General features: G+C 43.6%; 1 protein-coding gene across 1 annotated transcript; it reads right to left on the bottom strand.

Moving 5' to 3' along the window:
• Nucleotides 1–68,025: 68,025 nt before the first annotated feature.
• Nucleotides 68,026–209,550, bottom strand: LOC133352489 (ephrin type-B receptor 2-like). Its single transcript, XM_061568167.1, is given in 18 exon segments — nucleotides 68,026–72,553; nucleotides 76,272–76,427; nucleotides 93,258–93,451; nucleotides 101,525–101,674; nucleotides 101,919–102,086; nucleotides 102,088–102,135; nucleotides 106,110–106,276; nucleotides 106,279–106,356; nucleotides 107,456–107,578; nucleotides 108,877–108,944; nucleotides 112,170–112,278; nucleotides 119,167–119,329; nucleotides 120,011–120,135; nucleotides 133,878–134,213; nucleotides 144,425–144,580; nucleotides 163,937–164,621; nucleotides 171,556–171,620; nucleotides 209,098–209,550. Coding segments are annotated over 18 exon segments (2,952 nt in total). The 5' UTR covers nucleotides 209,150–209,550; the 3' UTR covers nucleotides 68,026–72,444.
• Nucleotides 209,551–288,358: the final 78,808 nt, after the last annotated feature.

Here is a 288,358-nt window from a genome sequence, read left to right as displayed (position 1 = left end):
GTGATACGTAACATCCACAGTGGAAGATTATTAGAAGACACCCTGAACGAGCACACATATCCACAGTTTTTACATGTATTTATTTAGCGCCTATATACTTGCTGCCAATTTGTGTGCACAAGCTTCTGGAAGCCTTCACAGAATATTGCAGTTGATAGAGAGAGAGAGAGCTTGAGACGATGTGTGGCACAGAGTTCAAAGCCAAATGTGCTTCTGTAAACAAACATTCTCTGTTATGTTTTTTTTGCTTTTTATACCCGACCCCCTCTTCAAGCTGTTGCTGCTGCGTGACAAATCCACTGGAATCTCAAATAGGCCTGCTCCACACGTTTCCAGCATTTAGAAGTGGAGTAGAAATTAACATTGGAGCCACACAAGCATGTGTGTCCACGTGCATCGTGTCCTTTTTTAAGTTAGTCGAACAAGCACTTTGGCATCCACACGTGTCGGGCAGATGCGGCCGTTTGTCCAACGATGACACGCAAAAAAAATCTATCGCTCAAAAACTTCACCCTGTGAAGTCTCTCATTATTTGTCTGTTTGCACAGAAAATTGTCAAGATAAAAAAGAGGAAGGGGGGGGGTCAGGCAATGGACAAGGTGACTTTATAGGTCCAGTGTGAATCATTGAATGCTATTCCACGTGAGGTTTTGTTTTGCTCGTTATTTTTTCCAAAGAAGTAAAAAAAAAATCATTAATTCTGCATGCTTCGCCAATCCTGCATGAATAAAATGTTGTCAGAAAAAATGTCACGATGCTGTTGAATTATTTGCATTCAAAAGTGATTGGAGAGATTGGGATTCCTCGCGATGATGGAGGGGACATAACGAAAATGAGAACTCAAGTGAACATCGGCTATTCTAAACATGGCTAGCGATGTCAAAAGTAAATTCAAGTCACAGTCCACAATTTAATACGGTATGGCAATACTGGCAGAATGACAAATGTCAAGGAGTACTACAATGGCTATGTCTCTACATGTAAATATGAGGAATTCAGATTAATCCATTTAAGCTGAATCTAAATTGAATCTGAAGTTAAGCTGAGCCTCTGAATTGGAAACTGTAATCTTCTAAGCGTGTTCTACTGTGTAGGGGACAGCACCAGCTGCAACCCACGATGGTATGCCATGTAGGATTGGGTGGATTTGGGTTTTGATTCACATTCAATGAATACTAGAAACTGGCAAAAGTAAAATAAAGCCGAATCTGGATTCATTTCATCCCATTCTTCTTACATTTCTTTTGTAAATGTAAGCGCGAAGCATAGTGTTACTGTAGATCTCTCCAGTGTGTTTTGTGGATGCATTGCGTGTTGTTCGGTATGATGTGCTGGGAGCTTCTCCAGGAACTCGGTGTCCAGCACTTTAGAGTGCAACGTTGGACATCATGCCGAACAACTCCCAGTACAACCTGAAAACACATATCGAGAGCTGTATAGTATTGGGTATTTTTACATGCATTCAAATGTGTACAAATGCTGCGTTTGGTTGTCATTTAAGCTGGAATTAAGCCTGCTAATGCTAAAAGTTGCGTTTACATTAACGCGTGTTTATTAAGTATGATGTATATCATGAAATGACCATTTGTCTAAGAGACTGCGAGTAAAATTTGAAATAAATCTCCTGCTCAGGTTGTAAGACAGTTTAACGTTTAATTTTGGAAACAATTTCATGGAACACTGGCAAAGATATGTATCATGAGTGTTATCATCATCCACTATAGTCTGCTGCATTTGACTTCAGAAAATGTGGTAAATCCACGATCACATATAACTGCAAATTGCCATGAAGAGTACATTTTAATGGGTACAGAATATCCAATATGAATTTGGCCAAATATGAATCAAACAATTAAAATGTAAATCTCTATTGGATTACAATAAAACGTTTATAGGACAGCTCTTTGCTAACCCCGAATCATGTATGTGTTACCGTTGCAGGTGTATCATTATATAAATAACAAAAACATATAGATTATGAATTTAAATAATGAATACAATACGAGACAAATCATTATCCATAATCCATTTATATTTTGGGTTTCAATTATGCTTCATAATTATGTTTCATAATTGAAACAGTTGAAACGATGGACATGTTTCTGAAATTCCCCCACCAATTTATCCAGCGGTATATAAATAGCTGCACCACACTTAGTCGGTTGGAAGCTCACTTGCATTGGGGTAGAATGTGGGCAATCCTCACTTATTTCAAGACGTCTGGCCAGTGTGGTAGAGAAGGCCAACTACCCTCTAGAAATGAGGCTCCTCTATTGCCACATTCATTCGATGACCTTCTGCCCGATTATTTTGCTGCGATAAATTATCACGTGATGAGCAACTTTGTTGAGCAATCATCTGTGGCCAGCATCAAGCCCACTAAGATATGAACTCATAGCTCGGTGGGCTTTACCTGGCAAGATAAAACAAACATGTTAGTTATACTTGTATATTTTTAAAGTTAATTGTTTACCTTTCCTATACATTGCACTCCTATCGGGGTTTTTATTATTTGATTTTGTAACGTTCTGACCCGCCCCCACTGGACATCTGTGAAAAGAGCTTCATAGTTCATCGGATTCCTCCAGTATGAATACATATTCTCATTCTGCATGAGAAAAACATTAGAGCTCTGCACCTTTAACTCTCCATCCAGAGAATTATTCGGCCAATTGCAGTTCAAAGTAAACAGCCTGCACTGACTTTAACAAAATTAAAATAATGTCTAGAATATCACCCATGCCCACACACACATAATACCCAAATAAAATATAACACATTCTACTTCAAAAAAGCATTTGATTATATATATGGTACATAGAAACATGAATGTATTCGAATACATGAAACATGTATATACAAATGCGATATTATATTAGATCGCATGGGGCATTTACAATCCGATGATTATTCGTGTAAATCTTGCAAACGTACTGTGTATGAATTGTTAATCAGGTTAACCCACAAAGCGTGTAAGTGCGCCGTATTTTAGTGAATATTGCAAATATTTGTTTATTTATGAAGGGAGAAAAAAAACCGCTGAAGCAGCAGTAAAGAATAACACTCGTAAATTACCCGATGTGAGGTCCCTGCCAACACTGGCAGTAAAGTGCAGTGGTCTTGATATTGGATAAATAACAGCCCCTTGTGGGTTAGAGCATGGGTGTGCACCAGTTATTCAGCCTAAATGCAATCGCCCAAAAAGCGCACAGTGCGAACTATAATTTTCAAGTTGGGAAATCACCAACGCGCTTTTTTTTTCACGCTACGTCCCGAACGTTTCATGCCGACAATTGACGTATTGCACTTTGGAATCAGTCTCACGATTAAAGAATTGGGGGGGTGGGGGGGGGCTCACTTGGTGTGCAGCACGTGATGGCTTTTGGCTGCTCCGGGCTATGGCTGAAGCCAAGAATCTGCAGGCTTCTATTTCCACGGCCCAGAGCCGCCTTTATCGTGCATACTCAAAACCGGAAGGGCTTCAACTAAATAGCACAACATTAACCCGTACGCACGCACACGGTTTGCAATTAAGCAAATTGTAATGTACGTGATTTATTCATGTTAAACAAGCTATGCTCATATCTGTTGGTGACTCTAAGCCAGTGGTGGAAATTCCACGTTCCTATGTTGGGGGCAAGTATATCCACAGGAGAACCACTGGAATACTAATTAACTGTGCATTTATTTGCAAGCCAATATTGTTCATAAATAGTTCATGTCTGCCTTAATGTAAGTATAATAATTAGAAGGAATGGTAAAACATGTATGTGCTATATTTGTTGGTGAATATATTTAAGGCACTGAATGGGCATGCACGCAATGTTTAATTAAATAATTATTCTCAATACCTAATACGTGCAGTGCTTTAAAGACAATTACTTAAAACAAAACTAGTTATTCGGTATAGTACCAATGAGTTTTACCCAGAAAAGCCCCCGATGAGTCTAAAGACTGCGTTTCGGGAGGGTTTCAAATTGGCATATTGGGCCAATTCCGTTCATGAGTTTTTGTTTGGATATGTTGGAGTAAACCAGAGTGCCAGGAGAAAACCCTCACCATGACAGAGATAACATCACTTGGACTGCACACATATCTTCCGTAATCCATTACTGTATTGCCATTCCCTGTGCACCGTTGCAAACAAAGCTTATAATACCTCGAGCATTCTAAGCCAATCTCCCATTCAAGTGCCAGCCAGGCTCGAGCCCACTTAGCTTTCGACATCTGATGAGATTGGGTGCATTCAGGGTGAATTGACCACACGAAGCAGAACTTGGCCGGTACATTTTCATAATACTGTTTAATTTTTTTTTACTTAAACGATCCCCAAACGCAGACTGCACAGATGATGTATACATCGGCAAGTTCCGTGGAGAGAGCACCGAGTGGTGTGACGACCACCAAACTTGGATTCCTCTGTCGTGATGTCAACTACTAAGTGATGTCAACTAGTGAGTGCCCATCTTGGGGATGATGGTCAGCAAATCAATTGGGTTCACTTGGATCATAACGAAAGGCATGCATACTCGCATACACGCATACAAATGTACAGATTCCCCTATAAGGGTACAAGACTGTTGGGGAAATTCTGTAAGCACCTATTAAGGCTGACATGATACATGAAGGTTAGTTCGGTCAACACCAGGCCTGACAGCCTGTGCCCACCTACCACCACTAATATTTGTATACACTGCACTAGATACTCATTTAAGGCTGAGTCAACCTAGGTGAGGCCCAGGGAAAGTTCAGATACCACTGCACTGAGACTATCCGTGGTTGCGAATTGAACTGCGAACTTCAGAGTGCATCATGCGAGTGCATCATGCGAGCCATTGCACCACCACCTCTCACAAACCCGCACAAAACTAAAAATGTCGTGGTTTTCACATTGATTAAAACAACAGTTTCGATTTAAAGCTTTCGTGACTGCAGGGATTCATCTTCTTGGTTCTTTCGGTAAAGTCACGTAGAAGGAAAATAATAAAATAATAAAAATAAAACATAATAACATAATTCTCACGACGTTTCGGCCACAACACAAGCAGCCGTCATCAGGTGAAGACCAGGTCTGTCGGGGAGACAGCGTCTGACGTCGTTGCTTTGGGCCGTTGTCTGACCTGTCTCCCCGACAGATCTGTTCTTCACTTGAGGACGGCTGCTTGCGTTGTGGCCGAAACGTCGTGAGAATTATGTTATTATGTTCTATTTTTATCATTATATTATTTCCCTTCTACGTGACTTTACCGAAAGAACCAAGAAGATAAAACAACAATGTGACCTCGTATGTTACAACATGATCCAACACAGTTACAACACGTTACTGTCATCGCAAATGCATTGCAAGTATTTCATTCTACTCTAATATCACACCATTCCTTCAATGACAAAGGCCTCGATGACAAAGGAGACACGTTCTGTCAATGGGTTCTCGCATGGCTCTGATGGAACCAATTTAATTCCCCTGTTAGCATGTGTGCAAACACCCAAAGTTCACTGCGAGACCAGAATCGCTATGCTATCACTGTTCTCAATCCTCCGGTAATGTCTTTAAAAAAAAGATAGATATGAATCTGGCTTCACACATAACCACCCGCAATGGATTTGGGAATAAAAACATTTATTTTACCATCCGTTCCCACTTTATAAAAATTCAGTGATATTGTTTGAAATGGTAACATGCAATTTAAGCTAAAGCCAAGTGTGGTTCCTACACGCGCAGTGGTGACTAAAATGGGCGAATGGTGTGATGGCTGTGATAGATGATGACATTCCACTTCTTTTTTAAATCCTTTGTATTAAGTTCACTTGCTTGCTTGCTTGCGTGCTTGCGTGCTTGCTTGCTTGCTTACGACCGTGCAAATCTTTCGGTCGTTTTTTAACCCACTTCCCGTGATCCAATCAAGCTGACATTTTGCACACAGACTCGTTGTGCGTGTCAATAAATATCCGTGAAAAAAAATTCCAAAATTTTACACTGTTTAGGGAAAAATAATTAAATATTTAATTACCAATTGCTTAATGGTGGCAGACAATCATCTGACCCATAGGTGGCAGCCATCTCAAGCCAGAGGACGAGAGGACTCTAGCCGCCCCGATGCCACGCATATAAAGGATTTATAGTGAAAAACTTTGTTTTTACGGGTACATTTTTTTGAAATGAACACTGAATGAAAAGCAACCAAGAAAAGCGTTGGTCGATAAAGCACCGGCGCAAAGCAACGACTCTTCAATACGACTTGAGATTTAAAATAAGACCGTGCATTATTGAGACTTGGAATAGCCAGATGCAAACGACGGGAAGTTGGAGTGGCTACACTGCCCTCCTTTTGATAACGTAGAACCCCAACTTAAATATTAATACCAACATATTCTAGCTCACTTGCACACGCTGCCAGTCAAGTGAGAACCCTGTGAACTGCAGGAGAAGACATAGCGATCTCAAGAAGGGCACTCGTTCTGAACCTATGGGGTTGATGTAATACATGAATTCAAACATGAGACGTTCCATCTCGAGGGATTATCCAGGTGAAATATATATATATCAAACAAGCTTTGGATCAAGATTAAAGTCTACTCTGCTGGCTTGTCCATGAATAATACTGAAATGAGAATAAAAAATAAGCGCCACTGAAAATATTGCATTGCTGCCACTTTGTTGGAAGTCAACAGTGGGTCCTCCTGCAGACAAAATTCTGATGGATCAACATTTCCAAAAGAGTTGCACGCTGCCCAAAATAATTCTGAACACAATTCCCCATTACAGCTTCGTGATTCCGATGATTCCACTTGGTGCAATTTCTGCAGGAGCCTCAATTCCTCTATGGAAGATGTGCATGTTGAAATCTACACGTTTATATTGAGTGATCATTTATGTGTGTGTGTGGACATATATACTTGGTGGGAGCGGTAGTATCGTGGCTAGCGTGCTGCTCTACGAACCTGGCGACCCGGGTTCGCTTCCCGCTCACGGCCAACACAAGTGACGATTATCTGAACCGGTTCTGGGCCTCTCCTCAGTCGACTCAGGCTCAAATGAGTATCTGGTGTAAACATTACATCTGGAGAGACAAAGGCAGCCGTGGGTGGTGTTGGCCACCCACTCCCTTGTGTGCTGTGCCGGCCTTCAAAGGTGCTCGCTTAACAGCACTTGCCCCAACAGCCTGTTCAGGCTATACGGGGGTTTCAGTTTTTGTCTTTGTTTATATAGTTACATGTGTATGCACATACATACGTGAGCATGTCGGTGTGTATATTTAAATTGCAAATGCGTAATTCACTTATGTACGGGATTTATGAGTATGTCAGCTGACAATACTTTAGTAGTTCTCGTATTCCAAATGGAAGTCTCGTCTGAGCAATAGTTGACCAGACTATCCATTGAAAAGCATCAGCTTACACGTTTTTAAATGGCAATCTCACGAGGCCTGCTAGGCCCACACGTGCCCTCCCATCTTGCCAGAATACCAAACTGGCATTGGGATTGGAATTGGGGCAAATTCACGTGCTATGTATTGGTCATTAATTTAAATTACAATTATGGTCGATATCAACCTTGATTCCAGCCAGCCCCTTTAAACCAGAATGAACGATGGAATATATCACGTGTGTATTGTCAGGTATTTTAAGAGTATTTTGTGAATAGGTGAACGCGGCTACCAGAATCAGAGAGTGTGTTTATACTGGCGGAATCCGATGAGCTATGAAGCTCGTTACCACCAGAGGCGAGCCGTCAGGGGCAGCAAGGCCTTCTCTGCTGGCCTAGAGATTTTCAGAATCAGATAATTGTATTTTTATGATTACATTTCTATTTTCATTAATGCTATATGTATTTTACAAAGTTCGTTCCCATCAATCTATTAACGTCATGTCATTGCTACTCTCACCCTCAGTTGGACCGCTTCCAGTGCAAATCATAAATTAAAGCTTTTATCCAATAATATTTTCCACCTGTGCTGTCTCTGCCTCTCCGGGTGAAAAATCTACCCTGAGGCCTTCAGAATGCCGAGTGAATCCCCTCTGCTCTTGAAGCAAATGGGGACGATGTTGTTCATTGTCATATTCTTTAACCAGTTTACACACGTAGGCTTTCGTGACCAATATCATCCACACTAGAGTGTTTTGGGTTAGATCGCGTAAATATATAAATGTGTCGTTAAAGCCGCCAACACCCGACACAGCCAACTAGTAAGGGTTGTCACGTAAACAGAACGTGCCAATTCGTCACTAGTACAGCACACCGGTGTGTTGGAGAGCCAAGCCATAACATTTACAATCTGAGTAATGTTGTGTGCAGGTTTTACCGACACATTTATATATTTACGCGATCGAAACAAAAAACCTCTAATGGATTATTTAACCAATCAGTTTTCGAGTTTGCCATGTTGGGCGTTCTTGCTGGCCTAGCCGCCTCCATCAGCATTTTTCGTGTGGCATGATCGGAGGGCCAGTTAGCTAACTGAAGTAAAACTAGCTAGCACGTAACGTAGACTCATCTTAATAAGATGTATTAAAACTTTCTTTCGTGACGTTTAGATTTTTAAATGCAGTGCTTTAGATTGGTTCTCTGTGGGGAAGCCTGTTAAATGCTGATTGTGTTATTTGTGTTTTATGCCATTGTTGCTTGCTTGGTGGTCGTATGAGTAAATAGGACTGGTTGTTGTGAGTTTGTTCTTGTTTCTTTGGTAATGCCATTGATTTGGCCTCATCAATGTCTATTTGTGATGCAGAATCCTGTCATACCGCATAATAGTGGTACATCCTTGATGATTTCAGTCACCATGTCTTAAGGTCTCTGCAATTAGTGTATTGTAACTCTCATAGGTGTTGAGCCTCGTGTTAAATCACTTCATTCCACTCGATAAAGGTTACTGTCACTGTGAATATGGGGTGGTTACGTCGAATGACAATAGCCTATAGCCCTAGTGTCATGGTGAGGTTATTCCAAGGCGGTTTCATTGGGGGAGGACAGCACTTCAGGCCAAGGTGTAAAATACACGGCCCGCCACTGGTTTCCACAGATGTCCAGTAGTCACAGATGTCAGTGATACACAACACATTCCTGCGGAGGGAGCTGGTAGGAACGTTGGGTTGCTCGGTCAATGGCCAGGGTCAACGGCGGCGTGGTGTATTTCGCAAATATGCCCGACTGTGAGGGCGGGCACAAGCCGGCGTGAGTAGGTTAAACGTTGAGTTTTATAAGGGCACCACGGGGTGACCAGCCCCTCTCCACCCAGCCCCACCCCTCCCACCCCCCACCCAGCCCCACCCTCCCCACCCAGCCCCTCCCCATCCTCCCCACCCAGCTCCTCCCCACCCTCCCCTCCCCACCCAGCCCCTTCCTCCCCACCCAGCCCCTCCCTGAACGACGGACGGACACAATAACCCCCTGTGGGCTGGTGGAACCAATGGGTTCCTTCCAGTATAACAGAACAACAATGAGACATCTTTACAATAGCTCAACAGCTGTAAAGGACTTTGGGACAAGCCCTCCGATTGAAAAGACCCTCATTCAGCAATAGACTGACGCTTCATTTGTACTACATCACTTGAGCAGAATTAGCGGGGAAAAATACTCATATTTGTAATAGATTTCGAATGATCACAAATAATAGCCTTGAAGATCAGTGAGGCTTTAAGAAGGGAAATATTTAGAATGGTAAATGGCATTACTTTTCATGAGTCTGCTATTGACTTAAATGCATGAAATAGGTAAGCAAAGTCCTGAACATTACGATGAGATAAATTATCACTGCTTAAATTATGCCATCTAATATAAAACATTAATGCTATATTCAAATTTAGGAAAGCAATGCCTCTAGTCATTACGCCCATGCTGAAAACCATTACGCCACGTGATAATATCACTGCATGTAATGTCTCTATGCCACACTGGAAGAACATTAATTTCTGCTCCTATAATGTCCCAACCATTACAGCGCTAGGTAAAGGTGCAGCCCTGCAGATTCCTGCACAAACCCACTGCTTTGAGAAAGGCCTCCACTAGACGGAGCCCTAGAGAGCCACTTAGGAGAGAATTGTCTCAATTTGCTCTCCCACGCAGGCCATGCATCTTCGAAGAGGTGGAAGTACCCACACTTTAATCGTATTGTTAAAATAAAATATATATTACAATTACAATCCTATATAGGGGAAACAAATACGAATTAAGAACAATTGAATGATTACCAATCTATTATATGATAACAATACCCTCCCCCTCTCCGCCTTAAATCACTGCACAAGATTGGGTTGACTTATGACGTCACCCTGCTGTTGCTCTATTTAAGACCGGGAGCAAGTGGAGGGCTTCACCATACTGGCAAATTGCCTGATGATGCTGGATGTAATTACCAGCGAAACGTCGTACTCAAAATTCTAAATTATGTTGATTCACTCTTCAAAACACCGGTGGGCTAAAGTAGTGAACTATTTGTCTTTTGTCAACGTGACACTTTTTTACTGATTGGCCGTGTCGGGCGGTGGAGGGTTACAACACATTTATAAATAATGCGATCTAACCCAAAAACCTTTTTTCTTCTTGGTTCTTTCGGTAAAGTCACGTAAAAGGGAAGTAATAAAATAATAAAAATAAAACATAATAATATAATTCTCACGACGTTTCGGCCACAACGCAAGCAGCCGTCCTCAGGTGAAAACCAGGTCTGTCGGGGAGACACTGTCTTTATTACTTCCCTTCTACGTGACTTTACCGAAAGAACCAAGAAGATGAATCCCTGCAGTCACGAAAGCTTTAAATCGAAATAAAACGAAAAACCTTTATTATGAATAATATTGGTCGCCAAAGCCTGCGTGTTAAACGTGAACCCACCACACAGGACCTCCGGATCGACCGTGGTGTACCCGTTTATACCGTTGCGTGGACCAGAGGAGGGGGTAGGGGAGGGCACATTGAAGAAAGTTGCACCATTGTTTCAACTTGCCGTGCCGGGAGAATGAACTGGTGACTTCTATGAGTATATTCGTGGTTCTTTCGGTAAAGTCACGTAGAAGGGAAATAATAAAATAATAAAAATGAAACAATACAATTCTCACGACGTTTTGATTGCAACACAATCAATCATCACCAGGTATGAAAACCACAACAATAAATTTTGGAAAAAGTGGCGGTTTTTATTGTAATATATTTTATTATTTCCCTTCTCCGTGACTTTACCGAAAGAACCAAGAGTATGAATCCCTGCAGCCACGAAAGCTTTTAATCGAAATTCTATAAGTATTTTTCTAAATGCACGTTGAACTTCTTTCGCACCGTACGTAGCCAAACGTGCTCATCAGATGTGCAGGGAATGTAAGTCCAGTGTGTGAACCATTACACCGCAGCCTTTATTGCTGTTCATATAAACGCACCTCTGATTAGCACGGTCGGCTACGTACGGTGCGAAAGAAGTTCAACATACAAATACAATGTTCACTTCACTTCACGGAGAATGGTTTACCAATTGTTAAACGTTGCTTATTTTGTCATGTGCACGGAACCATCCATATCCACACCACAAACTGCACCACTTACACGACAGCCAAAGCCTGCCCCCCCACCCCCCACCTCTTATTCATCCACAGTAATAATTTAGCAGCAATCTGGCCAATAATAGTGTAGTGCACCAACATTAACGAAGCATGCCAGCCTTTCCTGTGACGTTCATCCTACCATGTGCAGTTCACAACACGGCAACGTAATAGCCGGCAGATCGATTTCGAAGACGAATCTCTAGATTGCACTTTCTTGAAAAAGTCTACCATTTGAAATTGGTGTGTTTAGCAGACAGGCGGACAATGGAGCATATGGAACGGTGAGCAAGCTTTAGTAAAGTAGCTCTGTATACAACGCATGGCACTATTTAAACATAGAATATGTCTATGCATCAAAAGCAGAGATCGAATTGAAGTACGATTATCAACCGGCACTTAGATGGGATAGCATTGGCAGCACAAACACTGGCCTTAATATGGCCCATTGCAACAATGCCGTAGATTCCAAGTCAGGTCCAAACATTGACAAAAGTGTCAACTTATGTTAGTTGGCATTTTACGTTGCTGTATTGGCAGGGTGACTATGCTTGGAAATCCTATACCCACTCTGTTCACTCTCAAAATGTAAACCCTGGGGTGGCATTCAAATTAAGGCTTAGCGGGCTGAGTAGTATTGCTCGGAAGAAGGCATTTATTTATTTATAAGCTTACAGCTAAAGTTACAGCAAAGGACATGAGAAAACAACATTATAAGACTTTCCCATAACTGCAGAGCATGGCAGCTATGTGTTTATATAAATAGTTAAATACCTGGCTTTTACTACTCGCGATACATTGAAAATGTATTTCAATAACTGACAGCATCGCCAGCCGTTGATTTAGCATGTGAAAGGACCACTGGGTCACTTGCACGCACGTATATTACGCACGGAAGAATGCGGTGGATGGCTATTAGGTATTGCTTATTAGTGGCAATTTCTATTACGGAGAGTTTGAAATAAGGTATGCTGCTGACATGTGTAATAAATCACGAGAATATGTTTTTTTTTTCTGCAGCCCGATTTTAGACCACGATTCTTACCCTCAGAGTCTACAGGCCCCCTTAGGGCTTCACAATGGGTTCACGTTTTTTTTTTTGTCAGACATGCCGTTTTTAACAGCAGCAAATATAGCCTTTGGAAGAAAAAAATAAAATATGAAATACGATTATTGGTGCTCATTTATTTATACTGGTCTTACGTGCCCAATTCATTTTATTCATGCCTTGTTAAATGGGTTGAGCCAAGAAATGTTACTTTTAATGCACGTGCAAAGTAGATCACTGATCGCTACGCCGTATTGCGATGAAATTCAATGCACATTAAATGAAAACTATCACAATTGTCGCGTATTTATATTTTAGCGATGGTCATCAAAATCACCCTGCATGTGCCCAATCTTATCCCATATTGGATGTCAAAGCAGGAGTTATGAAGCCTGGAAATTACTTCAATTGAATAATTGCTGGGAATATCAGGTATTATAGGTTTGACCTGCAAAGCGGCGAGGATGTATTGTATGTCTGGGGGGATTCCATTGTCCTGCCAAATGGCAGGCACATTCATCAATTAATTTGGCCAAATATCCCAATGTCGGACCCTCTCTGATATAATCAAGCCTTGAAACTTAATGATGATTTCATAGGGAAATGAAGAGTATTGCTATAAAAATGTAAATTATCTACATCAATATACATGTTTAGTAATAGGGTGAACACTTGCAATGAAAAAGGGAAATATGGGTGGCTGTAGCGTGTGTGCGTGTGTGTGCGTGTGTGTGCATTTATAGGGGAGCGGTAGTGTAGCGGTTAGCGCGCTGCGCTACGGACCTGGCGACCCAAGTTCGATTCCCACTCAGGGCCAACACCAGTGACGATTCTATCTGAACCGGTTCTGGGCCTCCCGTAGGTCGACTCAGCCTAAAATGAGTACCTGGTGTGGTGTGTAAACATTGACACTTGGGAAACGAAGGCGGCCGGGCGTGGTTAGTGGCCACCCACCCCTTCGTGTGTCCGTGCCGGCATTCAGAAGTGCTCGCTAACAGCACTTGCCCCAACAGTCTGTCTAGGTTATATGGGGGATCTGTGTCTTTATTTTTTTATAGTATGTGCGTGGACGGGTTTGCCATGACAGGACTCAATAGGCACTTACAAAAAGCATTTGCCCCCTATGGTCTATTAGGCTAAATGGAAGATTTCTCTGCTAGAGTGTATGTGTGTGTTAATAGGCTGTGAGTGTACAGTTGGTGAATAATAACTAACACTATGGACTATAACATTGGTTAACAATATCCACAACATAACATTGATACGAATCATCATGTTTTACAAATCAGACCCCTGAAGGAAGCTACTGCAGTACAAAATAGCGTTTGACTCCTGCAAGCACTCAAGCACTGAACCATTATTGTAGGATGTACGGGGAGGGTTGCTGTATCAAATTTTGGCTGTGGACAATTTTCACATTGGACATTGGGTTCATGGCGGTGGTAGACAAAGCAGTGGACTATTACTGTGCTGTTTATTTCAATAAACCTCATGGCTTTGCGGGTCTGCGATGTACGTGTGTATGTTGAACGTCCTTCCGCACCGTACGTAACCAATCGTGCTAAATCGGAGGTGCGGGGAAGGACAGAAAACTAAACGAAAAAAAAACAGTTCTTTTGAAACGAGTTTTCAACCTAGAGTTGAAAGTGCATAGCTCCAGTGGCTTCATAATATCGGAAGGGTGTTCCTTACGGGCGCGGAAACGCACCTGAAAGCGTGCAATGCGGTGACCGTCACTGTCCGATGGTCAGCCTGAAGCCGCTGCCACGGTGGTTTACGCTCATTAATGAGATCGGCAAGGCTATTGTGGTTCATTTGTCGCAAGAACTTTTTGTGTGAAGAATGCTACTTCATAATCTACTCGTTCGGCAACCAGGAAGCCAATGCAGCTCGGCGAGCAGTGGACGGAGATGATCTTGCAGACGTGACTTTGTTTTTTTGTTGACACGTTGTCTGGAGTTTGACTCCAAATGTCGGGGAAAATCTTCCAGGAAATTAATTGGATGTTGGCTATCAACAACAAGGCAACTCCTATGACTAATTGGGAATGGGACGCAAGCAGTAGGATTGATCACCCTATCGCTGGCCGCCTTTGGGGAGGGTGTATAGTATGAAAGGCCGAAACACCCTAGGAACCAAAGGTTCACTACTGACGATGCGCTCCCCAAATTTCACCAGGCTCACTGTTCATGAACTCTTGGAAATGCTTGCACAAAGGATATTAACATCTCATCCTGTGTTCTTGGAGTCTTCCAGGAAATTAAAAATTTCCCAGCATGCTCAGTGAAACATCGGACACCATATTAAACAACATACGAACACACCTTGAATACCCATATAAGCACAACTTCACTGTGGTCACTGATTTCTGTACAGACAATCCTTGGCTGCATTAAATCATAATTCGGCTGGGTTCATGTTATTGTATAGTTTACAAGACGTTTCAATGCATGTGATCATCAGTCGGTCGTAAAGAGGCTTAATACGTCCCGTATGAAAATGAATTACTCAACTCTGCTACATGCAATGCAATATTAATATATTGTGTTGCAATACAGTATCTGCTACAAAGTGCATGTCTGGGTAAACAGACACAGCAGGGCCATGCAATGTGTGCATCATGCAGACTTAAACGACACTCGGAAAAAGTTCCAAAGCAGATTAAATCGACATTAAACAGACACACGCTGGAAACGTCCAAACATCACCACAGATAAAGGGCGACATACAAAACATTTGGAAATAGTTAAAATCGTACATTTAATAAATCAACCTGTGCTATTCTGCATCTCTACGTAAACATAAGATGTGTCAGCTGACCAGCCGATTCGATTTTCCAGGGTTGGATTAGCAAGCGGCATTCACTTGCATACTCAAACCCTGAACTGGCTTCACATTTCCAGGACTCATCAGCAGAATGAGACATGTTAAATACTGGGGGCATATTCTGCTGATGAGCCCCAGAATGACCAAACACATCACTTTTTGCGAATGTTAAAATGTAGTTACCACATATAGTCTATAGCAATGCTGTCCTCTGTTATCTGTATAGTATATTGCCTGAAATAAATTACTCCTGCTGAGATGAATTACGAATGTACCAGAATACCACGAAAAGTTTTAAGTGAAATAATGTTTGCAATGTTTTTTTTTTATAATTCGAAAATTAAACTGTTCAAAGCAATGGCAAGACAAATATCATTTCACATGATAATATATCGGCATAAAGTTGCGGCTTCAGGCAAGTTATTCAATGAATAGCATGTCGATTTAAAATAATGGGGACTTTTGGTTTGGGCGACAAAAATCCAGGTAATCCAAACGTTGAGATCTTTTCTTCCAGTAAAAAAAACAAGCCCTGCTCTTTTAAACATACCTGCTTTGCATGATATATCATAACATTTCCTTTCATCCAGGATTAGCCTCGTTGTGTCTCGAGATAACTTTGCAAGAGGATCCTACCTTTGGGATGTTTGGCAAAGTCCACTAACGAGTGAGAGGAAACCAAACGTAACCACGTGCAGATAACCAGACCTCTCTCCTAGCCCTCCACCGTGCTCCTCATTCAGTCCAAATATCCGGCCATCAGACCTCTGCCGGTGCCACCCTTCACCTACCATTATCCATGCTCAGCCACAGCACCTACCTATCTCGTCACTTCACGCGGTGAGCCCCATACCCCGCCGCCTCTCATCCGCGTTCCACCCATCTGTCACCCTCATTCACCATCACACTGCACCTTTGTTCCTCCTCCCATACCCCCTGCAACATCACCTCCATTCCCAGCCCCTGTCCCTTCATCCCTTCCGTCACCTCCTTCACTGAGAGCCAGTCCGCCCCACCCGTTGCTCCCCTTTTGCCCCTTTTGTCTACCACCGTCGGTTTGTAAAGCGCCCAGGAAAGGGAGCTATATGAATTCTAAATAGAATGGAACCATCAAAAACACCCATGCATAAGAAGAGGAGGCCACACAGATAGATTCAAGAATCCATTGCTGTACCACAATCTGGTAATGCAACTCTAAGTAGCATATTAAGTTGTCCAACATATCGTTATTATGCAAAGGATCTTATGGGATCGTTTGAAATGCTAAATGCAGGTACATACCTTGAGACACATCGTAGAGGAGTTTTATAAAGAGCAGCTTAACAGTACTGTGGAGAATGCAATGTAATGGCATCAGCCTATATGTTGAAGTACATTTATGTGTAACTAAGACTGACTGTAATGTTGAATAAGTCACTACGTTTGTAAATAACACCGCATGCTTTAAGCCCCATTTATATATTGCTCGTGGTCCCCGAAGGAGGTTGAGTTAGATACAGAGATATCATATTCTCCCTCTCTCTGGGGGCAAATTATGGCCATCAATTCGAGTTTGCCTCGTCCAGTCACTGTAGTGGCAGGGCATTTCACTGGAAGGGCCCCAACAAGCCCAGCCACTATGCCTTGCTTCTCCTCGCATTCAAGCTGGGCCGGATTAATGCAGGGCCTTTTAGTGGCTGCGTCTCCACGTCCCCGATTTTGAGGGGTCCCCAGAAAAATGCATCCTGCTTTATATAATGGTTGAAATGCAATATCGTAGCTCTGTGGCAAACCCTCGAGGCAATGTGGTAATTAAAGCCAAAAGGATGAATAAGTGTATTGCTACCAGTTTTGTGCCAACATTGGAATAGCTTTTGTCTGTTTCTACTTTGATTTAGCTTTACATTTTGTACACAGCATTTTGAAAAGAAATATAATAGAGAACGGACATAAGCAAGTGAATAACAATGTTGGGAATAAATTGAATAGACAGCAAAAGTTCACCTCCTCCCAAAAATTCCGATAACAGCTCGAGGCCACCTCAAATGTAATTTGGTCCTGTATAGAAGACATTGACCATTAAGTTTGCATCACTTTAGATCGATTTGCATGTCCCCTACTAAAACAAATTCCTCATAGTAAAGGTGCAGGCCATGCAATTGCTTGCCAGCGGAAAGGCCTCCACTGATGGGGAGGGGGGGGGGAAACCTTTGAAAACTCCCTCCAGAGGGTTTTTGGCCTACTCTTCCATGGTGGACAGATGTCCTGGACGAGGTGCAATTTTACTTTACCCCACCACGCGACTTGTCGGTCTACATTTATAAAACATGCAGTGAAATGTATTAAGATTATTTTTGTGCTGTAAGTTTCCAATTGATGGGCCTCTCTGTTGAGCTATCATTTGTGGCCAAGTTACAACTGGAAAAAAAGTTAATAGTTCAGTGGGCCTTGCCTGGTAGGATGGTTTAGATATGTTTTCGTGTGTGTTTTGGGTGGTTTGCTTACCTTCCTTGTACTTTGCACTACTAGCATGTTTTGCACTGTTTCTTGTTGTAACGTTCTTACCCGGCCCTCCTGGACATCTGTGAAAAAGAGCTAGTTAGCTCATCTGATTCCTCCAGTATAAATACAAATACTGATCATGTGGTGTACCAATTTACGTGCTGTGTGGACAAGGAGTGTTGATAGGGGTATTTATGAAATTTGCACCATTGCTTAAACCGCCGTTCTGGAAACATTGCGTCGAACTGGTGACCTCTGGATTGCAAGTCCAGGGTGATAACCATTACACCATGGCATTATCCCACATTCCTTATGACCAGATTATAAATGTTACGTCTCAACAAGATTTCACAGGGCTTTGTCAACATGTTACATAAATCTGTGTTGAAAGGATACATGTGATCGTGTGTAGGGTTTAAGCCCTTACAAACCAATCCCTTAGGATAGTCTTTACAAACACACACATACATACAGAAACACACACACACACACGTGCATGCGAGAAAGATGACTTGCAGCTGCATAGAGCCGAAGGCAGTAGCATCGGCAGTATTGAGTGGAGTTACAGCCGCAGTGATGTTGATTATAATAATGATATGCATCCTGAATTATCAGGATGAATTTATTTTAGCAGAGTAATATCAGCCAAGTGAGCAATTTAATAAGACCTCGTACAAAGTCAAGACAAATTCCAAATGTACCCCCATGTCCAAATAAGCATCGGGATGGCATTCCCCTCCAGTCAATTGTCCTGAGGAAAACGCACATTCATATGGCGAGAACAAGCGGTTTGCATACAATCACCACTGTGAACTTCCCATTAACTACGGGATTGAGACCGAGAGAAGGCAAGAGAAGCAGAGGCAGGCAGCAGAAGATTTACAATTTGGGTACAAACTGTAAATGTTGCGGGTTTACTCTGCAACACACCGGTGAGCTGAAGTCGTAACTAATTGACACGTTTTGTTTACGTGACAAACCTTACTAATTGGCTGTGTCGGCTGATGATGGTGGTCGTTGGTTAACGACACATTTACATTAACGCGATCTAACCCAAAAGCCTTGATTACGAATAATATCGGTCGCAACAGCCTACGTGTTAAACAGAGAGCGGAAGAGTTCGCGGTGAGACGGAATCGCAGAGTTCAGAGGTGAGTGCGGACCGGAGCAAAATCGAGATAGGAACGAGTGGAAGGACATGGAGGTGATGCCTTTGCCCAGGCGTGAGAAGTTGCCTGTTGACGGCGACACGGAGTGAGGGCTCATTATAAAAAATGTGGAGAGGCGACATGCTGAGTCAACCCGAGCCCAGTCAACACTGTGCCAACTCACTGCACCGGGAGGTCGAGATCGCCGTTGCGTGTCATAGACAGTCCTTGAGATTTGTCATAAATGTCACGTATTCGAGAAATAAAAAAATCGTAATAATTGATGCACACTTCATTTTTTAGATACCTGTAATATGACAGCACAGGAATACGAAACAAAATTAAACACAAGCGGACACTCAATTCTGGCAGCCACCGCTGTCACCGGCGGCGGCGAACGTGGCGAGGCATCGCGCGATCAGCATTCTGTGAACGGATTGCAGCGCATAACCCGCACGAGATGAGCAGCAACAGCAGCAGCAGCAGCTTGTGCCATGCAGCACTGACCCATCGGTGGGGGGGGGGGGCAATGCCAAGGGCTGGGCGAAAAAGAAGAACGGAGGGGAGTTTTTGGCGCGGGGCGCGCACGCCAGCTGCTCGTGATCAAATAAGCATATCGTTGCCACCAGTGAGACTCCTCGGAGCCCAACAACGACAGGACTTATCAACTGCTTATTGCCTGGCTGTTTTACTTGGCGTGGTTGCATCAGCATTCAACTGGACGTCTCGACCGTGTTCAAATGAGCGATGGGATAACGCCGGTCTAGCTACACTGGCAGCCCTCCGAGATAGTTTTCTTTGCCGTTGAAATTTTACAATCGATCTTGATTTGAAGCTTTCGTGACTGCAGGAATCCATACTCTTCGGTTCTTTCGGTAATGTCACGTAGGTAGAAAAAAGAATGAATCGCGACGTGTCAGCAGTTCTCCTGCTGTACCTGTTGCACCTGATGACGGTCACTTGTGTTGCGATCGAAACGTCGTGATCTATTATTTTTCTACCCACGTGACTTTACAATGAATGTTGCAGCAAGGGGCCACTATCGCCTCCGTAACACTGTTGACTACCCACGAAGTGGTAGAGTTCGACGTCGCATATCCGACCGCCACATATCCGACCGCCACATACATTCGCACCCCCCCCCCCTGCCCAACCAATTGACTGTTCACAGCCAAAGCAGCGTTGTTATGAGTCGAAAGGATTTTAAGTCGCAGCTTTACAGTTGCGTTTTGACTTAAAACTTTCGTGACTATTATATGGTTCTTTCGGTAAAGTCACGTATATACATTTTATAACAATAATATAATAAAAATAACAATAAAGTGAATACAATTTCAAAAATTATTACGACGTTTCGATCGCAACACAAGCGGTCGTCATCGGGATGCGTTGCGAAACGTCGTGATATTTTAATAGTTTTGTTCTTCACTTTATTTTTATCTTCATTATTTTATTGTTATTTTTTTTCATATCTACGTGACTTTACTGAAAGAACCATAGAATATTCACAGTTGCGTGTTTAACACGCAATCACCCCGTAGTCAGATATTTCTCGCCGGCGAAAGGGATAAAAACAAACACTTTTGTTATATGCCGAGCTGCTGGGCACAATAAGAAACCTCACATTGCAATCAATGATATTTCTCTGTAAAAAAAACAGTGGCTCGTGCATTTTGTAATGCTGGTTTTTAGGGCGGACTTTAAAAGAGGCAGTGACGGGAACGTTTACAGCGGAGTATTTTCCTTTATTTTGTACGCAGTATCTTGCTCCACACGCCCTGCGGCTGGAGTCGAGATCAAGGGGATCTGTTGGCATCTCCTCGGTGGTTTCTTTTTCTGCTTATTTTCTCATCACCTTCAAGTCCACCTCCATCCTCCCCTGCTTCACAATCCCGAGGTGTACTCCCTGAAACCGCACCAATGTACACCACGTTCAGGCCTTCATTGCAACCACCTGGCTGGAGCCAGCGGAACACCACGTGCTTAGCTTGCAGGTTAAACGGACAGGATAACTGTTTGTTCAAACCCTGACTTTGACAGCTAGCCAAAACCCCAGCGCCCTGCTCGGCTGTTCGGCATGTAGGAAGTGCTGTATATCTTTAACTGCAGGAAACGCTAATGGAGCTTGCCACCAGTATTTGCACAATGCTGGTGGAATGTCATCTGGTTTCTGGTGCTTCTGGCCATCTCTTATTTTCTGATGTCACGATCCTAATTGAAAGATTTTGGAGGTGATCCCTTGACCCGTGGTTCATTTCCATTTCCCCGCCGACTGAAATTTCAACCATTTCAGCTGCCCTCGTTTCACGAATTGCAATTTGTGCGCGTTTAAAAGGTCGTAGCTTATGCAGGTAATGGGACACACGGAGACAAATCATTTACAGTGAGTGGTCTGTTCACGGATATTGCAACAGTGTATTGCATTGTATATTAAATATAACCAAGTCTACATAATATGCAACCGGAATAACATCACTTGTATTTTTGCCGCAGAGTTTGGCTGCTGGCTCATTGTGTGGCTGCCTTCCTGCTTATTTGAAAGTTCGTTGCACCTCTGAGTCATTCCCTGGCCGGCATAACGATTCGATAATTCTGCAAGGAGTGAATGGTTTATTGATTAGCAGTGGCGTTTCAGTCAGGTCACCATGGTTTCAAGGACTCTCCCTTGTGCACAAAGTGTGAAACAACTTCATTTTTGTTTATTCTGACAGATCACACGACATTTAGCACAGGGAGCACTATTGGCAAAGTAGTGACATGCAGACACTACGCATACGTTTGGCTTTGCTATACACTTCCAAGCGACAACCTCTGTTCTGTCCCACTGTCAAGACTTGCCGTACATGAAGATTTGTATCAGCAAGCTATGCCGCCGCACTGGATTTTAGCCCCAGCGGTTAACCGGATAAGATCGCAGACCACAACAGTTGCCCTTTTAAGACTCTTTCAAGCAGATAAAACATTGTGGACAAAGCTTGTGTCTCAGAAAGAAAAAAAAAGCTGTCAGTAATAATGGGCAAGGCAGACTCAAGTATTCGTCTTGGCCACGTAGCCAACGACACTTTAATGTAATAAATATATGCGGTGCATTTTTTTTAGTTTTGACAAATCAAATGCGTCGCTCTCCGATGCGTTTTCGGATTGTACTGCGCGTTGTTCTGCGCGGGTTGTCTGACGCTTGGCTCCAGTTGTTTACGAAGCTCCCAGCCACATGGACCGAAACGTCGGACACCGTCGTCCAACAACACGCGGGTACCACCCGCAATCACATCGGAGGGCGACGTGGCACAACCGCGAAAACCTATGCGGCGACGTGATATGAGATCACTCGAAGAGACGTGACACCAAAACATTTCACGGATTGGCTCCAAAGCTGTATAATGCAAAACGTCGTGAATTTTTTTATTTGTTTTATTTTACTTTTATTAATTTAAATTTGTTACCTACGTGACTTTACCGAAAAAACCTAAGAGTATGAATCCTTGCAGTCACGAAAGCTTCAAATCGAGAACTGTATAATGCAATTTACCGTGGCAGCCCTTGTGAGACTATTATTATGTCACGAAACAGTGAGGCGAGAAACACCGAGCTTGGAGTAAACCGAAATAAAACACATTGCCCAGACAGGAACGGTGATAGTATGAACATAGAATAGGTTTTTCATTTTTTTTTTTGTCCAAGCAGAATAACCATCTAGGGGCCATATGACTCGTGTCCTTATCACACTTCAGATCTGGATGCCCCAAATGAGAAACACGAATTGAACAAGCAACACTTTGTCCGAATCTAATTGGATTCCTCCACACAGTAACTTTGAGAGTGTGCACACATGACAATATAGAAGTCGCATTTTTTTTTTATGTGACGCTTGTAATCATGACAGGAACATGCAATCAATTGGTTGATATGAGTGGACTTTTGGTTGTTGTTGTTCTTATTGTTAGTTTTCAACCTTTTCAAATGTTACATATACCTCGGGATAAACATTTCTGCATACACGGTGGTCGAAATGGAAATGAAGAGTTCCAGTGTGAAACGAATTCATCCTGTCGTTTCGCCTCTGAAAAAAAATAAGTAAAAACATCGTGGTATAGAAAATCGGGAAAGGTTCTGAAAAGTGTCGATATGCATGTTGTGTTGTTCTTATCAGCACCAGGGTAACACATTATGTTACCAGGGTAACATAATGTGTTACCCTGGTAACATAACATCGGCCCATTTCGACAACTGAGTTTACGTGTGTATACACAGATCAGTCTGTTTAACCATGAATCATCCTGCATCAAAAAATACGATATGTTTTAAAGATAATAATATTGAAACAAAGGATAACATAAAGTAACTCTAAGCTTCCAAGACACCCATCGTCGTTTCGATTGCTGCTCGTAGCATTGGTTGCATACACGGCATTCATAATCTGCACGTTAATTTCTGGCGTTGATGTCGCGCAGCAATTTGGATGCTTTGAGTTCGTCGGGGGCAATACGGCCTCCATGGGCGAACTCCATTGGTTGCCACGTGGCACAATGACTCGCGTTGTCAATGACGTCACAGACCCATGACGTCCACTTTAGAGCACGTGGTGCACTTCGGTTCTACCCCGCAGCAACAGTGGGCGGAGGTGGGTGGATTGAAGAAAAGTGAACCCATGCAACTTGACACCTCAACTGACACGCACACAAACACGTACGTATGCTAACCGCAAGGTTATAACAACTGTTATTGTTGTGCATTAAAAGGGCATTTTCACTGATTTCGTGAACAACCACAGTCCAAATAATTTTGAAAGCATAACTGTACATTGTGTGTATAAACAGCTCCAAATGTTTATTGTTTAAAGTAGGCGGTAATGGACAAAGTTGTTTTTAGGCATCAACTTGTTTGTGTAAGAGTGCTGTTTGATGGCCATATGAATAGGGGATTTGAGTGATTCTATGGTTTGAAAGTGAACCATGTTGAAAAGGAAAAAAAAACTATGCATAAAAGAAACACACACACACACATGGCAAGGGGAAGGAGAGAAGACAGCTGCTTCTGTGTTTTGATTAATCTCAAAGTGTAATATGTTAAGTGGGTGTCTCACAGTATAGTCTTATATATATACACACACAGTATATGGATGTGGTCAAAACATTTTAGACGTGGAATATCAGTAATGCCGCCAGACTAACACGTCTGTGTTTATGTTATATACTACAGTCGCCCATACAAGTACATCATCATTAGTACATAAAGATTAGTGCTTGCAAATTGGGCTTTAAAATAAGGCAAAAGTACAATGTTTTTGCAGGCTGGGCCTCTTTCTGAAAATTGTAATCTCCGGTTCATCTTCTTCAATTATGCCTTATTTGTTTCTGCTCGACGATCGTTGAATGTTACACTGTTATTAATATTGCTAGGCTATTTAATGTTGCTCTGGTGCGTTTGGTAATATAAATAAACATAGCAGAATGGGAGTAACAATACATTACTGTGAATTTAACAGCCTCTTCCTGAAACCTCTTGAAGTCCTCCCTCACCTAGAATATCGACTTGGGACTGGGTCAGATTTTCACAGTGTGTTTATTTGTGTAGTTGCTGGGGTGTTTAAACAAAACAATTAAACCTTTCGAATTCCTTTACCACTCTCAATTAGATTTTTATCCACAGAGAAATTCCACTAGTTTTATGCGCGCAGTTACATGCAGATGCCTAATCGGAGTGCAGCGAAATCCGTTGTTGTTTTATACTCCGACCACCTTCACTAACTGACCATTAACATTTCTCACGGCCGGCAGAGTGTGGGGGCGACCCTCATCCAGCAGTGGATTGACACAAATATTATGTACCTGTGTGCACGTTTACCAATGGGTCATTTGCCTACAAAGTCTACCACTATTAATTCGGCTGCCAGATATTACCACATGTCTTCTAATGGCTCCCAGATATTAAAAACATGAGCTGTACGATCTTTAAATAATTATTTGCAGGCTTTGTAAATACACTGCTGCATAAAGGTCCTCCCATGGTGTTTGTTTGACCATTAAATAGTTGTCACTATGGTCAGTGCGACAAACTCTGTCTAATGGGTCCCGGGTATCGTCGCTTTATCGCTTGCCACGAATGTGAACTGTGGGTCAGGAATCGTACTCAGGTCACTGGTCAGGTCACTGGTCCAATTAACACGGTTGACGACGTATGTTGCAAAAGAAGTTCAGCATACGTGCACACATAGTAATAAAAAAGATTGTAAAAATATCCACGTAAAAATGCTTTTACGAACAACACAAAGATGGGAGACAGCCCAGTGGTTAATAACTTCACCATCTTGCACTGTCTCCAAGACAATAGTGTGCATAATATTCAGGCACGCAAATGACGAGTATTAGTATAGTGAAGGTAGAGGTGCAGGTCTGTAACTGCTTGCTCACGTCACTGCTGGCAGAAAGGCCTCTGACACTGCAGGGGCCTCCCGAGAGCACCTATGGAGAGTACTTGGCCTATTCTTCCACGCCGGCTCACACATCTTGGAAGAGTTGGGAAGCACCCGCACTTTACCCCAACATGCGACCCACCAATTAACTTATTGCGGTGTACTCTTAAGTTTTTTCGGTAAAGTCACGTAGGTAAAAAAAAATGTAATTAATAAAAGTAAAATAAAACAAATTAAAAAATTCACGACGTTTCGGAAGCAACACAAGCTTTCCGTCTTCATGTGGAACCGTCACAGCCACGACAGCTGTATCAAGTAAATGAGAGATCACAAGAAATACTACCCCGTATATCTAATTTTTAAATTTGTTTTATTTTACTTTTATTAATTTAAAAAATTTTACCTACGTGACTTTACCGAAAAAACCTAAGAGTATGAATCCTTGCAGTCACGAAAGCTTCAAATCTAGAAATATTGCGGTGTGCCCATTCAATTTGCTCGGGGGACACATGCGTGAATATGTAAGCGATTTGCCCATCATTTCAACTGCCACGTTGGCCGACCAAAACGGCAACCTTTGCATGGCAAATCCAGTGGATTAACCAAAACCATTACGCCCGCAAGCCGCATCCCTATTAATTTAGTATCGGTTGAAAATTACCCACGAGCTGAGACGCTTTGTTTTGCGTTAACTCAAATAACCCGGCGAAAAGCGGCAATGCGGGAAAACACGCCGGACTTTTTACACGCGTGAACATTCACTTGTAAGTGCCACAGATTAACCAGATGCAGTCAATATAATGCGGTTGAGAGTGTACAAAACGATGACTTTGAATGCCATGGGTGGCAGGTATGGAATGAGGGGTGGCATATGTCTCACTTGATAGGGCAGCTGGCAACGCTCAGCAGCGTTTGCCCTCCAACATGACAGAAGGGGAAGGGTGTTAGGTAGCAACATTCGGAGAGAAAGTAATGCAGGGCCATGCTACTCTGTGTGGCTTCATACTTCAGTTGAAGGAGACAGATCTTGGGTTGTGACATGGGCATTGCATACGGGGAGCTAATTGTGGATTTATTTGCAGCCAATAATACGCAAGTTGTTGGATGATTTATACAAATATTTTCATTGTGTGTTTGTTGTTATATGGCTTAACCTCTCAATGCTAGAATCAAGCAAATTAAATGTGGTACTTTTGCGTCTTTTAAGCAATAAAGGACCGAATAGTTTGTTTCTGGACTATTCCAGCATGTGCCATCGTCGAGGCGTGAATATCGTAAGGAAGAGCATTCCAGACGGCCGCAGAAGCACGTCTGAAAGCGCGCGATGCAGTGAACGTCTTCGTCGATGATCAGCCAAAAGCGGCTGCGAGATCGTTATCAAGCAAAAGAGAACGTAATTTAGATATTCACGTATTTAAATGCATTCATTTACTACATGTATGAAAAGCTTCAGCCAACGCTCTAATGTGTTTACGACTACGTCTGAAGTAAATGCAGTATAGCTTTGGTTAGAGCTTTTACTGAAGACAGGTTACAAGCATTCTGGAGATGCTTGTTTGAAGACCACTTAACATCCATTATGTTTCGCAATAGGACAACTGTGTCATTATACTCTCAGCATATTCAGACATTCTTTCAGCTGCCCATTCGAGAATGTACTTCAACCGGCAAACTTAAGCGTTTTTTGTGAGTTAATTTCATTCAACGTTAAGAGATATATTGGAATAAAAAAAGTCGGTCAAAACATTGCTGAATCGTATTCTATGGTTGTTTCGGTAAAGTCACTACATTGAAAATAAAATAATAACATAAGTAAAATATATATAAAATATAAATATATTTTGTACATTTTTTTATATTTGTATTACTTTTATTTTATTTCTATCTACGTGACTTTACCGACAGAACCATGGAATATTCATTCCTGCGGTCACGAAAGTTTTAAGTCAACATCGCTGAATCTCCCGAGCGTGTAAAAACGCACCGCACACGAACCCCCGACCAAGCGCAGTGCCCATTCGTCACCAGAGTTCAAATTTTGGCAACGGCCGGCGTCAGGTGGCGAGCGAATATCTCGAACAGACCCCGCGAGGGAAGGCTGCAGATGCTGCCACCCCGGAGCCGAGGGTCCAACATGCCCAGCGGCCAAGTTGGGGTCAACGTGGGAGAAAGCCCAGGACAGGTTTAGATTGCACTTGCCACGCACACGCGCACGCACACGTGCAAGCGTGCATCAACCTCTCGTCGCCGGTATCTTAGCGCGGAGCATTCATCACTGCACCGCTGCCTCTCCCTACGCACGCACGCACATCGCTTTCCGACCATGACAATTTCACCAAAATGTGCATTTCTCGTTCCGCGAAGCGCTTTCCCCGTGGCCATAACCATTGTTTATTGACACATCTAGCCCTGTGCAGGGTGGGATGCTACAGCGGCATCATCATGCTCATTGTAATGTCCTTTCCGTCGGCTCGTTAGCGGCAATTGACACATTTCTGGCATTGTTCTCTTTCCTTAACCAGTGCCACTGCTTCGCTCGACCTTATTTTTCGTGAGATGTTACCGCCACATCTATCCGCCTTGTTTTCCATCTCGCCAGACTCGTGTTCATCATTCCGCCTTTGCGTCACATCGCCGAGCACGGAGATCAGAACCACTGTAGTTTTCTTCCCTTGACTTTGTCTAAAAAGGTTGCTCCTGAATGCATACGCCACAGCAAACCCATTTAATAATAGCACACATTGCATTATGCGAGCAGGAAAGGCAGCATCCACGCCCCTACACACAAAAAGATCCCACGTGTAGCTTTAACAGACTGTAGCAGCAAGTGCTGTTAGCGAGCACCTATGAAGGCCGAAACGGTACACGAGGGGGTGGGTGGCCAGCACCACTCCCGACCGCATTTGTCTCCCCAATGGCGATGTTTACACACCGCACAGAGTACTAATTTAAGGCTGAGTCGACCTAGGGGAGGCCCATGACCAGCTCAGATAATCGTCACCGGTGTTGGCCGTGAGCGTGAATCGAACCCGTGTCGCCGTGGTTCATAGCGCAGCGCGCAAACCGCTACGCTACCGCTCCCCACATACACAACACACACACACACGTGCGCCCAGCACACACATGTTCGCGCAAGTGGCAGAGCGAGAGAGCACAGCTGCAGCGGGGTCAGACGCGACATACCCAGAGAACGAAATCTGTCGCGTGAATCAATCGCGGGTGAGACGTTCTGCGCGCCACTGGCACGTGTCGCCTAAAGCGCAGGAAAGGCGCGCGGCTTGGAAGCGTTGCGAGCACGTGGGACGCGCGCGGACGTGGGAGCGAGCGAGCGCGCGCAAGAGAAGACACGAGAAGACACTGGCGCGCGCAAGAGAAGACACGAGCGCGCGCGATAGAAGACACGAGAAGACACTGGCGCGCGCAATAGAAGACACGAGAAGACACGAGCGCGCGCGAGAAAACACGAGCGCGCGCGAGAGAAGACACGAGAAGACACGAACGCGCGCAATAGAAGACACGAGAAGACACGAGCGCGCGCGAGAGAAGACACGAGAAGACACTGGCGCGCGCGAGAAGACACGAGCGCGCGCAAGAGAAGACACGAGAAAACACTGGCGCGCGCGCGAGAAGACACGAGCGCGCGCAAGAGAAGACACGAGAAGACACTGGCGCGCGCGAGAGAAGACACGAGAAGACACTGGCGCGCGCGAGAGAAGACACGTGCGCGCGCTCCGCGGGCGTGACAAGCGCTCAACGAGACACATTCTGGGCACGCGTGGAATGCTGCCTCGATTGAGACGCGGGGAGGCGAGAGAGGGTGGGGGGACAAGCGACCAGGGCAGGCGATCAGATGTCCAAGTTTATTCCCACTTGTGCCCCGGATTGAGTCCAGAAGTGGCCCTATTGCTCACGGGTGGGAACGTAAAGTGGCCGGGGGCAGGTGGGACACCCAAATGGGCCGTGGTAATTTGGCTTGCGATGCAAAATATTTGCACCACCCCCCGCCTCCCAATTAATGCAGCTGCCCAATTCTCGGCTACGCACACAACAACACAGATCGGCCACATGTTGTTTACACTCGGCGTGTGGATTTTTGCACCCTCGCTAGGTGCTACGGACAAATATATCAACAAACTGGGCCAGCACACAGCAGTCACTGAAAGCACTGCGTGGAAACCACGTGTGGAACGCCGTAATTAGTCCTCGGGCTCTAATGAGCAACGCGAATGCCAATACTATAACAGCACGTTCCACGTTTGCACATTTCAGACACTTACAATTTGGAGTGATGCACAAACATTGGTAAAAGTTTATTTTTATTGGTCAACATTTTTTTGTTTTTAAATGCTAACTTGTGCTTCTGAAACAACATGCAACATTTTCATTATCTAACCTTTCTATGCATGTTTTAAAAGTGCTGCAATAGATATTCAGCGACTAAAAGTGCATGTTTTTTTCACGTACACTTTCAACCAGCAAAGGCTGTTCTGTCCAGCTGTCGAGACTTGCTGTACATTAAGATTTGTATCAGCAAGCTTTTTGGCCACACTGGATTTTACCCCCAGTGGTTAACCAGATAAGATCGCAGATGACAACAGTTGCCCTTTTAAGACTCCTTCAAGCAGATAAAACATTGCGAACAAAGCGTATGTGTTAAATAAATAAAAACTGTCAGTAATAATGGGCAATGCAGACTAACGGATTATTACTGGCCACATTTGCAATGCCACTTTTTTATAATGAACATATATAATTGTTTTTTTCAAATCAATGCATCGGTCTTCGATGTGTTTTCGTGTCACTCCGCGTATTGTTGAGCGCGAGGTCCGACGTTTCACTCGAGTTCCTGAGCAAGCTCCTAGCGGGTTGAGCGAAACGTCAGACACCATGCCGAACAACGTGCAGTATGACTCGAAAACACATCGGAGAGCCTCCTTGCGAAGCACAACCACGAGTGAAAACACATGCAGTCGTAAATCATGGATATTTGAAGCAAAAATGCAGCATAATAAAAAAAAATGAAACGCCGGAGCATCTGAGCAATGAGTTCAGAGACAAGGAAGAAGAATTCTAGATTTGAAGCTTTCGTGACTGCAAAAATTCATACTCTTAGGTTTTTTCGGTAAAGTCACGTATGAAAAAATAAATAATAAAAATAAATAATAGAAATAATAACAGAAATAAAATTATAAATCACGATAACAGTTAAATCACGATAACAGTTATTTTGCTGTGCCTTTCTACACCTGATGAAGGAAGCTTGTGTTGCCTCCGAAACGTCGTGATTTCTTATTATATTTCTATTACTTATTTTTATTATTTATTTATTTTTACTTACGTGACTTTACCGAAAAAACCTAAGAGTAAGGAAGAAGAATACGGGGTCCGTTCCTCAACCTTAGACCAGTCTTAAATACCTGAACCCAGAACGGCAATAACAGCCGCTGAACGTCAGAATGTTGCAATGTACAATGAGAGAGAGAGAGAGAGGATGTTGAATGAAACATATTCCATATGAAACACATTTTTTTCTTTAAATAACCGTGTTTTTTTTTCGATGACAGTGTAACTCTATTGTCAAGTCGTTCCATGCGACCACGCGCACCACGTGGCGACCGACCGCCTTGCTCGCCGCACGGTACTGCGCTTGTGCTGATTTATGCTGTAACTTAGCCTTGCATTTTTACCGCTGTCGACATCGTGGTTAGAGGGGTGCAATTTATAAGTCATGTGGGATTTTTTGGCCATTGAAGTTTGTTTATTTTTTTATATTAACTTGGCCCTTGGTATGTAAACAGATTTTTATCTTCAGTTGAAAGGAAGTTATACATACGAAAGAGGGGACCGCTAAGCACCACTAGTCACCAAAGTACTATACAAATATATCGTAGTCTGTTCAGGCAGTGACATACAATATTTATAAACGTCAGTCTTCGAGTTATTGTAAGCCTCAGTCCAACCATAACAATTTAAATAATATAATAATTGTAATAATAGGTCAAAATGTGTACGAAATATTGCACTTTACATACATCAATCAACCACGAGGAAGCAATACATAAATGATTACAAATAAAATGTTTGTTCTCTTTTCAATTAAACATATGGAAAGGGTAGTGAAAATAAACTGTGTGTAAAATCTGAAACAAATTCTGCATTTAAAGCAAACGATAACATTAACGGTGCATTTGAACACTTTTAAAGTGTGGGTGGGTTAGTGTTTTGTGATAATAATAAATGCATACATTATACAGATTAAAAAAATCGTATTTTCCCTTTGTAAAGTGGGTCCGCAAAGAGAGATCATGCATCAATCTTTTAGGAACACAAAAAAAAGCTATTTCCTGACTATTTTAGCCATTTCCCAGCACTTCAGTAAATATACTCGGGGCGCATTTGCGTTGGGGGACACATTTATGTGGCGTGAAAGGGGAGCTGCAAACCACTGCCACATATTAAGGCACACCGTGGCTATAGCTGTGGTTACAACATTCATCACATTCACATATATATGCCAGGTCTATTCACACCACAGGCTCTGGCTTATTGTCCAATGAAGGCATTCTCCACAGATCGGATAGTCAAGTATAGGTGATCGATTGCAACATTAAAGGTTGACAACATTAGTTAAGAGCAACCGATAATTAGTTAATGGAATACAAATAGAAAATGTTCAGCTTTCTTAAAATGTTCACTGATTTCACAGTCCATGTCAATTTTTCTGCATTATCCCTCTACACTGGAGCGACATTGCATGAAACATCAGCTTGGTATAAATGTAATTGTTGTTATTGAATTTTTGACAAATGTGATGAATATCACTGGCAATGTAGTGCATTAATTAAAACAAATAAATGCACATATAATAAGAAGAATATGTTATAAATATTCAATATTTAATTATATTTAGCATTGTACTGTTTTACTTTATGCTTTTACCTCTCTTAAATCCTTCAGGCCTCCTTTAAACAATAGAGATCAATGGGCCTTTATATGGTTAAATCAAGAGGGCTATCTACGGAGCCAGACCACTTGAGAATCGAGAGGATTCATTTAATAACAACCACTGCACGGTAAATAAGGACAACCGTGCACTTTCGAGAATAGTTTATTGGTTGCTTCCTATCAATAAGGGAGCAGATGGGCGAGCAGACTTGAAATCCCCTTTGAGTAAAATGTCAACTCTCTCTGGGCTGCGCCGTTCACAAATGCGTTGGAGAGGCTGGAAAATGCACCCAACGTATTTTGGTCAACTGTGCACGTGGCATTGTGCGTGCGCCATGCGTGAGCTCCCCGGGTGAATGCGTCAACGTTTGCGCGAGAGCATCTGCGAATGTCTCGCGCAACGTCCGCGCACGTAATTATCCACGGTGGATTTGCGCACAGTCAAGGGACGAGGGAGACCGTGACTGCCCCCGGAGAGCTTGTGAGCGATTGCGGTGCGGAATGTGTCATTCGCAGGTTAATTGTCGTTTGAGGTGGCCGGAGATTGCAGGCCAATGCGTCCTGCGTGCTTCGCTTGTGAACCATCAAGTGCACAGACGTTCCCAATTATGAATGAATTGAGAATCTACGCACAGCATTGGCAAGGTGGAACGTTCCTAGACATGCAGTCCTTACTGTTGCTAACCTCGTTAAATTAGACCGTCATCTCTAACAGGCTTTCCATGCAACAATTCATTTAGCTCCTGCACGTGAGCTGATTTAATCACGCCATCGTCCATAGATAATTTTGTGCATAAGCATTTATGTCAAAATCAGGGGATAATATCAACACTTCAACAATTTACATCACCAAACAAAGCGATGATTTGTATGGCTTCAGGTTAGTTAAGCGTGTTTTCCAGAAATGAGGTTACAACCCTAGAATTGTTCACGAAATGGAATTACAATCAATGAATGTTAATAAATGAAACAGCCACACAATATTACTCTGTATCACTGAAATATATGTTTGATAAACTGAAGTTCATGATAGTATACACCACTGTATAGCATTATTAATTGTGGGTTATACTATCAGATTCCTGCGAAGGGAGCTGGTAGGAACGTTGGGTTACTCAGTAAATGGCCAGGGTCAACGGCGGCGTGGTGTATTCCGCAAATATGGCCGACTGTGAGGGTGGGCACAAGCCGGCGTAAGTAGGATAAACGTTGAGTTGTATAAGGGCACCACGGGGTGACCAGCCCCTCCCCACCCAGCCCCACCCCTCCCACCCCCGCCCAGCCCCACCCTTCCCACCCAGCCCCACCCTTCCCACCCAGCCCCACCCTCCCCACCCAGCACCTCCCTCCCCACCCTCCCCACCTAGCCCCTCCCTCCCCACCTAGCCCCTCCCTCCCCACCCTCCCCACCCAGCCCCACCCCTCCCACCCCCCACCCAGCCCCACCCTCCCCACCCAGCCCGTCCCTCCCCACCCTTTCCACTCAGCCCCTTCCCTCCCCACCCAGCCCCACCCTCCCCACCCAGCCCCTCCCTGCACGACGGACGGACACAATAATCCCCTGTGGGCTGGTGTAACCTGGCGGTTCCTACCAGTAGAAATTGTACCCCAATCTATACCACATACACACTAAATGAAATATATGCAAAAGTCAATGTGGAAAAAAAAATACTCAGCCTTCCACTCTCATGTCTCCTTTTATAAATATAATCACATTCCACAAACCTATTATTGAATAACGCTTAGGAAGAACAAATAAACCCAAAGTCATATTTCTGCATTCATTACTTTAATGCACATTCCCAACATCTGGAATGTTTTCGGACTACAATTGAATAACTCCTACTGTATACACATCCCATATTTTTCTAACTCATACTTGCCCAGCCAAATGCACTCAACAGGAACAAAAACAATCTCTACATTTTATTTCCCTCCCACAATACATGTATATTAAAAACGAATCTTACATCGCGTAAACGTAACTTGGCAAAAACCAGTAGAATTAATGTGGAAACAGTGTAGGTTTACAAGTGTAATTCGGCATTACTTCACAGAGCATCAATTTGCAATCTGGCTCACATCGTGAACCATATTTGACCCACTAATTACAGCGATTGCTCTGAAAGCAGACACCAGCTGACATTTCTTGGGGCCACGGAGGTGTTGAGAGGGCATGTGGCAGCGGGGCAGTGCATTTTTGTGTCTTGTACATTAGACACTCAAGAAATCCTTCGGAGACCCTCGCCAGCGCTAGTGAAGGCTGCCCTCCCCAGCACTCGCGAACCGTCGCTATGAACATCTCTTTCCACGGAGGCGAGAAAGCATTTCGCAGCTGTCACGCTGCCACGGAGAGCGGCTGGCAGACGGTTTTAGCAAAAAAAAAGAAAGTTGCGCAACGGCTTTGTCGGGGGTACAACGCCAGCGCGAATTCTCCACTGTCCGCATGCGCAACGAGTGCCGTGAGGGCGCGCGTGACTACGTTGAAGCCAGAGGTCGCAACTGGGTACCCGATACCCGTACCCTATCCGATACCGTTTGCGACCCTGGTGCGGCCGGGTACGGATAGGCCGTGAGTCACTGGTGAGTAACCGTTTGTCACTCATTTCGGGTAGGGTACGGGTATGGAACGGATACCCGTACCCGGGTACCCATTTGCGACCCTGGTGCGGCCTGGTACAGGTACGGGTAAGGAATCAAAACCCGTTTGCGACCTCTGGTTCAAGCGCACACCTTGGGCGGGGAGGCGAGGTGATGTGCGACGCCGTGGGACGGACAGCGAGGTGGCCCACACTTTGGGTTCGAGAAAACCGTGTCACGGCGGTGGGGATGTCTCTCTCCTCCACATCGCGCGACAGAGATGACCGCAGCTCATCGCCATGCTCCCCCCTCCCCCGTCCTCTTCCTCTTCCAGGTGCCGATGCAACAAATGAAATAATAGTCGTTGGTTCTTTCGGTAAAGTCACGTAGGTAGAAAAATTAATGAAATAAAAAATATGTTATATTACGACGTTTCGATCGCAACACAAGCGGTCGGGGATGGAATTCCTTTCCAGCTCAGACCCCGCCCCTGCTATGCCTTCGCCACACATATATAACTTCTTGTTGTAATGTCTCTCTCGCTTCGGTCTTCCTGGTTCGGCAGTTCCACTGCTGGATTATTATTATTTTCCACCTGAGGACGACCGCTTGTGTTGCGAGCGAAACGTCGTGATTTTTTTCATTTTATTTTTTTTACCTACGTGACTTTACCAAAAGAACCAAAGAGTATGGATTCCTGCGGTCACGAAAGCTTCAAATAAAAAATGAAATAATATTCTGTGTGAAGTGATTCGGTGGCTATCCTGGCCCCCGGGTCAAATGAATGTGGAATTTAGAACGCAGTTTGTGGATCGCTAATGAAGTTCGCCACTGCCCCGCATCAATTTGAGTTTGAGGAGACACGGGAACCACACAGTCATGTCATAAAAAACCCAGCAGTTCTGGCATCCAAGTATGGGCTCTTCATCACTCCAGTCGTGCCAGGTTACGACAGTAGGCCTTAGAAAATATGACAACAGAGATTGATGGCGCCGATATCACGATATATTTATTTTACGAATGAGATCATTGCCTGCAAGAAGACGTTTATGGTACTTGACATTTTTTACTACAAATCTTTAAGTAGAAGCTTTTTCTGGACAATTTCCCCTAACTACTAAATTGCATTCATGATCCTCCACAATCAATTGCTACACGTACGTGAATTAGGTAGTAAACCTGCTCCGTCTTGCAAAGAAAAAAACGACTTGCTGTCTCAATGGGCCATCATCATAATCAGTCATGATCCATCCACTGCTGGATGAAGGCCTCAACCAATCACCACCTTTTCATCGCGGGCTTGCAATGCAACGGTCCATCCCATTCCTGCAGAGGTGCTAATCCCATCGCTCAATCTGCAGTTCGTCATTCTCTCTGGCATGTTCCATCCTTTGCGTGTGATGGTTGCCAGTTTCATCCATCAACCGTTATGCCGTCGAGTGACGAGTCCTGACCAAGCTCACCAACTTTCCTCAGCAGACAATTGCATTTGTTCTGATCCGTGATCATTACTTTAATACATTACAAATTTTCTATATTAACTAAATGAGTCAACTGTGAGTGCTAAATCGTTTAATTCCACGTTGATATTTTTATTATTATTATTATATTGCCTAGGGTACATTGCTTTGCTGATATTTACAACTGAAATGCATACATTTGATATATTTTGATTGTTGGGCATTTATGTAAATGTATGTTTTATGTTCATTGATTAGAGACTCCCTTCTTGATGTGTAGTGTGCTATTAATAAAAACATTGATTACCAAATTGTTACCATCAATTCTGACAAGGCATCACATTCACAAAGTACAAACATATCAGGGTTATGTGTGTGTATTGTTAATTTGTTTAGAAACCCCATGAGATCCTAAATATGCATAACGAAGGTATGTCAATGCTTCCCCAAGCACTCAGTGCACTAGTTGGGCACGATGTGGCTTCAACACAGTCCCTAGAGTCAACGAATGCCATCCTCTGTTCGACAGAGCATGACAATTATTAGTCCACAATTAACTTGAGTGACGTACGCACACGCATGCCCACAGATTCTCCTTCCAGCCTTTTACACCACAGGGGGAAATGCTTTGAGCGATCGCCCATTAAGGCCAATGAGTCAAACGCCGTGGTCGTGCGGCCAACACCATGCAAGGCTACATTTATCTACCCAAGTTTATTCACAGCCCAAACCTTGTTCTTTCTCATAGTCCCTTGGACTTCTACGACAAATGGGGCATCATAGTTTCCTTCGCCAATATCTCATCGCCACGCTCCATCCTCTTCTCTCTGTCCGTCGCTACATCTTTGAACCAAGACATCGTCAATCCTGTCCAGTGTTTGAGTTTTGACGTCCAGTCAGATCGATATCTTTCTCTCCACCCAGCACCTCCTCAGTGTTCCCTCCACCACCTTCCTCTGCCCGTCTGTCACCATTCATCCCGGTCACGTGTCCAAAATATTGCAGCTTCCTGTACCAGACCTGATTTCGTTGCCTTGCTTCTTTGTCTGTGTCCGTTCTTTCTAGAACCAAAGCAGATACTCATTGGACGGGACTCAAGATTGGTTCCAAAACAACTTTCCACTGAAATAATCCGGCAAGTCAGGGCTAGATATCTATCCGAGGTCGTTAGCGTTGTGAAGAAGGGTGCGACCCGGCGTGTTTCTGTTTCAAACGCATGCAGGCCAATCGATGTGGCTTCCTATACCCCTTGACATGAAGATAAACAGAAGGCATGAGATAGGCAACAAGGAATAATTTGGAGACGTTTGAATCAAAGCATCTTTAAAACGAGTGATAGTACCGCGTGAGTTGTTTGCAGTTGGTCTGCGTAGCTATCCGATGTGTTTCTTGGCATGGCGTCCGACGTTTCGTTCCATGTGCCACTGTAACTTAAGGAGTTGCCAGTTCCCAAGGAAGTCCCCTCGTGTCGGGCTACACATGCTTTAGTCCAAATACATATCAGAGGTTAAAAATAAGTAACTTTAATGTTTTTAATTCGAGCCTTTGATTTTCTCAGACAATATCACTTTCTGTTTTAGTGAGGCGGAGGGAGGGGTGGGGTGGATAATTTTCCCGTGAAAGAAAATGAGATGCAATAACGCAATAAAGAATATTTGTTCCCGTAATGAGTAACGTTGTGGTATAGCAAATCAGTGAATGTATTGTAACAGAAAAAGGCATTAAAATAAGTTAATTAAAATAAGATGCATGGCCAATGGTCAGCATTTAAAAATCAGGCTGCAATCAGGATCTTGATTGTTCCCCATTGCTTGAAACATTTCACCCGTTTTCCCATCAGAGAAATGTGCATCTTCATTATTTGTGCTGTTAAAATACGACTTTGTATTGATTGAGGGGCACCTAGAGGCATGCTCAGAATTACAAACGCGACTTTAGTTAAAAACAACATTTTTGCAATGTCGTTCATTTTGCATATAATTTTCGAACAATGCACGGTGCGCATACAATTTAATACTCAATTACGTGCATTGTAGGTGTTGAGATTATTTAAACTGGAACTTAATTGAGGTGGCTCAGAGGTCAGAGCACTGAGCCGACTTTTTTGAGATCATGGGGTTCAAACCCAAATAACCAACGTGTTGAGTTTCTATTGCACCGCACGTAGCCATCCGTGCTAATTGGAGGTCGGGGGGGGGGGGGAAGGACAATGAACAAAAAAATAACCCGTAAAACAAAGTTTTTCAATCTAAATCCTTTATATGCGTGGCGGCTAGAGTCCTCTCGTTCTCTGGCTTGAGATGGCTGCCACCTATGGGTCAGATGATTGTCTGCCACCATTAAGCATTTGGTAAATAAATATTTTAAAAAGATTCCCTAAACAGTGTAAAATTTTGGAAAACAATTTTCACGAAAATTAATTGTCACGCACAACGAGTCTGTGTGCAAAATGTCAGCTCGATTGGATCACGGGAAGTGGGTTAAAAAACGACCGAAAGATTTGCACGGTCGTAAGCACGCAAGCAAGCAAGTGAACTTAATATAAAGAATTTAAAAATGAAAAGCAGTTCTAAAGAAACGAGTTTTCAATTTAGAAATATAGAGAAGTGGGACAAAACATAAATCAGACGATGTTTGGTTTTGCATTTATTGTCGCTAAACTCCAGGCAGGACACAGCTGGAATATCGAGCAGAACATGTATTGAATGCAGACTAGAATCAAGAGATAAACAGAGTGGATTGGAATTATTTTGGAATGCCAAACTTGATCATGAACGGTAACATTGCAAAGAAAAAAAGGTTTTGATCAGTGTGTACACCTACCTGCTATGACATCTTGTTGAGAAACATGGTCAATAACAAAGACAAAAGTAGAACACAAATAGAAAAGTTGTGCAAGCAGCTTGGATAAAATGCACGCCTGTCTTTACATTGAGAGACAGGAAGTGGAACACGTGTATATTAGAGAAACGATGCAGGTTAATGGCATCAATGAAGTTGTAAAGAGAGGTGAGAGGACTTGGACAGGACACATCACTCGAAGGGATGGTGACCGACGGTCAAGATTGATGGCGTAGCGGTATCCAAGAGGCAAAAGGCATCCTGCGGACGGCCAACCGAGGATAGAGCAATGAAATCCTCTCGTGTGCAGGAGCTAGGCGGATTATTGCATCGCAGCACCATGGCATTCATTTAGCAGTGGATTGCTCATGGCTGATGATGACGATCCATGATAATCGATTTCGTAAAAATTATCATAAACTCTTTATATATATACACAATTATAAAAACTCTTAAAACAATAACACTATTTAACGCATATAGATATCATACCGATGCTTTTATTCGAAATTCCTCCATGCATAAATGAAACAAACATTTAATGTTCACCAAACGTACGGTATAAGTGTATAGAAATACTTTTTTCTATCAGAAATGCTTTATGAGGCTCATATTATAATTTTGCCCTGTGCTATGTGAGCTTTAAATAATGTAGCACGAGCCTACTCAAGTGTAAAAGTTGGAGATTGGAATCTTGATACTTTTTAGCCGAAAATAAGAAATTCCACTGGTCTCTCTCATTATTATTCTTGAGTCATATACCGCATCACAGACTTTGGCTCAAACTATGATGTACGAACAAGAAAACACTTCTCTGACCTCCAATCGTACTTGAGCAATGTTACTTTTGCATATTCTCCTGCGCAAATCACGACTTAATGCACAGTGAGTGCTAAAGTCACCACACATAATACATAGGCAAAGTATTGGAGGAGGCAATGCATAATACCATAAACGTCCAAAAATGAAACCCAAAATTAAGAGAGGTTCAACAAGATGGAATTCAACAGATGATCGTAAGTGCAAGTCAAATACATAACAGTGTACTTATAAGTGGATGTGTGATATTACAGACTCATGCACAACGGTTGAAGGGTGGTTAGCACCAGTGGCGGCTCCTGCAAAATCTCTCAGGGGGGGCAAATGTCTGGATGATTGTTAAGGATAAGGTCCACCCATGCAATGAATAAATTAACAGCTTAAGCATGTAAAGGCAACTTCACTTCTTTAATATTAATGAAAAATAAAGTGACTCTTACAATACATCTTGTTTGTTTATATACTCACTATTAAAACAAACCACTCAAGTTTATTTTATTAAAGATTCCACTAGGTAGCGATAAATTATATTGTTGGATGAAACGTGCTTACGTATGATGACGTTAGCACGTATGATGACGTAAGCACGTTAGGGCATGCCCTCCCGGAAGCCATAGAGAATGCATTGGAGCGCCCCCGTTCGAAAAAAAACATCTTTGAATGTAAGTCTATGGGGCCACTCGGGGCGATTCTCAGCCGGAGTGAAATCGCCCAAAAAGAGGCGGTACTCCACAGAACGTGACATGACGCTGATTGGACTATATCCAGAGGCTGACAGTGACGGCTAGCGTGACTCTGTGGTTGAATGACATTGGTGGTGCGTCGCCCAATCGCCCTAATGAAGAAACCGCCCCTGGTTAGCACACTGCATTGCTATCTCAGGAGCATGAGTTCCATTGCTGGTCATGCACGCCAGTATTAGATGCTGTCCTGGGTCTTCCTTTGGTAAACTTAGCCCGAGCCAAATATCGAATGTGGGTCGGCATCAGCACTGGGGAGACAAAGGTGGCAAGGCATGGTGCAATGCCAGCCATAATAGGTGCTTACTAACAGCACTTGCCTCTGTGGTCTATACGGCTATATAGGGAGTGTGTCTCTGACAGATACAGGACTATATATAAAGGTTTGCATGTATACACCATACACAGCACATGCACTGCCATTCTGTCTTTATTACAATACACTGCCATGCAAAAATCTAAATATAGAATAAACATGTCAAACAATAGCGCTTAATCAGCATTCACTTTGATCGAAGTTTATTCTGATTAATGGTCACGCTCTATATTGTTAAATCGTCTGTGTGATTTTCTATTTACATGCCAGCATTTGTGAAGGATGACAGCGAAGCAATTTATTTCCACGTTTTATCACCGCTACTGCCAAGACAGTGATTGCTATTTATACTCTCTGCGTATTGATACGGGGCAAATTAAAACCACAAATTGGTTGGGATGAAAAATGCATAGAACTACATATAAATTACAACACATCACTTATAAACATACAAAAACAGATATTTCATAACTTGATTCCTCTCTATTTTAAAACGGAGATAGTATTTGCTTAACAGCATAGCAGTTACGACCAGTTGAGAAGGAAAAAAGCAATTATCAATGTTAAACACTGTCCAAAGAGAACAAAGTGACTTCAAATATTTTATTTTAATTTTAATGTGCACTGCATTGCTGGACAAATCATTAGCATGAAAACACACACGCAATAACTTCAGAGCCTTCCGACCCGCACACAAGCTGAAATTACACCACCAGCACAATGCCTGCACCCGACAATTATATGTTTGGCGCGTTCCGAATATTTATTTATAACATTTCAATGCAAACCGTGTTATTACACCACACAGAGCGTAATGAAAGAGAGGTAGCTGCACGCAGATAACAAACAGTAGAATACGCTGCGCTTACCCCCTCTGTGATTAATGAAATGTAAAAAAAACATCCGCAATTGCATACAAAGACAGCGAGCGCAGCTGTGGAGAGATGTTAACTACCTCGCCCGGTATACAGGAGGTTGTCAGGTCGGTCCCGACCCTGACGACGCCTGCACATTTGGAGTTTGCGTGTTCTCTCTCTCACACTGCCAGCGGCTCAAACCAATGTTCTGCCTTTTGGGGGACCTCTTCAGGAAACTGGGGGTGCCCTTCTACAATGGCAGCTTGGTATATGGGGAGGTGCCTTACCTGGCTAACAAGCGCCATGACCTCGTGGTGTACAGAACGATAAAAAAGATGCTGGAAGGTGACACTGACGGCTGCTCTGTGCTTCCAGTGTTCAGAGGCCTGCTTAAGCCGCGGCTCCGGCTGGAGCACGCATACCACACACATGCCGGTGATGTGCACGTCTTCTTCAAACGCTGGGGAGCCCTCTGTACCAGGGTGGACGGCACCCTCGTGTTAATCTTCTGAAACGCTCGCTCGTCACCGTGGCGTGCGCGATGAACACCACCACCACGTGACTTTTCTTTCGTGTTGTGCCGCGGTGCATTTTGCGCCACAACGCGTGGATTTATAGCGTTTATTTGTTTGCTGGTGACTTTGTGTATTTCATATCGGAATCGCCTCCAGTGCTGTTGCTGCTGGCGGCAATAAAAGTTGTTTAAAGTCTACCCCATAGTATTTTTTCTGAGCCCCTCCGGTTTTACCCCTCCACGATGTAGAATCCACATCACGCGTTTAGAGCAACGTGGCTGTATCTCAATGTCCACACGATGAGCCACTTTCGTAGAGCTATCATTTGTGGCCAGCTCATTTCTGAAAACGGAGCAATTATAGCTCAGTGGGCTTTACCTGGTACAGAAATATAATACGAGAACAAGAAGAAGAAATGGAATAGATAATAGTTTCTGGCGGGTGGGAGATAAAAAAAAAACCTGTTTGGAGAGATGAGCAGCAAAGGAGAGGTGTTTTTTTTTTGGACCCCGTTAGAACTTTCTTCTCTCTCACACGATGCTAGGCGGGCCAAGAAACCCGTGGAGCCGGAGGTTGGCGCGGGGGGGTGGGTCAGTCAGGCGCGTGGCGCTGCACCACGATTATCGCAAAGTGTGTGTTTGTTTTCACTAATTTTCGCAGCGCCACATTTTTTTTTGTTTTGCCCCCAGGATTGGCTTCGGGGAACTCCAGGGACCATCTATCCAATGGCGCGTGCCCCCCCCCCCTCCCACCACCACCATAACCCCCCCCCCCCCACCCCCACCTTGCCCATCTGCACAGGAGAAACTCAATATTTCTTGCCCTGCCTGCCCTCGACTTGCATAGCTCTCCCACTCTCGGGGAGGTATGTTGCTTATTTATTTTGAAGTGTTTTATACTCGCAGATTTAGCCACAGGCACCATTTCGCAAAACAATGTTTTTTTGGCTCTCACCCACCGAGTTATTTATTTAGCTGTTTTGTCTTTTATAATGGGTCTGTGTGTGTTAGTGTGTGGACGTGTGTATGCAGCCATATAGTGATGCTCTTTAGCATATTGTCTGCCAAAGGCTGGCCTTTTAAAAATGAGTTGCATTTTATTTTCTCAGCCTATTTATCCACCACTTTCTGTTTGTACACATGTCAAAACATAGCTGGCGTGTGTGTTTTACGACTATTGATTGTAATCTCGAAAGGTGAATACATAGCAACGGTCTGCCAATTAGAGAGAATCAAAATCCCGTGTACGGGAAACATAAAACATCTCAAAGCTAGTCGTAAACCCAATGTTGAAACTGCATGTACCCACATCGCTTTTGAGGTTACAATACTATTTGGAAACCAGCTAATAACATGATATTATAGCAGACATTCACGTTCAACCACTGTTAATGTCTCCCAAAGTTGATTACTGTTTTATTGGACCGAGAAAATGTTATACTCCCCGATTGTATTATGGTCTAAGCACAGCATCACGCAACGGCAATACTGTATATGAACAGCCTATTAAGGGTAAATGTTTAAATTTTCCCAGAATAGGGTTCATTTGTGACAGTTTATTGTAAACCAAGATACCTTCTGCACAATATCAAATTGGACCATTAGTGCAAACTATAGAAAGATGGCTTCAGTGACATGTATAATGGCTAATATGGAGGATAACGAACCCAGAAACACTAACATAATACATAGGGGAAATACACAAGACATTCCAATATGTCCAAGGAAGATGCTCAAGAATTTGTGTCATATATGGAAAGGTACAATCATCGAGTTTCCTCGCATAAACTTCACAGACGATTACTTTCACTGACGCTCGCCAAATGTAAACATCAAATGCATTTTGAAAATCGTTTGCCTTCGTGAGTTTTCATCAAACGCATCGGAGAAAGCCAGCTTATGTTCTACCCAAGTTTCCATTGGCTCCAGACAACTGAAAGGAAGTTAAGCGTATGTCTGTGTTTTAAACGTCGTAAAAAGGTGGTCACGGTGAAGGTGCAGCCCTGCAATTGCTTGCTGACGCCACTGCTTGTCAAAGGAACTCCACTCGAGGCAGCTCTCATGGGTGTACCGGTCAGACGCTGTGGAAGGGGTGAGAGTCCCCACAATTTACCCCACCACATGGAGTGCAAGACGGCAGCCTTCCACGCAACCCACGCTGTTCAGTGGCAAATCAGGACGAATGCCATCAACGGGTCATCGATCTCCCAGTCTCCATAGCAACAACACCCCCCGTACCACACTCGATCTGCTGATTGACGAATTGTGGGTGTCCTCAATGTTACTGCTGGGCGGACACAGGTGCGGTTTCTTTTTTATAGACTTGAGCCACTCGGGATCGAACCGGCGACTTCTGGATTGCACATCGAGTGTGTTAACCATCAGCCCACCGCAACATCCATGTCATGTATAACTTAACAAGATTACATGTTATGTTTGAAATCCACAAACACCAAGAACAATGCCTACAATACAATGGCTGAGTGTATATTTTAAGCAAACGTGTAATTTTATTCTTAATTTTTTTCCCCTTTTTTAAATATTTTGCTTCAATCCAAATAGAGCAAGAATGAAAAACATAATCTGATTCACGACTGCCAATAATTTATTAAGAGGAAACCCAATAATTTCAAATCTTTTCTGTATTATGCTCAACACAATAATGACTAATTATGCCAATGGCCACTGTCAGCTTGCTTTGAAGTTTAATTGCAAATCAAAGTTTGCGTTTGATCTTCCCAGACTCCCATGCCCAGGGAATGGTCCATTCACTTCAAAACCTGGGACTCATTCCCTGGCTTGAACAGAACCATAACATATTCAAAAGCTCACACTGCAAGAACCATATGCATGATATGTCGTGCACTATTACCATCATGCTGATTAGTGCTGGTATTAGACTGTCATTTACAACCATTAATTAATGGGGTGAATTCCTACTTCTCGTATGACTCATCCGTTAAGGATCCATAAAGGAAGCACGAATGTTGTTGGTAAAATGGCCTTGGCCATAGGAATGTGGAATTTTCTTTATTGGCTCAAGGCTGATATTTCCCATTTGAACTGGAAGATGCTTTATATATACACACCTATTAGGGACAGACACCTTTCAGTAGATATGCGTGACCATGTAAATACTCTGCACGTTTCAGCATGTCGATACACAATACATTAGAATGTACATGGAACTAACGCTCAACATTAATAATGTAACAGAAGTGTACTTGGTCACATATTCGAAAGCAAGTCACAATGCTCCAAAACAACATCAACTCCGGTCATTGCACCCAATCACATCTCAGATTTTCAGCTGGACATTATCATCAGATGTGTACATCGCTGAATAACGATGGGCATTCAAAAGGAAAACCTGGAATCAAGGAGAATGTTGTACGGAGCGTTTTGATCAATTTACCACCGTTTAGAAATGACAACTTCTCACGTGCATCGACAACCGCGACAACTCATTTACAAGTAGATTACCTTGCAAAGTTATGTTTTTTATTATTAAGGTTCAGTGCAAGAAACGCCCAATGTGGCCACCGAACGTATTAATAACAGCACACAGGTGTACACAACAGAGGGAGAAGGGTAAACACACACAGGTGTACACACAGGTGTACACACAGGGTTGTGTACAGAACAGTTAGTCCATCACACGAGTCAGAAGATCACCATCAATTTGACGGTCACACGGCCATTGTGGCTTGCTTCAAGTTCGAGGATTGACCGAGTTGCTCTCTTAAAAAAAAACATCTTCCTTGAGATATTCCCTCCCAAAGGAAAACAGTTGCACGGATTTATGTTGAGGTTTTTTGGGGGGAGTTGGGGGGGGGGGCAAGGCTGCCAACAAGTTCCCCGAGGCCTGGGGCAGAATGCCACGTGGAGGCTCCTTATGCATTTCTGACCTCCCCCCCCCAAAATAAAAAACACGGATTGTGACTGTGCCCTCTTTTGTGTGATACCCGAGGCAAATTTTCTCTTTTGCCACCCCCAACTCTGGACAGCCCAAGTTGAGAGTCACAACAAGTCACAGTTAAACACGTGCAGATATCACATGCTGTTGTGTATATATACAATGCTTGCAGATATATCGTACTTGTGGATACCCCATGCTTGCAGATATATAATGGTTGGGGATATCTCATGATTGCTGATATATGCCCTTGATGTCGAATGGAATATAAAAAAACCTTGAATTTGTGGCATTACAAATGATTGGAGATGTACACTCCAACAGCCACTCCCACAAATGTCACCTTCTGATCAAGGGTCAATCTGCAATCCGAAGTGGTGCGATGAGAATGACATCAAGCTAGGGTGACCAACCGTCGTAGAAAATAATACTTTGAAATGTGATATTTTTTTTTAAAGTGGTTATTTCTTGCAGTTGCTTTTATAATTCATGAAAGGGGGCCATTTCGCAAAAAAAGTTGCCTGTTATGAATAGTTTTCCTGTCATGGCAGTGTTATGGATGAATGTGTTGAAGTTTTGTTTTCATACGTGCTTATGTGTCAGTGGCAATGCAGTAGCACATGAACAACTATATACTTGAAAAGTGATAGAATTTTGGAATGGTGGTTAAGTTGGCTGAAGCATCGTGAGTAATGGAACTCACTGAGCTATCTCAAAGCACTGCTCCTTTTTTTAAGACTTTGAGGTAAGAGATGCAAGCAAGGCTTCACCATTGGCACATCAAAATTTGGGCATGACGATGTTCGCGGAGGCTTTGCGCTTGTTATGCTAAGAGCACGGCTCACCCGCTGCTCCGGGAACGTTTTCAAACGCTTGGTATCTACTCTGGTGCCAGCCTGCGCTGTTACTGTGTGCCTCTCTGAAATGCTTTGCAAATACTTAATAATGTGATCGAGAGGCAAAATGGACAAATAAAATCAATAAAATATGCTGCTCAAGATTTTAAAAAATATCCCTAACTCATAATGACAATGTTTTCAAACGTGAAAGGGTTACATTTCTCCCGAAACAATTTAAATCCCTTAAATAAAAAAACAACCTGTAATGGTTAGCACAATCTAGGAGTTGCAATCTAGAGGTCATCGGTTGCATTCGATCCCCCAGCACAGAGGCTGACATAATGGTCCAACTTACTTGGATTCCCCCATCTCTGTAAAGCAGCGTGCAGGGGTACGCTTCAGTTACTTGGCAGATCACGTGGAGTGGGGCACACATTGTGGGTGCTCCCACCTATTACAAATATATATCTGGCCAGCGTGGAAGGGTGAGCCAACATATCCTTGTACTAGCATATCTCATGAACGGGGACCGATGCTATCCAGTGATGGTCTCATGATTAAGCAGGTGAAAATTAGTTTAGCAAAGTGAAATAGTCAAGGTGCCCCCCAACAGCCTAGTTTTAATATAAGGAGCCAATCCTGTGTTCTGGCCATCATAACAACAAAAAATAGTCACGACTGATTATAGATGTAGTAATCATAATATGCATAACAATTATTATTTTTTGCTGACAATTTTTTATTTTCTGATGAAGACCTCCCCAGGCCCCCATGCTATGCTCATCACGTGGGTCGTTTGGCCATACTTCAATCTCTGCTCCGTGTTGGGAACGTGAAGAGAAGTGTGGGGAGTGGCCAAGAACTCGTCCAGACAGCACTCTCCACTTCTAGCCAGGGCTGGGAATTGAACTCAGGTGGGCGGGTTCATAGCGGTACTGTTGTATATATGTAGACATTATTTCGTACATAGCCAACCGTGTTAAATGGGATGTGCAGTGTTAACCAGAGCTTCACCACTCGGACCTTAACCTATAGCCCTTTGTAGATCGCCTGCTGGATGGAAGCATGGGCCAGCGCCCCATACCTCCACAAGCCCACACTGATCAGGACTGGTTCAGATATCACTCACCACCGATGTCCCATCGTGCAGCACGCTCACGACTCTGCCTCTCCTCCCCTCTGATCCTTAGAGGATGCATTCATTATTTAATTCCCACAGACAAATAGAATGTGCTTGGTTTGAGACGTCACCGTATCTACATAAAGTCAAGCCCATCCACTCAACAGAACATATATATACACACACACAAGTGCCCCTCTTTAAAATCCCCTAATGTCTCAAGCACTCATTCGCCCCGATTGTAACAAATGACGTATCGGTTACCGTGTGGTAAACAGATGAAGGCCATATGCGTGACATGTCCATCACTCGGTTCCCCACAGCGATGAAAACAAAACAAACAAGAAGAAGAGACGTACCCTTGGTCACCACAATGAATGTCACTTTCAATCAAGCTGCAAGTGTGCACAGAGGGCAAGGTGGTGAAACACACACGTCACGCGTTTTGACTGTCACCGTGCCTCCGAGTGTTGAACACGTGACGCCAGAAGGCTGCCCATGTTATTATCTTCATTTGTTTGTGCCAACTTTTTTTCTTCCTCTTCCCAATGTACGAGTTGCCAATGACAACTTCATATGGATTGAGATATGTTCGACGCCAAGCAAGGCAACGAGCAAAAGTAAAATGTGACAAATGGTTTCAGCGTGGTTTAACAGCCGACTGCGTACAAAGACACGTCAATTTAAAATGTCGATTGATATTAAGCTTGAAAACTTTTTTTTCTGAACAAAAGTAAAACAGGCATTATCAATTAAAAACAAACTTCTTAGACGTTTTTTCCCACTATGTGTAGCAGCGCAGAACACTTGAAGATTATTAATTAGGTTACTTCAGAACGGCAACATTGTTGTTCACTTTACATGTTTGTAAAATAGCCCACCCCACATCGATCATAGACCAATATGCCACTTTCTCCGATATGACTTGCTTCATTTCAGTGAAAGTAAAAAAATGCATTTCTGAATGGGAATTAATGAAATTTACTGGTATTTCTTTAAAGAATATGGAATAAAAAAGTATGTTTCATGGAAGTGTGAAGGATAATCCAGTGAACTACAATCCTTAATAGCCAATTACTGACCATGCTTTCTCTTTGTTGACTCGGTAAAAAAAATGCACATTTCGTTTAGTCAACAAAAATGCACCATGCTAACACGAATATGCACTTGCAAACAGCACATCCCCCCAACATTCTACCTAGATGAAAAAGAGTTTAATTCTACTCGCCTTTGTTTGCAAAGTTTTTCCCTTATGTACAAATATCATGATGATAATTCGAAGAAAAATTTGACATTTCGTGAAATTATCTGCTTCACAGACACGCACCGTGCGTTACTTAAATTGTTGAATGTTATTTTAATCCCCGTGACACCCAAGTACGCCGAGAGAAAAGATCCCGATAGAAAAAAAAGTGGAAATGAAAATGCAATTAAATAGATACACTGAAATTACCATCATACTGGCCCGTTTTGAAAATGAAGCTCGGGCACTGAATGTAGCCACCGTCTCTCTAACCAACAACGGCAGACGCGCGCGCGTTTGCAAAAAAAGTGCATTAAGCAAGCTCAAGACGCGTCCATGCACATCGGGACAGAACATGTATGTTTTAAGAATTGGAATGGGGCTTTTTTTGTGTAATGTTCATTAGGAGGCTAGCTTTCTGGGTGCCCTTAGCCTCATTAGCGGCACCGTGCATTTGCTGATGGACACGAGACATCTGCACATGCAACTCCAGGGAGCCAGGGATCACTCCTCCTCTCCCTCCTCCCCCGCGACGTCCTCCCACCTTACTGGGGCCACAGCGCTCACTCAGCTGTTTAGATGGGGTTGTGGGTGGGTGGGGAGTGCCTTCACAGTTTCCACTGTGCACTCTCCCCCCCCCTCTCTCCAGCAACCGTAGGGTCCGGACCGGGCTGGGCCGGGCCCACCCCCCCGTGTGTCTCCTCCCCCCCTCCCCCCCCGTGTGTGTGCAAACACGGCGAGGAATGCGCTTTAAAAGCACCCGCGTGGCACTTCTGGAGGGGCGGGGAGGGGGAGAGCTTGTCCGGTGGAAAGTGGTGGCCAACAAAGAGCGTGCGGAATAAATAAACTGGCAACGGTGTCTATAATGGCAGGAGCGGTGGCGCAGTGGTTAGCATGCTCGACTCGCGGATGGATTGTTGCAACTTTTATTTTTACTTTTTATTGCGACTTGCGCGCGACTCGCCCCGTCGTCCCTCGACGTTCGATTAAAAAAAACAAATTGTGGCCGTTTGTGGGGAAGTTAGGAGAAGAAACTCAGGCAAGGGTGTTCGTGTTTGTCGGGAGTTCTAAGCTACTTGGGGAAATTCAACATTCATGATGGCAGGATAGGTCCCACCAATGTAATAAGCACTTCACGTTCAGAATCTGTCTTCTCGACAGACCTGTTCTCCACCTGAGGACGGCTGCTTGCGTTGTGGCCGAAACGTCGTGAGAATCAATTTATTATGTTTTATTTTTATTATTTTATTATTTCCATTCTACGTGACTTTACCGAAAGAACCAAGAAGATGACTTCACGTTCTGTTGCAACGTGCATTGATGGCTACTTTATTGAGGGCAATATTGGCACATACAATGAGGATTGATTGAGATTCGCGGTTGAGATTTAAATAATCCCACCATCTCGAAATGTTCGATTAAATTAGTACTGCTTTGTGAAAAGTCATTGAGAGATATTGAACTAAGGGAGTTCATGTCTATCGGAAGTCCTAAGCTAGTTGTGGGATTGTCACGTTCCTATGGCGGGATCCGGCCCATGAGCAGGCTAAACACTGCTGACATCCACTTGTGCAAAACGAGAAGCTCGCACGGTGTGAAAAGCACAATGGTGCTTGATATGAACGCAACACAATGCCACATTACATCAGCATTACACCAGTGACCTTGGAGCGGTTGAATACATTTCTCCTTCGCATTAATTGACGTGGAGTCGTTTTCCCGACTCCTGCACAATGACCTCGCCAGCTCAACGCACCTCTCGGGAGTGTTGATAAGGTAATTATTCTCTTCATCGTCTTGGTTCTTTCGGTAAAGTCACGTAGAATGGGAATAATAAAATAAAACATAATAAAATAATTCTCACGACGTTTCGGCCACAACGCAGGCAGCCGTCATCAGGTGGAGACCAGGTCTGTCGGGGAGACAGCATTCATTCAGACGCTGTCTCCCCGACAGACCTGGTCTTCACCTGAGGACGGCTGCTTGCGTTGTGGCAGAAACGTCGTGAGAATTATTTTGTTATGTTTTATTTTATTATTTTATTATTCCCATTCTACATGACTTTACCGAAAGAACCAAGAAGATGAATCCCTGCAGTCACGAAAGCTTTAAATCGAAATTATTCTCTTCATGTTTTATACTTGTTTTTGTTTCATCTCCCCCCCCCAGTTGCATTCCAATTGTGCTATCAACGACGTCATACGACGATGAGCGTGTCAACGCAGACAGAAAGCAACTTCATCTGAGAAGCCGTTCATCAAGCGAACCCAATGGAATTCATTGGTAAACGACCTCTGTGCGAAGAGCAACGTGGAAATGAAATATGCCTGTGAACACTTTCCTTCGCGGAACACAAAACAGCGGCCTTAACGAGGCTAGAACCCTAATGTTTGGGCTCAAGGGTGAAGCAAACGGGCAAGGCACGTTCTGCAACGCATGCCACCCCTGCTGCAGTCATAACTAAAACCCTGCTCGCCTGGCTTCACTGCTGCAATGGAAGAGCGAATCCCAAGGGCAGAACATAACCCTTCTAAAGTTGCACCCACTAGTCCAAGGCTGCTGTGTGCCCAGGAATCTCCTTATCTGAAAGAAATCCTCGCACAAAGAGTGGGAGCATCTTTTAAAAAATTTTAGGGGGTGGGGGGGGGTGTCTGCCAGACGAGTGTGTGAGACAAGGTTCCAGTGGCAGCAAAAATATCTGAGGCAGTTTGCTTGGAAAGAAAGTTGCACGGCTTTTCCACAGCATCACTGAAATCAATACTCGCGTGTGTGTGTTTTTGGAAGCGGACGTTTAGCGTGCGTTTGGGTTTAAAATTAAAGAGATGTAAATCTAATACATCATATATTATTTACTACACCTTATTTTATTTTATTTAAAACATTAACCTGATTTGTTATTGTGAAGGCATGTGTATGCTATTCATCATTACAACAACCAAAACACAACTGCAAACTCATGTATCACCTTTTTGAGTACATTATCCACACACTTGAAAAACACACTCGTGTTCAATATATCACATGTAGGCAATAACGATGCATTTAAATACAATTTGAGATGTATGCCCATACACCCATCTGTTATGTATGATAAGCCGAATAAGCCAGACACAGTAGAGGAGTTTGCAGGGAGCATTACTATCTCACCAATTGCAGTGAACTTTTTCATAAACATTTTACTATATTCGACCACGACTTGTGGTACGTCTTTGCAGTTGGACCTGCGTGCCGTCCAACATGATGTCCGACGTTTCACTCCACATGCTGGAAGCTTCTTCAGGAATCGAATATCCACCCGAAGAAGCTGGCAGCACTCGGAGGGAAATGTCGAACGTCGTGCCGGACAACACGTGGCAACACCAAAAACTCTCACACCGGGGAGCTCAAAAACCACCACACATTTTCTCAAATTCATGCCAAAATCATTTTCGTAAAAATATACAGCCTGATACTCACAAAGTGAGATCGAGCACCGGGCTCATACAGCATCGTTCCCGAGTGCGATTTAAATTGGCACTGCTCAGCAATGTATAGGGTTTGTGCCAACTCGCAAAAAAAATCCCATTCCCCAAACACCCGGTTATAGACGTAAGCACATCACCCTCGCAGAATGGATTTCCGTAGACGCGAAGTGCATTCCATAATGAACCAAATCCAACAATTATGCCCTGGGCCCTATTTTTTTGTGTGTTGTTGTTGTTGCATAAAACAAATCAGCATACACATCTGCATCAACACGTTAGCCCACCACATGAATAATGCATGCGTTAATACAAACGGGGGTGCACATTTATAGGAGAATTCCAGATTTTCATTTCTTACGAGCTCAACGCTTGAGACTCTAAAGAGGGGGAGGAGGTAGCATTTGGTCTTTCGTAGCTGTTAAGCACGGCAAGCTCTCTCTCTCTCCTATCCTAATGGCCTTACTTATCGCCAGAAATGGAGCAGGGCTCTCACTATCGAGTTCACCCGTGATGACCATGTTTTATTCATACGTGGAGAAAGTCGGTGGTAAACACTTTTCAGCTTTGATTGGGGCTCTCTGGATAACGACGGCGAGGTGTTTGTCTTGGTCGTGGATATTTGTCAATGTCGTATTTAATTTTTTTCAAATTAAGCGACTAGGAATTTTGTAAAAACGATGTTTACAATTAGTTTGTGAGTCGGGTGGTACCAAAAGTATTTTTTTGTAAGTTACATACCATGCATTGGTTATCTTAAAAAAAAGTTAAACAAAATAAAATACGCCAACAACAGGTGACGGCAATGGATGTATCGAAAATTCATACAAACAAGCCAACTAGATACGTATATTTTATATTTGTGATAAGACTTCAACATTGCATCTTTAAAAACAATATACCGAGTCACGTTAATCTGAAGGTCCCATAAGCAAAGTTAATAAACATTACTTTTAATGACACTTATTTGTACAAATTTTACATTATATTACACACAAACAACATATTTTTTTTTTCTACGGAGTAGTTCATAATACCATGGGTAATGCCCATACACCGCACGCGTGTTTACGCAATCGCATTGCTGAGGTGCAATTCCACTCCGCGCACGCCACGTGTCAAAACGCGACATCGTATTCCCGCACAACGGAGGTGCCGCATGTCTGGAAACGAGACGGCACCGGGATATAAAACACGCTCGCTAGCACGCGGCGTGATCATAGGCGCACGGACAATGTCGCGTTGTCGTCGATGTGACAATTCCTCGACTGGCTCTGGCGCGTCGTGAAATCAAAGGGTGAAGGGAAAAGTCGTTCAGCTGCGTCCGTCCAACCTCCCAAGCATCGATGGGGGCTCTTGGTAAAAACCACCGACGTAACAACATGGACAATGATGTCCTTTGCGACGATTTGTGCTTTGCAGCTGCTTCTGCTTCATGTCCAGACTTTCTCCCTTTGTGTGCGTGTCGGAAAGCAGGACGTCGAGATTTAGTAATTATACGTTACAGATCCTGAAATTCCATGTTCAGGGATTTCCCTCCCACCGACCTAACTCCACTCCCCCCCCCCCGGCCCCACAATAAATAGACCCATTGCTTTGGGGATATATAGTTTCATTAGGAAAGTGCATTTTTTGCGAATAAGAAAATATATTTTTTCGTAAGATATCACGTGTCTTTAAAATGTGTTAAGAGCATTGATTTGCTAATGAAAACGAAGCAGTAGCTCCATCGCAAGTTATATGAAGACGTAATCGAGAAATGTTATTTAATTTGCGTTTTTAGGGACTCTTTATTTGTCTTTACGCCCAGTGTTACAGAACATCGTACGACTTTCAAAAAGTCTTCATGAGTTTCTCTTTAATCTGAACAGAAAGTAACAGAGTACATCACTTCCAATCAGCATATCAAGCAAAAGCCCAAACTAATTACATTTCCTTAAGTAAATAAGTACAAATTTCAACGGAATACATTTTGCACTGAAATAGGGCACACATTGGTGCAAGAGATATACAAACTTTAATTCTAGATTTGAAGCTTTCGTGACTGCAAGGATTCATACTCGTAAGTTTTTTCGGTAAAGTCACGTAGGTAAAAAATAATAAAAATACAATAATAATAAAGGAAAATAAATCAATTAAATCACTGATTTATTTTCATTTATTATTATTTTCTTTTTATTATTTTTTACCTACGTGACTTTACCGAAAAAACCTAAGAGTATAGATATACAAACTAACATGCGCAAGGCACGTACCACTGACCAGTGTGGTGAAGTAGGGTCAAACAACTCCCAAGAAAAACCCGGATGGAGAGGCCTTCATCCAGCAATTGACTGATAGAAAGCCATAAATGTTAACGTGAAGAATATGCTAACGTTACATTTTAAAAACTATAGACTCTATGGAGATGCAGTGCGAATATTAGCCACCTTGTTCTAACTATGTGGCGAACATCCCACGCACGGGAGACAAAACCTCCGTTCACCTATATTTTCAAAACCTGGCATGCATTGTACAGTTCACCCATCGGCTCTTGTATTTCGTCGTTTCGAGTTACGTCATTCAGCAGTCTGATATATCGTGAAATTAATAGTAGAGCACACTGTCCCCCAAACATTGACCATCAAACAAAACGTGAACATTTTAACAAATCTTGTAGGGTGATCACAGCTACCCTCGACAGGGGCTTTCTCGAGCTCCCTCTAGTGGAGGCCCTCTCATCAGTAAGGCCGCGAGCGAGCAGTCGCAGGGCTGTACCTTTAACTAACAACAGCTGCAGACGTGCAGGATTATACTCTTAGGTTTTTTCGGTAAAGTCACGTAGGTAAAAATAAGTAATAATAATAATAATTTAAAATATATATAAATAATAATATAAATCAAATAATAAATCACGACGTTTCGGAGGCAACACAAGTCTCCGTCATCAGGTGGGACCGTCACAGCTAAATTTACTGAATGATTATATTTGTGGATGGGCAGTTTAACACAAGTATGATAAATAATCAGAAAAGGTGTTACACTTTATGGCCATTAATCAGGTGTTAAGCTGTTCAAACAACAAATAGATTTTTTTTTACGAGGAATCAAGTCTGCATTATCCACACGTATTTGTGGTGAACTTGCCAACAAGCATGCTCTCGTAATGTATGGCATTGTCTTTGAAACTGATTGGCCTACACCAGAGACAGCCTTCTTTAGGGCCTTGTCTCACCTGTGTCTGAGCAGGGAACGCCAAAAAGCGAACCGAACAGTGCAAAGATAATGCACGCATCGGAGCACTTATAGCTCCGGGTGAGCTGCGACAAAATGATTCTGGCAAAAAGGTCCCACTGTGTAGTTTAACACAAGTTAAAAATGTATGCCTAGAGAACGTGAAATTGTCAGCACTTTCACACGATAAAATTACTTTCAATATTGCACACGAGTTAAATGTGTATTTAAATACGAGTGAAATCAAACACTTATAAGTCATCCCTATAACGAGGTGAAAAAAAATTCAAGGTACGCTTCAGGTTGTGTGCTCGCGATTTATTTATGCTTTTTTTATGACTTACGAACGTATGGAAATTAAATAGCGACGACAACAACAAAAATCCACCATTGGAACCTCATTTGCCAGTAAAAAATATGATAATTGTTTTTTTACCCTTCTATCTGGCAACAAAACTGACACTTTTTTTTTACAAGGAGTCATGTTTACATAGACCACAATACCTGCAGTCATAATGCAAACAAAAAACATAACTCTGATAATGTGCACTGTCCTTGAAGTTGATTGGTCCACACCCGAGACAGCTTTCCTTGGAGCCTAGTCTCACATGGGTTGGACCAGATGACGCCAAAAGGCGCACAACTCAAAGACAATGCACCATCAGAGTATGTTTTTTTACCCTTCTACCTGGCAACAAAACTGACACTTTTTTTAATAAAAAAGGTGTCAATTTTGTTGCCAGATAGAAGGGTAAAAAACCAATTAACAACAAAAATCCACTTCGACGCGAGCCAGGAAGAGTGACAAAAGCTCTGAGGCTCGTGGAGTTAAAAATAAAGGCGAGCTGCTCGGGACAATTTGGGGAGGTTTTGAGTTAGAAAGAGTGCCTGAAGGGTAAGCGGGAACCCAGCTAAGCCAATAGCAACACCGCTTCAACCGAAGCACAGTCGGCTACGGTGACTGTAGAGAGGATTGTATTTATTTTACCCGTAACTTATTTTCACTAAAATGAGGCATTTCACTTCACTTCCATACACAGGATTTTATGATCGGTGATATACAAGCTACGCTCGGTTAGGTCCTTACAACAATACTATCGTGAATGTAAAACAGATCGCTGCAAATTAACTTTTATATATTTAACTCAACACTCGCAATGTAGAGGGTACGAATAACGTGACTTGCAGTATGTATTTATAATGTAAATAAATGCGCGAATTGCTGCGTGTCAAACGTTTTAATGTTACGACAAATACTATATTAGATCCACCGTTTTGCAATTACACAAGTGGCCGTTCATGCACGGAAGCGTTGCTCCTGGTTTTAAGCACACAGCAACAATAACACTGGTCAACACACTTTTTCTGGCATAAGGTATTCCAACGGTTTTAAGGTAATTTTGGGGTGCTGATTTCAAATCTGGCATCAGTTTTTGTCTATCACATCAAGTTTTTGAGATATCAAATATTGCATTTTCAATGAAAACTGCAGAAGAAAAATATTAAATAAATGTGGATATCTGCATAAAATTATATTATAAACACAGCTGATGTGTAACCTCACATTGCCACGTGGATGCTGTTAAGCATTCGCATTGCCGCTTTAAACTTATAAAATAGAGTCCGTGGGGATATCAATCTTGTGAACTTAAGTTGCCTTCTCCGTTCAGATCAAATTGAAAAGAGTTCAAAGGTGCAGCACTGCAATTCCTGGCCCACGCAAAAGATTGGCGGAAGGACCCCAACTAAAGGGAGCTATGAGGGAGCCCTTCTCGAGGGTACTTTGGCCTACTCTTTCACACCTCTGATTAGCACCGTTGGTTATGTACGCTGATGAAGAAGTGCAACATACATACTCGTCCATGCTGGTCAGACATTGTAGAAGACGAGAGAGTACTTAGGGGCCGTCCATAAATGACGTCACGCGATTTTGGACGATTTTTAACACCCCCCCCCCCCCCCCATCGTCACACGGCATCACAAAAAATCAGACAAACCCCAAATGACGTCACAAAGCTCTGCCCCCCCCCCCCCGCAAACAATAAAACATGCTTCAAATCGCTTTAAACTATTGTCATTGTAGTGCGTATTTAATGTGGCGCTGCACTCTGATGTTGTAGGAGAAAACATTTATTAAAAAGTATATTTAATTAAGTAGAACGTGTTGTCTATATGTATTTAAAGTTGCGCATTTTGATGTGACGTCACATTTCTCAACCCCCCCCCCCCTCGTCACACATCGTCACAAATGTCTGACCCCCCCCCCCCCAGGTGCGTGACGTCATTTATGGACGGCCCCTTACACATTGCCCCACTAAAAGTGACCTGTTGCTCGACTTTGTGTGCTGCATCCATTTATAGTGCTGGGTAGACAAAGACGGGCAGTGGGCTTAAGGAACGTCCCCCCTATTGTTCAAATGCTGTGCCAGAAAATGCAATCGGCGATCTCTTCATTGCAAGTCCAGTGTGATAAGCATTACGCCTGGGCACCCTACATCAATATATCACGAAGGCTTTCGCGACCAAATGTATCAATAAGAGGTTTTTTTTAGTTGGTTAGATCGTATTGGCTGTGGGTCGTTAAACCCAACATGACCCAGCACAGCCAATGGGTAAGGTTTGTCACGTAAACAAAAATGTACGCGATCTAACCCAAAAACACCCATTATGGAAATCTCTATCTGTAAAATCTTGACTTAAAGCTATCGTGACTGCAATAATTCATATTTTTTGGGTCTTTCGGTAAAGTCACGTAGATAGTTTAGATTTTAAGTTTTCATGACTGCAGGGATCCATACTCTTTGGTTCTTTCGGTAAAATCACGTAGGTATACGATGAAATAAATTAAATCACGACGTTTCGGGCGCAACACAAGCGTCCGTCATCAGGTGGGACAACCACAGCAAGAAACAATTGCTGAAGTGGGCAAAAGGGCTGCTGTAACAAGATGCTATATAGGTAAGAGGAGGGGGGGGGGGGGAGGAGCCAGGGAGGAAAGACAGAGAGGGGTGATGTGGGGTAGGATCAAAGAAAATTACCAAAAATATAAATTTTCGTTGAACCACCTCCGTGGCTTTACCGAAAGACCCAAAGAATATCCGTCTTTAATGCACAATTTAATCATTAATGTCACAACAAATGAAGGTGAAGGTGTCTAGGAGTATAATCGTGGATTTTTGGAGCATTGTTTGCCCCCTCCCAGTATGATATATTTTTACCAAGTACTCGAATTTCCTACCGCGTAAAAAAAAAACTCATTAAAATAACTTTCAATAAATACACATAAAAGGAGTCACAAGACTCGGTGAGAAGCTTTCCTGCACATAAGTTAATTATAAATCTGTCTACGCGTCAACAAAACGAACACCAGCAAAGAAATATGAATTATGTACACATACAAATACAGGCAAATATTCATGTATACATCAAGTGCATACTTAATTTGACTGGTGCTTGCTATACGTAAAAAAACAAGCGAAAAAACGGTTTTGAAGTTTGCGAGTGATTCTAATTTACACAAAACAACAATGCAACATTGTTGCTGCCCTATATATTTTTTATATTAAAACTATGGAACAATTTAATCTTGGGAATTGTGAGCTAATACAATTCGTAAAAAATAAACAAAACAAAGAAACAAGCGTTTATTATTAACCAAAAATCCTTATTCCAACTGAATGCATTGTGGTTTAAACATTGCAAAAAAGCACGTGCGTGCACACATTGGAACCAACAGCAACATTGCATATCCACATCACAATTCGTTCCGCCAAGTGTATTAGATTAGTTTGTTTTCCAGCTATTTTCATTGAATAAATCATTCCCTCCTGTTTCCAACCACATGGTTTCACGATAAGCACAATTCATGACACTTTGCATGACTTTCGTGATAATAAACAAAGTCAAACTTAAGTTATAAAAATGTACACTTTTTTTCTTATTTTAATAGTTTCATGGTCGACAAAGCTGCACCGAGGGAAATATTTTGATGTGGTGATAAATTTATAAATCATGTTGTACAATGCGTTCATATTTCAGTGACTTTTTTTACGAAAAAAAAAGTATCAGTTCAGAAAATTGTAAAAATGCCATTTGTGTTTGAACGTCAGTAGCAACACATAACGTTCACACTTTCATACCTCGCAATGCCCGACGCTACACTTATGTTCGATAAAACCATTTCAATGTTACGCAAACTTGATCTGCAACTGGCAAAAACACCACGAGCCCCGGACGAGATCACGTGAAAACAAACCGAGACGGTGATACAAACTTAAAAAAAAACCCGAAGCTTCGCTCACCTTCACTACGATCATCTTCCTTACATCCATCCATGTTGTTGAATAATATAACTCCACTGATTAAAGATGCACAGCAGCAGACAGACTGCACTACCCACTGTTGAGTTTAATGCCCTAAAAATGCTGAGCTCGGAATGAATATAAATTATTAAAAAAAAAAAATATGCTTAGCGACGTTACTTTATTAACTATGAAATGCATGCTTTATTCCTTAATGTCTTCGATTTCATTACTCTAGGACGTAAATATTATTTTGTTTAATAACAGCAGTGAATTAGTGCAATATGGCTCTCTCTCTCAGAGCGGCACAGTACCCCATATTGTCCTTGGCTCAGAATGTCACAGGGCAGGTTTGACTTCTCCGATACAGAATTAAAAGGCATCTTTTGTATTGAAAGTGTGGTTGGAATTTGTATCGGTGCACTGTAATAAATGTTTAGCAATGCACGGAGGGAATAATAGCTCAAAGAGCCAAACCAAGGCCTCGTAACAGGAAAGAGACATTGGAATTGAAAGCACATGTAACAATAGCACTTTTAAATAATAAACCACAGTCAAACAAAACAGATTTCTGCTCCATTCGAAGCGGGGGCAGGGGAGATGTCCTTCTCCGTTGCTTTCCTTGAGCCAGTGGTGGAAATTGCACATTCATATGGCAGGACCCAATCTTACCATTTGATAATGACTGTTGGATGATAACAAATATAATTGCAGTACTTAGCGGCTGACAAGTACCCTATAAGTTAGATAACCTGTCTGGTGAACACAGTTTTTTTTGTTTTAAACATGATAATATTCATTAATATGCATAATACTTGACAGGCCAACTCCTGGTGAAGTTTGCATCGCAGTAATTCACGATTATCAAATTAAATCATTCAACGGAGTACAGTTGTTTGCCATAATCTCGTACCTGGAGAACATGAACAATGGGCACATCACAGTTTGCAACGCGTGACGATGTTGAGGGTTCATATGAATGTGCACAGCAAGAACATCGCCAACATCAGGGATGGTCTCGTATGCGGTGCAAGTCCAATAGTCTGTCAAATCTCCGAAACCAATGCAGCTGTTGAGCAACCGGCTACAAACGTCTATTTTCTAGCCACATCAAGTTTGGTTTGTGCAGCAGCTTTCCCTTGGATAACATTTTTAGTGGCATATAAACATGGTTTTGTGTTCTTAAACTTTTCATGTGTTCTGCTTTTGTATTTATTATTTAAATAATTAACTATAAAAGCTCCAGGCACCACCGGTCAAAAACACAGACCATCTTTACATCTCAAACATTCCCCAGACAAGTTTGCAATGTTGCAAGACCACGGAGCTACTCTGTGCGTTAAAAACCAGTTCGAAGAGACCAGGTTTCAGCACGTGCTTTGGGCAGATGAAGGGACAGCTAGCGTGGCCATCCCAGCCAATCGGAAACCAGATGCTGCTCGTGTTAATGTCCTTTTAGTTCAAGGGACGTGAACACAACGATGGATTTCACCGTTCGAATAGGCCATCTGAATGCGCTGGTCATAGTGAAATAAAATGACATCATAGCTTCTACACTATGGGGACCTCATTTGCCAGTAAAATATGATAATTGGTTCTTTACCCTTCTATCTGGCAACAAAACTGACACCTTTTTGCAAGGAGTCATGTTTGCATAGACCGCAATACCTGCAGTCATAATACAAACAAAAGAACATAACTCTGATAATGTGCACTGTCCTTGAAGTTGATTGGTCCACACCCGAGACAGCTTTCCTTCGAGCCTAGTCTCATATGGGTTGGACCAGATGACGCCAAAAGGCGCACAACTCACGCGCGAGTTGTGCGCCTTTTGGCGTCATCTGGTCCAACCCATATGAGACTAGGCTCGAAGGAAAGCTGTCTCGGGTGTGGACCAATCAACTTCAAGGACAGTGCACATTATCAGAGTTATGTTCTTTTGTTTGTATTATGACTGCAGGTATTGCGGTCTATGCAAACATGACTCCTTGCAAAAAGGTGTCAGTTTTGTTGCCAGATAGAAGGGTAAAGAACCAATTATCACGACATCATAGCTCTCACGAGTCATTTTGGTATCGCGTGCAGGGTGATGAATTTATCGATACTCCACTAAAATAAGATGGAGATATTATAGAGAGAGAAAAATACATTTCAAGTGAAAAGCCTCCGCGTGTCTCCCACTAATCTCATTGTGCTTATTAAGTATTTCAACACTCCCCTCTCGAAGATACAGAGCCATCGCTTTCACAGTATTCAATTACGTGTCGAGAAGAGGGTCATTAGAAATGAGTGAGGTATCTATACATGGATTACATTATATATATATAAACTGCTAATAGGTCTTGTCCACGTGCCAAAGACATAATTTTTCAACAATCAGAGCAAAACGATTTAACTAAGCACGGAAAAGTCACCGGATGAGCGATGCAAGTCTTCCGATGATGTCACCAGAATAAATCAAACAAGCTTTAATTCACAAAAGTGGCCAAAAACCCAGTCTCCCAGAACCAGGTTTCAAGCCACTGACCCAGAAAGCGTGGTCTTGTGTTCGTTCCCAAGACTTAACGCTCCTTATCCAATTAACAGGCAGATGTTGGGATGGCACTTTTCCCACCGGTTGAGTAATAAACGCGATGCTGAAATACAGGATTTTGGGTGCAAACAACTGAATCGGTTGTTCTCACCGCCTCCATCGTGGCCACAGAAGAGTGGGTTTCATTTAAGAAGAGGCATTCTGGGGGGGGGGGGGGGGATGAGAGGAGGCCCTGGCGGTGTGCGGTGTGTGGTGTGGCCTTCTGGCCTACAATTGTTTTAGTTGACCCGCTGGCTAATATGACTTTGTTCCCGACCCTATAGCCGGCGTGAACCATTTCCACAATCCGCACGTCGCGAGCTGGGTCCGTGGTGCCCGGGAATAGGAGTTGGGTGGAAGCTGAAGTATGGGGAGTGTGGGAGGAAGAGGTGGGGGGAGGGAAGAGGGAGGTGGGGGGGGAGAAGAGGGAGGTGGGGGGGGGAGAAGAGGGAGGTGGGGGGGGAGAAGAGGGAGGTGGGGGGGGAGAAGAGGGAGGTGGGGGGGAGAAGAGGGAGGTGGGGGGAGACGAAGAGGTGGGGGGGGGAGACGGGGAAGGTAGGGGGGGATATGGAGGATGTGGGGGGGGGAGACGGGGGAGGTGGGGGGGATACGGGGGATGTGGGGGGGGGGGAGACGGGGGAGGTGGGGGGGGATATGGGGGATGTGGGGGGGGAGACGGGGGAGGTGGGGGGGGGGGAACGAGGGAGGTGGTGGGGGGGAACGAGGGAGGTGGGGGGGGTCCAGGCAACTGAGCTCGCTGTTTGCTTTGGCTACGGCGCTGGACAGCAGAGAAACTCGGCGCTTCATACTGCCACGTGAGCTCCGCACTCTCACAGGGGAGCCCTTTTAAGTTTGACTGCGTTCAAGCATTTGCCAGAACCCGAGTCCCATTCCACTCATCTCCATGGTAAAGGGAGAAAGAGGGAAAGGTGGGAATGAGAAGGAATAACAAAAAAAGGGCATGAAAAAAACATTAAAAGAAATACTTCCAAAAGATTAACATCGGAAAAGGGGCTCGTATTATGTTTTGACGTTAAATGTTCTGAGTCTGTACGTTGCATAAGGGGTGCATACAACACCGGTGGCTGTGCAGTGCATGCGGACTCTATTTAAACACGTAAATACCGTAATTACTTTATTTCACATTTGGTTATTTCTTGTACGTTTTACGTGGGTTTCGATTACGTAGGATGGTATCTTAAAATTAATCAAATTGGCGAGAATTGAAACAAATATTTGCGTTAAAACACAAACACATTCGAATGGTTTTGCTGTGTGATATTAGGAAAGGAATATATTTAATGTGTAATACAATCCACAATAGAAGTTACTCTTTCGTTAATTGTCGATTGTTTACAGCTAAATTTTAAAACGTCCCGATCTAAAACAATGAGCAAAGCAAATAAGTAAAGTGTTATCTAATTAAGCAGATCCTCTAATTTCCTAATTAATATTAAAAAGTAACACTTTGTGTTCATCTTACCTATACACACATGCACATGTAAACACAAAAGTTTGAAATTTGTAGAATGTTTAATATTGGCATTTTAATATACGTTATAATGTGATCTGAACAGAACTATGAAGTCATTTGGATCGCCATTAGCCATTGTCTATCCACATGTGTCCCTTTGATATCAATGCTGAGTTAATACAAAGTACGATCAATCAGGCATTTCATGATCTTGAGTATTATGGATGAAAGTCACCATGCCCATGGCAGGTGCCATCCTCTCAAAAGGATGATGCCTGATACGTTTCCGCCCAGCGATGCAGCCGCACAATGTGTTACCTATTTTCCCGACACCTTGAGGATGATTGGTTGAGTGAACCCCGCAATAAATTTGAACCGTCGACGTTACGCCGTGAAACCCTTTCACGCCATTGACAGACGACCAGATCACTTCACATGACCGTGCACCTTGCAATTTATCATCTGCCCACGGCAATGCATGCGTTTCTCTGCAAGAGTGGAAGGTGAACATCGTTCAACTAAACTGCCTATGGAAACTGTTAATAAGGGGTCTAATACGAGCAGCAAAGAGCGAGCAAGGGAAGACTGGAATATATTAAACACGGCGTTGTCGGTCAAGAAACGTCCTGTGTTTCTCTTCAACCCCCATCATTCAGTATCGCCTTCACCATTTCAAAAGATATATTTCTTTTTTTTTTAACGATACACTCAGCATTCTCTTTTTTTTTCAACACACTGGACAAGAAGACAAACTGTTGCACACTTGGAAATGTTTCCCCTGATATTTCCAGGAAAGTTCAGCGTAAAATATGTTGGTGAGAAGCGAAACACGTTTGAATTGCCAGCAAAGTAGGAGATTAATGCTGGCCATTTGGAAAATAACCCCTCGTGTATATTCTCGCGAACTCACCCCACAACGCCCCGCGTCATGTGATTATCACATAAATCTATTTCAACACTGTCTCATTATTATATATATAAAAAAAAATTCATATACAAACTTAAAACCAAAGCGAGTCACTGGATTTACAGTGAGTAGTGGAAGATAAATTCGTATTATTTTTCAAATGATGGACATTTTAAAGTTGGGTGGCTAACCGCTTTTCCAAAAGGAATAGTTTATATTTCATGGATCTATGAGTGGGATTTTTTACGGTGATTTATGATATTTTTATACTCTGTGCCCAATTTTAACTGTCTGTGATTGGATAGGATTTGTCAAAAATAAATCTACTACATCTAAAATGCAGTTATTCATCACAATATGAAGAATCCATACCATTGTATTTTGTTGGCAAGGATGATACGTTATTGTGGAAAGAAGTGTGCAGTTTTATTCATCCTGTAAATTTCCCCCAACAACTGTAAGTTGAATAAGTGGCACTTATTACGTTAATGAAGTAAAATTTAAAACCAGTACCATATTTGTCTTCGTGCTGAAATATCACAATTGTCAGCCCCTGAATAACTTTTTTTTTAAACGCACGATACGCCGGGGAATGTTCCTACATAAACTACTTTTGAAACACGACCTGAGGCAAATTTTGTAGTCAATATTTTTATGCTAGCTTTAAACAACACTAAAACAAAGTTTATACTTTACAAAAAAAGGTAATTTTCCTTGCTCCCGCCTCTGTAGTAAAAATGTGTTCTGATTTGTTTCAACCAAATTTGCACGAGTTGCGTATAATAAGGAAAGCACCGATATAAATTAATAATTACTGCTTAGGGATGCCTTAGATCAGTGAATGTGCATAAAGACTCACACTGCCCAACTCAAGCAGTTTGGCATAACATAAACTGACACACAACCATCGCAGGAAAATACACAAAACAAACATATTACTAGACTGCACAGAATCGTCGAGATGTGTTGCGCATATTCAAAAGGAGCATCTTAAATTGTGTAATCAAAGAGACAACTCGATACAATGCTACGGTATCTAACCGCTAACGTTAAATAGCTTTTATACATCGCTGAGATAACCTCTATGATCCATGTCCAATAGGGAGGCCTTCATCCATGAAACAATGCCATCAATTTGATAAGCATTTTCTCCCACGCTGTAAAAGTTGACTACCATCTTCGACAGAAGGCCTTGCTGGAGGAGCGCAGATGAAAAACAAGCGTCGAGCATTGGGGAGGGGCACTTTTGCCGATACGACTTCATCAGTGTGAGGGCCGCCACACATGAAACCACTGGTCGTTTGACAGCGCGATGATGATGACGATGGGGGTGTGTACACCATTGGAACCTCATTTGCCAGTAAAAAATATGATAATTGGTTTTTTACCCTTCTTTCTGGCAACAAAACTGACTGGCATTGTCTTTGAGTTGTGCGCCTTTTGGCGTCATCTGGTCCAACCCAAGTGAGACTAGGCTCTAAGGAAAGCTGTCTCGGGTGTGGACCATTCAACGTCAAGGACAGTGCACATTATCAGAGTTATGTTTTAGGTTTGGATTATGGCTGCAGGTATTGTGGTCTATGCAAACATGACTCCTTGTAAAAAAGATGTCAGTTTTGTTGCCAGATAGAAGGGTAAAAAAAACAATTATCATATTTTTTACTGGCAAATGAGGTTCCAATTGTGTAAATGCTTACCCCGAGCTCTCATACTCTGATGGTGCATTGTCTTTGAGTTGTGCGCCTTTTGGCGTCTTCTGGTCCAACCCATGTGAGACTAGGCTCTAAGGAAAGCTGTCTCGGGTGTGGCACAATCAACGTCAAGGACAGTGCACATTATCAGAGTTATGTTTTAAGTTTGGATTATGGCTGCAGGTATTGTGGTCTATGCAAACATGACTCCTTGTAAAAAAGGTGTCAGTTTTGTTGCCAGATAGACGGGTAAAAAAACAATTATCGATGGGGGTGTGTTTCACGTGTTGTGTTTTGTCAGAGGCCACAAGTCAGGGGCCACAAGTCAGAGGCCAAGCTAAAGGCAACTAGGGGCCGCCAGTGGGCAGTGGGCCTTGCTCATGAAGAACGCTGGTGGTGACAGCGGTAGGAGAGAAGTAGAGAGGACGGATAATTGTTGTTCTATCATCTACTCACAGACGACGTCAGGCTGAAATAGGCTTTTGCCATTGTGCTGTACGTATGTTGAACTTCGTTCGCACAAACCGCACGTAGCCAACCGTGCTAATTGGAGGTGGAGTCGGGTCGTAACCGCGCGTGTGTGCGCGTGTGCGGCGTTTGGCAAGACGTCCAACGTTTTTGCCCAGTACCTTGAAGAAGCTCCCAGACCGCAAACGCAGCGGAGAGCAAAGAATCTGCCACAAATACCACAGTCGGCAGATTGAGCCACCGATTTTTTTGTTTGTTTGTTTTTGTAGTCTTACAAAGAGCAAGAGGACAGAAGAGTTCGGTATTTTTGTTTTGTTTATTTGTAAAAAGGTATTCGACATTATTTCTACAGTTTCCAAGAATACTTTCAGTATTTATAAATACAAATTGCAAACGACAATTCGGAAAACTGTGCAAAGAAATGGCAGGGTACAACAATCGGAAGACAATAAAAGTCGAAACATCTTAACTTGTCTGCCTCCAATAGCCTGCAACTCACTTGTATGTACAATTCATCAATTTGCTATTACTTATACAAAACGATGAAAAGAAGAAGAAAAAAGGAAAACAAAACCTCTTAAATACAAAATGTACATAAATTCTTGAAACATGTTAAAGTCTCCATCGAACTTTCTACTAGTATGTAAAAAAAATGCTTTATATCTACATAAGCTACAGCAGAATGCTTTGAATTGAAAAGCATTGAATGAAGAAATCGCAGTCCAATAATAACCGTCAGTGTTGGATGTTGCGAATTAACTGGTAAATAATCAAACTCTCTCCGAAGACTAATTTGTAGGAGCAGTTATTTTCAAAGTGTTGTCAGCATTTTAATCTCAAAAGTGGCATGCAGTAAATTTTTTCCAACTTTGATAAAAAGAAAGTCATTTTTAAAATACACATCAGTCAACGAAAATTATATACACGTGAGTGTTTCTATAAAACATGCTCGAATCGACTTGCCAAAACAAGCCCAAGTATGTATACTTAATGATAGCGAAGTTTAACTGTGTGAAATAAGCAAAATCTATTATAAATGAACTTTTCAGGGAAAAGTGAATACTTTAGAACCAAAGAGGAAAATCTGGGCAATGAAACGACTATTCTTTCCGCTATTTGTTTAATATGCTCCTTCAGAAATCCTTGATAAATGGCTATTGCTAAGGTTTTTAGTGCTAAATAAATCACACGCAGTCCTTTCAAGGCCACAGTCCTACCAAGCCTGCAACTTCTACTACTGCCAAATGTCACACTCAACAATTATGATAATAATTGAAAAGAAATAAGAATCGACTTGCCTAGTATTCTATCATATATAATATCATCATGTGAAGTGTTTTTTTTTTCATTATAAATGGAAATTTGCATTTAAAGAGGGACTCCTCTTATCCGTGATGTGGGGGACCAATTTTGCATATCCAATTATCCGAGATTTGACTTCACTTAACCATTTTGTTGTATTCAGTGAATATGAAGAACAGTGTTACAGATAATCGTTTTTTTTTCCAGACCCACTGCCTGCCACGGATAATAGGAGTCATGGATAATAGGGTGGCAGATAACAGGTCTTTTCCTGTTATGTCCTGATTAGTGTTAGAAACTGCAGTGTCTTAAAAATGTAAGTCTACATATCGTTGATTTAAATATTTAATTTGGCAGTTCTGCAATATCTAATATAAGATCTGTTTCCTTAAAAACTCATTCATAAAAGAATGACACCGTTAGGGCATCATGAGACCCACATAGGGGTGAAACTTGGGTGCCAATTGCACAATTACAAAATCAAATTAGACCCCGTATTTTTGAAGGCAGCCTCAACTTCCCAAACAACTCCCTATGCTAATTGTGTCATTAACTAATTATAAAAATATATAAGCGACGTATAAGAATACTTAATTTGATTGAATGAACATTTACAGTTTTTGGATGATGGTATTCTTTGTGTTAAATGTGGCCAGAGTTTCACAATGTTTGAGTGCACCTTTTTATCCATTAACAGCATGGGTATCATGTTTTACTTCAGTGAAAATTAACCTAGGTCACTATAGTGTGGTCGATGATAATAATACGTACGTGGGATCTGCATTCGTGAGTGCGTGTGTGCTTGCCACCATTCATATCTAATGCAATAACTGCTCCACAAATGTCAAGGTCTGTAATGTAAAGGCATTAATCAGTGTGAGGATAATATACTCCTTATTGTCAAAAAAGCCTTTAAAGCCATTTTTATATTGCAATATTAAAGTTTAAAACAAAGTCTCATCCAAAAAGCCCCTTTTGAAATCACTCTTTAAAGCAGTCATATTCTATTAGCATATCGTTTTTTTTTCATGAAATAAAAAATAAACGCGTGGTCAATAAAAAAAGTTATACATTTGAAATTGAACTCAGGTGTGACTAGTGTATGTTGACCATCCTTGTGAATATTTCAGTTCAAATAATGTGCAACGAAAAAACCCCCATGGTGAGAAAATACCAACAACAGTTTAAGCATCTGACATAGCCCGGTACACATCAAGGTTGTCAGCAATAGCATCGGTAAATAAAGATAATTGTGAGCGTGAAGCACACATGAAACCAGTGGTGATACACGGCACAAAGAGAGCAAAATAATGTGAGAACCACTTACAAATCAAGCGTGAATTGCACAATTAAAGCCAAAACAGTGGGATTTAAATCGAGACATCCAAGCTCATTTCAATGTGTTCCCTTTGTTCTTGTGACCAATAGCAGATGTGTTCAAGTGTACACAAAACAATTTAAGAATTCAAAAACAAAACAACTCGTGTTCCAACTTCGTCGTGAAAAACAATCAAGCGTAGCGGTTGTACACCAACCACAGTGACCAATTTCTTTTACCCCTTCCCAAATGTCCACAGAATAACCCACACAAAACTGAGAGATGTATGGAGAATGCTGCAATTCATTCTACATTTCACAGTGCATTTTAAAAGGGGGCATGTTTATCTTTCTAACTCTTTGTGGTACATGGCTAAAAACAAAGATTTCTTTCGCAACATTAGCATGGGCATTACCGGATAAAAAAAAAATCTGCTTTGCTGTAACGGTCCGGAATCAATTTAAACATGCAGAGAAGACGGCTGTGCCTGCAGGCAATCAGTACTCTCAGAGGCATGAACATAACACGGGTTGAGATTAACAGAGTACACCAAAGTGATACCGTTTGTACATGTTAGTTTCTGACTAAAGAGGAGGGAGCACTTTTATCATCCACGACCGTTAACGTAAAATGCTTTTATTAGTTAAAAAGAAGCCATTGGCCACCTACACACAGCATGCTGGGGCACCTGCCATGGCTGCTCTTGCCAATTATCCACATCTCAATGGTGCACGCGGCGGCAGCGATCGTTCGCGATTCATTATCAGAGCCGAGGATTAACGCACACGATCAAAGTGATCAAACTTGCCGTGCGCATGCCGGGAAAATTAAGCCGTGCAGCGGCGGTCACACAACCGTTTGCGATTCACGGCAGTGGTCGATAAACTAAAAACCAGACCGTGGAACAACACCCAAGCCACACACCACTTTGACGCATTAGCCACAATTATAAAAAAAAAATCATTAAATTTCACGAGGGTGATTAATGATCTGAAATTAAAAAATATATATATTTAAAATCCACTCATAATTCCTTTGAATGATATGTTTCCTTGGAAACTTACTGTTGAATAATACATCGTGTCATTTTGTATTATAGGTAGCGTTGATCATGGCACAATGAAAATTAACAGGGCTGCAGTGATATATTTGGTGTATTTATTTATGAGTGATCGTTACTTGCTGTGTGTTTGTGACCAAGGGGTAGTTACATTTCTGAAGTGTAAAAAAAAAAAACAAGGTTGGGTACATTGGTATAAAGAAGTCAAATCTATATCACCATCATCAAGAAAAAAAAAACTTCATATAACTTAAGAGCAATTCACACGAGAGATAAAATAAAAGCAAGAAAAAAACCCCACTTCCACGCACAACCTTCAATATGAAGGTATCTGCGTAGCCGTTTTGATTAAACATGTTACTTGTGATGCATTTTCCAAAGTCTGTGACTTAAGAATTAAAGGCAAGGCCTCTTTCTGGAAGCAAACTTTAATTCAATTTCCCAGTTCAACAGATCCTTTCCCTGCACATACTTAATCCCAGTCTTCAACATCAAGGTCTAGTGCCTATCAGAAACCATCAAACTCATCTTCACAGATGAAGGAATATACTTTGAGAGCTCGACGACACGAAGGTCAATTTTATATTCTGCACATCAGATTAGAAAATATCCACGGTAGAGTCACGGATGAGATGTGCACAACACTCCTTCACTCCGCATTCATGATTGTTTTTATTCTCCCCCCCCCTTATGGCCCAGAACTAACAATATTCAGGGGGGCGAGAGGGAGGGGATGGGGGACTGCGAATTGGATTGAATTAATGATCGAGTTCATGATTATACCAAAAAAATATAGATATAACAAACCACGTGAGCTCAACAAAACCTTCTTCCCAAGTTCACACTCTAACCATTCGACAACACAACGTTATCATCTTGCTTTTACTGCTCGTGTCTTTGTTTTCTCTCTGCTTGGTCGGCGTTTGCAATGACAACTTTTGACACGTGACTTTTGCAAGTCCAGGCAAAGAGGGGACGACAAGGCAGGAAGAATGTTCACTCTGCATCATTGCACCGCTTTGCCGGTGGGGAGCCGCCTCTCATTAGACCTGCACAGCTTGAATCTGGTTCATCTGAGCCCTCATCATCTGGATGCTGTTGAGGATCTTCTTTTGGTGGCCTGCCAGGGTCACACCTATTCTCAAGATGTCCCTAAGAAACACAAATACAGCCAGAGGAGGGGAAAAAAGAAAAGACTACCGTTAATACGTGAAGATGAAACATATATACGATGACTTGGTAACCAAACATGAAAGAAAAAAATAAGTCAGGTAAACTTCTTGCAGCATTCCCAGCTACAATTGCAACATTTATACAAAGAAAAGGTAAAGGTGCAGCCCTGCAATTGCTTGCTCACACCACTGTCGGTGGAAGGGCCCCCACTAGAGGGAGCTCTTGAGAGCCTCTTCAAAGCGAGTATTTGACCGCCTCTAGCAGGCTGGTCAGACGATCTTAGAAGAGGTGAGCGGTACCCACAACCTCAGCCCACTGCACACGACCTGCAGATCGACTTCCTGCTGGTGGTCCTCTGGCTGTGTGGACAGAGGGCAGTTGGGGTCATTTGGCAAAAAAACTCGCCGATGGTTTCAACCATGGCACCGGGACAATCGAAGCTGACGACTTCTGGATTGCAAGTCCAGTGTGGTACGCCTCACCACGGCACCAGCATCCCCTTAAAATGGAATGTGATGAGGTTTTTTTAAAAAAATTATTAATTTCGGTTGCTTTGATGTAAAAACATGCCAACATGCATTACTGTGATGTAAAAAAAAAACACGCCAAACATGCCGTATGGATGAGCATACACCTTTATCCTGTGGCAAGAACACACACATTATTTGCCACTGCTTACAGAGGGGAATGTGATGTGGACTGTAATGGATCGGAGTCAAGTGCAGTGGATGTAGACTATGTCCAAGTGTTTTATTTTTTATTATCTCTACAGTAATTAAACTTTTTTTTCTCTTCTTGGTTTATTTGGTAAAGTCACGTAGAAGGGAAATAATAAAATAATAAAAATAAAACATTATAAAATACAATTCTCACGACGTTTCGGCCACAACGCAAGCAGCCGTCCTCAGGTGAAGAACAGGGCTGTCGGAAAGACAGCGTCTGAATGTCGTGAGAATTGTATTTTATACATTTTTAGTTTTATAATTTTATTATTTTCCTTCTACGTGACTTTACCGAAAGAACCAAGAAGATGAATCCCTGCAGTCACGAAAGCTTTAAATCGAAATTTAGTCATTAAACTGTCTTGCATTACACCGAAAGACAACTGCCTAAACACTCTGGTCTTAATTTACAAAGACGGTCACGTGTACCGTGCAAATTAATCGTATTCATTCGAGTAATTCAGTGAGTCAATGCGTACCCATACTCAAATGAGCACTAGGCATTGTTCATATCGGTTTGTAATCCTGGACCAGTGGTGCCAATTCAACATTTTCTACGCATCCGACTACGCGCACAGCAATCCGCACGAGCGGAATAATGTCCACTTATTCGATATGAAAACCCAGCAATTCTGTCAAGTTCTTCGTGTGTCTTGGACTGCATCTGTCTGTCCATCTGCTTCTGCCTTTATTCCTCTTCCTTTATCCACAGCGTTTTTATTGAGCGTCAATCGCTCCCATCTTCTTCTGCGCCATTCGTTCTCAGATATTGTGCGATTATTTCCGTCTGGCACTCTCTTCCCACGTCTTGTCCTGCTGCTCTGTATTTACCTCGATTGATATTCTATTTCTCAGTGTACCCACTTCACACACAGACAGACAAAAAAACAAAAATCCCCATATAGCCTGTATTTACGCGATCTAACCCAAAAACCTCTATTATGGATGATATTGGTCGCAAAAGCCAACGTGTTCAACTGTAACAGACTGTTTGGGCAAATGGTTTTAGCGAGCATCTATGAAGGATGGCACGGCACATGATGGCGTGGGGTGGTCAGCACCACACCCGTCTGCCTTTTTCTCCCCTGTGATGATGTTTACACACCACACCAGGTACTCTTTGATGCTGAGTCGACCTAGGGGGGGGCGTGATTGGTTAAGACAATCGTCACTGGTGTTGGGCATGAGCGGGAATCAAACTAGGGTCGTCATGGTCGTAGCACTATGCGCTAACCGCTACACTACAACTCCCCACAACAGACGGACAAAGACAAAGACCCCCCTCCTGTATAGCCTTCACAGACTGTTGGGGCAAGTGCTGTTAGCGAGCACCAGGTGCTTATTTGAGGCTGAGTCGACAGACGGACACACACAGAGGCACAGACATATGGGTGTGGTGAACATATACATATTTACATACACATTTGATCAAATTCTCAGTCAATAAAGATAGCGGCCACTTTAAATGAAAACTTGGCAATCAAAATCACTTTGATCATATTTGAGTACACTTATTTTTTTTTTACAATTCTCATTCCTTATGGCCATGGCTCTTATTTGACCATACTTCACCACACTGGCCACAGCAGATTGTGGGGTGGGCGACTATCACCGTAACGTATCAGATCACTGGCTTCACAGCGCAGTGCACAAAACACTGCGCCACCACTCCCTCACCAGATCTTCTTCTTTTGCCATTGCTAAATGAGCAATGCTGCGTCTCGTTACATTTAAAAATCCCCCAGGATGTTCTCTTATATTGGGGGGGGGGGGGGGGGGGAAACATCTGTATGACATTATAGACATGTCAAAGGATTGTTATTTGTTTAGAATTCCCAACAGAATTCTAAAATCCTACAGGATCATTTGACACTGTTAAAGAATGTGTTTGGACTTGCGATTGATTCATATAGGCAATATTTGCAAGCGTGTTTATTAAAGGACTTTAACCGTGTCTCTAACTGGCACAATTCTGGCAGCGTGCTCACGGTCGACGTTAACCAATGCGTAGCGCAGCGTTGGCTCAAGACCTGTGACGTTCTATTGGAGATTATCACCATCGTCTATCATCGCCACCATCACTACGATCAGAAGGTTCGTAGAACCGTCTGGCATCCCCTCCCTTGAACTGCTCAGCGTAGCACTCAAGTCGCAGAGCCAGTCTCTTACAGATGAGAGATGAGTTGAGCACAGACTGGGATTTCAAGATATATATACAATGCTACTCGAATTCTAAATTGTAAAGAAAAAACAATACAAGATAATAATTTACCTAAAAAAAACTATCCCACTACCACAGTTATAATTTACATGAAGAGCAAAATCTCTCGTGTCAGATATATATTTATTTATTTACAGAATTTAAGTAATTGTTATTTCTCAACTAAGTCCATGCTACTGTTAAAATCGGTACCCTGTGATATCCGTACTGCATCCCTTTAAAAAAAAAAACACCGCTTATATAGACCAACAAAGAAAATAGGTACTCTCTTCCAACACCACATTTTATAATGACACAAATCAGCTGGTGACAACGTGCACCCAAACTCAAACGCTGGCATTCATCAACGACACTGCCTCAAGAAAAGAAAGCGTGAACAATGGGCAATGCTTCTGGCGATCGTCCTTCTTCACAGCACGTAGAGAAGTGTCAGAGAGGCAGCATGGAAATCCGAGTCGTGTCTCTCTCTCTCTGTGTGTGTGCGCGCATCGGCAACTTTGTGGACTTGAATGCGATCACCCCTGGCCACAGCTGCGTCTGACCCACCGCATGAAGCGCACCTAGCCATGGCACGAGCGCTGCGTCGATGTCCACCACCACGATCAAAAGAACGGCGCTTGCGGCAGTTTGCCGCTCGTGTTGCGTATGCGCAAGGAGGCAGCGAGGCGTTTCAGAGCTTGGACCATTTAGCTGCGGCGCATGCGAGGGGGGAGAGGGGGGGGCTAGAGCACGTGACTGCGCAAGGGGTACTCACTCTGCCGTCATGCGAGAGACCAAGTCGAAGGAGCTGAAGCCTGTGTTAGCGAAGTTTTCCTTGTAGCGACCCATCTTGATGGCATCCAGCCACTCGTCCACCGAGGCGAAGCTGGTGAAGTCCGGCATGGTGCGGTCCAGCAGCGGCTGGGAGTCCCTGCGCACGTCCAACAGTCAGTCGCACCCCGCCCCCCATGTGACATTAGCGCCAGCTCGCACCCGAACCGACGGACAAATCGGCAGGGATCGCACGCAAGCGACTATTCATTCGTGCACACCCCCTGACGAAGAGAGCCGCATGCGAGGGCACGGGGAAGGACATAAAAATAAATCTGGAGAGAAAAACATTAACCCGTAAAAACTAAGTTTTTCACTATAAATCCTTTATATGCATGGCATCGGTTTTATTTTATTATTCATTTCTGTTTTTCTTGAGTAAGAGTTTCATTTTTATCACATTGATATTTTAAATTAAATATGAAATTTATTTTTTCCTAAAAAGTTTTGGAAAAAAAATTTCACGAAAATAAATTGTCACGCACAACAAGTCTGTGTGCAAAATGTCAGCTCGATTGGATCACGGGAAGTGGGTTAAAAACGACCGAAAGATTTGCACGGTCGTAAGCGCGCAAGCAAGCAAGCAAGTGAACTTAATATAAAGGATTTAAAAAAACAAAATGGTTGCAAAAATGGTGCAAGGTCCAATTGACAGACTTGCCCCTGTCAAGGGAATGCTTTTAAAACAAATTTCTGTCTCTTCATGAGCTAAGTTCCACGTAAGTTTGCATTCGATTCAGCGGGGTGACGTAATTTAATTAAATAATTATTTCGCCCGCTCGCTTAATGTGGCTCTATGGTGTGGAAACGGTTTCTCGGCAACCACAGATCAATTAAGGAAAATTATGAGACCATGAGTTTGTTGTATTACTTACTTTACAATTGCATACCTTTCAGAATCCATAGCCTACTTTGGCTGAGGCTGTTAAACTAATCATCATCATCATCAGCCACGAACAAAATACAGCTGGATAAAGTGATCCAATCTCTCATAATTTTCCTGCAGTGTAATAATCGTCCTGCACACGAGATAATTCACTGCTCCATCTCCCCAGTGGGCACACTTGCTGTTAAACTCATTGACTCGTTATTAATTGCCTTCAAATACAGAACACCATTTGAAACTAATTCGAGTCCACAGCATACTTTTCAAATAAACAATCAGCTGTTGTTCAATGTTTCAAGTTATACCCACGTGACTTTACCGAAAGAAATAAGAGTATGAATCCTTGCAGTCACGAAAGCTTCAAATCTAGAATCAAGTTATACTCTTTGGTTCTTTCGGTAAAGACACTGTAGGTATAACATACAATAAATCACGACGTTTCGATCGCAACACAAGCGGTCGTCCTCAGGCGGAAAAAATATAATCCAGCAGTGGAACTGCTGTTTGGACATGTAACACGAGTTATCGTTATAATCACGGCTACTGGTAGAGCTACATATCAATCAACTGCTGGATGATGTCCTCCCCATGCTGTGTCAGCCATGGGGAATTGTCTGACCATACTTCACCATGCTGATCTGTGAGTTGGAAGGGAGAGACCCAGGACTGGTTCAGACATCACTCGCCACGGAAGTTATCCTTGAGTGGTCAGCTGGGTTCATCGCACAATACGCGAGCCACTGCACTCACGCTTTACCCCAGGGCTATGATGATATAAGCGGAAAAGTACAATGCAAAGGAGTTGTGCTTCGCGTATTTGAATTCTGCCATAGTAATGTGAAATTTACACCACTCCCACAGGGCCGTGAATGATTAGGAGCACAGCTCAATGCTTGTTTGAGCCCGGAGACAACCTACATTTCTAACCTGATGTGTATTTTTTTTTAAATAAATATGATTTATCTAAAGAGCACAACATTATACCAACTCCCACTCGGGTGCGCACACATATATACCAAAAGAGATAGACGGAGACACACGCGGAGCATACAAATGAACTGCCCTATTGCTCGAGCACAATGCATGCCTCCTCCTCCCGTCCATCCCAGCTGCTCAGTGGTCTCCCTCGCAACAGTGATGATCTACGCCACGCCGTCGTGCCCCGATGCAGCCAGTGCAACTCAGGCTCGGTCAGCCGCGGTGCATTTCGGCTGCAGTTGACCGTTGGGGGAAAAAAACTTCAATTTCTTCCCGAAGAAATGAGTTTTTTGCCGAATTTGAGCATGCTTCTTATCTCTCGCCCTAGCTTTCACTTTTGAGATCTTGGGACGAACGAAAATAGTGCTTTGGTGTTCACACAAAACTCAATATACAATGGTAGATGGAAAAGAGAGATAATCTTCGTAGAAACTTTGTGCCGCGTTATTTTGGGTCTGTGATTCTGCCTGAAGAATGATGACAACTGTCACTTGGCGAGAACACTCCTCCTTATATCGCCACAATGCACACACCTTGATATATTTTTTCACTACATACTGCATTAAACTGAACTTAATTATTTTATTTTACCAGGTAAGAACTACTGAGCTATATAGCTATTTTTCAGAAGCGACCTGGCCAACAAATGATAGCTCAATGAAGTGGATTATCGCGTGGAAATTTATAGCAGCCAAATACCCTAAACACATGTTTCTAAATTGTGGAGTGGAAAACCGGAGGACCTGGCAGAAAAATCCACTAGAATTTTACAGTGTAATTACTCCTTAAAATGTCATTTTGGCACCATGGAAATCGATCAAATTCACACTTTCATTTAGACATCCTTATTCATAAACACAATAAATTAAATAAATTAAGTAGGTTTGCTGCTAATAGATATCAATAAAACACCAAAACTGTTTTCTCACCAACAAGGCTATTCACGTAAACTTTACAAACACAACAAAAACATTTGTGTTGTTTTGGAGAGGGAAAAAAAAAGGCAAAAACATAAGCGGACAGGCGATTCACCATCTCAGATCTGCTGAAGAGATTGATAACAACCGATGGAAACTGGCCGTTGAAAAAATAATTGAAGAGCTTAACAGAGAGGGCCTGCAAAGTTGGGCTCAAGGTGGCTAGAAGCAAGAAGAAAAAGCTACGTAAAACAAAAACACTCGCTTGCCAAACGAGAAAAAGGAGCAACACAACAATATAGGGGCATACGTCATCCAGCTGTTGATTGATCATGGCTGCTGATAATGATAATGATGAAGAGATGCATCATTGCTCTGACAGCTCTGTAAATATTAATCACCAAAAACAGACAATACACCGCTACACAATTCGTATTCATAGAGCATTGTAAGGAGACCACACGTGAAACCACATTCAATGAACGAACATTGCCAAAACCATTCTCCTAAGGCCGTCCAACAATAAATAACAATCAGCCAGTCTTACACATGGGGCTTTTTCCAGTTATCGTGCGTTTTTTATGATTGCGTAAGTAATTTGAGCGGTACTGTATTTTAAACAACAAGTTCATAACAAAGGTAAATGCGATGCACCTCCGAGTGAAGATATCAACGCATGCGCTGCTTTGAGGGGCTTTTAAATGCACGACATGGAAGTTACTGTGATAGCCTTCACTGATGGGATTTGCAATATCCCTATTGAGAATGGTTAGAAAAGAGTATACTGAAGCATGCCGGATGAGTGCAGGACAACAACGATATAAGGTTGCAAAGTGTTTAAATGTTTAAGCCCAAGAGCTGTCTCTGTCCCCAAATTAGGCAAATTTCGAGGCTTTTGTTCAATTGAAAAGACGCTGCACAGCCTCTGTTAAGATGCAACATGGGCCAAGTAAAAAATAAAACACCTTCCATGCATAGATACAGAGACATGTTATATATTTTTTTTGCTTATGCATACTTTAAAATAACAAAAATAAGTTGAATTCTTGGTCGAAGTGAGATATTTCTGGTCAAGGTATTTTACGCATCGAGTCAAAAACCAAAGTGGCTCAACTAGGCAGGGCAGTGGTCATCTCTGTCAGTGGTCCCACTATGATATTGGGAATTCCACATCGCTATAGTGCAAGGCAGTGTGTACATGAGATCATAAGATAAGTACTCATATATATGTATACATTTTAAAGGAATGTATAACTCAGTGGAGTGGTGGTGGAGTGCTGAGGATGAGCAGAGTTCTATTTCTCGCCTCCACCTAACACCAAACACCATCCCCCACCCCGCATCTCACCTCCACCCCGTCACCAATCCATGCTGAGACCAGCAAGGTGGGGTATGGTAAAATAACCCCACGACAAACATTCCGTGGGGGAGGTGTCTTTTTCAAGATTGTGATTGGCTTGAATTCATTTATTTCATTATCACATCGGAGTTGATTATGGTCTCAGTTAAAAGTACAGTATAATGTGAATTATTATTAAAATAAATTTTTTTTTCTTTAAAAATTATGACTCACATTTTTTTCCAAATGCAAAGCCTGTGGCGTTGTTGCTTATGATAACAATGTAATCCAATCGATTAACAAATAACTTCAAAAATCCTGAAATATTCTAATGGAATTTTGAAACTGTTAATTAGCATTTTCGTTATAACCAGTTATAATTTAAAGTTCATGCTAAAGTTATATATGTCACGGACTCTTCTGAAGGTGGTCAGTATTTAACATTGCTTTTGAGAAATTAAATCCAAAATGCATAGCAGTTGGCAAGCTAAACTAAAATAACATCCCCTTTAGAAAATAAAAATATAAAAACCACATAGGCATTCCTTATTTTATGGAATAATTACCTCTGGGCAAACGCTCCATCCACTCAAGATTAGAAGAATAAAAATAATAATTTTATTTATAAAAATAGCGATTTACCTAGGAAAGCCTCAACTGAGCCCTGAGACTCATTCTCACAAAGGCTGCACTTGGGATGTTTGGCCAATTAGTATTTTCTTTGTGCCTGTAAGGATGAAGCTGGAGGACCTAGAGAAAACTCATATTGGCGAGAGGATAACACACAAAAAATGAACAAAGACCCACTTGACCTAATGTCTACATGCCATTTCAAAGCCCCAGGAGGTGTTTCTCACACACAGGCACGCTTGATCAGTTTAGCACCATTTGCCTAACCCTGTTTGCGGAATACTGGATCACAAGAATGTCCCAAAACACCTAGAATATATACTATAATACCAACACAAATAACTCTAAAAGCCAAAAGCCAGCATTATGATATTGCCTTCCCTAAATATAATCTAACCAGGTGTCAATATGGTTAAAGTGCTCAGCTCTTAATCAGGAAGTTATGTGTTCTAGAACTGACAAGGGGTCAACCTGGCCTCATGACAAAACCATTGCTGGATGGAGGAGTCCTGAAGCTGTCACCACCTATTACCGTAGTATGTATCTGTTACTGTCCCTACACAATGCTTTCTACTAGGTGGTAAATCAACAGCGATCATCCTACGAAGAGACTGGTCTCCTGGCATGGAAATAAGGAATCGTCCTAAGTAAGTACCACTTTTACTCTTTGGTTCTTTCGGTAAAGTCACGTAGGTAGAAATAAGTTGTCCTGCTGTATCGGTTCCGCCTGATGACGGTCGCTTGTGTTGCGATCGAAACGTCGTGATTTATTTTATTTATTTGTACCTACGTGACCTTACCGAAAGAACCAAAGAGTATGTATTCCTGCAGTCACGACAGCATCAAATCAAGATTAAGTACCGCTTATATGGAAATGACCACCACCTCTCCCTTTGCTCATGTGAGTAGACTATAGGCTGGGGTTTTTTTTTTACCACAAATACAAAGCGTGATGCACCCGTGATATCGAGACCGCATCGGAACTGTTGCAGCAATCCACCAGCATCGCAGCTTGGTATCATTGCAAGCACCTGTTGTCACTCTGCGCAAACTGCGTCAAAAAAAAGACAACGGTCGCTTAGGTTACTATCGGGGGCCCACATCTTGACTTCCCGTGACCATCTGGTCAACAACTACAACAAGAAACTGGCGGCGGCTCGTTTCAAGACAACTGTCAACAACAGCAGTCAGTGGCTCCATTGGTTCAGCGCCGCCGCTGCTGCAAAGGGGAAAGCAGGCGCTGTGCTACGGTGATCACTTCGGCCGCAGGCACCGCACACAAATAACGCGCGCTCGTTCCTATTCAATAGAGCAGAGGTCGCAACCGGGTACCCAATACCTGTACCCTACCCGATACCCAGCTACCTGTACCCGGCCGGGTACGGGTACCCGTTTGCGACCCTGGTGCGGCCGGGTACGGGTAGGGAATCAAAACCCGTTTGCGACCTCTGCAATAGAGTATTTTCAATGAACAATCGAGTGATTTTTTTCTTTCAATTAACAGCATCGCAGAAGTTGGCTCGAAGCGCCAAATCTGTCTGGCGAGGACAGCGAGGCATTGAATTGTCAAGAGCGGGCCGATGTTAGAACTGTGGTGTCTTTAAACGAGCGGGCCCCGGTGCTACTTATGACGCCAATGCCAACTAAACAATTAACACTGACAGTACTGACAGCAATATAGTAAACCAAATGCAGATTGGTTACTTAGAATTGGGCGAGAGTTAACTGATGCGGCACGTCTCTCTTTACAGGGAGTCGCGTGGTAAAACAAATATAATGTGCGAGTTACCATGAACTGTCCATTAGAAGACGGTACCAAAATTGCTAGCGGTGATAACATCAAGAAAGCTACCCTACTATGGTCATGTCATGCGAATTTATTTAACTTGTTTGGAAAAGCAGATTATGCAAGGTACAATGCCCAGTTCATATGCACGAAGAAGACCAAGGATGGCATGGATAGATAACATCAAAGCATGGACGAGGCTCACGCTGGAACAGACAATGAGGATAGCAGACCATGGAAGTCAGTGGTGAAGGCTTGCCCATAGTGGGGCCAACCCTCGGATCGAGGATGGCTGAAGACAAGACCAACATTGGCTAAAGAGTAACATGTGAATAACGGAATGTGCGGGAGAAGCCGCACACTAAAATAAAATCAGAAAACAATATTGTACTACCAACAAAGGCAGAGGTGGTCTGATGGAGTAGAGGATGCACATGAGCTAAGAGGAATAACATGGAAACATCAGCAATAGATAGGATGATAATGATGATAATGATTGTTACTTATGATAATGTTGACCTCCAACAGTATAGGACTGCTACTTCTGCTGCTGAAAGTTCATTGACCCAGCGGCCTCTGTAAATTGGTCTGGGATAGGAAGAACTAGAATAATTCAATTGGACTCAAACATTGTGGAGAGTCAGAAGATATCCAATGGAGAGATTGGTCCCTGTCATAAAGAAATCTGAATACATAACACTGACTTGGGGCTAATCGATGAATTGCAAGACACTTGTTTGAGCAAGGAAATGCCTTGATTTCTGGTGTTAACCGCACACATTATACGCGAATATCCGAGGATAATGTAAAAAAAAAAATGCGTGTGACACGGAGGGACTTTTCACATTACCAATTACGCGACCCGAAGCAGACAAACCGCTTCGCCGAACACATCGAAGGATGTCCGAGGAAGAAAGAAAAAAAAACCTCATGGAACACGCACCATCAGATAGCATCGCAAAGTACAGCCTCCGCACTCGCAACGCAAATTACGTCGGTGCGCGTTTTAACCTCAAGCGCGCCACTGAAGTGAGTTGAGGACTTCCGTGGGGAGCGGTGGTAATTGCGAGCAAAACAAAAAAAAAATGCCTCAATGACCACTTCGGGGGGGTGGGGGGGGTGGGTAGCGGAAGGGTTCTATGCTCACAATGCGATGGGCCACCACGAATTCCCAGCTCGCTACCTCCAGGAGCACATTCCCGCTGTCTTCAGCCATGGGCTCGCTCGTGGGAAGGATCTGGCGGCCCCCGTCTACAAGAGACCTTATTAATTCATGTAATATGAATAATTACTTATTTATAAACCCTCAAGTATTCGCTCGTAGGACCGCCCCCCCCCCTCCCCACATGGGTAGGGGCAGTGAGCCTCCCCCCCCCCAGTTCTCAACCCTTCACTGGGCGCCTGTCGCGTTGAACTCGGGGGCTGCTGCAGTCATCCATAAGAGGTTTTTGAGTTAGATCATGTAAATTTTAACGTGTCCTTAAACCCGCCACCATCCGACACAGCCGATAAGTAAGTTTCGTCACGTAAAAGAACATGCCACTTAGTCACAAGTTGAGCACACCAGTGTGTTGGAGAGTTAAACCCACGACATTTACAATTGGAGGACGACGTTTCTCCAATAATTACAACTATAGTCATCAGTTGGACAACCTCGATTGTGGATAATATTGGTCGCGGAAGCCTACATGTTAAACTCGGGGGCTGCTGTTTGCGGGATTTCTGTCCTGCCCATCCCCGCGTTTGGTGATTGGCGCTTTGTTTTTGGGCTCGTGTTGAGTTGTAATAAAATAAAATGTTAGTTATTTACCCAGGAGCGTCACACCGAGTCCGTAAGACTCGTTTACAGTAGAATCCTGCATTTGGATATTCGGCCAACACCAATTACACAGTTTTTTTGTGTCTATGTAAGGACACACAACCCAGAATAAACCCATGCGGTACAGGAGGAAAGTATACAAACTCCAGGCAGAAAGGTGCCCAAGTCAGTAATCAAACTCTCAATCATCTCTTGCTGTGAGGTACAAGTGTTACCATTGAGCAAACTCCAAGATCGATCGTAGAGACTCAAACCAAACCACGGGTGAGATGTGCCTCCATACCCCCTGAAGCGTCTTGAAATATGAGTGATACGCTTGTGCAGTTGAGTTTGTTAATGAGACTTTATCATCATTATTGTCATCCATGATCTATTCATTGATGGATCAAAACATTCCCCCCCCCCCCCCCCATAGCAACCATCATACCTCACTGTCTCACGAAATAACAATCCGGTCAGCTATTGCACACAAGACAATTTCATCAGCTCCATTTACAACGTTACTCACAATGACGTTGGAAGACGTTTTCTTTTTTATTTCCAAAAAAACTTGACTTTCGTGAAGAAACTAGCTGAGCGCTAGGAGAGAGATGGCCATCTCAAATTCTGCTCAAGGGATCATTCTAAACAAAACATTAAACCACTGTCTCAGGGCTGCCAACAACAGACGATGTTTTCTTTTTTAACATGAACGTTTTTATTGCCACGTGTTGTTTCCGCAGGAAGGAACTTATGCTCTTGAATTTTGGAATGTACATTACAAAATCTCGGAGGATCCGTTCCTTTTTTTTCACAGAAATGTTCAATCATTTATTTTACATCAGTCTTTGTCCTATTTACTTGTATTTAACGCAGCACTCCCATAATATCATTAAACACATTCCAAGACGTTCTCTACCACTATAAATTAAACCCACAGAACTTGTAAAACCCAATAATTTTACAAAACTTCAGAAAATATATATTACCCACCACACCCTCGCTTTAGGATACGCTCATGTGTGTAATTTTGCTATCTCTTTACGTTTAAATGCATGCTTCCATTTATGGATTTCAAGGAAAATAATGAGGCAGTAAACAGTATCTTAAAGTCGAGCGGGCTTTGACCCCCAATGTTATTAAATATTGACCTATTTATCCTCAAACAAGATGATCCCCATGAAATGAATTAGCCAGCGCCACATACACACTGTTTTCATATGATAAAAAGCTTACGAGAATGATTTGCAATACATCAATGAGGATAACACTGAGCATTGTAATATTAAATGAAAGCTATCAGGAATAAATATTACCATTTTACGCGCGAGCACAAATTGTACAGGTTGGTATTAATCGTTTTATTAACGGGAAATAAAATGTAGAAATTTTTACGTGACATTATCTACTTGAAAATTGTCTTGTGGGTGTGAATGCTTTCATTGACAACGGTATTTGCATGACTTGCAATATTTACGCATCTTAATGGCTCCTTTACATTTAATAAGTAACGGGATGAATAATGCAAATGATTTGATAGATGTTATGCTGTTGGCATTCTACTTGTATTTAAATGTACTTGAACTTGTCTACGGAGACTTGCTCACAGCAACAATGGAATAGAAATCGGCATGAAATCCAAAATGCGACGAACCATACAAATGTATTAGAAAAAAATATAAAGTTATTTTCATAACTGTACACTAAATTAAGTTTTAGGCCACATTATTTGGAACTATATCTTATAAGCAGCCTGTAAATGAAACAAAATTCACTACAAAAACCCTCACATTTGTCCAAAGCACTCGGATATCATTTAATTGGTTAAAACGTCTACATATTAATATTTATTCATTAAATACATCACTTTTGTAGAATGCATATTTCAATATTTATATATGTATGTTGACATCTTGTGGAGCGTACGTAGCCAACCGTGCTAATTGGAGGTGCAGGGGAAGGACAACAAACTAAACACAAGAAGCAGTTTGAAAGAAATTAGTTTCTAATGTATATTTAAAAGTGCATAGCTCCGGTGGCTTCCTAATATTGGAAGGAAGGGTGTTCTAGACGACCGCAGAAGTGCATCCGAATACATGCGGTGCAATGACTACCTTTCATTGTATATGTACCATCTTAATCATCAGTGATTAAGAGTTTATTTCTGAACAAAGGCCTCTCCCGGCTGTTGCCACCTCACGATCTTGCGATACAACAATCCACCTAGCACTGACACGTGCTGAATTATACGTATAATATATATTCCTATTTTATACGCAATAGGGCAACAAGGGATATTGAATAAACAAGCTGGGTCCTACCATAGAAATGTGGAATTCCTAACACATACTTGGAACAGCCAATAGTACCGAATCCTACATCATGCTAATTTTGAGAATAAACGACACACTTTCACTTTTTCTTACTAAAATAACGAGACATTTCCCATAACTTCGCAGCAAATGCATACAACCACAGTGGCATATGATTATCAAAACATTCTGGGAGTAAGATACGCTAAGGAGAGAATAACATGAAAACACTGACCAACATTGAGACAACTTCCTTGTCAATTTCATGGGAGAGAAAAAAAATTCCGCAAAACATAGATATTTTCATTTTTTTTTAAAAAGCGTATTCTCAAACACTTAAAAATTCCCACGGTTTCTTATCAAGCCATGAAAAGATCTTTTGTGCAAAAGTGAGGGAAATTGCTTGAAGGCACGAGGTATAATTTATCTATCAGTGCTGCCTTAGTGTTCCCTTTAGTTGCAAAGAAGGAAAGAAATCACCCACAACACAAACGCTCAGATTTGAAAAGGGTATTCGTGTTATCAATAGCGCCCAAGGCAAGAGAAGTGGATCACAATCTAATTACTGCTGTTCCTCTGATCTCTGTGTCACCGTCGAGTGTTTTCACCAAGAAACTGACAAAAACCAAGGAAAGCCAAGCTTGAAAGGTTATAGCCATCATTACTAAGAGCTACTAAAGTGATTTAATGTGCATGCTAACTTTCCAAAATGTAATATACACTCAACTTGTATTGTGTGTGTTTTTGGAACAGATGTTTTTGTCTTGTTTAATTCTCTTACTTTGGGCTTAAATGTATTGTTGTGATAGATAATAATGCACCAACTAGGACACCTTCGATGAGAAGTTACGTTACATTGAGTTATGTTAACTTAAAATTTGAGTTTAACAGAGGGCCTGCGTAAAAAAAATCTACATCTTAAAACATAAATGCATTTTTTTTCTTTCCGAAGACACACTTACAAACAAGGACATTTCACATCCTCATGGTGGGATGCCATTCACCGCGGTGCTCATGAAAGATTAAATCAAGTTGGGGTTTTATAGATTCAGCAGAGTGAAATGCAAGGTTAGGGTTTAAAGTTGGGTGTAGCCAGGCAAGAAAACAACAATACCATTGTACAGGAAGTAAAGTTAATTACTTAACATGCAAAACATCATAGATGACCAAAATGAAGCATGTTCATTATTTGTGTTAATGTTAAATCATGTAGCTACGTGAACTGCTCAGCAGTTAAGGTAATTTATCTGCATAATGTGCAGGAACATTTAGAGGCCACACTATCATTCAAACGGAAAGTCGTTATTGCGATATCCTGCCATGGAGGCGGTGAAAGGTTAATATTAGTGTATTCCGTGATAAGTGGTGTGCGTGCGAGTGTGCGTGCGCGCGTGTGGAAATGCTCTCCCATGCGTGTGTTGATTTAAAACTAATTTAGTGTGGCTTGAGTGTGCTGGCTTGATAAAGGGTAGCAGGGGGACAAGGCTTAGAACTGCGTATTGATGTGCATGTCCCGCATTTAACGTTGCCATTTCAAATCAGATCGATGTAAAATTGTCATGCGTTTTGGCGGAACGCCGAATGAATGCTATAGTAAACGCGTGATGTGATTTCTATTTTTTTTTAATAAAGATTTGAAGCTATTTTCCAGATGTTTGAAGCACGCAAGCACTATATTAGCATAACAGATGCTATAGGTGGGATGATGGTCAATAACCAATGGGTGAAATGATTCAAGTGAGCTAAGCACACTCGCTGTATTTAACATGTGTGGCACGTTTTATCACGATGTGCTGATAAAACACGAAATCAATGTTGATATATTGATTGCGAGTTCATGACTCACACCCCAGTTGTTTATTTATGTGTTAGCTTTGCACAAACAAACAAAATATCTAGATTGAGCCATTAACAAATGTGTGTTTTTGTTATATTTTTATTCTTTTAACTTTTCAGTATTAACATAACGATAAAAACAATTGAATGTTTGTTAATATATCTCTTAATATGATTCCAAAGGTTTGTTCAAAACATCGTTGTGGACACAGTTAGGATGCATGTTTAAACTGACCACGTTAAATGTTTGGCCCCTCGACGAAGCAATTCAGATTAAATCCTCACAATCACAATTGCTAAAAATATACAACACGTATATAATTGCAACTTTTTGTCAATCCACCGCTGAATGAAGGCCTCGGCTGACATCAGTGCCGAGTGATATCCGAACCATGCCGTAACGACGAGCGTGGTGAAGTATGGTGAAACAATTGCGTTATGTTTTATTTTTATTATTTTATTACTTCCCTTCTACGTGACTTTACCGAAAGAACCAAGAAGATGGAAAGACCTTTTACTTACTAACTGGTGGGGTTAACGTGACATTTACCTCTGTGTAATCCAATGGGAGCAGACTACAAGGAATATATTCTTAATGCCACATGTTTGTGTCGTGATCTCCCCCCCCAACATAGCATCATGTTCACTAAACAATTGAGAGATGTGGTTGCTTAACACATGGCGATGAGGCGGGGATGACAGGAAGACACACCGGAGGTGTGTTTCTTCTCCTGTTTGTTGCTGTTGCTTTTCTAAGGATTTGCTGGCTTTCCTGAGGCTTAGACGACTAAACGCCAACCCCCAAGCAGTGTTATTGTAAGCAACCATTGCATGTGTCCCCAAGGGAACTTTGACACCAACTCATGGAAGTGTGTAGATCCCTTAAGTGTGCTAGACATGAGAGGCTTGGCAATTTACATTTCCAAGTTGAGACTGAAACCTTCTGAGCAGCGTTAACCCAGAAGAACCAGTTGTTGTGCGAGCTAGACGTCAGATTGTCCAACCACTTAATTCGTTTGCTGTAAAATTTACATTTCCAACGGTAACAGCATCAATCGCACGAGTAATAGCCGGTGTAACAAACTCAACAATTAAATCCAACTCCGGTACGGATTTCCATAGAATAACAATAATAGCCATAGGTCGGTTTTGCTTGGATGGCAGCAACTCTCAATATGAATCCGACCACCTGGGAATGTTGTCATCCGCCATTAATTGTGTGCGTGCGTGGGGGGGATGTGGTAACACGTGCGAGAAAAGTAAGCACACACTTGCCTGCTGAGCTACGGCAGCGGTCGGTACAACAAGACCTGCGCATCACAAACGTTCCAAACGCGAGGCAGAACCAGTTGTATTGTTGCGTACCTCATCGCAATAATCATCATCATCATCATGAGCCATTATCTATCCACTACTAGATCAAGGCCTTACCCCCATGCGGTCAGTAGCCATCATAGTCCCGTGATGCCACAAACTATCTTAATCTGGAGGCGACTATCTAGCGCTGAGCAGCGCGCGTCTGCTCAAGAACATGTACCTTCACTGTCGGACGATACGATATCTCTCATTTGTGTTTGCTCCCTGATCTACACGTCTTACCTCTGTTCCTGTATGTATGTTGAACTTCTTTCACACCGTACATAGCTAACCGTGCTAATCAGAGGTGCAGGGGAAGCACACCAAACTAAAATCAGACCTACGAAAAAATGAGTTTTCAATCTAGAACTGCGTGTGATGCTGGACAACAGGTAATTGAGCAGGGCTTGATGACGTTTCAGCTGGGTATGGTTTGTGGTGGTGGCTGTATTTTGTTTAAGAGGCCAGAAAAAACAAATAATATTTTCTCAGATTGACTTGGTCGAATTCATGTCTATTCCGCTTCGCTCTAATTTAAACCCGCACACCAAGCTAAGTCACGGCTGATGTGATCTATACTGCACAAACACCTTTTTTTTCTCTTTGCCTACTTATTTCCTTCTGCTGGAAGGCTCCTAAATTCAACGTAGCCTAATTTACCATTCCCAAAAGCACAAGGGCAAGGATTGTGCTACTAAAATCCCATCTACGCATGAGGGCCTTTGTCCCATTTGCTTAGATAAGCAGTTCAGGTATTTCCGCTGAACTTGAATTGCGGGGCCAACCTTAATCTGTTTTATTAAAGAGTAAGCCACAGAGATTTTGCACTTTGAGGACCGGGGTCTCATAAAGCGATAAACCCCCTTTGGTCCTAGATCTTTTTTTCGGATGTTCAGAAGGGACATCTTTTAATTTAACTCATACACAGTCACTTTTCCTCTAGAGGTTAAAGAGATTGCACTTCTGCTCCAGAGATTACTCTTCACTTAAAATGAAACTCGAGTCAAGTTGTCGGTTTAAATGAGCAAAGGGGCGATGGCACACTGTTAGTGAAGGTTTGCCAGCAGTGGAAATTCTACTTGCCTTATGGCAGAGGGCAGCGCCTCTCCATAGAATCCATGGAATTACGGCACCAATATGAACAAAGGTTGGTTTAACACGTAGGCTTTCGCGACCAATATCATCCATGATAAAGGTTTTTTTGGGTTAGATCGCGTAAATATAAATGTGTCGTTAAACCCGCCACCACCCGACACAGCCAATTAGTAAGGTTTGCCACGTAAACGGAACATGCCAATTTGCTACAAGTACAGTGTGTTGGAGAGCAAATACATAATCATTATTATTGTGATCACTGCTGCCTTTGTGCAAAGTGGTGGCACTTATTTAATTTATCTAGAAGAGAAGCTGGGCCGTGTGGACCCCCAACCCCCGGAATTTAACTCGCAACCTTCGAATCGTGAGACAAATTGCCTTTCCAGAAGCGCACACGCGACTAAAATTGTGGACAAATAAATGGACCACTTCGTGTAATTTCACACAAGTCCACGTGACCGCGCACCCTTTGAAAGTGACTGGCTCTGTGCGGTTTTTTTCTCTCTCCCTCTTTCTCACAGTCCCATTTCTGCTAACATGGATGCAGTGGGTAGCAGCACGATGACTAACATTACCCACTACCGCAGTGACAACTTCTGACATGCACAGTCGCTCGTGCATGTCCACCATGCGTGTAAATCGCAGCGCTACTGCCGCTCGTTTTATATTGCATTGTATTTCACCGAGGAGTGGGCCACAGGATTCTGCAGAAGGTCCACAGCCATTTGACTCGCAATATTATTCTTTACATTGCTTTTGCAAGAGGTAATATAATGCAATGTTTTAAAGGAAGGCAGTGGTTCTTTGTAAGAGTCAGCGTTGTGAAAGCTGTAAATATTCTAGGCAAAAGAAGCATACTAACACGTGACTGGATCCAAGAAACCCATATGTAGGTTTATTCTTTAAAGATATGGGACATTTCACAAGAATAAAAAAAATATTATATATTCGCGCATAACAAATTATGTACAGCACATCAACAACAAAGCTATCAGGATATTCTTCCATTTATGTTATCAAAGTTAGACGTAAAAACTTTTTTTCCCAACAAAACATTGCTTTAAAAAGGTTTTCACGACACATACAGCGTATAGTCACAAGAACAACAACAACAGCAATCAAAGAGGTGAATGTTTTGTCTGTGCTGGGGTTATCCTTACAAATATAAAGACATCTCCACATGTGAAACGGCATAATCTACAGCGTGTGTCTCATTACAAAAGACCACATTGATAGATGGAACAAAAGCAATGTTGCTCTATCTACCACATTTGTGCACACATTCCACTTGTAAACATAATCAATGGACCATGGTCCGTAACTGCCATGCAATACGGCATTATTACAATAGAACTTGGCCCAATACTCTACAGAACCCGGCTCGACTTGAATGTCGTCCATATCTCATGGCAGACGACAGCCACATTTTTTGGTTGGGTGGTGAAACAAAATGGTTAGCGAGCGCCAGGCCAACCAACCAGCAAGGCTTCAAAAGTTGCAAGGGTTCAGCAGTTCAAACAGCATCTCTGCTCAGTAATTCTGCAACGTGCAAAAATAAAATGCAGTCTGCTACAAGGTACACTTAAGGCCGCTCCGTACCCGAACCGAGCAACAATATTTCAAATCGGCAGTCATAGCAAATTCACTCACGATCAGAAGGCTTGCGAATTCAACTCTCAGTCAGGGGTCAATACAATCCATCATCCCTCTGGGGGTCATTACATATGTACCACTTTGCAGGAAGTCGACAATGGTTGTCCGACAAAAATACTGGCCCCATGCCACAGGAAAGAAGGATTTCCTCTACTGGCTAAAGGGCTGCCAATGTAGCAGCACTTGGGCTCAATATCAGCTAGAGCTGTCCAGGGCTGGGCTCCAGAAAATATGCCTCACCCCCCCCCCCACCCCGTTTGAACCCAGTGACAGTGCAGCGACGGACTCACGGACACTGGCACCAACATCGACACGGCGCTTTGGTTGCAGGTCGGGGCACTTACGCGGACGTGACGCAGCTCATGGCCTTGAGGCTGGCAGGATTGCGAATCATCTTGTCCAGGGTGCTCACGATCTGGCCGAACTTGGGTCGGTCGTTGCGACTCTTCTGCCAGCAGTCGAGCATGAGCTGGTGCAGGGCTGCTGGGCAATCCATGGGTGCCGGCAGCCGGTAGTCTTGCTCCACTGCATTGATAACCTGCGGCGGGTGGGGGGCAATATCCATTCATAGAAATGCTCATTAATTCATTCATTAATTTGTTTCATCATTCAATAATTCATTGTTGTGTTGACTGTCCCCCCCCCTCCCCCCCACCATTTCGTGTGTTTTATTTTATTAAGTATAAAACTTGATTTGAAGTTTTCGTGACTGCAGAAGTTACTCTTTGGTTCTTTCGGTAAAGTCACGTAGAAAATAAATACATTTATTAAGCATATTTCACCCTCGCCAACATTGGCGCTGTGATTAGAGCAGTAGATTGACAACTGGAAGGTTATGTTTTTAAATGCCCTTCAAGAGTCGATTCTGGCTAAGAGAGGTCTGTGTTTTCATGAAATGATCACCGTATAAGAAAGAAGGCCCCATGCCAAAGGACAATGGAATTTCCCACGGCCGGCTCTAGAACCACCCACAAGCACCGTCTCAATACTCGTTCGAGAGCGCAGACGTTATGATGCGTTTCGCTTTCTCTCTAAACGCCGTAAAAAGGCACCACAATTATCACATAGCAGATCGACAATGGAGCGGTTGTTTGGACGGAGGGTGGTTGGGTGGGAGATTTTATTTCCAAGTGACTATCCTGTTAACAAGCAATTCAAGACCAGCAGGGTTTGCTTTCAATGCTAATTGCGGTGGATGGATTGGCACAGCCAAACAAGCTGCCACTGCTAGCCGCACAAGTTTTGGCAGATTAACAAAACTTAAACCCGCTCTGACCTCCCTTGAAAGCAGGGTCAGATAGAAAGGCAATTATGTCTGTTTCGTGCCACATTAGGGCTGACGCACGTGCATAGGGCCGGCCATAGCAGTCACACAAATTTAGGCCGAACGTCGCGGCAAGATGTGGCATGTGTCACCGGCACCCGGGTTTTGTTGACAAATAATTAAGCGTAAATACAAGCAGTTGGGAGAGCATTTCTTTTTTGTGCACGGCAGGAGTCATGCTCACAGCGTGTCAGGTTGAGAGTATCCATCTTGCTCCACATGAAATCCTTCAGCGCCACTTTGGAGCTAAGGGAACTGTACTCGTTACATGTCCGAGCACGAATCGAATCCAGGTCAGAGAGGTGACCGCTGAACATAGCAGCGCAGCTGCGGCTTTTTATTTATTTACTTTATTTTTTAATTGATTCCGATTAAAGCTACTGTTATTACGAACCATTTCAGTGTTTCTATTCCATAAAAAAAAAAAATTTGATAATCGCTTTGGAAATATAATCTTTTTTTTCGTTAAGGAATACCCCCATTCCAGACGGAAAACCTGGACAATCTACTTGGGCAACGTCAATAATCCCCAAGGCTTCTCACTCCTGGGGAGCTTTACAGACTGCTGCACAAAATAACAACTCAATTCTCAGCAACATCAAACCGGGTCACAGGTCGCCACTTGAGTGGGTGGTCAGCTGCAGGCATTTCCCAAACTCTGACCCACTGTGTCAACTGTCAACAAGCGAGGCGAAGGTCCAAACAACCTCGCCGATATTTTTTCTGGTGACGACACTTTTCCCCCACATAACGTGAGACAATGCCCCGTTTTTTTTTTATTTTGTTAACACGCCCAAGACAAAGAGATATAGCCTCAACAGACTCTTGAGCAACGTGCTGCTATAGCAAGCACCTATTATTAACCTTCGCGTTGCACTTAAAGGTTGCTGATGTTTACCAACCACGGCGGTTAAGTCAAATTAATGGTAAGTAAAACTACGGGGGGGGGGGGGGGGTGGCTGCGCAAGTTGAGATAACATTTTGCCGCCGATGTTATGCACGGCTGGAAATCGTTGGGATCCTAGCGGGGTAAGTTAACCACTGCCCTCCTCTCCTTCCCCATCCACCTCCCCACATAGACAAAGACCCCCTGTATAGCCTGAATATATTGTTGGAGAAAGTGCTGTTAGCGAGCACCTATGAAGGCCGGCACGGCACACGAGGGGGTGGGTGGCCAGCACCGCGCCCGGCCGCCTTTGTCTCCCCAGTGGTGATGTTTTTACACACTGACACCAGGTTACTTATTTGAGGCTGAGTCCACCTAGGGGCGGCCCAAGACTGGTTCATATAATCGTCACTGGTGTTGGCCACGAGCAGGAATCGAAGTATGCGTACACACGTGCGCAGCGCACACACACGTACACGTTCTGCCCCAAATCACGGTCTTTAAGATGCGCATTGCTAACTCACACGTCGGTCGACATGAGGACTCAGTGGCTCCGCCGACTAAACAGAGAGCTCTGTTCAAAAATACACTATGCAGTGTAGTGCCACGTAAATTTAATTTTAAGAACTCCGACCCGGAAGGCTTCCACCCATCAAAGAGCTAACTTCAATGCGAGGAGTGGGGGATGGAAATGGCTCGCGCAGCGAGACGGATCGTGCCTCGGAACGGTGCCAACCGCCAGGGCGATCCGCACGCGCACCCTCAACCCCCTCCCCCCCTCCCAGCTTGCGTCCGTGCGTGCATCCGTGCGTGCGTGCATCCGTGGCGGGCGTGCGTGCGTGCGTCGCAATGCCGTGTGTCACTCGCAGTTACACGCGCCACACCGCGCTGCGGTTAGAGCTGAGCGCGCTCACCGAACCGTAGACCGCCGAGCGGAGTTCGGCACACGGGGAAAGAAGACCGCGCAGTCGAGCAGCCTCGTATCGCTTACCGCCAGCAATGTTTCCTTGCAAGCCGGCGGTAATTGCACAAATTGCCGACAGACAGACCTCCCACAACCCCCTACCCCCCCCCCCAAAATAATGAATAACAGAATGTAAAATGCATAACTAATGTAACGTGCGTTCCATGTTTCCCGGAGTAGGATGTGCTGCTCATTAACTGTTTTTGCTATTTAGTTTTCCAGTGGTTCTTGGCAATGGAGAGGCACTCCCAGCTAAAGAAAAACCACCCAAAAATCTGATAAACATGCATAACGTATGAGTTTTGTTTTTGTATAATATATATATTTTTACCACAAACACAACAGCTACCGTGAGTATGTTAGGAGTCGGAGCATCTCGTGATGTTTCTATCGCGCGGGTTACACCCACCTCCCAAATACGGTTTGGCCAGTGTTGGAAGAGTAGGCCAAGGCACGCTCTACAGGAGCTCTCTTGATCTGATTTTAGTGGAACCCTCTGTGCCAGCGATGGCGTGAGCGAGTAAGTTTACCCAGTTGAACCTCCTCACCTCTCTTTTAACCAAAGGCTATCACCGATATTCAATCTGTGTAACACGGTATTTTGAAAGCAACCTTATTTAATAATTTAATCAAAATTAATTTACTACATTTGACAATATCCATCCAGGAGTGTGTACTCCAAACCGCACGATTGATTACCGATGACAAATGATGCACCTTGAATACTCGAACCCCACCAAACACGACCCTGCCAGCCCTGGCCATCGACTAACTATGCTGTGCCCTTTCATATTCTTGGGTGGGCAGAGGCGAAGGGGGTATTTAAGGAACTGGCACCATCGCTTCAAATGCAGCAACAGAAGATTTCATCGAACCGGCGACCAGGGACTTGGAAGTCTAGCGTGCTAACCGTTCGACCGCAGCGACATCCCACTTGTTTTAAGTGCAATGCATTACACTTGAAAATCGAACTCTTTTCAGGAAAATCGGAATGTTTAATTAGCTCGTGGGGTCAAGATGTCAGCTGATAAAATGTGACTATTAAGGTTCTCGAATGGCGCCTTCGTGTCCCCTTACAGTTTCGCCAAAAAGATTGTCCTGCTTATTGATCTTTAAGCGACCTTTTAGTATATCACTGCGTGTGTAAGATCAATCTCCACGAGGCTTGTCTCAAGAAGAGAAATAAACAAACACAAAAAAAACTCAACAGGTGTTTTCGATCACTGGGAACATAAGTTTTGCAGGAGGCAATGTTCAAACCACTAAACACAACAAAGGCTAGAATTTAATGAATGTATAGGAATGAAAATTGTACGTGAAAAAAAACCACAGACATTTTAAGTTTATGGTTCAAAAACACACATTTTGCAAGCTTCGCAATTTTTTTTTACGCAGCTGCACAGTTCACATATTTTTTCCCCGTGCTCAGCTTTGTGTTAGTTTTACGTTTGTAATTTGCGGCAACTTAATTATCGCAGAATCGAATTGAAATTAATTTGTGCGCCTTGAATAAACTTCACGTATTGTTTCTGACTATGAAACCTGACAGTTTCTTTTGCATGGCAAACCAAGGAACACAGACATATCAAATGCTATTGAAATCTCCCAGAGGGCCCTCCCTCATTCCCAAGCACAGAGCACATTGCACGCGCCACAAAATGGTGCCGTATTTATTTTGGAGTAGCTGCTTCGGGAACGTGCCAAATTGCTTTTGGCCCAATTTTGAAACAAAACTGCCCCGAATTCCACCCCTAATGCAAAACACTCCCGCTCAGCTACTTTTGAGTAAACAGTTGTGCTCGGGTTGGAAAACCTGAGCACAGATGATGTACTCCGCTCAGTGATGCGTTAATACAGTCGGTGACGGTTCCAATGTGCCATTTGTTTGCGGGAGATATGTTCCCATTCGAAGATTTTCTAATTAGCTGCAGACTATTTTTTACAATAGAAGACTATTGTAACACTTCATCACGAGCAAAGCGGGCCACAATGATCAAGGACATTACATAGTAATGAAGCAGTTAGATAATTATAATTGCCCTAATTTATGCAGTGTGAAAAGGGCTATATTTCATATGAGATTGTGGCTAAAATATAAATACATCTTTTTTTATTTTGGTGTACGTAGGTTGCATTTTAGTGATGAAGTCGGTGTAAAAATGATATACTGCATCTGAATATTAACCTTAGTGGTGGCACTTCTTCATAAAAAAGCCTTTCAATAATCTTACTAGGGAGATCAGAGCTTTAAAATATGGGCTTAAACATACAGTTGGCATGCCCCCCTTTAAACGCATCGATGAGTAATTGCATCTACTTCATCACATGAGCCATGACCTAGAACGGCACAGCACCTTGCTTATAAAATATAATTTTAGACTTTGTTTAAGAACGCACGGACAGTTAAAGAGAGGCTGCTTGCTTGCGCGATGGTTAGCGCACTGGACTTGCAGTCCAGAGGTTGACAGTTTTATCTCTCGGCATGGCAATTGAAACAAGGTTTTCCTAAATCACCCCTGCCTTAGCAGTGTAATTGGTTACACTGGTCCGCGTGGTGGGGTAAATTGTGGGTACTCATACTTCTTCCAAAAAAATCGATTTAAAGCTTCCGTGACTGCAGGGATTCATCTTCTTGGTTCTTATGGTAAAGTCACGTAGAAGGGAATTAATAAAAAAATTAAACATAATAAAATACAATTCTCACGACGTTTCGGCCACAACGCAAGCAGCCATCCTCAGGTGAAGAACAGGGCTGTTGGAAAGACAGCGTCTGAACGAACACCACCAAGCTTGGAATTGTATTTTATAATGTTTTATTTTTTTATTATTTCCCTTCTACGTGACTTTACCGTAAGAACCAAGAAGATTCTACCAAAAAATCAAGGCGGCATGAAAGAGAATGCCAGAAAACCTGCTTAGAGGGGGGGGGGGGGACCTCTCAAGCCGCCCCAAGCGAAGGTGTGCTACTCGCCAGGTTTGGCATGAGCAGGTAACTGCAGAGCTGCACTTTAACTGTCTTTAATTCTCTTTCACAGGTAGTAAACGACGTCGTCAAGGAAGCTACGCAAGCGGCAAACTGTAAAAGCCATTGAGAAGCCCAGAGCTGTCTCGATAGAGCATTTTCAACAGACACCAAATTTGCACTGAATATAGTGTAGTTCCCGTGGCAAGAAGGTGTTTTATTCATTATTCAAACTTAAATACTTTATAGTAGGCAATTTTGGATTTTATTTCACAAGCGAAGTGGCATGAAGTAGGTCATTGCTTCCGAATTGTAAAAAAAAACAAGAGGAACGCAAATGCAATATTTCTCAAGTGTTAAGATGTTTAAGTACAATACTCTTCATCTGTATTATAAATATTTATATCTGCTCAGGTATCATGTGTGTATTAAACGCATCTAATGTTAACAATTGTATATCTTATATACAGTAAATACAGTAACTCTTCTTTGGCACATGCAGTTGGAAGAATATATTGGGCTTAGATAATAAGTGTGAGAGCAATTGTTGTTACTGCTTTTAAATGTATATATGCACACCGTTATAATGTACATTTGCAATGTATGCACCATTACCTTACACAATGGTTAAATTTAATTAAACAAATATCACGATTGGTTTAATTAAACTTTTAATTACATAGTATGCTCATTCTCCAAAAAGGTAAATCACATTCCAGTCACAATGCAATTACAATGTAGTGTGGAGCGGTGGTGCAGTGGTTAGGGCACTGTGTTACGAACCCAGCCACCTGGGTTCTATTTCTGGGTCACAACTAATATTAGTAGCAAGTGATTTCAGCCTGTTTTAGATCCACTATGTAATTACATGCATATGGTTATTTACAAAAATCATTAAACATTTGTCTAATTCATATATATGCTGTCTATATAAAACAATGTTGCTTACTTAAAGTAAATATTTTATTTGACAGTTGGTAATGAAATTGTATAATGTCACATTAAGATAACCACAATTGTAATTTTTAAATATGTACATTCTGCACATGTATTGTGTATGGAATTCGTTTGATTTGGTGTGGCTTGCAGTTTAATGAATATAAAAGGCTTCTGCAATGTAGCAGAGAGCAAGCACATTCAATCGAGTGAGCTTAGCAAGTGCAATTTAACAACGCTTACGTAAAATAAATAAAAATCTCCACATCCAGTGTTTATGGACATCTTATATTTGATTCCATTTCACTGCATATGGAATAAGAACTTCAAATCAACTGGGAAAACTGAAACATTAAACAGTGTCAGATTATATAAGGCTGCTATTTATCAAACCTGCTTGTCTGTCCACGTTTTGCTAATTGGTCTAAACAAAAGCATAACAACTGTGTGGTTGATTAAAAGCTTAGTTATCCATTTTTTATAAATGTATGCATAAACATACACGTAGGAGTATTCCAATTAGCAGATGTCGGCAATATCATAAAATGCCACAATAACCTTAAGATTTCCAACTGGACCATTAAATATGGAAAAAAAAAAAACATTTGCCCAATGGATAGACGGGCTCCGACCATCAGAACGTGGATCTGCGACAAAGCATTCAGCTCACAGTAGAATGGATGCGAGTTTTAAATAACAATTTTGGATCAGCCCATCATCAAAAATAGAAGCACATTCATTAAAAGTCTGATAGTCCCATTGAAAAACTGACCTTTTGCAGTGGGAGAGTGATATTTCTGCGATTGGCTCAGATCCACTGTCAAAGAACCACCGCGTGGGTATGCCCTGACTGTGGATACTGTGGTGATGTAATGGTAGAGGTTGCCAGAGTGATCTCCCAGTCCACCCAGCAGCAGTATTAAAGGGTACACTACATCATAAGTCGATCGACAGGTCACGCTTGTTGGGGTAGAGTTGCGGGTACTTCACATGATAAGCTACTTTATTGAGTCATCATTTGTGGTGAGGTCACTTCTGAAAAGAGCTATGTAGCTCAATGGGTCTTATCTGGTAAAAAAAAAGAGTTCAAATAGTAATAGTACTCCCACCTCTTCTAAAGTGTCAGGCCAGCATGGAAGAGTAGGCCAATATATCCTCGAGTAGTGATCTCTAGATCTCCTCATCGTGGAGGCCTTTCTGCCAGCAGTGGTGTGAGTAAGATATTTGCAGGGCTGCACCTTTACTTTATTTTTGCGTCTTACACGAAGATTCCCTTCCACAGTAACATTGCTCTTGTTCTGATGCAGCCTGTCACAAATAATAATTGACATTTATAAGGCACAATTGTATCCAGGGATCTCAGTACGCCATTGCACGAAGTCCAGAGACTTTGTAGTATTTGTGTAGGCCTGCAGGTGAAACTGTTGAGTCTTTAGACAAGACCCAAACCGGGCGAGTGAGCTCGCCTGCCTAACCACTGGTGCTAGTGGGTGGCAAGTGGCCTGCAATGATTGGTGCGGGCGGGTCGGTCGAACTCACGTCCTCGTTGGTCATGTCCCAGTAGGGCCGCTCGCCGTAGGACATCACCTCCCACATGACGATGCCGTAGCTCCACACGTCGCTCGCCGACGTGAACTTGCGGTACTGGATGGCTTCAGGAGCCGTCCACCGGATGGGGATCTTTCCGCCCTGTGGAAGCAACGGTGGTCATCGGTGAAACGGCATTGTCTTGTGTGTGTGTGTTTCACAACACGTACCCAAGACAAAGATGCCCCTTGTAGCCTGTAACATACTATTCAGGCAAGTTCTGCTCGCACGCGAGGGGGAGGGCGAGTGGCGAGCACCACGCCCGGCTCCCTTTGTCTCACCAGTGGCAATGTTTACACTCATTTGAAGTGTGCAGGACGGCCGTGTGGAACGGCCGTGCGCTCACCATGCCGCTGGTGTACGTGGGATCCGTCGGGTCGTTCTCCAGGAAGCGCGACAGCCCGAAGTCGGACACCTTGCACACCAGGTTGCTGTTGACCAGGATGTTGCGAGCGGCCAGGTCGCGGTGCACGTAGTTCATGTCGGACAGGTACTTCATGCCGGCCGCGATGCCCGCGCAGCATCCCCACCAGCTGGATCACCGTGAACTGCCCGTCGTTTTGCTGTGGACGCAAAGAGTTTTTAGTTTCGATTTACACCGCGTGTACGTTGAACTTCTTTCGCACTGCACGTAACCTCAGAAGCGATCTGGGCTTCAAATGATAGCTTACAACAAAGTGGCTAATCATTTCGAAACATTCTTACCATTGGATACCTCCAGCATAATTGAACACTATGATTCGGATGCTGAAATATCCACAATGGAGGTTTTTTAGTGAGATAGCGTTAACATATATGCGTCATCAAACCTGCCACCACCCGACACAGCCAATTAGTAAGGTTTGTCACGTAGACAAAACATGCCAATTGGTTACTAGTACAGCATACCGGTGTATTGGAAAGTAAACCCTGCAACATTTACAATTCGAGTGCGATGCAATTACAACAAGCATCATCATGACATCAGCTTCATCCTCTTGATGCAGAGTTTTTTCAATTTTCTGATTTGAAGAAAAGTGTCCTCTTTCTGAGATACCACTTGCCACTGATGTTAGCCGTGGCCGGGAGTGAAATTCAGGTTACCAAGTTCACGGCAGTGGCCTACCATTGCACCACCGCTCCACCCCCAGTCTCTGCCGTAGGATTGTGCCGTTTCCAGCAACCCTGCCTGCTAACGATAAATAATCTCTGCCCCATTTCTTGTTTGAGCGGGGAGGCATTTTGACATTTTACTTAATAAATCTGACAAATGCAAACGACCTCGGAGTGACGGCGTTCGTGTTAATGCTGTACACGGAATGTCAGCAAAATGTGGATTTTCCTCCTCTTAATTGTCTCAGGCCCGAGGCTGTGCCCCTTATTAACGCGTGCGTGCAACTGCCAAGAAAAGAAAAGGCACGTCTTTATGGACTGTTAGCGGAGCTTCAATGGGACTGGCAGCAGCCTACCTTGACAGCCTGCCTCGAATTACCGTCGGATGTTTGGACATGTTGAGAGAATATATACTCGACGCGGGGTCGAGCAGGAGCATTTGGACACTGTTTAGAAGTGCAGGATGCCGCTGTTTGGCTTTCTATTTCGAACGCGGGTAGATGTAAAGGAAATTGCTTCGTTATTTCACCAGCAAGGCAGCGTGAGCACGGACGCGTTTGCATGCCTGCTCTGCACATTAAACATAATCGTCGTAGCATTTTAACAGACCTTCGACAAAATCGCTGCCGAATGAAGACCGCTCTCCACAACTTTTTGTCACGGGGGAATCGTTTCACCGGGCACTTCATCACGATGGTCAAGGCCGGTTTGGCAATGGGTGCTGCACCGGTTAAGATGTCGACTTGCTACAGATATCAATAATGGCCAGCAATTAAACTCCGGTTGCTGGGTTTATGATTGTGCAAAGCGATGCGCCACTGGCTCCATTTAAGTATATATGAGCCGTTTTATATTATAAATAATCATATTTGATTAACCAGTCAAAGATGATCAACTTCTGTTCCATATAATCAATTATCTGTTGATTATCTGGATCTCAGAAAAAACACAGGGGTAGAATGATGAATTTTTTAACTGTTAGCCTCAGTAATTAAGCTCACGATAGAATAATCGGATCGTGTGAATCACAATCCAATTCCTATATGCTGCACCTGTTAAGTTCACACGCCACTCCTGAAGTCAACAGTGGTACCACCATTCATGGGAATGTTAATAAGAAACAATTGTTTGAATCAAATCGTGAGCCTGACTGAGCAATTAATCGAATCGCTGTGGAGGTGAATGGTTAACGCCCCCGACCATTGCAGCCTAAGCATCGTCAAGTTAGGCAATGCATGCAGCAGCCCATATGGCAACAATGGTACAGATACATTGTTACCAAATACTCAACTGACGTGTTAATTTGTCATCCATTAAACCTCAAGAGTTAACACTGAAAAACATTGCTTTTTGGGAATGAACACATGTTGTTTCACAATTAAAATATTAAATACATTTATATAACCATGACCCACTTTACAATCCATTTAGAATTTAGTTCAAAATCGCACGCTCAATGCCGAGCGATGTTTGTTGTTTCTTCATTGGCAGTTATTTTTTTATTTCGTAAAGGAGAAATAATTTAGTGGGCAATGCTTTTAATCACAGAAAGAGAATAACAGTGTCCATTGTGTGCCTCCCTAAATAATGTTTCGGTTTGCATTACATTTTAATACACTTACTCCTGCATTTCTCATACATTCATAATTTTATCATTATACCCGAGCTCAATACGAAGTTACTTTTATTGAGCACATCATTTATAATGTGATGCATACTTTGGTAAAGTTACTGTGTAGGCTGACATTATCATTATTATTTTAAATCTCGTTTTTTTTTTTACTGTCCGAGCTAACAAGATGTTTCCCGAGATGTGTGGATGTGACAAGATAATTCACAATTCAAGTGAAATGCAAAGATGGAGATGACTTGCATTGCCACATGGGTCACTCGTTGTTTAATCAGGCATAGCCTGTAACAGTAAAATCTCACCCATTATTTTAGGCATTCCACATATAAACAGCAGATATGAATAATAATTTGCTGTTACATAAACAGTTTTCTGGCCAAATGTATGTCCTGACCTTGGATAAGCGAGCACATTTTTTAATTACAAAATAGGAAACCAAACATGTCATCATGCTTGGGTTTAGCAAAAACAAAACGTGTGTTTAGATTTCCACAATACCGTTAATTATGCCACTGCATTATATTTTAGACAGCCATCAACGTAATTATCTTACAAAATAAATCAGAATTGGTGCAAAAAGATAAACTGCCACTTGGCTTAAATAAAAATTGGAGTGGTAATCACCTCCATTGGTACTGCTGTGAAAACAATCACACACTCCACATTTCTGTGACAGGGACAGGTATCTCCATAAATAAAGAAAAAAACTGTCGTTGAATTCTCAACAGGAGTATTTATTTTATCTGACCAAAGATGTATAATGAGTTGACCTCCAAGCCAAATTCAACTCATGACCTTTCCACTGTAAAATAGGCACTCTATCCACCGCACGAGTATTTAAAAGTATCAAATTATAACAAATAAAAAATAAAATAGTTATTTCACTCTTAAGCCAACAAATCCATTGGTGCACAAAAGGCCCTGCAGAAATTAATTTGCCCTGTTCTCTAAAAAATATGTATAATACTTCAATAACCACCCTTCATAATCCAATAAATCCTCCAGGAATCTCAATACATTTCTTCAGACATGCTTTCCACATTGGGGTGTTTGGTCAATGGAAGTAGTGAGCATTAGGCAAGTGGAGGGATCCAGAGTTCTGAGTGAAAATCCACGGACATTCAACAAAGCACTGACATCTTCAGACCACCTGGTATTCCCAGGCAGTCTCCAATGCAAGCACTGACCAGGCACAATTCTACCGAGCTTCTGAGATCTGAAACATCATGCACATTCAAGATGTTTTGGTAACAGGCATGACCCACCGACCCACCAACCCCACTAGGCAAAGCACTTAGATTACCAAGTCGCATCGCTACGACTGGCCCAATGAGCGATACCATTTACTGCGGAAGTTTTCACAGCTGCGCTCTACATCTCTCCGATGTGCTTCCTGGTTTTACCGTTTACTGCGTATTGTTCAGCACCATGTACCGAAGATGCTACAAACCACGCGGTGTAAAACATAGGGACATCGTCCCGAACAGCAAGCAGCACAACTTCAACTTGCTGAACTTCTTTCGCACCGTACGTAGACAATAACGCCAATTGCAGGTGCGGAAGAAGGACAACCAACGAGACGGGAAAAAGCGGTTTGAAAGAAATCAGCTTTCAATTCATATTTAAAAACGCATAGCTCCAGTGGCTTACGAATATCGGAAGGAAGAGCGTCCAAGACCCAAAACCACATTGACAAGCGATACCATCGGAGAGCGATACAAACGTTGTAGAGGCCGCAGGCAACACGTGGATAGATACAGACAGGTGGGGGGGGGGATCTCATTGTCGGCTTTTCTACCGAGTGGGGGGTCTTACCCGAAGGAACGAGTCGAGCGATCCGTTCTCCATGAACTCGGTGACGATCATCACGGGCCTGCTCTTGGTGACCACCCCCTCCAGGCGGATGATGTTGGGGTGGTCGAACTGGCCCATGATGCTCGCCTCGCTGAGGAAGTCTCGCCGCTGCTTCTCGGTGTAGGCAACTTGAGGGTCTTGATGGCCACGTACATCTCCCGCTTGCCCGGCATGCGCAGCCTGCCACGGCACACCTCGCCGAACTCGCCTGCCGGGGGGGAAAGACAGCGGCAATGGCTCAACGGGGTTTGCCTGGCATCTGGCCGCTCGATTTAAATGCCCCACCCACCCACCACCCCTGTGCTTCCACCCAGCAGCTCCGAGTGACGACTTTCCGTTACATCTCAATGCCCCGCTGCGGCATGGCTAAGGGGACCGCCAGCGACAGCTGTCCCTACGTGGTACAAAGTGTTTGTGAACACTGTCCTGAAAATGGACAAATTCTGCTGATAGGGGACAATGCTAATATGTTTTTCCCCTTTGAATTAATTTGCGAGTCGTGTTTTAGAAATATATTTGGCAAATTTGGAGCATAATACCGGCACACATGGCCTACTCTTATTCTGGTAACATCAATAGGATCTTTGTGATTCTCTGTGTAGCAGACCCTGCATGTATGTTTAATAGTACCAGGGAAGCTGCTGGGCTCGAACCGTGAACCTCTGCAACAGGCGGCAAATGCGCTACCGCTGGGCCGCGCCACCGCCCCAATAACTATGGTGGTGGTGGAAGCGACAGCAGCAATAGTGGCGGCAGCAGCAGCAGCAGCAGTACCACATCAAGCGGCAGTCAATACGGCAAAGTGACACGTCTGGCCACGTGTGTCAGCGAGCAAGAGCAAACGAGCAAGTGGTGCTGTCTGCGTATGTGGGTCAAAGACAAAGCAAAGTCACAGTGTCTCACACTGCTCAAATGTGCGTGTGTATGTAATACTTCTATCGCATTGTGCGTAGCCAACCGTGGATAGGGTGTTGGTTCAGTGGAGGCAATATCACAAGTCCTGTTGACATCCAAAAGAGGTAATATATTTTTTACAAGAACTCCAGTCAACTCCTAAACCAGGATTTGAAGGGGGGCAATCTTCATCATCACCATCATAATTTATTATTCATACCGTGCCTCCCATGCAGTACATCTTGAGCGGAGCGCTTGAACCACTATGCCGCCCATGAGCATTGTGTATCTATCTGCACTGCACGTAATATAGCGGGAACGCACAGCCTCGGCGTAGGCCATTCATCTGCAACGCACGCGCACGCACGGGCCCACGTAAAGCTCCACAAATGATGTGATCAGCCGTGGCTTACCCGAGCCGATGACTTGCTCAATCGTCACACAGGATATATCTATCTCGCGGGCAAATTCACGGATGGCTTCATTCGGATCTTCATATGTGAAGGGATCAATGTACATCTTCATTCCTGGAGTGGCTGTACGGAGCGGACGACAAATTAAAAGGAACTCAAAAAAACACATCAAGCACAAATCATATAAAAGAGCGCAAAGAAGGGAAAAAATGCAAGTGTTTGATTGCAGATGTGAACAGCAAAAATGGGAATGATTTCTGTGACAAGGTGATGGCGTGACAGGGTGGTTTAAAAATGTGGATTTTGCTTTTTTTCCTCCAGGTTTCGCAGAGGTCAGCAAGCCAAGCCATCTTTTTTTTGTATTCCATGCTGGCAAAGGAGATGGAGTGTATGATGGGAAGGGCTACAGTTGCGGTACGTTTGAAGCACGCCAAGGCATTGCCAAGAACAGTGCATTTTTTACATTTAGAACTTATAAGGTAACAACTTAAGCTTCAGCTCAAACCATAACCAATTGAAGAGTATATATATATATCACGAAATTCACGAAAATAACTGCCGAGAGCCAACTGTAGTTGCACGCGCACAAAGAATGTACGTTCGAAACTTCAGGCTCTGTCAATGACTCTTGGTAAAAGGGAAAAAAATAGGGTGAAATGTCATAAGATTAGGAAAATGAAACTCGTACAGAAAACGCTGTGCACTCCAGAACAGCTCATACATCAACTGGGAGATGTACACAGTCACGTCTGTAACGCCTTCAGGGTCCGAGTGCCTCAGTCTCCACCCCATACAACGCATTAATGTTAAAAACAATGTCAAATATGCTGCATTAGAGCCAGCAGGGCTATGTGTTACATGAAAGTTATGCAGCATTAGGCTTCACAGACTTGTTTCACATGTTTTTTTTTTATGGGTGCTCCTTATAGCAGCTGCCCCTTTGCCAGCACGTGGGAAAGGAATTAATGCATATGTGGCCATTATGTGAACAGCTGCACATTTTGTGGAAGTTACACTTGCTATGTGAATAATACTCATTTGCATCTTTCCTTTGTAAATGTATTATTACTTGTGAAGTTGTGATAAAAAGTGTTATTACATAAAACAAATAGCCAAACGGGAGAGTGGAAAAAAATGTATCCGCATTAATGTGTCGCATTATGTTTCGGGTCATTACAGAAGCTGAAGCATTCTTCTGTGGTTTTGGCTTCAACAGCGACATATTTAAAGAACCTTACAATTATATATTTTTTGGTGCACGATGAATGTCAAGTAAAATAAAAGAGGAAAAACAATTCCACACACACAAAACTCACATTTGGAAATCCATGCATTACTTGAAATGAGTGAATGGCCACTAACACATGGTTTCAGTTATAATTAAAGTTTTGGGTACAAACCTTTAAATTCAATATACTCACAGTGGCCAGTGTGATACTGCTGCAGCTTGTCTGTGTACTCTGGATCGGGTCGTCCGTAACTGCGTTTCCTGTCCAACGAAATGAAACGTCCGTTAATCAGCCGAAAATATTAACATGTCGCGGCAGTCAAATCGTTTTTCCTTGTCATTTTTGAGCTTTGCCGAGCAGCGAGTGGTCACTGGTCTTGCCACGGACAGAATTCCACGCGCTCATCAGGGAATATTAAGCACGGTAATTCTAACTGCTACCATGGAGAGGGAGAGGCCGGGGAGAACTTTACATTAATGAAACTTTTACGTCTGATGCCGTCCGCAAACAAAGTTATTCAGGCCCCAGCTCGAAATCCTCGGGGGGGATATCGCAACAGATGTGCGTAGTTCACATTTCCCTGTAGCCAAAACGCGCCGCACCAACGTCCGTAGGGCGGGCGTTTTTTGAGAGCGGCTGAACACTTAAGGGCTTTTAGCTTGGCCCACACTGTGCAGCGTGATTGACAGAGGCTGCTTTAATTCAATAAGAAATCAAGTCGGCCACAGAATTAATACAGCTTATCATAACGCACGTGCAAGCGCACGGACAGACATGCTGCCTCGCGGATGCACTTACGTACGAATGGACAAAAGATGGCCAAAAATGTGTACGTACGTATCGTGCAATACAATGCGCAAAGACATCACAGGTGATGCACAAGGTGTGTGGCTCTCCGGTGTGTTTTCGGGTTGTACCGCGTGTTGTTCGGCGCAATGTCCGACAAATGTCAAACCGAACGTTCAGTTCCAGAAGAGGGCTCCCCCAGCAACTGGAGCAAAATGTCAGACATGGCGCTGAACCATACGAGGTACAAACCCGAAGACACATTGGAGGGCTATACAACGCAACCGCAAACCCCTACGCAGTAGCACATAAGCGGCTTGCTACGAAAAATTAAGCACCAAATCATTGTCACGTCAAGTGAGCTCAAAGCAAGTCGCTGTAGACCAATAGATACCTGCAGATGGCAACATGCATGCTTCCAATAACGAGAGAATCTCCATTCCCATTTTTTTTTTCCAATTAGGAAAGCACCGCACGGCACACAGCCCCCTCTCGCGAGCCACATGGCGCCTCAAAGCGAGCAGCGACACGTGGTGTCGATCGCTCAACGAGAGCGATTACAAGCGTCAGGCGTTCATCCTCTCGGCCCGGTGAAACCACGAGGGCCATCGCTGAACCCATTTGCATTAAAACCGGCCGACAATAACCCCTCGGACAAAAGACTGCTCCCCTCTCCCTGCCTCCTGGAGGGGGGAGCGCGTGGTCGCGTCAACCCCAATCGAATCGCTGCCATTTTATTCGCACCGCCATGCAAAGGCTGCAGTCCGCACGCCGTGCGGTCCGCGTGTGCCTGACTGCGGAGGTATGGGTTGGTGTTGGGAATGTATCACACCCTTTTGTTGTTTTTCTTTCGCAACTGAACAACTTGTGTTTTTTCAACACCGGACATTCATTCGCAGCCAGACCCGGAAGCAACCTCATCAATTTGGCATTACTTCACATGTTCGCCCTTGGGAGGATTGAAAAACAGATGTTCTTTGATGGCAAGAGTGTTTATAAATATTCTCTCGCTTTTTTTTCTTACTTTTTGGCTAAACGGCAATTATTGAATGCCAAAACGTATCCCCATTGCTCCATGATGAAGTGAGCCATCAAAGAAATATAACTTAACTGCTAAAAGTAAAATTTAGAGCATCCCTCTCCCCACTCAAATAAGCATTGATGGAAATATCCAAACACCTATCACTTGTTTGAAAATAGAGACATATTGGCTCTACGTCGAGCACATTTCGAGAGGCAGACACTCCAGGAATTAGTGTCTCGCTCAAAGAATGTCTGTTGCCTGTGCTGCTAAAGTCTTTTTCCTTCCGACGCACACGTGTGACCTTATATGTAATATTTGATCCGTCTCTGACACTGTTTACTACTCCCGGTGAGCTGCTGCCAAATGAAATGCAAACACCCGTAAGGCAGCCGGTATGGTTTATTATCATTCAATCACCGTGACTGAGCCAAGAGAATCCTCATTCTTGAGAACATGTACCATGTATGTAGACAACATCCATAAACTGAAGCTGGGATTCACAACCCAAGGACCTCCAAGCTACTGGCTCAGTGCCCCGATACAGAAACTGACCCTCCTGAGCTTCCCATCCAATCACCGTAACGAACATTTCAAATAATGACACCCTTTAAAACGCAGCACACGGGGCCGTAGAGAAGCGACGGGCAATTTTACCGAGCGAGCATCCAGAACTGTGGCTAAGAAGACACGGCCGTTTGACGTAATTTGACGTGTCGAGAAAGGCTGCCTTTATTTTATGATATCACGCAGCTTGGCGAAAAGCCAGAATCCCGCATTGTGCCAATGGAACCGTGCTCGTTGTCGGAGCAAGCTGCTTACACGATGGAAACCCACACTTAGAGAGTGAGTGACAAGTCTAATGGAAAGGGCTTGTGCATAATTAAATTACCTTTATCGTTTTCTCGGTACTCCATGGGAAACCGAACTAGATCTTTGTAGAAATACTAAGAGGAGGTATGCGGTATCCTTCAGAGATTTTTTTTTTTTTTTACAATCGCGCAAAAACTTGTTGAATTCCAAATGTATTATGTTTTAGTATACATGTCCATTGTGCTGCGGAGGCGAAAGCTCAACCAATACTGGATCGAGAATGATAATTGCGCAGCATACTTACTGTACGAGTGAACAAAATCATGGTCCACACAAATATTGCAAGAGGGGAAAAAAAACCTTTGCAATGTCTATTCTGCGTGTGGGTAATAAAACACACTCCAAAAAAAATCCCACCATGTATAGAAAAATATGTGGAAGCTTATTGTTTATAGCCCGTGTCAAAAGGTCTAAGGGTTTACATTCTTTGAAGAGCAATGGGCAGCAATAATTTCCACTGGTTTTTTTTTTTGCAAGTGGTGCTAACTCCACATTACAGGGGCAGGTCCCGTGATCTCCACAGGGCAAATTATGACCTCGCATGGAGTTGTGCTCATTTTCGGGACCCCAAATAAATGCGACTCAAATACCTATGATTAGCACGCTTGGCTAAATACGGTGCAAAAGAAGATCAACATATCTACCCAACTGCGATTAGGACGGTTGGCTATATATAGTGCGATAGAAGATCCAACATACGTGCATACAAAGACAAGGATTTGAACTCTGTCGAACCAATTTGAGTCAAGTGCAGGGCCACACCAATGATCCCGCATTGAATGGACGAATGAGAGCGGCACTTTACCTGCAGTAGACTATGGCGATGACCACCACTGCAACGATGAACACAATGGTGGCAGCTGCAGAGCCGGCTATGAGCGGCAGCTGTTCTTTCAGCTTTTCTGGGTAGCTACCTGCAAAGGAAAACGAGCGGCGGTGAGTGGCGACGGTACAATGCTGGTCGCGCAGCAACAGACAGACAAGTGAATGCAGCGCGAGGCTTTATTGGCGAGTGGTATTTATTTCGGCAGCGGTGAGAGCACTGCGCTTCGACACACGACGACCCGAGTTCGATTTGCCGGCCAACTGTGTGTTGGGCATGAGAGTGGGGAGTTCTATCCGAGCCGATCCTGGGCCCCATCGTACCCTCCAACGGCTTACACTGGTCTGGGGGGAGCATTCCCCCATTGTTGTTATTAAAGTATTTATTTACCTGAAGAGGGCCTGATGAGTCTTGCCATAGTTAACACATTCCTAATTGAGATGTTGATCAAAGCAAAATTACGAAACAATATTCAGTCCACAAGAGTTGGGCTTCAAGTCACCAAAGTGTATCGGTGGCCAAGTGAGCAATGGGGTGGTGCTCATCTCCAATAATGGCCCAGAGACAATCGTGCAAATTCAAAATTCACATGGCAGAGGCCAGTCTTATATAAGTCACGTGGACACACAATCTGCCCAATTGTACGTCAAATGCTCCAATCACAGCACCAGTGCTCGTGGGTGTACACCATTCGTAATGAAACAAACAAAAATATTTTATCTTCTTGGTTCTTTCGGTTAAGTCACGTAGAAGGGAAATAATAAAATTTAAAAAATAAAACATAATAAAATACAATTCTCACGACGTTTCGGCCACAACGCAAGCAGCCGTCCTCAGGTGAAGAACAGATTTGTCGGAAAGACAGCGTCTTTGTGAAGAACAGGTCTGTCGGAAAGACAGCGTCTGTTCTTCACCTGAGGACGGCTGCTTGTGTTGTGGCCAAAACGTCGTGAGAATTGTATTTTATTATGTTTTATTTTTATTATTTTATTATTTCCCTTCTACGTGACTTTACCGAAAGAACCAAGAAGATGAATCCCCCCCCCCGCAAAAGGACACTGGAGACTTTGCCATTTATCAAATACTATGTGATGCCTCGAAATCCGTAAGTGACCTACCAACCCCTGATGGTCTCTGCGGTGCATCATTACAGGTGGGAGCCCACCTCCCTGAATGTCACAATGAGGACAATTACGTCTCTTAAAAGGCCCTCTTTGTCCATACGGGTCACTGGAACAATGCAGCTTCAACCTGCTCGCCTGAATGAAAGCACGGTGCTTCCCTCTGTCAGCAGTGCCGTGAATGAGCCTATTGCAAAAGTTTGGTCTCTCTAGAGGCTCCAACATTGCATTATTATCCGCTGCACGCTCACAGAGTAAGAGACCACAGGCTATGGGACCTGGGTAAACAACTTCATTTAGCTAGAATGTTTATTTGTGTGTGTGTGTGCGCATGTGTGGGGAACAGTGGTTAGAATACCGTTCTATGAACCCAGCAGCCTGAGTTTGATTCATATTCACAGCTATCATCAGCAGGTGATTATCTGGGCGGGCCACCCATATGTTGACTCGGCCTTAAATGAGTTCCTGATGCGATATGTCAACATCAGCACGGGGGAAACAATGCGTCATTCCAGTCTTAATATATGCTCACGTACAGGCATGTATCCCACCAGTTTGTTAAAGTGTGCATGGGTGAATATTTGCCTTTACCTCATGTGTACTGTGGGTGTGTATTTGCGTGGTGGAGCATTAAAGCAGCGGTCCGTGTACTGCCCTGTGGACCGCTCAACCCACACGTTTGATTCTCGCTCACGGCTGGCATCAGTGATGACTGATATCCGAACTGGCTACAGGGGCCATTCTTTTGTCGACTGAAATGATAACCTTTGTACGTACGGTGAACAAACATCGCGAGTGGCCGTTATGGACCACAACTTGAGCACGCCACCAGCCTATATTTCTCAAAAAGCCTCGGAGGCCAAATGGGCGATATTAGCATTTTTTTTGTGTTTACCCAATTCTTTGCCTTTTTAGATGTATGGTACACAGGTGCTCACTAAAAGCACAGCCCTTATCTATATATCCATGTGTGTGTTCAGTGCGTTTGTGCATGGTGGTTATGACACCGCCTAATCTTGGCAATGTTTTACGAGAGGCAGAAAATGGGTCGTACGATTTTCAGTACACGAAACGACACACGATGTGTTCCTTGAAGTGCACGCACGGTGTGCACGTGTGCGTTCGCAAGCGTCCTCATCCACTGAACGTGTTTTCACCGCGCGCAATTTTTTCATGCCATAAAAAAATGGCAGCAAAAAAAAAAGTGTGTTTGCCAGGAATTGTGAATACATAAAAAAAATACTTTAAAATTTAACGATCTTCCAAAAAGAACGTACAATTCAGAGGTTTGTTCGTCCCTCACATCTGCTGAGATAAAACACTTCATTTAGCTCGTGTTTCCAAAGTAATGTAGCAACTAAACATTGTTATAATTGCTCTATCTCTCTACATACACTCACGGATAATTATTTTCAACATTTAACTCGTGTATATGGCTTCAGTTATGCATCCTGAATGAACCGTACCTCAGCATTTGTATAGAAACACCACCACAGCAGTAGCAAGTCTGTGGTTTAGTCTCTCAATTGTATTCAACTTCTCAGCACAACGTGTTTCACAAGCCTCACTGCTGCTGATGAGACTCAGAATGTGAAACGTGCTGCAACAAACAGCTGCCAAACAATATTGGTCTGGAAAGCCAATCGGATGATGGGATGACAAAAAATATATCAGTATTTAAATGTTCAGATACAAAATGGGGTTTTGCTTATGTATTTAATTGTTGATTTTCCATGTGCGTGTGTGTGTATGTTACTCCAAAAGGTTGTCACTGTAAGACTCTAAGGGAATCATTAATTACTGGTCACTAAGTAATTAGCTGGTCACCGAGTGACCAGTGGACTGAGCTACGGATGCAGAGGAATCCAGGGGCTGCTGGGACAGATGTACGAACGACTTTGGAATTCAACAAAGTAGAATGTCGAGCACTCCACTGTGACTAGGAGGTGCTGACAGTGTTAAGACTGCAGAGCATGTGGCATTTAACATCAACTCGGAGGAGATAACCTTTGCGATGGCAGTAAAAAGTACACATCTGTTCGTTTTTCTCTGTCCAAGTATTTATGTGTCTATATACACACACACACACACATCTTACTTGCAACAAAAAAAAAGAGAGACATATTGAGCTCAAAGAACTCCAGCCTTGGTCAAATAAATAAAAGCAACCGGACTAATCTGTGTCTGCATCAACAACACATGGAGTGCTCTCTCTCTCTCTGTCTGTTGTTTTAATCGTGATGAATGTGGTCATTGTCTGCATGTGGCCATACCACACCCTCGGCATTGCTGGACGTGCCTCGAAACGGACACAACTGCTCGGGGCGGTGATTGTCAGAGTGCGGTGGCCCACGATGCTCCTACCAGGAGACCGGCTGGGCTGCGATTCAAATGCAGGTTGATCCGGGCAATAACGAGGAACGTTCATGCCGCGTGTTATTGATGTTAATGCATACTCTTTGGTTCTTTCGGTAAGAAATAAATTATTTTAATTTAAATAAATTATTTTAATTTATTTCTAACTACGTGACTTTACCGAAAGAACCAAAGAGTATGGATTCCTGCATTCACGAATGCCTCAAATCACGTTAGTGTTTTACTCGTGATATTTAATCAAAACAAAGAGGTAAACTTCCCTGATTAAACTACCATAAACCTAACATCGAAATGACCCCCACCTAAAACCTGATAGCTGCTACGTTTTTGTTTTGTTTCGGCAATATGAATAATTTTGTATTACTGGTATTTAGAGAGAGAAGTGAATGCGTTTTGTTACGAGGGATGTGGGGGAGCTGGGTGGTCCAAGGAAGTTTTTGTGTCGGCCGAGTGGTCTGCGGGCCTAACAAGTTTTGGGAACACGGACTTGGAGTATGTGAATAACATCAGCTGGCATGAGCTCACATATATTATTTGTATTATTGTGGCTTATGTGTATTATCAACTCCATGCTGATCAACTCTGGTATTCCCTGTGATTGTCTCTTCCCCCCTCCCCCACCGAGTTCTAATAAGCTTGCTAAATTCAATAAATGTTTACACTCTTATCTACCTACAACTATGATAATGTCATTTGTTGCTGTCCGCTGGATACTTTTGAGCCTGTTGTGCCTGTGTTCAGAAATTGCGATAAAAAATACATTTGAATCCGAAATTGTACGTGTTGTACCGGTTCATTTCCCACTGCCGTACATAAGGTGTCATCACCAAGCAGCAGACAAGGTTGATTTAATAGCAATTCAAATAGATGTTCAAAGAGTCGTCTTGCTCAAACTATTGTGGGATGCTATTAATATCCATCCATTGCTGGGCGGAAGCGAGTGAGGAACGGTTCAAAATTCAATGGGTGCGGGGCCATTTGTTGACGCAAGTCGGAGGGACTTGTTGACTATCCCACATCGGTTGTAATCTCCTGAACGCTTTAGACAAACGTTGAACTTTATTTCAAGCCTACCGTCTATCGGTCAACTCAGACAGAGATGACAAACGTGAATGACTCAGGTAGGCTTATGAGCAAAGGCTCCCCACAATGCCCGCCAAGAGCATTATGACTCAACTCCTAGCCCGTGCACTTACCCGACCCCTCGGCATTCCACGCATTAGGCCGTTTAGGACAGAGCTTCTTGGATGACACCGCAAGAAGTGGCCCTCAAGAGTTTGCTTACTGACCCCGCCGATACCTGACCCAAACATTGCCCTGGATTGCTTCGGATCAGGTTGCTGAAGTGTAGGAATCTTACGTCCGAAACATTTTTTTTTTAAATGCAGGATGCAGTGTGCTGGATTTGTGTCCCCGCACTTCATATAACCCCCGGTTAGCAACACCGCCCCTGCGTTTATTGAAAGGCGATATAACTAACAACACGTTGGACATTGGTACCTTCAATTGGGATATGCCGATGTTATGTTAGATCGGTGAACAAATGTATTGTTTTCAGCTCGTATATAAGGGGGCCCAAGAATGAAACAAAAAACTAAGTTAACGAGTCGAAGGGACTAAATCAGGAACCAGTCTCTCTACAAGGACAGCCACAGTTGAGTGTTCATTAAGTGGTGCTTGCTTTACGGATTTTAAGTGGGATGGGCTGGTAAAATATAGTATAATGGAAGGTCAATTTTCCAACTTGCCCATTTTCTACATGCAATGGTAGGAGATCTGTAATGTCACTGGAGGATTGAGAATGATCGTAAACCAGTAACCAATTAGTCACGTGACTTCCAATTTCACTTTGCGTTTGTGTATTTTTGCAACGCTATTCATCGTAAATGCAGAAATCAACGCGTAATTCGGATTTTGCCTTACTTAAGAAATGGAATGTTGGTGTTTTTATACGCGTGCTCTATCATCTGTAAATTTCACCAATCAAATGATCCTTCCTTGATGAAAAATTGGCCCAGTTTTGTGCAAGCTAAAAGCCAATGGAATAACGCAAGAAGGAAGAAACTAACACCGAACTGCTGAACAGAAGGGATCTTTGTTGCATTTCTTAAACCCAAGGAACAGGCCACTGCATTGCTGTGGAAATAAATGTATCAAAAGAATGTTCCACTCCTGCGAATTCCCTTAAGAGTGCCATAACATACTTTCAGTGCATTGTAATTGGAATGTTGCGCTCATATAATTTGTGACACTAGCAATTGCCCGTCTAATTGGCTACAAAACAATGTGGGCCTGGAAACACTGTGCCGAGTACTTTATAGTGATTTGCCGTAAAAAAGCAAGTTTTATTCTCGAATGTTTTACGCGTTTGCAATTAAGGTAAAATCCCAAGAAAAAAATAACTATAATTAAAAACGAAGCGCACCTCTTACGAAATGCATTTCAAAAGTGGGATTTCAGTTCATGCTGGCAAAGTTAAAGTCTGCAGAATATGCTAAGAGCGATTAATGGGATCGATGCAGGCATTGACACTGAAAATGTAATTAGGAGTACACTCTTTCCTTCACCACGCAGGGACCTGCCGATCGATTTACTCCGGTGTACCCTTTGATACTGCCGGGAGGATGGAGGTGGAGGATGTGAGAAGTTAACCCGTCGTTTCAACTGCTACACTGGGAGATTGAACCGGCGACAGCTGAATTGCAAGTACAGTGTGCTCGCCTTTGCACCACGGCAGGCAGAATCTTAAATGGACTAAATAAATTCCTTGAAATAAAAAGTCGGATGATTTTGCAGGATACATGCTTTGGCTCGTATACAATAACGTAGTATGTACGTTATTTTTTTCATTAAAAGTACCATGGCATTAACATATGACTTATCCTAGGTGTGCATGTGTTTATTGATACGGATGGTACCGGACATTTAGATAACGCGATACAAAATGTATATGGGTACACATTCTTCCATGAAACTTTGGCAATGCAGTCACAAGCCACTCGTAGATCTTCACATGATATTGATAGATGTGAAATTAGCACAGGATATCCCTTTCAGTTTCTCGTTCAAGTCATTCTGTAGCATCCTTAGCACATTTAGATACAAGAACGGGCACTGATTTAATTCAACACAAATCCTCTAAACTTCTAAACAACGCAACAGTCTCCACACTATAAAAGCACATCGCTTAATTGTGCACTCCAGTAAATAGACACACAGTAGTAGGGGGGGGGGGGGAAACTCCTGTCGATCATGTGACACCGCTCGTGGATAATTGCACACTTCCAACTTGTCGTCCCATTCCAGCCGCTGACCGAGAGATTTTGATAACGAGCAGCACTTAGGCGAGTACAGGAAAGGGCAGGAGAAGGTGTTAAATGCGGCATGCGAGTAAGTACCGGCACCTCCGATGAGCATGGTTGGCTACGTACGGCGCGAAAGAAGTTCAACGTACATACAGAGCTGACGAGGCTGACACTTACCCTCTTCCAAGGTCTGGAAGTACATCTTCCCGCTGTAACGGCCAAAGCCAGAAACCGTTCGAGCGCGGACTTGGAACACGTAGATGGTGCCAGGCTGCAGTCCGTCCACGCGGGCCGTGTTGGTCTGACTCCTCATGAACGAGGCATTGCGCTCATCCTGGCTCTGTCCCGAGGGTGATAACAAGTGCGGGGGCGTTAGTCGACAGCAAGCCACATTTCTGCCGACTTATTTGAATCATCATCATCATGGCATTCTTTATTATCTCAATGTTCAAGCTGTAAAGACTAATCGTGGGAAGCACCTATCAAACGAAAATAATAGCACAGGCCGGGGAGATAAAAAATAAAAAGTAAGTTTCGAACAACAAAAATAAATCAGTAAAACGCGCTCAGACTTGCGCAACGTGCAAAAGAAAAGTCCATCAGCAGTGCCAGAACGTGAGCACTTTCTTCAGGAACTGCGGCGGTACGACTGCGGTTGTGCCGTGGAGCTCTCCGCTGCGTTCTCGGGGTTGTGCCGTACGCTCTTCGCTACGAAGCTGAACCTTTCGCTCCAACTAATGGAACAAGCCGGCTCCTGAAGAAGCTGCTTGCGGTTGTCCTATGTAGCTCAACCGCTGAGATTTAGACGAGGAACTTCCACCGCTGAGAGGAACGTCATCCCGTTGCTCATTTGAGCAGGGAGACACTACGATTTTGACGTGATGAGAGTGAATCATGATGGCAAGAATGATCATGGAAAGCATCTTAAGATGTAAATGTGTTATTCGATGCTAGATCTACATCAAAAGCAATCGTATTGTTTAACAATTTTTTATGTAAATACATATCTATCGACCTTTACCTTTTCGTAGTAGCGTAATTCGTAGTCAAGAATGATTCCATTTGGCCGCTCAGGTTGTGGCCAGGACAGTGTAATGCTGGTCACACTTGAAGTCACCTGGTGGATTATGGGAACTGAAGAGGGAGCTGAAAATACACGCGCACAGACACACACGCACCATCGGTGGGCTGTCTACAAAGAAAACCCGATAGCACCTCCTACGCAATTTGACACAGATGCTGAACAATGCAGCAGAAGAGTGAAAGAGAAAGGATTATATATTTCCAACATTATTACATTCAAACTAATCTCTCTCCGGCGTTCGTGACCTATGTTTCCCACACGAATGTTTGCATTTTTTTTATTTCATGACCAATAAAAACAAACTAATCTCTCTTCCCACCTTCCTCACCCATCTCTTCACTCCACCACCCTTTAAAGCCCCCCCCCCCCTCCTCCTCTAACGCTTACTCTCGATGGGATTCTAATGATGAACAAAATCGACCAACGCATTAATGCTCTGCACCGGCCTGATGTGTAGTCGTGCCTGCTAAATGGCATTCGCGTAAGCAAGCCAACTTGGTCTGCGAGCCCAAAAAAATAACTCCCTGACCCTTCTCATCAATTGATCATTCAATTCCAATCACCTCCGCAGCCCCTGGGTGTTTATTTATTTATTTTGCTGCTATGCAGCGAGGCGGCAAAAGGCGGGAAGCATGATCAATGCAAAACGTACGTTTTTGTCTACATTCTGAAGAACCGCACAGTGCAGGCAAAGCAAAAACAAAACCACGACAGCTCTTTAAAATTAGCACGCTATTAAGTAGGTTTATGGAATTCACTTAGGTTTACATTTAACAAAAAAAAATCCATTTGCAGGCAGATTGTGATTTTTATTTGGTACAATGCTGCAGGTTATTATGAACGCACAATTAAAAGTGTTGTCCATTAGAATTGTGTGCTACTCTATATGGAAAACGAGTGAAAATAAAAAGCAATAATTGAACGTAAACATCTGTGACCTCGTTTCCAAGTAACATTCAGACATTCGAAAAATTATTCACCTACTAACGTCCAAAAATTGTATCACATTACGAAAGACGTTTAACACCTGCACTTTTTATTATTTGTCTTGGAAAATAACCGCTGCATGTGTTTAAAGTTTGGCTTTTAAAAATAACGACGTACGAACACAAACCGACAAAAAACACTAAACGCCTACAGCCAGCAAAATAATCGCAGCGGCTTAACGTGTTGCCACCTTATTTGTTTGCACCCCCCCACCCATCTCCAATTGTATTTGCCGCACTACGTTTCAAAACGAACTCGTCTCATCCCCAGCCTAGTGGAAAGGGAGGGCATCTTCAGTCATGCCGAGCACATACTGAGCCCTAAGCCATGCCGGCAAGAGGGCAATCAATAAGGCAGACAGCGAACAGTTGTTGCATTAAAGTTTTCTCAAACGTGAGGCAACCGGTTAATGAACTTGCGCTTAGATTCTGTCATTTATCCAGAGGACAGGTGGGGTACATTATAGGGCTTTGCAAAGCGAGTTATGCCAGCGCACAATCCCAAAATTCTCTGCAAAGCTTTGCTCAACCCTGCCAAGATTAAATTATGCCAGGCCATCGATAGGGAATACCCACCACGGATGCTTTTGGAACATTATGATTTTCGTCTTGCCATATGAGTGTTTTCAAATCAAAATGTAACATGCCAATCCCCACTGGAAGGGAAAAAAAGATAAGATGGGTGGTCCAAGAGTGTGTTGAAAATGAATAATTTTAATGGGAAAGAATGCCGCTTGTTATCTTGTTAAATATAGAAACCAGTAATGGCAAAATTCTATATTTTATATATACGCATGATGCCAACATATATTAAGACAGGCAGTCAATATGTTGAGCTTAAAATACCAACAGTAACGGCAATCAAGCAAAGCCTAACAGGACTGCAACTTCCTTCGACATAATACATGGGATGAAAGTAAACGTAATTGTAATAACCATTTATCAATTACCATATTTTATTTTGGGACGTTACTGTCATTTATCTACTGAGAGCAATGTGACATTTACTTTATTCCTAAATAATATAAGAACTGCAGGCAATTCATTTAGCTAATCCTCATACAGAAACCGCCACAGCTTAGTGTTGTAAAATATAAAAATATATATTTACAGGAAATCAAAAACAACACTTCTTAAAAGCCCAGACATGCATGTACTTTTTTATATATTAAAATTAAAACAGCCTAAAACAATATGAAGCCATTTAAATGGTTCAAGCACTGCATATTAACAACACTTTTAAATTAATTGCAAATATGCATGCATGTTTTAAAATAGGGTTAATCACGTGTCTGCCTGTGCTTGCACACCACTGCAAACAGTCCCCTTAAGTTTTACTTGTGGGTACACGTAAAAATCATCCCTGGTTTGGAGAGAAGTTATGTTTGTCTATGCACACGTCGAAGAAGCAGCAGCAGCATTCTAGCTGGAAGCAATGTAAAGTCCATTACCTTCAGATTCCTCTCCCAGATGAGGTCCAAGAATGACTATATGATCAAATGAACAATAATGGCGGGTACGATGGGCCGAGAACATGAATACAAATAACAACAGAAACAAAAAAGGGAGGGCAAAAAAAGTACCATTAGAAGCATTCAAAGTAAACCAAAAAAGTGGTGAAAATAATTGCAAGCAAATGTTTTTTTGTGGCTTCGTACACCAAACACAAAACAATGAGAACGTAAGAGAGAGGGCGGGGGGAGGCTAGAACTGGCAAACGGTTAACGTCACATTGGTATAAATGATCTGTCACGAAATTACGTATATGTATTACACCTCTGCTCGGTGCAAACGCATTGCCATTTAGGGGTTGGAACGTTTATGCACAGAGCGCCCGTGTAGAATGCCACACACCATAAAACACAAGTCGATGTGTGTCTCCCCCTGCCCAGTGTGGCGTCCATGCTCTTTGGTGGATCTGCCTGCTGGTGATGATGCCCACATTGTTAGGCTGTGGGCCAGTTTCTCCTAGCAGAGCCATTTGAGGCTCAACTGCTGCCAGACTTTACCATGCAACCCACCCTCTCCCTCCCCCCCAAAAAAACAAATCAGATGGCAGTTTGATGAGAGTTAATAGGCACACCAGGCACTGAAGTGTTTATCCGAATAATTATCAACTAAGCAACGCAAGCACATTTACACATCTTACTGGCATCGCGTTCAAACTAAAATGAATAAATGGCGGTTTGAATGATTAATTGTACACATATTATGCATTTTTACAGCGCAGTGAATCCAGCAGATGTGATGAAGTGTATGAGACCAGTACTTGACTGCAGCCTGGCAAGGTGCGTTGAGTGTTGTGCATCTATCCTGTATACTTAACCCTATCAAACAAGTGTGCAATTTCCATCATAAACCTTGAGCAACCTACAGAGATGGGCACCCCCTATCTTTCCTCTGTCGTGTATAATCTCACAAATGTTTATTCGAGCCCCATGAAATAGTATGACGATTACAGTACAGTATAATATTATACATTGTACACAGATAGCTCACGTACCTATAGTCAAGTCAATTATGCTGCTGGTTAACACGTGGCACCTTTCTGGCTGAAATCGCCATTACATCATTCAACGTAAAAAAATGAAATCCAGTAAACAACAAATTGAAGCAAGTTGTGGCTGTAAGTTAGTTGTTACAACCCTTCAGTGGAACTTTAAAACAAGATACCAGAGTCTATCCTTGCAAAAAAAATATAGGACGTTTTTTTGTTACTAATTATTCAGACATCGTGGTGTGTGTGCATCAGTATATTAGGTCTACTCAGCCTTAAATGAGTACCTAGTGCGTCATGTACAAACACTACCACTAGGGAGACAAAGGCGGCAGGGCGTGGTGTCGGCCACCCAGCCCCTCATGTGCCACAGTGCCGGCCTTCATTAGGTGCTCGGTAACAGCACTTGCCCCAATAGACCGTTAAGGCTATACGGGGATCTTTGTATATTACCTATGCATGCCAAATTGAATAATACCAACGTCTATGCAAAAGCACATCGATGGGAAGTCTAGGGGGAAGAAAAAAAAGAGGCAAATAATACTTAAATGTAATTGTACTGCCTGTCCATGATTGCATTATAAGTCCCAGGGTGTCGCTCTTTTCAAGATCGCTATGCAGCATTCAGAAACAGAACGTGTTGTTATTGACAGATGCAAATGTCTTAAGCGTGTATGCCAACTCTGATCTTGAATGCATTGGATAATAGGCTCACTTAACCATACAAAAGGCTGATTGACAGTTGCTAACAAGTTTAATTACCGGAAAGTCTTTAATTAGAAGAAAATTATGTTCATTAATAGAACATCTGACATGTTTACTGGCAGATAGAAAAACTGTATTCTGGCCAAGAAATATCAATCGGTGATTTTTTTTTGTCCGTCTTTGGTGCCAATTTTATTTCAGACTGGTGAAATAAAAAAATCACCGTGACAGGTTTTGGCTATGGACAAGGACGTTGGAGAAGAGGGAATGGCTATACGGAGCAGTGGACGTACGTTGCGCGAGGCCAATTCTTAACAGCTTGCAGACAGCGTCGTCCACGTGGGCAAAACACTTGCCGCACCCGTGCACCGCGCTCACTGAAGCAAAAGGCATTCGATTACCACGGACGGCATCGGTGTTACACGGCAGCGCAAGCGCGGCCTTCCGATTGCCTTCTATTGGCTTTTGCACCACGCGTTGTTTGGGCACGGTGTCCGATAGACGCTCCCCTCTCGAAGCGCCCGGGGGAGCTTCACACGTGCTGGGAGTTACTGAGGAAATCAAGCCAGCAATAAAGATGTACTGGACATCTGTGAACAAAATGATAATAATAAAGTGCCTCGTAGCTCATCGGATTCCTCCGGCCTAAGTTAAGTTGGCGATTCCGAAGAAGCTCCCTGTGAGCACGTGGGGGGGTGGGGGGGGGGGTGACACGACACTGTGCGTGCCGCCGAACAACGCACGCCAAAAGCCACAGACAACGCCCCAACGCTGTCCTATGAAATCCGCTTCACCGTAACAGTCTCCCATCGCGGTCTGGGACCCTTCCTTGTGCGTGTCCAGCATTGCGGAGCATTATTTTACTTCCAAAACGGATAGCCTCGAAAAGCTCAATAATGGGTTATATATCTATAAAATATATCATAATAACCCAAACAACACTCACTGATTCTCTGCAAATTTGGACTGACAAATGAGCACGGTTGGCTACGTATAGCGCAAAAGAAGTTCAACGCACATAAATACATACGTTAGAAACAAACAAGGAACAAGTACAAATAAAACCCGACCGTTACAGGGCCCCGTGCAGCTTTGCTAACTGTGCACCTAAAAGCTGCCTCGCCTATTGAGGACTGCTCTCTATTTATGTTTGCGAGAAACTGCAATGTGTGCTCCATTCAAAATTTCCTGGCAGAGTTTGCCAAACTCTGGGTGAGAGGCTGAAGCAGCAACAACCACTCCGAATAAAAGGGCTCCAGTAAATTGGGCGACTGAACAAACAGCATTTTTACGCGAGGCCCTTGAATAAAGAGGAAGCGGCACTGTTAACAGTTTGTGCCCACAGGGTTTGAAGAGCAGAAGGAGACCCTTTTAACACTACAAGCAGGCTGAATCAGCAACTGTGAAGTTGTAACGAGCTGGAGTTTGACAAAGGACCATGTAAGGGTCCCTTATATAGCAACTACAAGCACACACACACACACACAAAAAACGACTCCACACTTCCTACAAAATCCACACGAATTAAGCCGGCAATAAAGACACTTCCGGATGAAAATAAAAATAACGGGCAGAGAAAAAAAGTCTCCATCCGTTGGTTGGAAAAGATACTCGACACAGACATCACTCATAGACGCAACTACAAACTTGGTCACTCACAAATAAATATGCACGTTTCACGTTAAGCGACTTCATCTTTATGAAAGCTGTTGCGGTTTTATACGAGACTAAAACTCCGCTCAAAATACGAGGTGGCCAAATCCATTCTGCCGCTCTGAATGTGCCAAATCTCATCGGCTTTCAAAGCCAAGAAGGGCCGAGCTTGGTTAGCGTTTGGATGAGTGACTACCAATGCATAGCAGGTGTTGTGCCATGGTGGCAAGATGTTAAATACCTCGCCTGGTATACAGGAGGTCATGGATTCGATTCCCGACCCTCACACACCTGTATATTTGCAGTTTGCATGTTCTTAATGCGGTCACGCGGATTTCTCCCTCCACGTGGATTTTTCTCCGGGTCTTCTGTTTTTTCCCCCCACCACATTTAGAAACTTGAGTTTTCGAGTATGTGGCCGCTAGAGATTTATACGAGATAAACCACTTTGTTGAGTGGTCATTTGCGACCAAGTTCTGAAAACGTGCTATATATCTCAGTAGGCCTTAACCCTGTAAAATAAAAAAAATCTGTTTAGTTTTTAGTTCATATGGCTGCTAGGGGACTTGTGAGGAGCTAGGAAAAGGCAACACAGCAACAGGCACGTCCACAGATAGATGTGGTCCTGTTACTGGATTGAGTCAGTCTGTGCAATATATCTATGCGAGCCGAGTTTTGGGTTCTCATCCACTAATTTGTAGGGATTCTCCGCATTCCCCGGTTTCCTCTCGCCGTGTGAAACACGCAAAATAAATCCCATAGACCACGAAGTCCGCCACCACATCTTTTGATGACGTACTGGCAGCATTTCGTTTTTTTCTCACCAGGTTACTCCTGAAGGCGCTTATACTGGTTCACTTACCCACACGAACATATACACGTTGCTGATCAACTCCCAGCCGTATAAAAAAGGATTTAGTACAAAAGAGATCTGGGTAAATCTGCAAGGAGCCTTTGTACGGTGTAAAGCATTTCAGACAGTAGACTTTTGTAAATTTAAAGTAATCAATTAAGCACGTGGGTAACTCCACTGGCAAACAATGAATTGATGTATGGACAATTATGTCACTCTTGACTTCAATGTCAATTTCCCACCATATTGCGTGCTTTATCAATTCTGGGCAACATTACGAGGGCGTCTGTGGTATCTGACCCATCGCATCTGCGCTCGCTGGCGCATTGACAAGCTCGCTAACCACTGGGCAATCAATCCAGCCACCGCCTGTGACATGCTGCGAGAGTCGTCTGGGCAAGTGGCTCAATTATGTCTGCATTGCAGTGGTTGGTGGTATGACTGTGCTGGTGAAATGTTAACTACCGGGCCTGGTATACAGGAGGTCGTGGGTGTGTGGGTTCAATTCCGATCCTGACACCTGTATATTTGAATTCTTAGGTTTTTTCGGTAAAGTCACGTAGGTAAAACATCAAAATTAATAAAAATATTTTATTTATTTTTTATTAATTTTGATGTTTACCTACGTGACTTTACCGAAAAAACCTAAGAATATGAATCCTTGCAGTCACGAAAGTTTCAAATCTAGAATGTATATTTGAAGTGTGCATGTCTCTCCACTGTGGTCGCGTATATTTTCCTCCGCGTCCTCCAGTTTTGCCCTCCACATTTAGAATGAACGTGCGTTGAGAGTGTTTGACTGCTATACATTTCCACTTGATAAGCCTCATCGTTGAGCTATCCTTTGTGGCCAGGTCACTTCTGAAAACGAGCTTTATAGCTCGGTGGGCCTTACCTGGTAGAAATAGTTCATAATTATCGTTTAAGTTTACTGCGCTGTGAATACAGCAACTTGAGCTCAATTCCCAGCCACGGATAACGAAGGGGGAAGGGGGTTGAATTGAAATCTGAACCAGTTCTGAGTACCCCACCTTCACCAATTCGCACTGACCAGTGTGGTGAAGTATGGTTAAACCCCCCCCGCCCATGACGGACATGGTGCACTGTGTATGTCGGTGCCTAGGAATGCATTGCGTTAGAGACTACGTCCACAGGGGTGGTGTAGCGGTAAAATCAGTTTGTGCGCTCATGCTGGACGGATTGCTTCATCCCATAATCACGAGAGGTGGCTGCAGCTTCGGGAGGCCTTCATCCAGCAGTGGATTAATCATGGTTGATGATGATGGTAATGTAATCATGAGCACCTACTTAGGGCGATCACAAACGTGAAGCGAGTGCTTTGTATACATATGCGTGTTTTGCCGGCAGACTTCGTAAAATAATGGAGCACTTTGTAGGCAAAAAGAGTGGCTCGCAAACGTTTAAAACTCCTCACCCAACTGGGCTACAAGGTGGACAGGAGATAGATTTAAAGGGCGTGGATTGAATTCACCTGTACACGAGGTCTGTGCACTACATATATCTTTGTGTGCATGGGTTTTCTGTGGGTACTCGGGTTTCTTCCCAAAGGCCAAATGCCAATTAATAAAACTGGTCAAACATGTCAAGCCAATGGAGGGCCGTCGAGCTAAAGATTATTTAAACTCAGTGAGTATAAACCAAGGGCATTGTTGTTGTCAGATATACAGAACTGATTCATAGCGATCCTAAAGGAAATCACAAGTTGCATTATATGTGACAAAGGCTTATTGAAAACAAGGGGTTACTATGCGGTTTAAATCTGTCAAGAATAAGGGTTTTTTATTGCAAATATGCAAAAAAAATAGAGTGTGGATTAAACGTGAGTATACATAAGTAAAGTAATGTGTGCCATTGTACGCGCTGGAGATTCCATATTTCATGGGAAATTTATCTCAAATCTCACACTCTGCCAGCCAAGGTTGCGGGTGTTAAAAATACCCACATTATACCTCACCACAAGCAATTCATCAAATGGCTTAGGGCAGTCTACTCATTTCACAGACTGGTGGACAGAGGCAATGGAGGATGCAGCAACTCACCCAGGATGTAAATGCCTTGAACAGGTTCGCTTTGCATTGTGGGTACGTTGTCCTTGTCACAACAATGGGACGGTGCTCTCCAAATAAAAGACAAAGGTTCAGCGCTGCAATTGCATGCTCATACAGCTGCTGGTGGAAAGGCCTCCTCTAAAGGGGTGCTCTAGAGGGCATTTGACCTTCTCTTCCATGTTTTCTCTACACCTCCGGTGAGCACGGTTGGCAACGAACGGTGCAAAATAAGGTCAAGATACACACACACATGTGCTGGGCAGACATCTGCACTTTTCCCCACCATACTCGGCCTCTCCCGATGGACTAACTGTGGTGCACCCTTTTGCCACTCCTAGGTGGACAGATACCTGCTCCATTGTTTCCACTGCCGGCGGTGAGAAATCAAATGTAACTTGGAGACGCCTCTGGATTGCAAGTCCAGTGCACTAACCGCTACACCACGGCAGAGTCCCAAACGTGATAAACTACGGAAGAAAAAAAAACATCCAAGCAGAACAACCAATATCTTCATCTTTTAAGTAATAGTAACAACATTCGATTAGTGCTCTGAGCACTACTCCCACTGACTCCGCCGACACGATGGTCTGCGCGGTAAATTGGAGACGGTGTTTCAAAGTTGTGGTGTGCTAAATGCCCCCTCTTGCTTTGAGGGTGTTGCTAAATGAGCCGAACCAGGGCACGCATTCAATGGGCAGCTGTGACAACTGTCACACTCGTGCTGGTGTGGAGAAGGACAACAGAACACAGAACTGCGGCTGGCCAGAATTAGGGGCACCGTAATTATCTGCAAATATATCTCGCACAATCTCCACCGCAACTCAGAGGGTAACAGCACAGCGTCGACAGGAAGAGTAGATGTTTGTCATGGGCTGTGAATTTTAGAGACCCTTTGAGAAAAGGGGCTGAGAAAACAGAGCGAGGGCAGGTGAGCATCAATAAGATAGATGGCAACAAAAATGTGTTCCTTTATCGTCTAACCAGCGATGAGAGGAGTATAAATTGAGCGCGCAATGATGGTGTCATTGTTCAGATTGTGGTCGTCATCGTCGGCAGCCATGATCACTCCACTGCTGGATAAAGGTCTCCCGATGCTGCTGCCCACCTTGCTTGGTCATGTGATGCAATAATCGATCTATCGCCTCAACACAAACCGATTTCACCACTCCGTCACATTCAGAGACGCATTGCAAGTACGGCTTTCAATAACTCCATAGTGAAAAAATAAAATAGCCTTGAGAAGCAGGATTAATGGATACCTATTATTGCATAACTCGTACTTAAACATAAACACATACATTCACATTGATACGATCAGGACTGCCATTAAACCGAATGAAAGACGAGGCGTTTGGCCTCATTCAAGCACAGGCTTTAACACAACCAGCTTCCGCTGCGGGTTAAAGAGCTGCAGTAAACGACATGCAAAACAAATAGCCCCGCCTATTAGTGCGGAGCACAGGCTGCCAGGGCAAATGCTGTTAATGAGCACCTATTAGGGGCACTGCTGTGCACAATAGACGACTCGTGGGAACAGAATGCCCCTCAACCACCTTTGTCTGGAAACTCCACTTTCATCAGGTATGCATTTAAGGCCGAGTTCACCTAGAGGAGGGCTGGTGTAAATCTGGGTTGTAATTATTATCAATGCTGTCCATGGCCAGGAATTTAATGCAGACTTGCACTTGGCCAATTGTTTTTACAAGTGTGTGTGTGTATATATAGAGAGAGATATTCTCATATCTCTCAAGACAAACACATAAGTGGCACAATACCTGCCTGCATTATGCATGCCAGTCTATCCAGTGGTACCGGTGAATGCATATATATATCATGACGCATAGAACCTCTCAATATTTTATTCGGTCCAAATTTACCCCACAGCTATGGCTGTCTTGCACTGAAAAGCCAACGGGGACAAACGTGTATGGATTTAAGTGCTTTGTCTCCTTTCTGGGATTTGTAAATATGAAAGCCTAGGGCCAGTTCAGATATCACTTACTATGGGTGCACAGCCATGGCTGGGAATCAAACATCGGTCACAGCTCCTATTGTGCAATGCACTGTTGTGTATTTTATTGAGATCCACTTATCGGAGTCCAGAGTTGTGCTGGTTTTAAATTTATGTCAGTGTAACCACCTATACGGAAACATAACATGAATTACTATTGATAAACCACTGCTAATTATTGTACAGCAATGCTGTTGAGGACAGTAATAATACTAATTGTGGATTAAAATGGAGAGCCACTTCTTAAAATACATATTATCGTGAATCTACATTCATGACGGCTGAAAATCTCATTTAAATGTGCTTGAATCACAGTCTCAAGCCATCAGGCAAGTGTCAAGTACGGCTCTACCTATGCATTATGAACCAAATTAATAAGTGGCATTGTGACAGAGTAAACAGATATTTAAAAAATGATGCATAGAATTGGTGATGTCAGAACAATTCATGAAGATACGGGTGAAGTGGAGTCATTCGTAAAGTGACCCACTGCCAAAACTCTAGTACTGAAGTTACGAAGAGTAATAAAACAATGATGTGTCAACTATCCACCACATTTCTCTCTATGCAAAAAAAATAATCAATGTTGGGGGTTAGTGGAACCAATGTAGGCAGGCTGGAATGTAAAACCCATGACACATTCAAGCCTTATAAAGTTTACACAATTATATTCTCTGGTATGTACCGTCTGTAAACTTCTCCTGCAGAGCCAGAGCAAAGTGTTCTCATGACACTTATCATCGCTTTTTTGAACTTTTAGAAGCAACACAGCTTCATGTTTTATAGGATGGTTGCCACAAGTCAGCAGCAAACAGGGATCTAGTCTCCTAAAACTCAACCCTGCACAGTGACACCAACTTCACCGTGAAGCTCATTGCGAGTTTTTTTTTTAATAATCACTGAGTGACTGACATTTCACGTTAAGGGGGCATCTTTTGTGACCTGCCATCCTTTGGCAATTTGAAATTGAGTCGTCCAAGTTAACTTAATAATACTTCCTTATTTACTCTTGAAAGCCCCGACTGAGTTTTTAGACTTTTCTTTATGAGATGTCTGCTTGCGATGGCATTTCTCTGTGTGGGAGGAAACTATAATGGCTGTGGGGTGGGGGGGAATCCACACAGCAAGAAGCAATGAAACTCTAACTCCTCTGAGAAAGGTCAACAACTTACGTGCTGCACTACCTTTTACAAGAACCACCTTGCTTCCTTGCCCATAGGTGGTCTCATTTATGATGGTTCAATCTCTATGTGATCCACCAACACTATCGTAGTGGCTGGATTAGAAATATATATATATTTTTTTCACCACACTTAACCGAGACCTACAAAATGTATGTCAGGTCCTTCTGAAACCGACGCAGTTTTATAAATATATATGCAAATAATAATGCTCCACGACTGAACAACGTCAGCAGTTTGTCTGCTTTGAAACAATCCACAATTATATTCTCCTTGGTTCTTTCGGTAAAGTCACGTAGAATGGAGTCTGAAGACTCTGTCTTCTCGACAGACCTGTTCTCCACCTGAGGAAGGCTGCTTGCGTTGTGGCCGAAACGTCGTGAGAATTATTTTATTATGTTTTATTTTTATTATTTTATTATTTCCATTCTACGTGACTTTACCGAAAGAACCAAGAAGATGAATCCCTGCAGTCAGGAAAGCTTTACATCGAATTATTTTCTCATTGTGCAATTGGCATGGTGTCTTGCGACAAGGAGTTCCATTCAGCACTCGAACACGGGGCAGTGTACTTTCACATCGTGGGAGAGAATTGTCCCCAACGACAACAACAAATAACTTCCCACGAGTTAACTTCCAGACGGCTCTCAACCAACAAAGAATTGGGGCACCCCTCTTTTGCCCAGCGACGAGTGGTTGCTGTAAAGCAAACAACGTGTGTGCTTCTCATCGTGTGACCCTAAATGTATGTCAATTGGCACTTCGGACACCTTTGCAAATGAGATGTTCCATCTTAAAGGATTAAGCAGGTGGAAATATTTGAGTAAGTAAATACGAATAAAATAACATAAAAACGGTCCTCCAAGTTGAAATGTGCCGCTTAATATTCTGACATTATCAGAGATTGGCTTCCTTTGTTAAATTAACTTGTATCACACACTTTTGCTATTTCACTTAATGTTTCACAAATGTGTTTCTCGAAAGAAAAATAATTAGTCTCAACGGACCCTCCCACTGGTTTTAAATAAAGTCCATGATCATCCTGCCTGGATGCACACGTTAGCAACACTGGACTTGCAATCCAGAGGTCTTCTCGCAGTGAGATTTTGTCTCATTGCGCGGCAGCAGTCTCAATAACAGGCAAATTTCTAAAAACCTTTTGTCCTCCGAGCAGTGTGAATGGGTAGGGCACCACGGTCGGTCAACCGGCATGTCAGTGCGCGATGGCGTCACGTGTGTGGCTACTCCCACCCCTTCCAAGACGTCAGGTCAGCTAGGAAGACGGCTCGGCGAAAATACCCTCTATCGGAGCTCTCTAAACGATAAACGAAAAAATATTATGATTTTTAACCAGGTCAGGCCCACTGAGCTTTATAGGTCTTTTTCAGAAGCGATGTCGCCACAAATGATAGCTCAACCAAGTGGCTTATCACTTGGATATTTACAGCAGCCGAATACTCTGAACGCGTGACGTTGATTCTAAATGTGGAGGGAAAAAAACGGAGGACGCGGAGAAAAATCCACGAGACCACGGCAAGAACACGCAAACTCCAAATATACAGCAGCAGGCGTCCGTGTCAGGATCGAACCTACGACCTCCTGCATACCAGGCGAGGTAGTTAACATCTCGCCACCGTGGCACCCTTGAGCTTCCCTCCAGTGGAGTCTCCATCCACGAGCGGCGGCATGAGCGAGCAACTGCAAGGGGCCTCACCTCTTTCCCTGCCCGCCCCCCCTCCACCCCAAACCTACACCCGCGCGCGTTCCGAACGACGGACTACGAGCCCACCGCTCTCAGGAACGCCACCACGAGAACAGACCCCACCCACCTCTCCGCGAGGGGACTCACCGGCCTGGTTGGTGGTGATGTTGACGGCGACCGACTGCGGCGGGTAGGGGCTCTGCTCCGACACGCCGTTCACGGCCTGCACCTCGAACGTGTACGGCGTGTGCGCCATGAGCTCGCTCACGAGCACGCGTGTCTGCCGCAGGCCCAGCTGGCGCGGCTCGAAGCGCACGGCCTCGTTGCAGCGCGTGCACACCAGGCGGTCCTTCCTGCACAGGCGGCACAGCACGTTGTAGGCCAGGTCCGAGCGTCGGCCCGAGTCCAGGGGAGCGCTCCACTCGAGCACCACGGACGTCTCGTTCACGCTCGACATGACGCCTCGCGGAGCCGACGGGGTGCCTGCGATCGAGGGGACGGGAGGAGGAAGGCGGCGGGCAGAGATGGGAGCGAGCGACCGTGGTTAGCGCGGCGGCATCGGCTGAGGCAACTCGCATCTGCATGGCAACTACCTGAATGAGAATCACAATATGTATTGATACATGTCAGGAATCCGATGAGCTATGAAGCTATTTTTCACAGATGTCCAGTAGTTTCACAGATGTCCAGTAGTTTCGTGGATATTCATGAACGCGGCCGTAAACGAACGAGACTGCACGTATTTACGTATGTTGAACTTCTTTCGCACCGTACGTAACCAACCGTGCTAAACGGAGGTGCAGGGGGGAGGGGGATGACAAACTTAAAACAGAAAGCAGTTCTCAAGTTTGAACGGACACTGAAAAGTGCACAAAGCAGAGTGGATATTTGCACGCTGGGAACGACTCCGGGAGTCAGGAATGTGTGGATTAGAGAACCGACAAAGGTCAATGGTATGATTCAAACCGTTACGAAACGTAACTTTCCATTGGCATGACACGTCACTAGAAGTGATGATGGGCAACGCTTTGAGCACAGGGACACTTTGACCATCGCGACTTTACTTCTGGGTTTATAGGGGCAGCTGTACATGAAGTAACCTCACGAACATGTTTCAAACGGAATGTAAATGTAGGCACAAGTTATCACCGCGCTGTTAAATGCATGGCTGATCTTTGGACGTTGTCACGGGCGGCTTATGATCCTGTTTACAACAAAAACCTAATTAAAAAAAAATGCATGGCCGATCATACCAGGCAAACTTTCAATTATTTAGTTCAGTTTATTTTATAACAAAATTATAGACCTCATAAGTCTTACACTATGGGAACCTCGTGCGCCTTTTGGCGTCATCTGGTCCAACCCATGTGAGACTAGGCTCTAAGGAAAGCTGTCTCGGGTGTGGACCAATCAACTTCAAGGACAGTGCACATTATCAGAGTTATGTATTTTGTTTGTATTATGACTGCAGGTATTGCGGTCTATGCAAACATGACTCCTTGTAAAAACGTGTCAGTTTTGTTGCCAGATAGAAGGGTAAAAAAACAATTATTTTATAAGTTTTCTTTGATAATGGATGCATTGGGCTTGGAGGAAGTGGAGACCAATCACATAATGTTAGAGGCGCTGTGCACACCAATTAAAAATACTATGCGCAACAAAAACTCGTCTTCTACAATGAACAGAGCGTTTAGAACATCCAAATAACTTGTGTCATGAACTCTCTAAATTGTATTCCCTCAATATGAATCAGGCTGTTGAGAACATTGTACAAACATACATCGTCAATGAAGCCGTTTCGTATTATGCCCCATTATCATTAAAAGTTACGTGATGTGCTCATATTAAATTGATTTTTTAAAGCTTAAAATTGCTTTGTATTCGTATTTACCCAGGAAAAACTCAGAGTCTCATGGATTTTTTGCCAAGAAGGTCCTGCCAAGTGTTTTGCCGTAGGGGTTCATGATTTTATATTTCAGTGGAATAATTAGAATATTTAATGTATATAGATGATGGTGCATAAATATGACAGGAAACTTTTATATTCGTAATTTTGTTCTCATGGACTTTGTACGAAAGTTGTTAGAATTTATAAGTCTGAGCGTCTTTGGATAATGCGTTTAACCACGAGGTATTTCTTTACAAATTATCTTTTAACGAAATGATAGACATTTAAAAGTGAATAATTTAAGCTATTTATTTCATATAATTATTGCATGGAAGGAATACCAATAATTACAATACTATGCTTATTACCTCACATTTACCATCAGTGCAAAACTGATGCTATGATTATAATTAATACGAAAAAAAATACTTTAATATAAACCATTGCTGTTGTTTTGCTCGATTATTATTTTTAATCGTCAATTAAATACTATATTACAAACCCATTTATAGAATGGTATTTCATTCATGATGTTACAATTACACAGCTAAATTACCAATGCATGTTCACAATGACCTATTGTATAAAACACTGCAGTGTATTGTGGGAAAACATTAACTTGTGCACACCGCGTGGAAAATGTAACCAAAAGAAAGAATGCGTTTCATTTTGCACCGAGGTCACGAAACATTTGTGTCTGTGGGTTTGTGTGCGAACATGCAGCAAGCGTATCGTTGCCAGCCATAATGTTTCGAACACTGCACGAAGGCCTTCCAACAATCTGACCACCGCTCATGAGCCCACAATCCTATCGTTCCACAATCCACCTCACCTCTTGCACACGAGCAGATTTCCTTGCCCCATTCTCCACCGCGGTCATGTTCCCTCGTTCTATGCGCATTCAGACGCTGTCTTTCCGACAGACCTGTTCTTCACCTGTGGACGGCTGCTTGCGTTGTTGCTGAAACGTCGTGGCGAATTATTTTATTACGTTTTATTTTTATTATTTTATTATTTCCCTTCTACGTGACTTTACCGAAAGAACCAAGAAGATGAATCCCTGCAGTCACGAAAGCTTTAAATCGAAATTTAACGATCTATTATCCCTTGCAGGGATTTATCTTGGCAAAGCCCACTTATTTTTCATCAGTCACTATGTCTCCGATTTATATTGACGGACACTTGCCTCTCGAAATAATCCCAGCATGCATCTCTCTGTGCACTTGGCATATTTTTTAAAATTTTGATTTTCTACTTGTCAGTGTTGTTGATCCAGGTGATATATACCAGTACAAAACAAATTCTTATGGAGGCACAGGAGGCAATTTCTCTTTCATAACCACGTTGTCTTTTCTAACATCACTCCATCCTGCCATTGCTTACTTCTTTATTTCATTGTTTTATCACATCAATTCCTTTAAAACGAGTGAATATTGACAACTGTGATGCCAGAATGTTATTGGACAACAACAACATGTCTTGGGGTCGATCTCAAGACCTTTGAGGAATTAAAAGTTTATTTTTAAATGCATCTGGGTTACTTCACTTTTGACTACAGCAAAAAGAGTCCTATACAGATATTCACACTACAGTTTTCAGTCGCATTGCAATTAAGTTATCGCAGCTTCTCGATTTTAATTTGCATTTAGATGGCATGATTGAAATCCAAATTGTCTCATTGCTTCTTCATTAACAATGGTATTTGACAAAAAAAAGACTTTCCTTTGGCATGCAAAATTGGGGATGGTTTGCCAGAAACAAAATACCAATTTCATTTACTGCATTGTACATATATAATGAATGTCATTGTACAGATTCTACTATTGTATTACAGGGTCAAGTGCCCAAAAATGTGTGTTTTGTTCATCTTTTTTATTGCCAACAAGGCAAGGTTTCCAATCTCGTACTTGGGGCATAACATCTCATTCTTGAAATGAAGCTTACAATTACACTTATGCACAATGGGGACCATTACTCTTGTTGTGGGAAACCATATTCGTAGATAATTGCCCTGGAAAAGCAGGGACTGATTGTGCAATGTGACTCTGATTTCGCAATTAATCGTGAGCAACACGACACAATGAAAGAGGCTGGCAAAATATCGCGGGCAGTATCTAAAGAGTGCGAATTCCTATTACACAAGCTATTGTTATGAATAACGGTATCGTTTGTGTGGCTCAAACGAGGACGCGCATATACACTCTAATCACAAGGCTATTACACGCATTTGCATAGAGCCAATTGGCTTAAGCACCGTCTCAAAAGGTGTTGCTTGTTTGGGGAAATTATGAAGGTCAAATGTCAATGAGATGCTTGTGATTGGTTAAGAAAAATAAAAACAGCCACGGTCCCAGAATGCCCTCGTTGTAGTTTGGATAGCAAACAAGCCGCAGCACGAATCAGATGCAAGGTCTATTTGCTTCACATCACGTGCCGACGAAATGCCATTCAATATAGGACAACGATGAAATCCCCACATTCCTATGGAAAAGGATTGTATTATATAAGCTGCACTCAAAATGCATTGCAGCAATTCTCTTCTACATGATGATTATCAATCTCGTGGTGGAAATTCAACATTCTCACGGCAGTTGCCAGTCTCTGAGTGCAACAGTCATCATCAACTCTGGATGAATAATGGGCTGAAATACTTTATAATCTCATTCATATATTGACTAAACAGATGTAATATCAAAATGATTTACCGTATATGCAAAATAAAAATATAGAGCATCGCCAACAGATGACAAATGTTTTTGCCAATGTAGTCAATGGTCAAAACATGCATCTCAAAATTATCAGTATTGTATCAATTGTAAATGAAATGAAACCCATATGTAAGAGGTGGCGTCCTTGCCTTCATTACATCATGTAGTTCACCAGCGTTGCTTCAAGAAAGTCTGTCTACTGATGAGACATTGAATTACACAATTAGTGATAAATACACTCCTAGAGGGCCAAGCAGCCAAGGGGATTTGTGTACAACGTACTTTTTTGTAAAAATATTTGTGTATGTGGAGACCAAAGTATGGGACGTAGTGGCAATTCATTTCGTTATAATCGAGTGCAAACACTTGTGTCGTCAGATTATGTGAGAACTATGTAGAAGAGAGCAAAGTTCATTCTATTTCACCTCTGGGTATGAACTGGTAGTGTTAGAGACGTCACCTGAGAAGCCTGATAATGGCATTGGGTCTCTGAGACACCTAACCGACTCTAATGCAATCAATTACGTAATGGACGTGAAATAAAAAGGGTAATACGTTAACAATGGACTCTAACAAACACAGAGTGCCGATTTCATCTCCACACGATGACACACACTCTAGCTCGGGGTCATTATATATTTATATATTCTAATATATTTATATATTAGAATAAACAAGGCAAGGGTCCACTGAGATAGGGAGACCTGTTAATGTCAAGAGGTAGAAGAGCATAAATTGTTTTCACTGCTCTGCAAATTACTTAGAGATAGCTTCGCACTAGATCAATACTGGAAGCCAAAGGGCATTTTAAGATTATGCATCCATACCAACGTCTCAAATGATACCGATAGGAAAACGAAAAATCATCGCAAATTGGGGCAAATGCTTCTCAACAAAATAAACCTCTAAACCAGTGGTTCTTAACCTGGGGGGGTGCACACACCCCCTGGGGGTGCGAGATGCCCTTTATGGGGATGCTAGACATGGCCAGAATGTTTTAGAAGGCAAACCATCGAAAACACAAACTCAGCATGGACACGTCAGTAAAACTGCTTTGTTTCATCAAACCTAAATATGTATTAACGATATGCATGGATTAACGATTGAGCACCAATGGGGTGCAAGGCTACAGTAAAGGTTAAGAACCACTGCTCCAGATGATTGGCTTAGAAAGCAAAAAAAAAGAAACAAATTGCTATCTCCAGAAGCCACATCCTCTAATTGCTGCACACAGCTCCAATTGTGTTGTGCCGTCACTCACAAGCAAGGGTAGTGAAATTCACGAGCAGGTACAAACCTCCCACCCGGTGCGCCCTTGAGAAATGGAATAAAAATTCAATCACCGCGAAATGGGTTTGCGCTTATTTTTCAGAGGCAGTTTTTCACCGCGCCAAATAACTACTAAATCGGAATCCATTCCAAGAATCTGTTCTGTCGCATTCCCTTTGAAGATAGCTGACCTAAAAAAAGAATTGATTCCTGACCTACAACTTTCGAATTGCATTACGTAAAACCGCCCCTGGTTATTGTTGTTTATTTTAATTATCCATTTTAAGCGAGCTCAATCGAACTGCCGCATTCGCATTGCTCTTTCAAAACTCCGCTTTTAACAATCGAACCCTAATTGCAAATGTATTTGTTTTTCACAAACGCGTGTTTTTGCTATCCGCCTTGTCAAACAATGTCACCTAATTGCAGCAAGGGATCGTTAATGACTGCAATTATAACCTGACGGGATCCTTTTAAGCCGAAGGATTCACATGCATACAATGGAAGACATTTCAATTCACAGTTAAGGCACCAGGGCTGTGTTCATCTCAATTTATGACCCTGAATCAATTGCAAAAGCTCCCATTATTATAGCTCAGAGCCAGTCTTTCCGTAGACCAACTACGGTAGCAAGATGTTAACTACTTTGCCTGGGTATAAGGGAGATCACGGGTCGATCCTGACCCTGACGCCTGTATATTTGGAGTTTGCGTGTTCTCCCCGTGGTCGTGTAGATTTTTATCTAGGTCCTCCGGTTTTCCCCTCCACATTTAGAATTAACATGCATTCAGAGTATGTGGCTGCTATACATTTCAACGTGATAAGCCGCTTCGTTGAGCTATCATTTGTGGCCTGGTCGCTTCTCAAAAAGAGCTATGTAGCTCAGTGGGCTTTACCTGGTAAAATAAATAAATAAATAAATAAAGTTAACTTTTACAAAGCAGTCCTGCACTGAAACGAATTTTAATTTGCTTGATTACTGCGGGAGAAAACTATTCCGCCCAGAGGAAACTCCTGAGTAAGAGGGGGCCGATGCTTAAACATGCGCACAGAGATCAAACGCTCCGTGTGTCCTGCCTTCTCCAATGCTCCGACCGTGCACGATTAATATGTCTCAAACACTGCCAATGCCTCCTTCACGCGGTGCGCCTGTGGGCACTTGGCGACCGCTTCTGTTGGCAGCACTTTCATCCTCCCTCTCTACCCGTCGTCTTATCGCGGAAACTATTCCTAATTACAAAAAGTGCACGTGGTGTCTCGGATTTGTGCTAGTTGTCCCATCTAGCCGCGCCAAAGATACCCTATCGATTCGTCTACAAATTTATAGCAGGGCCCAAGGCGCTCGCGGGCGCACACACATTGTGTGCGATACTGGGACAAGCCACTGTGTTTGTCGAGTTGTCAGGATGGTGTCTGAGGTCTGGAATGATTGCTTTAACGTGAGGGGTTCACACCCCCCCCCCCCTCTCAGACACCCCAATGTCAACACTCCCAACACCCTCCTCCCTCTCACCCCAAGCATCCACTAATAAAGCGATGGCAGGCAGAGAAAAAAAATTACCGAATTATTGTCGCCTCCTTTGGACGACCTTGCTTAGAGCACTATGCGATTCAAATTGCTTTTATACGGCATTGTCAACCTGCCAAGGTTATGGCAAGGCAATGACAATATGGCCATGCATAAACACATGTGTATGAATATTATACAAAGCATATGCTGTACAGATATTCAATAGTAATAATTTAACACTTAACAAAATCAAACACGTGCTTCAGATAAGAGATCGGTGTTTGGATGCAAAGAGGTAGATACAGAGGCACACGGCATTCAGCAGTGGTTCAGTGGCTAGGGCACTAAACTTCAAACTCGGTCTTGGCTATGGCTAAGATCAGTGGTGTACGACAACTGAACTGGTGCTGGACTTTCCTCCCTTCATTAGGCCACACGAGCCAGCACGGTGAAGTGTTGTCCTACAATCCTTCATATCTAACAGAGCCTGATAGATGGGCCTTCATTCAAGTGTATTGACAAAGCGCTGTAAAGTAATATTTGATATGTTATAGATTCAGAAAGGTTATTTCGGTAATTTATATTGGAGATTATGAGCCATCACCTCATTATTGATTCGCTTTAAGTTAATCAGAATGTTGCGAGCAAGTGCATTGAGCAAATTTTCTCACAGATTTGCTCTTTTAGTAATTACCCAAATTTCCCACGGATGGTTCTTCATAAGTGCTCAGCTTCCTTGTAAACAAGCACACGGCACGCAAGCCTAAATGGAGCCTACTGAGCATGGAGATAACCTAAAATAAATACCAACAAATTATACTATCCTCTTGAAGTCTTCGGGATTTCCTTTGCCAAGGCCAGAAATCTTAAAAACCCATCATTGGAACGCCCGTGGCATTTTTTGTCCAGGAATGCAGCGTGGCGTGATGCAATTAGGATAAGTACAATCGATGTGTGGGTGAATCACGAGAGGCAGATCTGGGAGCGGGGGAGAGGGGAGAGCACGGGGACTGGGTGGAGGGTTCAGCGGAAGGAAAGGAGAGAGACGGGAGACTCGTGGGGGGGGGAGGGAGATGGGATAGATCAATGTGCCAAGGGGTCATCTTAAAACACATGGTGTAATTTCCTGAATCCCCAATGCTTTTCCAATACCTGCGCTGATGGAGGATTGTGCTCCTAATGTTATCTGCATGGTGTGCACATTTCTGGGTAAAGCAAGCCAGTTAATTCCGCTGCACATGCAATTGTGTGGAACTGATTTCGACGGAGTGTTAAGATTCTAGCTCCAACGCTGAACATGTCAATTTCATATGATAACATATGCACATTGCCATGAACATTCTGGGAAGGCTGCAGTGCTAGTCCCATTCAAATACTTGGTTGGCCACTGCCATGAAAATTTGAAACTACCACTGTTTAAAGCTTTCCTGACTGCAGGGATTCATATTCTTGGTTATTTTGGTAAAGTCACGTAGAAGGGAAATAGAAGGGAAATATTATTTCCCTTCTATGTGACTTTACCGAAAGAACCAAGAATATGCTACCACTGTCTCAAGGCTTTCGGTGGAGATGAGTACCACCCAACACTGATTTCAGTATAAACACACTATTATAATGCTTTATATAGGTATAGAATTCTCTTAAATGTAATTTATGTTGCCTTGTATAGTATTATGCATCTGTCAAAATGTCACATGGTTTCCGTGTTCAAAACAAGCACTGGGGCAGCACTCCACTCGTGTGCCATTTTGGCCCTGAGCCAATGGCAGAAATGTTTCGTTCCCATGGCAGGAGCCAGCCAGCTGGGAAAATATGATTTACTTCCAACAAAGTGGTGTCTATTTTATCAACCCCTGAGGATGATGGGCACGAGCCGTTTGCCGACAAGCATTTGAACCCATGACCCTAAGACTGCCGAATGCATCACCCGGTCAGATTCAGCATGCACCAAAGTGCCGTTACAATTGTCAGAGACACGTGAAAAGAAGGATCATTGCCAATGTGCCGGAGTGCTTTAATCAATCAGAAAAAAACCTGAACCCATGAGAGTCTCCTAAGGCTCTTAAGGACCCAGAGTGACATGTTAGGCAAGGTGCAGCAACATTTTGTTTGTGTATGGTGGACATATATACACATTTGATAGAAATGGAAACAGATCAGAGGGAGATGGGAGCACTATAAGCAGATTCTGTTGGCGGCCCCAAAGCAATTTAAAACCATCCCCGCGAAAGTGCCCTAGAGGCTAGAACTAAGGTCGCTTGAGAGCTACAGGACTTGGACACCTTGACAAGGGTAAGGATTTAGTGGTATGCATAGGGCAGGATCCATGCCTCGCAGATAGACATGGCCCTTTGTAAAAGTATTTTCTGACCATTGTTAATGGAAAAGGTCAATCGCTGAATGCCGAGAACAGATGCTACAGTGGGTTGATTTAATGGATTCAAATTATGCTCATTCAAGAAGCGTTATATCTGTAGGTGTGTTCAGATGCACGTGTTCATTTTAAAAATGTAAATAAGAGGAATGTTATATATTTGCATCTATTCGATAGGTGTTTCCACACACACGTTAGACAGGTATTGTAATAATAAGGGTATACTGTATTACGAGCTAGATATAGCATTCAAAAGGATCAAACTGACAATGTTTTAATACATGTGAAGAGAAAATTCTTTGAATTTATTTCAACCCACAGTGGTGCTCATTTTTATCAACAACGACAGGTTGATGAGGTGCCTCCCAACCTGGATTTGAAATTCCAACATCCAATTGCGAGTTTCTTGCTCTGATCAGATCATCCCCCAGTCAAATCTACAAGAGCAATGTATGCCCTAAATGTCCATATATATATAAATTCCTGAGAGGCTATGGTTATCGTTACCCAACTCACATATTGGAAGGTTACGAGTTCAAGCCTTGGTTGACGGCCGATTAAACCTATCATCACTCCGGGTCAATAAAACAAGTATCAATTCATGGACAGACGACAGAGATAACCGGTCAAGGAATGAACCTCCACCATTCGGCGTTTGCCATTTCCACCAATGGCGCAGGGACTCTAACGGAGAAAAGGGCCCAAACCCATTGCTCATTCGAACTGCGAGGGGACGACTTTGCTCGTGGCTCTGACCCAAACGCATTCCCTCTCGGGGCGACTCAACGCGGCCGATAACGCAAGCGGTCGCCCGAGGCAACCGGGCACGCGTGCGGTAACCGGCGGCTGAACGGCGACGCCGCCGCTAATAACGGGCGGATGATTGTGACGCGCGACGGGGGTTGGGGTGGGGGGGCATGTGCGATGCAATTCCGCGACACTCACTGGTGCAGGGCATGTCCGGGGGGTCCGAGGGGGCGCGGAAGTGACCGTTGCGGCACACGCAGCTCGTTCCGCCGACGGACGACATGCGGCTGCCGGGCGGACACTGCTGGCACTCGTGTTCTCCCTGCTGCGGCTTGAACGTCCCGAGGGGGCACGCTGCACACCGACAGAAAGGCAACGCGACAACGCACGTGTGTAATGAGCGAGCGTGTACATCGCGCATACATGCACGCACACACGCACGTGTTGATAGGGCCCTCCACGAGATTGGCCTACGAATTGTCACGATTCACCGTCTTGTTTGTGTCGCTTCTGTTTGTCAACCCTTTTTAACCGAGATTGAAAACGGCAATGAATCAGCTCCGTCTGTACATGTGACATGGGGGTCACGAAAAGCCTCGCACAGATGACCCATCTAGATGGCCTACTCTGCCATGCTGGCTCTAAGAGAAGAAGTGAGAACAGATGAAAGTATCTTCCACATTAACCCATCACACATGACCATCCTGATTGACTAACCGTCATGTACCCATTTATATCGCTGGATGGACAGATGAGAGGGGGATTAAAGAGTCTTGCCCATTGATTGAACTAGTGAACTTGGTGTTGCAAGTCTGGTGTGCTAAATACTACACCTTGGCAGCATCTGGATGTTTCTATCTAAATCTAATTTTCATCATCATCATTGGCGTTAATTATCATGTATGCTGTACCTCCGATGCAGTGTCTCATAGTGCCAGAACACAGGGGCAATTTAGATCATCTCAGTTTAGGAAGTAATTTCATACCAAATGCAACGTTCAAAAATAGCACAGGTTAGACAACACACACAATGAGCACACCAAACAACGCAAAGGTAACCTGTGGTTGAAACTACTCTCTTCTTTGACAATTTAATTGGAGTTCTTTTCATCACAATCTGAAAGTAACGTATTTAATTTAGTCTCAAATATAGACAGAGTGACCAATGCAAATTCTAATGATTTTCTAGAAATACTAAAATGCTGCAATTGTGCACAAGTATTTATATATATTCGAATTTGTTCTCGAAAAAATATATAGTTTTTGAGATTGAATAGTTGTACTCATAGGACAAGGTCAGGCAAACACTTAACATTATACACAGAGTTACATATCACTAAGTCAAAGTGTGTACATACACATCTACAACAAGTGTAAGTCCTGTGCGAGCAGATGAAATTACATTCTATTTGTAGAGTCAGTCCCCCAATCGGTTAGTACAGAATGATGATTATGTATTCAATACTGGAGAGAAGGTGGGCTGAGTCGATCCCAGTCTGGAATTTAACATTTTATTCACAGTCTTTTGAATGTGAGTTAAGCACTTTACCCAAAGTACCACCCAACACGATGAAGCGTTATCTGTGATCACCTATTATGGCCAGTAAGTGAAACATGGATTCAAATGGTCAGCATCATATTCGGCTTTGGATTACCATCTCGTGTCACCATTCAGATTGCCATGGTATCATTTTCCCTGATATGAAATTACGTCAAATTTTACAACGTGACAATTGATACTCTTTGGGTCTTTCGGTAAAGTCACGTAGATATACATTTTTTCATAACTTTGTAATTGAATTTCACGTGTATTGTATTGTTCTTGAAATTTCTCTACTTTAATCAGTGAATTTTGAAATGTTCTAGGTATCTTGTCAGTAAATTATGTTTTAAAGAAGAACAAAATGAGTAAGGATAATTTCATACAATGTACGATAAGATGATCATGGTTATCAGAAATTGTACGGTGTATCATAGCATCACCACATTACGGTAATGCCAGAACCCACCCTTCAAACGCAAGTCATTTTAGGCTCACGTAACCTAAAGGTAGCCCAGTTCCCGCTGAGAATCAAAGCCAGGAGTGGTGTATCCTCACAATAACACACTCGCTCCTCTCACACACGTCCAGGCATGCACGCTCACTCGCACACACACACACACATGCAGCAGTGGCAGGAGCCTCAGTCTATTGCCTGCTAATGTATTGGGAGGACAATGATACATTTTGTTATTTCTATGCCAAAGGCTAAGGTCTCTAAGAGGGTAAGCGTGCATTGTACAAGGATAATCATTCAACTTCCTGAGTTGTTCCTCTATTAATAGTTTTACTCAATCTCTTGGAACAAATAAGTTGTCTGTGTGTCAACTCTAAATCTCTGAACTTATTATTTGGTTCTTTCGGTTAAGTCACGGCTAAAGATAAAATAATAAATTAAATAATAGCATATTACGACGTTTCGATTGCAACACAAGCAATCATCATCAGGTATAATGAAATAGCGAAATAAAATCTAACCAGAAAACTATAGACAGACAAATAAGTAGACAGATATCACCAAGATACATAGAGAGAGCAACACAGGTAACAGAGAGGGGTGATCGTCTCTGTGGGGTGGCCTTAAATAGACAGAGGGGGGAGGAGGCAGAGAGAGGGAGGGGGTTAGAGAAAAAAATTAGCATATCAATGAGTGGACAACAAACGTGACGCTGCAAGTGCGATGGCACGGCAAGCAAGCCTGAAAATCAGGAGAAGGACAAACTAAAATTAAATAACCTAGTAAATTACTGCAGTAGACGCACGATTACATTTGTATCATCCAAAATAATTTGGAAAGTTGTTGCACGAATTAACCGATCGTTGGTAAAGTTGCTAGGAAATGAATAATTTCATAATATGGGGGGGGGGGGGGGGGTGCGGGGGTGGAAAGGGTTGACAAATCCAGTACGTAAAATACGCGAGCACAATTTCTTCAGAAATAAATGGTAAGCGGGTTAGCAATTGGATTTGGCGGCGAATGATTAAATATCAGGAACGCGGCTCCGGGTCCGCACGTGGCTCTTTGAGGACTGCTTCATGAGGTTATTTATTACGAACCACCATCTCGGATTCACCACGTGCATTGCGCCTCTTGAAATGTTGAGTTTTTTTTCATTGAATAAAAAAGTGGCTCCTCTTATTATCTTGGTTGCAGATCCCTGCAGTAGAGCAACCTTTTTTCATGGATTCTGAAGGACAAGTGTTAACTGCAGTATGATACGATAAAACCAAAAAGTGGAATTTGACATTTGCCATTTATTAAAGGTGATGGACTCTTTAACAATCATAAAAAGACTGGGGTTTGAATTTTAAAACAAGACCGAGCATGACTTTATCGCACTAAATTGGACACTGAATGGTCAATTTCACAAGAGGATCTTTGGCACAGATTCTACGCCAAACATATTACGGAGCTATGCCCTTTCATTTACAGTGGCACATGTCAAACGCCATTAATGAACTGCAATCAAAAAGACCTGTCATTGGATAATAATGTGCACTCACCTATACAGTTACAATCATTCATGAGATAATAACTTTTTATAACACGTTGGTAGAATGATTGTCTGGGGCAAATGACAATTAGCATTGAGTAGCTTTGCCTCGGTGGCGATTTGTCCAGTATCAAAGCCTCGATAATTTGTGGACAGACATTTATGTAAATAAATTACCAAGTATCTCGTAACGTTCCTTAGTAGACTGAAACACTGCCGAGGAATTCGAGATTGCAACGTTTCATGAACTTATTGTGCAACCAAGCGAATCGGGGGGTGGGGGGGGGAAATTTGAGTACATATTTCTTGCAATTTTAATCATCAAGTCACGTAAGTTTTTAACCAAACTTAATGGGAAAAAAAATACACCCGTGGATTGTTTCCTCTCCTACGATAATTTACCAAAAAAAAAAAAATCTACTTTGGGGGGAATTAGTGGGATTTAAGAAACTCGCTCCATTATTTCAATTGCCATGCCAGGAAACCGAAACCGACTCTTGACCTCTGCATTGCAACTCCCGTGTGCTAACCACGACACCACGGTAGCATCCCGACAGTGTACATATATATACGTGTACGGTTATGGAGGCGGCGTTAATAATTTTCAGAGTTGTTTTTTTTTCGCTCGTCTATTCCACCACATCCTGCCCACATCCTTTCGCTTGTTTCTCAGGAGTCACCGCGGCTCAGACTTGCGTTTGTTCGACTGTGCTCATCCTTTCCATTCTCCCCACCCTCCCCGAGTTATCCCAAACATTAATCCCGACAGGATCATGCGTGTGGTTTTCAGCTTTGCGCTATTTTACAGTCATTGACCAAGCTTCTTCGGATCCTTGTGTCATAGCAGACGGTATGCGGTGGCGAGAAGACCCAGCTTGCGAGACACAATGGTTTTTTGTTCGCGGCAATGCCATCCGGGTTATCGCGGACACACTCGCCTGTGCTCCCCCCGTCTCCATCATTATTTCGAAATTGGAACTATGATCAATCTGCAGCTTTTGTCCCGAGACACACACACATTCCACTGTGTCTCCGAAATGGAATGTGCAGTGTCTAACGTAGCGACGGCTCAATGAAATACGTGAACTCAAGTGTCAATTTATCGTCAACTGTACATGTCACACACACGTGCGCGCTCACAGAAAGCCGTCGCCAAAAAAAATAAGCAACTGTGCTTATTAAGAAGTATGGCAAGAGATAAGAGTCAAGCCAAAAACTAATTAATGCAAGTGTAACAAGAATACTGTGTACCAATGCCTTATCTAATGCAGCTGCTACCCATAAGCGTACATTTCATTCAAAACAGCTGAATGTCTTAAAATAGTTGTGTTTTGACTTTAACGCTGTGTGCTGTGTATTCAAAAGAATAATTATCGCCTATTCTATAGATTCGTTTTCTAAGATTGCATGAACATTTATGTAAGCGTATTTTCTTCCGTTTGCAGCTTTTCTCCGTCTAACATTGCATTCCTTTTCTTAGCAAATTCACGAAATCTCCCTTTAATTGAAGGTGTACTGAGTTGCGTGTCGCTGTATGTATATATTTGTAATCGCACGTAAATAGTAAGCGGGCATGGGCAATGGCCAGGAACAACGACTGAGTGGCAGCCAAGATAACGGAATGTATCGGAGAGGACCGTCCTTTGGGGCTGGCAGTTTGGGAGCCATGAAATCAGTGAGTGCGCAGGTGCCAGATAGATCATCAACATGGCAGGATCGCGAGAGATGGCGAGGACACCTTTAATCCTGCAGTGGATTGACCTACACTATGCGCATGGACTGTCCGCACAAACGTTACTGGTGTAATCCAGTGACAGGTGTTGGTTTTCTCTCGGGGGAACGTTTTTTTTGTGTTGTATTCATCAGTCATAGATAGTCACTCAGAAATTGGCCAGAGATCCAAATATACAAAAGTCTTGACACTCGGCGAGACTTTGCTGGATAAATAAAAACGTATATACATATTATTACACACATTGTGGAGTTGCTCCAAAAAACTCATGTGGCAAAGTTTAATTAATTCTCATTCATTTCTTTTAACCGTTGCTCACACATGTTGCTAATTATAGGCACTCGCTATAGAACAGACGTCCAACCGGGCAAACGTTTTGCCAACGTTTATTCACATGGAACCCTTTTTTTCTGCTCCTCCCATACAATTATGTAATTAAGATGGTTTAGTTACGGCAACAATTCATAGGATTTGCAAATTCCATCTGAAGGCGTTTCCTTGAGCCATCTTGGCTTCATAGTAAAAGCACCAAAAAAAATCGACGTTAAACAGAACCGTGCTGTTACAAGTCTGGAAAATGCCAAGTATGAAAAGGGCTACCTTTGTACCCGATAAACACGACCGCCTTCAAGTGGATTTAACATAGGAACTTCGTGATTAACGTTGGCTAGGCCAAGGGCAGCAACAATTAGTGAATGGCTGTTTACATGGTTTGGCTTCCAAGAAGAATTGCAGGAATATTGCAGACGGGGTCATGCAAATGACCCCTTGGTTTTGTTATAGCACCAACCTGCTGTACAAGGACATCTAGAAACTACAGCTTTCAAACCGATGTTAAAATTAACATGTGATCGTCACCTGTGCTCCACGTTGTAAATCTGGTCACTGTGATATTTACCGCATTGATCGTGGTACGCCGCAGTTATTACAGCCAGATTTGTCGAGGTATGCTTAGAATCAATCCTGTCACTTGGATTCAGAGTGGGTGGATGAAGGATATCTACAAATGTGTGCAAAGTATACATTTCAATATATATACAGCAAGTAAAAATAAGCAGTACAACAGATAGGTATCGAGTATGTTCACGTGGCATTTGTTTGCACATCTTTCACATGTGGTACCTGGATTCAACTCCTGGACATGCATGTCTCTGAGCTCAGTTATGGTTTTTTGTGTATGACAAAGTCAATTAGCCACCTTTTGCTGGTTTATCCAGGATGTTTCTGTTGCGCGTTCGTCGCTTTAAGATGATCTCTGTTCATATTTTGTTTGTTGCGGTTGCACCCGGCTCAAGAGTCGCATGGCTCACAGGGCTATACCTAATAAATGAAATTTGAAAACTTGAATTAGCGACGTATGCTGCTTCAATTGAAGTTTTTTTTTCTTCTTCATCATATAAATGTGCAAACTTTGCTTATTTTATGGATTGCGCTCAATCGTCAATGCCGCAATTCACCTTTCTTCTGAACAAGGCAGCCATGGAATTAGCACGGTTGGCTACGTACGGTACAAAAAAAATTCAACACACAAGTACGTGCGGGGAAGCTTTTCAATCGCTACATAAAGTCTGCCAATGACGTCACCGATCAAACCTGTTTTTGTTCCACATTGTTGGCTTCTAATAAAAGCTGTTTCCTGGTGCACTACAACAAAATGTTGAGCTCCCGATCGCAAAAAGAATAAGGGTGGGGGGGGGGGGAAACAGCCGCCACGTGTTTCTTTATTCGTAAGAGGAGGAGATTAAAGGCAATCTGGCCTGGATACTTTTTTTTATTTAAGTCCACAAAAAAAACCCAAGCACAGCAGCGGCTTGCAAGCAGATCTTGGCCCTTTCTGAAATGCTGATGCCACCAAAAGCTCGGGGCTTCAGGAACTTCAGCAACATATGCATGGTCCTTTGCAGATGCCAGAAGAAAGGGCAACTTCTAAGAGCCTAATTTCTTATGCACCTCATTTGTACACTTTTAAGGCAACTCTTAAGGCTGACAGCTCATTTTCTGCTTGTGAAAGAAGTTCAATGGGAATGCTGGCTATACAGGCCCTCTGTGAAAAGAACCTATTTTCAGCTTGCCACTTAATCACCCCCTTAAACACTGAACACGAGCAATACATTTCCAATGCTAATTACCGAGAAGGTACACACAATGCTCAGAGCTGTGATGGCTTACAGAAAAAAAGAAATAAAGTCATACACACACAAACACGCGCAAAGAAATCCACCACAGCCACACTCACGCATGTAAGTGCGCGTGCACGCAAACACACACACACGTGCACACTCGCGTAAAAAAAAACAAAAGATGCAAATATATTGCGTTTAGCCTGGACCGACTGCGGGGGCAAGTGGCATGACTGAACTATTAAGGTTAGTATGACATGGGTTGGAATGGTGCAACCCATTACGCAAACAACTGGCCTCCATTGTCTACTCTGGAACCATTTCCACGAGTCAATCATGAGCGGTGTAAATGGGAACGACGACAGGAGGTCACGTGTGGCAGGGCAAAGTGTGGGTGCTCCCACCTCCTCTTCCGAGACATCTGGCCAGGGTGGAGGAGTAGGCCAAGTACCCTCTAGAGGGGGTACTTTTTAGCTCAGTCGAGTGGAGGCTCTGCCACCGGGAGCGGAACGGGCAAGCAACAGCAGGGCTGCATCTTTACCTCCTGGCAAACGGGCAGATCTATGCCAAGGCAACAGACGCCAATTATCCACCGACAAACGATGATGCAGTCAAATCTGAACGGCGATAACTGCCGTGCCACCACTCCTCGCCATGCACACGTGCACATCTAAGTGGTCCTACAAATTAGCAATCCTAAAGACGGTATATGCACGGTAGTGTCTTGGTGTTCATTTGCAAATTCCGATGAACAAAAGGGCAGCGCAGTTTTACATGTATCTAGCCGAGTTGTTGGCGAGAACTTTAACACTACGCAAGCACATCGGTCTCGCACGAGCTCGAGAGTGAAGTTTCCTTTAAATGTTTTTTCTGACACCAACACCAAAATTGAAACTTAAAAACTGCATTCATGTACTGGGATAAATTCAGTCCCCGCCCCAACATTTGAGAGCCAAATAAGTATAATTTCATATTAATTTTTGTGGAAGATTATATCCAAACAATAGAAGAAGCAGGTCCTATTGTGTGAAACGTCTTACAAACTCTATTGAGCATGGGGGTGATGCTCATCTTCGATGCCAGTCCAAAGCTAGTTGCCGGAAATCCATATTTCTGAGGAAAGGGGCCAGGAATAATCCATTGAACGGCCACTGTTAAGGTCCCACAGAGCAGTAGACATTGTATAGACCAGGGAGGGATTTAATTGGCCAAGTAAACTCCTGATCAGGATTGAACTCGCAACCTCCCGATTTTGACTTTAAGCGTTGGGTCAACGGTGACATGGAAACACGTTGCATTAAAACTTCCAATTTGCAAATGTACCATTATGGGGCATACTTCACATTTCCGCAATGATCAAAATGTTTTCAAGGAACCGAACCTTTCGCTTGGTGCCCTTTGATTATTCCATATATACGTTTTACACTTTACCACAGCGAGACCCTTGTCTCGGCAAAATGTGAATTAAATACACAAAACACCTGCAAAGGCAAAATGCATGCGGGTGTACGGAGCCATTATTCAACTCAAGCTGGGCTAATGGATATGGGCAATTGAGGCTGCTTACCAGCCCTGCTTGGACTGGGTGATTGATTAAATGCAAAGGTGGGAAAGACCTGCAAAGAAACTCGACGCAAATCCACGTGGAATTGTATAATAGTGATCATTAGCTTCTGAAGCTAACATGCAGATGCAGCTCTGAGTGTGGAATATAAGTTCGAATTAAACGCATTAAACATGTTATAATCAAGTATAATTAAAGGGACACACATGGCAAAGTGTTTGGCCAAAGGCAATACCTTTTAATGCCGGTTGGGAAATAAGCAATGTTATTACGTTGAGGCAGAGACAGCTTGGAATGCCTACCCTGGTATTACTGCACCGCGCCTGGCACCGTTGGGATGCCCAAGTTCAATTCCGTGGAGTTAATTTGAGGTCACTTCACTCGACTGATTGACCAATGTTGTGTGTGCGCCGTCTGTGGGAGGCTCTTAATTACAGTGCTCATGTGCCGCTGGGTTATGATTATACAATGCGTCTCTTCTGCACCAGACGGCAAATGTGAATAAATTACTCAAGCACAGAGACGAGCCCCCCACCCCTCCTGCCCCGACTCGCATTTTATCATTGGACTGAGGATAGAGAGCATGTCTGTGTGTGTGCGTGTGTGCGTACGCAGGCGCGTGCGTATGTATCTCAGCTAAGGACTTGTTCCTACGATCTACAACGCAAACTGGGGAATCTTTGTCCAAACGTAAATTTTTGTTAAAATTCCATATGGACATTTAGGCGACTGCACAAGACTAGCACTCTGTCCAATGTATTCCTGCTTAAAACAGTGGATTATATTTGCTATGATCCGAGTACTATTTCGAATCCCACGTGCGCTTGGCTAGTTCGATATGAATGAACACGCATACCAAGGCGTGTTGTGGCAAGGACACACGATGTCGTGTATGCTGCAAGATCGGATGGCGTGGCCAGAACCATGCCCGTCATTCTTTGTTTTTCCCAACCATTGCTTTAACGGATGCTAATTTCGATCGAGCAAATCTAAGGGATGCTCACAGATTGGCATAGTCACGAATAGGGTCCATGTTTCCAATAATGCGCAGTAGTACATGAACCACCAAATTAAAATTAATAAAAGTAAAATAAAAATTAAAAATCACGACGTTTCGGAGGCAACACAAGCTTCCGTCTTCAGGTGGAACCGTCACAGCACGATTTCTGTATCAAGTAAAGAGAAATTCAAAGAGACCCGAACTTGTACATATACTGGTTGTGGGGGGAGGAGCCAGGGTAGGCCCCCGGGTGGGAGTTTTTTATTATGATAAGGTTGGTGCGGCTGAGGCTGCTGCTAGGACGGAGCCTTTGTTATGTTCCATTTGAAGACGGAAGCTTGTGTTGCCTCCGAAACGTCGTGATTTTTTATTTTTATATTACTTTTATTAATTTTTATTTTATTTTTTACCTACGTGACTTTACCGAAAAAAACATAAGAGTATGAATCCTTGCAGTCACGAAAGCTTCAAATCTAGAATAAACCACCAAACCACCACTCTTCCAGGCCAAGTATGCTGACCAGACATATGTATGTGCACAAAAGACAAAGATCCCCTCTGCGTGGCCCAGCTGGACACATAGTTGGGGAAGCTGGTGTTAGCGAGCACCTATTGCGACCGGCACGGCGCACGTGGCGTGGCCAGCTCCCAAACAACAACAACAACCACCATTTGCCACTAAGTGGCGGTGACGTCGCCACGGCGTCTGTGCCAGGCTATGTGCACTTTAAGGCCGCGTGAAGTGGCAAACGCCTGCTGGCAGGAGGTCACTGGACAGACCCATGTGCAATGGGTTGACCGACTGAGATGACCAACTCCACAGACACACACAACACACACACACACGCTTGCAAGTATCCACACACATGCACACCAACGAGCATTGGCACTCACACACGCTGCAATACGTCCATGCTTATTCCCTTCAAGCATTCTGGTATAAATCCTTAGATTTAACCAAGTGACCATGACACAAGCCAAACCCCATAAAAAGTGGAGGGCCGTTGTGGCCATTATTTAAACAGCAAAGGCGGACTGTTCAGTGACAGCTTCTGATCTTAAGCCATTAAATATTGAAGATCATAAATGTGTAGTGACTGGCTCAGAGACATTAAGAGTAGGAGGCACTCTGCTTATTAACAGCCTCAACAGTTCACAGTTTAGCAACTACACTGCTGGCAGACTGCCTAACTGACGACGCCGAGATGGTGAAGACGGCCATGGTGACGAAGACTCCCGCAGTACGATGGGATCCCACTCCACACGACAGCCCCGAGCTCTCGCTCAGGGCCCCCCTTTTATGCTCCCAGCGTGGCCTGGCTCCGCCCCGGCCACGCCCCCTCTCTAGAACCTACCAGCGGGTTCCCGAGCTTCCCCCACGTGCGCCTTCTGTAACCTTCACCCGATATCCCTCTCTCTGGTCTATCGCGTGACCTGCTCTCAGTCAGGGTTGCTGCAACTGCAGATCCCCTTCCCTGCCAGCAACAAGCGCTATGCTGCTAAGTGACCGATTCTATGTCACTACAAATGTCCGTAAATATCACGAACATTATTCTCTTGAATGGTCACTAATAAAAATGCAATGCGCATGAAATGTATGGATGTTTCCACAAATATGCACACACGCTCTAAATGCACGCGTGTATGCATGCATGTACAGCTGGACTTCTTTCGCACCGTACATAGCCGACTGCGCGAATAGAGATCAACGTACATTTCCTTGCTCACCTCCTCGATACCATCTCGTCAATTCCTACTTGTCCAGGACACCTTGCGCCGCGCTTTCTCAAGCGGGGTGCAACTTCAACCCACGGTGGCAGCGCAATCTCTTTTTCAACTCTGTGGGCAAGCAAATCCAATGGCTCCTTGGAGCAGGCAAAACATCATCGGGGCAGAGGGCCTTTGTGGGCGCAGAAGCGCAGACAGATGGCCGCACTCCTTCCCTAAGTATGCGCCAATTAGCCGCCACAGTGAGCGCCGTAAATTAGTGTACGGCCAATTGTGAGTTTGCGGAGGGAGGGAGAGAGAGAGAGAAAGCACGCGGGGCTTAGAATTGAGCGAGCCACGGGCCGCACCCTTCACGGCGAATTCTGTTAAAGCCGTCCGTCACATTGTCCGCGTCCGACAATAGACCCCATATGTCCCCCTCCCCGGTGCTGAAGAGGGTTTTCCGAGGGTGGCGGAGGAGTTCTGTGGGGCAGGTTTTTTTTTTGATTGAAGAGAAGAGGGATATAGATGGGCGGGCGGGCGGGCGGGCGGGCAGGGGAACACTGAACAAGGGGCGGGTGAAGCCAAATTTGCTCGCCATCAAAGGCAAGCTTGGCAGGTCAAAGACAGATGCGGTGGGGCGGAGCAAATGCCAGTTTTCGGCGGCACCTTAAATCAAAGATCCCCCCCCCCCCCCGCCGCACGAGTGATTACGACTCCTCGCCGGGGATTATACGGACAGTGCAGTCGCACCAATGCACACGTGGTTTCCTTTAGGAGGGGGACAATGCTTGGGGTGGGCGGGCCCAATGGCTCCTGCTTGGCACCCCTGCTGCCCCCTTTGCAATTTCTCCTTTCACGCCAAAGCCGCCCTCGAAATTGCTGCAATCTTGGGTCATGCCCCTTTAGGAAGCCGGGAGTGCTCGTGTTGGTTTGGATGGACAAAAATATATATTCGTGGCACAGATGCAATGCATGTCATTTATCTAAGAACTGAAGGGGGGAAATAAAGTATTACAGGAAACAAAATAAATCTTCCATTTTTTTAAGTAGATGATCTTTAAGCATTATCACATTTTAACACGTTTAAAAATGTACATAATTTTAACCATAGACTGCCTGATGCTGCAATGGTGAGCACGCTAGACCTGCAATCAAGGGGACTTCGGTTCGATTCCATCTCCCGGTGTGGCGTTTTGAAACAACGGGAACGTTTTTCTTAAATTCACCACGTCTCTGTCCACCCAGAAGATGAAATGGGTGCACCACAGTTAGGCATTTGGCAAGTCACGTGCAGTAGGGTAAAGTGTGGGTACTTCTACCTCTTCCAAGATGTCTAGAGGGGCTCTTGAGAGCCCAGTCAACAGTGGGATTGGGCAGGACTACACCTTTACCTTTTCCCACATTTATAATGCAAGCTATGCAGGTGTGTCTGTGGCTCACATGAACGTGGAGCAGAGTGCATTTCTATTGATGGGGCCAGGTTCTCCACATGATGAATACAGAGTGGTACTCATTTTTAATACGTTGTAGGGATGTGTAGGCCGACTCAGACACATTTTAACTAACATCCTTCTCTTTTTAAAGCTTACGTGACTGCAGGGATTCATCTTCTTGGTTCTTTCGGTAAAGTCACGTAGAAGGGAAGTAGTGGCCCGAAACGTCGTGATAATTATTTTATTATGCTTTATTTTTATTATTTTATTACTTCCCTTCTACGTGACTTGACCGAAAGAGCCAAGAAGATACTTCTCTCTTTTAGCGGAGTGCTCTAACCACTGCACGACCCCGCAATTTAAATGCATAGCCAATACAGCATAATTCATTGGGCGGGGTTAAATTCTCAAATCACTTCTGCAAGCACTTCATGAGAATCTATAGCGCAATATGGCGTTCACATTTTGCAAACTTCTCTCGGACATCATTTGTTAAAGTTCCTTAATGTCTCCTCTTCATTTAATATTAAACACGCACGTGGATACCCTTAAGCTGAAGCCATCGATCGTTCTCGAGCCCTTTCACCCATAACCACCCGATGACACAAAAAAATACAAATATCCCCGGGAAAAGCCTTAAGAGACTGTAGGGGCAAGTGCTGTTAGCGAGCACCTATAAAGCCCGGAACGGGACACGAGGGCGTGAGGGGCGAACACCACGCCCGGCCGTCTTTGTATCCCCAGTGGCGATGTTTACCACACACCGCACCGGGTGCTCGTTTGAGGCTCGTTCGATCGAGGGGAGGGCCCGGGACCGGTTCAGATAATCGTCACCGGTGTTGGCCGTGAGCGGGAATCGAACTTGGGTCGCCGGGATCATAGCACAGTGCACTAACCGCAATACAACCACTCCCCTATGACATACACACACATGCATGACACGCAGGCACAAATAATTAAGATTCAATACGTGGCACGTGCATGTTTAGCAAAATGATCACGCGCGCATCGCTTTATTTAAAACAGAATAGACTGCTGCTCCTTGGGGACCTCAACCATCCTCTTCTTTCCAACCAGCCGGGGCTACCTGTCAGTGCACGACAACCGTCAACATTAGCAAAATGCTAAGCAGTTTCGCACCGGCAGTTGCCGTGGTTGAAATGGATGTTTTTGTTGCACTGCGATTTTTGGCCGACCGTAAACAGGTAAACAATGCGCTTCATTTTCTCGCTCCGTACACAGACATCTCGTCTAATAGTCCAGTGCGGCGCACAAGGCGCGATGTGATGCAACTTCCTAGACACTGCCCGCCACACTCCGGGCGCAGTTCAACGTATGCGGCTCTGGATAACACAATGGGGGGGCAGCAGTGCGGGATATAACTTAGAGCCAAGTTGGGCCAATTTGGCGCCTGTTATTGTCACGGGTGTCACGGGAGCTTTAACATCGACAAATGCAAGGAGGAGGCGGGAGGAGGCGGTTGTAGGGGGCTGGGAGCGGCAGTATGAGGAGGGGAGTGGGGAGTAATATGGGGGGGGGGGGGACACACACAGATAGACTGTCTACATAAAAAACACACACAGACAAATGGTCATTCGTGCAAGCACACACAAGCTCGAGGGTAAATTTGATTACAAACCCACATCCGCACACGGATTCCTAAGCCTTTGCCCAAAGGCATGTTCCCTCTGCTGGTGAGCACTAATTACACCCAATATCACCTTCTTTCCCTAATGACCTGGAATACGATAATAAACTTTTGTTCTAAGTGAATTTGCACGAGTGTTTTTGTTGTGTTTCAATCTGCCACACAAACACACGTAAATATTGATTCGGAACATTTTCCGATTGGCATTAATAATTGTTCTCATGAATAATACTAGTTTAGTATCATACTAAATGTAACCTAACTTTAATACTGTTAATACTGACCCTCACCATAACTTCCGTTAACAATAATCCTCAACTAAACACCGACTCGAAATGCGGGATCTCATCGACTGACTCGCGTAAATGGTTTATTTAACATCGTATGTAATAGGTTTCAATCTCTGTTGTGGTCTTTAAAGCTTTGCCGATGACAATAACATTTTTATTTACATATTTGAAAGCAAGTGTGATCGGACACAAAGCTAGAGAGTAGTCCTGGAGGGTATGAATTGACAATAAGGGTGTAACATTTCAAAGCAATTTTCCATCTTCTTGAAAAAAAAAGTTGCACGACTTTCACATAGCTATGGAGATGTCCACATATCTTCTTGGTTCTTTCGGTAAAGTCACGTAGAAGGGAAGTAATAAAACAATAAAAATAAAACATAATAAAATAAAATAATTCTCACGACGTTTCGGCTACAACGCAAGCAGCAGTCTTCAGGTGAAGAATGAGACACTGCCATTCTTCACCTGAAGACGGCTGCTTGCGTTGTAGCCGAAACGTCGTGGGAATTATTTTATTTTATTATGTTTAATTTTTATTGTTTTATTACTTCCCTTCTACGTGACTTTACCGAAAGAACCAAGAAGATGAATCCCTGCAGTCACGAAAGCTTTAAATCGAAATGTCCACAAATATCGCTATTCTTTTTAATGTTGCTTTGTAGTAGGGTTTTCATTTGCTTGGTTGTGGCTTTATTTGGGATTTGGTTCTTATATATAATTAATGTACAGCATTATGGGATGCTTTTAGCATGAATGACGCAAAATGCAATGAAAATATTATTATGCCATGTATATTATCATCTCAATCGCGTTATCCTGCCAAATGTATTTAGTTCTACCTATACAACTGTTTCTAGATTTGAAGCTTTCGTGACTGCAAGGATTCATACTGTTAGGTTTTTTCGGTAAAGTCACGTAGGTAAAAAAAAATGAAATTAAAAGTTAATAAAAGTAATAATGAAAATAAAATAAAATAATAAATCACGACGTTTCGGAGGCAACACAAGTCTCCGTCATCAGGTGGGACCGTCACAGCTAAATTTACTGCAAATTACTATTTAATTTTATTTCCATTATTACTTTTATTAACTTTTAATTCAATTTTTTTACCTACGTGACTTTACCGAAAAAACCTAACAGTACGATACAACTGTCTCGTGCCATAGAAGTGTGGAATGTTCACCACGAGCTCAACTAGCCGGCCACATTCACGCTTTGCCCCAAGGAGTCTCGGTGAGATCACACAACTGCGGGGCTTCTCCGTGGCGAGGGATAAGTAACGGAAGTTCGGCCCCTTCTTAGTGCACAGCGTTGCTATTCTCCGTGCACTGGCACATTTTTGAAGGGCTGTTCGCAGTTCCCAAGGCGCTGCACTAGCAGGCGCGTTAAATCCGAAGCAGCACGTGCATTACGCACACGCTTAAAAACAGAACAGCTTCGCAGATGCGATGGGGTGGGTGGGAAAAACTCGCCTTGCCACGACCGCCAGTTGAGCACATTGGCACTTTGAGACATTGGCCAGCGTTTCTATCAGACGTGCGTGATACGGTGGCGATGTCGTGAAGAGTCGCGCAATGAAAAAATACTATCCAGTTTCCCATAAAACAAAAGGCGGATTAAAACGCCACAATCCCTCCCCTTTGCACGAACGGCTTTGTGCTGAATGAGAGCAACGGTGGCTATTGTAAAACAACATCACCGCTTCAACCCTTAACCCCCTTCCTCGTTGATAATGCCCAATGCCCGCTGGAGATAATATGTCTCCGGCTTTGTACTGCGTCACGTTGCTCGGAGTGGTGTCTGATGTTTCAACCCTTCAGGGGGTGAGCTGAAGAAGCTTCCAGCGCACGCGGAGGTACACGTCGGATGATGCGCCAAACAACTTGTGGCGCAACGCGGAAAGACATCGGGGAGCTGTACGACACAAGTGCGAAAACCTACGCATTGGCAATGCTCCCTCGACGTTAACCATTAAAGCCTCACCAATTCCCCAGGGCTACCTTGTCAGGAGGGTCTTCCGTGACAGGTTTGGCCAATCCATTGAGTATTATCTCAGTATAAAACATGCGTAAATATACGAAGGGTTAACTCACACTGCCGAGGTAGTTCGGAAATATACATCCTCAGCTTGCACCCTGCAGCGCTTGCTGGCTCCATCGACACGAGGTCCATCAACCCTCACCTCTACGGTTACCTGATTACAGGTGCGTTAGCATGGCTGGCCACTTAAGCATCTCTGGCATGGTGTAGTACATTAACGACAGCAGAACTCCTGTTATCCGCAGTGACATGAAAACAAACGTCACGGACACCATTATCCGTGAAGTCGCTTCAACTTATCGGTGGGAAATGACAGGAGGTTTTGCAGATCCTACACTATCCTGCAGATAAAAGGGTAATAGCGTTGCGGATAAGAGGAGTTTTGTTGCATCGGGATGTAATGGTGTGTTACAAAGCATTGTTTGTAACCTATGAACACTCTAGCTGACGTGGAGAACAAAAGGCTGAATACAATAATTTCATGAAAACAGATTACAGCACACCAGGCTTAAGCTATTAAAGCTCCAGACAGCATTGCATCCATATGTTTGGTATTCATGACATCAGTGAATTTTAAGTGGCCAGCTCTATCCCTGGCCCTTTCTCTCATTCTTTACATTCAGCAGAAGTTGCGCCAAACGACCCTGCAATGATGTTACCGTATTTTCATTTTCACATAAAATATAAAATTCTCGCTTTCAGTAATGGGCAATTTGTCTTGCCGTTTTTTTCTCTCTCTCTTCCCTCAACTCGTGAAGTTATTATCGTGCGATGCGTCGAGACCACACACTTTTATAACTGCTTTCGAATGTGACCCTGCGTCGTCACTGTGGCCATAAATTCAAAGGTGACATTTTAATCTTGTGGAGCGGGTGTCCTTAAAAAAAATGTTTTCGTAAATATAGCGGCACAGTGACACGCGGATATAGGAACAGACAAGTCAAAATACAAGCGGCCCCCGAGTGAGACATCAAACTATAAATAGTGTGGGTGAAGGTACAGCAGACACAACATATGTGGACACACACACACACACATACCATAACATATTGCAGAGGGTTTTGGCAGGTAATCCCCATTCGTTTAAGCTCGATTCCAAAACAGTTCTTTAAAAGCAGACACATTTGATACAGCGTTTACATTAGAGCGTACTGTACACAGAAAATAGCCACACGTTCAATGAAACGCACAGTCACATGTACAGAGAAAGGAACATTTTGAAAAATAAATACCTGCCATTGCATTGTGTAGACTGTCAGGACACCGGATATCAAGTAACATTGAAGTACATCCATGTTAGAACGAGCAACAATAGCAAGGCTCTCATTCTTTTCAGAAATTTAGAAGCCAGTGAAAAAAATCCACATTGCCAGGGTGGGGTGCCAGTCTTTTGAGAACACCATCACAGCCGACGTCCCACAATGTGGTTATTTATTTTACTGACCCAGGATGATCGATGAACTGAATCTGCCCCTGCCTGGGATGTAAACTCACAACATTTCTTTTTGTCTAGGTAGCCAGGTGGGGCTCAGAGTTCATAGCATTGGAGTTGGTTCCAACCGAGTTCAAATCGGGGCAGCCATGCAGGATTAAAACCAGTTGTTCAAGCGAGTGGATGTCTCAGCCCGATCACTGCATCGCGCCCTTTCAGATGCGCTTCTGCGGCCATCTGGAACGCTCTTTCTTCCGTTATTAGGAAGCAACAGGAGCTACGCACTTTTACATCTAGATGGAAACTCATCTTTACAACTGCTTATTATGTTTAGTTTGTTGTCTTTCTCCCGCATGTCCGACTTGCACAGTTGGCTGCGTACGGCGTGAATGACGTTCAACATACATAGACTGCATGAACCACAATTACATTAAATCGTTTATTTTTTACCTCAACTGGCATATTTTAGCTCTAACATGTTTTATTTTTACTATATCAGTTCGAATAACCATACAGCAAACAATGATCTGTCCCAGGACATGTGCAAACGCATGCCCTGTATTTTGTCAATAAATAAGATCGCTTGCAGGGAATCCTGAAGTGCAGTGACAATCTCCTTCTGCGAGCCGTTCCAACACACGAGGGGATGATGCACCGCAAATTCACAATTGAGGACACGGCGAGAAAAATACTGCACCCTTCCCATTGTGACTCGATTTAAAATCCAACAAAAAAACTGTCAATGTTACCCGTTTGGCTCAATGAATCTAGACAAAAAAAAAACAAGAATGTCTACTCTTCACGATGTTTTGTGGGCTACAGCACAAACACTAATATATCACAACTTAGATGTTTTTTTTTATGCGATCGTGCTGCCGAGTTCGACCGATGCATTTTAGAACTACACCGCTTGTTGTTTGTCAAGCGGTCTGACACCAGAAGAGGCTTCAAGCTTCCCCGAAAAAAAAACACTACCAGAGTTAGTAGCCCTTATAGACAGCACCATCCTTTACTGTTTTTACCACGTGGAACAAAGACAAAGATCTCCCGCATAGCCTCACCAGACTTTTTGGGCAAGTGCTGTTAAGCGAGCAGCACCTACGAAGGCCGGCACGGCACAGGAGGGAAGGGGGTGGGTTACCAACACCGCGCCCAGCCACCTTTGACACACACACACACCACTGTGTGCGGCTCACGGCAAACTCACCGTTGCAGGTGGAGCGCCCGCCGCTGGGCTCGTAGCCCGGCTTGCACGTGCACCCGCCGATGGGCACCATCCACTCCCCGTCGCCGTTGCAGTACAGCTTGATGGGCACGTTCACCTCCTCGGCGTTGGGGATGCACGAGCCACGCGCGATCACCAGCGACGTGCTCTCGGGCCCCGTGAGCGTCTCGGGGAAGTTGGCGAAGCTCTGCACGACGGGCGGGCACTTGCGGAAGAAGACGCGCACGGAGATGAGCGACATGCAGCCGCCGAAGTCCTGGAAGGCCAGGTAGAAGCCGCTCTTGGAGAGGGGCCCGAAACTGCGTAGCTCGTTGTTGATCTTCATCATCCGGCCGCCGAGGTCCACCTGCGAGAAGCTTTCGTCCGGCGCGATGGTGTCCACCTTGATGTAGGGATTCTCCATCCAGAACGGCTTGGTCTTGGTGGCCACGTCGCCGTCGGTCTCGTAGTAGTAGAGGTTAAAGGTCTCCTTGCAGGAGCCCGGCACGTTGGGGATGCTGCTGCAGTCCCGCACGGTGAACTTCATCTCCACATAGACGCGCTGCGCGCCCTTGCGCTCGATAAATTTGGTCCGCAGCCAGTTGTTCTGGTTGGCCTCAAACACATTGCAGACCTGGTAGGTCCTTATGGTGTTCATGGTCTCGTCGAAGCCGCTCACCTCTTCCCACTGCACGCGGTCGACAAGGGTGGGGAGGGGGGGGGGTTAATGCACGCACACACAACGCACGCCATTAGAGGTGTTGCAATGGGTGCTGGGAAATAAACGAGTGTCGCAGGTATCTTGCGTCGGGCCCAATGTATGAGTTTGAATGAACTTCACGATTCCAAGTTTTATTATGTGCATTTGAGCAATCAGATCGGCAAGAGACACTGCCTTTTATCAATTAATTCTGTTATTATTTGGTGTATTTAAGTGCACTTCATTTCCGCTGATTGCATCAGTCAAAGTTCAGACAAGCAAACAATGTATTATTGCAAAAAGCAGCACTCATTTCTGCTGAGAGCACTTGTTCGGTGACCAAAATTCCACATTCCCATGGTTGGGAACAGGCACTCCATATAAAAGCAGGTAAACACGCGGGCTGTCTTCATCGTGGCAAGCTCGAATGACATGAGGGATTGCTCAGGGATTGTTTTAAAAGCCGTAGAAACTATATTTTCAACAGCACTAACCAGGCGGGCGCATATGGACATTATCCATGCAAGACGGCTTTAATATCGTTCACGTCCCCCAGTGACATGCATTGTTTCAGCATTAGGTGAGAACGTGTCTCTTACGCGACCGGCCCATAATCGCACAAACAGCACTTTCAATACGAACGCGTTTTTTTGCCGTCGGTGTTCAGACACGTTCCAGACGTAACTCTGCGACCCATTATTCTCTGGGAGAACGAGGGAAACAACAAACACAGGTGTGTGTGTGTGTGGCCTTAGCCACATTTGCTCTGCATTTCACATTGAAATGGCTTTCAAACCGGAACAACCGCAGACAGTAAAGCCCACAGTGTTATTTTTTTTCTTCTTCTTCCTAATAGTGTACAGGACTATTGCAAGAAATGTTTTATAGTCGTAAGTCAATACAATGCATTTATATTGTATGCAGAGCTATGTAAAGTTCCTTGAATTGATTCCGATTGATGCTATGTATCTATGTTGAGCGTCTTTTACATCGTACGTAGCCAACGGAGGTGCGGTTAATGTTAGGTTGCTAATGGCAATAAATAGTGTTGATCATTTACCAACAGTGACCCTACTTATTGTCAAGACTTTGCAGTTGTGTTATTCACCATGGGGATCCTTGCGATTGGGATATTTGGGCAAATTTCCATTCACGAGATTTTGGCATGAGGGCTGAAACTGGAGCGCCTGCAAAAGTCATGTACACCACCAGGTATCTCCAGGTAGACTCTCTGGAAATACTAAGCAGGATTCAACGCCACTCAGCCTCCAACATTCGGAACAATCGGGAGGATTTCTCACAGACCAACCGTCTGTTGCTCGGTAATTGCGCCGGCAAGACAAGATAAATGGAGTACTTACCGCCTGCTATTGAGGCACATTATTGATAGTTGCGTGTGAATTTTTGCAGGCTCGTTACACTATTTTCCAGGTGGGTTTACATACCAAGTACACTCGTTTCATTTGAAAAAACTGTGAACTGTCGGGGAAAATATATTGGCATATTAATTGTTTATTTAGGCATTTAAATGCATGCCAAATAACTTGATATGATAACAAGCGGTATGCATTCTAATGGCAAAATATGGTTGATACATTTTGGGAGATAGACGATTTCAAAGTTACACTGACCTAATAAATGCAACCAAAATTTGTGTTTGCATGTACCAAGCATTCGATGGATGTGTGCAGCGATGCCACACATTAAGATTCCGGAAACTGATCCAAATATGAAAAAAAATCGGGTCAATTTAAATCACAAATACATTCTACAGCCAACTGTACTAAACACATCGCTTTAATAACAAACTATTTCATGTGTTGTTATGATTACAATCAGATTTTTGGCAAAAAAAGTGAAGAAGTGGTGACCGGATGGTGCACTTCTGACTAACGCTGGGGGCAACGCTCCTCTCCAATGTCAGCTCTGAACCAGCGGTAGAAATTCCACGGTGGCGAGCAAAAAGTCAACCCCACAGCCGCCCAAGCATATCAGGTGGATGAAGTGACCCATTTTAACTGGAGTTTGAATTCGCGAAACTTTCCGAATGCAACGTCAAATTTTACACCCACAGCTACGGCCGGCTGGGTACACTTTAGTTTGCACATTAGCACGACACACAAGCACGTACGATGAGTGCTGCATGTTCTATATTCCACAGCATCCCCCATTTACAATGAAAAAAAAACACTGCGCGGACGAACACTTGGCAAGCGCTCCGCACCTATACGGCTGCGACCTGGTATTAGAAAAAAGCTCTCTACATTTTCGCGAAAAATATGAACATACTAAAAATCTCGCTTCAAAATGAGGCTAGGGAATTGGAAATAAATGAAAGTGACAATGGCAACTTTTTCCCTGTCTCACTCCCCCCGCATGCCCCCCTCGCCCCCCACCCACCCCTTCCCTCGCCCCCCCCCCCCACACCCACCTCGCCACCCCTTTTCCTTGTGCTCTACTTCCCTTGGAAACTCTCACAGCTGGGTAAGCATTCTTAGAATGCATATATCCAAAACGCCTAAGGGGTTTTTTGTTCAGAACGATGTGTCCAGAAACATATTGTTTAATTTTTAGGCGCATTTGTATTCGTATCTGCACGGCGAATGCGAATTTAGGCCTCAGTCAGCTGCTCCATTTTTTTCCCCCTCCCACTTTGGTTATTTAATTGCCATGTGGTTGCTTAATTTCACGTCGTCTTTCTGCAAACTAATCACTGCAAGAAGTCCATATTTCCATATTTTCAAACGCTAAGCTTTGAAGGTCAAAGTGTAGAAATCTGGCCTTGTTACACAAAAGTTACGAATAATTAAAATAAAATAGTGTTAATGTTAAATGGCATGGAAAAACAAACTGGTATGTTATTTTTTGCCTTGTGTATTTATCTTTTGATAGTAGATTATACTCTCCAGAAAACAGTAAAGTTAAGTTGCACTGCGCTGTTTTAGAATTAAATAATATTCAATCATCAGCAAAAATGTAATGTTACTTAACAAGTGCATATCTGCTTAATGCTCATTTTAATAAATTCTACTTCATTAGCCGAATAATCAGAAACGGTGGTGTAATAATATGCATCATTAAAACAGCATGAGTCTTACCTAGTAAATAAACACTCATATTATTTTCACACCAAATTAAAATTACCTTAAATGCATGGCATAATTTGCGAAGAGTTATTATGATCACCATTTCTTACACATGAAGACAGTTTTGATGGAAATGCTAATTCTAGTGGTGTTATGGAAGAGTGAGAATGCTGCTATTTTGCACAAATATCGCCAAGCCAGTGCTTATAATTGGAAATATTCGTAAGCAATTAAAACACTGGACCCCTATAAGAACAAAGAGCTCCATAAGATGGCCACTGTTGACTGCCCACCAAAGTCGTGCTCATGATAGAGTTGACTGCCAACCAGGATTTGAACGTTTAAACTTTCCAACTGCGAGGCCTGTAACAGCCAAAATATACAGCCCGTAAAAACCCAGCCAATACTGAGCGATGTTTCCAAATTTGGGTCGAAGGTTGGCAGCAGCCCATCCTTCCAGCCAGGACAGCATTATTCAGGCTTGCAGATGGAATGGGGTGAGTGGGCTGGCATCCGCAGTGGCCTTTTGGACATATTCTCATATTGACACAGAGAGAAACGGGCAGGAATGGGGGGGATGGCATGGGCAGGGCTCAAGCGTCCCCGGGTTTTTACCCAGAGATGACCCCTGCACTTCCCAATAGAGAACCCCCAGTAAGCCGTGCGGCCTTTTCCAAAATAAATACGTGTTGCGTAATTCCTGCACACATGCACGCACCGCAAAACTACTTGCAAGCTCGGCGGTCTTGCATTTAATTGTGCCGAACATTACTGCTCCACACGCGTCCGGGACTCTGTGCGAATGCTGGTGCCTACACTAATAAATATTAATTCCTGTGCTTGATTTAGGAAGTACTCAGCCCTGCGAATAACAAACAATTTTGGGTTGTAGCAGTACTTTGAATTGATAAACAGACCAATATCTTGTTTACTAACTGCTGTGCAGTGACTGAATCGCTATCTGGCGTACATTTGCAGTCGCTGACCCAATTGGTGCAAGCTACAAATGTTGTTGGCCCATGCTCCATTTAAACAAACTCGTGGAGTTTTGGACATATTTTAGATGAAACAAAAGAGTTGCTTCTTGAATTGACTCGTGACCCTGAATCGTGAAAATATGTCGGATGGCAAGACGGGTAAATAGTTACAGCCTAATGTAGTACAAAGACAAAGACCCAGCATCCCTCAAATAGCCTGTCACAGACTGTTGGGGCAAGTGCTGTTCGCGAGCATCAAAAAAAGAGGGGGTGGGTGGCCAACACCACGCCGGGCCGCCTTTATCTCCCAAGTGGTGATATTTACACACTGCAACAGGTACGCATTTGAGGCTGAGTATACCTAGAGGAGGCCCAGGACCAGTTCAGATAATCATCACTGCTGGGTAGCGAAGCACGCTAACCGCTGCGCCACCGCTCCCCACAATGTACTATGTACGCACATGGACAAAGTCGTTCAACTCAATGCAAGCACATGACGGGAATAGTGGTGTCATAGTGGGTAGAGCGCTGCGCTATGCACTTGGGTATACCGATTCGATTCCTGGTCACGGATCGCATCAGTGGCGAGTGATATTAGACCAATTCCTGACTCCCCCCCCGCCCCCTTCAGCACGCCCTTCCCCAACATGTGCCGACCAGTGTGATGAAGTATGGTTTAAAAATAAAAACAACTCGGAACAGACATGGGTGTGGAGGGAGACCTTCATCCATCGCTGGATTGAAACTGTTACTTATTTTGCGACAATAATTGCAAGCACGGACACACATTTTCCATTGGTACCTCTCCCGTTTTTGATGCGAGGAAAATAAAATAATTAATATGGGTGGATAAATGCTCACGCTGATAAGCTTGCTGGAGAGTAGCGTAGTGGCGTGCCACGTATTTAGCCTGGAAGCCGTGTGTGGCAGTTGGAAGTCTGCGCAACTCAGACGCATGCTCGGCAATGTGCAAACAAACACTAAAGATAGATTCCACTGCATATCCTGGGTGATCCAACCATAGCCAAATATACCACTAAACTAATAGGGAGTCATTATAAAGATGTGAACACTTTATTTGAGGGCCTCTACACATTTCCCACCAATCACAATCCATGAATTAAATGTGTTAACGCCCTCTCCGCTCTGCAAGATATGGAGCCGTCACTTTTATAATATTCAATACCGTATTGAGAAAAAGGTCATTATACAAGTGGGGTGTCTATAAATGGATCGCCATTATCATCAGCAGCAGCCTTAGTCAATCGCTGATGGATGAAGCCCCACCCCCCCCCAAGCCACCACCCTGTGTATATTCAAGTTTGTCTTCGTAAAAAATATGTTCACAAATTTCATCCATGATTGCTTTGTCGGCAACAGAAGCGAGTGAAATCAGTGAGGGCCTATTACGTCCAGAGTGTAGCGTGGCCACCACAATGCTCCACTGCATCGGCCAACCCCTCCACTGTTGTGGAGGTTTAAGACCACGCTTGGTACATGTTTTGAGCCGAGTTTATCAATAGCCAGATTCAGCTATTCAAATGCTACTCGCTAATGATGTTGAACATTGCTAAGACGTTGGTAGGATTGTGGATTAAACAGAGAGTATGTGCAAGCAATGCTCTATGTAACAATGCTTTCACCCACAATGTTCTATATGTGCAACCAAGGAAATGCAAAGGTCCACAGACGCCGACAGGCAGAGACACATCAATCAATAGGCACTGACAGACAATGACAAATGGAGAGACGCGAGCTGATAGACATCAACCGACGGATGGGCATAGAGGCATCAATTAGACAGACATCAAGGTATATTTAGACACCTCGACAAATGGATACGTAGTGAGTGACAGAGACAGACGACAAAGTGATTGATGGGATCACATATTGAATTTTTTTCTCTCTCTCTTCGCCCCCAACAGACTAACCACCCTGGAAGTTGAACTCCAGGACCCCAGCTATCATCGGCTGTCGTAAAATAGCCTACGGTATTCGAGGTAATGAAGCAAATGAGTACGGGATGAAAGCTCAGTATTTACGACAAGTCCAGCATCGTACGTGCAAAGGGCGCTGGCATTTCCTGACGCGTCCAGAAAAATAAGGGTGTTGTTTTTTTTAAGTCAGCAAGACACAGATCTAGGAGGCTTTAGCTAAAAATAAAAAAGAGGACATACAATGGTCTAACTATTTTCTTTAAATTCCTTAAGGCTTGCCAAAGCTTGGAGCGAGAGAAGAGGGATGGTGACAGAGTAGGCAGGGGGGGGGGGGGGAGGAGACTAATTAAATAATGAATGAAACACAGCCGAGCCGTAGGTGCAGAGAAGCTCTGGTGGATGAATTCCATTTCAGGAAATTCCATGCCAGAGGCCAAAAGAAACTCCAAAAGATGCAAGCTAATAAATGAACTACAAGGAGCGTAAACCATCACGCGAACTCCGGTCATCCTCACAGCGGCTTTTGGCGAAGCCATCGAACAAAAAATGCCACCGCATCGCGTGCTTTCAGATGTGCTTCTGTAGCCGTCTGGAACCCTCACCCTTCTGACATTAGGAAGCCAATGGAGCTATGCACTTTTAAATCTAGATTTAAAACGAATTTATTTAGAGTTGCTTTTTATGTTAAGTTTGTCGTCCTTCCCCGCACCCCCGATTAGCACGGTTGGCTACGTACGGTGCGAAAGAAGTTAAACACACATGCATATATGAATGTACGAGCAATGAAAGTTCAGATCACAACACAAAGCTGAGCGGTGGCACCTGATATCATCACAGGGGTGTGGCAAATGATTTTGCAGGGCAAAACAAACCAAATAATTGTGAGGTGGGAAAAATGGAAGAGACAAATGTTTACACCTACCCCTGTAGAGGGATACACAGTCCAACCAAGTTCGGCTGTTTCCAACGTTGTGTCGAGAAGATTTTCTGCAGGGAGGCAAATGGAAAAGAAGGTTAAAAACACATTCCAAACATTGCTCAGACGAATGTTGGATAATCCTCCAATTATTAAGTGCTCATAAAAAACAGCATTCTGAAGTATTTCTTGGTATGAAACATTACGCTTTTTGAAACACAACTTTGAAGTATGGTAGAAGGTAAAGTGGTATGGATTTTCATATAACACATTATAAATACCTAAACTGTACCTTTCAATTTTAAGATGTTCCTGTTTTGTTTTATGTTTGCAGAACTGAAATGTATTTGACTTAACTAGGCGGCATATACTTTTTTTTTACTTTAGCAAACTTTCTTTGAAAAATGGCCAACATTTTTATACATTTCCCAGGATTGTAATATGAAACAGTGGGAAGAAAAAAAATCTGTTATGTAGCGAATGCAATTAATATGCTAATCTGTATAGTGGCAAATCTAATTAAAACAACTTTCTTATAGTCACGGTTCTACATTTCAAAAGCCAATCCAAGTGACTAAAACCTTACAGTTAATGTTATTATTAATTGAAAAACAAAAAAGCTTCTGGATTTTAATATATTTAATAAAGTGAATAATTGAAGACAGCTGTAATGAATATATTAACCTAATTGTATTGATTTTAAATCATGAGCAATGCAAGTGATCATTTCTACAGAGCAAACAATGACCACTTATGCACAGCACCAAGGGTATTATTGCTTGACAAATTTGGAAATTGCAACTGCACGGCTTGGCATGATGTTGAACGTTTTGCCCCATGTGCTTGAGTCTTCTGCACAGGGGTTTGCACACCATCACGCTGCGAAATTCAATGTAGGAATACAATTGTGCCTCTCTGGAATGGCCACTGTTGTTGACTTGCCGTAAAACAGTACACATTTTATAGACCCAAAAGGGATGATGGGATCTGAACGTACGATCTTCCAAATGTGAATCAAGCACACTGACCACAGCACTAACTCTCAACCTATACTGTGTGTACGATAAATCTCCTCTTATCCATGATAATGTAGATCATATTAACCATTAGGTTTTTCCAAGAATTGCATTCCACTTATCCGCAGGGATTTTTTCTTGCAGAAAATAACAGATCATAGGTAGGATAGGAATGTAAATAGTAGACTTTTTTATGTACAGACGCTACAATTACCCGTATAAAATAAGAATCGCGAATAATGGGGTAAAAAATACGATTTCTGCTGCACTGAATGTAGAAACAGTGAGTGCATAGTTGCGAGAGAAAAAAAGTGAAAACTGGCCAAGCACAAGCCCATACACAAGGATGCAGTTGTGCATCAATCAAGAACCACTTGCACATTAACCAAATAATTTATTTTCAGCATGTCTGCATATTAATTACATTTTCCTTTTACATACACGATAGCATGTGAAGACATGCTTCCTGGCTCGCAAATATATTTCCCCAGCCAATAAATGTGCGGTGGTAGAGTAATGCACGGATCGGTATCCAACAACAACAGCAAACAAAATTAAATTGAGAAAAATTAATTCGAATGCAATGATTATAGTTGTGGTTACTTATGGAGTAGCTCTGGTATCTAGCCAGAGGGCACAGATGCAGTGCATTTAACTCACAGTGTCAGGGTGACTAGTTCATGTCCCACTCAGACATCTGCTCAGCCTCAACCAAGAAGTGGGAAGACCATCATGAAAGTCTATGGCAACGTCTGGTCCCTGCCATAGGAACGTCAAATGTCTACCACCGACTCAGAGCCCCCACCAAGCAAGGTGACAGAGTGAGGACACACTACCATTTAATAGCTATTTACGACTGTCACTCATTAAACATCACTATTTTGAAACGCGCCATTAATTATTGTACTGTACATCTCACGTATTGCCGCAACAGGAGATAATGGCCAACATCGCCATTTTTGTTAACCCACAAGCAATGTCCCATCAGCACATTGTTTGTGGTGAATGTGTTATTAAATAATCTTTAATTTATTTAGAAAAGTAATAAACGTGCCTACCTTAGCGCAGCCCCATTCTAATCGGCCATCTCTCTCTCTCTCATCTCTTGCTGTTGCCTGCTCGTTTCTTTCCGCTTACCCTCTGCTACCTTTCTGTCCTGCCCGACACGTCAACTACGTTCTACTTTTAGACTCGTTTATTTCAGACCGTGGAGATCCTTTGAATCTCAGCTCTGGTCTCAATTTGTAAAAAAAAAATCGTGGTTTTGAAAAAATACGAATTTAATAAAAAATATGCCCGTTACAAAAAAAATATTTCAACATCTCCCAAATAATGTACGAGGATGCGGTTCACACCGCAGTGTTGTCCGCCAGCCCTGCCATGCTGTTTACAGGACACACACATGCAGTTATGGATGTTGAGCAGCAGCAGCGATATCATCTAGACACACACAAACACTGCTGTTTGTTCGCGTGACTTCAATAAACCCCCTTGACATGCAGCGAATGAACCAGAGCACGGACGATTCAAAATGCACAGGTCTGGTGCTCGCTTTCAATAATTTTGGGAATATATATATACGTATTATTTACAAATACTATACAAAATACAACAGGATGTATGTGCTCTTTTGATTCATGTCATCAATTATAGAAACATAATGCATAACACATGCGGCACTATACATGGAAAAACGTCAACATATTTTGTTCCGTGTAGAAAAGATGATACGGTTCACTTTAACAACGCACGCACTGCTGAAATAAATGCGTGAATTGGAGGTGACATCGTAGGATAAATAAATAAATGGAGTGCAGCAAATGAATGATTACTGTGCAATGATCACATATACGCCTCTATTTAAGGAATGAAACAGGAGGAAGACTTCTCCACAAATCTGGCTGTCGCCTGATGAAGCTAGTTTTGGCGAAACGTAATACTCAGATTGTAAATGTTGTGGCTTGGCTCTCCAACACACCGGTGTGCTGTACTAGTGACGAATTGGCATGTTGTGTTTACGTAACAAACCTTACTAATTGATTGTGTCGGGTGGTGGCGGGTTTAACGACACATTTATATATTTACGCGATCTAACCCAAAAAAAAAACCTGTGTTATGGATGAATGATTACTGATCACATTATATACTGGGCGGTGGTGGCTATGTCACCGGGGCCCGTAACCCAGCACTTTTGAGCAGAAAATTGGTGGATCGAACAAATGTTGCCAAACTCCAGACCATGGCTCGCCGGGAGATGGCAGGACAGCAAGTGGGGACTTGACATCATCTGTCCCTTCTGTATGGCACCAAGTATTGACCACTCACACACGTGGGGTTTTCTCTGGGTGCTCCGGTTTCCTTTAACACATGTATAAACACTCGTCGACTCAGTGTGGCTTCCTGGGAAATGCAGATTGCGATGTCAAAGGGGCAATGAAAGTGTGAAGACGTACGAAGCAGACTAATTTCAATAGAATGCGGTACATTCGATCGCAAAATTAAGTCTTGAAAATCAAAGCAATGTAGGACTGCAAACCGTTACCACTGTTGATAACAATGGACAACAACACTGCAATACACTGTCCACATTCTACAACCGGAGAGTTTATGCAGTAATTTTAGCTGTGACGGTCCCACCTGATGACGGAGACTTGTGTTGCCTCCGAAACGTCGTGATTAATTATTTTATTTTATTTCCATTATTCTTTTTTATTAACTCTTAATGTTATTTTTTACCTACGTGACTTTACCGAAAAAAAACCCGAGAGTATGAATCCTTGCAGTCACGAAAGCTTCAAATCTAGACAGTTGTAGAGCCGTTAATCTGGCCACAATGGCAGCGAGTAAAGTAGCAAAGCGAGAACCCAGAATATGAAGTCGATTCCAAAGAGGAGGTCGGAGTAGTGGGGGGGTGGGGCAGCAAATGGCATGAAACAAATCCGGAGCGATAGACCCTCAAACTTCGGGACCGAAGAGGGACGTCTGAGCTCACAGCCCTACCGCGTGCACGGGGTAACGATCGTCAGAAGTGTGTTTATGGGGTAGGACAAGCAGATGGGTGACAGGGGGAGAGGGGGGGTAATCGAGAATGTTATTAAACGTCACAAGCAAGACCCTCTCAAAATTCACTTCTTCGCATGGTCGCGGGATGTGGCAGCAGCTGGAGGAGGCCTTTATCAAGCAGTGGATTGACCATGGCTGATGATGATGACGACAGCAAACATTAGCAGCATAATAATAGGTTTTCCCCTTTTTTGTGGCAACAAAACAGGTGTTAAGATGTTAAAACACCAAACTGAAACCTTTTACAAGGAATCATGTCTGCATTAACCACAATACTTGTGGTCAGAATGCAAACAAAACACACTCTGATAATATATGCATAGTCTTTGAAACTGATTGGTCCACATCAAAGACAATGAGCTATCAGAATAATGAGAGCTCGAAGTGAGCAGCTACATCATGGGACCTCCTTTGCCAGTACAAAAATATGATAATTTGGGTTTCAGTATCATTATCAGTACCATTACACATTCCAATAGGAACAATTTGAATTCTGCATTCATTATAATCGGATTTAATGACTGCTACCTTGTTAAGATAATCATCAAACAAAGGTTCCACGAATAAGCATCGATATGAAGTTTAAAACTAACATCATTACTATGTTTTCCAAACAGAACTTCTGGAAACATTACAGGCCTTAATGAGTATCAAATCGCTCACTTAGAATTATTTCTATATATAACTAATCTACATTCATGGTGAAAATTGCATTGCAAATCGATACAAATTGCACGGCCAAACCCGTTGAACAGCCGCGGTAAAGAAGTGGCTCTGCAAATTGCCCTTTGCTGATGAAGGCGTTAAAATTAATTACGAAGAAGCTCGTGGTGGTTGGTGCATGTCCCTGCTATTCAAAGCGGAGGGGAGCTTGGTGAACGGGGTGGTTGGTGAATGTTCGTGGTGGTGGTGGGAAGGAGGGGGGAGATCATTTCTAAGCCTCCCCAATCAACGGTGCCGAGTCGGTGCTTCCCGCCTCGTTCCTACGGTAAACACCTCCACTGGAGCATAGCGCTGCGCATTTAATGGCGCAAAACACTTTAATTAAACCAATTAGCTTGGGCTTTCTTCAAACGAAGTGGTCGCAGCTGTGTATGGGCGATTACCGTGTGCTATAATACTCTGCTGCAGTAATACAAGTTGCTTTTCTCTCTCTCTTACTTGGTATCGTATCGTGGCTCACGGGTGGAGGTTTCGTTGGCAGTTCATCACGGGGCTTGATTTGCCCACCCATGGGGAAACGAGTTCAAATGTAGTTCGACAGCGAGATTTCTGGTTATTTTCTCAAAATTCGGTCTCTAATGTTTGCGGTTTACCCCCCCCCTCCCGCCTCTGTGGGCAATTTACTAGGTCCTACCCCACAGGTCAATATACTGAAAGAGAAGTTGAACTGACATTTGTAAGCAAAGGCATTCCAGAAAGAATATTCGAATTAGGTTGATGATTTTCTGTGCAGCAATTTTTTATTCAGGAGTGGTTGTTCTAAGCTTAGACTGGTACCGTGTCTTATCCGTTTATAACATCGGAGCCAGGGCCACTGACGTATATTCGCACTGTCCCTTGCTCGTTTGAGAGGCGACATACTTTGCCTTTTGACAGCCGCAAATGAACGCTTGCGAACTTTGTAAAAGAAAAAGTGTCGTTTATATATTATCCAAAAAAAAAGTCAAGGTACAAAAGCACTGCAATTACTTGACTTTGCACGACTGCTGGCAGAAAGACCTCCACGAAACGGAACCTCGATGTTAAACGCTCCAGAGGTTAGCCCGCCTAAATCATCCACTCTGGTCGGATGTCTTTCAAGAGGAGGGAATACCCACGCTTTTAGCCCCACCACATTGGGCCTGCCAATCTACTGACTCCGGTGAAGCCATTTAGACCGCTGGGTGCAGAGAGACGGAGAAATTTGGAGAAACTTGCCGCATTCTTCCAACTTCCAAGATCCGGCTTGCAAGCCTAGTATGCTAAACATAATAACAATAATAGTAATAACATAATAAAGAATATTTTAGCATTGTCATAGATAAAAAAAAAGTTCATTTGATATAAAATGTTATTATAATTGAAAGCAATGCTTTGAGAGGAAAAAAAGGACATTCCCTTACACCATTTAATTACAGGTTCATATTAAAACACACAACTGATAATTGTAGACCTATGTTTCTCATTTGAATATCCAAACATCACTCCCTTTTGCATGACTAGCTTGTTAAAAATAATGGTTTCTCACCCACGCTTTTATTCTTACGAGCAATGGTAACTATTTCCCCCCCTCTAATACCCTTACTGTGGACACCAAAAAACAAGTCCCAGCGAGATACCCAATTAACGTCCTGACCAATTAACACGCGCAGCTTCATTTCCACAAGCTCCACCGCCAAAACGCCCGCGTGTGCACACACATAGCGCGCACACATAGCGTGCACACACACGCACACACACACACAGCGTGCACACACACGTGCATACACAGCGTGCACACACACACAGCATGCACACACACACCCAGCGTGCACACACGTGCACACACACACAGCGTGCACGCGCACACACACACAGCATGCACACACACATACAGCATGTGCACACACGCGCAAGCGTGCACACACACACATAGCATGTACACACACACAGCATGCACACACACACACACTGCGTACACACACGCCCGAGCGTGCACACACACACACAGCATACGCGCACACACACACACAGCATACGCACACACACACGCGCACAGTGGCCACTGACGGAAGCGGAAAAGTAATTAGCCAAAGCAAAGAGTGGCGAACAGATTGAGGAAGACAATTGGCAGTGGTGACAAAACAAAACAAAAAATTACAAGCAACAATAATTGCCGCAAAGCAAGCTAATTTAAAACATGTTTTTTTTCTTCTCTACGTTTCTCCGGAGATACCGCGCGCAGACATTCTGGGGGGCAATCGGCAGCGATGTGGATTTGCCGGCTAGAAGAGGAAAAAGCTCGGATTGTGTTCGTCACGTTCTCCGATTAACGTCCGTTACGCCACCCGCACACAAGCTTTACGAGAACGGGCAGCGTGCAGAGCTGTGAGGCCAACTCCAGAGATTGGGCCTGTGCTGCTGCTCATCGTCTCGTCAGCGATAGACAGCAGAGGACACCGTGACTAAAGCATTTTGTTGCAATCCACGTTCATGATTCCCATCCAACGTGTGTTCATTCATGTCGAACGTCGCTCGCACCGTATGTGGCAAATCGTGCTCGTTGGAGGTGTTGGGGTGGGGGGCGAACAACAAGCTAAAGACAAAAAAATCAGTTTTAAAGAAATTAGTTTTCAATCTCGACGACTTAAAAGTGAGTGCAGAGCTCCAATGGCTTCCTAATACCGGAGAGAAGAGCGTTCCAGATGGCCGCAGAAGCGCATCTGAAAGTGCGCGATGCGGCGACCTCTACCGCTCGCCGACCTCTACCACCCAGCACTGGCAAACATGCTGGTACGATAGGCCATGTTAAGTGTCGAAGGCTTGCAACAGAAAATTTGATTTTGCATAATACCGTGCATCGATGCCTATTTTTTGGTTACTTGCCATGCATGTGAATAATAAACCCTGTAATCTTCTTGATTCTTTCGGTAAAGTCACGTAGAAGGGAAATAATAAAATAATAAAAATAAAACATAAATAAATAATTCTCACGACGTTTCGGTCACAATGCATTCAGATGCTGTCTTTCCGACAGACCTGTTCTTCACCTGAGGACGGCTGCTTGCGTTGTGCCCGAAACGTCGTGAGAATGATTTAATTCTGTTTTATTTTTATTATTTTATTATTTCCCTTCTACGTGACTTTACCGAAAGAACCAAGAAGATGAATCCCTGCAGTCACGAAAGCTTTAAATCGAAACCCTGTAATGTGCCATCAGTTACGTGCACCCATCCACCATGCCCATGACGACAAAAGCATTCTCCAAACGTCTTCAATGTGGCTTGAAGGCCCGTCCATGACTAATTATGAATGAACCAAAATATTGTCAGATATCTGTATTAAATATAAATCACACCTTGTCACCTTTCGGTGTCAAAGCGAGCTTCTGGGCTGTCTCGGTTTGGCGGAGAACTTTGTGCTTGGTCTCCAGCATGATTCACGCTGCCGATAAACTATTAATCACAACGTGGTCCCCCCCCCCCCCCACACTGTGCAACAAGCTTTCCCCGTTCACTTCACGCTGGGCATGTTCCCAGTGCTTAATAGCCATCCACGTAATGACACAGCATCCACCACAGCATCCACCACAGCATCACAAGTGCATTTTGTGCACAGCAACAACAAAATTGCCTCATTTTACTCAAAGCGTTTGCAATCTCGAACGAGCATTGGATGGTGATCATCTCCATTGGCAGGCATCAGCCACGGTGAGGACTCAGGCCGAGGAGAAAATTCACACTGTGCAGGAAGTTCAGTGGGCCTGAGTTGGAGACCGTCTTGTGCATCGCAGAGCGTTGATGATGGATGGTCTCCGGCTCGATGAAAGCGTTCATCGGTCTCACAACGTGGCATGATTGTATCAGCCTCAACATGAGAGATGACGGCTCCAACATGAATCCTTCAGTGTTTTAGTGGCGTGCTCTTCCCGCAGTACCACTTTCTTTTTTCCCCCTCACTTTTGATTCGATAGAACGTTGACTGGACCGAATACATTTCCCCTTGCAAGATTCATTGCGATAGACACGTCCCGGTTTAAATAGGGCCTGAGTGGAGTTGTGGTGCAGTGGTTTGTGCACTCGGCTACCAGCCCAGCGACCTCAATTTGATTCTTCTTCTTGGTTCTTTCGGTAAAGTCACATAGAAGGGAAATAATAAAATAATAAAAATATAACATAATAAAATAATTCTCACGACGTTTCCGCCACAACGCAAGCAGCCGTCCTCAGGTGAAGAACAGGTCTGTCGGAAAGACAGCGTCTGAATGAGTCTGTCTTTCCGACAGACCTGTTCTTCACCTGAGGATGGCTGCTTGCGTTGTGGCCGAAACGTCGTGATAATTATTTTATTATGTTTTATTTTCATTATTTCCCTTCTACGTGACTTTACCAAAAGAACCAAGAAGATGAATCCCTGCAGTCACGAAAGCTTCAAATCGAAACTCAATTTGATTCCCGGCCACGGCTAACATCAGTGGCAAGTAAAATATGTTAACCGGTCCAGCGTACTCTGCCACGCCTGCCACCGCTTCACCAACCAACACTAAAATAGCGTGGTGAAGTATGGTCAAACAAAGCACGTGACTTACATTCCACAGGCACACCTTCAACCAGCAGTGAGTTGAGAAAGGGATGAAAATACTTTGTAGTATTGGCAAACAGAGTTTACTCTATTGATGTGGCGCATGTTTGTGGCAAATTTTATACGATATTGGGGGCAACACAGATTGCATAATTGCATGAAGTTGAACACTATTTCTATGGGGCCTTCAATGATTCGAGTGAAATAGGAGCCCCACCAAACATTGTTTCCTGAGACACCTTTTTTACATGTCACCTGTTATCCATCAGATTCGTTTTTTGGGGCTGTGTGAGCAATGGACTCGGCAATTAATTTTGAGTTGGGATTTCCAATTTTTCTTTGATAAATTGTTTCCCAACATCAAATGGTTCACTATTATAGGTCCTCATTGTCCACTTTATACCAGTAGGAATGCTTTGGTGGCACAGCCCTTGAACATTGCCTCCTTTAGAAACGTGTCAGTCTGTTGCATGCTAATTCGGCCTATGAGATACAACCGTTAAAGTCTTCCTATGAAAATAATTTGTTTCAATTTGGTTGATTAGCCTAAATGGTGTGAAAAGTGTTCTTCAATATTTATCGGGAGGGTGAGTGTCTGAGCACTGAGGATTGATGGTGCTTGCGCAAGCCTTCGGAATGAAAACTACTGCAACTCGGTAGAAAATAGGTTCATTGACAGAAATCCCATTTGGGTGTTTGTCACATATAACTGTGACAAATCTACCTTATTGCTCACCCACAGAAGGTCTCCAACCCATGTCACATAGGTCAAAGGGGCACACTTTATCACGGCATGATCTCCGAAGGCCAGAAATGAGTCGATATTCTAGCAATCTTGCACAGGACACTGTTTCACCTTGACAAGGACTGCAGGCGACCAACGGGATTAAAGACGAGGTTTTAAAACACTTAAAATGTGGACGGGAATCGACACGGTTGGTCCTACACGAACGGTTGGACCTGCACGAACATGCATGGTTCAATATCGCAGCGCGCATGTTGAAATGTGATAAGGGAACGTGTCTAAAGCAAAAAAACCCGCCACAGTTCAATAAGTGCCTTGACTTGTCCAAATCACGCTGCATTCACGACTGTGAAAAATGATTTTACTTTGCTCCTGTGTAGGTTCTCACAGCTGTGCTGTACAGCTCTCTATGATGCGTTTCGGAGTTTGTATCGCTCCACTTACTGGGAGCTTCAGGTCACGAAAAAGCTCTCAGCAGACGCATCGGAGTGTCGCGGTTTGCATTGACCTACTTTTAAAGACTGGATGGGAATTTTAAAACAGGCTCTAGTCCGTGTGTATATCAATGGAAATGAAAGTTCAAGCAATTCAATCAAAATAAAACCTTAAAATCTCTCCCTTGGCAATGCAGCAATTGTATGTAAATAATATGCAATGAATAATAATGATAAGTACAGGGACTCCTCTACTTAAACATACAACTTCCGAACTTTCAGAGATACAAACAAAAACTGTCCATATGTCCAGTTGCCTGTTCGGACCGAGCGTCGTAAGTTAAAACAGCCGCACAACAGATGGCGGTGGTGGCATCTACATCTGCAAAACGTGAAGAACCGGTGGCATCTGCGTCTACAGGAGATGATCCAACTTTTAAAGCCATTCCCTGTGTTTAGTGTGCACGCCGTGCAACGCGTGTGGAATCAACAGGAGCAGACTTACGAACAAATCGACTTACAAACAAACTGTTGGAACCTAACTCGTCCGTAAGTAGAAGAGTCCCTGTGTGTCTGTCTTCTCAGACAGCAGTATGTGAACAGAGGTGGCAACGCACCTAAAGATTGTTGGATATTTTGGGGTGGTCAATCTGAAAAAATATAATCGCCCTGCTTAAGTGAACGAGCCAGCAGTCATCAACTACTGGCAAACCTCTTACTACTGTGTGTACATTTCCACATGCTCATGGAGGAAGCTGCCATCTCCATAAAATGACCACTCTTGGCATCTCATTAAGTTGTACTCGTTTTATATCTCCAGAGGGATGATGGGCTGCATTGAAACTCCATCAAGGATTTGAACTCGCGTCCTATGGAGGTGCCACCGTTTTGCTGTATATGTTAAATATATAACTATTGAGCTAATTTATTTAAAAATATCTTGTTCAACTTTTAAACACTCTTGTGTATTTTCCTAGAAAATATTTTGATACAATCTGAAACATAATCACAGTAAAACGGATACTTTCATGGAAGATGTCTTAAATTGTTCCAAATCTGTGTTTATAGCTCATGTTTGGCCATACGTTCCCTTAGATGTGCTGGATTTCTTCTCAAACCTCATACTTTATTAAGTGAAACATGTGCACCGAAATAATTGCGATATAATTACAATAAATGGAGAGGAAATGTGCACTGATGCTGGCTCCGATATCAATTTTCACATTCTTAAATGCTATTACTGAACCGTATGAAAACACTGCGTCAGCTTCATCATGCAGGGGCTCAGCTTGAGACACAACTTCACGTGGAAAGGTTAGCCGCCGTGTGTATAGTCATTAGCGAGCTCTGGACAAAAACAGACGCGATGGATTGTCCTGGAAATTAATAGTCTGCACCTAACCTAAGCGTCACAATCCAAAATTCATTAACATCTCGCGGCAACGCTCATTTAATACGACAGCCTGCAAGTGATCGTGTTGAAGATTGTAATCGTGTTAAATTATCACAATACAGTGCTGTATTGAGGGGTGGGGGGGAGGGGTTGTTATCATTATACCTTACATTTAATGTTACCTCTCCGACAAGATGCAATGTACATGCAATTATGAATAAAGAAAGTTACTGTTTATTAATGTTAACAGTAAAAATGTGGGGTCTTTCCCTGCTCCAGAAGCATGGAGTGGTGCCTACCTCCATTGGATGGCTAGAGAGTCAGTGATCAATCCTGTACATTCCTATGACAGGGCCAGTTCATCCGCTGATTTAGAACAATAGCTAAGCATGGTGGCATATAAGTCACCTTATAATTATGTTGAATGTGGAGGCATGGTAGGGTGCATTGCAAATGGTGCACAAAGCCACCCACCTTACAGGCCCAGGAAACAGACCTCCATTAGGGAGTACATCATGCATTTATTTTGTGCAAGTAAGCAGGTTTCTTATCACAAATGTAAAAAAATAGAAAATAATCATTGTTCAATCACGCTTAGCATGACCTTCTTGAAAGAGTCTTGAAACTCAAGTGTGGTAAATTAAGAGATGAAATTGCATTAGAAGCCGTGCTGGACTTTTCAAAAAGGCAATTTCCCAAGCCCGCTGTTATATAGTGCCGAGAAAAGATTCATGGCAAGCCACTCCTGTCTCGTACAAAACGTAGTGTGAGCAAAATGTTCAACTTGAGAGCACACGTCAAATGTGTACACTACCGTGTGTATGCACTCAATAATTCTGCCGTGTAAATTAATTTAAAACTTCGCCCTTTCTCCTTCTCCTTCAACCTAGCGCAACCATGTGTCATTGTGAGGCAGCGTACTGCATCCCCTGGAAGCAGCCGTGGCATTAACCGTGTTGCAGCAAATGCTTTGTGCCCATTTTTACCCTCCAACTACACGGATGCAATGTTTACCGTGATAAAGGGAGATGCATTTGTCATTGTTAAAGATGATACGTGCGCTTTAGTGAAGTCGCACGCTATTGCTGTAAGCCAAGTATAAATGACCATGTAAAAAAAAATGCCAGTCCATTTGCTTGTTAAACAGTATATCAAGGTTTACTTAAATATAAACAAATATATATCAGGTAATTATTTGCAGCCCTTTGTCAATCCACTGTTGCATGAAGGCATATCCATTCTGTATCAGTCAATGGGAGTCGTTTGACCATACTTCACCAATCTGATTAGTATGCTTTGGTACAATGGGGTGGGGGACTGGGACCGGTTCCGGTATCACTTGCCACTGATGTTAGCCGTGGCTGTGAATAAACGTCAGGGGGTCAGGCAAATTACCACAAACTCCCCTTATCTGTGAAAAAACACAACATTCTGATAATAGGAAGCCAGTTAGACACGCAGGATGGGGAAACAACCGTAGATAATGGGAGATAATACGACGAATAGAGCCGTGGATAATAGTAGTTGTTCTATCCCTGGAGCTCCAGCGGATACTAGGAGTCGCGAGTAACAGCAATAGGGGACAAGAGGAGCTTCGCTATATGCAGTATGTGAAGGAAGTGAGTTTCGGCAATGTTGAAGAAAAAAGAAATTGCCAACAATAAAAACTGTTCATGCAGCAATAAGATAGCAAATAGCTGCCAGCACAATGACTCATAGATAAGTACCCAGAAGCACTGCTCGCCCAAATAAGCAGTTGCTAATTTTCAAAAGCAATTTTCTCACTCGGCTGTGCATGCCCTCCCATATGGCGACCCCCCTAACCTTTGCCCTTTCCAGGTAACCTCCCCCCATTCCCACCGATGACACTGACAGAGGGAGGTGTTGATTCAAGCGATGCAGGCTTCACCGACACACCCGCACTGCACACGCGCGGGCAAACTCGGCGCGCATGGGCAAACCTTCCAGTTGCCGGGTCGTGACGTCCATTCGAGTTAAACAAACCGCGAACCTTGTAAGAAAATATGGGACTCAAAGATACGTCCTACACCAGCAGCAGCACCACCGCCGCCACCACCATCACGATGGAAAGCCATCCATTATTCGCAGCTGATCAGGTCTTCGTCGTAAATTTTTTGCATGAAACGTGAGGGTTTCATTTCCCGAGACAAATAACATTCTCATTTGTGTGTGTGTCTCTCGATCTCTCCCTTTCATCACTTCAAATCCTCCTTTAAAAAAAAACAATACCTACAAACGTCAACAACTGCTTCTAACGCTCAACAGCTATGGGTGAACATTTTTTTTCACGGCTTAAAAATTGCAAAAAAGGGGGTTTTGTTTTTGTTTTCTGGGCTTTTGCGTGTATATCTCTCGAAGCTTCTGCAGATTCGCACTTTGATGCTTAGGAATGTGACCTTACGCTGAACATTTGTTTTTCTTATTCTGATTTGCATGGTAAAAGATAGCACTGCAGTAGTACAACGGAGGGCATGGAGAAGAACAGACATCCTTTTGTCAATCTGCTACTTGAAGAAGGCCACTGCCACACTATGCCAGTTGTTGACCGTACTTCACCATGCCGGTGAGTGTTGGCTTGGTGGGAGATTACAATATCATAGTCTCAAAATTTTGCAAGGAATGTGTCAATAAATTGTCATGGATATGATAACAGAATTTACTTGTTTTTGATGTATACATATTACACTCAACAGCATGTACAATAATAATAGAACAAACGGTGGAAAGATGCTAACTACCTCGCCTGGTATACAGGAGGTCTTGGGTTCAATCCTGACCCTGACGCCTGCTGTATATTTGGAGTTGGGATGCTCTACCCATGGTCGTGTGGACTTTTCCCCAGGTCCTCCGGTTTTTCCCTTCACACACATTTAGAATCAAAATGCGAATTGAGTCATTTGGCTGCTATAAATTTCCACGCCATCAGCCACTTCGTTGAGTTATCATTTGTGGCCAGGTCGCATCTGAAAAAGAGCTATCTATATAGCTCAATGGGCCTTACCGAGTAACATAACAATATGCAAAACAAAAAATGTGTTTGAATACTTGTCACTGCTGAGATAAATGTCAGGCACCACTCCGTCTCCATTGACAGCAGTGAGCCGGTGGCAGAATTTCTACATTCCTAGAGCAGAGCCATCCTCTCCCCAAAGCACGACCACAGCTGACACTCATTTTAGCGACCGCCGAAATGTGATTGGTCGAGTCGACACAATCCCCTGGGCCACTCCCCGCCTGGCAAGCCAACTGGGATATGAACCGGCAACCTTCCGAATGCAGGTCAAAGCCTTCTAGCCACGGCAGGCACGCAAAGCCAGCGCTACACAGTCCGTGTCAGAGGCACGAAAACACAAACTTGGGTAGAATGTGACAGTGATGGCTGCATTTATGAGAGCAATGGGGGTCGCTATCGATGGTCAGCAATGAGCTGCCCCCCGAACTCTCCAAACTGCTGTGGGTGCAATCAAAGACGAGCATTCCAGCAAGCTGGACGTAAAACTAAAAAACATGCCAACGGCTCAACATTGCATTGTTCATCGCCGAAAACATAGCCCGTGTCCTCCGTTCTCGCTCGCACTCTGGCGCTTTATTCTGGGCGCGAGCAAAGCGGCGGGGGGGGGGGACACAAAGGCGATCTGGAAAAACAACCAAAGCGATGGTCAATTTTCACTGCTACGGGTACAAATCCCGCAGTTCCATTTCCACACTCCCTTCTTGGTGATTGATTGCAGGTTCTACAGTTTGCACTCAATCACAACGTCGTCCCGCTAAAATGTAACACCGACACGGAGTCAGCTTTGGCCCTTTTATAGAATGCCAAGATTTCTTGAAGCAATCACAGGGATGTATGAGCGATTGCCATCTACAACAAAGGCCGCAGAATCTCTACTCTCTACACTTTGTATGTTCGCAAATTATGCGTGCAAGCCTCCGATAATTTCAGACTTTTGTCAAATCCACTGCTAGATGAAGGGCTCCCGCCCCCTATGCAAAACTAAACTACTTTAAATTTTACCAGTTAAGGCCCACTGAGCTTTCTAGCTCTTTTTGAGAAGCGACCTGGCCACAAATGACCGCTCAATGAATTGGCTTATCACGTTTGAAATATATAGCAGCCAAATACTCTAAAACGCATGTTTCTAAATAAGTCATAAGTCAGTCATGGGTGTTGTTAAACTAAACTCCACCATGCTGGCCACTGCGGGTTGATGAAGAAGACGGAACACAGGAGAGGATGAGAGCGCACAAGCTACCGATGTTAGCCGTAGCCTAAAATCGAACCGAGGTCACTGGGTTTATTGGCGCAGCGCACCTGAGCACTATATACCACAGCGCCTCACCACCTTAGAATATATTTGGTGTCTATATGCAAAGCGTCTCCTAAAGGTGCGCATGGCAACTGGCAGGAAACACACACAAACCGCGATGAAATAAAATCAAGAGTTGCGCAGGAGAGTACTGCACTGTGACGCAAGCGTACGAAATTTTCCTCCCACTTGGCCAGTTTTGCTTCTAAACGTTGGCAGAAATTGACTTCCACTAATGTAGGAAGCAGACCCTACTGGTTGGCACTGTTGCAGGGTGTTCAACACTCAATGTGAATGTTGCAAATTCATATCCCGGTTGGGAGTTGACTCAATGCCGTCTAGGACAGGGGTCGGCAACCTACGGCTCCGGAGCCGCATGCGGCTCTTTACGGGCTGCTTCTTGACGATGAGTACGTATGTACAGTATGTACTCAGATGCATTGCGGCTCTTGAAATACTGAATTTTGTACCGAATTGGAAAGAAATGGCTCTTCTTGTTATTTTGGTTGCCGACCCCTGGTCTAGGCCAATAAATTGAGTACCACTCTTTTTGTAAGTCAACACTTGTCATCACCATTGAATAAGACAAGCCCTCGTCATAGCAACGTGGAATTGCCACCGCTGCCTCAGGACTGCTAGTGGTTTGCAAAGGGACACAATCCGAGTGTCAAATGAGTGTGAATGAGACTTGGCATTTTAACGACACGGCTGGGAATCAAATGCAGGTATTTGGGGTACAATCTTAATCTACAGTGAACAAAGAAAACTCCAGTTCACTGCTATGCAATGGTTGGTCATAATTTAAAAGCCCAGACCGGCAACACTTAACCGCCATCAATGTTAACAGATAAGACAGGGCCACTGACCCGAACATTAGCAGACAACATTTTCTCGACGGCAGCATTAATGACAAGAGTACAGCACTGCCTTTGGCTTGTGAAGGTACCCAGGGGGTTGAATTCACTTTGTTCAATGTGCACTACAAAACGCATCACGATTTGAAAAAAGGCCATTTTTTTCTCACTTCCCAACAGTGACATTGAAAGCGTAATCAATCGGACCTTGAGGGTAGAAAATGTAAACCTTTCGCGAACGATGTACCACGTCAGGTTTTTCCTCGCAGGCATCAAACAGTTAAATGTTTGTGTGCAACATAAGAGAAACCACTTCGGATGGGTTTGGTAGAGCATTCTCATGGACATGGCTAATTAATTTAACGTGAATTTCATGGGCAACTGCAAATAATATAATCGACTGCATTACACCCTGTGAAGAGATTTGGGGGGTGGGGGGAATCTGGGTCAACCGAGTTGGGCACTGCGTGATGACGTTCAAATGCAGGACAAAGCAAATCTACGACTACGACAGCACAAATCCTCTGGGTTTGAATGTTTCTTCTTCTATAAAACCAAAAAAATTTGCACGACGTACAGTTCCTTCGTACCAAAACCCGTTTATGAAACACAAGCAGCCGGCCGGCCGACTGTGAACAAGAAGCTAAACAAAAGACAAGTCGCGCATTCTTACATTTCAAATCCCACGGAACACCTTGGGACATTCTCCAACATGCCAGGTTTACCTTCATCCCGTAAACAATACCACCAGGGATTTACTAATCCTCAAGCCCCGAAGCCCACGCGACATTTCAAACCGAGGCTGCCCAACTTATCAATGGACACTGGTTATTTACTTGTTCACATTTTAATTCGTCATCTATTACTCTACAGCGGTAGTACATATGTCCCATTCTCCAAATTAATTTACAAAAAAAAATGATACACTTCCTGAATGAGTTATGGCAACCCAGGTTTCTGGTGGGAGCTGCGTTTTTGTTTTATTTACCGTAGACCCACTGCTGACTTTCCACAGTGGTATGCATATTATCACCCTCAGAGGGGTTAATGAGCTATACCTTTTAATTGGATTTGGTATGTGACTTCAGCACTATCATAGGTATCTGCTTCATTGCTCAAGTAAACCTAAATAGCTTCAATCAAAGAGCCCTGTCTGAGCCAATGTTTTCCAGCAGCCTATAACTATATTAAAATTCATGCAAAATCTGGATTAGTTGTAATTGCACTAAGCCTCATCAGAAGGGCATGGCCCAGTAAACCATTGTCATGGTATCCTAATGTAGAAGAGTCAGAAACTTATGAATGCTATGAGGCTCACAAATCAACACTCAGTAGATTGCAGAAAAAATATACTGGTAGGAACCTCCTGGTTACACAAGCCCACAGGGGATTATTGTGTCCGTCAGTCATGCAGGGAGGGGCTGGATGGGGAGGGAGGGGCTGGATGGGGAGGGGAGAGTGGGGATGGTGGGGCTGGGTGGGGAGGGGAGGGTGGGAAGGGGCTGGGTGTGGAGGGTGGGGAGGGGCTGGGTGGGGAGGGTGGGGCTGAGTGGGGGGTGGGAGGGGTGGGGCTGGGTGGGGAGGGGCTGGTAACCCCGTGGTGCCCTTATACAATTCAATGTTTAACCTACTCACGCCGGCTTGTGCCCGCCCTCACAGTCGAGCATATTTGCGGAATACACCACGCCGCCGTTGACCCTGGCCATTGACCGAGCAACCCAACGTTCCTACCAGCTCCCTCCGCAGGAGGAATGTGTTATGCAATGCTGCACAAAGTCCATCTCCCAATACGTAATTCCACTTCTCGAGGAGTACAGATATCGGGAAAAATGTACCACCGATTTCAGTCCGCACCTCTTATCTGTGGATATTAATGTTTAAGAGGAAAAGTCCACGTGCAGTTAGTAGAATTGTACGAAGATGAATTTAGGGTTGCTGATAATAAGATCAGCGAATAACTTGAAAAATAGACGTGATGTTTAATGTACAGTTGAGGTCATTTCATCTGTGACCCGATCATCCACAGAAAAGTAGCGTCCCAAAAGAAACCTATTATCCATGTCCCTACTCCTATTCCATGAATATCCACGATTTGTTTCGTGGATAAGTTAAATAAAATTGCAGACAGTAGGACTAGCGATGATGGATACCCAGATATGAGGACTTGCACTAGATTGAACACAAACATGACCACACCTTCGTTAAGGCACCACAAAACGACTCATCTGTTTGTCTGCTTACATTCTGCATTAATCCCGTGGCGCTTCCTCGGCTTCCAATCGCCGTAATGTGAAGAGTGCCCCTTGAAATAGTTGTCGTCTGAGATGCATTATTCATTTGCGCGAGGTTAATTTGCCTCGACACTGACGCACAATAGGGTGCTCTTGCAAACCCATCATGGCGTCCGCGCTGTCTGAAAGCGAGTGGGGGGCACAGCTGGACGTCATGATCGAAGGCCAGCTCGCAAAGCAGTGCGAATATTATTTGTTTATTGTTGCTGTGCTGGGCCGTGGGGTGGTGGGCAGTAGCAAAAAAAATCGTGCTGTCAGAGCTAGGCGGAGGATCCTATACGGTGCTAATATAGAGGGACACCCCACTGCCTGGGGCTCAGATGGAGCCACTGACAGAGACTGGACTCCAGGGACGTCAAGCAGAGGCTGCTGATTACCGTGCAGCTACTGAAGCTCACGAGCAATATTTAATGCAGCGCAGCTGTTAGATGCGGCCATGTGGCCCGTCATGGGTTGACGCGCTCGCGTCTGCATCGCGAGCGAATAGGCTCCCGCTCCCGCTTTCATTTGCTTTGACTTTACTAAATAAAGCGGCTAATTTTAGCGTACGTGAAAATTGCAATAGGAATTTTTTTTTGTAAGCGATAATCCTGTTTGATGTAACGAACAGATCTCGTGCTTTGGAAGCAGATGCTAAACACTTGCTATCTGTGCTTTGCTGTGGTCTACACATCACAACCAGAATATTCTAGAAGAAAGCAAACACAATGAAAAAGGTTGCTGTAATAAGAATATATATTACTAGTATATTACTCTGTAGGTTTTCACGGTTGTGCTGGAAGCTCCACAATGTGTTTTCCTGGTTGTACGGCGCGCTGTCCAACCTCGCGCTCCACATGTGGTGGAGCTTCTTCTTCTTCAGACATTTGAGAAGAAGCAACCCCCCGTGTGGAGACAAATAACAAACACACGGCACAACCCAAAGCAACACTGGTGAGCTTATACAGCACGACCGCAAAACAAAACAAAAAACCTACGCAGTAGTATATTTTGGAGTACTCCACTGCGATGTATGGAATTATACACGGTAGAAAAACACACGGGCGCGAATTAAGACGGTGCTATTTTGCAGTCGGCGCACGTTCTTGGGATTAACATCGTTACTCGCAGGGGACTGGGCTGGTTAACGAGTGATGGGGGAACACGCACACGTGTGTCAGGGACCGCTTCGACTCCGTGGGCCAAAACGGATCCACGAATTACACCCCCCCCCCCCCCCATTTGGCACCCTCCAAATCAGCGGTTCTTAACCTTTGGTGAATAACGAAACCCCCCCCTGGGAGTGCGAGATGCCCTTTCTGGGGGTGCGAGACGTGGCCATGGACACGTAAGTACAACTATTTTGTTTCGTTCAAACCCTCTGTATTTATTCACATTATATATTTGTTTTTCGATTGAGAACCAGAGGCGTGTCAGGCTGCAGTAGAGTTTAAGAACCACTGCTCTAGATCATGGTGATCACCGCTTGTAGAAGGTACCCAACTAAGGCTGGTATGGTACACAGGGAGGTTGTGTGGTGAGTACTGCCCTTAGTCCCCCGTTGTTGACATTTACCCGCTAAACAAAGTGCAGCGACTCATTTAAAGCAGTCGAATGCAGCTCCGATTAGCACGGTTGGCTACGTATGGTGCGAAAGATGCGCGCAAATAACTGAGCAGTAGAGGCAGAGAGCATCAATTACTGCACCACCACTCCTTCCCACTCTGGACACGAGACAACAATCCCACCGTAGAGCCTACCAAAGGCCGTTTTTGGGGCAAGTCCAATGAGTGAACAGATCTGAAGGCTGACAAGGAGATTGTGTGTCCAGCACCTTGCCCATCCATCTTGGTCTTCCCGGTGCTGATGTTTACACACTGCAACGGGTATTCATTTCAGACGGAGTTGACCTAGTTGAGGTCCAAAACTGCTTTAGATATTCTCCACTGATGTTGGCCGAGCAGAAATCGAACTCGAGTTTGCGGGGTTCATAGCGCAGCACGGTAACCCCTAGCCCACTACGCTTCCCCCCCAACCATGCACACACACGCACGCGCGCACGCACGCGCGGTACATTCTAAGCCCATTCCAACAGGAAACTTTGCGATTTAGTGGATCTCCTTACGCCACTGGGGTCCAACCTGAGACTTTAAACAAGTGAACTTTGGCCTTGGTAGAAAAAATGGTGAGCTTATTGGCAGACCAGCCACTGCTTTCATGATTTACCGAAATAAAATAAAAATAAACATTTTCCAAGTCTAATAATGGGTGATTTTAGCATTGCCTAAGAATGTCCAGCAAAATAAGTCAGTACATATTTTGAGTAAAAAAAATGTACAATGGCCGGACATTATTAGGCAACATGCAAAAACCGATATTCTCATGAGTTGTATCACAGGTTTATTATTGCCCTGACAATAGTCATGGACGTGGTGATATTAATGCATGCGACTATATGTAGTAATGTGCAAAATATTCAAATTATAAAGGATTCACTATGGTGGTTATGAACATTATTACTTTTTTAAGTGTTGTTCTCTAGATATGCATGAGGTTATATCATCAACATTTGCCGAGGAACAGAAGTTAACTAACCGATGAAAATAGATTTGTGTATATATATATATACACCACATGTACACGTGCTGCTTTATACAAACAAACGACTACTTCAATAAACAACACAAAGTCGCTCTGTGTCGACCGGCTCTGCCACAGAAACGTGGCATTGCCACCATTTAATCCGGGCCACAAATGCATGCACGTTGAACTTCCATCGCACCGTACGGAGCCTGAAACTTTGCTCATCGGAGGTGCGGGAGAAGGACAGCGAACTAACCACAAAAAGCAATTCTAAAGAAGGAACGCCATCCCATTCTCATTTGTTAAGGGAGAAACTTCGACTTGCTTACCCTTTCCAGGCATATCCGCTCATGCTATGCACCGTACTTACGTCTACTATATACTGGACTGTGCGCGTACACTACCACGCGATACACGCACAAGGGACACGGCACAAACGGCTCGACAAAACTATCGGGCAGTGAGGGCCTTTTTAAAGTGCCCCTCCAGAGGTTGCTTCATTGGAAAAAAACAGGTGTTTGAGGACACGACAGCACGATTACAGCTCTATTCGAGGTCATATACATACACGCAATATATGTACAGCGCACAACGAGACCAATTTGTAACTAGTCAATAGTGGTCGATGCATGGATAAACAACAGGACCCCGCCATGGAAATGTGGAATTTCCACAGCATGTTCACGGCGGCGCCAATGAAGACGCGTGCTCCGGGTCTACTGCTCGTTGGAGCAAGGAGAGAGTCAACTTGCGTTGGCGGATGGCGATGTGATACACGCTTGTTAACATAAAAGATGGCAAAACATGTAATGTTCTTTCAACAATGCAGCCTCGAATATATAAAGGGCTGTAATAGAATCCCAAATAAATTAATGATCCGCACGAAATGAGCCCATTTCTCTTCCTCTCTCTCCCGCGTAATAAAACATAACAAAACTACACGGCGCTACGATATACTCTGCAATATACGCCGGGTTCACGCATAGCTTGGCACGCGGAGAAAAAAAGAACTCCGTGTAAATACATTTTCAGGGCAAGAAGTGTCTGTTTCTGTTCTCTAGCTCACCATTATCACCCTTCAAGAGACTTGAATCTGTCAAATCAAGCCGCATGCATGGCTATTTTCTGCACACCGTGTCTCTGCAAAACAGCATGATTCTCAACGCTAGGCTCTTGCTCTTTTACATCGGCAAAGTTCCCCGTTTTTTATACGCATAAAATTAAATGAAAACAATTTATCCGCATGAAAATTTCCTTTTCGCCGCTTGCCCACCGGGGGAACCGTTCGCACGTGGAAAGGTAAAGTTCAGATTTTATTGTTTTCAAATCCAAAGTGCGTAACAAGCAAAACCCTCTGGGTCGATCCCCACACTTGCAGACGCATTTTAGTGGCCAAGGCCAGAGAGTGGAACTCTCCATGCGGACGCGCGTCTGCCGCTTTCTTACAGCGACCGTATTTCGGGCGCGACACACAATGGGCCCCAGCATTAACGGGGCTTTTGCATGCGGACGAACGGTGTCCAATCGGTGACCCCGTTCCATTCACGAAAAAACTCATAACGCCGTCGCAGACGTGCAAGCCATTGTACCGCTCGCCAATGGCACATTCTTATCTTAGCCCACATGCGCGCACCCCCCGTTGACGCCTCCGCCCAACGTAACTCAAATGTATGCACGCTCATAAATGTGTACACTCACACGCATGAACGCGTGCACAAAAACATGGCTATACGTGGGGGGGTGGTAGTGTAGCAGTTAGCGCGTTGCGCTACGAACCCGGGCGCGACGCGAGTTCGATTCCGGCTCACGGCCACCAACATCAATGACGATTATCTTAAACGGTCCTGGGCATCCCCTAGGTCGACTCAGCCTGAAATGAGTATATGGTGTGGTGTGTAAACATCGCCACCAGCGAGACAAAGGCGGTCGGGCGTGGTGCTGGCCAACCACCCCCTCATGTGCCGTGCCGGCCTTCATAGGTGCTCGCTAAAAGCACTTGACCCAACAGGCTATAGGGGGGATCTTTGTCTTTGTGTGCGCACACAAACCCACACAAACGCAAAGCTTTTCTCACATGAGCAAAAACAAATGTACACACACAGACGGCACGAAGGTATATACGCACATGCATGACCGCACACATACATGTCTAACGCGCATGCATAGGTGGTAACTGAAATGATGACCACAATTATTTTTTAAACGTTTTCAGCCTCCTAAGGAAGTGTGGTCATGTCATTGCTCTGGTCGGATATAATTTATAAACAGTATATCAACTCGTTGACTTTGACACAGCTGGAAATAATAAGTCAAATTAAGCAATTTTACCGGAAATACAGACGCTTTTAGAAACATAAACAACCTCCACCCCCTCTATAACAAGTGCTGTTAGTGAGCACCTATTAAGGAAAGCAAAGGACGTGTATCTTCCCTAGTGCTGGAGTTTGCGTTCAGTTCAGGCTGGCGTTAAACAGAGCGTTGGCATCCTGGAAACACAAGCTGGGTTCAGATACAAAACTGGAACTCGTGTTATACGAGGCCAGGAATTGAACACATGTCATCGAGGTAGTAGCATAGTGCGGTAATCGTCGTTTACGGAAAAATAACATTTGCTCCACCACTAATGGATACCGCTACTCTCTTGCTGATGTGCACAACGCGCACAAAACGCATATTTAATTACTGCAGACGTGAAGAGCTCTCAGATATAATCACAGCACGGGCATGTTTAACAACAACTACTTCAGTCAATATGAACAGAGCATTGTAAAGAATTGTTAGGCAGCGTGTGATTAGTTCCAGATTTTACGCACACACAGTGTTTTCACCAGCGCACAAATAACTTGCGAACAGAGTGCTAAAAATCTGCAGTCGGCAATGGTGGGATTTGCTTACAAAACAATTTCACGTGTAAACTATTATTATTTGTATCGGTGAAAGTGTGACAATAACACACAATAGATTATCGCCCCAGAGTGCAGCTGGGATAATTTACCAAGCCAATGCACAAGGGTCATTCTACCTTGGCGCTTCAATGATAATGAAAGTACGTACTTTAGCAAAAAATCACATCTCTAAACGAGCATAACTCTACTAGCACAAGCCATAACTAGCCACCGTCCATTGAATGAGGTACACGCATTAAAGAAAATCAAGTCATTGAGGGTGCAATCATTGCTCGCACAAGGCTCGAATTATACATTTGTCAAGATCATCTACTTTGGTAGCCGGCCCACAGGTATAAATTAAATAACCCAATTGCGGAGGTCAGTTCACCCAAAGAATAATGAATGTCCCGTTAATATCCCTCGCACTGGAACGTGTGCTGTCATCTCTGAAAGGTTGATGGGCCACGTTCTGTACCGTGATGTTATCTGGCGGGAGAGGTTGCTGTTGGCGATGTAAGACTTCGAGTGCAAACATCAGACCAGCGGTTGACTCGGCTAATCATCCCTCCGTGTTCAACAAAAGCAAACTACCACCCCCCCCCCCCCGATGTGCACTGTTTTGCTCATTGTTCACTCGCGATGTCAATATGCTGCTTGGGGCGGGGGGGCAGGGGGGGCAGGGGGGGCGGGGGACAGAGCTCCTTCAGGAGGAATTGAATGAAGCAGCTGCAACGATGTTGCCAACCGCTGCTGAACGTGTTGACGCTAGACCAGTCTGTCGCACGGGGACTACACGGGCTGATCCAATCAGCCTCCCCGAAGGGGCCGAAGAAGCCCCCTCTCGCCCACGTGGAGCGAGCGAGAGGTTCGAACGTCGACGCGAAACGCAACGGGGGACAGAGCTGCGCGGACGGTGAAGCCAGCCCCTGCTTTTGTCGCCTGTGGTTGTGGTGGTTGTGGTGGTGGTTGTGGTGGGGAATTCAGCGCAGTGGTCATCCCCCGTACCGAGAGAACAGAGTTGCCCCCGTCACGGGATTGTGAGATCTCGTGCGCTGGATCCTGGCCACCGATTGGGAATGAGCGGCCGGGTTTGCCGCGTTCGTTGTCGACGCGGGCGTATTGTGATTGTGCGCCCACACGCTTTGCGTATTGTCCGTCCGCACGTCCGCTGGTCAAAAGGGGTGGATTGCTGGGTGTGTCCCGCATTTCACGCTCATTTTCTACACTGCATGGGGCTCGAACAGGGAAACACTTAGCGCACTTTGAAACGTGCCAAAGCCTTACGTTAAATGCCGCCTCTCAATAGGACGCATTGTTAACGAACCCACCGTTGGCATACGGGTGAGATTTAGGGCTATCAGTGAAAATGGCTAATTTGTGAATTCTGCCAATATTCTCAACTGGATTTTTCCTGTTGCAAATACCAATTAAATACATCTGCGGGATGGGCAGTGCCTTATTAACAGGACAGACATCACAACGCGATTACGTTCTCCAAATAAACAAATGGTGATATGTGGTTCGAAAATCTCTTTAGTTTCATTATAGCCTAGCCATTATGCCTATGCGCATCATTATAACTTCAACTCTGCCAGCGTGTTTGTTTCTGTCTAAGAAAAATAATGAACAGGTTATTACATGGTTATAAACTAACGTTATTTACGACTTCTCATATCGTAATTTAATTGCTTACACTGTGTGCCGCGATCCATAATCAACCGTAGTATTCTATCAGTTTTTTTGTTAAATATATAACACATTTTCTTCGCACTTGGGTAGACTTGATAATACTCGATTCCCAAAGGTGGAGGGTATAACTCAATATAGAGTCGATTTTCACTGTCAGCTTAAATAGACATCGGATTAATACGATCAACTCTGGTGGACCTTAGTGTTGAAGTACAATTCCTTATTCCTATGGCAGGCACCAGTATGTCCGTGGGATGGCCACTCGTCACCTCCTAGAAAGTGGGTACCAATTTTACCGACCCCCCACCCCCATGAGGATGATTGGTCAAAACAACTCCGCCTGTGGCTTATACAATTGTGATTTCAACTGGAAGCCTTTTTGAGTACGAGTCAGCCATTCGGACCACAGCGCCACCAGGCTGCAATGCGCCTGTATAACTAATTGCTTTCGCAGCTAGCGACGAAAACACAAGCCCTAATCTCCCAGACTATGGCCCGCACGTGGGGGCGATGCCATGCACGTGTGCGACCGTTTCCAGGCACAAGCACCGCGAGCGATGTCTTTGTTTACTGCGGGCTCAGCGTGAAACAGCTGACATCTGTACACCCAAGCTGGCTAGTTCGATTCACACAATCCATGCACAACACTGCCGAATCCCCGTACACAGCTAACGCTTAACTGCATAATAAATTATACACGAACTGCATATATACGTGACATAATGAAGTCAGCATCTGCTGAGTGGTATACAAACATCTTTAGAGTCCATCGTAAAGTTAACTTTGGCAGTTGTTACATCATTAGGGACCAGACTGTTTTCATGTAAAACTGTGGCGTCTCCGTGCTGAGTCAGTGGTGAAGAATTATTGTGAAATTCTACATTCCGGTGATATGACCGAGTCTCTTCAACAAAAAAGAACCGCCCTTAACTTCTTACAAAGTGGTACTCTTTTTAATTACCCCTCACAACATGCCTATCATGAGTCAAATATTCTAAGCAGAACGTTAGTATTCGGGTCAAGTATTATTATCATCAGCAGCAGAAACAAGCAACCCACGTTTTGCGAAGCAAAGTTCATTTGCCTTGAACAGCGCGAATCATTCCATTAACCTCGCTATGTTATCAAAATCTACGTGTTCCTTATTCTACGTCTCAATGTAATTCCACGCAGGCTTCTTCACGTTGTTTTCTGAATTTGTTACTACTACTATTATCATTCAGCAAGTATTATCTGCGTCATATATAACCATTTTTTTTCATCTCAACGTGTGCCAAGAAAATGCCGGTGTTTTATCTTAATTTTCGGCAAGCTATTTAAATTTTCACCACCGCACAAGACTTTTCACGAGGGGGGGGGGGGAACACCATGAATGTTGTTGGCATCACTTATCGTCATCCTGCGCGAAAACCATCAACTCGTTTGCTAAAGAAAATCTCGGAAAGCAGAAATCGTTGGCATTTGAACATTACCACAATGCTGGAAAAGTGTCCATTTGCCACCCAGATTTGATCTGTTGTTTTTTTCTTCTGTCCCACAATGCTACACTGTTGTCTCAGCTTGCCAGCGCGGGGCATTGTGTTGCGATTATTTGAAGTTTGGATTGGTATATCATTACCAACGGCACTTGTTCACTCGGTACGCTTACATCACAAAGGACACATCTCATCCCCCCTCTTTTTATGCAGCTGTAATAAACAGTGACAATGCACACCTGTTTCTCAATGTGGAATTGTCAGTCAAAAAAAAACTCCCCCACACACGCGCATGCACATACTTTGTCAGCATTTTAAACCGTGTCCATCATTTTCACCTTGATGTGTCGTAAAATAACTCGGGGCAAACGAGCTGGCTCCAGCTGAAAGCTTATCATCATAGGCTTTGCAAAAGTCATTTTAACGTCACGCGCAATGTTGTATTACGCATGCAGCTCGCGATTATAGTTATTACTGTGAATACCACCAGAAACATCTATCACTGCTGGCAGACCTAATCAATAGCTAGTGCACCGAGTGTGACTCGAAGGTATGTGGGCCGATACTCAGCGGCGTAAAGAGCAGCACAGCTTAAAAAAAAAAACCCCAGAAGGGTGAATAAACGACACCGATAAAAACGCATATACCGCCACCAATCTGAGCCATTAAAATGCACAAGCTGCGCAATTTTACACGAATTAATTAGAGAGCTGCAATAAAGTGCATAATGCCTCTATTATTTTTTGGATTACACATATCACGTGCAGTAGCAGTTCACTTCATCCTGCTCCTATTCCATAAATTGGCGACCCGCGCTACAGCTAATGCCTTAATTATTTTACCGAGGATTTATCGCGCCCCCCCCCCCTCTCCCCCCACCGGGACCATCACCCTATGGAAACATGGCAACTTTATTTATATATTTCAGCCTCCGCCCGGTCACAATGTGAGGTCCGGGGGAGCAGCATTCATGGCCTGGTGTGTGAGCAGGGAATTCCTCGGCTCAGCAAATTAGACAAAACGGGCTCATTGTTGTGTCTTGCTGTGTCACTCACCCCTCCCTCCCGCCATCCTTAGCCTGACAATTCACGGGACCGCACAAATGAGGGTAAAGAAAATACGCACAACACTCACACTCAACCGCCGAGCGTGAACGAGAACCTATGGATCTGTGTGTGTGTGTTTTAGCGCCGTGTGCACAAAGCTGAACTAATTCCAGTGGAGACACCTTTCCTGGTTAAGTAAAAATAATAATACGGAGAAAGCTCACTACAGTAGTAAGGCTGTAGTGAGGATACTCTGGTAAACTACAATTTTTTACGACAACTATTTCTTTTCACCAGGTAAGAGCGACTGAGTATTATAGCCCTCTTTAAAAAAGCAACCTGACCACACATGATAGCTCAACGAAGTGGATTATCACACGGACATGTATGGCAGCCACACACTCAAAAGGTATGTTTCTAAATGTGGAGGGAAAAAAACGGCACCCAGATGAAAATCCACGCGACAGCAGGGAGAGAGACATGCAAACTCCAAATGTACAGGCGACAGGGTCTGGATTGAACCCACAACCTCCTGTATACCAGGCAAGGTAGTTAACATATCGCTGCCTCGGCACCCCGAACGCGATCCACTCATTTCCAAGGGCTGTAATTTTGTATCTGTTTACAAACAAAACTCAACTTACATTGTGTTATCAGGTGAAGGAGGATATGCTATTCAGTGATCGGTAGGTGCTTAAGTTTTCTTGGCAGTCTGCACACGGGCTGAGAATATAACCGCCATGATATGGGAGAACGGCGAGGCATGCCCACGATTTCAACATCCTACATTTTTCGTCTTTCGAATGAAGCGTAAATTAATTAAAATATCAGGTGAGGAAGCGGGTAAAAAAAAAAGATTTTGATAGTATTAAAAAAAAAAGTGTGGAGCAAGGCACTAAGGTTATCCAAGTGAATGGGGTATTTGTTGCAGACTCAAATTGATTGATCAATCACTGGAATATTTCCTTTCACTGAAGCCTACACACGATAATGATACACTGTATAAATAAATAACACATCGCAAGCACAAGTCACTGATTATATGTCTCTTGAAATCTACCTTTGCTTTCAATGAAACACATCTGGACAGGTGTTCTCGTGAAATCAATTGCCGTACTAATAACGAAACCACACAATAAATGTAATATATATTCACACACAACGAGTGCGCCCTTAGTGCCGATGCACTTGTTTTTTTTAGCGCCTCTCATTTCTGTAGATCCACTTGAAATAAGACCACAGTTTGAATGTCAAACACATGCAAATAATCCACAAGTATACTTTGTGCTGTATGAATACTTCAACCGGCTGAAATTGCTTGACCCAGGGATCTGAAGAGCCCCATACATCGAGCATTTAGCACTTCCACGATTCCGACAACAGCATTTAAGCACACGATGTGTGCCCCCCACTTATGCTTCCATCGCACGTACGAAGCTGCCGGATTTTGAATGTACGCACATCAAACATCCAAAGACTTGAGATGCCACTTAGGACGCGTAACAATAACAAGTTTATATATTTATTTAAGTCGGTGCCTCCGTGGTTGAGTAATGAGCACTGACGTCATGTTTAGCTCCACCGATGGACCTGATGCAGAGATGCGCGTTTATTTTTCCGCCGTGGAGTGAAGATGGTTTAAGCATCTTCTCGGTAAAGTCACGTAGAATGGAAATAAAAAAATTAAAAAATAATACAAATAAAACATTAAAAATAATTCTCACGACGTTTCGGCCACAACGCAAGCAACCGTCCTCAGGTGGAGAACAGGTCTGTCGAGAAGACAGAGTCTGAATGACATCGCAAAATATAAAAACCAGTCGAAACTGGGAAATTAACTCATAGGCGTCAAATTAACCGTGCAGAATTTGGGAAAACTGTTATTCTCCACGACCCTATTACTTTTTTTCTTACTCAATGACCATCTGCGGTTTTTCCCATTTTGCATTGCGGAATAGCTTCTAGTTATCCACAAATTATTCAGGGATAAGGGGAGTAACATAGGCGGGTTATGTCGTGGATAATCGCATCAATCAATGTGCACCATATCGCCACAGTTAACAGGAGTCCTACCATAGAGTAGACACTAACATACCAATGTGTGTAATCTGCTACTCTTATAAGAATACTGTGGGCTCGCAACATTGAGAATAATTGACAGAAAGCTATGGGAGCACCGAAATTAGTTGTTTGGGAAATAAATAAAAAAGTTGAACTCCAGCTCATTGGATTAATAACTTCAGCTATTACAACAAAGTCATATGTAGCACTTTGATCAGCAATTCTTTATGAACTTCTTGCTTTGAATTACGACAGTTTTTTTTCTATTTTGCGACCACTTCTTGTTAATATATATGCGCGAATTAATTTGCAAGGGCCGTTTTTTTTTTCAAACACACAGCCACCAAAAAAAAATAACCAAGACGTCATCGCCAAATGAAGAAACATTCAAAGAGATGGAGAAACACCTCCGTCTACGTTTAAGCGCGCAAAGAATCGGGCCGCTGGCTGTGTTTTGTAACAAAACACGTATAAGTGCTTTTAGATAGCGTGCGCATCTGAAGAGTTGGCCTCACCGAAAGAGCAGATGTGGGACAGGGCAAAACAACAAAAAAGCGAACGTTGAGGGGCGAGCACACGGCTCAGTGGCGACAGAGCAAGGGACTGAGGAATGTTCTTTGGGGCTGTCACCTGCCAGCCAAGGAGACTTGCGTGATAAGCTCCACTGGGCTCACGATCGTCTTGCAGGAGGGAGGCAAAAAAAAATTGTCCCGGCTCATGAAGCGCAACGCTGTACTAAGTAGAAATTTGACGGGTGGCACACTTCTCAAATAGGACCAGAAAATTGTGAAAGCAGTTTTGGTTTTCTTTGGAGGGGGGCTTCTAAGAGAAATAGCTGCCTCATGAGGCATCGGCAGGTACACAAATTTATCGCATACTTATTTGCGGAAGTTAAATTGATATTACAGTTTAGTATGCCCGAAGTACAGTACTTGTCAAGCGATCTATGTATGCGTTATGGGTGTTCTCCCCTTGTAAGAATGGGTTTTCTCTGTTTGTTTTGTTTCACACGTAGATATATATTTTTTAAGATTCAACAGGAATTGGTCAAAAATCGCAGGCAGGCCTGTGCTTTAAACTCAGTGTGGCAGTAAAAAATGAAACCTACTTTAATATTGCGTGGATATATACACGCGCACAGACGCATTCACAATGTTAGTCGATTTTGCGCAAGGATTAAAGCTTTCATTCCTGCAGCTACCCCCTAATTTATGTGATGAATTACCAAAATGCGTGTATTACGTTAATTGGAACAGCATAAAATATGGCGTTATTTGTAAAAGCCAGGCCGTTGTCATGTGTCTTAGAGAAATTACGTAACTTACACAAACGGGGATACTATATTGTTTTATTTTAATTGTTGCGACCCAGTGTGCTATTATACTTTACTGCATAGTTTCCTATTTGGAACATTTGCCAGCTTATTGCTTTTTGGTATATATGTTTTTAAAGATGTAAGATGCACAAGACTGTACTGCAAGGATAATATACAAATTAAACGACTTTGATTAAAAAAATGGGAGTTAGATTGTTTTTCTTTCCTTAAAAGTGGTAAAACATCAAATGACAGGGATAACTAGGATAGAAGTTTGGGGCAATATCAGAAAATATCGGGCTATTTTTTTGGTTCCAGGTCGCGTATCCCCTTTGCAATGCTGCCCGGCGCGCGCGTCGCGTGTGTGCACACAACTCGGCACTCAAACCCACTCACTAAATGTCCTCAAATCACTACCACAGCCTGCACTTTGCATTGCCTTTCCCCCCCCCCCTCTCTTCACACTCCACGCATTCACACAATTGAACCGCTGGTGGGCCCTCTCAGCTAAAACTGTTTGTACTGTGGTTCGTCACAGTCAAACAAATCAATAAAGAAATTGGCAGGGCCCAAAAAAGAATTCACTCCCACCGCAGGACGCGTTCAGAAGGGGAAAAAAATTGAGACGCGCATTTACAACACCTTAATTAACTCGCGTGGGAATTTACACCCCGTATTTATTGCTCCCCGTTTGTAATCCCACAAAGTTGTCACGCTTACAGTATTGCCGCCGTTTCACCTTCAGGTTTTTTTTTTGCTTCACTTTACAGCAATCCATCGCAGCAGGCATTCGATTTTTTTCCTTCTGAAATTAGGCGTGGAGAAAATGAAATGGGCCCCCGAGTAATTGAAGCGCAGCAAACTCCACGGCTTATTCTGTGTAATGTAATGTGCCGGAATTAAGCGGTCAGCAAACCGCTCCTGCTGGCTTGCTGTTTTCGCCTCCAACGCAACACATCAGTAAACAATTCCAGGCTTTAAAGCCAACATTTACTTTTCTCTCCGTGTGTGTTTCGCGGATTGTGGACGGGCCCACCTCAATGTGCTCAGGTGCACAAGCAAATCGGGTCCCATGTGCTTTTAAAGTGCTTGTTTACTCTCCATTCAGAAACTTTGAAGGTAAATTCAATGCTGCTGCTGCTACGGAGGCAATGGGCGGTTTGTCAGAGCGGGCATTCTGAAACTCCCGTCTAAAGTCCGAAGCGAGGGGAACTGCTTTGAATTTAAGGTCATGCATCTACAAACACGGATTAGACTTGTATTAACATGCACAGAAACAGACAGACAGCGTTCGGACAGACACATAACACACGGAGTATTCCTGAAATACGGCCATTATAATTGACGTTGGCCAAACATGGCAGGGCAGGGCAGGACCCTCCTCAAAAATTGTCTCGGGACTCAATGTGATTTTCTGGCTAATTAAACAATACTTATTCGTGGTACTGTACAGTTTAAACAATACACACATGTAGTGGCACATTTTTTCTTTCCCCTTAACAATGTTTAAATGCCAAGTTGCAGAAAATTATTTGAAATGTCAGCATATAAATAGTAATGCAGTATATTGCGGGTACAACATGGAAGATATTAAAATACGGGTATATTTTAACGTATGGTTTAAGTTAGTCAAATTTACCTGAGTATTGTTAAGCTTAATAAGCGAGTGCAATTGTTTAAAGATTCGGTCTGAAGTTCTACATTTCATAGGATTGTATACTGTCCAGCGCGCTGCATGGCAATGCGAAAAAGGTTCGTATGTGACAATGCATATGTGCACGCAAGCATGTAACCATGCGATTACGCAGACTATATTCTCAGTTACAGGATTTTCAGAAATGAAATTCACATACAATGCCTAGCCAGAGCCCAAGGACACCATTTTTGGTAACACCGTCACGGATATTTGGAAACTCAACCAATATTTTTAATAATTCAAATTGAATTCTGAATAACGCACCTATAAACATGCAGAAAGTGCATCCATATTTCCTAACCGTGTAATTAATCACTCAATACTACGGCGAAACGGCCACATAAAATGGATTCCATTTTGGTGGAAAATGCAATCTCATTTTTTTTTCTAAGCTCAGTTTCATTATCTTTGCCCACTTGCTCATTAACTGGGTAATGTCAAAGGGAATGACCAACATAAGGAGGTCTGTAACATGGCACTGTGTCTCTTCTATTATAATACTGCCCGTTCCATTGATGAGGACAAATCTGCCCTATCACAGAGTTTATGTAATACAAAAAATCAAGCAAAAATGGATATCAAAGGTAAAGTCTCGGATCATTGAAACACGATTAAAGCCAGTTTTGACATGCAATTTCATAGCATACACATGTGGTTCGCTATCATTAATTGGCTACATAAATGTATCGGTACTTTATATAAATAGAATATAATACGCTTAGCTTAAGTCCGTCTCAAATTATGTGTTTTTGACATGATTGTTTGCAGTGTTGTAAAGATCAGTAAAATATAATAACTAAGCCATAGGCTCTCGATCTTCAATGTCCCCATGGCGGCTTAGACCCCAACATCAAAATAATTTCCCATGTTCCTGGTCTATATGCAATCTACCATTAAATTGCTTCAACTATCTGGTATATTTACAAAACTTTTATGACTGCCTGTTATGAATAGACAAACTGTGATACGGTTTTTTTTGTATGAGTAAAAGAAAACGCAATAAACTCAGGACAGCCAAATAGTAGGGACAAAACAACACTGGCACGCACAATATTTCATCAAATAAACAATGTTTTGACGGTCGGTAGATACAAAAAAAACGGTGTACTATTTATGAACCGTGTTAATGAATTGGGTTTTCACAGAAATCCGCACAATACATAAAAAAGCACACTACGCGGTTCCCTATTCCGGTGACCCCGCCGAAACCCACACACGCCGGACCCTTTAAGAACTCGCAATAACGCCTTGTTTCCAAAAAAAAATCCATCCAACTCTCCGTTCGTTTGCGAAACGTACGAAGGCATGAAATTCAACATATCCGCTTTGCGTCAGGCGGGTTTCATGGCCTTCAACGAAGTACGCTTAAACAGAAATACGTATTAATTACGTTCTGAGCGGGACACATTCGTGCTAAAGACACGACATTACACGTAAAGGCGTGGGTTTTTTTTTAAGTGTGCGTGCGAGCAAGAAACTGGGATAGTCCACTTTAGCCATCACCACCAACACTCCATTTACCCCCTGCAATAGCCAACCCGTTCATTATCCCCCGTGGTATACAGGCACACACACACACACGGATGTGTTATTTAGTTATTTGTTTTTTGCCGAGACGTGTGACATCCCAAAGCAAGCGCTCGCTGCCACAAGCCTGGATCGCAAAATTCCAATTCACCTTACAGCCTTAGAAAGTCTACGGATTGGGGGGGGGGGATGCAGGCGGCATCTTAGAGTGTCCCTCTTCGCAATAAATCAAGGCGCATTGGATGTTGGTGCGTCGCCCCCCTTACATCCATCATCCCTGCAAGATCGGCCTTAATCAAGCAGCCACTTACACTGGATACACATTCATTTCGCATCCTTCCGTCATAGAGAGCGCGCGAGACTCTTCCCACCCCCCTTTCCCCATGGGTTATCGCTTTGTCCCAGTTTCAAAGGCTCATTTCGTGCGCTTCAACATCATTTTTTTTGTCCGCGCGTGCGACTGTGTGTATTAAAGTGATTCTTAAAGCACAACTGTTTGTGCAGCCTAGATGGAACACGCGCACGGCAGACTCGTTATCTCTCGGCATCACGACGCGCGCGCGTGTGTGTGTGTGTAGCGGTTAGCGCGATGCGCTATGAACCCAGGCAACACCGGTTCGATACCCGCTCACGGCCAGCAACCAGTGACGATTATCTGAACCAGAACTGGACCCTCCCCTCGGTCGACTCAGCCTCAAATGAGTACCTGGTGCGGTGTGTAGAAAAACATCGCTACTGGGGAGACAAAGGCGGTCGGGCGTGGTGCTGGCCTTCATAGGTGCTCGCTAACAGCACTTGCCCCAACAGTCTGTTTAAAGATATGCGGGGGATCTGTGTCTTTGTCATTTAGTAGTTGGCGTTAGGTGCTCGCTAACAACAGTTTGCCACAACAGAACCTGTCAGCGAGGTTGGGTGTGATCTTTGTCGGTGTCTTTGTACACCGTGTGGACGCTGGCAAGGAACGGCATCCAATTCCAACGTCTGCCCCACTGAATGAATAACAGCTTCCAGCGGAGCCGGACAAGGGCGTCTTCTCGTACCGGACAAGCTTTAATTCATCATTGCGCGTCTGTGGTTTACAAATGACGAATCCGATGTGTCAAATAAATACAATTTAAAAAGTTTATAATTTTTCTACGATTTGCCTGCCGCGTTTTCTTTTGTATATCGGATCCAACTTTAAGCGATGGATGATGGGCAGAGTGATTACTGCTCGTTTCTCGGTGCGTGCGTGTGAGAGTAACCACTCGCTGTCAGAATCTGAGCGTCATTGCGTTCTAAGCACTGCTAGCTTGAGTGATTTTTTCTCTCTCTCTTTCTCTCTGCTTCAAGAAAAGCGTTTCGGATGATAAAAAAGCCATCGTACACCACGAGACCGTACGTGATAACAGCCGTGCACGTACGGTTGTGTATAACATTATCTACTACGGCTGTACCCATGCTATGGATTTCGTTGGCATACATACACACAATATTGTGTGTACGCATGAGCGCACAAGCATTATCGCATCAATTGGAGCACATGTGATCGGTTGCATCACAAAGTTGCTCCAACATGCACCCACTCACAGCATTGGCCAGTCGACATCCAGCAGCATATGAGATTGCCACTATGGCATTACACACACACGTTGGTGGCACACACATGTCAAAGCATGCCCTACCGAGATACACAACGTGTGTTACACGCATACAAATACATGAAACGCACGCACGCGTGCCGCTGCTCCCAACAGTCAGAGCATGCCTTTGAAAGCATCGCTGATCTGCCAGTGCTCAACTAACCTACGACACGCACGCTCATATTTAGTGACCCCACCGACAGCAGCGAGTGGTGACCACCGCGCCACCGAGCCACGAATAGCAGCAGCAAGAGTTTGGGATGGACGCCCTCGCCCCTTACCTTCGAGTGCGACGACGGCGAGGAGAAAATGGAACAGCAAAAGGTAGTCCATAGCTCTGCCCGTGTCCAGTTCAGTCGCCCGGCTTGCCGCGCATGTAATTCGGTCCCCCTAACGAGAGTAATCCCGTCGCGCCGTCAGTGTCTGTCTCCGGTGATGCAGCAGCAGCTGCAGCAGCAGAAGCAGCAATAGCCACGCAGTTCGTAGTGGTGGTAGTGGTGGAAGCGCTTCAATCGCGGACCATGCCTGCCCACTTCACAACTCTCCCCTCCCCTCCTAACTCCTCCAGCCTCCAAGCGCTCTCTCTCTCTCTTGCGCTCTCCGCACAGACGACCAGCCTTTCAGTTGTGTGCTCTCGACGGAGGCGAGACACTGCTTCGGAGATGTCTACTCCGCCTACCAGGGAGGGAGCAGAGGTTTGGCGGTGGGAGTGTGAGCGGGGGAGGGGGAGGATGGTTGATGAGGTTGGTGGGTGTTGTTTGAGAGATGGGGGTTGGATGCTACTGGCTATACCGCTGTAAAAACGTCCAATAGGGGGTAGGTCGGTGGGTGGGTTGGTGAGTGGGTGGTGGTGGTGGCGTTCCTGTTAGCTGTGGCGCTGTTTTGTGGTTGTGGTGGTATTGGGGGAAGGGCACACTGAGTGGAGGTGATTCTGGGTGGTTGGGTTGAATGGGGGGGGGGGGTGTAGCTGCTTTGCCGTACAGTCCACACCATCATTTCCCAAGCACAATCATGCGCAATAGATTACAATGTTCACAAAGCCACCGTACGGCCAAACGCACCGTACCATCGTGCTGCCCGCATGCCATACCATTGTAGAGGAAGTATGTCGAACTAGTCGAATCTAACGTGATTTGCCGCAACACGATGGGGACAAGTCAAGCTAGTTAGACTGGGGACACAAGGCACGTACACATTCAAAGTCCTACACGCGATTTCAGCCACAAACGCTCATTATTTAGCCGATGACGCGCTAATTGGCCACACGCCAGCATTTAATTTACCCGTGGAAACACTGAGGTTTGTGTGTGTGTGTGAATATTAGTTTTATTCTGCCCTACATTTATTGCTAAACGGTTGAAAGTTTAGCAAAAAAGGCGTTTATTTTGAAGGCAGGGCAGGTACACCAACAGTGCCTGGTTGGTGTGAATTGCACAAGTTGCCGACAATGTTGAAACTTTATTTATTGTTGCTGTGTTTACATTACATGTATTACGCTGCGGGAAAAGAAAACATCTGTAGGGAAATGCCACGCATTTACACCATGAAACATTGTAATAAAAAAAATGTGGATCATATTGCAACCAACTTACTAAACACGTGTGATTTTTACCCTGCCATTTGCCCGTCATACATGTTGACAAACGCACGCACACGGTCAAATACTGATTGTGTCGTGAACGTGCCATGTTATCCTGGCTCTCTTGTCAAATAGAAGCGTTGCCTCGAATTGAAGCCAAATGCATGGAAGGTATCGTCCACTGGAGGAGATGGAGCGATGAAATCAACTCGTGTGCTGGTGCGAGGCGGGTTATGACATCACAGGATCGTGAGGGATGGCAACGGGGTTAGGGAGACGTTCATCCATCAGACTGATGATGATGATTCATGGTGATCCTAATTGTCAATTGGTTTGAAATAAATTGTGTGTATGGGGTTTGCGTGTGTGTGTGCGGTCTGTAAACACCGCCGCTTGGGAGACAAATGCGGCCGGGCGTGGTGCTGGCCACCCACGCCCGGCCGTGTGCCGTTTCCGCCCTTCACATATGCTCGCTAACAGTCCGTTAGAGGCTGCACGGGGGATCTTTGTCTTTGTTCCGCATGTGACCTGTCGCAAAGCAGTGTCTACACATTGCCGTGAGTGCACGATTTGTGGACTCGCACACCCAAGGGGGGGGGGGGGCTCAACGGGATCCGGGCTTATCACGGGGACTTGCACGCCGCAGAGAGCTGTCAGCGGGGGTGGTGGTGGCCGGTGTTTATGCGTAAAACCTTCGGCCGGGAATCTTTCTTTCAGTTACCCCCCCCCCCCCTGCCAAGCCATCACCCGCCTAACTCAGCCTTCCCTTTCAGTATCCAAGATGCAGAGAATGTGGCCCGCTAACCAAAGCCATACCCCCCCCACCACCACCGACCCCCCCTTTTTAAATCTCTCTCACTCACTCACACAAAGACAAAGATCGCCCTCATAGCCTGGACAGACTGTTGGGGCAAGTGCTGTTTGAGTGCAGCTATGAAGGGTCGGCACGGCACACAAGGGGATGGGGAGGTGGCCAAAACCACTCCGACCGCCTTTGTCTCCCCCAGTGGCGGTGTTTTTACACGCCGCACCAGGTACTCATTTGGAGGCCCCCCCGGGCCTGTTCAGATGAGCGGGAATCGAACTCGTGGCGCCCGGTTCGTGGCACAGCGTGCTCACCGCTACGCTGCCAAACCCCCTCGCTCGCTCACACACGAAAGACGAAGAGACACTCACTTATGTATTGTAAAACCAAAACGATGAAATAAAATACGTGTGGGTTCATTAAGTGTCATACACGTGCCAATTCCCTGTTATATATGTATATCAGCTACCCGGCAATGCGTCTACAAATCTCGAGATAGTTTTATTTCAGGAGGGATACCGCAATGGAAGAGGCAACGGGTGTTTGGGGAGGAGTGGTTTGATCGGCGCGACGACGGTGACTTTTTTAGGGTGCTTAGCTAATCGCAGGGCGGTGTCCTTAGCATTTTAATCGAGCGTTGTAAAATGGGAATCTCACAGCTTCAAGATGAATTGCTAACCAAGATGCATGGGAAGAGCGTGAGCGCATATCCAAAGCATTGCCACCTTGCCGTGATGAGTGACAACACCGCACACGAAGGCATCAAACGCTGCCGACGTTTATTAAAAATACTCTTTTTTTATTTCTTCCAAAGGACCTACACCCATGAGCGTAACGGCATCTTTGGAGTTGCGCCGATGATTTCGGAAGGAATCCACGATTCGCGTTCGTTAGAGAGCCAGAAACCGCGTGTCAGACGCGAGTCCTCGTGAGCTGTCGTGGTGGGGGAGGGGGGGTTGAGCAAGTGAGCGCCGTGAGACGCAGGGACCAACGCGCGTATTCCGCAGTCTCCAGCGACGCCCAGCGGGGGCTTTTGCGTCACTGCAGGCAGCGTGGCCCGGTCCCACACCCCGCCACCGTGGCAAGTCTCAGCGCTGTGTCGAAGCGCCTCCAGCTGACTAGAGTCCAGAGGTCGCAACCGGGTACCCGATACCCGTACCCTACCCGATACCCGGCCGGGTACGGGTAGGGTACGGGTACGGCCGGGTACGGGTACCCGTTTGCGACCCTGGTGCGGCCGGGTACGGGTAAGGAATCAAAACCCGTTTGCGACCTCTGCTACAGTCTTAAATTGGCACTGATTGAGTAGCTCTAGTTTCTGCTGTGGGCACAGGCGGGGGGGTGAAGGTCGGCAAGACCCGACGCTCTTACGTATTAAGGGGCCACCGTCTCGTGTACACCACCTCTTAAAATATTGACACGTTTTGTTCGTTTCAGCGAATTCACCCCTGTGCTGTGTGCGGAGTCTCGAACTCCTCGGTGAGTTTTTTTTTCGAGTTGTGCCGCGTGTTGTTTGGTATGATGTCTGACGTTTCGCTCACGTTGCTGGGAAATTGTTCAGGAACTGAATATTTAGGTCACAACCGACGTCTCGATGCACCTGCTGAAAGCGGTTTTTTTTTCTTTCAGAAATTTTATATCATTTCCCGAAGAAGCTCCCAGCACGTGGAGTGAAACGTCGGACACCATCCCGAACAGCGCGCGGTACAACCTCAAAACACGCCAGAGATCTATCGGATGCATTAACACAGATATTTAATTCACCTATATCCGCACGAGTTGTGTGCCGTCCTGAGTCATGGATTGAAATTCCACTCTTTCATGACGGCAGCCGGTAAACCCGTAGCCCAGACACAGATTCGGTTGAAGCTGGTGACCTCGCTGAGAGCAGCTTAACATGGTTTCAAACGTTCCTAGAATGACATCGTGACCAAATGGGTACAAGTTAAAACTGTAAATTGTTTAAAAGGGCGACTAAGGTCAAAACTACTGTACGACTGAAACTAAATAACCATATCGAGGTATACATGGGCATATGAACTTTGAACGGTGAATTGATTTACCCAGATAAGGGCATATTGAGATTTCGCATATTTTCAAAGGGGTCACTTGTTGTAATTTCCCCACGTGCACAATGCAGATGGGAAGAGGGACGGACGGTGGCGCAGACGATTATCGCAACTCAATGCGATGCTGGACATGCACGCCTAAGTTCGATTCCCGTCCACGACCAGAATGAGCACACGTGCGATGTGAGTAGCGGGCCTCTCCCCACGAGGTCCTCCGCCGAGTCCACGCTGAGCATCACAAGCGGCTCGGCGTGGCGGAGACGTTCACGTGGCAGTGTATTGACAACGGCGCTTGTACGTTATCATTGCAAATTATCAATCGCGCGGCAGGCTGAACCGAGGACGATGGCAACTAACAACACGATCGGCGTGCTTATAGTCGCGGTGTTTTTTTATTGGTTTGCCCAGTCAATCAAACTACATTAATCGATCCCATCCCAGGTGAACTTCCCCAACAGATGGCTCACAATTGCAGGGAAAACCGTACCGAGGGTGATGGCGCAATGCGAAGAAGACATCGCAGCTCGCCTTTCGACGAGAGATTCTATCAATGCATTCTTTCCCTCGCGCGTCGAGATGCACGCGTTGTCCAGTGCGCGGCCCTCAATCTGTGAAATCAGCGAGCGTGACTAAAGCAGATGGCATGCGCCGGTGGTGAAGGTGTGGTGGTCAAAGCAGGTTCCGTGTGTCATCGGTTCCACGAGCTCAGGTTTTACCAGGGGCGCTGTTCTACGGCCCCGCATCGCCATCTAGTGGACCGTGTGGACATGGCTGCGAAGGGTCGCCGAAGTCGGAGTGATTATAATTATCGCTGCTGACTCTCGATATTAAAAAAAAAAAGATGGGTTGTCTTGCAAAATGAAGTCATCAAAAAAATAAAATCCGTGTACATGTATGTATGTTGAACTTCTTTCGCATCGTACGTAGCCAGCCGCGTTAATCGGAGGTACGGGAGGAGGACAACAAATTAAACAATAAGAATAACTTCTAAATACATGAGGTTTCAGTCGAGATGATGTAAAAGTGCGTACAGTAGTAGCTCCAGTGGCTTCCGAACATCGTAAGGAAGAGCATTCCAGACGGCAGCACACGCGCATCTAAATTCGCTCGATGCAGTTGCCGTCTTGATAAAGGTGCAGCCCTGCAATGTATTCTTTCATAGCACCGCTATCGTACGGGCCTCCACTATATGGAGCACTGGACATCACCTACATATTAAAGTTTGGCCTACTCTTCCACGCTCGCAAGACGCCTTGCGACGATGCTGATCGACGAACGCGATGTCTTACATTATATTTATCTCACATAACGGTCATCGCGATATCGATTGCCCTAACTCTGTAGTGGCACTCGGCGTCTGTATCGTGTTGTTGTTGTTCCTCAGTGTACTTAAGGTGCGCAAGACGATTGATTCGAAGACATTACACTCCACCGCTCAAATAAACACTGAGGTGGTGATCATCTGCAGTTTTAGCCCCCACTAAGCCTGTGGTGGGAATTCCTCATGTACCCGGTGTGTGGTGTGGGAGGGAGTCAATCTAGACATATTAGTAGTACTTAATTTATCGATCCCGAAAGAGGATTTGAACTGATAATTAGCTTTTAACCCTTTCTATCTGGCAACAAAACTGACACCTTTTTACAAGGAGTCATGTTTGCATAGACCGCAATACCTGCAGTCATAATACAAGCAAAAGACATAACTCTGATAATGTGCACTGTCCTTGAAGTTGATTGGTCCACACCCGAGACAGCTTTCCTTAGAGCCTAGTCTCACATGGGTTGGACCAGATGTCTTTTGTTTGTATTATGACTGCAGGTATTGCGGTCTATGCAAACATGACTCCTTGTAAAAAGGTGTCAGTTTTGTTGCCAAATAGAAGGGTAAAAAAACCAATTATCATATTTTTACTGGCAAATGAGGTTCCAATGGAGGATTTGAACTCTCATTCTTCCTGAATGTGAGCCACTCTCACCTAGTCGGTTCGCTCATCAGAATCTTGCAGTGAGTCTTTTCATCATTGCAACTGTACGATCTATTATAATTATAACACATGCGCTGTAAAACAAATCACTTCATATTACCTGCATGCCGTCAATGTGTCCGGAAAGCGTTTTTGCTAAATACTAATTAAATCAGTACTAACAGATAATTTAATCGGCGTATTATCGTGAATTATTTTTTAAAGTTAATATTTGAGCAACGATAATCACGATATAACGATACTTTGCAAACCCAAAATATAAGATTGTCAGGAACCTCGTGTCGGAGTCGTGTGGCAACCCGAATTAAAACAAACATAAGTCGTAGGTTTCATGAACCGATCATTCAGTTCCTTAAGCAGCTCCCAAGACGCGAAGCGAAACGTCGGACATCATGCCGAGCAAACACGCGAGACAACCCAAAAAAGATGAGGGTGGCGCTAAAAAAACCTACTCCAAAATCCAGTTGAATTTAATTTTTGTTGGTTTTTTTTCCGCTCAAACAATGGAACGTTGCTCATTTCAATTGACAGCCCTGAGTCAGTGGTGCAAAGTCCACCTTCGGAACAGGTTTGCCCAGTGAATGTGAACTTCCTGCAAAGCGACCCATGTCACCGATCCTTCAGATATTGTGTGGGCAGATGGGCCAAAATGAACACTTTGTGGGGAAGTCACTCTATACCAAATGGCGGCCGTGTATATATGCACTTGACTCTTAAAATATAGAACCCATTTTTAATTCGGTAATGACTTCAATCGGCCTTCATCGGCTTCAGTAAACAGCAATAATGGGACTCCTTTATCATAATCCACAATGGACGTTGGTGAAAGTGCTGCTAACAAGTACCAGTTTCTTGGCCGGTCTAAATAGAGGGTTGGTTTGCCAGAAACGTGCTCAGCCAGCTATATCACTTTCGCCAGCGCTCTCTTGCACACACAGCACAAAGGTTCTCGTGTTTGGCCGACTTGACCCGGAGCAGGCCCTCATTGCATACAAAGCCCATTTGACATTGTCTGGGCCACGGAGAATGAAATTGAACCCTGGTCACTGGGTTGCAAGCACGGCGCACTGTGCTTTCTGCCACTTAAACCAATATTTTCATAGGGACACTTCTGTTTTCCCACCAGGGCCAGTTTTACCTCCTTCCCAGGCCCCTGTGACACTGCATTTCCATTGCGAAACCAGAGAAATAACTCAACGCGCTCGGATATACATGCCCCTGTTTTTATTTGGAACGGTTAAGCATCCTGCCATTTGTTTTGCAGTCACGACTGGCGTCACGTGCCGTGGTTTATGATATGTTTTTGTATTTACAGTAACATCTTAATTGGATGCTTGCCGTGGTGTCATTGTTAGCGCCACAGTTGAAGCAATGGGGCACATTTCTTAAAAGCACCTTGCTTCTATCCAACCAGCAGTGTAAATGGGCACACCACAGTTAGTCGATGGGCAAGCCGCGTGTGGTGGGTTACCATGTGGGTAACCACCACATTTTCAAAGCAATCTGGCAAGCATGGAAGAGTCCGCCGAGATTCTATCAAAGACAGAGGTCCATCACCTGCGGTTCCGAAGCCGCGCGAGGCCCTCTAACGACTGCTTCGTGACGTCGTTTAGTAAGAGCCACCGTCTCGTGTTGACCACGTGCATTGCGGCAGCTGAAATATAGAGTTTTTTTTTATTGAATAAAAAATATATATCTTCTTATGTTTTTGTTACAGTTTTGTTCGAGTTCTCTAACAAACAAAATAAGATTTGTTAGAGTTATGTAACAAAATAAGAGTTTTTTTTTTTTAATAAAAAAATATCTTCTTATTTTTTTGTTGGAGAACTCTGGAGGTCCCTCTCGTGGAGGCCCTTCCACCAGCAATGGTTTGATCAAGGCATTTCAGGGCTGCACCTTTACCTCGTATGCAAATGCCGCGGCTGTCGACTGCGCAGTTCCTGCAGGATATGGCTAAGGGATGGAGTCAAAAATGTAGTCTAATAATCCAGCGTAGGTGGGTAACACATTGTCGATGATTACCAGAACTAAGCACAAGTAATTTAAATATTTTTCTGCTGCCGTTTAACTATGTGTTTAGTTTCTAATATAAGGAGCCAGCTACAATATCAGGTCAATTATACATCTATCTATGGGACCATGGTGATGCCGTGCAATAGGTGTCTTCTTGGTGTTTGAACGTCTGTATTTTATTGCCGTAAAGGGTACGGCTTATTCTTTCATATCTAATTCTGTTACTTAGATTATTTGTTGTTTTTTGAATTACCACGCACTTCGGATAAAAGCACACGCAGGACACAATTACACCCCTGATACAAACACACGTCTGATTCTAATGCAGTGTTTGCAAGTACTCTCGCTATAGAAACTATTGTAGCGTAAGCACACTTTTGCGACAAGTACACTTTTGATACGAGCACACATCGGACACAGGTACATATCGGATATAAGCACACTTGTAAAGCAAGCACACTTCTTCTACAAGCACACTTCTGACAAACATGGGCAGAACGAGACAGCGGTGTTGTACGACTTTCAAGCATTACTGGTCTCAGACGTGGCCCACAAAAGCGCAATGATATTAATGTGCACTTTCCCTTCTCACCTAGGTAACTAGAGGCGAGTCACGTGGTAAAGCGTCCCACACTCATCAATGTGCGAGCAATTACGCTGGGCGTGACGTCGTGAGCATACACAAAATCACCACTCTCACTGGAAGCTTCTAACGCGTGCTGCTCAACTGAAGGGTTGCAGTTTTAAATTTTAGACAGGTGTTGATTAAGCCAAATCATCCCAAAGCTGAATAAAAAAAATGTCCGTGTGTCATGGTCCAAATTGACCGAAATTGTAACAATAATTTCAATTTATTGAACTGGGGTTACACCTAGTAACATTAAACCCTGCCTGTGAAAGCTTGTGCAGGACGCTCCTGAAAAGAGAGTCTTGCGATTCAATGAGGAAAGCCTGCGTAAACGAGCATACTCATAAAATAAAGGAATAATCTCCCTGGCGTTGAGTGGGAAGTCATCGGTGGATGTCAATCACGTAAAAGTTTCCCTCGTCAACCAATGCAGTGGCTTTAATTTTGGTTGGTGGTTCTGAAACCAGGAGTGGAAATTCCACTTTACGGCTGTGAGGTAAATATGTCTTCACAATGCAAACAAGACAGTAACAATGGAACAATTGATTCTTGAATGAAATCCTGCTAAGTCATTGAATTTCTGGAGAAGATGATTCATGATTACGTACCTTCAGAATGAGTATTCTATGTCAACGTGCCTGTCAACGTGCCTTACATTGCGTCATATGCGCATCCAAATGCTTACAACGAATTGCAGTTTTTGGCGACAACGTAAATAAGCAGCCAATCCGCCTCTTTCCCATATTTGTCTCTCCACGTATTTGTTGTTACACATTCCATCAGCCAGACGGCCTTCTGGGAATTTACCGACCATCATGTATCGTGCCAGTCACGTAATTATCTCAAATAATGAAAATTTGTCAAGCCTCCATCGGGGTGAATTGTTACAAACCTGGTATTGAACCCACCAAAAACAAAGATCCACCATATAGACCTAAAGACTATTGGGGCAAGTTCTGTTAACAAACACCTATGAAGGCCGGCACGGCACACGATGGGGTGGGTGGCCAGCACCACGCCCGACCGCCTTTGTCTCCCCAGTGGCGATGTTTTTACACACCGCACCAGATACACATTTGGGGTTGACCTTGGGGAAGCCCAGGACCGGTTCATATAACCATCAGTGGTGTTAACCGTGCATGGAAATAGAACCCGGGTTGCCGGGTTCGTAGCGCACGCGGTAACCGCTCCACTACCTCTCCCCACCAATACCACTGCCACACACACACACACATCCACCAGTAACCAAAAAGCAGCAGTAACGTCGCCATGGCATTTGTGCCAGGCTCGGTGAACTTCAAGGACAGGTGTGGTGGCGTCCGCTGGTTGGCAGAAGGTCAGGGACAGACTCGCACATGGATATCCCGCAACTCTCCCTTCCACCATTGCGTCTCGCTGTGATTCACTCGCCGCACAATGGCTCCGCTCGTCATTGTTGAAGGTCCCTCATCCCACTGCCATTGTTGAGCTTAGGGGAGTCCCAGACAGCACGCGGACACGCACACGTACCACAATTAAAAGCAAAGGAAACAAGCCGAAGAACCTAAAAGAGCCTTTGCAATCAATTGCCCCAGCACTGCTACAAACAAACATTGATTGCACCTCTATGTGCCAGCACATTCACACACATCAATGGCTCTGTGCTGGGGACTCCCCTAGTGGAATCAAGCCGTGTTGGTGGCTGTGTACGAGGCAGACGATGACAGGAGGCCAACAGATTAGTTTCTTGAAGCAAGGCAGCGAGTAAATATTAGCAGAAATCTGCTGGCTCCAGTAAATATATAAAAAAATTCCAGTGCCAATATCAACGAGTTTTTTTACGTCTCTCTCTCTATATATATAAACAACCCAATGTGGAAATTATCTCTTTGTGCCATAGTGTGCTTTGTGGCTGCCGCTGGTTGTGTGCTCTGTGTAATGTACAACGTGGAGCGTGCGTGACTGCGCACGCCAACAATACATGGAGCTAATGCCGTATTCACCAGGACTGCATCCTTGGCAGTGATCCTTGTAATGCCTCCTGAGAGTCGTACAGCAATTTCTTGTAAATGTGAAAGTAAAGACAATGATCTCTCACCTAGCCTCGCAGCCTTTCGGCAGGACATTCCATTAGCGAGCACTTATTAAGCCTGGAATCGTGGTCAACGCGTGAGCCCATTCCATCATCACTCTGCGCGTGGTGCATTGAATTTTGCTTCGGGAGAATGCCAACGGTGATTTGTCCTATGGAGAAACTGTCTCCTGCCACCGGAATGCGAAAATTCCATCACTGGCCTCGGGTGGCCAGTGGTGAGGAACACCAACTCGATGCCCTGCGGAGCGTGCGTTGTAACGTTTGCGTCTGGCTTGAGCACACGAGAGGATGATGTGGTCAGTAGCGTGCGTGCCTGGCCATCTAATCCTCTCATGCTCTTTTCCACTGGCGTATCCGAGCCAAGCCAGTGCGGAGCTCTCATCGTACAGGTGGTTTTCCACTGGCTATTTGCCATGCGGTTAAGTGCTTCATCGTGTGAAATAAAATAAATCGATGAAAGTTGCAGCTCATACAGTATAACCTGACGCAAATTTTATTTGAGTATTTTAGAATATTGTGCACGTCATAGGTGTGGTATTCCATTCTGTGAATGTATCAGAGTTAGTAAAACGATGTTCTGTTGGCATTTCATATAAGTAATGCTCGTTGTGTTATTGTTCATGCTCCGGTATTTAAGTGTAGATGGATATTGTATGATGTGGTACGAAAACATTGAAAGACAAAATGGGACATACACGAAAAAGTGTGGTGGAGAGATGCATATTCTTGGTTCTTTCGGTGAAGTCACGTAGATAGAAAAAAATAATAAATTAAAATTAAATAAAAGCTAAAAACATTTTCTCTCCGCCTGATGAAGACCGCTTGTGTTGCGATCGAAACGTCGCGGGTTATTTGCTTTTATTTACATATTTATTTTAGTTTATTATTATTTTTTCTATCTACGTGACTTTACCGAAAGAACCAAGAATATGAATTCCTGCAGTCGCGAAAGTTTTAAGTCAGGGAGATGCATGTTTGGATTTCCACTGTGAAACAGAAAAAAAAGATTAGAAACACATGCAACTTAGAGACATCATTATTAACTTGTGCTTGAACCAAACTAGTTTTGTGTTGAACTAGGATCCGCATCTTAAAAAGAGGTCTTGCTTATGAACTTGCATTGGTTAAATGAAGCCTGACTCTGCTGATGAGACACTACATGACAAAACCAATCCCGAGTTTGCTTGTATTGAACCAATGCTGCTGAAATTAAGCACTCCCAGAAGCCATTGTCTTTGATGGGAAGTGTAAAAACGTGTTTTAAATTTTTTTTACGTGCCGGACAATTTATATTATTTTCTCCACAGCAACGCTGGTGATCGAGCCTGATCATGGAGTGGCAGTCAAAGGAGGGGAATACACATTAGAGGACATCCACTGCATGCCACACATCAACTGCTACACCATGTCATCTCGTAAAGGAGCATAAACCATCAAGCAAACTCCAGTCATCCTTGCAGCGGCGTTTGGCTAACCATTGACCAAAGAAGGTCACTGCATCACGCGCTTTCAGATGCGCTTCTGCGGCCGTCTGGAACGCTCTTCCTTCCGATATTATGAAGCCACTGGAGCTATGCTCTTTCAAGTCTAGATTGAAAACTAATCTATTTAGAACTGCATTGTGTGTTTAGTTTGTTGTCCTCCCCTACACCTCCGATTAGCATGGTTGGCTACGTACAGTGCGAAAGAAGTCCAACATACATACATACAGTGTGTAAATACAGCCGTGCACTTTAATTGTGCGAGTCCGAGGTGGCTTGTTACATGACGGGACGGTGAGAAATGGTGATAGCTTGGGGAGTACTTCATCAAGCAGTGGATTGACCATGGCTGCTGCTGCTGCTGATGATGATGATAAATGGTGACAAGAGCAACCCACGAACAACCACGTTTAAAGTGCGGGCCTTGCCTCAAAATATTGGAAATTGGATCTACACACATTGTGGGCTTTTCTCTTTGTCCACACAGCTTAAAACTAGTACCTAGCGCTGTGTGTCAACATTTGTGTTTGGGAAACAAAGGCCGCCAGGCATGATTATGTCTATATCACCTCTGCATGCACTAAAGTGGACGTAAAACACGCTTCACTATCAGCACTATGTGTAGATTTGTCTGTGGAGGTGTTTATGGAAGTGCAATGGTTATGGAATTCTGCTATGCATTCAGCTTACCCGAAGTTAAGATCATGGCAACGGCTTACATCGGTGGGAAATTCAGGCATAAGATATCCTGGGGCTTTCCCCTAGGTTGACTCAGCCTGAAATGAGTACCTGGTATAATGTTCAAATATCAGCACGGGGGGGGGGGGAGGAGCAAAAGTAGAATGCACGTGGTGCTGGCCACACCATCAGCCCTCATGCATCAGTCCAAATAAGTGCTCCCTAATAGCACTTAGGCCAGCAATCTGTACGAATATATGGGGGAAATCTATAAAAACAATATCAGTCTTATCGTGAGGCTGGCCCCTTCCACTGAAACGTGGAATTTCCAATAATTCCTTCAATGGGTATTTTCCCACGCTCGTATGAGCATAGAGATACATTGACCTGCCTTGTTTTATATACAGTACATATCACTTTTCTTAAGACCTCTCTTGTTTTATCTCACGTGTCTATCCCCAGGCGTGTTCTGACATCAGTACCATCAGGCGTGACTGCTTGACTGTAACCAGGCATGTGTGCCATACCTCGAAACCTGAGTACCTGTGGTCGAGTTATAAGGGCCGCAGTTGTAAACAGGAATTGAGATAGCTGGCAACAACCGCCACCTCTAAAACCGCTTGAGATATGTGTCACAGCACGCCAACAATGTCTCGCGTCTGAGCCGGTGTTTTGAGTTTTAAAGGTCTGGTGTAAAGAGTAGAACGTCTTTGAACTTGTCCCAGCTATTGATCGTACTCTCTCTCTCTCACATATGTGCGCCATTTTTGCGAACATCTCGGGGTGCGCTCTCGTATTACAAAGGGCTCGAGCAAAAATGGGACAACACAACACCGTCCGTGCCCATGTTTGGCACCGTAGTGGGATAACAACACCCGCGACACACGCCGAATGTTTAAATACAATCTAAGAGCGCTCCCTGGGCTGTACTGGGCAGACTTCCATGAAAATAAAAGTACAAACATCGCGGTGCTGTGTACATCATTATTGAGCCAAAATGCACGATGGGAACGTGTTCATTGAAATGCACACGAAAGAAAGAGTTCCCCATTCAAACTCGCAGCCTGTAAGTGCCGTCCACGATCACCTGCTCAGGCTGGCACAAAGAGGCGGTGTGGCCAAGGGTCTATACGCCCGTCTGCATTTGTCTCCCCAATGCTGGGTAAGGGGTGGTACACGGCTGTAGGCCAGCACCACGGAGACGGAGCTGTTGATGGATCGCACAGATGCCAGGAGTGTACGGGACAAGCAAGTGTCGAGCAATTTCCGTCTGTTCCATGTGTGTGTGTGTTGATGGAGCGTTGCCCCCTTCACATGCATAGGTACTCTTTGGGCGTAACCACTCGGGCGATAAATAAATTCGAGGAGCCACTTTTTATTGAAAGTTTACAAAATCATGAACTCTACTAACGACTTCCACAATGAGGGACCTTCGGCTTCGCTCTTGTCTTCCTGCTTGTATCTTCCTCCGAGCGTCCCCACTCCTCGTATATCTCCCTCAGCCCCTTTTCTCGAACCTTCTAGTCCTTGTTTTTACCTCTCGCCAATCCCTGTACCATTTCCCTTTACCGGATTCTTTCTGTTTTCCCGTTGCAACCCTTATCCTCCAAACCCCTTCAAGCCTGCCCTCCCGACCAATCATCGCGGAGACCTCTTTCCTCCAATCGGAGGCCGTTGTTTATTTTTTAGTCGCCGTCAGGCTGCATATGTCTTAGGGCACATTTTCGATCATTATACGGGTGCACTGGTTTTCTCCCACATGCATGAACAACTCAATGGTTGCCTCAAATCCATCCCTGTGTTGCAGATTCAGTCTGCGTGAATGTTTGCGATGTTGAAACCACTGATTAGTATTTATTATGCCGTGTTTACACACTGCACCAGGTATTCATTTAAGGCTGAGTCAACAATGATGTGCATGGCCAGCAATCAAACCCATGTCATTAGGGTTGCAGCACTCTGCAACAGCAGCTACCGTTTGCTGCTAAGTGGCCTGCCACCATCACGCCCATGCTATGTGCACTTTAATGCCAAATATGGCACAAAGACAAATATCACCCGACAGCTCTAACAGAGTGTTGAGGTGTGTGCTGTTCGTGAGCACATATGAAGGCCGGCAACTACACTCGAGAGAGTGGGTGGTCAGCACCATGCCGGCTACCATTGTCTCCCCAATGGCAAGGTTTATACATCACACTAGGTACTCATTTGAGGCTGAGTTCACCTAGCATAGACCCACAACTGGCTTAGATAATCGTCACCGGTGTTGGCCATGATCAGGAATCGAACTGGGGTCACCAGGTTCATCACGCAGTGAGTCCAACCACGGCACTGCTGCATTTTGAGGCCAAAGTATACACGCACACATACATACATACAGCGCAAGTGCACACCTGTAATGAGGCTGTGCATGCTTCTTATACTTACGCATGTGTGAAGCACATGCACTGTAAACTCACGCACAAGGCAATGGTGATTACCACTGAACGACACAGCAACTGGGACATCTCAAGTATTTGCATACCTTGACCACCGTACAGGAATTGCATTCTATGAAGTAAAAACTGCACAATGAGCCCCATTCTGCCCTCGATAAAAAAAAAAAACTGTGGCTTAAACCCAGAATATCTCACGGTTAAACAAATATGCCCTTGACCTTGCCATAGGAATGAGTCACAGTCTCAGTGCCCTCTTCTGCGGGTGCATTTTCGCATCAAGCTTGCCTGTGGAGGATATCACTCAATGACATTAAGATGCATTTTAGTCCCGCATGCAACTGGCGCTATTCACACTATAAATGAGAGCTGGATTTGCCACACTATTGCACATCATACAATTAACAGGGCAACAATTATGCAGATTTTCTAATCTTTTACTTTCCCCCCATAGGGAAACACTAAAAACTACGGGTCAAACATATACAAATTGGATTTCAGCAAAGTGTTATCGACTGTGTTAACCCAGACTATAAATTCCACTATTAAAAGACACGCAAAAATATTCTTCCATTGCACCTGCAGGCATACAAATGATTGTGTGTGTTTAAGCACAGATTGAAAATACGTCAGCACTGCTGTCAGCAATAACATTGCCTTGCACTTCAAATTCATTATAAAATAAACGTGGCATTTTATTATATTTAATTGCACAGGAAAGCCTCACTGCATCTCAATATTGTTTTACGGGTGGTGTCTGCATTGCATTGTATGGGAAGCCCGGTCAACGAATATTTGGCTTGGAGGAGGAAACCGGAGTGCCTGGAGACAACCCCACACAGTCGAGAGGGTAACACTCAAATCTCTTCATGGGTTTATTCAATCCGCAGACACAGCACAGGCCATCGAATTATCTGTGGACTGGCCCCATCCGTGGACTGCCTGGCCAGCCTGCATCCCTACGTGAATGACCCCTGAAATGCAGCATTGGTCATCCATGCAAACAATAACCCGGCTCACACCATGCTTGACCTCCAAGATCTTACAAGACTTGGCTAGTTTCTCGAAAAGACTACCATTGCTTATTTTTTCGTCGTTAAATACTATCAAAATCATCGATATATCAATAGTTTTACTTTATTTATAACCTGAAGACGGCCCATTGAAAATATCCACTTTTGGAGATGCAAACATGCACAAAGACAAACATCCCCCATTTAGCCTCAACAGGATGTTGTGCCAAGTGCTGTTAGCGAGCACGCACGATGCGGTGGTGTGACTAGCGCATTGCCTGACCGCCTTTGTCTCCCCAGTGCCAATGTTTTCAGACTGCACCGTGTACTTAATCAAGACCGAGTCGACCTATGGAGAAACCTGGGATGGGTTCCGATATTCACGAGCTCTGTTGGCCATGAGCTAAAATCGAACTCGGATCTCCGGCTTTGTAACAGTGCACTAACCCACCACCCTACCGCTTGCCACAATCTTCACATTTACATAAAGACAACGACAAACACGGCGAACCACAGGCACAACGGTGACACAAACACACACACACACGTACGCAAGAATATACGCTCGCACATTCGTTCACCCCCTTCCCGTGCTATTGGAGCCCCTGATGACTGACCTGCTATCCATTTGCTTCTCTGGGGTCTTAAGTTCAATTCCCACTTGGGCACACATTATTGCAACTCATTGTGACTTTAAGTGCCTTTTGAAGCCAAGGCACCGGTAGCCAACGTGGGCTGTTCGCACGGTTATCTGATATGGGTTTTCCAAGCCACCCATGGCAGGCTCTGCCGGGAGCTGTAATTGAACGCTGGCTGTTTGACAGAGCATTTGCATTAATTATATCAGCTGTACCCACCAGTGAGAGACAGAGAGCTCGGCGATCTTCTTGAAGGTCGACGTTAATTTGACTTGGGAAGTCTCCCTCTGACTTTGTGGAACGTTGCACGACTGCAGAGCGCAAAGGATTGGCCCCATGGATGGGACGTGTGCCACATCTGAAGCACCTTGACTCAACTCGGCAAATTGTTATAAAAAAAAAATGAATTATCTTCTTGGTTCTTTCGGTAAAGTCACGTAGAAGGGAAATCATAAAATAATACAAATAAAACATGATAAAATACAATTCTCACGACGTATCGGCCACAACGCAAGCAGCCGTCCTCAGGTGAAGAACAGGTCTGTCGGAAAGAAAGGGTCTCTTCTACGTGACTTTACCGAAAGAACCAAGAAGATGAATCCCTGCAGTCACGAACGTTTTAAATCGAAAAATGAATTAATTCACTCTCAGTCAGATTTGGCTGTAGCTTTTATTATACCGTAGATGTTGCAGTGGCATCGTGGTTTATTATGTCTAACGGAGCGGGGCTTTGCCTATGAACTTCTGACGGTCCACCAAGATTGATTTGGGCGTGCCTGACTGCTGATGATATTGCTGGCTGTCGCGACTGGATCAGAGTTTACTTGTGTTGAACCAATGCTGCTCAAATTAAGCACTCTCATTAGGCCACGTGACTGATGGGATGTATAATATATATATGTGGAGGGACAGAAATTCGAGGGAGAAGTATTTGTCTGCTTATATATATTCTTTTGTTAGTTATATTTTAGTTATATTAGTTAGTTATATTTTACATACACGTCCATATAGTTTACATATATTTAATGAATACGTACATTTTAGTAATATTCTAGTTGCAGTTGGTTATATTTTTGTTAGTTAAAATTTGTTACTTTTACATGATGTCTGACCTTCCCCCCCCCCCCCCCCCCACTTACTGACAGCGTCCACGGGGACTGAAAATACTTCAGGGAGCTCCACAGCACAAACAATGTACGAGAAGAGGATTCTGACCTGTGGGTATTGATTTTTGAACATTGTATCCTCGTGAACATGGGTTTCCGCCACGTACTGTGCGGCTTGTTGTCACCTATCACGTTAACAAATATGGTCGCGTCCGAACATCGTGAGAAAAAAAAACATCAACACGATTCACCAGAATAGAGGTTTTTTTTGGGGGGGGAGGGGGTTAGATCGCAAAAATATATAAATGTGTCATGAAAACCCGCCACCACCCGACAGCCAACTAGTAAGGGTTGTGAAGTAAACAGAACATGCCAATTCGTCACTAATACAGCACACCGGTGTGTCGGAGAGCCAAGCCACAACATTTACAATCTGAGAACGACGTTTTTCCAGTAATTACAACCAGCTTCATCAGGCGACAGCCAGATTTCTGGAGAAGTCCACCTGTTTCGTTCCTTACATCGAGGCGTAGATGTGGTGACCATGCTTCTGCGCTCTTGCACAAACTGGGGGGAGGGGGGGTGCTTGTGACGAATTGGCCACGTTTTGTTTACGTGACAACCCTGACTTGCTGGCTGTGTCGGGTGGTGGCGGGTTTTAACGACACATTTATATATTTACGCGGTCTAACCCCCAAAAAACCCTCTATTATGGATGATATTGGTCGCGAAAGCCTACTTGCTCAGCGAATCACAGACTGACTTGGGGCTATCCTTGGAAACTAAAGGATCACCGTTGTTTTGCATTGTCGAAGTGAACGAAATTACGTGAAGAGCATAGAGAGCCTTTCCACCGAACCCGAAAACTGCGCGCTTGCGATAGGCGCGGCGGTGAGTGGGCTGTGCGATTCTGCATCGAAGAAAACGTGCACGCGAGGGATGGCAGTGATGCATGGCCTAAACAGGCGAAAGCAGTGCAAAGATAAGTAATGGAGACATTAGGAGGCAATTAGGGGTAAAAGCTATTTCAGACAAGGCTCTCTAGACTAGACTACTGCGTGCTGTTGCCGGAGCAAGTGGGGTGCATACGTAATGAGGCTCTCGCAGGAAAAAAGTGCCCAGCATCACAATGTATATTCAGCAATCCGGTGCGCGTGTGTGCGCGCAGCACGTGCGTGGTCAGATGTGCAGGCGTGTGACTGCGGAGCGGTGGCGTAGTAATAATGAGACATTAATAATAATAATATCTGAATAATTTCGGACATTTGGTATTGGCGCCGTTCTCACAATGCAAGGATGTTACGAAGGTGCTAAGTGCCACAGACAGAGTGTGCAGGAGTTTCGCCCAATAGGCGTGTGGGGGTGTGGGGGGGAATGATTGAAATGTGGAATCCCAATCGATAGATTTTTCAGGGTTATTTTCTGCATTTACAAAAAAAATGTGGGTCGTGACGCTCGCACGCAATGGCTTACTCGGTTGGCATGACATCAGAGAATCGTATTCTTAGGTTTTTTCGGTAAAGTCACGTAGGGTAAAAAATTATATTAAAATTAATAAAAGTAAAATAAAAATTAAATAAAAATCACGACGTTTCGGAGGCAACACAAGCTTCCGTCTTCAGGTGGAACGATCACAGCACGACTGCTGCATCGTGATTTTTATTTAATTTTTATTTTACTTTTATTAATTTTAATTTTTTACCTACGTGACTTTACCGAAAAAACCTAAGAATATGAATCCTTGCAGTAATGAAAGCTTCAAATCTAGAATCAGAGAATCGTCCGCATCCGCGTATTGCACGGTCGCATTATATGGGTACATTATACGGTTGTATTGTGCCGTCGAATTATTTGGCTGATACGCCCGCAGTAATAGCCAGGGCAGCCTGCCAGATTCGAACCACGAAGCTCTGCAACACAGCTGGGCCACTGTACGGTGGGGCGAGACTATTGTGCTATGAACGAGGGTGACTTGCGTTTGATTCCCAGACATGGATAACTTAATGCGTGTAAAGTGCTCTGTGTAGGGTGCTAAATAAATAAATAAAATACTTACCATGGTTAATCTTATCATTCATCCTACATCTATCCAGAGCTTAACTCGGCCTCGTGCAGCTTGTGCACATTCTCAAACAAGACTCCGTGTGGTGGTAGCTATACTGCCCCCTCATGGTCCGTGTCGATCTTAACCATAATGTTGCATGCCCTTGTTAATTCAAGGGTGGATGAAGGCTCACCCCCCCCACCCCCATATCAGTTTGGTCATAAGGGTTGCTGTGACCGTAATTCACCACACTGGTTAGATTGGGTTGATGGGGTGAGAGTGGGAGGGAGGGAGGGAGGTCAGATCCAGGACCGGTTCAGATATCACTCACCGCTGTTGTGAGTCATGGCCAGGAATCAAACGCGGGGTTATCGAGCGGTAAACGAACAAATGTTCCGCTGTCAGTCTTAATAGGCGCTCACTAACAGCACTTGAGGCGCGGAGGCAGAAGGATCGTTAGCGCCGCACCATAATGTCAACAAAGTTCAACTTTCAGACACGATCAACATCAGCAGCCAATGCTATCCGAACCAGCCTGCGTTGGCCACCTTCACCAATCCGCACTGATCAGCGTGGTGACACGTGATCAAAGCAGCCCTCGTGACCCTGGGGAAAGCCTTCATTGGGCAGTTGATTCACGAAATGCTCGTAACTCACCACTGCTACGAACAAACGCTTGTGCTCACAGTCCGTGGACTTAAATGGGAGGTGTGCTTTTGCCTTTGCGCGGGTGTGTGGCGTACTGAAGCGTACACTTAAATATTCACTTCGTCTGGTATTGATAAATCCATTCTCTGGATCACAGCAGCGGCGGCCTCACTGCACGCCACAAATACAAACCAAGGCGAGAGATGGAGGCAAGTCTGGACTGCGGCCGTCGTCCAAAATAAACCTCCCACGCTGCCAATGATCGACCATCAACCGAATGAGGACCAGGGGGACATGGCCCACGCGGGCACCTGATGCCACTAATGGGGCATCAAAGATTCGGCGGGCTGCGAGTGGCGCGGCCACGAACCCGAACCATCGACCGCATCGTAAACAGCCGCTGTCTTTCGAATTTAAAGCTTTCGTGACTGCAGGGATTCATCTTCTTGGTTCTTTCGGTAAAGTCTAGTAAGAAGGAAAAAAATATATATACAATAAAATAATTCTCACGACGTTTCAGATTCTGCCTTCTCGACAGACCTGTTCTCCACCTGAAGACGGCTGCTTGCGTTGTGGCCGAAACGTCGTGAGAATTATTTTATTATGTTTAATTTTTATTATTTTATTATTTTCCTTCTACGCGACTTTACCGAAAGAACCAAGAAGATGAGCCGCTGTCTTCACTCCTTCAGAGGAGGAACGGACGAGAACCACTCTGGGTCTGAACAGACAATTGAGTGGATAACGACATCTGAAGTTTCATCTTTAATTTGCTGCTATGAATCCCTGCGAAAGAAGAAGAAGAATGCATTATCTGAGGTTATAAATTTGCCCTATTCGAATTACTGAGCACATTTTTGAGGTGCACGAGGATTAATTTCATTAAAAAACAACAATTCTACTAACTATTTAAAGCATAATTACAACACTCACGTAATATGGACATCAATATAGGACATGCACTGTATTGGACGACTGTTTTTCATCCCCTGCTGTCTCAGATAAACACATCTGCGAGACCATATCCTTGAATAAATCATCTAATAATTATGGACTTAACCATTGTAAATAACATTAACAAAATAATAATCACCACCACTTAGTTATATTCATACTCGATGAATGCAGTCAACGTTGGAATTCTTCCCTCTCGTTCAATGCAGCTTTAATGCATCTAAGTAGTCTGTTATTGAACTTTTTCATTTTAATTACCAGGTGAGGCCCACTGAGGTACATCAGCCTTTTTTCAGACGTGACCTTGCCACATATGATAGCCCAATTAAGTTGTTTATCGTGTGGAAATTTATAGCGGCCAAATAGTCTAAACGCATGTTTCTAAATGTGGAGGGAAAAACCGGAGGGGACTGGAGATAAATCCACGCGACCACGGGAGAGAGAGAGAGACACGCAAACTCCAAATATACAGGCGTCAGGGTCGGGATCGAACCCACGACCCACTGCATACAAGGTGAAATAGTTAACATCTCGCCACCGTGGCGAGATTGAGCAGCCCACTTGCTCCTTCGAAGCTCAATTCATCCCCTGAAGAAGCTCCCAACACGTGGAGCGAAACGTTGGACACCGTGCCGAAAAATGCGTGGCACGACCTGAAAAGCACATTGGAGAGCCGCACGGCACAACCGCGAGAACACGTGCATAAGTATAAAGCCATCCAATCACACTGTGCAGTATCGGGGATAATTAAGTTTCATACGAGTGTGGCTGCCCAAATGGAGTCGTGTTGATTGGAAACGATTAGGAAATATTAATAAAATCCTTGGGCAAGTTTGCTCGTCTATTTCGATAATGAGATGTCACTGCACAGAGTGACTTTGGATGGGAATATCGCCTTCAAATGTACTTGACGACCCATGGATACTTCATCAGCAATTAAAAAAGTTTAAACAGTTTCTTTTATTTTAAATCACAGTTGCTAGGCCTATAATGCAAAAGTGCGAGCTGAAACCTAGTTGAGAGTCCACACAGCCCTTCAACCCTCCGAGGTCGATACATAAGTACAATGTGGCAGGGGTCATCATGTGAGGTTAGAGTAGCACTCCGATCGCAAGGTTTGCGAGTTAAAATCCTGGTTTGAGGACAAACTTGGCACGTAATACCTCCGGGGTCATTGCCTAACTGCCGCCTTGTGGCAAGCAAACAGTGGTTGTCCTATTGAAAAGAACGCATATGGCTGAGAGCCACCTACGGGAGATTCGCTACGCCCCATTTCTCAATCGACAAGGGACGCATCGACTGAAACTTGAAGCGCAGCGCATCGTTGATTCTCAAACTTATCAGGGTCACATATCCTCGTCCCCCCTTTTCGGGCGATAATTTGGATCTATAAAATGCAACGAGGCACAGAAAAGATAGAGGTGAAATAAAGAAGCGTGGCCAAAGCACGACAGTTTATTCCAGTGACAAGAAAGTGTTTTTTAGCGCACAAACCAAATAAGCGAATGCAATGATAGTTTAAAAGCATGTTTTTGCTTGAATACAACATTGATTGATCTCGGTGTACATTAGTCGTCATCGCTTTGTTTATCTGCATCATTTAATACGGATGGCACATCTAATGAAATGTAAAAATGCTTTCAAACGGCACAACAGGCTTTCTGGCTAATTATATCCAAGTGGACATGACTGGCCCAGCATTGTAACAATTCTATGCACGGGTTTTAAAACACATTCGAGGCTAAATTATGTGGCAAGTTCATATGCACGATTAAACTCGGTAAATTATTAAAATATATCTGTGAAGAATGGCTGGTTATTAGTTTACTTCTGAGAGAAGTACAACAAAAACGACGGATTGTTTCATTCTGTATACGATTCCCACAGTGATAAAGTGCATATATATACTGCTATGCTATTCTCTTTTGATTGATAATAACAACACATTTTCTCAGTTATATTTTCGCAATGTACAAGAACAGAAAATGGCCTCCGACAGAAGACGACACCCCAAGGGGCGATGGCGAGGAATGGTGGCAGCGACTGCCAAGAAAACAAAAGCGTCTGAGAGGACGTCTACCGTGCAGATTGAGCGATCAAATCAGCTCTTGTACAGATGCTCGGTGGATTATTAGCTCACCACAGGGTCACGGTGGTGGCTTTCGTCTAGCAGTGGATTGACCTCGGCTGATGGTTATTGTGGTGATGTAGAATGCCACAAACGACTGTGAAGAGATCGGCCTCACCCGATGTTCATTAGAGCAGAGGAACACTTTGACTTGAAGGGAACCTTAATTTAAAGCTTTCGTGACTGCAGGGATTCATATTATTGGTTCTTTCAGTAAAGTCACGTAGAAGGGAAATAATAAAATAATAAAATTATAAAACAAAACAATAAAATTATCACGACGTTGCGACTGCAACACAAGCAATCATCATCAGGTGTGAAATCCACAGCATCATGATTTCTTGTCTTGCAGTCGAAACGTCGTGAGAATTATATTGTTTATATTTTTATTATTTTATTATTTCCATTCTGCGTGACTTTACCGAAAGAACCAAGAATTTGAAGGAAACCCTTCAACATTATTTACAGGAGGATCCTTCGATGCATTGTTTGGCCAATTCCTGATTGAGTGCTCTGGTCACACACTGCAGAAAAATCGATCCAACCGAGTAGCACTGTGGTCCGAGCGCTTGACTCAGGGTCAGAAGTTTTGAAAGCTTAAATCCAGGCCTCGGCTCTGCTCGTCCAATATCTCCCCATCGTCGATACGACGAATGCCACTAGTGTGGGAAACCAACGGCGGCTATCGTATGGAGTGATCGGTTGCTGCCACAGCGACACTGAATTTACACCTAGATTTGAAGCTTTCGTGACTGCAAGGATTCATATTCTTAGGTTTTTCGGTAAAGTCACGTAGGTAAAAAAAAATCTAAATTAATAAAAGTAAAATAAAATAAAAATCACGAAGTTGTGTTGCCTCCGAAATCCTAAGAATATGAATTTACACCATCAATTCAAGGCCGTCAACCACTTGTGAAACCACCAACTCATGCCTGCAACGGAGACGGCCATATTCTGCACAGTTAGGAGGCAGTTGCAGCACCAGGCATAAGCGAATCAAGCAGCTCAAGGGGCCCAGGATTCATGAACAAACTATGGGTGCATCAAATATCACCTCAAATTCCAATCCTTATAAGCATAACAAGTCACTGGACACAAAAAGCCAATTAGTTCCTTTATTCCGCGTCTTGTCTGAATCTCTCTCCTCTCATATCACGACATTTTTTGTACGTATTTTTCTAATCACCCTACATCAATATATCGTATCTCCTATATTGCTTCCGTCATCTCGCTGGGATTTAATTAATTCAAATGAGAGCCCCCCCCCCCCCCCCCCAATTTTTTTAAAAATTATATTTTCTGTTCAGGGGGCCTCCCACTGGGCTTGCATAACCACGATCAACACCGCATCAACAAACATTTAATTTATTAATCACACTGAAATGTAAGGATAATGACCAGGACAGAGAATCTCTGTTTCTTACCTTGGACAGCAGCACACAGCTTGAAGTGTTATTGGCAGACAGCAGGCACGCAATTTTACACATAATTGGGCGGGCTCGCTTGCATAATTGAGTGGCTTGGGTTACCGAAATGACTCTGCCCTGGAAAACGCAAACACAGGTAGATGCTGACGATCAAGCTGTCCACCCTGACTGTGTGCAGATGCTCATTAGAAGGAAATTGAAGAGAGGTGAAACTTGAGCAAGGGATACTTGAACCCGACAACCCTGGGATGCCGATAGGCATGCAAGCAACTGCAAGCCACCAACACCATCAAACAGGCACGGTCAAACGAGAGCCTATTGTTCGTTTCTAGTTACGTTAGCGAAGCTGAACATTGAGCAGATGTCCAAACATCCTCAAAGGTACTTTTGGACATTGTCAAAAATATTTGTTTTCTATTCGGTGATTGATGGCGTATTCACTCAAAAAAACTTTTTTTTTAAATGAGATAAACAGGCGCCTCCTGAAGGGTAAAGTTGCAACCCTGCAATTCCATGCTCATGTCACTGCTGGTGGAATGTCCTCCACCAGATGAAGCTCTAGACAGCTCCCCAGAACTCTTCCACCGAGGCCAGTTATCTCGGCAGAATGCAAATACCGACACTTTACCCCACCTCACACGACCAACTTACTGTGATTTACCCATCAATACAGCAGGTTAGACAAAAGTATTTGGGAGGGGGGGGGATTTATAAATGCCCTGGATCTCTGGAGGACGGGCCAGGTTCTAATGAGAATATCATTCAATGGCACGCATCGAGTCCTGGGGATGCGTTTTATATGAGAGCGAACGCACGCGCGCGCAGGAATCTGCTGTCTCACAAATTAGTTTCTCCGCTCGCTGCCCCCAGAACCCTGGAGCAAATGCGCAACCTGCAGCATACAAAAAGGATAACTTCTGCCCCACACGGAACCGTAGCGAGCACTTGAAGCTGCGAAGAGGCTCGCTGAAGCAGATTTTGATGAATGACCGTCTTGCCTTTTGCTATGCCTCGGGGTTGCGATTGAGTCCAGAGAGCAGAGTTCGATTTAGATAGCGATTGCATTGATCCCTTACTGCAATGCATGCAGGAGCGAATCTAAACACTTCGCAAGGGGATTGGAGGGGGTTGCGGGTCCAGGAATTAGACGCTTTTAAAATTGAGCCTTTTATTAATAAATACAAAACTCAATGTATTTTCTGTGGAAGCAATGATCGTGCATACAACATGTAAAATGATGATTATCATCAATGACTCACGAATCAGTAAAATATTTAATAGTGATGTGCTTCTTGGGGTTTTATACCCTGGATTATTTTTTAAACAGAGGGCATCCACAATGTTCCGCCATGAAAAGAACATTTTTAGAGCAATATAACCATACGTTTTTTTATTCCCTACTTTTTTATCCGATATAAAAGCTATGTATTCCCATTAATAGTACACTTCTCACAACAATGCGATGATTGCCCCTAGCCATTACAAAAGTGTAAAGTTTGTGTGTGAATGGAGCTGTTGAGTGCACTACGCTGGGAAACCAGCGACCTGGGTTTGATCCCCAGCTCCTGTGGCCAACGTCAGTGGGATACATGAACCAGTCCTCGGTGCGCTCTTCTTCACAACTGTGCATTGGCCAGTGTGGTGCAGTATGGTCAACCTCATTAGACCTCCTTTGCCTGTACCAAAATATAATAATAGGGTTTTTCCCCTTTTTCTGGCAACAAAACTGAAACCTTTTTACGAGTATTCATGTCTGCATTAACCACAATACCTGCAGTCAAAATGCAAACAAAAAACACACTATGATAATATATGCATTGTCCTTGAAGCTGATTGGTCTACACCAAGAGACAATGCAGATATTATCATAGTGTGTTTTTTGTTTGCATTTTGACTGCAGGTATTGTGGTTAATGCAGACATGAATCCTTGTAAAAAGGTTTCAGTTCTGTTGCCAAAATAAGAGCAAAAACCCTATTGGAGAGTATATTTAGTATACTGATGATACTATGTAGTTTATACTTTAGTTTTTACGTGGTTGTTTAGTTACTGCAGCTACATACTATTAACATTCCTTACCTTTATTAATGCTACCCCTATCCCCTCCCTTTGATGCTGCTAATCCTGCATAATGCACGGGCATAATATGACTTTGAAACCCCCCGCCCACCTCCTACGCATTTCACAAGTAGTACTAATCACATACCTGCATTTCCTATAAATATGCTAAATTCCTCTTGATATGCAAATTATTTTGTCAAGGCGCCCTTCCCCCCTTCCAACCCAGCTTAAATATACGCTCCAAGCGTGGTGGTGTTTCATTCAGACGCTGTCTCCCCGACAGACCTGGTCTTCACCTGAGGACGGCTGCTTGCGTTGTGACCGAAACGTCGTGAGAATTATTTTATTATGTTTAACTTTTATTATTTTATTACTTCCCTTCTACGCGACTTTACCGAAATAACCAAGAAGAAGAAAAATAACAACCCTATTATTATGGTCAACGTCCCCCCCCCCCCACATGAATCAATGCGGCCTGGCCTGGAGGGATCCTCATCTAGCAGTGGATTGACAGACGGCTGTGATACTGATTATTCAAGAATTAGTTTATGATAACAACACACAGAGCTAGATGTTCAGGGACCGAAATTGGCTCATTCAAACGACACTTAATTATAAGAATTAGCAGGTTTCAAGCATGCGATTTCTTCACATGCTCTTTAGTCATTAAAGAGTTGCTTTGTGCGCAAATTAAATTAATTTACATCCTTGCTCTATGGGGAATTTCAAACAAGCACACCCTTGCCTCTCTGTAAAATGATTAAATGTTGTCTAATTAACATTTTACATACATGAATTACAGCTATGTAATTACACACATTTATTAAGCAAGCTGTCACAGAGGCTAAATATGGTTTGCGAATGAGATTAAATACATCTTGATGATATTACCATTCGTAACGATGATCAACAATAACAGTATGAAATATATTCCAAATGCGCTAGCTTGTCATGTCATCAACAATAAATGCTCTTCTGGAAATCCTTAAGTGAGCAGAGTCTCACATCACGTTACAGCTTCTAATGCTGCCCTTTGTAACATATGGAGGCGTCACTTTCACAATATTCAATCTCATTTAACATGTAGGCTTTCGCGACCAATATCATCCATAATACAGGTGTTTTTTTAGTTCGATCGCGTAAATAATGTAGATATATCATTAAACCCACCAATACCCTACATAGCCAATTACTAAGGTTTGTCACGTTAACAGAACATGCCAATTCGTAACATTTACAAATGTTGTGGCTTTGCTCTCCAAAACATCGCTGTGGTGTACCAGTAATTCATTGGCGTGTTCTGTTACGTGACAAACCTTACTAATTGTCGGGTTGAGAAAGAATGAGGGTCATTATAAATGAGTGGGGAATCAATGAATGGATCATGCTGTATACGTGCAGTGCCATAATTATGTTCATGTGTATGTTGAACTTTGCTCGCACCCTCAGTAGCCAACCATGCTGATGGGAGGTGCGAGGAAGGATAACAAACTGAACACAAAAAGCAGTTCTAAAGAAATCAGCAGCAGCAGCAGCAGCCTCCCCATACCACCACTATTTCCCATGTATATACATATGTGTAACAAAGGTAATCCAGTCACTTCTGGAGTCACTTTAATAGCCCTTTCTCGTCCGACACTAGACGACGTTTCTCGATAGTCTAAAGTTATCTGAAGCCTATAAAACCGTCTGAAATTGTTTCATGAAATGTTCACGCTATGATCTTGTCTATGCCTTATTAAGAACAAAACCCAAATTCTTGAGAAAATGGTCGTGTTGGAACGTGGTTGAATTTTTTTATGTGATGGAGGATCTTGCTGCCTGAAATGCCAATTTTGGAATATCTTTCTGATTCATAAAACGTGAGCGTGGGAGGACAAGTGAAGCCGAATCTCTAACTAGTAATGTCTTAGGCACTGAAAAATCCGCATGCAGGAGAGTGCAGTGTTTATAATGCAGAGGTAGACAGTTTTATCGATAGGATTTATTTGAAGGCCTTGTGTTCAAATAGACATCATGGATTCACTCAACCCATCGTTCATCCACAGCCTAATCTGGCCTAATGTGGGTCACTGTTGCCTTATGTGGCCTAATGTAGGTAGCTGCAGCCGAATGTATGTCGTTGTGGTCTAATGTGGGTCACTGTTGCCTAATGTGGCCTAATGTGGATCAAGGTGGCCTAATGTGGCCTAATATGGGGCAAGGTGGCCTAATGTGGCCTCATCATCGACTATTCCTCCCAATAGAGGATGATTGTCATCTATGGATTATCTGTGGGTCTGAAGATTGCCGAAGAGACCGATCTGGGATCGACATATTCTGCTGCAGCTTGGGCACGGCTCCAAAAACAGTGGTGGGTGCAGCGTGCTGTTTCCAGCATTATTACTTTTCCTCTTCCTCTTTGTGCCGTTCAATTTCAAAATGGTTGGATCTTTGAAATAGACTATGTCTCCATCTGAGGCGATCCTGGGCAAGAGTCTCACACGCATTGGTGTCGATGGCACATTTCTTCATGTTGGGCTTGAGGACATCCTTAAAGCGCTTTGTCTGCCTGCCTCTTGAATGCATACCGTTACTAAGATGGGAGTAGTAATGTGGGTCACTGAGCTAATGTGGCTTAATGTGGTCTAATGTGGGTGAAGGTGGCTTAATGTGGCCTAATTTGGGTCACTGTAGCCTAATGTGGTCCGATGTGAGTTATGGTGGCCTAATGTGGCCTAATGTGGGTTGCTTTGGCCCAATGTAGCCTAATGTCGGTCAAGGTGGCCTAATGTGACCTAATGTGGGTCACTGGCCTAATGTGGCCAAATGGTGGATCACTTTGGTTCAGTGTCCGGTCTATGTAGATCAGAGTAAGCCAATGTGGGTCACAGTTGCCTATAATTTGGCACTGACATAATACGGTCAGATTAGCACGGTTGGCTGTGTATGGTGCGATAGAAGTTAAACATACATACATACATGGACCACTGTGGTTCGTTGTGGGTCTCTGTGTCAGGTCACGCTTTGGTTTTGGAAGCGTAATGACATAGACAATAGACGGTACTACCTGCAGCGGGGAAATCCTGAGTGCCAAGTGGTGGTAAATTAACCCCCCCTCCACCCCAAAGAGTGCCAACGGGTTTAGCGCAAACGAGTACTTGGGTTGAGTAGATTGAGACCATGATGCAGGAAATTCCATCAAAGGCAGATGCGCTAATTCTATCAATGAGCCAACGGGCACCCACAACCCAGTGAGAGGGCAGAAGGGGGATGGGGGTGGTGCTCTTTAGCCACGGTAGGCAACCCGTCTATGAGAAGGAACTCCGAATATATAACCTGCAGCAAATCCACCACCAGCCGTGTTGGGTTAATTCCGTGACGCTGGATTCTGGTGAGCAAGCAGAGAGTGCGTGTGAGGATCCTGCGCAAGTCCCCAAACACTTCAATAAATATTCTAAGGTTTTTTCGGTAAAGTCACGTAGGTAAAACATCAAAATTAATAAAAATAAAATAAAATAAAGATCACGACGTTTCGGAGGCAACACAAGTCTCCGTCATGATCTTTATTTTATTTTAATTTTATTAATTTTGATGTTTTACCTACGTGACTTTACCGAAAAAACCTAAGAATATGAATCATTGCAGTCACGAAAGCTTCAAATCTACACTTAAATAAATCCATGTGCATGCATCTCTTGCATATATATATGGTCTCTTGCATCTCACCATCATCTTTCAACAAAAGCCCTCTCGAGCGAGGGATGAGGAGCGAAGCAGCAGGCCTGATAAAGCTCGGAGCTGTAGCAACAAATTCGGCCAGGCGGCTGGGCTAGATGGGTCGTACAACATCAAGGGGAGTGATTGATCTGCAGGGCAGTACCGGAAGTGACGAGGCAGTCCTATTCAGGGAGGTGCTGCCTACTTCAATCTTGGGAAAAGCCTGGAAAAGGTGGCTTAAAAAAGCACACTTCAAATCGAACCTGATCCTATACAGCGGTAAAAAAATTTTTACATAAAAAGTATGAACTCCGACAAAAAAATTGTCATTAGAACCTGGACCGTTTCGCAAACCTACTTGACCGAGAGCTTTGCCCCCCGTTCAAAAGTGAAAGACCGCACTTATTGCACGGCAGATCAATCGCTGTGGCACAGACATCGCTGCTCTCTCGGAGACAGGAAGACCCACAGGAGAGAGACGCGTTTTAGGGGTTGGGCTTTTGCCGTGAAGGATTACCTTCCCAAAAGGTTTCCCATCACTTGCCAAGGGGATTTCAGATCGACCCAGGCCAATGGACACATCACAGTTGTTTCTGGTTATACCGCAACCTTGAACAACCCTGAAACAACGACAAAGGACACGTTATATCAATGTTGGTTATTATCTGCATTCACGCCTACAATTATTGTGCTATTCCATTGTCATGAACGTGAAAGCAAATGCTATTTAATTGTGTAGCTTGTTTGTATATATCAATGTGTATATTGCTAATTCTTTCCTGATGATGCCTGTAATGAAGGCCAGTATGCACAGCATGAGTTGGACCAAACCACTAACCTAAATGACCAAAACAATGAATTGAATTCTTAAATGGTAATTAAATCAGAAAAGTACTGTGCAATAATACAACGAATGTAATGCCCTTTGTGAATTCACTGCTGGATGAAGGCCTCCCCACGCTGTGACAATCATGGTCGTTGCTTGACCATACTTCACCAGAACAGGTTTGTAAAGGGGGGAGGGGGGAAGCAGGACTGGTTCACGGTTGACGTGCCACTTATGATAAACGTGGTCACCTTTACTTCAGTTATGCTAAATCATCCACTTCATTACGCAGCTCTGCAAATGTTTGTCATTATCTGGAGAACGATCAATCATTTATACAGGGAGCCTCTTGACTAGAGCATCTCCGACTGCACCCCACTGCTGTGATATAGATAACGTCTTGTCACGGAAGGGCAATATGACCGTCAAATGCAAGACAAACGAGTGGACAGGCTCCACGGGTGATGCCGTGCCTATCTCGATATATATGACCCCGAGCGGCCGAAGCGATGGCTTACGAATTGGACCCCAGAGCACCTGGCTGGAATGCAGAAGAACACCACCGATAGAGTCAATGGATACTAAACTAAATTTCGATTTAAAGCTTTCGTGACTGCAGGGATTCATCTTCTTGGTTCTTTCGGTAAAGTCACGTAGAAGGGAAATAATAAAAATAACAAAAAGAAAACATAATAAAATAATTCTCACGACGTTTCGGCCACAACGCAAGCAGCTATCCTCAGGTGAAGAACAGGTCTGTCGGAAAGACAGCGTCTGAATGGCAGACCTGTTCTTCACCTGAGGACGGCTGCTTGCGTTGTGGCCGAAACGTCGTGATAATTATTTTATTATGTTAGATTTTTATTATTTTATTATTTCCCTTCTACGTGACTTCACCGAAAGAACCAAGAAGATACTAAACTAATTTTATTTGAGCAGGTAAGGCCCACTGAGCTCTCTGGCTCTTTTTTTCACAAGCGATCTGGCCAACAAAGTGGATCACATTGTGGAAATTTATAGTGGCCAAATAGTCTAAATCCATGTTTTTTTTAAATGTGGAGGGGAAAAAAACTGGAGGACTGGGAGAAATATCCACGCGACCATGGGAAATAACAGGTGTCAGGGTCAGAGATCGAACTCACGACCTCCTGCATACCGGGCGAGGTAGTTAACATATCTGTGTGTACCACTGGACCAGAGTGAGTGAGACTAGAGAAAGAGGTGTGCATGCAGCCTTATTATGTTATAAATACTGTAGCCCAAATGTGTGTGTTTACTTGGGCACTGGGAAACTAGTCACAAAAGTCAATGGCAATAATGTCGCTTGAAAAAATTGGTTTGTCGGTGGATTTTTTGGCCGGCAGAGGGCAGAAAAGCACTGAATGTTCGCTCCTCAAGAGCTCTTCGATGTGTTTGCCTGCTCACCGCATGCGCTGTTCCTAGTTTAAACACGTCATAAGCACACACCCACCACATACCGGAGGGATTGAGGTCACCCACGCTCTATATATAACGTGTATATAGAATGACCGGAATATCTGTTTTTGTACTTTTTTTTTCCCGGAACAAGAAATTATGTACAGCATCCACTGTATGCATTAACAAACACACATGGTATTCTTTGGGTCTTTCGCTAAAGTCAAGTAGATAGGTGCAAATTAATAAAAATTATTAACATAAATTAAAAAAAATTACGACGTTTCGATCATAACACAAGCGATCGTCATCACGATGTTTTCTCCTGCTGACGATCACTTGTGTTGTGATCGAAACGTCGTAGTTTTTTGTTTATTTTATATTTATTATTTTTATTAATTTGTACCTATCTAAGTGACTTTACCGAAAGACCCAAAGAATATGAATTCCTGCAGTCACGAAAGCTTTAAGTCAAGATTTAAACACATATAGATTTTTTTTGTACAACTTTAGACTTGCATGTGTAACATACAACATTTTAATTCGGTTAACTCCATGCATTATGATTACAAACAATGTTATTCTTCCAAATAGCAGAGGTCAACCGAGCAATACCACATGTTATTTTTTAAATCGCGCCTAATTCCAATGAGTATATATATTACAATATTCAGTCATTCATTCTATTGAAGTGAAAACTCATGAAGACGCGCACGCTAATTTTAAAACTCAGAGGTTGTTTTGTTTGCTATGCCATTCCTATCTCTGCATTTCCATGTGTCACTGTGCGCTCAATGTCATGTTATTAATGGTGGTATGACGAATAATACATGATCATTCACCAGTGTTAAGAACTGGATGCTGTGTCATGGCCCAATATAGCGCATTGCTCACAGTTATCAGGTTCAATTTCGATTTAAAGCTTTCGTGACTGCAGGGATTCATCTTCTTGGTTCTTTCGGTAAAGTCGCATAGAAGGGAAATAATAAAATAATACAAATAAACATAATAAAATAAAATTCTCACGACGTTTGCGTGGCAAGTCCAAATTTACCCCTGTCGATTCCAAACATGTTGTACGGCGTGGGAATGACTTTAAATGTTGTACAATCTCCTGTAGATGTAGATGCCACTCGTTTTTCACGTTCCGCAGATGAAGATGCCACCACCGCCATCTATTGCGCGGCGGTTAAACTTGCGACTCTCGGTCCGAACAGGCGACTGGACATACGGACAGGTTTGTTCGTATCTCTGAAAGTTCGGAAGTCGAATGCTCGTAAGTAGAGCGGTCCCTGTATGCTGGTCTTGACTGGCCAGGTGACTCAGTGATTGAGCAGGCTGCTCGAGATCGCTAGGTTAGCAAGTCCAAATCCTGGTTGGGGGTGTGAACTCAACCCATCATCCCACCAGGGTCGATAAAATAAGTTTTTATATTGTGGAGAAAGTTAACAGTGGTTGTCATATGGGTGATTCATCCCCGCCATATGAATGTGGAATTTACACTGTTATCTTAGTGCTGTAAACTAAAGCAAGAGTTGAACATGCACTGTCCCAAATACCTATTTGAGCAAGAAAATCGCTTTGGGACGGTCTAAATAGGTGCTCGCGGACAAAATCTTAAACTTTGCATCTCTATCCAGGAGGCTTTCATTCGTGTGGGGTGTACCGATGCATGTCTGTGTGCGATCGCAGCCGCGTCCTTGGGTGCGCGCGTATACGAGGGGGGGGCGCGCGAACGCTCATGACAATGGATTTTAAACACTTTTTTTTTACGTCCACTATGATAACCCGGGCTTTACGCGTCTGATGTCTTATTTTATTCACCGCTCTCCCTCGAGAGCTCACTGCGAGTCGTGTCCTGCTGGCCCACTAAGTGGCCACTGGAAGCAGCATGGGATCACGGCTGCAAGCGCGCTGATAAGGGACGGACGCCCGCTTGACTTTGAGAGGAGGAATTACGTTATTGATGCAACGTAACGCAACATCTGAATTACGGCCCCGAAAGCACCCGCGCCCCCCCCCCCGGAGGAATACAAATTAAACGGCCGTCTGCTGAACTATGAACTATGCTCTCGCACTGTAAACAGTCAAGCACGTTGTGCGTTTCTCGAATCGCTTTATACTGCTTCTCGACGGTGTATACTGACGTCCAACGTTATGCATGCAGAACTTCTTTCGCGCCGTACGTAGCCAACCGTGCTGATCGGAGGTGCGGTCATATCTAGGAGAATCTTTCAATTGCTTGACTCGAGTTATTCGTGCTTTGCTGTGTGCATTGTTCTTGTGCTGTTCGCCTTTTTGACAGTATTTGTTCTCGCACTGGTGCGACAAAGCCATAGATGAGGCTCGAAGCGTTGCCTATGCAATGTGGTGGTCACATGACATGCATGCACTGCATGATGGGAGGCGTGCTTTCCTGCAGTTTGCTTGCACAGCTTTGCGTGAAGGTGTAAAGTTTGTGCGTGCTAAATGGAATTTGGGTCCTTTCCGTTATTAAATGTCCGTACCCAGCCAGACACCACGCCTCTCGATGACAGTTCTAGAGAGCGTTGATGGATTGATGGGAGTAATTTATGTTTCTGCCTTACTTTCATTGGGAGGCAGTCACAAAAAAAAACAATGCAGACCCGTGTGCTTTGTGAAATGTGATCATCGGCGTGTTTATAGGTTGGAAAATCGCACGCGTTCACGCGTAAATAAACTTCTGCGTGTGCGGTAGCCGCTTTTATAGGTCAATAAAGTCAAAAGTGGCTGCGTGCTCGATTTAACTTCAGTGGCGCTTATCTCCATTCATGGCCCTGAGCCAGTAGCAGAAATCACACACTTCTATGAACGGCGGGGCTGCAGTTATTATACATATAATGGCAACATATAGCATAAACTGCACGTATCTATTTCATTGTAGATTTGAAGCTTTCGTGACTGCAAGGATTCACACTCTTTGGGTTTTTTCGATAAAGTCACATAGGTAAAAAATAAAATAAATGAAAACAACTAAATTAAATCACGACGTTTCTGGCGCAACACAAGCATTTTTCTTCAGTACATGGGTAGTATTATAGTTCGGAGCATGTGTGGTTATAATTGCTTATAAATGTGCGTGTTTTATTTAGAACTGCGTTTTGTGCTCAGTTCGTTGTCCCTGCCAATCACCTCCGATGAGCAATGTTTGCCTATGTACGGTGTGAAAGAAGTTCTACATACACGCCTACTTATATATGCAAGCTACACGTTAAGTGCTTGCTCAAATTCTTGGCCGAGGCATTGAAATGACGGTAAAGTTTGAACATTTCTTTTTAAAATGAATGTGTGTAAATTAATGCACATATTCGACGAGTGTAAAAAAGCAGGGTCGTCAATAACTGTTGTTTGTCCGACGGTAGGCGTTTCGTACGTCAGGCTCTGATTTAAAGCGCAAAATGCGGGGCAAAATGAGTCATCCTACATTTTCCAAAGCGGTCCCTGGCTCGGGGGTGGCCAAGAGATTGAATGAGATTTACATTTGGGGTCCATCTATCATTCAATTAAACGTATTGGACACGCCCCCCATTGGGAGCACCGGAGCCTAGGATTACTCGTTTCACTATGCTCTGCATTCTTTAAATTGAACCCTATCCAATCGAGTGGATGCTGCCGTGGTGTAACGGTCCGCACACTGGACGTGGAATCTGGAGGTCGACGGGTAAATCTTCGATCTTCAGGCACAGCAAGTCTCGCATAAATACCCCCCTCCATTTGTCCACCCAGCAGCATCTGTGTAGTAATTCGTTATTTTGACTTGCAATGCGCATGATATTCTCTCACCCCGAGGACCACTCAGGTGCGAGGAATCACGGACAGGCGGAAGGGCAGCCAAGAGGTCGGTAGGTGCCAACAATTTCCCAAGCTCTGCCGTCCTTTATATCATAAGGTGTTTTAGGACCAATCAATGAGAGGAAACTGGAGCGCCAGGATAAAACCCTCGCATGCAATTGGGCAGTTCTCTGTGTCATATAAATGAAACTTGTTTTTTTTATTTTACCAGGTAAAGTCCACTGAGCGATATAGCTTCTTGTCACAAGTGACCTGGCCACAAATTATAGCCCAATAAAGTGGCTTATCAAATCCTCTAAACGCATACATCTTGACTTAAAGCTTTCGTGACTGCAGGAATTTATATTATTGGGTCTTTCGGTAAAGTCACGTAGATAGGTTCAAAGAAAATAAGAAAAAACTACGACGTTTCGATCGCAACATCAGGAAAAGGCTGAAGACGACCGCTTGTGTTGCGATCGAAACGTCGTAGTTTTTTCTTATTTTCTTTCAACCTATCTTCGTGACTTTACCGAAAGACCCAAATAATATGAATTAACGCATGTTTGTAAATCTTTTTTAGGACCCGGAAAAAATTCCACACGACCACGGGGAGAACATGCCAACTCCAAATGTACAGGTGTCAGAGTCGGGATCGAACCCACGACCTCCTGCATACCAGGCGAGGTAGTGAACATCTCACCACCGCGGCAAGTCAAGATATAGCACATGGACATCCACTGACTGGGAATTTCACAACATAAGTGTGATCCGCCAACCCTCGCCTTAATCAGCTAGGTGTGTATGGTGGGGTAAAGTGTGGGTACTCACACCTCTGACATCAGACATCACCCTCAGACCCGGACTGTATTTCAGCTGGCAAGGCCCATTTAGCTAAATTGCTCTTGCAAGGACGACATCAAGCAATTTTATTTTGTTATTTTACCAGCTGAGGCCTACTGCGCTACATAGTACCTTTTCAGAAGCCACCTGGTCTCAAATGATGGCTCAACGAAGTGGCCGTACCAAATGCTCTTAACGCACCTTTCTCTATGTGAAGATAAAAACCCACGCATGCCACGCGAAGGCGTTCACATCTCGCCCGCGTGGCGCCCCCTGCCAGCAGCTGCTGCAGTGCAGGACGTTTCAGGGTGGGGGACGGCGTACACGAACATCTGACCGGTGTGGAAGAGTTTCGTCCTAAATACCTTCTGGAGGTGCTCCCGATATCTCACCGCTAGACGTTTCAGGAGTGTAACCTTTACGTTTAATGATAATAAGATGTGATGTACATTTGCATTACGGTTTATACAAAGTCCAGCTTCAAATGGCAATAGACCGTACAATAAAAGCTTACATGGAGTTGCGTGTGTCTAGTTACAGACCATTATCCATGGTCAGTAAAACCTAACAATGCACGTGCGTGTGTGCGCGTGTGCGTGTGCCTGTAAACATCAGCGCGGGCAGCCAGGTTTGCTGTGCCAGATTTAATAGGTGCTCGCTAAAAGCCAAAATAATTCTTTACAAGGTAGCTAAATACGCTTATTTACCTTCGTGTGTATGAGGATTAGCAACTCTGGGATGTAAAATGAAAGTTGGACATATCGTTGGATTGAAACAAATATCTTACAATACCAGAATAGGGGGAAACTGCATGTAAATGCATTTGTCTGGAGCGTCGTATTATCACACAACTGACAGAATCAGGGCTTTTCCCGGGAAGTCTTACAGATTTTCCAGGACAGCTGCCTCAACAAGAGGATGCTCCTGGAGGAAGGAAATCAAAACAAGAAAACTATGTGGCAATACTCTTTGGGTCTTTCAGGTAAAGTCACGGAGATAGAAAAAATAACAATAATAAAAAAAATCATGAGGTTTCGATCGCAACACAAGCAATCGTCTTCAGGTGCAAAAAATACAGCAGGCGAACTGCTGAGGCAGGAGAAACAGAGACATATAGGTGTCAATCTTAACGCGTACGCATGTGTGAGTGTGCACGTGTGTGTGTGTGCGTGCACACGTATGAGCGCAGTGGAAATCTGAAGAAGAAAAAACAACTGTTAACCGTGCAGAGACTGCAGCTTTGAACAGTGCCCGATGTGAATGTCACAATTTATTGCCGAAACAGGTCAACGGTGGCGAGCAATCTTAAGCCCTCTGGCTGCACAACGCTGAGTCCTGGTGGTGGACTGTGTGCCTCTCAATTATTTCTTACAGACATTCGGCGAACACAAAACAAATGGACAGCTCGACTATTTGGCATCACTGACATTTTACGACGGCCGTGCCCCTAATTATCTTGTGTGCACTCTTTCTGACATTATCGCGTAAAGATTAGAGGGGGTGTGGGTGGGTGGGGCTCAAAAGGTCACTGTTATTAGTTCGGTGGTCATAAAAGACTGGCATGACCTTTACAACTAATTTTGAAATATAACTTAGAGTTTATGCATACTGACCCTGAGACAAAAGTTGTTGTTTTTTAAGTGTAAAATAAATGTCTGCTTTGACATTTAACTATTTTGCCGTGTCATTGACTTTGTTAATGCCATATTTCTTATGATTTTGTTGTTCACACACTATACTTTTTACGTCTTTCAGAGCACCAGCATTATGCAGTTAACTTTTGTTATATACATAATTGTATACGTTTGCCTGCTGCGATTTGGTAGCGCCCCTGACTAGGCAATTCTAGATCTTTGACTTTACATTATGATTAAAAGATTACTGTCTGCGATAACATGTAGATCAGAAACATGGACACTGAGAAAGTGGTTCATAAGCTTGAAAAGTGCGCAACAAAGCATAGATACATGCATATTTGTCATTACACTGAGTGATAGAAAGATGAACACCTCGTTCAGATAACAAAAACATTGGAGACTGTAAAATGTACTCTGACGTAAATTAGGCGGACTTGAGCAAGACACTACCGCACTATTACTATTTAAACAATTTTTATTTTACCAGGTAAGGCCCACCGAGCTGTACAGCTCTATTTAAGAAGCGACTTGGCCACAAATTATCGCTCAACAAAGTGGCTTATCATGTTGTAATGCATAGCAGTGAAACACGATGAGTGCACGTTGATTCTAAATGTGTAGGGAAAAACTGGAGGACCCACAGAAAAATCCAAGTGACCACGCGTAGAGAGAGAGAGAGAGACACGCAAACTCCAAATTTACATGTGTCAGGGTCTGGATCGAACCCACGACCTCCTGAATACCAGGCGAGGTAATTAACATCTCGCCACCGTAGGGATGATGGCCAATGGTCAAGCCTAATGACAGAGTGGCAGTCGAAGGAGGGAATGCAGCTGTTGGGACAGCCACCGCAGAGTTTGAGCGAACGGCTCAAGTGCAGGAGCTAGACGGATTGTCGCATCACTAAATCATGAGATATTGCAAATGACTTCTTAGAGGCCTTCAACCAACAGTGGATAGATCATGGCTAATGATGAAGAAGATGAAGCTTGAGTTACGTAAAAAAAAAATAAGCAAACCAAAATAATAGAAGGTTTTATGGAGGAAAGTTTTCGTTTAAACAAAAAAATACAGCAATTAAAGTTCGATATCCTCCAAAGTATTCTGTTTACATTTGCGTTCGACTGCAATATGTTTGTTTTTCATTAATTCCTTTAATTGCATTTCTTTTGAGGCTGTTTAATTGAACTGCTGTGAAGTTTATTAGGATTTCTGGTATGAAGTAAGTGGACTGTGGTAAGGTGATCAGGGAATTTAGATGTGAGTATCAGAACGAGAGATGAAAGTGGTTAACTATTATGGTATGAATTGAACACACAAAAATGGATTGAAATAATTAATTGAATAGAAGCCAAGAGGCTTAGAGAAATATCTAAAAAAAATACTGCTTTAAATTAGAGTTTTAATCACGTCAATTGTCAGAACACACAGAGAAACACTGGTAAACACATTGGTAATGCATCCAAATAAATCACAGAGTCATACTTAGAGGTACAACTTTTGGAGAAAAACAAGCGATATATCAGGTCATCATGAACCCTTATTATTAGTCCGTATTATTAAAATAGACTTTCAGAATATATGACAAGATTCCAGTAGACGTGGCAACTAACAGATCAAGGTTAGTGTGAGAATGCAAACAAAAAAAAACGTAAATATATAAGAAGGAATCACCAAACCAATGGGCGTGCAGTAGTTGAGAATCAGAGTCTGTATTAGACTGGAGGAATCCAATGAGCTATGAAGTTATTTGCTGCATCCATGTTTGTTGCACTTCTTTTGCACCATACGTAGCCAACCGTGGCAAATCGGTTGCAGGTCATCAAATAACAACAGCAAACATTACACACAACGACACGACCGCAAGATGGAGAAGGCAAAACAATCTTTTTGGTTCTTTCGGTAAAGTCACGTAGAAGGGAAATAATAAAATAATAAAAATAAAACAGAATTAAATAATTCTCACGACGTTTCGGCCACAACGCAAGCAGCCGTCCTCAGGTGAAGAACAGGTCTGTCGGAAAGACAGCAAAAGAATGTGCCGCAACACAACACACACCACAGCTCTACCGACCCGAACACGAGGGTCGTCTATGCCTATGGCATCCACAGGATAAGTACGTTGAGTGTCACAATGTAGGCTGCTCTTGCACAACGTCTGTATAGACTATAGAGCAATTGACATGGAGAGAAAAAACAACATACACACACTTCAGACGCTGTCTTTCCGACAGACCTGTTCTTCACCTGAGGACGGCTGCTTGCGTTGTGGCCGAAACGTCGTGAGAATTATTTTATTATGTTTTATTTTTATTATTTTATTATTTCCTTTCTACGTGACTTTACCGAAAGAACCAAGAAGATGAATCCCTGCAGTCACGAAAGCTTTAAATCGAAAGGCAAAACAAGTCACTAAATATAAATGCATAAGTAAATGACAGCGGAATATTATAGTCCGATTGATCAAGCTTGGGCTAGACAGCAAAAACAACAACAAACCACTCCAGACCAAGACAACACACAGTAGTCCCTCGATAAAATTGCACATGTATCGTTGACCTATCGATACACACATTGAGGATCGAAGGTTAGCATGCTGCACTTTGCATCTGGCCACCCGAGTTCGATTTCCAGCCAATGCTTGAAGATCACCGGCAAGTGACGTCAGAACCGGTTCTGGGTTGATAAAATGAGTGCTTCTATGGTGGAATGTCGTTCTCTCTTGTCATATCGAGACCAATAATCTATCAACGAAATGTGTAACTTCTGCCTCTGTGTCAAGGCCAACAAAAGAAAAAGCCTCCGCTCGTTTGGGCAAGGAGAGACTTTGGAAATTACTTATACTTGCATACACACACACACATACACACACATACACACACATACACACACACACACAATGTGGGTTTACTTTGTGATGGTGATGTGTTTGGGCAGTCACAATACTATCAATAAAATACATCTTCAGGAATTGGAAAAATAAAGGCTGAGAAATAATACATATAACATTTTCTCTTTGGAATCACATCCTGAGATTGAGCGTCAAAGCAGGTCACACAAAATCGTATGGTAACAATGCAATTTCATTTTGCTTTCACCCACCAAGGTAAACAAAAAATGCATTCCTCGAAGCCTTATCTACGAAGTGACTTTGTACAATCCGGAGCACATCAAGAACATTAATTCAGTGGACAGGAAAACAAAATATTTGCAGAAAATGAACAATAAAAAGGGCCATGTGTAAGTCACGTATAAATAAAACATTTTAAGGAAAATAAGGTTCATATCTATGCATATGGATGATCAAGACTGAATGACTGAGTATCGTATGTACATTCTAATGATGTTGTAGAATGGCTAGAGAACTGACATTTGGCACGTAGGTCTATGCTTATGGCAATAACAATCCAAAAAGTTATTTTTTGAGCTTGGGCCTACCAACAATGATTTCCCAGAGCACCGTTGGGTAACACAGAGGGTAGGCTCAGTTTAGATTGACATAAGTCTAATGAAAAATACCTTAAAAACACATATTCCACACCATAGGTGACCTTAAGTCACCATAGTTTATTAAATACATCTCCGCTCACACCACTTCGATTGCCGCTTGTTAGATAATTTCTTGGTTTCAGCCCAGTTGCCATCACCCCGGTCAATATCCGTTGGTGTAATGGCCATAAACATGCACCATCTGTTCCACTGGTGGACAATGAACATCGCTACAGCATTATCCGAATAAATAGAAGGCCATGTGTGATGGCATAATGGTCCAAATCTCGAAAATTACTTAATTCGGAAAATCCATCAAATGGACATCTGCCACTGCTGGTCTCCTTTGACTATATTACAGCAGGATTTTTTGAATGGTTCACATGATATGTGATGTAAAGCGCTTTGAGTTGCTCAGGCATTTAAGCAGCCTATAAGGGCAAATCCTTAAATCCTCATCTATCTCTACTGTGACCCACCAACCCTGCCTCCCAGTGACCGAACTGTAGGCATGCGCCACCACTACGACTACAATTAATCAGTGTTGTCACATACTCTTCATTTCAGGATCATCCTCTTAAGTAAAAGAAAACAAATCGCTTACTCATTTACTTGAGTGATTAGTGGGTGGCTTATTTAGCAATGACAGACGAACAAAAACCTGGCCTCATAGACAGCGTTTTGGGATCTGTAACTGCCCACAGGCAGCTGAGACAACCGGCTTAACGTCCCTTCTGAAATATTGCCTGCCTGGTGATGCATATCCACTACCAATCGCATCACTCTCAAACCAGGGTGAACAAATGAGACACGTTGAGACGTGCAAAGCCCTGGACTTGAAGTTAAGCACGCACCTCCACATCCACCAGCCCCTCTAAATGATGTGCTCAAAAAGATAATATCGGTAACGGAACATTTCATGAAAAGTGAAACTGCAAATTTCGTATTGAACGTGCCTCGCTTGATTTAGAACAGCTGCTGACACGGAGCTTGAGGTTGTTATTATTATAAACCTGGCACAGATAGAAATGCACGTATAATGACACGCGGGAAAGCGTGTAAGTTCAGAACAGAAACAACTACAGCGAATACTCTATGTCAGTGCGCACGTGTAAATATGCACGTGTTTTTTGTATATATGCCATAAACCTAAATATATATTTTGTAAATGTCCCATTTTTTATTTCGATAGTCAAACTGTTTCCCTGGCCAAAAGCTTGCCAGAGTAGTGCTTCATCTCTATTCCTGACTGCAAGGCAGTCGAGCGATTTATACATTCCTACGCAGTGGCCGGTCATCAATGTCCTCCATCAAGGTCCTTAACATCTTTTGATCTCCAACTGCTCAGCACTCCCAGGTCTAGGTTGTGCGCTTTTGGTGATCGGTTTTTTGTTAGCGTGGCACCCACGCTATGGAACGCCTTGCCAATTGAAATCAGGGCAATCGGAGTCAGTAGATACATTTAAGTCCGCTTTGAAAACCCATCTCTTTAAAGTGGACTTCTTTCTTACGTTTGCCCTGGTTCTGTTTTTGTTTCCTGCTTGTTATGCATTGCGCATTGGGATGGAATGCACAGTATACGTTTGAATTGTTATTATTATTAGAACAGAAGTTAACTCGCTCGCAGTTGTGCTGTACGGCTCTCCTATGCATTTCAGGGTTGTTCTGCATTTTGTTCGACTTGATGTCAGAAGCTTCTTCGGGAACTCAATTCACTTGCTGAAGAAGTTCTCAGCACGCGGAGCAAAATCTCAGACATCGTGCTGAACACACCACGCGGCACGACCCAAAACGCACCCATTCTCATATCACGTGAACCATCGACTTGAAATGAAATATAATTTGCAATGAAGTGTGAATGAAGATCACCAAAAGTGGCGGCATTCGACAGCAAAATTAACAGCTGTACCGCACACTGTGAATGTTGTATGGTGGTGTTTCTCTGTCTACTGATTATCCACACGCGTACAATGTGAATGCAAAGTTGTTTGCTGATCGCATGTCGGAATCGTTAGCCCCGTTGGAATTGCACCCATGCCCCAAAACGGCGAAGTGCCCTTAATTAACTTTACGGTGACCTTTATTCCATTTGGGTGCAGCTTATCATGACCATTTGTCTCTTGTCAGGGGGCAGGGGAAGTGCACTTAATGAGTTCATCAGAAGCGTGGGATGCATGCTGTGACCTGTAATTTACACACACATATATATAAACGTGTGACGATGGTGCTGAAATCCCACCTGTTGAAAATAACTCCCATTGCGAGACTGACTTTCATTACTCACTAATCCTCTCTATTTCCATGTGAATAACGTGGAGAATTGAGATGAATTTTAAAAAAATCACCATAACATATGTGTATATTTCACTGCATATTGACTGCAATTTCATAAAAACAGTTGTGATGACGAAAAAATAAGCATGGCTCAAATTTCGATGTAAAGCTTTCGTGACTGCAGGGATTCATCTTCTTGGTTCTTTCGGTAAAAAATAATAAAATAATACAAATAAAACATTATAAAATAATATTTTATGTTTTATTTTATTATGTTTTATTTGTATTTTATTATTTCCCTTCTACGTGACTTTACCAAAAGAACCAAGAGCATGGCTCAAATCTTTCTTATTATCATTTATCATAATCACAATCTGTCCCTTCCGTTAGCTCATTGGAAATGATGGGGCAGAACAAATATCTGCTCTTTCTTCCGATATTAGGAAGCCACTGGAGTTATGCACTTTTAAATCTTGATAGACAACTAAGTTATTGAGAACTGCTTTGTGTGTGTTCGTGTGTTGTCCTCGCCCCGCAGTTGCATCTATACAACTGGTACAGGCTCTAGACTTTGAAGCTTTCGTGACTGCAAGGATTCATACTCTTAGTTCTTTCGGTAAAGTCACGTAGGTAATAAATGAAATTAAAATTAATAAAAATAAAATAATAAAATTAAATAATAAAATTGAAATTAATAAAAAATAAAATAAAAAAATTACGACGTTTCGGAGGCAACACAAGTATCTATCTTGTGTTGCCTCCGAAACGTCGTGATTCTATTATTTTATTTTTTATTAATTCTAATTTCATTTTTTACCTACGTGACTTTACCGAAAGAACTAAGAGTATGGTACAGGCTCGTTCTCATAACGAGTTGAACCACTGCGGTCTCACTGCCAATTAGGATGTGTTTCACTTCGCTACCGTTTTCGTACATCCCGATATCTCAGTCTCCACATCCCGCTCATATAACCAGCACTTTAACAAAATAGCGAACCTTGCAAGCAAAAAAGACATCTTCCCCATTTAGCCATAGACGGCAGAGGCGAGTTGTGGGACCTAACGGATATTTGAGGTCAGCACAGCGCAATGGTACGGAACGGCCAACATCCGATTAGACCAACTTTGTTTCCGTACGTACTTTAAAATGCTCACACTCCACACAATAGGTAATCATTTAAAAGCCGAGTAAACTTACGGCAGGTCCAGATCATGGTCTGGATATGTATGGAAACACACATCTTAATTAGTATTGCAACATTTATACCAATAGCATTTAGCTCTTAGAAATGCAATTCTATTTTAGCCTCCCCTCCAAACTAACTCGTCGAGCTGAAATATAAGCTTCAGATACACACAGGGCATGTACATATTGCTCATTGCACAGCATATACATTATCCATATGACATGTACACACGTACTAATTATGGTACTTTTGTTAGAAAACCAACACTTTTTATTACACTTGAGAAATGTAATCAAATTAACAGGAGTGTATACCGCTTTTCCTTTGTTTAATACTGTCATAAATAAAAGCTTGTGACTTATTATAATTTTTTTACGTGCCCGGTAGGAATTGCTAACTCATATGAAATGCTCGTAAACAATGGCACAGACAGCATATCCATCAGCAAAGCAATTTCCTCTAAGCTTCCCAGCCACGCCCCGCACTTACAGCAGAATGCTCACTCGCAGTGTCTCTTAAATTTCCTACATTCTGGCTCTTGAGCTTAATGAGTTTATTGTACTATCTAGCCACACAGGGACCCTGACCTGATATTCATTGCCTCCATTCATTATGCTAATGTTGTCCTGTGCTGCATGCAGCCTTAATGTGCTCTCATCCGTCATGTCACAGTACCCAGTATACTATCACTACGGACTGCACAAACTATGTATCTTCTTTCATTGAATTGTTGTTCTACTATTGCACAAGTGGTGTATATCGTTGTCTGGTCAGCATGGAAGAGTAGGCCAACATTCCTCTCTCGAAGGGCACTCTGCAGCTCCCTGTAGGAGAAGTCGTTCTGGCAGCAGTGGCCTGAACTCGCAATTACAGGGCTACACCTTTACATTTATTATGCGAATATATCACAGTGATTATCCTATAGAGACTGGCCTCTGCCATTTGAACGTGGAATTTCCAACACTGACATAGGGCCACAAATGGAGATTAGTGCCACAATAAACATCTTTCTTGGAGCAGAGATGCCGCACCTTCAATCGTAATTAATGAGAACAGGAGTAAGAATATTTTTCGATTTAAAGCTTTCGTGACTGCAGGGATTCATCTTCTTGGTTCTTTCGGTAAAGTCACGTAGAAGGGAAGTAATAAAATAATAAAAATAAAACATAATAAAATTATTCTCACGACGTTTCGGCCACAACGCAAGCAGCCGTCCTCAGGTGGAGAACAGGTCCGTCAAGTAGACAGAGTCTGAATGGCACGCTCCAGGCTTGGAGCGACTATTTATGCAAGCCTGGAGCGTGCCATTCAGACTCTGTCTACTTGACGGACCTGTTCTCCACCTGAGGACGGCTGCTTGCGTTGTGGCCGAAACGTCGTGAGAATAATTTTATTATGTTTTATTTTTATTATTTTATTACTTCCCTTCTACGTGACTTTACCGAAAGAACCAAGAAGTGTAATGATATATTTTGTAAAGTGTCGTCTCTGGTTTTCAGCAATAACAGGCGCTAATGGAATCTCGACATTCCGAGAGCGTGGAAGCCTCTCCAAAGCACGGCCGCCATTGACACGCCACAGATGAGAATCGTTTTAACAACCCTTGAGGGATGACTACAGGAATTATTCTTTGGTTCTTTCGGTAAAGTCACGTATAAAGATAAAATAATAAATTAAATTAAATACTAGCATACGACGTTGACTATTATGTTATCCGACTCTCTGTTGTATTACATTACATTTCTAAGTATACTAGATTTGTGTTTCTATTTAATTTATACCTGATGACGATTGCTTGTGTTGCAATCGAAACGTCGTATGCTAGTATTTAATTTAATTTATTATGTTATCTTTATACGTGACTTTATCGAAAGAACCAAAGAATAACCTCTCTGCCCGTCTATTCCCCCCCTTCCCCCCCAACACCCCCACACCCACCCACGAATAGGATTTTAACTTACAAAACTACCAATTGTGAGCTAAGCGGGTCTAACCAAAGCACTACACCAGCCAGCTGTTATTGTTTTAATATGTTGCGATATATTAAAGTGAAATTCTACGTGGCTGTCTCTCTCATAAACAATCTACAGAAATCCTGGGATTATCCACCGATCGCTGATACACGCTTACAACCGCGCACATTATGAAAGATGCAACCACCCGAGCTATTGTTGGAGATGAATGCAAAACAATTTATTGCTTCTGGTTTATCTTACTTACAAATGCCAGCCACGTGGATTTCAGATCTGCTAAGATGCATGGCTTCAACATGCGGTGTGCAATGCCAAGCAAAGCAGAGTGCAATTCATGCCAATATTTTTCAGGTTACAGTCATCGTCGGTCGTCGTCGGCAGGATGACGTCCATCAGGTTTTGGAGTGGCTCTCGAGGTGCCTGAGGAGTCCAATTCTGGATCCACGGATCTTTTGGCCATTGGGGGCAACCACGCGGTCCCACCACGTGGTCACAGATGGAAGTGGGGATCCGCAGCGCCGGGTCGGGCTTCCTTTTCTTTTTTTTTGGCGGCGATTCGCTTCGGCATCGAGATGATGGGTCTCCAAGTGGGCCGCCACCTGGTGGATAGAGCAGTGCCCACCAGAGGCGGTTGACAGCCTGCTGCTGCTGCTCCTCCTTCCAGTCTTGAAGGCTGATTGTTTGCGCACTTCCGGGAGGACTTGGGGGTATCCTTGAACCACTTTCTTTGTCCTCCCCTCGTGAAAAAAAGGATCTGGCGGGCAAGACGGTATTCAGGCATGGCGGATTCAGTGGCTGGTACATTATAGTTGTTTTTTTAAGTATTGCTTCGATTCTGGTGGTGTCCACTTGAAGGAGGATGCTCGCATTGTGGCAGTAATCTCCCAAATTGATTCCCTAGATTTTGCGGAAGCAGTGCTGATTGAAGTGTTCAAGTGCAGTGGCGTGGCGCCGGTATGTTGTCCACGTCTCACTGCAGTAGAGGAGCGTTGGGATGACACTGGCGCACCGGTAAACGAGGATATGTTTTGTTCTTTGTTATCGACGATGTGCTGGTGCAGTTTGTAGAAGGGGGCGCTGGCACACTGGACTCTGTGTTCGATCTCCTCGTCAATGGTGGCCATTTGAGAGAGATGACTCCAGAGGTAAGGGCAATACTCCACACATTCAAGGGCCCCTCCATGGACATAGATAGCTGGGGGATGTTTGGTTGATCGGATGGTGGTTGGTGAAGGACCTTGGTTTTGATGATGTTCAAGGTTCAGCCAAGTCTCTTATCTGCAGAGTTGAATACATCAAGGGTCATGTGGATATCCTTTGTGGTCAGCATCTCCTTTACCTGTAAACGTCCGAGGTTCAGAGCTTCCCGTCCAGATGGTACTGCATGCTGACACCAGATGGAAGGCGACCGTGGACGAGGAGGGTGACCATGACCACATAGCTGGAAAATAAGGTGGAGGTGATCACGCAATCCTGCCTGACACCCGTTCGGAACTTAAAGGCATCTGTTTGAGATCCTCCACTCAGGACGGTGGTGGTAATGTCATCGTGCAGGAGCCGGAGGATGCTAACAAACGTCTCTGGATAGCCAAGCGTTGGAGGATACTCCAAAGGGCTTCCTGGTTGAGGGAGTCAAATGCCTCGGTTCGGTCGATGGATGCCAAGAACTGTTCTTGATACTTCTCCCGACACTTTTCTTGAATCTATCATGCAGCGAAGACCACATCTGCAGTTCCTCGGGATGGTAAAAATCTGCACTGTGTCTCTGGCAGGACCTTCTCAGCAACGGGACACTGATAAATGAGCGGGATACGAGCCAGGATATCTCCTGCTATGGACAAGAGCGAGATGCCCCCTGTAGTTTACACAGCAAGACTTGTCCCCCTTCCTGAAGACTGTTACAACGGTCGCATTTCTGAGGTCGCCGGGGAGGTCTTCTTTGTACCAAACGCAGATGATCAGCTTGCGGAGCCTTGACGTGAACAGGTGGCTGCCACCTTGGAAGACTTCAGCTGGGATGCCATCGGGACCGCAGGCTCTGTTGGACTCCATCCGCTTGATGGCACGCCTCAGCTCACTGATGGTTGGTGGCTCGCTGAGGTGTTGCTCTATGGGGTGTTGCCGTGTGGCAGGTCAAGGTCATGGGTCACAGAACATCGACAGGCCGAAGTGCACATCTCTTTCATGAAAGCGCGACTGTGGCCATGCAACGACTGTAGTCTGCGCTTCTTGAGCGAAGGAGGAACAGCACAACTACTTACATTCTCTCCTGAAGCCCTTGCATGGCCCGCAAATCTCAACAATGGCATTCAGCTTCTGCAAATATTGCCGTGAGCAAGAATAGAATAGTGGTGTACTATAATCACATGAGCAAATAATCTCTATTATTTCAGTGTATAATTGCATTGTTGTTACTTAAAAGACAGTACACTATTCATTTTTTAATCTTTTTAATTTTTTTTATATGTAAATTGTTCCAGATCATGTGATTAATATCAGCAACATGGGTTACTGTGAGGACTGAAGCAGATGTGGATGTATTGTGATGAACAGCCTGCAAGTGTAGCGTACTCAGGCAAGTGTCCCTATGTCAAAGTTTAAATCAACCTTAGTACAAGTTCTCTTTGGTTCTTTCGGTAAAGTCAAGTAGGTATAAAATAAAATAAATTAAATCACGACGTTTCGGGTGCAACACAAGCGTCCGTCATCAGGTGGGACAATAATAATAGTCAGTGCTCTATATAATGTAAATGTAATTGTCATTTTAATAAAGCAATCAAACAACGTAATCAATAATATAGGTAGATTGGTAAGCTGTGTGCTAAATGTTATACTCTATTGAAGAATTCTAACATTTCATGTAGATATAAATTTACCCTGTGAACAGGTAACATTCAAAACCATAACCCTACATACATCCACGTATGCCTACACGCCATTGGCATTCTGGTAAGTCCTTTAATAACACAGGCCCAAAAGGAATGTCAACAATAGGCAATACATGAAGGGACATGAAAATAGGATATGGAGCAAGCAAATCACGATCCTTGGAAGAATGAGATGGGTTTTGGCTCCACAACCTAGCCTAGTATAGTGAGACCATCACTCAGACGAGAATGGAAAATTGCTGATAGGGATTTTTAGAAAATCGAATTATGGGAGAGTGTCAACAGACGTCAATACAATCAATACAATACATTGGCATAGCACCGATTCGCACATCAAATAATACAGGTCCACAAAACAATGATATTGTATGTATACAAAAAAAAGTCTAAAACCGTGAGATGAGTTTATATTCATCGTTACTTTTTGTTGCCGTTGGTGACTTTTTTTAGTCTCACCGTATATTTATCTGAATAGGTGGTTATTTACGTGAATCCTCTCCGTCCCCTATGGGACATAAGGTGGCAATGAGCTCCCTCCACTTCTTCCTGTCCTTGGCAACATGTTGAGCCTCGCCCCAAGAGAGGCCGATCGCTGCTATCAAGCTCGTTCTTCACGGCCTCGTGCCACGTGGTCTCGGGTCCTCCCAGGTTTCCTTTTTGCCCGGCAGTCTTTCTTGGGGCAATTGTTGGTATCCAGTCCACTCTGAGTTCATGTCCGAGCCATCTGAGTCGCCGTCTCTTGATGTCTTGTGTAATATTATTATCATGTATCTGAATACATTAATCAATTTGGTGCTGCAAAGTGTTGGTGTTCAAAGTGTCAAAAAGTAAAAAAAAAACTCTCCTCCCTCGCGCACAGATTGCATTAGTTACCCATCAGGCTGTGTTGTTATCGGTGTGGGCTATGAGTTGGATTGACATTTTTTGAATTACATTTAATAGAAAGCTGACGGTGGCTAAAAGCATTAACGCTTTGAGCTCAAGAGTTCCTGCAAAACATTTGCTTGTGAACCCATTTTATTTTGCACGTGTGTGTGCAGCTTAGTATGCGTGGTGCTGGCCACCCACCCCGTCGTGTGACTTGCGACTGGCCCGAACTGGTCTTAATATGTGTTCACTAACAGCACATTCTACATGGCTCTCAAGGTTTGTCTGGGGTTTTTTTTTGCCTGGTTATGTGCACACTTGTATGGTGTGTGCGTGCAATTGCGACTGGAGGTGGCTTGGGGAGTCAGGGAGGTGTGATTTATAGCAGGTGGTTGACGTGACCATGACACCTGCTACCCACTGGTGGAGAGCAATGTCGTGAGTGAATTTGGTGGCTCAAGGTGAACACCCCCCCCCCCAAAAAAAAAAAAACACCTTTGACAATCTGAGTTTTCAAAACCGCAATCTCGGGTGATAGCAGGCCCAGGGTAGAAAGCTATATTCTTTTCAAAAGTAAAATATTACTGAAATCTCAACGTAGCAATACAATGAATGTGTCTCTCCGCTCAAGCTAATGGTGAGCGGTGGTCATCTCAGTTGGCAGCTCTGAACCGGTTATGGATAATTCCACATTCCTATGGCAAGGGGCAGTTTCTCTATACAATAACCAATAATCATAAAACTATGTGTAATTATTATCACGACCTCACTCTTAATCTTAATTTTGGAGCTTTCTTGACTGCAGGAATTATTCTTTGGAGAACAAGAAACCCAGAGAGAGAGAAAAAGGTAAACTTGGAACTTCCCCGTAGAAGTGGTTCAATCTTAATTTTAAGATTGAACCACTTCTACGGGGAAGTTCCAAGTTTGTTCTCTCTCTCTGCCTGTATATTTAGTGTAATTTTCTCTGTCTACACTCGTTTTGTATCGTTCTTAGGTTCTGCTCTGTCTGTGTGTCTCCGTTCCTCTTTTTTATGTTTTGTCTTTGTTTTGAATTTTCACACTTAAATTCTAACTTAGCAATCTTTGAACTACGTAATCGACCAGGCAATGCGTTAATTGTGTGTTGACCGACTCTCTGTGTCGTTTTACATAACATTTCGATACTTTGCTAGGTTATTTAATTTAGTGTGTTCTGTCTCCCTCTAAGCCTGCTTACCTTACTCCCCTCCCTTCGTACTCATTGACATGTAAATGTTTTCCCTACCCCCTCCCTCTCTCTGCCTCCGCCCCCCTCTGTCTATTTAAGGCCACCCCACAGAGACGATCACCTCTCTCTGTACCTGGGTTGCTCTCTCTATGTATCTTGGTGATATCTGTCTGCTTATATGTCTGTCTATAGTTTTCTGGTTATATTCTATGTCGCTATTTCATTATACCTGATGATGATTGCTTGTGTTGCAATCGAAACGTCGTATGCTATTATTTAATTTATTATTTTATTTTTATACGTGACCTCGCTTTTACCAGATAAAATCTTCTGCGTCCACAAATTTTAATGTAGGACCCAGTGTGATTTCATTCCAGCTATGTCATTGTAAAAGGTAAATGCACAGCCCTGCAATTGTTTGCTGACACCGCTGCTGGTGAAAGAGACTCCACTACAGGGAGCTCTGGAGAGCCCCTCTAGAATGTATTTGGCCTACGTATTTAAAGAGTTGTTTAGTTGTTGTCTCCTTGTCACAGGTTGAGTCACAAACCGTACCTCTCCATAACAAAGGCTTACCCTCTTAAGCCTCACCTTACCATATGAATAAAAAGTGTGCTTTACTTGCCCCCCCCCCCACTCTCCAACCATTATATAAACGGAGTGGTAGCTCCTGCAATCTCTCATTTACTTGATACAGCTGTCGTGGCTGTGACGGTTCCACCTGAAGACGGAAGCTTGTGTTGCCTCCGAAACGTCGTGATTTTTATTTTATTTTACTTTTTTTAATTTTAATGTTTTACCTACGTGACTTTACCGAAAAAACCTAAGAATATGAATAGTATTTAAAGAGGTAAGAGTACCCACCAAAATGGGACCTCCTTATTGACTACATGTGGTGCACCTATACATGCTTCCAGGGGGTCAGATGTCAGGGGATTTAAGAAACGTGCACCATTGATTTAACTGTCATACCGGGAGCGACCACTGGATTGCAAGTCCAGTAGTACGCTATGCATGTTGGACTTCTTTCGCACCGTACAACAAACGAAACATGAAAATCAGTTTGAAATGAATTCGTTTTTCAGTTTTGGTTTAAAAGTGCAAAGCTCCAGTGGTTTCCTAATATAACGAAAGGAAGAACGTTCCAGACGGCTGCAGAAGCGCGTCTGAAAGTGCTCGATGCAGTTGACCGTCTTTGTTCAGTGGCGAGCCAAAAAGCCACTGCGAGGATGGCCGGAGATTGCGTGATTGCTGCATGCTCCGTGAAGAGAACAGTCAGGAGCATAAAGCATCACACGAACTCTGGTCAACCAAGGCAGCATCTGCCTCGAGTGTAGACACGTGCAATTATTATTCCCTGATTAATCTGTGTGCATTGTGAGCAATAATGTGGAGCGATTGTAATGTACAATTATTGAATTGTAGTCTAAATTTATCTTGTCAGATTCCGCCCTCGACACATATATCCATTTGGGATTAAATTGCAATTAAACTGCTTCCACTTTTTTGTGCATTCAATTAACAATTTCAACGCAGTAATTGCATCAACGTTATCACGACACAGAGTTAAACACAATTTCATTTAATCTGAAAAACATTCTACATGGCTTTTAATTAAATCATATGTTAAGTGTTCAAAATCTGAAATACACAAAATGAAACGTTGATTCATATCGTACACATTTAATCAGATAATTACAAATAGAACTGAATGTTAAATACTGTAGATTGTCCGGCATTAGAGTGAACGTGCATTATGTGCGTGTGCACACTGCTTGAGTGAGTTTGTCACTCGTGCGTTTGGCTGTTCGTACGCTGTGCTACAATCTTTGTCGACTGGCTTCAATGCGAGCGCATTGGGATAAACCTACCCACAGTTGACTGGGCCTCAAAAGAATACCGTGCGTGTTTTGTACACAACGACAATGAGAGGCAAATGGCAATGAAACAATTGTACAGGTTTATTAATTTCCCCACCTACAATACCACAGATCGTTGATGGGCAAATCACAGTTTCAGTTTCATTTATTTGGTATAGCCCTGTAAGCCATTCTGCTCTTGAATTGGGTGCAACCGCAACAAACAAAAAACAAAAACATGAACAAGAAAACAGCTTAAAGTGACTATGCGCAAACCAAAAACAGCAAAATCTACCAGAAAAAGCACCGTACACCAACGCTGTGTGCAAAAATCCCAGTGGGATGCAAGTCAAACAACAACAAGCACAAGACAACTTAGATTAAAGTCTTCAGTCCAACTCCGTACTACAACAAACACACGCCACGTGTAGTGAGGTGAAGTGTGGGTACTAGCATCTCCTCCAAGACATCAGTCCGGCACGGAAGAGTAGGCCAAATGTCATCGAGGGTGGTGTTGGCATGGTGCTCGCCCCACCATCACCTCTGTGCACTGGTTTGACCTGAAAAGGAGTTCATTTACAAGACTTGACCGGACAGTATGTAAAGTCTGTGAAGCTAGAGTATGGATATCGTTCTGTGTTTGTGCGTGGAAAAGCTTTTTTTGTAAAAAAAAAATTCTCAATGTTTGTATTTGTCATTGAAAACTCCTCATTAGGTGGCTAAAGAGCAATGGCTGTTTGGCGAAAATTGTATTTCCTTTTGTCTTTCAAATGCGTTTTTCATACTTTGTGGTAATGTTTCTTCAAAGATATACAGATTTACTAGGAAATATCTGGCCATTTATATACACGATAGAGTATTTATCTTTTATAAGATCAGAATTCATGGTGCATATTGCTGAAATGCAGCCAACTTTTGTTACCTTATTTTTCACCCGTGAAACAAAGCGAAAAACAACTGCTTTATATGCATTTTTTTCATTAGAAAATGCATTTTACCCCTGGCATATCAATAACATGGTGCGTTTATGAATAATGGAATGATATGACCCAGTTATATTATATTCTATCTGTGCTAATCTGTATGGTAATTTAGTTGACCATTTTTGTTCTTCTGTAAATGTAGTAAATTATCTGATTATCTGCATTGATGCAATATTGTACAACGATGCACATGGTGTATAACAATTCCCTGTATAATTTAAATATCTATACACTGTGGTTATGTATATATATATCATTAAACATTGTGAAAAAGCTCACCAAACCCTTGACCACCAAGACCCATGGACATAATTTTACAGCTGTCATTGAAATGAAGCCCTGCACACACACACACATAGTGGCATAGTGGCGAGATATGAACTCTCTCGCCTGGTATGGAGGAGGTTGTGAGTTCGCTCCCGACCCTGACACCTGTATATTTGGATTTTACATGTTCTCTCCGTAGTCGATAAGTCGTCTCGCTGAGATAAATGGCCACTTTGTTGACCTATCATTTATGGCCAGGTTGCTTCTGAAAAAGAGCTGTATAGCTCAGAGGGCCTTACCTAATAACATAAATATTTCAAAGATTATCCTTGAAATGATAATTTGATTTTTTTTTTGCATTTGATAGTGGCCCTAATCTGGTCATGAAACATTTGCATTCCTATGACTGGGGGTCAGTGTATATGCGTAGGACTTCAAACAATATGGTGCACAGCTTATTTTATCGGCCGCATATGGATCCTCGGATGAATCGTCCTCTCGCAGTGGGATCCCAATTGACAACATTCTGCTTGAATGCTGTCCAGCAGGATTAACGCTGATAAGTGGCTGATGAGTGGCTGATAAAAGGCAGCAATGCAGTTTGTGGGCACTTCACTAACTTTAAAGAAAGGGAGGGCATCAAGCTCGCCACAGTTGTATTTAATAATATTTTCTCACGTGTTTTGCATCTCTGTTTTTATTATATATATATTTAGGATGCAATGTTTTGGACACGTAAGACACACGCACGGATGTATACACACTGAGATCTAATGACCCATTGGTTGATGAATAATTAGTCTTAAGGCTCAGACTGCGATGCGTAGCAATCAATGTGTTTTTACACGCAAATTACTTCCTAATGTTCACAGTTAGGCTCGTGGCTAAAAGAACATTGCACCGGGGAGGAGTGGAGGGTTGCGGAAAACCACCGAAAAACGCGGATGCAGCCAGAACCGGTGTCAACAATTGCCCAAGCATTGTGGCCCTAGATTGAGATGTATGCCCAACTGACTCTATTATTTGGTGTTTATATCGAACTACACACAGTAAACCACGGGTACCGTCGTGGTTGGCTACGTACGGTGTGAAAGAAGTTCACCATACGTACATACATACCGTAGCAAGCCTACTTAATACAAACTGCAGGCAGCGAATAAACGACCCGTTCTTTCGGAGAACCAGCAGGGGGTGGTAACAGACAAAACTTGACGCGGCATGAAACATTCTGAGCGATGCGAATAAATGAGACAATACCAAATTAGAGGAATCCACACAATTCTTGTGCGGATGCATTTTGACCATATGTACATAGAAGAACCGCGTTTAACTGATAATATTCACAAACTGGTATTGCCCACTGTGGTGACGTACGGTCATGAACCGCATGGCATGGGGAGGCCCTCATCCAGCAGTGCTTTTCAAGGTTTTCATTGCAAAACAATGGATTACCATCTGGTCACAAATAGGTTGATTGATGAATGAATCTGGTTTTCGATGGCGTGGACTACCCAACTCACCCTCCCAATTGGAAGGTGGTGCTTCCTCCGCTGGCTGAGGACCACCGATGGAGACGAGTGGTGACCCATCGCACATTTGAGCAGAGAGACACTTCGACTTGACAGCACTTTGTACACACACAAAAAAAGAACCAGATATCCCCATGAGCAGCGCCTGTTATGGCTGGCAAAGCACCAAAGGGGCTGTGTGGCCAGAACCAGACGAGCCTTTGTGTCCCCCCATGTGTTGATTTATTTTTTAGACTTTATCTGTCACTTGTTTGATGCTGAGCTGGCCCGATGGAAGACTCAGGTAAGGTTGACATACCACTCGCCACAATTGGCGGTGTGCAACACGGCCAAGAATTGAACACACGACACGAAGATTGGAACAATTGCGCTAACCGATATGTGGCCGATTCCACCAAAAAACAAAGAGAGACTCACAACCCCCTTTTAGCCGTACAGTCTTTTTGGAGCAAGTCCGATTAGCAAGCACCTATGAAGGCCACCCACTGCATATTATTAAGAGTGGTTTGACCACCTCCGCATCTGGCTGCTTTTGCCTTCCAAGTGCTGATGTGCACGCATCACGCCAGATGCTCATTCACGCGTGACCAGGTTTGGATAGCATTCGTCAGTGATGACATCCACGGCTTCTAATCAATCACAAGTCACCAAGTTCGAAGCGCAGTGAGCAAACCACTGCATCACTGCTCCTCACAAAGATCCCCTGTATAGCCTTCAACAGGCTGTGAGGGCGAGTGCTGTTATCGAGCAAGTATCCAGCCCAGAACGGCACACGAAGGGGTGGGTGGCCAGCACCATGTCCAGCCGCCTTTGTTTACTCAGTGGCGATTTTTATACACAGCACCAGGTACTCATTTTGAGGCCGAGTCAACCTAGAGGAGACCCAGGACCGATTCAAAATAGCGTTACTGGTCTTGGCCATGAGCAGGAATCGAACTTGGGTTTGCCGGGTTTGTCGGACACTTTGCTAACCACTGCATCACCACTCCACACACACACAAACGCAAAACGCCGTAGTTGCATTTGCCAAATGCTACATGTTAAAAATGGGAAGAGAGACAAACATCTTTAGAGACGAAACATTTGCAACCAAGAAGTGACTGGAAGGCATATTGTTGAGATTACTTGCAGCTAAAACGTCAACATATATTTACGTATCTATGAAAACATTGTCACATTTGTGTTGGCTTGTATAACAGCATGCACAGGAAATTGCTCTTATTCCTAACCAGACAGGACTCTATTGAAAAATGAGATACCGTAACTTATGATTATTTTTGCATGCCGGAAGAACATTGTAGCAACAGACAGCATGATAGACACACAAAGACGAAGATGCACTCGCAAGAAAGAGTATAGACTACACAGGAAATATAATAGGTCTAAGTAATGACATGGATTCCTAGATACAGCATACGTTTTCTGAAGGCACACTAGGCGGGAGCTTACAAAGGCCAAACAATCAATACTTAACATATAAAGGTTGATGGAGTATATACATATACTGTATATATACTGCATATATATACTCCATACTGTGTATATATATTGTATGCCTAACAGTCACTGTTTGGCACTAAATGGCAATGACATCAGCATGGTGCTTGTGCCAAGCTCGGCGCACTTTTAGATCCTCAGTCGTGGCAAAGGCGTACTGCCAGTAGATTTCTGAAAAGGTGGAATAGGTTGAAACCACGTGTACATAAATATTCTGATCCGAATGTGTTGATGTATGTATACAGCCTTGACCAGCATGGTGAAGTAAGATAAAACATTCCTCACAGCATACAAGCCACGAGAAGGTCTCACCCAGCAGTGGAGAGACAACATTGCCCTTTATATGTGTGTGGTGAGTTCTCAGCGAGGCAGACGACGTAGTTGAGGCACACTCGTTTATTTAACCAAAGGCGGTAACAACACTTGAAGGGGTAACGGCCCCTTCACCAGTACTCAATAGGAACACCCCTAGCGCTATTCCCTGACTGCCCTATTCCCAGTCCTCCGCTAAGAGTGCTAGGGGAGGCTATCTGATCCGGCCCTGGTCAAGCAGGGATCCCGGCACCCAGCTAACCAGACCGGCTCTTACAAGAACAGCGGTCCTGGAGCTCTTGGGGCCGCGCCACTGGCTTGCCCTGCTCGGCCCTGAGAAGGACAGCGAGCCAGGGGAGTTCCAGGGCCTATTCTGCCGGTCTTCAGTCTTCTCTGGTAAGCTTCTAACACACTGGCCTCGAGCCCTCTGCCTCCCCGCCTTTTATAGGAATCCTCTCCGAGGGGTGGGGCTATGGGGGATCACAGCGCCACCCATAGCCCCCCAGGGTTAACCGATGCGGACGTGGGTGTAGACACCCGTGTGTGGGTGCAAACGCCTTTCTCCCCGTAACAACCCCTACATGTGCACTAGCTTTACTACCCGGCTTTTGCCCGGGACTTGGATTCTAGTCTTGGATTAATACACGGCCTACGCGGAGGGTTTGGGGGGGGGATGTGTGACGTCAGCAGGCACACTGCGTGACGCTGCCGCATGCGGGTGACATCATAGATATGACGTCACCGCTCACTTGCGTGCAAAATATATCCATTATTGCGTCCCTCCCCCCCCCCCCCAAAAAAAATACAAAAGTCTATTTTTATACTTTTTGTATTGTGTACAGTCTGGAAGCTACCCAGATGCCTAACTTCAAGTTTGTTGCATGTTGGGAAGTATGCTAAACATTTCGAACAGACACACATTCACTAATTTACCTTTTTTATATATAGATGTACAGTATACAGAGTGCAACCAGATCTCCTGGAATGTGTCCGAGCTCGCCAGATCTCTAATGCCAAGCAGGGTCGAGCCTGGGAAGTGATTGGATGGGTGACAACGATGAGTGAAACAGGTGTTATAGGCTGCGAAAATGCTACGGTGTGGGCAGTGGAGGGTAGTGAGGTGAAATCAAATGCACTCTAACCAACACGCTCTGACCAGCATGGTGAAGTATGGTCAGGCAGCTCCCTCGATCAACACACTTTTGGGTGGCCTTCATCGAGCAGTGGATTAACAAATGGACTCAACGTATTAATTTAAAAGTTTGGAATCAACTATATTTGTACCAATCTTCAGTCCCGAAGGCGAGTTATATATGATCAACAATAATGAATGCAACATGGAGAGGTATCACTGCACACAATGGCCACAATGCGTATAAGAAGACAACAGTATACACATAAGGAGATAGATAATGTGGGTGTTCTATAGGAGAATGAAGGATTATTTTTTACAAATTCAGCTCCAGACAAAAGTGAAAGGGAACTAACTCAAGTTTTATTTTAAAAGTGGGCCAATTCAGTTGCATGCTCAGTAATGGGAAGGTTACCCTATAAATAGGGCAACGATACCAAAGGCACTTAGTGCCAAGCAACGTTACACTTACATTAAGCCGCACGGGAACGATCCAAAAATATGAAGTTAATAAAATATTTTAATTGCTCTAACACCAGCCACTTTTTTTGTTATTAATCATGAAATTTTGGCGGCAGAATAAGAGTAGGATTTCATAATTACCAAGCCAAGACACATCAGACACTAATGCAATGAGCATCGAGTCGCAACAACAAATCGAGGACGTGCATATGACTTCGGCTGCGAAGCTGTTCAAATAAATCTAAACTCCGAATGCGTGTGACTTACAGTCTCTCAACTGCCACTTCCACAATCCGTGCCATCTGACTCACTGTCAAACCATCCTGCTGTTTTTTGGACAGGATCACGACCAAGATGTCATTACGGCCGAAAGCTGTCTCTGCCTCCAGGCCTCCCGACGCTTTCTACCACCCTCCACCGGAGGAAAACTACAAGATTTGCCCTAACAGCCGTCCACCATCTGCTCTGTGGTCCACCGCTCCCAGCCCCCCCATGTACGTGAGCAGATTTCATGGCTCCATTTCCTCGACAGACATTCCTCTCGGACTTGTTCCATGACTTGGTGAACTGCTCCCTCGTAATTATTTTAACCATCTGACAATCGGGGGGTTCAGTTTTGGGCCCTGTTCAAGCCCACATCTCTTATTCTTAGGTTTTTTCGGTAAAGTCACGTAGGTAAAAAAATTTAATTAATAAATGTCAAATAAAATAAAAAATCACGACGTTTCGGAGGCAACACAAGCCTCCGTCTTCAGACGGAGGCTTGTGTTGCCTCCGAAACATCGTGATTTTTATTTTATTTTACTTTTATTAATTTTAATTTTTTACCTACATTACTTTACCGAAAAAACCTAAGAATATGAATCATTGCAGTCACGAAAGCTTCAAATCTAGAACCCACATCTCTTAACAGTCTGCATTCTGTATTTCATCCACGTGTTCCTCTTTCTGTCCTTAGGTGTAATTTTCAAGCATACATCTCTCTTTTCTACACACATTTCGGATTTTCTTACATTTAGTTTCTGTTAATGTCAAGGGCATAACCTTCATAAACATGGTTGTAAACAAAGCTGGTGAACATTACACGTACATACACAGAGTATTGTTACCGGAACAGCTTTTAAAGCTGTCACATGAAGGTGTGCCAACTGCCAACACAACAATGCCGATGCAAGCAACAAAAAACACATTAGTAGCACAATACAAGGCCACTCAGAGCTCAAATATCCGTTGAATCACAAGACTCGGCACACTGCCTCGGGATAACGCACACGGTCCTGGTAGACGTTTCTTTCTTTTTTTGTCGAGGTGTTTGGACACTAATAGCACGGCAGCTTGCAACTCCTTGAATAATAGCTTTTGAATGTCTCCGCCACATTAGACTTGCCAGAAAAGCATTCCATTCCTTTTAAGTGGATGGAAAAGACTGGAAGAGAGAATAATATAAACGACACGGAATTGCCGCTGCATTCCCATGCATTTGCTTCACGTTGATCACAATTTGCAATATTAGCACGAGAAAAGCAAACCAAATATCTAACCTCCAATTGGCTGGGTTGGCTACGTACGGTGCGAAAGGAGTTCAACATGCATGCAAAACTTGCAAATAATGGAGTCACTGAGAATTATAATATAAGTGGAAAACCCAATCTTGATTTGAAGCTGTGTTCTTCCTGGTTCAGAAGTTCCACTGCTGGATAATTTTGTCCACTTGTGTTGCGATCGAAACGTCGCGATATATAATTTCTTATTCTATTTTTCTACCTACGTGACATTTCCGAAAGAACCAAAGAGTAGGAAAACCCCAGTTGAATGTTGTTTTAGAAGAAAACAAAACATGAAAACAAACAAAGGGTGCATGTGCAGTTAGGACAGCGGTACCCAACCCGTGGAAAGCCTTCCAATGGGAAGAGCACGCCACGGCATGGCTACGGTGCAGGGAAACATTTGAATGTACACGGCAAACGTGAGCGATAATCTATGGCAACAGGACACGCTGATACGCAACACGAAGTCTGCTTGATCCACCAACCTGCCTCTGAAGTGCTGTGCTGCGTAATTCATCCATAACACTGAGCCAAAGAGCAAATTGTGTGTTTTTTAAATCCTTTATATTAAGTTCGCTTGCTTGCTTGCTTGCGTGCTTGCGTGCTTGCTTGCTTACGACCGTGCAAATCTTTCGGTCGTTTTTTAACCCACTTCCCGTGATCCAATCGAGCTCACATTTTGCACACAGACTCGTTGTACGAGACAATTAATGTTCGTGAAAACATTTTTCCAAAATTTTACACTGTTTAGGGAAAACTAATTAAATATTTAATTACCAATTGCTTAATACTGGCAGACAATCATCTGACCCATAGGTGGCAGCCATCTCAAGCCAGAGGACGAGAGGACTCTAGCCGCCACGCATATAAAGGATTTATAATGAAAAACTTTGTATTTACGGGTTATACTTATTTATCTATTTGAAAGGTGACATTTTAGGCAAAGTGTCCTTATTTATTGCTTATAGATATATATACAGAGAGCAATTGTATTTACGCTTAAATCGCCAAATGCCTTTATAAATGAGAATTCGAGAAAGTGCTTATTGACGGATTTGCGAAGCAGTGTTCTAACAAAGCTGCCTGAGCTCCCCAAAGCTCTCCCAGATGGCACCGCGCGTGGCTTTGGATTTGAAAAGCGAGTTGTTGTTTTTTTTTGAGACCATCTTTCTAAAATAAGTCAATCTGGTCTTTGCTTCATCAGCGTCGTTGCCTTGGGGGGTAATTCCTTCGAGTGAGAAACCGCGCGGTGCGCGATCGAGTGTTGTGCATTTAGACACGCGGGCTCTCTCTTCCGTGTTGAGGATATTAAAAAAAAAAATGGTTGCAGGTGCTGCCGCACTACGTTTCCGTAATCAGATTTGGAAAACAACGTCGCGAATCCGAGTAATATAACCGAGTCGTAGAAGCGTGCACACGCGAAACGGTCGGACACGTGAACGGCTGGAGAACATGACAGTTGTACAATGTGTGCGCAGAGCATATATGTATTTATACTGGAGGAAATCCAATGAGCCTATGAAGATATTTTTCAGAGATGTCCAGTAGGGGCGGGTCAGCAAGTTACAACAACAAACAATACAAAAACACGAGAGGAGTGCAAAGTGTAGAAAAATGTAAGCAAATCACTCGCACAAATATACGAATTAAATAAAAGTAGTTTTCCTTTACCAGGTAAAGCCCACTAAACTTTTAGCTTATTTTCCAGATGCGACCTTGCCACAAACGAGAGCTCAACGAAGCGGCTTATCACGTGGACATTTATAGCAGCCAAATCATCGAAAGAATCTTGATTCGGGGATGAGTTACAAGTGCAAACTGCTTGAATTGTGGGGAAATGCTTCACTGCGCTTCACACGTCCAATCAGCCGATCTTTGTCTCACGTGCCGATGTCACCCTCGATAAGGTTGAGACCAGTGCGTATTACACGGCAACGGGAACAGTGCCGGGGTATGGGACAATAAGCAAAAAAAATGTCACGACCTAGGTGGCTAACACCGACCGAGCAAAATAAAGTCAAAACGTGAGCGACGAATATATACCGTAAGAAATATTAAATACATCGTTAGTAGAGAAACCATTTTACTGGTAGGAACCTCCTGGTTACACTAACCCACAGGGATTATTGTGTCCGTCCGTCCGTCGTGCATCCAAAAATTGGAGGGGTGGGAGGGTGGGGAGGGGCTGGATGGGGAGGGTGGGGAGGGGCTGGGTCGGGAGGGGAGGGTGGGGAGGGGCTGGGTGGGGAGGGTGGGGCTGGGTGGGGAGGGGCACGTCCCGAGATTCAGCGGTGAACGGGACCCCACCCTGAAACTTCCAGACGTTTCAGAACGGGAAAGGATTAATGAATGCAAGAAACACTATTGCACCCCGGGTACTACCATAGGCGATTGATAATAATAATAATTTGCACCAGAGTAAAATCCAATTAACATAAAATGCATTCGTTCTTCCCAAATAAATAAATAAACTGGATATCAAATCCATGGGCTCCTGTCTTGAAAGCCAAAGAAAATTTCCGTTGAAATAGCCTTCAGCCACATTTGCAAGTTCGCTACCCTATAACAATCAAGAGTGGCGGAGCGGTGGCGCAGCGTTCAGCGCACTGCGCTGTGAACCGGCGAGCCGGATTCAATTCTCAGCCGTCGCTAACGTCAGCGGCAAGATATTTCTGAATCAGTCAAACTCCACACCCGCTCCCTCCCCAAACCTCGCTGACCAGCCTGGTGAAGTATGGCCAAACAACCCCAATGATCGACAAGGCACGGCAGACGCCTTCATACAGTTGTGGATGGTGATGAAGTATTTTAACATTTAAGCATTAGCCCAATGTGGTTGAGTCCAGGTACCAGCATAGGCGCCTAGTAAACGATACATGTACCATGAAATTGACATAAAAAACTGCCTAAGACTGGATGAAGAATTTCTCAATGAAACAAGGATGGTTCATTTCTGCTTAAGGTAGCCTACGGCAAATTGCACGTGGAAAAGGCAAGAGTTAAATCCATTTATTTGAAATTCCCAGAGCTGAAGTGGACATTATGCAAAAAGGAAGTGTGATATTCCTGTGACCATTCTTACTTCTTGTGGTTGATCATTACATGCTCATAAGTGGACCTATTTCCATTATCGTGCACTTGATTCCTTTTTGGAGTGAAAGGCAATGGACAAGTTATCTCATCAAAGCGATTGACGTATGATATGCAGTCAATGCATAATTATTTCAGGTATGGTAGAGGTGGTGACGTGATTTCCTTCAAAGGTGCTTGTTTAATATTCTCTCATATTCTTTCCAACTATAGGGCATAGAAAATCGGACTTATATGGTGCAAAGCGTATATATATCGCATTCCATCATAAAACAAACATTTGGCTGTATTGTACTGAAATCCATTGGCAACCCTGAGTCAGCTGTGGAAATTCCACATTTTTATGACGGGAATCGAATTCCCAATTTGTATAGCCACTGTTGACTTCCCACAAAAAGGGCCCCTATTTGACCACGAAATTATCACGTTAATGGCATTGCGACTCACACCATCAGATTGTCATTCTCGGGCAAAAAGGTAGAAAGTCTTTTGGCGAGATGCGGTGGCATCAATGGCTTTGGTCACAGAGAGACGTCTTGATCTTGCCTATCTGTGAATGTGAGCCAAGCGCTTTGCCGCAGTGATTGCCTACAACTGCCGGTCGCAGCGACGCCGTCTCAGTTGTTCGACGTGGCATCGTCCCCATTTGGCACCCAGCCACCCAGTGTTATTACGATTTCTTAACGATACAATTTCCAAGGGGTAGAATAATCAGGAATTAGAATTCCGTGCCTGGATTTCCACACGCTATTAACTCATGCAGGCGGCATATTTTTCGACGGCCATACGTGTTTGCTGCTAATTGCCAAATATCACCGGGAAACCAACTGTTCATTGACGACACGTGGGGAAGCAATTGCTGATACATTACCTATTACCGAAGCACCATATGCACTGCCGTACCAGCCAAGATGGGGGTGATTAAAAATGACTTTCTGCTTTTAATTTCCATTAACAATCCACATCGCCACACCTCAGCTTATTTCAAATACATTCCTGTAGGTAGGATGGTGACACCTGTTGCATGCATAACAGATGCGGGAGTCTCTAGGGGACCACTGCTGGATTTACATCATTTACTTTCCAAATAGCTGTTAAGGGACCTTTGAGCCACAGAGCTCATTTTCCAGTTGATATTATGCTCATAAAACAAACCCTGTCCAGATGAATTACTCCATTCTCGTTCCTTGTATTGACTGTTGTGGCAGGTCCCACAAAGCAACACATTTTGAAATATAACACGCAAAGCAGTTTTGCCACTTTTTACCTATGCAAACTGAAAATGTTAATGCACTCCATAACGGGCTCATTGCAATGTAGCAGAAATTAAGTCGTGAGTTTACTCAGAACGGTTGCCATGCTCTCATGTGGTTTGATCAGTTATGTGTCAAGACCAGTTAATATTTCAATACTTTAGGGTTATTAAACAGCAACCTAGATTTTGAATACTGCCTGCATCAGCGAATACACGCATTTGACTACCGCTCATTTTACGAACTCAATTATTTCTCTGGCTAGTAATACTGTGATAATACGATGCAGAGAAAGTGGTATGCTGAGTGGAGAGAATTAAGGGACTCATGGCGCCATTTGCAAGAGTGAGGGCCTTCGTGCTGGGGTAATACGATGTTTACTAAAAGTATAGAACAGGGGTTATCCGAGTTAAGGGAGTAGACACCAGGGACTTTGAGTTTATTGAAACACATAGACAGGTTAAATGTATCAAATGTTGGCGAAACTCATCGTAATTCGGATTGTGTCTATACTGGTGTCAATTCCCATACATGCCCTCTGTGTGTACCCGAATTGTTTGTTTGATAAAACATACTTTTGGAGAGAAAAAAAATGCATAGTACAGGGCAACATCGCGTATCCGACAGTTCTAAATCCTACCCTGACCAATTAACGACCCCCACTGCCCTGTGCAGTGTGTGCATGGTGTAATTGTCATTGGCTCTCGGTGTTCACAAACCTCACCCCTTCAGGTAAACGCCTATCCCTCAGTCCCCATCAAGTTGGATGTGACATTGCAAGGCACCTACATTTACAATGATAAAATATACATCGCAAGGACAACGTGTTCCTGGATAGGGATAACACCGCAGCGAATGGACATTGGTGCAAGGATGATCATGAAAAACATGAATTTCATGATAAAATTTTAATAATATTTAATGTATCTACAAATAAATCTCCTTCAGGAATTTATCCTCTGAGCTTTTGTGTAAACAAGGCAAACCTTGGGCCTAGTTCAAATTCGAAGTGTCATCAGCAAGGGGTCGCACATTGACAAGACAATAATACAGGAAAAACCTTGACCTGTTCACAATAAAAATACATAGTGACGCGAAATAACAATAATAACAATAACTTTACATTTATATATTTCCCTGAAACCCCCAAAGAGTTGAACATTAGCGAAGGCATCATCATAAGCATAGCAAAAACACAATACGATGAATAAACACGGCAAAACAGCATCCAATTACAATGTTGGGCTCATTTAATTAATGGTGTGAAAAGCTAATTTAATAAATCTTCCAATGATTTTTGTCGCAACGCAACTCTACATTAGCATCTCCCAAAGCCGGACTCGAGTACGTCAGAATATCACATTTGACAGAAGGGCTGCCTGGAAAAACAATGGAAACAATAAAACCATTTTGCAAGAATGCTGCTCGTGGGATAATTATGCATGCGCCACTGTCATCATTTGCCGAATTTCAAATATTACCTGCACATTACTCAATAGGAATTACACAAGAGCAACAGCGAATCTCCTGCAGACGATGTCTGGGCAACATCAAGCCTCCGTGATAGCCCCGCGCTATGAGAACAACGCAATACCAAAGCTACCGGTAGGATACAACATTGGCCAGTGAATCCACATGCACCAGTCGAGCATGTGATCTCTACTGCTGCCTTTTTGATCAATTATTTATCTAACCCGATGCAATGCATTTCATTTATTTACTATGTATGCATAACCAATGAAATATGTATTAATTAATAATTATCTCTGGCTGCTTTTAAAGAAAAACAACCAGCTGTCAACCATGTACTTGGGACTTCCAATCCACTGGTTTGTTATCCTGTGGTTGACATATACCATTTGAACAATATGACCCATCACATTTATTGTTCTAACCGTTATCAGAGGTTTGTTTTTTTTGCTGTCCCACAAAAACCACAGTGATTTTTGTGGTTTGTTCCCACAGCCGAAATGAAACCACCCGATAGAACCGGAGACAAGGCTGCTTGTCACGAGTCTGTAATTCGTCGTGGCAAATGTACTTTTGTAACAAAAACAAAACAAGATTAACGGCGGCTGCGCTACACACTCATGTGCGTAAATTACCCAACGTCAATCTTGAAACGAATATATAAAATGTCTGTGTTGCCGTTGGCAAATGCTTACAATCACGTTTTAAAACTGCCGCAATGAAACAGTAGTAAATTGTGAGCAGTGTTTAAAGTCCACTCGACATCCACACAAAATACTGACACGAGCAAATATATATCTTTGTTAAATGGACCAATAAAACGAGAAAGCCAAGGTTTGCTAATAATTACTACCGCATTTCAATACTGGTGAAAAGAAAGCATGTCAGAACATCCTTGAAATTTTAAAATGTCAATCCATTGTGTTTTATCACTACAAAACACATGCTTCCTATCTGCATACATGGCTGACCCTTGCCTATCAAAGACGGCAGGATATCCTTCCCAGGGCTAATTCATATCATCCCATGTTCATTGCAACCTTCAGCTGTACGTGTTTCCTCATGCAGCGTGCATATAACAGCCAGACACTGCGACAACAAAATAATCTTTCTCACAGCCTAGAATATAAATTTCGCAGCACAACGGCGTGCGTATCACGCCCTGTTTGCCCATTCATAACCCAGATGGCAAATGAGCATTTGTTGTTGACGGTCAAATGGAGTGTAGTCCAAATTGCCTAATGTGCGCGTGAGGCACGAGTCTTACACTAACGTAATTTAGGGCGATATTATGGTTTGTTAACTATCATCTCATCGCGCAAGTAGCCGATGTTGTATACGTGATTTGCTACGTGTTCGTTGCGACTGCGCTACACAATCTCGGCTGGTGGTATCGTCGTGCTGGCCCCGTGCGTTTGAGGCATCACTCATAATGTTCGTCGTGGGGAGGGGCGTGGGGATAATCCGTCATGTCGGCTTGGACGATGGGCCTTGGGGGTGTGCGCGTGTTTTATCGGCAATTTGAGCAAGATGAAAGGCTTCAATTAACCACGCTACAAAGCAGGGTCCTGAAACTTTACCGCGACATTCAAAATGACCAGTTAAACATGAGTTCATTAAGCTGAATGGATGGCCACACTTTCATCCGTTTTCAGTTGGTAGTCTCAAAACAAGGCTGAGAACTGTGCACACGTGATGCGGTGGTCACATGAAATGCACGCAAGGCAAAATGAAAGTCATGCCCTTGGTATTTCTAACGCCCGTAAGCTTTATTCGTATTATATATTGGCTTATAATTTAAGAAATATATTTTACTCGTAACAATTCTAAAATTGGACGTGTTATTATATTACCATTATCAACAGGTTTACAGTTGTATTATTATCATACATAGCCCTTTGTCAACCCACTGTTGGATGAAGACCTCACATTACATCTGTCATCAGGTTTATTTGACCATACTTCACCATTCTGGTCCGTGCGGGTTGGTGAAAAGTGCGGAGGTTCTCTGTCACTGGGAATAAAATAGTGTGCGCACCACGACGCAAACGCATCGTGCTAACCACTACGCAAACCCAACCAGTTTGTGCTATGGTCTGAGCATTTAACACAAAGGGCTAGATTTACAAGATCAATAATTAATGGAACAAATAACCCTGCAAATGTGCCCCATTGATAGTATAGGAGGAAGGATGGCATTTTTTTTTATTTGGGGGGGCAAAAATAAGATAAAAACGCAAGTATTGTATCAAAAATGTGCACGGTCAAATCCGTGGTTTTACCTCGGTCACCATCCATCCCTGAGTCAATCACATTATGAACACGCCGTGATGTATGCCAGCAATGACTATCCGCATGGAATTACTTGGTAGCTGGTTAATGCCAAATTGGACATTCCACCGCTGGCTTTGGGACGCGGATGCAAGATGAACGCTGCCGCTTTAAGGGAAAAGCTGGGACGCAGCCCTCAGCTGCTAGTCACACACATACTGACATCTCAATTATAATTTACTGATCTGCACATCCAATTAATACTTCATTAAACCAATGCACAACCCAGAGCCAATTTCTTCCGTTGCTTGAGGTTATGAGAATATTTCTGCTTCATTAATTTTGACTACACGAGGCTAAACATGAAAATCCTATTTGAAAATACTAATTATTTTATTTCAGCTAATAACCCGAGAGACTTTGCATTATTTTACGGCACTCACTGTTAAAAAGATTATTGCTTTGGTTTGTGTGGCAGTAAACATTGGCAACGAGATGCAGTCAACATATTGTAAGTAAAGGCGATCAAAGTATTTTTAAACAATGTAGCACTGAATTTCAACTTAAAGCTTTCGTGACTGCAGGGATTCATATTCTTGGTTCTTTCGGTAAAGTCACGTAAGCAATGATTGCTTGTGTTGCAATCGAAACGTCGTGAGATTTGTTTTTAAAATTTCCCTTCTACGTGACTTTACCGAAAGAACCAAGAATATAATGGAACACTGCCGTCGAGTTCAGGTTCAGTGTCTTAAAGAACACCGGTTCACACATCATGCCCATCCACGTGCAATACAACATGAAAACACGTTACAAAGCTATGTAGGAGTTAAACTAATCTCATGCCAATGCACGAATTCCCTCGCATATTCCAATACGATTATGAATATGCGAAAAGCCATGGAGCGAAGAGAATGCTGCTTAATCAAGGATCGCCTATTCTGGCAGCCCTCAGCCAATGGTAGAACTTCTACATTCTATGGATAATCCGGAGTCTTTCCAAAGGACAATGACTTTCACAATCCACAAAGTGGATTTCATTTTGTTAAGTCTTGAGAGAGACGACTCATCACAGTTAAAACTCACCCGGTGTTTGAACTTGTGAGTGTCCAATTGCCAGTAGACCACGACAGCCCGCTACCACCCAGTCACATGAATAGCCTATCAGTACAAGGCAAAGGTGCAGCTGTGCAATTGCTTGCCCACAACAATGCTTGCGAAAGGGCCTCCACTAAAATGAGCTCTGGAGAGCCGCCACTTGAGCGTATTTCGGGTTACTCTTTAACACTGGCCAGAGGTTTGAAAAAGGTGGGAGCACCCACACTTGATCCCATTACACATGCCCAACCGATCGCCTATCTCTGAACACATTCCTGCAGAGGGAGCTGGTAGGAACGTTGGGTTGCTCGGTCAATAGCCAGGGTCAACGGCAGCGTGGTGTAGGTTAAACAGTTGAGTTTTATAAGGGCACCACGGGGTGACCAGCCCCTCCCCACCTAGCCCCACCCTTCCCACCCCCCACCCAGCCACACCCTCCACACCCAGCCCCTCCCCACCCTCCCCTCTCCACCCAGCCCCACCCCTCCAATTTTTGGATGCACGACGGACGGACACAATAATCCCCTGTGGGCTGGTGTAACGAGGAGGTTCCTACCAGTATTAACCCATTTGTATTGTGGGCTGGACAGAGTCAGGGGGTATAACATTAGCCTGCAACATTGACTCACCTAGCGAGGACGATTGGAACCAGCAAACTCTGGATCATACGTCCACTGTGCTGACGACGACACCACAGCAGCATCCCAGCCTATCAATGTTAACCTAATTAAACTGTTACATTTTACGTCAACTCAACCGATCAATTATGTCACTGTCAAAACTGTGCTTGTCACGGGTACAATTTAAATTATCAACATTTCTAATTTGAACTGAAAACATTGCTCGTAACTTTAATCATTCGTAACACATTTTAATTCGAATCATAATTGCCTGTTAACAATTGAGAATGAAGTCCATAAGAGTGCTCATAAATATCCATAATACCTGCAGCTGTCAAGGGTGTTTTAGGATGGTCCTTCCTGGAATGATGGGCAACTTCACGATGTTAATGTTTACGTGGCGGTAGGAGAGTCGAGTGCCCGGTGAAAAACCACACGCACGCAAACACATGGGGAAATAGCTACTGAACTACACACAGATACAGTATGTCAACAACCTACTTGCTGCACTGCTTATTATTACAGCTACCTTGCTGCTCTGCACGTGGATGGCTAAGATGCAGTATCACCACACATGGCATCAACTGTTGCCTCCGTGTCTCAGAATGAAGGTCATGTTGTAGAAACGGTTGCGAAAGATTACTTGGCGGCCGTTGCAATTCTGGGCATCTTCTATTTGTTTCCGTGTCGTTTGAAAGATGTGCAGGATTCTAGCACACTTTGAATAGTTTTCTGTTTTATAATAAACATCCCCGTGCTGCATTGTTATGATAACCTCAGTAATTAAGTCTAACGACAATATCTCGGGGGCAATTTTCCCCGAATGTTACATTTTAAATTAATAACGTGAATTTGTTGCCGCACGAGAAATGGTCGTAAGATCTCTAACCCTTTGCAAGCCTCGTGAGAGCTGTGCATTGTGTGGGACGCACAATGGATGAGTGTTTGCTTTGTGGATAGAAAAATCTACAGTTCGGGTTCTCACAACACGCAATCAAGACCTTCTTTGAAAAAAATCGAATCTCAAGATTGTAAAAGCCAAATTCACCCCTTCATTGTTCTCAAGGAGTATTTGTTCGGCGATCGTTCTTTAGGATACAGAGATTTTTATGGCAGATCCAATGAATTGCGAGGCGAACTGCAAAAGCGAGAAACAGATGGGAAACATCACGGTTTGGCTCGGTTATAAATAACCCTGGCAATGTGGGAATAATGGTAATGGTCAATTCTTATTTATAATTGAAAGCCTCAAATGGTTGACGACGTTATTCTTTGGTTCTTTCGGTAAAGTCACGTATAAAGGAAAAAATAATTATTTAATTTATTACCGAAAGAACCAAAGAATAATTTCTGCAGTCACGAAAGCTCCAAAGTTAAAAATGGTTGACGACGTTTCATTTGTCAGAGAAAACTGCAGTGCCCAGAAATGAATACAATTTAAGTTAAATTCGTTTTAATACAGATATACCAAACAAACCCCGCCTACTTTGCTGTACTACGATATAGCAGCATCGTGTTGCTCTCGCTTATGGAATCGTTACAATATGTGCAGAGTCAATGCCTGTCCACAAATCACATTTTCCAAAGTTAGTCCTTTACAGGCGAAATCAATCTGACCCAACTTTGAAGGTACCCTTCAGTTTCGTTCCATAAGTAGTTTTGTTTTAATACATATATATAAGTCAGGATAAAAATACAGAAGTGAACGAAGATGCCATGGCAAGCAATTGGAGCATGAAAACGCGAGAGAATATTTTTTATGATTGCCAATTCACCCAATGGTAGCTCCTAGGGGGGACATAAGCAAACCAGGACACACGATAGAGATAACATCTTGAACTGAGTGTAGAAATGTTATGCACAGCTATAAATAGTAGAACAATATTCTTAGGTTTTTTCGGTAAAGTCACGTAGATAAAAAAATTAATTAATAAAAGTAAAATAAATAAATAAAATTCACGACGTTTCGGAAGCAACACAAGCCTCCGTCTTCGGGTGGAACCGTCACAGGCTTGTGTTGCTTCCGAAACGTCGTGGATTTTTTTATTTTGTTTTATTTTACTTTTATTAATTTAAATTTTTTACCTACGTGACTTTACCGAAAAAACCTAAGAATATGAATCCTTGCAGTCACGAAAGCTTCAAATCTAGAAGTAGAACAATATATATATCTCACAAAATAAAAATATTCACAAATAAAGAGAAGAAAGTTGCAGTTGTCACACTTGAATAAGTAAACTCTTCTCTTCACAGTTTGAATAAAGTCAAAGTTCCTGGACCAGCTGTCATAACCATGGGCATCAGCAGAAGCGAAGGAGCACACAATTAGCGTACCTATTTGCGAAATGTGTACACAGAAACAATCGCAGAAGATTACTCAATAATTGTATTCAAAAATCGTGATTAAGATGACTTTGTAGAATGGCAAATCTACACTATGGGGACCTCATTTGCCAGTAAAAATATGATAATTGGTTCTTTACCCTTCTATCTGGCAACAAAACTGACACCTTTTTGCAAGGAGTCATGTTTGCATAGACCGCAATACCTGCAGTCATAAATACAAACAAAAGAACATAACTCTGATGATGTGCACTGTCCTTGAAGTTGATTGGTCCACACCCGAGACAGCTTTCCTTCGAGCCTAGTCTCATATGGGTTGGACCAGATGACGCCAAAAGGAGACTAGGCTCGAAGGAAAGCTGTCTCGGGTGTGGACCAATCAACTTCAAGGACAGTGCACATTATCAGAGTTATGTTCTTTTGTTTGTATTTATGACTGCAGGTATTGCGGTCTATGCAAACATGACTCCTTGCAAAAAGGTGTCAGTTTTGTTGCCAGATAGAAGGGTAAAGAACCAATTATAATGGCAAATCTATTATCAGCACTAAAATTGTTCGCAAGGATCATTGGGAATGGAGTAACAAAAACAATCAGAGGCCAGCCAACCATACGAGTGAGCAGAATTTATGAAAGGTGTCTCTAGCATTGACAACATACACACTATCAATCAGGTTCTGGATCCGGAGAGAGAGAGAAAAACAACCTAAATTAATATTAAATAAAGAAGTTGCCGAGCCCTTGTAGACTGTGGAATGCATTTGACTCTCAAAACGAGGTGTGTCTTCATGAAAATGTTATTTCGAACAAACGAAAATAATTTACAAATTTTGAACAGTTACAATGAGATTGCATCAAGTAATTCTAGATTTGAAGCTTTCGTGACTGCAAGGATTCATATTCTTTGTTTTTTTCGGTAAAGTCACGTAGGTAAAAACAAGCCTCCTTCTTCAGGATGGAAGCTTGTGTTGCCTCCGAAACGTCGTGATTCAATTTAGTTGTTTTCATTTATTTTATTTTTTACCTACGTGACTTTACCGAAAAACCCAAGAGTATGCATCAAGTAACACCATGAAAACGGAACAATGAAATCAGGTTGTGCGCAAGAGAGATTGTTCCATTACCAGATCATGAGAGACGGTGATGGCTTATGAATACCTTCATGCAGAAGTGGATGGATCCTGGTTGATAACGATTATGATGCAGTGTGAGATGTCGTTTGTAATCGGTAAGGGGGAAGCTCTTACATCATTCTGGCAAATCGTCCGCTAATTAACTCGACTTTAAAGGAATGGGCGCAAAGATTGGGACGCAATTAGTTGCAACGGTGCCTTAAGGCAATTTCTTGACTGAAGAAGTTCTAATTAAAGTTTAAAATTTTACAAACAAATGGACGCCGGGCGATGCGGCACAGAAGTTGCACCGGCACTAATTCCTCCGCCTTATTTATTTACCAGTTTTGATTACGTGTGCTAATCAGGCACCATTGATTTACTTAATAATTGACCTGTTGCACGTGGAACAAGCATCAGCAGAAGCAGCAGCAGCAGCAGCACCAAATGGCACCAATTGGAAATCAAAGGAAATACTAAAGAGGATCCCACTGATGGTCACGTGAGAGGAGACAGAGGTACCTGGGATGGGGCGATGGAGGGGGCATTGCAAATGGTGTTCAAAAATCGACCTGGGTTGCCCCCCTTTTAAAGATGATGTTAAAATGAAGAAACCAAAAAACATTTACTGAATCGAATGTCCGTTGACTCTCAGAAAAACGCCAAATTATCTTTGATTCTCCACATCTCTTCTGTGAGTAGAATACTCAAATGAGAAGCCACGTGACTTCCTGCTAAAATGAGCATTGTGACACTGCTTGCCTCCTCTAATACAGCCTTAAGTGGGGGAAATACTACATTCCTATGCTTCGGGGGGTAGGCAAGTATTTGGACAGGACCACCACTGTTGATTTCCACACAATGTGGTAGCTATTTTATCGGCCCCTGGGGGATGACCGGCTGAATAAACCCCCAAACAAGCTTTGAACTTTCAATTGCGGGTGACTCACTCACATGAGGAGCCACCTGGCCGGACACGGGAGCTGGCTTTTCTCCCAATTGGGAACTTTCAAAACACAAACGAGCCACTTTTTTGGCAATAAATTCGCATGATTTCAAAGCCTGTCGAAATTCTAGGCGCCTTGAGGATTGTAAATTTCACAATTCATTTTGACCTCTGTGTACATTTAACTTTTACTTCTGAGCAACATAATGGAAATGGGGAAAACAAATGGTATAATGAATACTGGCATCAGAGCTCGATGTAATGGGTAGTGAGGCGATGTAGTTTTTGCTCTCTTTTTAGGAAAATGAAAAAGCTTGCGTCTGCGCATATTCCAATCCTGATGACTGCAATTAGAATACCGGGCATGCATGTCACCAGCATTACTTGGCATAGGACGCTGGGCTGGGCCTTCCTTAAGTTTACTCAGACTTAACAGCCAAAGAATATACGGTTGATGCCTTTAATGCTGAGCCATATTCAGATGCATGGTGAAGCCAGCGTATCATTATATTTTGTTCCCTCCAGGCATGTTCAATAGCATGTGGGAAATCACATGTACGGCGAAGGCCCCATGCTGCCCCAGCTCGGATGTATCAGTGAAAACGTTGGTGTTACACTTTACGTTAATTTAAACATAGATTGAATACAAAAAAATTAACAATTATCAGTCATGTGTCTAACTTGTGTTCTTCTCCTTCGGCTGTCCATCGCGAACGATGATGGCTGTGGAGAACAACGAGTAAGTCGCATTTTCCTCCGTGCTGCTGGTGGGATGAGATGCCAGCCACTGAGTGAAACCATCGACCACACTGTGGGCAAGAGTTGTTGCTCGTGTGCTGGATGGGATTTGTGTTACACCGCTGCTGGTGTTGATGCTGATAGGTTTTTTCTTCACTTTTCTCTTCAACCCTTTTGACTGAGTCTGCTACAGCACTTCTCCACTGAATATGGTTGCCTGACATTTTCTCCCATGTGTCCAATATCAATGTGGACACACTGAGACGTGGACACGTGGTCTAGCTACAGCTAGATGAAAGCCTGCCCATGCCGTGTGAGTCACTGGGCGTTATTCTCCCAAACTTCACTGCGCTGGTAGAGGTGGGTTGGTGCAAGCGGAAGGTCTAGGATCAGTTCGGATATCCCTGGCTGCCGATGTGAGCCGTGATTGGGAATCCAATTCGTGTGGCCGGGTTCATAGTGCACTCGCTGTGGAACCTCCCTGCTGTTTCGTGGGGAAAAAAAAAGAAAGTTGCAATTCATAGACCTTTGTTTAGCAAGCGAAATTCCCAAGGCTTATGAATATTTAGTGTGCTGAAATTACAAAGGGATGTTTCACAGGAGGTGAAATAGTTTTATGTCAAAATCCTCCTACAACATGTTGAATAAATGATAGCGTGCGTGGTGTCACGTGGCTTGTCATGAACAGACATAAGGACTCCGCTAATTGGTGGGGACAGGAATATTCACCGCCGCTTGTTAAACAATGCATGGCTGCAGTCTGTGTCACAGCCGTCGCACTCATCAAAGGAGTTTTCCTGCAGTGTTAAAATGGAACCAATTCATGCTGCGCGTGCATTTTGTATCGGCTTAAATGCACGTTTTCGATTGTTGTATTTGAAGCTTTCATGTTGTATTTTGTGAGACAAATTTAATTATCTTTTCACATTTAAGTTTGATCCTCTTTCACTCGGGATGCCGCCACAGTGGTGTAATGTGGTTCAGCACACTAGGGCTTGCAATCCCGACGTCACAGGTTAGATTACTTATCTTTTGGCGAGGGTGTTGAAACAAATGGGCAATATTTTGACCGCTTCTTCCCACCCAGAAATATAAAATGGGTGCGCCACAGTTGATCCCCAGGCCTCGTGTGGTGGGGTCAAGCGTGAATAC

This window comes from Lethenteron reissneri, chromosome 40 (assembly GCF_015708825.2).
Source record: "Lethenteron reissneri isolate LAM-NWPU_2019-01 chromosome 40, ASM1570882v1, whole genome shotgun sequence".
NCBI classification, from domain to species: domain Eukaryota; kingdom Metazoa; phylum Chordata; class Hyperoartia; order Petromyzontiformes; family Petromyzontidae; genus Lethenteron; species Lethenteron reissneri.
The sequence above is the reverse complement of the archived record's forward strand: the minus strand, read 5'-3'. Positions and strand labels throughout refer to the sequence as shown.